The sequence below is a fragment of the Canis lupus genome, chromosome 14 (genome assembly GCF_011100685.1).
Source record: "Canis lupus familiaris isolate Mischka breed German Shepherd chromosome 14, alternate assembly UU_Cfam_GSD_1.0, whole genome shotgun sequence".
NCBI lineage: Eukaryota > Metazoa > Chordata > Mammalia > Carnivora > Canidae > Canis > Canis lupus.
The window spans coordinates 52,960,634-53,204,426 of record NC_049235.1 but is presented as its reverse complement, the minus strand read 5'-3'; the positions used below and the strand labels follow the sequence as shown (position 1 = coordinate 53,204,426).

General features: G+C 34.8%; 2 long non-coding RNA genes across 3 annotated transcripts; both read right to left on the bottom strand.

Annotated features, from left to right (window-relative positions):
* Positions 1–687: 687 nt before the first annotated feature.
* Positions 688–135,082, bottom strand: LOC102155481. 2 transcript variants are annotated; one of them, XR_005369742.1, is made up of 7 exons: positions 134,914–135,082; positions 128,268–128,343; positions 122,031–122,158; positions 94,310–94,410; positions 25,192–25,252; positions 3,083–3,164; positions 688–1,497 (listed from the first exon to the last, which is right to left on the bottom strand). It is a non-coding gene; the product is annotated as an uncharacterized LOC102155481 (long non-coding RNA). The 2 variants fall into 2 exon arrangements; XR_005369743.1 differs by lacking the exon at positions 128,268–128,343.
* Positions 135,083–202,238: 67,156 nt separating this feature from the next.
* Positions 202,239–206,741, bottom strand: LOC106559704. The gene is made up of 2 exons (XR_005369744.1): positions 206,593–206,741; positions 202,239–205,975 (listed from the first exon to the last, which is right to left on the bottom strand). It is a non-coding gene; the product is annotated as an uncharacterized LOC106559704 (long non-coding RNA).
* Between the last annotated feature and the right edge of the window lie 37,052 nt (positions 206,742–243,793).

Sequence of the window (243,793 nt, the reverse complement as noted above, 5' to 3'; positions counted from 1 at the left end):
TGGAAAGAAATATATAATATAGGGATCCCTGGGTGGCGCAGCAGTTTGGCACCTGCCTTTGGCCCAGGGCACGATCCTGGAGACCCAGGATCGAATCCCACATCAGGCTCCCGGTGCATGGAGCCTGCTTCTCCCTCTGCCTGTGTCTCTGTCTCTGTCTCTCTCTCTCTCTCTCTGTGTGACTATCATAAATAAATTAAAAAAAAGAAATATATAATATAGATATATGTTCTCCTACTATATAATACAGTTGAATAATGCAGGAGTTATGAGCACTGACCCACCAGCACAGTTGAAAATCCTTGCATAACATTTGACTCACCAATAATTAACTACTAATAGCCTACTATTGACCAGAAGCCTTACAAATAACATGAACAGTCAATTAACACGTAGTTTGTATATGTATCTTATGCTGTATTCCAATAACAAAGTAAGCTAGAGAAAACAAAAATGTTATTAAGGAAATCATAAGAAAGAGAATATACCCTTTTTTTCTGTACTGCACTTATTGAAAAACATCCACATATAGTGGATGTATGGAGTTCAAACCTGTGTTGTTCAAGGGTCAACTGTATATACCATATGTAATATATATAAGCAAAGCACACATGCACACACATGCATTTTTCTCTCTTGGAGATAGAAATAATACAAGAAATACCTGAACAAGATAGAGGCAGAACCTAACAGCAAAACAGATAGTTTTTTATTTTTTTATTTTTTGGCAAAGTCTTAGCAACTATTACTTTATTCTGTGGAAAAAGCTCAAGGGTGCTGCAGAGACCTCCAAACTTGTAGGTCAAAGGAACTAACAAGGGAAAAGTTAAATTGCTTTGCTCTCACCTGCCCTAAATTACTATTCACCACACCCCACAAGAGAAAACAGTTATTAATAAGATTTTTCCATTATTTTCAAAATAGCTTAAATATGTATTGGACTGTGTTTGTCAAGTTAAATAAGGTTATTTTTGTAGGTGTATTAGGCAGAAAATGCTTTAACTCCTTCAGTAAAAATTTAACAATCATAAAACAGTCACAAGTGTTTCAGATTATAAAATGTTCTAAGGAGGACATCTAAGTGGAAATAGATTAATAATTCAAGAAATAGCTTAGTTTAATTTTTGACTGTAGCACTTAGCTTTTTAGTGTTTAAATAATGGGACTGTTATTGTCCATTAAACAATTCTTCATTAATGTTAAAAATTCTTATCTGACTATACAATAGTTATATATCAAGTTTATTTAGGCAATCGGATAGCTAAAATTCAGTTAAGTCAATTGATGGATATCTAGATGGATATCTAGACTAAACATTATACGTTAATTAGAGTTGCTAAAACCTTGGTAAGTGAAAAAATAATCTTTCAGGTAGCATAGATAATTTACGTGCACATAACTGAAGGATGAGTCTCAATTTGTTGCTGTCATAAGCTGGGGCAGGGTTGTTCCACCATTGATGATAATCAAGGACTGACAGTTTGGTGATGACAGTGCCTGGAGAGAATAAATTTGGGTTCAGACATATTTAGTATCAGGTAGCAGGAAAATAAACATCAACTAGGTGAGGGGTAAACTGTGGAAACTAACCTACTCTGAGTTAGGGCTACAGAAAACTTTGATAGTCACTTAAATCATAAAGGCTTTTTAAAATAACTGTAGATAACTGTGAGAACTGTAGGACTAAGCAGGATAGGGAAAATGATGAAATCTGCAAATGTGGAAGATAACAGATTTTTTAGATAATCATAAGTAGACATGGTTGCATATACTGTTCCTGGATTAATTTTGAAAAAAAATCAAAGTTGATCAATAATATCAAACCATGAATTGCAGATATTATATTTGCTAATGAAATCATTTGAGTATTATTTTTCTTCTGTAGAGGGATGCAAATTAACAATGAAATGGCCATTATTCGGGAGAAGTAAAAGGCAAACTGAAAAGACCAAACTATCAACTCAATCTCTGAAAAATAAAAATATGACCAGGACGGCAAGAGCAGTCATTTATCATGTCAGCTCAATTCTAATAGTTATATCCGTGAGTTAGAATGTTAAGGTCACCATTTGATATAGAAGAAATTGGAAACCACCAGTGAGAGCAAATGTTTAAGAGGTCACTGCACATTAGATTTAAAGGTCTTTAACAACTGTGTGCAGATCGCACGTACAAGGTGATGTAATATCATCCCCCAAGAGATTACATTAATAAAGAGAGTCAACCTCAAGTTGAGAAGCAAAACTTCACAGTGATATTTCAGAAACTGTAATGGTAGTTCACCTGTAAGAGTTTGACTGTGTTATTAGCTGGATTTTTTTTGCAACTATTTCTGCTGCTTATTTGTGCTAAAGGTTTTTAAGAGGATGTGGGCTTTTCTTTCTGGCTTAGCTAATTTTTTTTTTAAGATTTTATTGATTTATTCACGAGAGATACAGAAAAAGAGAGAAAGGCAAAGACAAAGGCAGAGGGAGAAGCAGGCTCCATGCAGGGAGCCGAATCCGGGACTCGATCCTGGGTCTCCAGGATCCTGCCCTGGGCTGAAGGCAGTGCTAAACCACTGAGCTACCGGGCTGCCCTGGCTTAGCTAATTTCTTACAAGATGTCGAGTCTGACCTCACAGGTTTTCAAAATGGTGCTATTTCAGAAATGGGTACCTGTTCTGAATAGGTTGTCTGGAGGGAAAAAACTCTATTAAACACGTGGTTTAGATTGGAAACTCAACAAAATTCGTATATATATCCTGTTATCTTACAGAGTCTCAATGGCTTTAATGAATTGTTACCTAAACAATGTCAGATTATGGGACACCTGGGTGGCTCAGCAATTGAGCGTCTGCCTTTAGCTCAGGGCATATCCCAGTCCTGGGATCGAGTCCCACATCGGGCTCCCTGCGAGGAGACTGCTCCTCCCTCTGCCTGTCTCTGCTTCTCTCTATTTATCTCTCATGAATAAGTAAATAAAATATTTTTTAAAAAGGAATGTCAGATTATTTAATATCCTATGCATTTTTAAAGTTGGTCATTCATAACAGAGGGAGTTTTAATACAATTTTTTCCACAATTGTTGGATGAATACTTACTAGGTTAAAGGCCCAGAGTAGGAACTTCAGAGATACACAAAAGGAATGAGAAAAAAATCACTTCTGTCATGATGATCACCATCTGCAGAGGTAAGAAAATAAGACAATGCAGAAATACTTACATACAGGGTAAAATTGGGATGTTTGGCTACCTAGTAGGGTTTATATGTTTTACTATTTTGTAACGATTTTGGAGAGATCTTCATTAATGCTTTAATGGAAATTACAAAATAAGATACTTAAGCAAACATAAGTATCTATGTCTCAGACTAGGAGACATGTGGGAAATTCAAAATAGAGGAGAACTGGAAAACCATTTATATTTGGCTCCATGGGATGCCTGGGTGGCTCAGAGGTTTAGCACCTGCCTTTGGCTCAGGGCCTGATCCTAGAGTCCCGGGATCAAGTCCGATGTCGGGCTCCCTGAGTGGAGCTGCTTCTCCCTCTGCCTGTGTATCTGCCTCTCTCTCTCTCTGTGTCTCTCATGAATAAGTAAATAAAATCTTAAAAAAAAATATATATATATATATATATATTGACTTGGCTCCAAATTCTTGTTCTTATATATAAATAATCCTCATACCCACTCCAGGAATGGATGAAACCCCAAACATGATTTCACAGTCACAGCATAATACCCAACCCGTAAGACACTGGGTAAGTTTCCCTGCTGTCTCAATTTACCCAGTTGCTCCTCACTCCATGATAAAAATAGTAATAACTTTGATATCCATAGTATTGCAGGTGGCAGTATATGATCAACTTTGTGGTTTAAAAAGTTCTGAGAAGTTTGAGCCATAGCTTACATGGAGTAGTGAAAGAAAATAAATGCCAGGGACTAGCGCTAATATACTCATAGATAAATTACAATAATATAAAAAGGAAAATAAAATTGTAGCAGACCTTGTGACACAAACAATCTTCTTCTTGAAAATAACTTAGTCATCTCAATCACAGGAACAATATATTTTGAACTGCCATGATTTGGCCAAACACATATTTAATGCTTGAGAATATTTTCCTTCGGGTAGAATGACATGCAACTTTAATCTAGCTTAAACAAAAATATTGTTCAAGCCTTGTTCTATGTCCTATAAGCCTATGTTCTATTATATACCCAGATATAATTTTAGGGTTATTATATGATAGGCAAACAAAACAACTTAGAAAAACTTTAATGTTTATCATTAGATAAAATGATATATGCCTACTTTAACAAAGGAAGAAATTTAGTGATAACCTCCTTGATTAACAGACTAATTACTAGAATATTGTTTTAGTTTTATTTATCAGTAGAGTAACCTAATAAGTATGGATGGATTGATTCTATAGTGATTGACCTGTTAATTTTGAACTAAAGATGAATTGAGGGTTTCTTAGGGGAAACTATCTATAAATTATAGAAACCAAGATCCCAATGAAATAAAAAATAAGAAAAATGAAGGAAAATTAAAATAGCATATTTTAAATATTTTTATGAGATAGATTTCAAATTTTAATACTATTCAATTATAGAAGTCATCAAAAATAAACAGAATGGTGTTCAATAGAGAAAAATACCAAAAAGTCAAAATAAACAAAACATGTTGTAGGTAAAAATTACATGGTAGGCAAAAATTACATTGTAATGCACAAAGATCTAGAGAATACTTGTCAATCATATTCAACCACTAGTCAATAATTTGACCAGCTTAGATTAAGGGAAAATAGAAGAAGGAATAAAGTTATTTAAATGAAATTTTCTATTTACTGCTTCCAACTTGATTGGACATTCATTCATCCATGCACTGTGCCAGACAATGGGACTGTAAGAGTGGATAAGATCAACATGGCACCTCTACTCATGGACCTGATAGTCTATAGAGGGAAAGAGTCAATACATGAGTAATCAGATGAATACTTATGTAATTAAAAATACTGATGAAAAAAAAAAATACTGATGAGTACTACAAAGATAACAAAAAGTAGGTTTTAGGATGAAGAATACCAAGAGGCTGCCTCTTCTCACAGAGTGATAGGGGAAGACCTCTCTGAGGAGGTGTTATTTAAGCTACAGGAGCTAGAAGTTTAAAGGTCCATAAAAAAAGGGGACCTTCCAGGTAGAGGGAAGAGCAATGGCTAAAGCCCCGAGACAGAACTAGGTTGGTCCCTGGAAGTAGGAAGAGTTAACATAGTAGAGTATATAGTTAAGCTAAGTAAAGGGGAAAGTAGTTATATATATATATATATATATATATATATATATATATATATATATAAATTTACAAGAAAAAAACATATGAATCCACATATCGGTAAGTAGTTATTAACACAGATAAAACTAATCCTTAAAGTTAATCCTCTAGTCTGCCCTTTTCTACTTAGTCCAGATCTCATTTCTTAGTCCAGACTCATCTACTCCCGGGTAGAAGAGTCATCTCCTATGTCAAAGAAGTGGACTAGGCAAAGGAAGTCTCACAAGAGGGTGTTTGTGTATTTGGTTTTCTGTGTGTTCGCCCATAGCAATATCATTTAGTACTTCTGATTTTATATTTTGGGGGAGGCATTGAAAGACCAGGAGCCTGTTTTACACAGCTTCTTTAGGTTGCAGAAAATGTCAAAAATTGTCAGTAGTTCTTGAATTCTCAGAGATGACACCAGTTTGGGTGGCTATGTCTTAGTAGACTTTCAAGGAAGTAGCCCAGAGTCCAGGCACCACATATCTTACTTTTATTGAAAGTTTGACTTGACCATAGTTTAGGTTGTCTTATTTTTCTTAAGTACTGAGGCCTGTGGGACTGTATTGATTTGCCACGATGTCCTACTTCAGGTTGATTTCAGAAATAGAGTAATTTGCTACATTTTTAGAAACTAGGTGAATCTGCAGAACTGGGCCACAGCAGTGCAAAATAAATTACTTATCAAAGTAAAACCAAAATAAATAGAGAAAGCGTCTGTGTGTATGTGTGTGTGTGTGTGTGTGAGAGAGAGAGAGAGAGAGAGAGAGAGAGAGAGAGGAGAGACCCCATTAAATTAAGATCAGTGCTTCTCGCTGTTATTTCCTTTGTCCGAACAGTCTGTTCCGTACTAACAGTGTAGCAGTCAGTTCCCTCTGCTTTACATATATATTCAAAAGAAAACTCTTAAGGAGCAGGGTTTCATTTCTAGGTGGAGAGTGAAATGTTAGTGCCCTGCAGTCTTACCATAGAGTGGTCATTGGGGCAGACGGTGTAGGGCTGTCTTATAGATGAACCCCTCCTCCTTTAAAACAGTTGGTTTTTGACACATCAGAAAAGAAATCTTTTTTAGAGAGAGCTTCGTCAAGCCTGTATCCTATAGATTCCTATTCTTTGGCAGAAGTTTCACTGTGTTCTTAATAAGAGTAAATGCCACGAAAATTTCTGGCCACTGTGTTTTGCAGGAAAGCCTTCAGGGCCACAGGCCGTGACCCCAGGGCTCTGCAGGAGGAGCTTGGGCTCCCCAGTGGTGCCCTTGGGCCTGCAGCCGCTGCTGAGCGCTCAGCTCTCCACGACCAAGGGGAGCATGTGGACGCTTAGGCGCTGACTCCAGCTCAGTTGGTTAATGACTAGTATCATCTAAATGAGGCAGCAAGCTCCAAGACTCATAATCTCTCCCCGTGCGCAGATTTTAATTAAATAATTATGATGTCCTTGTTGTAATTATTTATCAGTAACTGTGCTCTGGAGCATTGCCTCTTTCGCCTTCATCTGGTCTGTCCACTCAGCTGAACCTGGAGACAGTCACTTGGCTCCGACCAGGGGGAAATGAATGATTCTTATTCACAAAAGAGCCCTTGAAGGACTGTCAGCGAGGCAAGATTCTATGTTCTTCATTTACCATTTTGAACTTTTCCTTTCTTTTTTTTTTTTTTTCTTTTTTTTGGAGAGGAAGCTCAGTTTCCTGATCTGGGATATGATATGGTCGGGCTTGATAGAGACCCAGTTTCTCTTCTGACATTCAGAGGTGCAGGTGACTGCGGGGTTTCAACAATATGACCAGAAGGCATGCTTCCTCAGCACCTGGAACTTGACATTACACATTATAACACTAACATCCCTCGATGAATGGCATTTAAAAATGTTACTCCCTATGTCAGGGCTGTGGAATCTACAGTCTATGACATAATGTGTGTCTCAGAGAGTGCAAAACCCCAAAATGATGAAGCAACAGTTTTATATTAATGATCTTCATAATGATTCAGAAGCACAGTGAGTGAAGAGGCTCAGTAAGCAGTAAAGCGGATTCGGGAGTCAAAAAGGGGGGCACTGGGGCAAACGGAGGTAGATTTAGACCACGTGAAAGGAAGCAAGACCTTCACAGCTGACTTCCCCTAAGAAAACTTGCCTTAGTAAAGCATCACTTTTCTTCATTTATTCCAGGGGTTCAGAAAGAAGATAGAGTTTTGTCAAGTGAGAGGTTTAATCTTAATAACATTTTAATGAAACAATGTGAGCGTGAGCAGGGTTTGTAAAGCACTTTAATGCAACACTGGTCTTCATACGTCTCTCCTTCCTGTGATCTTCCCATTCTGCACTTCTCCCTTTCCAGTAGGATCTTCCCTAACGAGTAGCTTCAGATTCCACCCACTCAAGAGATTTTGCATTTGATGTGGAAATCTTGGAAATGAAAATGCTTCAGCAGCCAAAAGAATATTTGGGAATAATGAGCTTTGAAAAAAAACTGAGTAGGTTATCTAAGGAAGTTCTTTAAGTTTGAATCAGAAGACTTGTCACCATATCTGACTACAGATATTTAAGGCAAATCTGACCTTGAAAGTTACAGGCAACAAAGAAAACATGAAGGAAGTTACGAAATTTTATTTCCACTCATGTTACAGATGTGTCTGTATGAGGTTGAATACAGGAAATATAATCTCTCCTAATAATATATTGTACTTTTTTGGGTCTAGAGTCTTATTTAACTCTTGTTAGAATTATTCCTAGGTTTCCTTATTTTTAAAACTATTACATATGATACCTCAACATTTTCATTTTCTAATTGTTTGCTCCTGATAAAAATAAAAACTCTAAAGATTTGTCTATAGATCTTGCATATAGAATTATTTCTCATTATTCACAGTAGTTAAGTTCCATAAAATCACCACCAACATTGAATTAGTGAATACTGAAACCATAGCTCCCCTGGGAAATACAGTTAGATTTCTGTGAGCCTCTGGTCACATTTTCATCAACTGATTAACACGTAACCTTGTTTTATTCATGTTTCTGCTTTAAAAAGCCTTATTGAATATATATTGTTGATTCATTAACATTGAATTCACAGTCAGCAGCATTAGAACCCATGACTGAATGTTTACCTAATACATGTATTTTCTCTGTGAGGCAGATCACAGCCTTCTCGAGCATAGGAACGCAAGACACCACGTTAGCTGGTACCCCAGTGAGGCTCATTTTAAACAGCAAAATCACCAACCACCACAAAAATGTGTAAAAACTGTGGCACAAAAATGGACTCTCATTTACAGTGTGAGAACTGAACCAGAAGGCAGAAAATAGACTTATTTGACCTCAGCTGGGAACATGCATGTTGGGCAACTCCAATTTTTCACCCCTTTGTGCATGTTCACAAATGGTTATGAAGGTTTTATAGGTCTTGGTTTTGGAGTCACAAATCAATTTGAGCAAGCAGAAGAATTCATGATATGGAATTCATAAATAGTAAGGATTAACTATAGTGACTTTGCCATATTCTCTTACTTTAATAATTAAAAATTTTTGAATACATAACAGTGAATACGACTGTGAATGATAATAGCACTTTCTTCCCTTTCCGATCTTTATCAGTTTTACTTCTTTATCTTGCCTTACTCCACTGGATAATAACTCTGATACAATATTAAACATAGGTGGTGAGAGAAGGCATCCTCTTCTCAGGTGGAAACTCAGAGGGAAAACAATATTGTATGATAAGTCTGGTGTTACTGTAAGATTTATGGTTTATGAGAGGTCTCTTTATCAGATTAGGAAAGTTCCCTTCTATTCTTAGTTAACTTAGAGTTTTATTATGAATGAGTATTAAAACTTAGCAAATTTTTTTCTGCAAATGTTGAAATAATTATATACAGGCAACCAGCAGACATGTATTTATGTGTGTGTGAATGTGTATATATAAAAAATAAAAATTAAAAAAATATATATGTGTTGTTGTGTTTGTGTGTATTTCCATCCTTGGAGTAAATCAATTTGGTCATCGCATATAATTTCTTTTTATAAAACTCTAGATTATGTTTGCATATTTCTTCAGAATTTTTATATCTGTGTTTGTGAAAGAGATTAGCCTATAATTATTTGTTCTTGGAGTGCTTTTGTCAGCTTTTCACATCAAAGTTATTTAACATATAACATGAGTTGGGAAGTTTCTTTTTCTATGTTCTGAAATAATTTCTATAAATTTGGTGTTACTTTTTAAATGTAGTAATATTCACTCTTGACACCAACATAGCCCAGGGTTTTCTTTTGAGAAAGAAATACTGAGGAATAAATACTTACGTATTTGTTTTCTTAATTGGACCCAGAACTATTCAGATTTCTTATTTCTTCCTGTATCAGTTTCCATAGATGATATTATTTCAGAAGTTTCTAATTTGCAAAAGATCTCAGATTAATTGGTATGCAAATAATTTTAAATATATCCCACAAATTTTGAGAGATGATATTTACATTACAAAATATTTTCTGAATTTCACCATGATTTCTTCTTTTATCTTGTGATTATCCAGAAATAATTGCTTAATATTAAAACATTTGGATTTATTTCTACTTGCCTTTTTTTGTCATTGATGTTCCATTTTATTTTACTATGTGTTTTCAATCTTTGAGGATTGATGTTTTAGAAAAAGGTAAATTTTATTAAATGACTCATATGCACTCAAATAATACTCTACAGCTATGCTTGGGGTTCTCTCAATGTTCATTATAGTCAAGTTTGTTTATCACTTTTAGTACTTTTAATCTACATATTCTTTCACTTACTGAGGAAGGTCTTAGAATTAATGCATTATTTGAATCCTATGTAATTGCCATCTTTACAGAAACATACATGCAATTTTATGTGACTAATTCTAATGATTACTAATGTACTTAGGTTTAAATCTACCATCTTTTGTTTCCTACTTTTTTTAAAGATTTTATTTATTTATTTGAGAGAGAAAGAGAGAGCTTGCCAATAAGGGGAGGGGCAGAAGGGGAAAGAGAATCTGAAGCAGATTCCCCACTACATGGAGCTTGAAGAGGGGCTTGATCTAAAGACCCTGAGATTATGACCTTAGCTAAAAGCAAGAGTCGGTTGCTTAATCTACTGAGCCATCCAGGTGTCCCTTTGTTTTCTGTTTTTATAAACTGTTTTATGTTTTTTAATTTCTAGAATCTTTACTTTGTTTTGGTTACCCTATTTTAATTATTTTACTTTTAATTTTCTCTGTATGAATTTGTTACTTACACAGTTTTATACTTTTCTTTTCATGGCTAACCCAGAAATTACAAATGCATTCTCAACTTTTAAATGTCTAATATAAATTAATACATTTACCACTTGTGAGATGAGGTGACATCTTAGGAAACTCTGACGATCCTCTTCCTCACCATCTTTTGTGCTGTTGCTCAATAGTTTACATATTTTTGAACACTTAATAAGCTTTTATTTTGGAATAGTTTTAAATTTATACAAATGCTGCAATAATATTAATAGAGTTCCCATATATTAAATTGCCCATTTCCCCTTTTGTCTCTCCTTACATTTATAACCTCTCACTCTAGTAGTAAGAAGCCTTGCTCTCACTATCCATCATCTATTTGCTTATTTTATTTGCTTAATCCCAGTATTCATTTATAGTGGTATTAGAATTGTTAACCTGTATCCCCCTGGTACATATTAACTACAGTAAAGTGCTTATGTATAGTTCTTTTAGTCTTTAGCATGTCTATTCATTTCCTAAGTTAGGTAAGTTATTCCCTTACTCCTTTCAATGAAGTTGTCATACATCTGTAACATATTCTTCTGTCACAGTCTGGATTCCATCCTGAAGCCCACAATATCCTAATTGATTTTTAAAACTGCATTCTTTAAAGTTTTGGGCTTTGTGTTATAAGGTTCTATAAGTTTTGACAAACACATACTCCCCAGTCTTAATTATACAAGTATTTAAAATTCTACAATATATTATTTTGTATATTCGATATTCATTATCATTTGACCACACTTTTATACTCTCCCTTGTTCTTCATTCTTCATTGAATTTATTTGTCTCCATTTGGATTTTTAATTTTCTTCCCACCCTTCTCTCAGTCCTTTTAGTATTTCATTTAGTGCTGGTTTGCAGATGCCAATTCCTTAGGTTTTTCTCTTGTCATGTCTTTATCTCACCAGTAGCCTAACCTTTCAGGGGTTCTTAGCTAAAATCCTGGAGTAATTACCTAGGCCCGTCTTTCTTCCTAGGATCTGTATTTCAGTTTTTGTCTCTCTATAACTCCGTCTTCTGTAAGCTTTGCTCATCTTCTTAGCTATTTAGGAACTTGGCGTACTGCCTTGAAGGAAAAAGAAAAGCCAAATGTCAGTCTCATCTCTGTGTCCCTCACAACCTCTGTTGCTGCTTTGCAAACTTTCCAATGACTTCAAACAGACTTATTTCTCATTGTCCTTTGTAAAAGAATTATAACAACTAGTCTGCCATACAGAATTTCTGGAGCAGCAATTTAATTTCCTCATATGTGGAAATTTGTCTCATTCTGAGCAGGTTTTGAAGTTTTGGGAATTCTACAACATAATCTTAGTATTTACCTGTGCGATGCCATCCCTAAATAGTTCAACTATAAAGTACTACATTGCTTATCAATTAAATACATATTGTTTAAAATTATTGCATCATGAATATATTTTTATGAGATGAGATATAGTAGAATGTTTGGAGACTGTATTCTTTTTCCAAAGTAAACAGTTATTAACATTTAATTAATATTTTATTTACTCTTCTGGCACAACTGGTTGTTTTTCATTATACCTGGTTTGAGAATCTTTTTAATAAAGGGTTGACCCTGAGAGCCTCAGGCTTGGGAAAAAGGAATTCATTGTTTCTCTTTTTATTTTCAAGGTCGTATAGATCCATCCCCAGGGCTTTGAAGTTCAAAAGATATTATAATTATGATATCTGCCGTGAGATCAAGTTAGCTAATGTTGACATACACAGTCACCCATTTCTCCCGTTATATGTGGCCACTACTTCTCAATGATTGTAACTTGATTTTGTAGGACACTGCCTAGAATGTAAGCTTGACAGTACAAACACATGATTAAGGCTAATAGCCATAGTACAGATAATACCTTGTCAATGTTAAAAAGATATTTGGCTTAAAAAAAAAGAGAAACATTTCTTTTTCTCTTGCTCTTAACTTACCTAATTTATATTTATTTATTTAAGAGAAGAAAGGTTGGGATCCCTGGGTGGCGCAGTGGTTTAGCGCCTGCCTTTGGCCCAGGGCGCAATCCTGGAGACCCGGGATCGAATCCCACGTCAGGCTCCCGGTGCATGGAGCCTGCTTCTCCCTCTGCCTGTGTCTCTGCCTCTCTCTCTCTCTCTCTGTGACTATCATAAATAAATAAAAATTAAAAAAAAATTTAAGAGAAGAAAGGTTACATATAATGGATAGTTACATATAATGGATACATATAAAGGACACATGTAATGGATAGTTCAGATTATTGAACCTTTTAATTTTGCTTTGTTCTGAATTAGCACACTTAAAATTAAATCATCTGATTTTGAACTATATCTAGCTCCTACTAGGATGACTGAAAAAATTATCTGTATTTCAAGAAACCAAGAAACAGTATTACAGATTAACCTTTGCTCTTGTGCAGTGTCCTGTTGAGCCTAGTCTATATGTTAAAATATTCTATAAATATAAAAAGCTAATTCATTAAAGATAGCCCAAATTTAATAAAAAGGGAGGTTGACATCTAATTAGGGGCTGAGGATGTAGCATAATTTTGTTTTTAAAAAAATAATGCCTGTATCATAAAAAGCCTCCAAATATCAATATTGATGTGAATATTTTTAATTGCAAGAAAATTTCCTATTCAAAACTACACTTTTAGTAGAATATGACAATATATGTTGCAGCACCATCTAGCAAAGTCCTAGTGTATTTACCATATCACAAACATTTTGTTCCTTTTCTAGCAGTGAACATATTTTTATGAATATCTGCCGAGTCATGGAAAATTACAGCTTTTAAGAAGCAGGGGAATAAAGAAAAACCTCAAAGATAAATCACAGGAAATATATTCCATATTTGCATTTTAAACTGCTATCATATATATATGTATATATATATATATATATACACACACATATATATATGCCTGTGCATTAGAATAAAATTTACATGCTTTCCTTTTTTAAAAAATGTTTGAATATAATTTTAACATATACCATTATTTGATATTCTCAGTTGTTTATTTCATTGGTCTGTAGACGAAATAAAAGTAAAATCTTGTCTATTATATCTGGGTTATATGATAAACAAGGGGAAAATATCACTATTCCTGATGACACTGCAGACAGATGAGTAAATGCAAGAGAGTATTGGGAAAACATGAAGTTAGAGATAAACCAGTTTACTACTTTTATGACTCTAGGCAAATTATATAACCTCTTTGTATCTTACTTTCTTAAACTTCAACACACCAACGATGGTAACAACAATAATAACAATAATAGAGATACTGGCAAGTGCTTTGTACAGAATATATTTTTCATAATCTGTCTCACAGTAAATTTTTTTTACTGTTTGACAGGTTAAGGATATATATATATATTTTGTATATTCAATATTTATTGTCATTTGACCACATTTTTATACTCTCCCTTGTTCTTCATTCATTCTGTTAAGGAAGCAAAGTGAAAAATGTCATTTATCAAATATCCAATTGCTCTTGACTAGCCTGGGTCATTTTGCATAAACTCAGACAAAAGTTCAATACATTTTGCATATCAGTGCCCAACATAACCAATGGCAAAATAATTAGTCATCCTTGTCAGTTCTGAAAATTAGTTGAAAGTTTTTATTTAGAAAAAGCAACTATTTGATTAACTAAATTTTTCTATCTTTTCAAATGGTCTGAGTCTACAGTTTTATCTATTTGAACAAGTCATTTTGAAAGGAAAAGATGCTGACTCCAACAGAACATGTTGAAAATTATCAGAACTCAGTGAACTTGAGTTGTTATTTTTTAAAAAAATAACTAGCTTTGCTAAGTGAAAATATTTTTCTATTAGCAAATGTACAAACAGTTTTTATGCCTAGAAATTGTTTGTATTGTTTGGATTGATAGCTGATTTGAAGCTCGGGGCCCAGGCTGGGTCACAAGCATCATAATGTCAGCCCGTCAACTATCACATTTCTCAAACACAGCATCCGGTTACTTTGAACAGGGACTGGCCTGCTGGAACCTGACAGTTCAGTCACTGCCAGAAGTCTTATAATAGCTGAAGGAAACTGCACACAGTAACCTTTTCATTTAGCACCGACAAAGATTCTGTCCAGAAACCCAAAGCCTGGAAGACACCAAAAGAGGTTTAGCTCAGGTTAAAGTTAAATTTCTAGTTCCAGTTTATTTTATTTTATCTTATGTTATTTTATTTTATGTTAGATCTTCTCTCTTTTAAAAATTAAAAGATATTTGCAACCAAGTGGACCATTTATAAACAAAGATCCCTGAAATCATAAGTCCTATGATTAAAGGTGCGGTGTCAACTACTATGCCTCAAGCATTAACATCTAAATAACACCATTTTGATGACATAGGAATGAAAGGGTACCCTTTTATCACTGGACTATATAAAAGTGACAAAGAAATTAGCAGTAAAGGCTTTTCAGAGAAGGTTAGCCTCTTGGGTATAACTAAGCAACCTCTGAGAAATGGAGAGTGGTATTTCAACACTTGAGTACCATGCTTTGCTAGGTTATTTCAGACATTACAAGTAATGTATTGTTTAGTTGTACCCATGTACACCATTAAATGCATCACAGTGTGGCATGGATTCAGCAAGTTTTAGTCATAACATGCCAGCTGGAGAATATTAAGGGGGGAAAAATCCGTTTTCAATTTCTGCTTAATGTTCTGGTGAAAATAATGTAAGTCACTTCTTCTGTGAATGTATTTACCTTCCAAACACATAGCTTCTCTTCAATATATACGTACTAAAATAGATTTTTCAGTAATGTGGCATTTGCTCTCTCCCTCTTCCTGACTCAGTTTTTTCATTCCTTTCTTACTCTTCATTGATGCATATAAGTCTCAACATGTTTCTTTTACTTCTAGAGTTAATTAACCTTAACACGAGACTGACATTTGCAAGGTTTGCGAAGCAACAAAAGTGTCTTTGTAGGCAAGAATCACACAAACACCATGATTGTATTTCACAATGGTTTTCCTGAACATCCTATGGCTTTTATAGCCTCATGGTCTTTCACATTAATCATGGAAGACTATGTAAAAAATGTGTAATTTTCATTTTTTCCATAAAGATAATTTTCATTTGCTTTGCTGCTCCAATCATTAAAATCTACCCAGAGGGTTCCTCCTTGTCTACTGAGCATGCCTACTAAGTACTGCTCCATATTTAACTCGCTCTTAGATCACACCATGGCTTGAGAATTCTTCTAATCTCTTTTCCATTTATAACTGTACGGCTTGACCTTTTTTCAGCAAGGTGTCTTGTATATAAAATGTCAGTGAGAGGATTACAGACATGGGACAAAGATATAGTTTAATTAAAAAAGGTCCTGTGAGATTGAAAAAGGTTACTGGCCTAGATCACAAATATTTAATGCCAGATGACTATTTATGAAGCTGAAATAAAAAAAAAAGGACAAAGGGGAAAAAAAAGATTTACTGGCCATTTGTAATTGGCCAGCCATTAAATTTTTAATAATTAGATTATACATCTGATGAAAAGTTTGGCTTTGTACTTAAAGTTAAATTAAAACACTTAAACTATGCACTGTGCCAGTTGCCAGTTATAAAATGAAAATTAATTCAAGTTCCCTATATGTGAGACAATATAACAAAGGCCTATAGGCCTAGTTATTTTTAAAGTCAAGGTTCGAATATTTATGAAATTCATTTCATTGTTCAGAAGCCATGTATAGATTGATTAAGCGAGATTGATGCAACAAGTGCCTTTCCCATTTATCCTTCCATCCAAGCTTATGTACATGCACATACATACAAGTCAAAATATTAAGTAATCAAGTTACTGAACCACTAACTTGACAAGGATGCCAATTGACATCCTTGACAATTCTTCAGAAGGAATACCCAAACAATCAAAAAAGAATATACCATTAAAAGCTAGCTGACTGGGGGGCCTGGGTAGCTCAGTCAGTAAAGTGTCTGATTCTTGATATCAGTTTAGGTCATGACCTCAGGGTCATGAGATCAAGCCTCATGTTGGGCTCCATGGTCAGCAGGGAGTATGACTGAGATTCTCTCTCCCTTTGCCCATCCCCCCGCCTACACTTTCCCCCTTTCTCAAAATAAATAAGTAAAATTAAAAAAAAAATAAAATAAAAAATAAAAGCTAGCTGATTAAAATGTTTGGGGCCATCAGAATACTCTCTCTCTCTGCCTTTCTCTCTTTTTCTCACACAAACACACATACACACCCTTATCAATGTGAACCTGAGGTCAGTATAGGAGGTCAACAACCAATAATCAAGCAAGGAGAATCCTTCTTTGATTTCAGAATTTGATATGTAAATTTATATCCCTAATGACTCTTGTAGTACATAGCGATTTTGAATGATGCCAGAGAGAGATACTAGTAGTTTCATTTAAACTCTAAAATTAACAGTCTCATGTTTTTTTTATAAAAAGTAGAGACTTCTCCTGCTATTTCTCTAAAACTCAAAGCCTTCCTGGCACCAAACATCTCACCCAAGCATTAAGGAAGTCTGGACTGCAGTCTTCCAACCTGAAATAAAGATCAAATTTCCTAAAATCATGAATTAGGAATCTCATTCCACTGTGCAACCACTTCATGGCATTTACTTTCTTCATGTGAGGCGTTTGCAATTCTTCTATCAAAGAAACTCATATACTTTGAAGAGTTATATAAGAGGCAACTTTTGGTATTTTCACATGACTACAAATTCAAAATTTCAAAAACTCAGAAACTTTATAATTAGTAATATATCTGTATTTGGATGTTTCAGGTATATGAGTGCTTTAGCCATAGTAGCACCAATAATAGCTGATGCAGGAGAAAATAAAAAAGTTTCATTAAATCTGAATGAAATACATCCAAGAGAAACTTTTTCATGGTTAGCAGGATAAAAGGGTGTATTTACTTGCTCATTCATTTGATCTACAAATAAATATTCAATTTAAGTGGATGACCACTATGTATCTGGCATTGTGCCAATGGAGCTAAGCATCCATTGAGAGTAAGGCAGTGACAGATTTTTGTCAAATGATCATACTAATAAAAGTATAATTACAAACTCAGATAAAGGACATCAAATAAAAAGTACTCTATGTAATGAAGAAAGTTAATCTAAATACTGGGGTGAGAAGTGATAGGTAATCAAGAGCACTAATTAGAGCCAGTGGTCACGGAGGTCCAAAGATGAGACATTTAACTGAGAACCACAGAAATTCCTAAGAATTCAGGAGAAGCAAAGTTTGTAGACATTCTTACAACTTAAGAATCACAAGTCTCCAACAGAAAAATAACTCATTCTTCTAAATAATCAAACTATGACAAGGAGCAACACAAACTTTGCTCCCCCAAATCTGGATATGATCACATTTAAAAAATACCCTATAGCAACATCTAAACTGTTACTTAACAAAACAAATGAGTACCACATAGTCACATTGACAAATAAAATTAACCACCACAATGAATAAAATTAAGAGATGTGGAAGATAAAATGAGAAAACTCTACATCTGTCTGAATAGTATTCTAGAAAGAGAGATAGAGACTAGGAATGAGTCAATATTTACAGAAATATTGCCTGAAAGTTTGTCACAACTGAAATAAAAACATGAGATTTTACATTAAAGTGATACACAAATTCAGAGCAAGAAATAAATCTACAACTAGTCATGTTAATCAGAATATGAATAGACCGTTTATTAGTATCAAAAACTATAGAAGGTAATGGAATCAAAAGATTCAAGAGAAATAAGTGAACAAATTGACTTTTATACCCAGCTAAATAATTGGTTAAGAGAGAAGGTAAAATAAAAGCATTTTTTTTTTCAGACAAAGTCTGAGAGCTTTTTCAATCTGTGGACTTTGCTGAAATAAATACTAAATTATACATTATACATTTCGATACCAAAAAAAAAAAAAAAGAGTATTCTGAAAAAAGAACTATAATGCAAAAGCAATTCTCCTCAAATAAATTTTAAATATTTTGGTAAAACTAAATAAGCTTTAAATGCAAAAAACAAACAAAAAGAAACAGAAATACATTATTTGAAGGAGTTTATTTTTTAAAAGCAGATTCTAAAATACTAGAAAACTAATATAAAAGAATGAGAGATGTGCTAGAAATTAAACTGTTCTAATATTTTTGAGAGGGCAGGGATATTCTTTAATGCTAGATTTTTATGTCAGGAGAGGATGTTAAAAATAGGACAACTGGTATCTGTAATGAAAATGGAAGACATTTCTAAGCTAGTAAAGGAATAAAAAGCAAATTAAAAAACTTCAGCAGAAAAGTTAAGTGAAAAAATAATGTAAAATAGTAAACAAAATAAGGTGATGGAAATAAGACCATATATCATAATAACCACAAAAATGTCACTGGATTTGTTTCATCTAGCTTTGGCCCATGAAAATATCTCAGCATCAAAATAGAAAGGCAGAAGGAAAAAGATAGTAAAAGATATACCAGAAAATACTAAACAAAGAAAGCTAGTGTTGCTAAGTTTATTTCAAATAGATAAATGTTAAGCTAGATCCTGGAATAACTAGCCTCTTGAATTATCTTGAGTAGCTATATTTACATTCATTGGAAGAGAATTAGTAACTGAACTTACTAAGCTATCAACTTCTGATTACTCTGAGAGGCTCTCAGAAAACTTTCAGAAGAGTATCTTAGGGAATGTCATTCTGTTTTTAAACTTTGTTTTATACCAAATTATACCCAGGCAGAGCATTGCTCTAAGGCACTATGATACACTTGGATGTCTTCTCAGCCTTTTAAAACCTCCTTTTTTGGCTTATTGGACTTGGTACCTACTACCTGGTTTGGAAAACTGAGATAATTTTAAAAATCTGTAATTAAAAAACAAAAAGAAAAGCCACATTCAGGTTTTTGTATAGTATGAGACAGGTAGCTTATGTGTCTGAGACACTCAGATTAGTGTCCGGTTGAGTGGTTTAGCGATTAGGCAATGTGGGACTTCTGACTGTAATTCAGGTTACCTACCACCAGATGGCATGTTGCCTATTTGCAAAGAGCAAGTGTCTCAACCGATCAAACAAGTAACTGTAAGACAAGTGGCTTAACAGACAGATGGTGATGATAGATAGATAGATGATAGATAGATAGATAGATAGATGATAGATAGATAGATAGAGATATTCTGTCAATAGAATAAATATGAATGAAATGTTATCTACTTAGAGTTAAAATCAATAATAATAATAATAATAATAATAATAATAATAATATAGTCTAATTAAAGGGATTAGACTGGAGAATGTAAGCTCTAGACTCTTTGCTGCTTTGCTACAAGTGTGATTTTTGGATGAGTCATTTGACCACTCTAAACTTCCATGTGCCATACAAAGAAGAACTAGGTGACTTCTAAGATTCTTTTCCAATCAATGTTAGAATTCCATCCTATCATTTGTGGCAGTATATGAGAGAAAATACAATTAAAACTGCCTCAAGCATCTTGTGAAATTTATATTTTCTTTTAGAATTCAAGTTTTATTTACTGTTTTATAAAAACTATTCTAAGTTTTTAGAAATTCCAGATAATTTGGCAACCACAGCCCAGGTTAGTTTCACCCATGGTTGGGTCTGTAAGCTCTTATTTTATATCTGAATGCCAAAGACCTGTTCAAAGTCTGCTTGAAGATGAGCTCTAGTGAGCAGTCTGGCAGGGGCTTAGTAGTGAGATCAAGGTCCTACCCTAGTTCTTGTGGGCCTTTGGAATGCTCTGAGGTTGCCCCTTCTCTCAGAGGTTGCACCCTCACTGATGTTTCTGAGGCTAGGATTTTATCCAGTTACCGAGCCTCCACATTGTGCTTGCCTCTTCCATTTCTAGCACTTCTACTTTTACTTCAAGTCTGGACCTGGACAAGTCACTTGATTTTATTGAATCTCTGTCCCCTCATCTGTAAGTCAAAAATAATAAAACTTGCTTTTTATGGTTCTATGAGAAATAAAAGAGAGAATATATGTAAAGCATCTAATACATGGGCAAAGGTTGACATATACTTTATAGATTCAAATTTCTTAAGTTTTGGAGAAGAAAATATTCAGAGATAACACAAAATTTAGATGACACAATCTCAAACAAGACTTATTAGGAATTCAGAAGGTGACTACCTAGCAATGCCAGTGGGACTACTCAATTAACTCTCAGAGGAGCTCAAAAATGAAAGGGACAAGGAAAATTCATTGGTGTGATCTTTCAAAATAGAATGAAGTAATAAGGCTTGAAAAGAAAACTGGGAGTAAAATATCATTCAGTTAAACATTTGAAAAAGACAAATAAATTAGATGAAGATCAATATTAGTTATCAGTGTGATGAAGCTGACCATTAGGCCTTTATATGGAAGTATAAGACACTAGCAACAGCAACTGAACTCTATGGGTGAGAAATTTTACAACTAAAAATAAGTGCAACAAGTACATAGATACACATATCCATTGCAAATATAATAGGCAGGGTTCTCCAGATAAACAGAACCAATCTCTACGTAAAGAGTTTTGCTATAAGGAATTGACTGTCAATGATTAATGGAGGTTGGGAAGTCCAAAATCTATCATTTCGGTCAGCATGCTTGGGACCCAGGAGAAACAATGGTGTGAATACAGTCTGAATGGTAGCAGCCTGGACACGGGGTAATCCGTGGTGCAGCTCCAGTCCAAAGGCCAGCAGGCAGAGACTCAGCAGAGTTGATGGTGCAGGTGAAGACAAAAGGCAATCTGTTGGAGAATTCCCTCATGCACAGAGAAACCAATCTTTTTGTTCTAGTGGGCCTTCAACTGATTGGATGAGGCCCACTCATTAAAGAGGGCATTGTGCTTACTTAGCGTTTAGCAATTTAAATATTAATCTCATCCAAATACCTCCTCCAGGTTGATACATTAACCATCACAGTAGTACCACATTTTGTTCATCCACTCATCTGTGGATGGACATTTGGTTTGCTTTCACCTTTTGGCTGTTGTGAATAATGCTGCTATGAACATAGGTGTACAAATACCTGTTTGAATCTCTGCTTTCAATTATTTTTGGATGTAAACCCAGGAGTGGTTTAACTGGATCATATAGTAATTCTGTTTAAGTTTTTGAGTAACTGGCATACTGTCTTCCATAGCAGCTACACCAATTTATATTCCTACCAGCAGTACAAAGGGGTTCCAATTTCTACACATCTTCATCAACACTTGCCATTTTCTGCCTTTTTTTTTTTTTTTACAATAGCCATTCTAATAGCCATCTTTCACAGGAATATCTTACTGTGGTTTTGATTTTCATTTTCCTGATGTTAGTGGTGGTGAGCATCTTTTTTCTGCTTATTATCCATTTGTTTATATTCTTTGGAGAAATGTCTACTCAGGGATGCCTGGATGGTTCAGCGGTTAAGCTCTGTTGTCGGCTCAGGCCGTGATCCTGGAGTTCAGGGATTGAGTTCCACTTCAGGGTCCCTCAGGGGAGCCTGTTTCTCCCTCTGCCTATGTCTCTGCCTCTCTCTCTGTGTCTCTCATGAATAAATAAAATCTTTTTTAAAAAAGCCCATTCAAGTTCTTTGTCCATGTTTTAACCAGATTATTTTTTGTTGTTGTTCAGCTGTAGTTCTTTAATATTCTAAATATTAATCCCTTATCAGATATATGATTTAAAATGTTCTCCTGTTTTGTGGAGGGTCTTCTTGTTCTCTTGATAGTGTTCTTCAGCCCAGAAAGTTTTTATTTTTTGATGAAGTCTAAATTTTACCTAGTTTTTCTTTTGTCACCTGTGCTTTGGCATTTTTATCTAAAAATTCTATGAAGCTTCCGCCTTATGCTTTACCCTTCTCAGAGTTTTGTATTTTGGGGTCATATGTTGATATCTTTGATCCACGCTGAGTTAATTTTTGTATGTGGTATAAGTTAAGGGTTCAAACTCATTCTTTTTTATGTGGATATCCAGTTTCCCCAGTACCATTTTTTGAAGACTCTCCTTTCCCAGGTTTAGGTCTTAGGAAGAAAATTTACCAAGAAAATTAACCTGAGGCTAAGTTGAACCGATTTTCAATAGATAAAATATACCACTTCTCAATTATATCAGAAAACAAACTTGCTTTTAATTACTTTCTTCAGTCAAAAACAATCACATCTATAGTTTAAATTAGTACCAATTTTATACTGAATGTTATGCTTCTGTTTTGTTCTAAAATAGTTATAGGTAATATTGTGTATGTTTTCCTAAATTATTGTTGTATTTTGTACTCAAGGTGAATACTCCTAACTGTTCTTTTTGTTGTTTCAGATGGTCATATTTTTCTACCTTATTTTTCCCATTAATCTTTTTTTCCATCAAAAACATTCTTTTAACCTCTCAAGGTCAATTAGAATCATTTTCTCATGTAACTGCCATACACTGAAACACTTACCTTTAGATTATCTACAAAAATGAATTAATGGGCTATACTCCCTCCCCAGAGCCGGTAAGGAAGATGCTAAAAATCATTAGCGTAGGAGATGGATAATTCCAATGAATGATAGATGTACAAAAGCTCTCTGATGCTGATGATAACTACTTCTAGTAAAAAGCTTATTAAAGCCACTGGTCAAAAGTTGAAGTCGCCCCAGATGTGAGGATTGGAGAGGTGTAGGATTTCTTAAGATTAATTAAGTTTATTCCTTAGACATTTATATCTCAATATCACTTTAGGATATGGAGTTCATCTAGTCTTCCCCACCCCGCCCCAGCTAGTCTTATTACCAGGTTTAACTGCTCAAAAACACTGAAATGATTGTGCTTGATTGTACCCATAATTTTATCCTCACTGAACAAAATGACTTACCATACCATTAAAAATGGAGTCCCATGATAGTTAAGAAAATAAATGATATCACAGGTATTTTGCTTTTCTTATGCTTATTGATGCTAATGTATTTGAAATGAAAGTGAAAAAAATGGAGACCTAAAAGTGTGCACATTATTTCAGCTGTTTAGTTTTTTCAAAACATATCCACTAAGTTCCTACATAGAAATCCTCAAATTTCATTTTGATAAAATCCCCCTGTGCTTATGATTTCAGAGCAATCAATCATCCTTTAAACAGTTAATAAAGCATACATTTAGGCAAGAAGTCTGAGGGGCAGATATATGTATGAATTTAACTCTGCAATTAAATGAGAAGTTCAGTAGTTAGAAAGGGGGCAAAGTTCACCTATTCTGGTTTTTAAAATCTATCTTATATAGGGAGAAACTCAAAATTATACAGTGCAAATTAGAGTTGAAACTTGTATGTCAAACTCCTCATGGATGAAGATTGAAATATATTTCGGGGCTAAGAATGACCATATTTATAAAATTTCTATTAGAGAAATCAGCAAATAAATCATGTGTGCATGTATTTAGAATTCAGCATTACTATATGCCAAGCAAATGTTTAGAAACCCCAAAACTTTTCTCCTAAATTTGATTTTAAAACGACACAGAGAGCCAAAATTTTAGTCTAAAATTTTAACATGAAAGCTTAATATGTACATATTTAAGACTGAAATATGCTGCAGCTCTTCTGGGATCATGAAATGGTAGCAAATAAATCAGATACATAGCCACATTAATGCAGGTTGTGGTGATTAACAGATAAAGTACATGAATAATAGGTTATAAAATTATTGGCATAAACATTAAAATATTTCTATATTCAGATTGGGATACAAACTAATATGCAATTGGTAGTAATGAGTTCAGAATCAGCTTTATCATGAGCATGAAAAAGCTATAGGCACTAGAAATGAAATGTAATATAATAAAATAGTGACACAGGGATTCCCTGACATCATAAATCAATTGAAGTGAAATCTGTTAGGCACAGTGAGCGTTTATTATAAAAGGCTTGTATCCAGAAGAAAAGAGGTAAGCATACTCCAATAGTTTGCTAAATAAATAATAATTGTATAACAAGTAAAAAAAATGAAAATGAGGTGCAATCTTGGATCAGATTCTAGCTTATTTAAGTTTGTTATTTCCACTAAAATGTTAAAATACACATTTTAAGTGTATATTAACATTTGAAGTAGAGATAGGAGCAATGAATAGGGATTTAAAGGCAGAAAAGTTAACATGAATTTTTAATATCTGGCTCTCCCAGTAAGATAAGTATTATTAAAAAGATGAACCTCAGGGTGGCTTGGTCGCGTAAGCACCCAACTCTTGGTTTTCACTCAGGTCGTGATCTTAGTGTTGTGAGATCGAGCCCTATTTTGGGCTCCTTGCTGGTGATGGAACCTGCTTAAGATTCTCTCTGCCCTTACTCTCTCTCTCTTTCTCAAAAAGAAAAAAAAAGTGAAAATCTCCTCTTAATTTTTCTTCCCTCAGTCCCTTCTTTTTCTGAGATCTTAACCCCTGCATCTGATGCCATTTGGAAATTGATTCTCATGTTTTGATTAATTGTTGTTAACTATTTGACCTAGACTAACGTTACAGTTAAAAAGCAAATAGAAAGTAACCTATTTGCTTTTAGATACTGACACTGAACAATGTGGAAGAGTCTTATGGTGACAAGAATTGGAAAGCAGCTGTGAGAGACAAGTAACATTTACTGTATAGCTCCATTTTTTGGTTACCCATCCCAATTTGGACTGGCAGCTTAGCCAGTTTTAAGCAAGAACTTACCTACATGAGACTTTACTAAGTTCGAAGTCAGCATGCAGATGTTTTTGTTTGGTTGGAAAACCTAGACAAGAATAAGAGATTAAAATAGAATAAATCCTCAAGTTTCCCACTTTCTTTTTTCCTCTTTCATCCTAAAATTAGTCTAGTTCTCAGCCTAAAGATCACAGCCAAAAACATCCTGGATTTCTAGTCTGAGGTATAAAAGAAAAACACAAAGCAACTTATCTTGTTATACTAAGTTTATATAAACCAAATAAAATTAGAAAATAATACAGGATAATCATGGACAATAATACAGGATAATCATGGACAATTTGCATAAATTTTGTCCCATGAAGTTCATCTGGAATTTCTTTCTGTGATAGTAATTTTTTTAAAGCAATGATTTTAAAAGTTCAAGAAGTATCTTGTTATCACTTAGATCTGCTTAAAATAATTCTCTTTCTTTCCTGGTTTCATTGATTTTATTAATTAGTCAAGTTCAACAGACTTATTTTCCACAGAAATATCTTAATAGCTTATTTTTATAACTCAACTAGTCAGTTTTCATGCACTTATACATTTTAAAGAATCAGCCTTTGACTATATGCCAAAATCTATGGTAAATTAATAAAAAGACATATTTATTTTTTCAAATAGGAAATTTTATCTGTATTCAAAATAAAAAGCAAACTGATTATCAGGAAAATAAATTTGATGTACTTAAAATTTCAACTATTAATATTTAAAATATGAAAACTTTTGGGCCTTTATTTTAAAAGATGGCTAAGATGGATACATAATTTTTTAAAGGAATATTGATTTAAAAATTAATCATTTTTATAGAAATTGAAATTTAATACTTAGAATGAAAAGCAACACAACTCATCAATGCCAATTGGAATATTAGAATAAATTATAATATTTTTAATTTTGAAAAAAAAATTTTGCTATTATGTCCTGGTGCTATTATCATGAATCACATATTCTTGAGGCACAATTTGTCTTTATGGAGGAATACAGAATTTCCTAAAATTAAAATGCATGTGTTATGATGAATTCTGTCCTCCAGAGGGCAGTGCAGTACAAACTCAGAGGATACAGAATGCAAAAAAAAAAAAAAAAAAAAAAAACACCCAAAACTAAACCTAAAACTCCAATGTTATCCAATTTCATTTTATTCTAGTGGTAAGGACAACTTGGCAAAATTCTTAGGTTTTCTATAATGCCAAAACTCCTGGCTGAAGATAGAAAATATTGCCAATTATCAAATTATTTTGTCAATCAATTCAATTTCCTTAATGGAAATTGTTTTAAAAAATAGATTTATTTATAAATTGATCTTCTATTGATAGGATACAGGGCATTAGGTTTTATTTAAGAAGACGGTTGACGGTTGAAGTCCCAGAAATGGTTCTGGGACTCTGCAAGGCTTTGTTTCAGTTTGTATGAGCTCCTTAAAAAAGCATTACTTCCCTATATTCCCACACACAATAGAATACACATACTCTATTTTATGAATTTATCTTTTCCCTCCTTATGGCTCTCCAAAATCCTTTTCAAAACTAAAAGTTAAATCTACTTACTGCAAATTATAAAAGCAAACATAATTTTTATACCCTCAAGGATAGTTCTTGCAAAACTCCTAAAACCTTTGCGCTCCTGTTGGGTACTATTTAACAAATGCCAGGTAATTTTAAACTTCAAACTCTAGCCATCCAAGGTAAGGACATTAACCAAGCTCTAATACCATGCTAAAGAATTAAAATACTTGCCATATGCCTTATATTATGTTATTTTATTTAATCGTTAAAACAGTCCCATGATTGGGTATTAGTACTTTCCCATTTTATAGGTGAGGGAAATGAGTCATAAAATTAAGCAACGTGGCTGATGTTTCACAGCTATTTCCCGGAGAATTAGAAAGGAAATTCTGATCTTTCTAATGCCAAGCAGTTTTTGTTTGTTTAGCTGACATGCTATGTTACATTAGTTTCAGGTGTACAACATAGTGATTCAACTCCTCTGTATATCATAATATGTTCACCAAAGTGTAGGTACAATCTGTCATCATACAACCCTATTACAATATCATTGGCTAATATTCCCTATGCTGTGCCTTTTATATCAGTGACTTATTCATTCCATAACTGGAAACCTGTATCTCTCACTCCCCTTCACCCATTTTGCCCACCCCCACCCTCACCCTCCTTCCCTCTGGCAACCATCAGGTTTGGTCCCTGTATTCATAGGACTGATTCTGCTTTTTATTTATTTATTCATTTCTTTTGCTTTTCAGATTCCACATATGAGTGAAATCATATGATATTTGTCTTTCTCAGTCTGACTTATTTCACTAAGCATAATACCATCGGTTTATCCATATTATCACAAATGGCAAGATCTCATTCTTTTTTTGGATGGCTGTGTAATATTCCACTGTGTGTGTGTGTGCATGTGTGTGTGTATTTTATCCATTCATCTATGGATGGACACTTAGCATGCCTCCAAATCTCCAATATTGTAAATAATGCTGCAATAAACATAGGGGTGCATATATCTTTTCAAATAAATGTTGTGTTTTTAACCATTATTTTATTTTGTCTCTTGAGTTTGGAGTGATTAGTATTACAGTATGACTAATACTATGCTCTAGCCAACTTTTGTAAGTCCACTCAGATGAAGTTTAATGAAGATATGTCACTCAGAAGGTAATTGAGTCACATGTACCGTACCAATTTGTGTTCAGAGAAATTTGTGTTTAACAGTGATTCTCCAAGTGCCATCCCAGATCACAGCATCCTGGGAACTCATTAGAAAGACAGTTTCTCATGCCTCATTTCTTCACCAGGAAGAAAAGAAAGACTCTAAATTACAAGAAAGTCTTATTAATGGAGAAGACATCAATTTAGATCTGTATAACAAACCTTACTTTGGTATATATAATTTTCCTGGTAACCTCCAGGTTACCCATAACTGGGCCTTCCTGTTCTTCCTCTCCCAAAGTTTTCCTTTTTTGTCTAGCTGAAGACAGTATTTAAGATGATGGATTAGACTACCTCTGAAAGTTACCTTTTTTCCCCCTGGGTATCTCCCATGTGTATATGAGGTACACATGTTAATAAATATATGATCATTTTTCTTATTGCTGAACTTTTTATTACAGGGGTAAGCTAAGAAATCAGAAGGATAAAGGGAAAATTATTTTCCCTCTCCATACACTAAAATTGTCAAATACTGAGGGTAAAATAGTGAATGCCAAAACCTGGGGGTGGGGGGTGGGGGGTTACTATTCAATAAATATAAAGTTTCAGTAATGCAAGATGATTACATTGTAGAGATCTGTTCACTGTACCTATAGTTAACAGTACTGTATTATACACCTAAAATTTTGTTAAATGGGTAGATCTCATTTTAAGTGTTCTTACCACAATTCAATTTTTTTTAAAAAAGATTTTATTTATTTATTCATGAGAGACAGAGACAGAGACATAGGCAGAGAGAGAAGCAGGCTCCCTACATGGAGCCCGATGCGAGACTCAATCCCAGGACCCCGGAATCATGACCTGAGCTGAAGCAGATGCTCAACCTCTGAGCCACCCAGGCGCCCACAACTCAATCTTTTAAAAATACAAAAAAAATATATAGTCACATCAAATAAATGCAGTTTGTACCTTGCTTGAATTTTGATTCAAACTAGCCTACTTGAGAAGATAATTTGGAGATAACCAGGAAAGATTGAAAAGGGACTGAATATTAAATAATAAGAAATTATTACTATGATTATGATATTATTGTTCTATTTTTAAAGATTTTATGTATTCATGAGAGACACAGAGAGAGAGGCAGAGAAATAGGCAGAGGGAGAAGCAGGCTTCTCGTAGGGAGCCTGATGCAGAACTCGATCCCAGGACGCTGGGATCATGCCCTGAGCCAAAGGCAGACACTCAACAGCTGAGCCACCCAGGCATCCCAATTGTTCTTTTTTTTTAACTTTTAAATCTTTATCTGTTAAAGATTCATACTCAAGTACTTATAAATGAAATAATAGTATACGGGATTTGGCTTAAAATACTCTATTCAAACTATAAAGAGAGATAAAATAACGATGTTGATCATTTTTGAGGCTGAGTGATAGGTATGTGGATTTTTATTATTTATTTTTGAATGTTTGAAAATTTCCATAATTAAAGATTAAACCAAAGAAATAAACAAAGACCTCTGCTTGTCAGAACTCTTTGTTAACACTGCAGACTTACTGAAGAATGAGCTATATGTATGAAATTCATCAACAAAATGTTTTCAGTATAATATATCATTCCTAATGTCTAGTGAATTCAAATAATATGAAGGTGCAGTTGATTCAAAACTTGTAAACTCATCTTTGTTCACAAGACAATGGAAATGACCAAAATACATGGAGTTGGCTTTAGTAATAGTTTATTCCAAGTCACACTATTTGAGAATCTTGATGAGAAAGACTATTGAGTTCAAAGTTAGAAGCCATTATTATCACAGGCAGTCTGCTTCTTCTCTGAAGAAGAAGAAAAAGAGGAAGAGGAGAAAAAAGGAAAAAAAATTGGCATTATAAAGCAATCTGTTCATGTCCCAAGCCATTTACCTGGCTGTTTGCATTGCTTGTCAGAAGAGCATTTGTATATTTCCACCATGGCATGAGGGGCAGGCCACCCACCTGGTGCTAGTGACAGTAAACCCCTGGTTATTGGTCTTCTATAGCTAATATCTTTTTAGCTTTTATCAACTTGGAACTTGGAGAAGCCAGAATATCCAGTCTTAGTGTCTCAGCCATCTAGTCCCTTATGGGGACATACCCTCTTCCAATTCAGAACTGAGAGTACAAAAGGTTGATTTGCATGTTATCATAAATAACTTAGCTAAGACATTAATATGTTTACTGATCTGCTTCAGCTTCCTTATATAAGCCAGACTTTAAAGATTTGAAACTAATTCTACGTACGCAAAAATTATTATTCTTTATTGTTTCTGGTCAGCCCGGGTGGCTCAGTGGTTTAGCGCCACCATCAGCTCAGGGCCTGATCCTGGAGACCCGGGATTGAGTCCCACGTCAGGCTCCCTGCATGGAGCCTGCTTCTCCCTCTGCCTGTGTCTCTGCCTCTCTCTCTCGCTGTGTCTCTCATAAATAAATAAATAAATAAATAAATAAATAAATAAATAAATATTTTTAAAAAATTATTATTGTTTCTGTTTGCTTGACAGTTGCTTTTGGTGGGATGAATGCTAATAGATATTGTCCAAGATAATATTACTTTAAATTTGATTCCATGCTTTACTAAGCCTTTTTAAAATAAATATCCATGTGCATTGCTTCTATGAATTTGACTACTATAGATATATCATAGCCATGGAATCGTGCAGTATTTACTTTTCTGTGGCTGGCTTATTTCACTTAACATAGTGTCCTCCAGGATCATCCATACTGCAAGTGGCAAGATTTATTTCTATTTTAAGTCTGAACAATGTTGCATTCCAAGTATATATCCCATGTTATTTCTCCATTCTTCTGTTGGTAGATGAATGGTTTGTTTCCATAAGTGGCTACTGTGGCTATGCTGCAGTAAACATGGCAATGCAAGACATCTCTAGACATGGGGTGGGAGGGGTTAGGAAGTTGTTCAATGGAGTAAATTTTCAATTATGGTAGATGAAAAACTTCTAGAGGTCTCTGTACTACATAATGACTATAGTTAACAATATAATATTAAATACTTCAAAATTTGTTAAGAGGTTAGGTCTCATGTTAAGTATTCTTACCATTGGAAAAAAAACACAAGCAAAACATTCTTTGGAACATGCTGGATATGTTTATTAATTTGAGTATACTGGTATCATGGACGTTTGCCTATGTCCAAACTCATCAATGTCTGCATGTTAAATCTGTGCAGTTTTTAATACATCAATTATACCTCAATAAAACTGCTTTTAAAAATGGCTGCTCTAGAAAATAAAATAAAAGTTAAATTAAATTAAAATAAAATAAAAACCCATAGGTTTATTTCTTTGCCAATTCAATTCAGTGGTACTGCACTGAGTACCTCATACATGCCAAACTTGGTACGAGGTGAATAGAAATACAAAGATCATTAAGATATAATCTCTCCCTTGAGAAACTTATAATTCATCTTCTTGGGATCAGATTGATGCTGGGACATGTTAGAAAATGGCCCTGTAAATGTGGGGGAAGAAAAATTTTACTCTCCCCTTCAATGTTCTCTCGCTGGTCTAAGACTCAATTGGCATGAAACAGATTAAGAGAGAAAAGGAAGCTTATTTATGTGTGTATGGAGGCCCAATAAAAAAATTGAGACCCAAGAAATTACTAAAGCATGAAGTTTTCAGACACATTAGAGAAAGAAAATAATTCTATGAGGCATTGACAAGGACAAATACAACTTACGTTTAGGAGCTTCAATTAGTAAGGAATTCTCAACAGAATTTGGACTGGCATAGTACATCAGGAAAAGTAACAAGGTTTGCTTTTATAGGCTTCTTTGGCCCTGTATTCCTACCTCTGAGGATAAGGATGACTGTCTACCTCCCGGTACAGGGTGGGTAATTTTCACAGGTAAGATTGATTTCTTGCTTTCTGGAGACAAAGGAGGATCAAAGTGTCTATTTTGCATTGGCTGTTTCTTAAGTAATCTTAATTCAAAATAAGATTAAAATATCGAGATTAAAAATATATAAGATTAAATATGCCAAGTTGGCATATTTGGGGGCTGCTTGCCCTGAGCCCCAACATAAATAAATAAATAACTGTAGTGGAATACAATAAGTACATCCCAGGAATAGTGCAGATAATAAGTAAATAAACAACACTTAGAAGTATCAGTGCATGATGAGGGCCCTATGGCCTTTGACAAATGAGGTAAAAATAACAAACATCCCAAAGCTTAAGAAGGCATATGTTATTTCCATAAATACATTTGAATAAAAAGTTACAGCTGTAATGTATAATATGGTAGCCACTGGCCACGTGTTTACTTAAATTTCAATTAATTAAAATTACATTTAAAAGATCAGTTTCTTTGTCACTTGCTCTATTTGAAGTCCTTAATAGCTCTATGTGTTTACTGGTTACTGTATTGAAGGGCAAAGGGCATTACCATCATTGTACAAAGTTCTAGTGGACTGCACTAATTTACAGTGCAAAGATTTATAACCTCAGACTCTAATGTGCATGAGAATTACCTGGGTATCTTGTACAAATGTTAATTCTAATTAAGAAGGTCTGGGGTGGGACCTGAGATTCTGAATTGCTAACAAGCTACTGGATGACACTGATGCTGCTGGTCTATAGACCATAATTTGAGTAGCAAGGATCTATATTATTCCATGAACACTAACAAAAAGTAATGTGTCAAAGGGACCTTTTTAACCCTCCTTTGCTCTGAAGGAATATTTCTTTTAATAGATACATGGAAAAACTTAGATGATTATTATGCTCTTAATAGAAAGAGTTTTTCTTCTAAAATATTTGAGGTTATATGTTATAATTCAATCCTATCCATAATAAGGTATGCAAGTCCCTACATGTAAAAAACTTCAGTTCTGAAACATAAAATGTAACAAAAATATCTATGCTTTAACTATACACAACCATATCCCTCCCTCCCTGATTCTTGGTGTTCATGAATTTATTTAAAAAAAAAGTCATTTTTAAATTAAATTAAATTGGAATTTATTTACTCATTAAAATTTTAAGACACTTAACTACTGCTCTAATAATGCCACATTCACTTTTCTCATTTGATTATTTCATTTCTTTTTTCCTTCAGATATAGATATTTTAAAATTTAAATTCAATTAATTAACATGTAATGTATTATTAGTTTCCTTCAGATAGAGGTTAGTGATTCATAAGTCTTATATAATACCCAGTGCTTGGGACACCTGGGTGGCTCAGTGGTTGAGCGTCTGCCTTCAGCCCAGGGCATGATCCTGGAGTCCCAGGACGAGTCCCACATCAGGCTCCCTTGCATGGAGCCTGCTTCTCCCTCTGCCTATGACTCTGCCTACCCCCCACCCCCGTCTCTCATTAATAAATAAAATCTTAAATAAAAATACCCAGTGCTCATTACATCACATGCCCTCCTTAATGCCCATAACCCGGTTACCCCATCCCCTGCCAACCTCCCCTCTAGTAATCCTCAGTTTGCTTCCTATGGTTAAGAGTCTTATGGTTTGTCTCTCTCTGATTATGTCTTCTTTTATTTTCCTCTATGCTCCTCTGTTTTGTTTCTTAATTTTACAGATGACTGAAACCATCTGATAATTGTCTTTCTCTGATTGAGTTATTTCACTTAACATTATACCCTCTAGTCCCATCTTCCATCTACATCATTGCAAATGGCAAGATTTCATTTTTGATGGCTGAGTAGTATTCCACTGTGTGTGTGTGTATATGTACAGTGTGTGTGTGTGCGTGTGCATGTGATATCACATCTTCTTTATCCATTCCTCTGTCTATGGACATCTGGGCTCTTTCCATACTTTGGCTATTGTAGACATTGCTGCTATAAGCACTGGGGTGCAGGTGCCCCTTGGGATCACATCACTACATTTGTATCCTTTGAGTAAATACCTAGTACTGCAATTGCTGGGTCACAGGGTAGCTCGATTTTCAACTTTTGGAGGAACCTCCATACTGTTTTCCAGAGTAACTCTACTAGCTTGCATTCCCATCAACAGTGTAAGAGGGTCCCCCTTTCTCCACATACTTGCCAACATTGGTTGTTTCCTGACTTGTTAGTTTTAGCCATTCTGACTGGTGTGAGGTGGTATCTCATGGTGGTTTTGATTTGTATTTCCCTGATGCCAAGTGATGTTGAGCACTTTTTCACGTGTCTGTTGGCCATTTGTATGTCTTCTTTGGGGAAATGTCTGTTCATGCCTTCTGCCCATTTCTTGACTGAATTAATTGTTTTTTGGATGCTGAGTTTGATAAGTTCTTTATAGGTTTTGGATAGTAATCCTATATCAGATATGTCATATCTTCTCCCATTCCATAGATTGCCTTTTAGTTTTGTTGATTGCTTCCTTTGCTGTGAAGAAGCTTTTTATCTTGATGAAGCCCCAATAAGTTCATTTTTGCTTTTGTTTCCCCATTTTGCTTTTGTTTCCCCTTTTATTTGGAGACACGTCTAGCCAGAAGTTGCTGTGGCCAAGGTTGAAGAGGTTGCTGCTTGTGTTTCCCTCCACAATTTGAGGGATTTCTGTCTTACATTTAGGTCTTTCATCTATTTGAGTTTATTTTTGTGTATGGTGTTAAGAAAATGGTCCAGGTTCATTCTTCTACCTGTGACTGTCCAGTTTTCCCAACACCATTTGAAGAGACTGTCTTTTTTTCCAATGGATATTCTTTCCTGCTTTGTTGAAGATTCGTTGACCATAGAGTTGAGGGTCCATTTCTGGGTTCTCTATTCTGTTCCATTGATCTACGTGTGTTTTTGTGCCAGTACCATGCTGTCTTGAAGATTACAGCTTTGTAATAGAGCTTAAAGTCTGGAATTGTGATGCTACTGGCTTTGGTTTCTTTTTCAACATTCCTCTGTCTATTTGGGTCTTTTCTAATTCAAATTTACATACAAATTTTAGGATTATTTGTTCCAGCTCTGTGAAAAATGTCGATGGTATTTTGATAGGGATTGCACTGAATGTATAGATTACTCTGAGAAGCATAGACATTTTTACAATATTTGTTCTTCCAATCCATTAGCATGGAATGTTTTTTTATTTCTTTGTGTCTTCCTTAATTTCTTTCATTGGTGTTCTACAGTTTTGTGAGTATAGATCTTTTGCCTCTTTGGTTAAGTTCATTCCTAGGTATCCTATGATTCCTAGGTATCCTATGGCTTTTGGTGCAATTGTAAATGGGATTCACTCCTTAATTTCCCTTTCCTCTGTATCACTGTTAGTGGGTAGAAATGCAACTGATTTCTGTGCATTGACTTTATATCCTTCCACTTTGCTAAATTCCTATATGAGTTCTAGCAATTTTGGGGTGGAGTCTTTTGGGTATTCAACATAGAGTATCATGTCATCTGTGACGAGTGAGAATTGACTTCTTCTTTGCCTATTTGGATGCCCTTTTTTCTTTTTTGTTGTCTGATTGCTGAGGCTAGGACTTCTAGTATTATGTTGAACAACAGTGGTGAGAGTGGACATCTCTGCTGTGTTCCTGACCTTAGGAAAAAAAGCTCTGTTCTTCCCCTTTGAGAATGATGTTTGCTGTGGATTTTTTTTGTATATGGCTTTTGTGATATTGAGGTATGTTCCTTCTATCCCTTCACTATGCAAAGTTTTAAACAAGAAAGAATGCTGTATTTTGTCAAATGCTTTTTCTGCATCTATTAAGAGGATCCTATGGTTCTTGCCCTTTCTTTTATTAATGTAGTGTATCACAATGATTGATTTGTGGATGTTAAAACACTCTTGCAGCACAGGAATAAATCCCATTTGGTCCTGGTGAATAATCATTTTAATGTACTATTGGATCCTATTGGTTAGTATCTTGGTGAGAATTTTGGAATCCATGTTCATCAGAGATACTGGTCTGTAATCGTCCTTTTTGGTGAGGTCTTTGGTTTTAGGATCAAGGTAGTGCTGGCTTCATAGAAAGAGTTTGGAAGTTTTCCTTCCATTTCAATTTTTTTTTAGAAATAGCTTCAGGAGAATAGGTATTAGGTCTTCTTTAAACGTTTGGTAGAATTCCCCTGGAAGCCATCCAGCTCTGGACTTCTGTTTGTTGGGAGATTTTTGCTTACTGCTTCAATTTCCTTGCTGGTTATGGGTCTGTTTAGGTTTTCTATTTCTTCCTGTTTCAGTTTTGGGTAGTCTGTACATCTCTAGGAATGCATCCATATCTTCCAGATTGCCTAATTTGTTGGCATATAGTTGCTCATAATATGTTCTTACAATTGTTTATATTTCTTTGGTGTTGTTTGTGATTTCTCCTCTTTCATTTATGATTTTATTTATTTGGGTCCTTTCTCTTTTCTTTTTATAAGTCTGACCAGGGGTTTATTGATCTTATTAATTCTTTCAATGAACCAGCTCCTAGTTTCATTGATCTGTTCTACTGTTCTTTTGGTTTCTATTTCATTGATTTCTGCTCTAATCTTTATTAATTCTGTTCTCCTGCTGGGCTTATGTTTTATTTGCTGTTCTTTCTCCAGCTCCTTTAGTTCTAAGGTTTAGTTGTGTATTTGAGACCTTTCTTGCTTCATGAGAAAGGCTTATATTGCTATATAATTCCCTCATAGGGCTGCCTTTGCTGCATCCCAAAGATTTTGAATAGTTATGTTTTCATTTTCATTTGTTTCCATGAATTTTTAAAAAACTTTTATTTATTTATGATAGTCACACAGAGAGAGAGAGAGAGAGAGAGAGAGAGGCAGAGACACAGGCAGAGGGAGAAGCAGGCTCCATGCACCGGGAGCCCAACTTGGGATTCGATCCCGGGTCTCCAGGATCGCGCCCTGGGCCAAAGACAGGCGCCACCCAGGGATCCCTCCATGAATTTTTTTAATGAACTTTAATCTCCTGGTTGAGTAGGATGCACTTTAGCCGCCATGTATTTGAGTTCTTTCCAAATTTCCTCTTGTGATTGAGTTCAAGTTTCAAAGCATTGTGATCCAAAAGTATGCAGGGAATGATCCCAATCTTTTTGTACCAGGTGAAAAATAATTTGTGTGACCCAGTATGTGATCTATTGTGAGGAATTTTCCATGTGCCCTTGAGAAGAATGTGTATTCTGTTGCTTGAGGATGGAATGCTCTGAATATATCTATGAAGTCCATCTGGTTCAGTGTGTCATTCAAAGCCTTGTTTCCTTGTTCATCTTCTGCTTAGATTATCTGTCCATTGCAATGAGTGGGGTGTTAAAGTCTCCTGCTATTATTATATTATTATCAATGTGTTTTTTTAATTTTATAATTAATTGGTTTATATAATTGGCCACTCCCATGTTAGGACACAAATATTTACAATTGTTAGATGTTTTTGTTGGATAGGCCCTTTAATTATGAGATAGTGTCCTTCCTTATCTTTTATAATAGACTTTGGTTTAAAATCTACCTTGTCTGAAATAAGGATTGCTACCCCAGCTTTCTTTGGATGTCCATTAGCATGATAAATGGCTTTCCGCTCACTCACTTTCAATCTGGAGGTGTCTTTGGGTCTAAAATGAATGTTTTGCAGATAGCATATTGATGAATCTTGTTCTTTTATTCAAGTTGATACCCTGTGTCTTTTCATTGGGGGCATTTAGCCCATTTACATTCAGAGTAACTATTGAAACATGAATTTAGTGCCATTGTATTACCTGTAAAGTCACTATTTCTGTATATTGTCTCTGTTATTTTCGACTCTCTCTTTGCTTAAAGGATCCTCTTTAATATTTCTTGCAGGGCTGGTTTAGTGATCACAAATTCTTTTACTTTCTGGTTTTCCTGGAAGCTTTTTATCTCTCCTATTTTGAGTGACAGCTTAGCTGGATAAAGTATTGTTGGCTGCATATTTTTCTCATTTAGTACCCGGAATATATGATGCCAGTCCTTTCTGGCCTGACAAGATAGGTCTGCTGCTAGTCTAATGTTTCCACCCTTGTAGGTTACAGACCTTTTGTCCTGGGCTGCTTTGAGGATTTTCTCTTTGTCTTTGAGATTTGCAAGTTTCACAGAGGCATTCTCTGTGCCTCCTGGACTTGAATGCCTGTTTCCTTTCCCATATTAAGGAAGTTCTCCACTATAATTTGCTTCAATATATCTTCTGCCCCTCTCTGTCTCTCTCTTTTCTCTTCTGGGATCCCAATTATTCTAATATTGTTTTGCCTTATGGTATCACTTATCTTTCGAATTCTCCCCTCTTGATCCAGTAGTTATTTCTTTTTTTCCCTCAGCATTTTTGTTGTCCATAATTTTGTCTTCTATATCACTAATTTTCTCTTCTGCCTCATTTATCCTAGCAGTTAGAGCCTGCATTTTTTATTGCATCTTATTAATAGCTTTTTAAAAATTTTGACTTGATTGACATTAATTCTTTATTTCTCCAGAAAAAGGATTCTCTAATGTCTTCTATGTTTTTTTTTCAAGCCCAATTAGAAGATAATTATTATTTTGAACTCGAGTTCTGACATCTTACCTATATCCATACTGATTAGGTTCCTGGCAATCAGTACTGCTACTTGTTCTCTTTTTTGAAGTGAGTTTTTCCATCTTGTCATTCTTGCAGATAGTGGTGACTCACTTTTCTCTTTGTAGAGTTGCTGCTATTCTTTTCTTAGATCCTCGGTTGAGTTAGCAGGTGTTCAGAATGATTTGATAGCTACCTAGCTGAATTCCTGGGACCAGACAAAACTAAAGTCTCCCACCCTCCTGCCATCTTGGACCAAAAAAACTGATTTCTTCATTTCAAAGCTTTGCTTTTCTTAGTATTTTTACTAGTTATTATAAGGGACTTCATGAAAAATAATTTAAATTTAAAATAGGGGATTCATTCTTGTTCCAAATAATAGGGCTATTATTATAATTTAGGAGAGCTTGAAGAATGAACATACTCCTAATTCCTAACAGAATGTATGCCACTTCTGTTTCTGCTCCCAATTACTATCTCATTAAATTCAACTAGGAAATATCATTCCACTGTCAATTCAAAATATCCATTTTCCTAAAACAGATCAGGCATAACTTTTTTTATTCAGTATTTCAGTGCTGACATAGTTCTCTGGAAAACTCTTAATTGGGTTTTGATGTTGCACATTGTTTATCAGTATGGCCTCTAATCCCATGCAAAAACCAACAGAAAAAAAAGCAACATACCAAAATAAAACAAAACAATATGAGCAAAAAGTGGGACTATTTTCATTCTTCTTTTACTTTAGAAGTGTGTAGACATTTAACTGTTCCATAATCTCTTAGAGACATTCCAGTTTCCTTAAATTGGGGCTTAATGACCTGACATTATTATTTTTATTTTTTATAAACTTTTTTTTAAGTTAAAGATTTTATTTGTTTATTCATGAGACACACACACACAGAGAGAGAGAGAGAGAGAGAGAGAGAGAGGAACAGACACAGGCAGAGGGAGAAGCAGGCTCCATGCAGGGAGCCCGATGTGGGACTCGATCCAGGGTCTCCAGGACCACACCACAGGTCAAAGGCAGCACTAAACCACTGAGCCACCTGGGCTGCCCTGACATTATTAATTTAAATAGCCCATGTAATAATATATGCCTAAGAAAAAATACTTTTACTAACCATCGAATCACAAGGAACTTAGAAAGTCATATTATGTATTTCCCATCTACTGAAATTATCCAGATTAAAAAGCCAACATAAGCAGGAAATTTGTTTCCTACTAATATGCTGAAAAGATAATCTATTAGTCACTCTTTTCAAATTGCCAATTGGCTACTTAGAATCTTCCAGTCCTATAATTTACTGATCTGGACAGAATACTATGAAGAGGAAAGAGTGAGTGTTCAGGGAAATAAAGACAATTATAGGTAGACTAGGGAAAGTTAAGCTCAAGCCTTTAGTGAGAGAAGGGATGCTTGAGATTGTATGCAGAGACTTGCTGCTATTTGGTTAAATTTGAAACCATTCTTATCTGGTTAAGTTTGAAACCATTCTGCTCTTTGGTTTTCTTTCAGCTGTGTATATTAGGAGGACCCTGTGGACCAAACTTCCTATGTTTATATTGGCCCACTTAAAACCATGGCACGAAGAATTCTACTTCATTTGGTTCTCACTTTAATCAACGAATCCTGGACATCAGAGTATAAAAATAAGGATGAACAGTAATAATGGGAAGCAAGGCATAACAGAAGAAAGACTGGAGGTGGTGGGAAGCAAGCAAGCAAGCAAACAAATGCTCCCCGAAAAGTGTGTCTTCATAGGTGAAAAAAACTCAAAATAAATTGACTTATTAAATTAGGCTTCCTGAGCAGTCTTCTTTTTGTTCTCAGGAATGTAGAAGAGAAAGTCTGAGATTGGTAGAATTTCGCTCGTCTACCCGTGTTTGCTTGCTGTTGTTTCAATCTTTATTAATCATTTTATAAAACAGAAGTAATTCCTGAAAAAGCATAATTTTCACAATAAATGACTAATTTATGTTGTAGAGAGATGCTCTGTCAAGTTGATGGACTCACTAAAGGAGATAAGGGTTCTTTACAATAAATTGTTATCAGAAAGCAGAACAAATCAATATAAAATCTATTTGTTCATGTACTCAATAAATGCAATAAAATGCTTTCCTCCTCCTTCAGCAAATGACCTTGTTTCACAAACACATAAAATAGAACAAGTGTGGATCACCAATGAAGATTTCCATTATGATCTAATAATTTTTATATTAAGAATACTTGTGAGCTACAATCTTGATAATTCAGGGATTGCAGATGTCCTTATTTTCTCTCAAGAGGATCCCTAGTAGGTTTAATAGCCGGCTCTCTTTATGCAAATGTGTGTCTGCACATACTTGATTTGAAAGGTTTCTCAAGTTTCTACCAGTTCAATAGTAGTTTTTCTACTGCTATATCAAGGTGCTACTTCAGCATTTCAGGAGTTTAATGACAAGGGAAGAGATTACTTAGAAGACAAGGAGAGCCTCTTCATAGATAAAATGAGACAGCCAAGATATTTGGCCAAGATCTTGAAGCCAAAACCTAAGTTTTTGTGAAAGATCAGAAGAGAGAAGAGTGAGTGAAAATCTTTTTATTAACAAAGGCTTTAGTGAACCCTCCCACAACTGAGTTAGATCATGTGAGAGATACCTGGCTTACACTGATTGATATGTTTGTTTTAGTTCATTTATCCCTTTTTTAAAAATTTCAATTAACCAACATATAGTACATCATTAATTTCAGATGTAGTATTCAATAATTTATCAGATGCATAGAATACCCAGTACTCAGCACATCATGTGACCTCCTTAATGCTCATCATTCAATTACCCTATTCAACCTCCCACCACCCCTCCAGCAATCCTCAGTTTTTTCCCTATAGTTAAGAGACTCATGGTTTTTCTTTCTCTCTGATGACTTCCCATTCCGTTTTCCCTCCCTTCCCCTATGATACTCTGCACTGTTTCTTATATTCTACATATAAGTGAAACCATGTGATAATTGTCTTTCTCTGATTGACTTATTTTGCAGAAGACATGAACAGATATTTCTCCAAAGAAGACATACAAGTGGCCAGAGACACATGAAAAAATGCAGCACATCACTTGGAAAAGCAAATCAAAATCACAAGATACCACCTCACAGTTCATATACTCTTGCCTAAAAGACCTGGATGGTGATTTATTTTCCTTGAGTGATAATATGAATCTTGAATAGTTTTCTCAAAACAGGAAGCCCTTCCCAAATAGGAAGTATCTCTAGTCTAATTTCTAATTTCACCTACCTTAGCAAGTGAGTGTAAAGAAAATGTAATGAACATTTGTGTACAAATAATTTTACGGATATACATTTTAACCTATTAAGATAAATGTCTATAAATGGTGATGCTGGATGATATGGTAAGTACACATTTAACTTCAAAATATACTGCCAAACTGTTTTCTAAACACCATTCGCACCATTTAATTAACCCCATCATCAGTGCAGTGCTCCAATTACTCCACATCTTCAATAACATTTGTTATATTAAGTGATATTTGGCAACAGATGACTGGTTAAACACATTTTGTGTATTAATATAATGACTACTAATCAGCAACAAAAGGAAATAATCTATGGAAACAAAACAACATGGATATATCTAAAAAACATTCTGCTATGTGAAAGAACCCAGACACAAAAGGATACACAGTACATGATTCCATATTTTTTTAAATTTTTTTAAATTTTTATTTATTTATTATAGTCAGAGAGAGAGAGAGAGAGAGAGAGAGGCAGAGACACAGGCAGAGGGAGAAGCAGGCTCCATGCACCGGGAGCCCGACGTGGGATTCGATCCCAGGTCTCCAGGATCGCGCCCTGGGCCAAAGGCACATGCCAAACCGCTGCGCCACCCAGGGATCCCCTGATTCCATATTTTTAAAGCTTTAGAATAGTCAGAACTGGGACACTTGGCTGGTTCAGTCCGTTAAGTGTCTTACTCTTGATTTCAGCTCAGGTCATGATCTTGGGGTTGGGGGACTGAGACCCAGCATGGAGTCTGCTTGTCCTTCTCCCTCTGCTCCTCCCTCTCTCTCTTTCTCTCTCTCTCAAATAAATAAGATATTTTTTAAAAAGACAAAGGATAGTCAGAACTAATCTAGAGTTAACAAAAAGCATATCACCATATCACTGATTGCCTGAGGCAGAAAGTATGTGGTGGAAATGGAGGGATGACTGGGAAGGGCACAAGGAAACTTGGGTTGATAAAAATATTCCATATCTTGAATGACACAATAGTTACATAGATACACACATATGCCAAAATTTATCAAACTGTATAAATTAAAAAGGGCATATTAATTTATATATATATCAATAAGGTTTTTAAAAATCTAAAGAAAATCAACTAGATCTGAAAGTTAAAGATGAGGAGAAGCCAGAAAAAAAAGATAAGTGCAAAAAAATCAAAAACAAAAAAACCTCTATCTTGTAGCAAAGTGGGCCTCAAGAACTCTTAAACTCCCTGTTCCTCAAATGTGGCATGGGGAAGGGAAACCTAAGCTGTCACTTGAAGCCAAGTCTGTCAAGGTCCGTTGACAAGATGAATGTCTTAGGCTATTAAGGTAAGGAAGGCTCTAAGAAGGGTAGGAGGGAAATCTCCAAAATCAACTTCCTCTGGTTTATACAATTGCTTTGTCTGAACCTAGTGGCATTAATCTCTTCCATTGGCACTGTTTTTTTTGTTTTCTTTGATTTTAAATATTTGCAAAGTTATGCCACTTAAATCCACAGTTTGCATTGTTTTGGTGTCCTTAACCAGTCTCTCCCATTGGTCCTGGTTTTTGTGTGCAATTTCCCAATATTTATTTTGGGATATGATAACAGATCCTTGAAAATCTCTTTGCCATTGGTATATTCAAATATCTATTTTCCCAAGGTGCCTAATAATGCAAATATAGTAGTATATATTTTTACTATGATTCAGGATGTAAAAATTAGGGCTTAAGATGAGGGACTTTACAGTTATAGTCTTGAAATCATTTTATGCTTTAGCTAGAAAATACTGAGAAATGTTTAGTTGTAAATGGTTCAGTAATACTTTTTCAGAAATAACTCTTAATTGAATGTGGCATAAACATGAAGTTAAACAGATTTGTATTTATTACATCAAGACACAAGTATAAAATATTGACTATATATTGATATTTCCATCTAAAGAATACTAATTTCTGTGTCATCTGTGGTCTAGTTACTCAAAGTACATATGTGTAGGTGTATAAATATTCTCTTTGCATTTGTAAGTAATTAAATATGGACACATTTTCAACAGTTCCACTTGCCATTATTTTCCAGTATGACTGGAAAGTTACTTAAGATTAGAGAAAAACACCATTGATCTTTGTTTTACTATTTTGGATTCTCAATTTTTCCTTTCATGATACTCAGGCTTTATAAGTAATGGAGTGAAAGGAATAATTATTTTAGTTTCAAACTCACTGGATTCAGAGTTTTAAATCTAAGAATATTCAATTATTAAAACTCAGTCTTTAATAATGCTATGTACAGATAAAATTTAAGATTCATAAAAAAAATTTTTAGCAATTCTCATTTTCCTTAAATGACATATAAACACCAAGTGATTATATTTTATTATTTATCACTTATTTGCTAAACAAGATCGTATTGCTTGCATTCTTTATTTCTAGTTCTGTTATTATTCTTGCAAAGTCAATCCAGTCTAAGACTTCAAGCAGTAAAAAAGAGAAATGGCACATGTATTTTTTCCCCTCTGCCCAAATATAACCCAATCCTGAGGACTACTTAATGTACACATTATTTAATACTTCGAGCTTCGTAGGGACATTGAAGAACAAAGGAGGAGAATATAATGACAGCATGCAACCAGAAATGAAGAAAACTCTGAGTCAGCCATCTTTGTGTAGATCAAAGAATAAGAAACTTACCACTTAGACATCTCATTCAACTACAATGAATACTCTAAGAATGTAAGAATTGAGTCAGTGCCTTGGAAGTCAGACTTCCTGAAGTTACCATTATTATTTCTTCCCAATTACCTTAAGAAAATATATCTAGATTGTGTATATTACAGTATTTATAACAGGTCAGCCAGGCAACAGTTTTGAAGTAGCTGTCATTGTCAGCAACATGTATTATCTCAGTAGGCATTCCAGCTAGCAAACCAGGACAAATATATTACATCAATGTTTTGAACAACAATCATGTAAGATATTTGTTAGAGAAGTGTGTGTGCATGCTAATAAGAGTGTTCTGGTTGGACTGTAAAGCACATCACCACAGTCTCTCCATTTATGAAGTGTGTTCTAATTTTCAGTTTGAAATACAAGAAAATTAATATATCACAATATAATTTTTGCATAATCTTCAGTATTTAATATGTCTTAAAATTAGTAGAATAGATTAAGGTTTTTGTTTGTTGTAAGTAGGCTCCATGCCCAGTGTGGAGCCCAACGTGGAGCTTTAACTCAAAACTCTGAGATCAAGACCTGAGCTGATATCAAGAGTCAGATGCTTAACCAACCAAACCACGCAGGCACCCCTAGATTAAGTTTTTTTTTTAAGTTTTCTTCCTCCATTTAACCCATACAATTTAAGCACAAGAATAATTTTAATCAGTCTTTGCATATTTTTTATTAACTCATCCTTCTCTAATTATTATTTAGTTGAAGTTCTCTTTAAAATCGTCCTGCTCCTTATTTCTGCAGGACAGTGTCATAATGAGAGTGAAGGACACTTAGAGGACTAAGGATACAGTAATTTATAATTTATAATTTAATGTGACAAGCAGATGTTTCGTTTATTATGATGAAATTTTTTGGGAAAGGATAACTCACATTTTAAAAATATATGTATTAGTAGTGCAATTTTTAAAATTGCAAATGAATACTGTTATAACTTGTATATTCCCGAACCCTGTAGCATTAGGGAAGGGTTACTCTTCCTTTAGTACTCAACTGAAACCCCCAAGTTTCCATCTGTGTGATTGCCAGAAGTCCAATGCTCTCTCCGAGTGCTATATTTTATTATTTGTTCACATTTTAACATCATTGAAGTAGGATGTGTCCTACAGTCAATGGAATCTTGCAATCATTAATCATTGTCAGCCAGACAGCAGTTAATGATCACTGTCATTGTCATCACCCATGTGACTTTGGTAGATATTCCTAATGGCAAAACTGGCCAATGTAACATCTTAACATTCTGAACATGTCAATGTAAGAACACTTTGAGGAGGCAATAGAAGTTTTGTTTTGATACAAAATCTTTCTCAAGAGTTCCATAACAAGATGAAGAAAGCACCAGCTTCAAAACTATAATCATTGGCTGGAAAGAAAATCCCAGAATCAATAGTAGAGTCCTCTTTGAAGATATGCTGCATCACCAAGATAGTGGAAAAAACAAGGTATAGATGACTCTAAGTTCAAAAAACTGACTCAGAAGAGTCAGACTTACAAAGAAAAGAAATAAAGATATAAAGAAGCTTTATTACTACCTTACTAATTTTGTTCTCATATCTTTACACAGGTGCAAGAGTGATATGTAATAAAAATCTATGTTTAAGCCAATCTAAAAGGGCTTTTTCCTTAAGTATAAAATAAAAATCTAAGTTATAAGAAAACATCATAAGGTAGTTTAATTGGCAGTATCTTTTTCTTTGTGGCACAAAAAATAATGGTGTACCTTAAAATGTGGACATCTTAAATTCAAAGACATATAATATTTTTAGAAATTCACAGGGAGTTATTACATGCTCTGTCAATTAGTACTGACTATTCTTTGTCATCTTTCTTTTCTTTTCTAAAGATTGATTGATTGATTGATTTGAGGGGGGCGGCAGGTGGGACAGAGGGAGAGGGAGAGACAGCCCCAAGCAGAAACCACCCTACAAGGGGCTCAATTTTACTACCCTGATATCAGGACCTGAGCAGAAACAAGAGTCAAGAGTTGGATGCTTAACCAACTGTGCCACCCAGGGACCTCACCTGCCATCTTCCTAATGGTGTTAGCCCTCACATACATCATAGGCTGCTTCTCAAGGAATGTGCCTCCTCTAATGATACTTTGTCTTATGGGACACCAAAAACAGTGTTGATGTCTAGCCATGGCATTAAAAACTTTTATTGGAATCTTGTGAATATGAGTAAAAATGTAATGCCATACAAGAAATTTCAATCTGGAGTATTTTGATAGCATTGTGTTTAGAGTCACTTGCCCTGATTCTCTATAGAGAGGTCCTTCCTAGATATCTTATGAGATCTTCCTTCTTCCCTTTGTTGCAAGAAACAGCTTGCTTCACTAAATATGTTTAGCCATTATTGAAGCCTCATTGATGCTTAAAACACTTGTTGAGTTCAAAATAAGGGTAGCCTATATCACATTATTATGGGGAGTAATTAATTTGCTTATTGGCTAAAATTTATCCCTTCTAGAATATTTGTTTTTCTTTTTCATGACTAAAAAGACTATTAAAATGTGAGGTGTGTGCTTTCCAAAATGAAAGAACATTATTGTCCTAGAGATAAAATTCTGCTTCTACTAAAACAAGAGAGAAAAATATGAGGCAGCTTGTAAAAATAGCAGCTTGTTCCTGATACATAAAAAATTCTCTGGAAAAAAACATAACCAGAGGAAAAAAAATTTTAGAAACCTGATGACTTGACTTTGTTAATATATTTTCACTAAAAGCTAAATCACACAAATGGATGGATATTAAGAGATACTGATATCTTCTGAAAATGCAAGTGCATGAAACAGACTTATAAATGGGAATTGGTGAGACTTAAACACAAATTCTGCTTCCAAAGTCTTCAGAATGAAATAAATCAAGGTTGGTTAGTATTGTGAAATAAATAAAAATTATTCAACATGATTGATAAATAATGTAAATGAAAAAATATGAGCTACAAAGCAGCAGTTCAGCGTATCAAGCTTTAGAGATATAAGCTTCACCCAAAGAACTTGGTAAAAACTAGAGTACTAGATCCTACTCCATAATTATTTTGAGTTAGTAGGTCCACAGAAGGTCTGGAAATTTGCATATTTTGCTTACAAGAATATCAGGTGATTCTGATGCAAATAGTACAAGGTATTACATTAAAGGGAAAAAAAACCCTGCTATAAAACCTATGTCTCAAATAAGGAAAAAAATCCGGTAACATGTTAATAATAGCATGCCACAAATGGTATGATTAATTCGCCTGGATAGCTGAATACAACAATTAGCAGATTTATGATAAAAAATAATTAAAAACAATTTAGGCATCTAATGGACAAATTATTTATTAATATTTAGTGATCTTCAGAGAGAAAAAATCTTAGTATAATAATTAATAATTTAATTGCATTACTTGGGAAAATGTCAGTTATTGAAAGTATATGTAGACAGAACATCAATCTTGGTCATATAACTAAATTTAGTGTTCAGTGGAAATTCTGTAATTATTATCATTATATAACTAAAACATTGTCAATTGACTTTTCAAAGTTCCCAGGTCATGTTTAATGCATAAAGATACCGTCATTAACATATATAGTGTGTTCTGAGCAATGAAATTTTTTAACATTGAAAGGTGTGTGTGTTCTAATAAAAAGATGTTAAGAATTTTATTTTTATTTTTTATTATTTTTATTTTTATTTTATTTATCTTTTTATTCACTAATGTAATAAATGAGACAAATATTGTTAATTTTGTCAATTAAAAGAGTAAATTACACTATTTTATTCAAAATTATATTTAAAACTTAAACTTAAAACTTTATGTTCCCAGTTCTGCATCATATCAGGTTTCCATATTTATTTATATTTATTTATTTATTCATCAGGCATTAATTGAGCCCCTTCTATGTGCAAGGTGCTATGTTAGAATCTATAATAAATAAAATGTCCTTGCCTATAATATAAAAGAAAATTTTTGACATATAGAATAGACATTATGCTTGGCTGCTATAGTTTCTTTTTCTTATTCTCCTGCATGTAAGAAATATAATTTTTAGAACATGAATATGAAATCAGTTATCAATTAATATTTTAGACTCTCCATTACTTTAGCTGTAAAACTGGAAAAAATATTACCTACCTCATAAGGTTGTTGAGATATGAGAAAAATGAAGTAACGCATGTGGCTCATAGTAGGTACTATTGTTACTGTTACTATGTTGACTATTATTACTTTTAGTGTTCACAGAATATTTTGTGTTTTTAAATGCCAGGATAATAGGACTGTAGTCTTTTCTGGAGGAAATGTGTTCAGTCCCCGGAAAATTATTCTTAGATTTCAAGAGGGTCAGCACAAAGTGGATTAATGAGTTGAGACATGAACAGACTTCTAAAGTACAGTCTTTAAAAGAGAAATCTTGACATGTGCATTGAATTGTGTCACTGTGAAAAATGGCACAGCATCAAAATAAGTTCATTGCCCCTGGGTTCATCAGTTTAGTTTAGCATTAACCTAACTTAGGGTGTTAATTTCTCTGTGCTGAGCCACTATATTAAACTTCTAACCAATTTGCATTTCATAACACGGAGTCTTAAATAAATTACTCAGATTTCTGACTGATGGATATAGTATGCCCTGATTTAAATGCAAGAAGTAATTTCTGAGTGCCAGCTTTGTTTGATAGCATCACTTTTATATAGCAGGGGAAATCAGGTAGTTTATAAATAAAAGCTTTGTCCTCATTTCTTAAGAGACAGAATTGAAAGACCACTAATTCCAAGCCAATATCAATGTTTTGGGAGATAACTATTGGGAACTGTTGTATATAATTATTTAAGCTCTCATATTAGATTCTTATTAAGGACAGTCCAGGTGTTTTTTGTTTCCCAAATGTAACACTGCTTAATGGAAATCTATTTCTTCTTCTAATTTTTTGAACTTTTAGTTCCAGTACAGTTAACACAGTGTTATATTAGTTTCAGGTGTACACTGTAATGATTCAACAATTCTATGCATTACTCAGTTCTCAAGATAAGTGAACTCTTAATCCCCTTCACCTATTTCACTCATCCCCCCCCCAATAGCTCTCTATTTCTACAGCATTTCTTTTTGAGGTAGGTAAGTATACAAGTAGTAAAGACATTCAAATGTTGGAAGACCTTGAAAACATTGCTCATGACAGTCCTGTCAGTTTCTACTATTATATATATAATACATACAAATATATATTACATATACTATAAAAAAGGTTTAGTATTACAAACTTAGGTTTTGATAAAACTTTTTTTTAAGATTTATTTATTTTAGAGAGCAAGCACAGGGGTGAGGGGCAGAGGGAGATGGAGAGAGAATCTCAAGCAGACTCTCCACTGAGCACCACATGGGGTTCGATTCCATAACCCTATGGTCATGACCTGAGCTGAAATCAAGAGTCAGATGCACAACCGACTGAGCCATTCAGGCACCCCAGCAACATGCTTTATATTTTTTAAAAGTATTATCAGGGGTGCCTGGGTGGTGTAGTTGGTTCAGTGTCCAACACTTGGTTTTGGCTCAGGTCGTGATCAGGGTCCTGGGATCAAGCCCCAAGTTGGGCTCTGGACGCAGTGCAAAGTTGACTTGAGATTCTCTCCCACTTTCCCTCTACTACTCCCACTCATGCTCTTTCTCTCTTTCTAAAATAAATACATAAATCTTAAAAAAAAGTTTTATCAAAACTTAGGTTTGTAATACTAAAACTTTTTTTGCCAACTATTTTTGTCCTCCTGAAAACCTTTAATGTTCCGTGTGTGCCGCAAATATTTACTCCATATTTGCAATATTGAAGACGGAATCTAGTTCTCTTTCACTTTCTTTTAGTCTCTTTCACTTTCTGTTGCTTTTTTTGTCATTTCGTATGTTAAAAAAAACTTAACAAGACCCATTTCTCAACTGAATCCATTACATTTTCTAGGACTGCAGCAATATTAGTTTTTAAACAAAAGTATTGATTAAGTAAATAGTTAAAATATCTAATACAAAATATGTTGTCCCAGATAGTACATTAAAGATCAGTTTCTAAATAAACAACTGAAGTGCTTTGGAAGACCGGAAAAAAACAGCACTATTTACCTTCTAGGGGAAATATCTAATTGCTGCTGTAGAAAACACTGAATGTTTCCAAAAAAATCGAAGTTTGAGATCAGGGTTAACTTCAAACACAGTTAACTTCAAACAGCAACTCTTTGCTCTATGATTATTGCTGGGGTTAAAAAAAGTTCACAGGAAATCAAACTGAAGCAAACAATAAAGAGGGAGTCTCTAATCTTAGAAATTATATTTTCAATGTTCTTTAAAAAGCTTAAGCAATGTGATATTTTCAATATTTTTTCCTCCTTCAAGAATTCTCGAGATGAGCATTTCCAAGTATCTTATAGTAACACTAATGCTATAGATTTTTGAATTCTTGCCTTGATAAAATAAAAATGGAAATTGAAAAATTGATTGATAAACTCTGTATCTGCTGAGTTACATTCTTTTGTTTTATTTTCATTTACTTAACATATAGCATATGATTAGCTTCAGAGGTAGATTTCAGTGATTCATCAGTTGCATATAACACCCAGTGCTCATTTCACCACGTGCTCTCTTTAATGCCCATCACCCAGTTACCTCGTCCCCTGCCAACCTCCCCTCCATCAACCCTCAGTTTGCTCCCTATGGCTAAGAGTTTCTTATGGTTTGTCTCTCTCTGATTATGTCTTCTTTTATTTTCCTCTATGCTCCTCTGTTTTGTTTCTTAAATTTTACAGATGACAGAAACCATATGATAATTGTCTTTCTCTGATTGACATTTCACTTAATATTATACCTTCTAGTTCCATCTTCCATCTATATCATTGCAAATGGCAAGATTTCTATTTTGATGGCTGAGTAGTATTCCATTGTGTGTGTGTACATATATATGTACATTGTGTGTGTGTGTGTGTGTGTGTGTGTGATATCACATCCTCTTTATCCATTCCTCTGTCTATGGAAATCTGTGCTCTTTCCATACTTTGGCTATTGTAGACATTGCTGCTATAAGCACTGGGGTGAGGGGCCCCTTGGGATCACATCACTACATTTGTATCCTTTGAGTAAATACCTAGTACTGCAATTGCTGGGTCACAGGGTAGCTCGATTTTCAACTTTTGGAGGAACCTCCATACTGTTTTCCAGAGTAACTCTACTAGCTTGCATTCCCATCAACAGTGTAAGAGGGTCCCCCTTTCTCCACATACTTGCCAACATTGGTTGTTTCCTGACTTGTTAGTTTTAGCCATTCTGACTGGTGTGAGGTGGTATCTCATTGTGGTTTTGATTTGTATTTCCCTGATGCCAAGTGATGTTGAGCACTTTTTCACGTGTCTGTTGGCCATTTGTATGTCTTCTTTGGGGAAATGTCTGTTCATGCCTTCTGCCCATTTCTTGACTGAATTAATTTTTTTTAAAATTTTTATTTATTTATGATAGGCACACAGTGAGAGAGAGAGAGAGGCAGAGACAGGCAGAGGGAGAAGCAGGCTCCATGCACCAGGAGCCCGACGTGGGATTTGATCCCAGGTTGCCAGGATCGTTCCCTGGGCCAAAGGCAGGCGCTAAACCGCTGCGCCACACAGGGATCCCTGAATTAATTGTTTTTTGGATGCTGAGTTTGATAAGTTCTTTATAGGTTTTGGATACTAACCCTATATCAGATATGTCATATCTTCTCCCATTCCATAGATTGCCTTTTAGTTTTGTCGATTGCTTCCTTTGCTGTGAAGAAGCTTTTTATCTTGATGAAGCCCCGTAAGTTCATTTTTGCTTTTGTTTCCCCTGCCTTTGGAGACACATCTAGCCAGAAGTTGCTGTGGCCAAGGTTGAAGAGGTTGCTGCTTGTGTTTCCCTCCACAATTTGAGGGATTTCTGTCTTACATTTAGGTCTTTCATCTATTTGAGTTTATTTTTGTGTATGGTGTTAAGAAAATGGTCCAGGTTCATTCTTCTACCTGTGACTGTCCAGTTTTCCCAACACCATTTGAAGAGACTGTCTTTTTTTCCACTGGATATTTTTTCCTGCTTTGTTGAAGATTAGTTGACCACAGAGTTGAGGGTCCATTTCTGGGTTCTCTATTCTGTTCCATTGATCTACGTGTGTTTTTGTGCCAGTACCATGCTGTCTTGAAGATTACAGCTTTGCAATAGAGCTTGAAGTCTGGAATTGTGATGTCACTGGCTTTGGTTTCTTTTTCAACATTCCTCTATTTGGGTCTTTTCTAGTTCCATACAAATTTTACTATTATTTGTTCCAGCTCTGAAAAATGTCGATGGTATTTTGATAGGGATTGCACTGAATGTATAGATTACTCTGAGAAGCATAGACATTTTAACATATTTCTTCTTCCAATCCATGAGCATGGAATGTTTTTCTATTTTTTTGTGTCTTCCTCAATTTCTTTCATGAGTGTTCCACAGTTTTCTGAGTACAGATCCTTTGCCTCTTTGGTTAGGTATAGTATGGTATTTTGATACATTGAATGTGTAGATTTCTCTGGGTAGCATAGATATTTTAACAGTTGCTAAATCTCATTCAGGAATTCAGTAAATTGTCAGGATATAAAACTAATGCATAGAAATAAGTTGCATTTCTATCCACTAACAATGAGAAAGAAGAAAGAGAGATTAAGGAATTGATCCCATTTACAATTGCACCAAAACCTGTAAGATACCTAGGAATAAACCTAAACAAGGAGATAAAGGATCTGTAGTCTGAAAACTGCAGAACACTTATGAAAGAAATTGAAGACACAAATGGAAAAACATTCCATGCTTATGGATTGAAAGAACATATATTGCTGAGTTAAATTTTAAGATTAAGGCTAAAATAATGCATCTTACCATAATTTTTAAATGTATGTATTGCATAATTAACAAAATATTTTAAACAAATTTTTTGAGTCTTTTCTTCGGGAATATGGGAGAAGGTCTTGTAATTGTGGATGTTTATATTTGGGCTGTTATTAACAAGGCCTAATTCCTTTATGAGTCCAAAAGCAAATGAGAGGTCAACATAAAAATGCCTGATTGGTTTATTCTGATAACGACAGTGCAATTGACAGAAATAGGGAAGCCAGGAAAGAACTGATGGTGAAGAGAAGATGGTAAGAGAATTAAGTGTAATGTTTAATAGGTGACTGGTGATAAGCTTTACTTTTCATAAGCTTAAAGAGCAGGAAGGACTGGAAATTGAGACAAATTGTATTAAACAAGGTATTCAGAGTTTAGCAAGCTACTCCATGGTGTTGCTGCCTTGGTATCCATTTTGTTTGGCCAAATGACCTGCAGGGGACTTAAACTGGTTCCAGCTCCCTATGCCCTAGGTAACAGCCCCAGAGTCATAAGCAAAGGTAAATTATTGATGACTTTCTCAATAGCTATTGTGATCAGCAGCCTTCTTTGTCTCCCAGGGCCTTCCCCTTGTGCATAAGACCTCTGTGGGGTTACCAAAACCCCTCTTTTGAATGGACCAATTCTCTTTTAGACTGGTAACAACAAAGTACTGTATCCACAGACCCTGGTAAAGGCATGTGCCCCAGGTCCTATTCATAGTCTGCACTCTGCCTTGATTTCGCCATGTGGCCCTTTGAAGCATCCTATGCTCCACCCAACAAGTGTTAATCTAACAGAGTCATAACACGAGGTAAGGTTTTTACCATTTTAACAATCTTCCATAATATATTCTGAAATACATTTACCTTAATCTATTCCACTACATGTATTTACACCATAATCATTAAACATCTCTCTGAGTTTCTTTTTTAAAATATTTTATTTACTTATTCATGAGAGACACAGAGAGACAGAGGCAGAGACACAGGCAGAGGGAGAAGCAGGCTCCCCGCAAGGAGCCCAGGGTGGGACTCGATCTCAGATCCCAGGATCACCAGTGAGTCGAAGGCAGATGCTCAATCACTGAGCCACCCAGGCGTTCCCCTCTGAGTTTCAATAAAATTTCCTTAATATCTATCCTGAAGGCCATGATCTCTGACAATAGCTACAATACAGTTGAACCAGACAGAAGTATAATGTTCTTGGCAATTAATATTTTTATCTTTCCCCAAAAGTTTTATGTAACAATATTCTTACTTTGGATCAGAATTAATTCTTACTTTTTTTCAACCTAACAATTCATAGTTATTAAAGAAATTAACAATTCTTATGGTGCAGTGGAATGTAAATAACTCTATCCTTAAAACATAAATAAATAAACACTTTTCTCCTTTTTATATTTAGTCCCAATTCATGTTTGCTCCATTGCTTCCAAACTCCTTGGGGTTGTTCCAAGGTTGCAAGAGGAGACTTGCTGATGGGTGCACAATGTAATTACACTGTAACCAAGCATCTGCCCTCCCACTGCCTGAAAAGCAGACAAGGAGGAGTGTCAAGAATATGCATAAGAGAATTCAACACATCATTATTCATGTACCTAGAAATATAAAATTCCACACATACAGCATTACAGAGCTCATGGAAATCAATAACTATAACAGAGCTACAGAAAAAAAAAATAAAAAGCACAAGAACTCATTGCTACTCCCAGCCCCTTGAACCCCACTGCTCAAGTCCTTTATAAAAAAAAAAAAAAAAAAAAAAAGATTTTTTTTTATTTATTTGAGAGAGAGAAAGAATGCTCAAGCAAGCACAGGCAGTAGGGAGAGGCAGAGGGAAAGGGAGAAGACGACTCCCCACCAAACAGGGAGCCCTAAGCTGGTGGATCCCAGGACCCTGAGATCATGATCTGAGCCAAAGGTAGGCACTTAACTGACTGAGCCACCAAGGCACCATCTGCCTCAAGTGTTAAGCCTTACTTTTGCTGATTTCATGAATACAGTAGAAAGAAAACTGTAAGAATTCTAGAGCTGAAATTGCTTTATAATAGAAAAGGCATAGAGGTACCACTTAGGAAAGAGGGGAGTAAGACTGTGGGAGGACAGGCATCAAAGAATGGGTGGAATAGAGATAGTATACATGACTCCAAGCATGAAAGGAAGACAGCAAAAGAGAAACTTGAGCTGCCAAGGGAATTGGAATTTGGATGGAAAGAAATGTGTAGAGTGTTTTTCATGGAGTTTGGGCTATATTTTTGGGTTATACTCCCTCTTGTTTCTCCCTTGTTAAGAAATTTCAGTGAAGACTTTTTACTCGTAATAGAAATATTTTCCAAGATTTTGTAATTTCGTTTGTGAATTTTAAAAAGTATAATGAAAAGGGCCCTAAAGCAAGACTGATTTAGGTATTTTTAAGCGATGTCAGAAACAGCTATTATTTAAGTAAACCTTCAGATAATCTAAAAGATAAGTCAGGAACTTGTTTTTTCCCATCAGAAGTGTAAATCGAATGAAATAGGATAACAAGGGAGAGAGTCTCACCTCTAGGTGGATTCTGGGGTCTTGGTAATCAGTCAACTTGTCTCTAGCTAGCCAAATCTGATAATTCAGGATTGCCAGTAGGTCTCCTCAGAATTATTCCCTCAAGTCACTGAACTCTTGAGATAGATTGGCATGTAATGAACACATGTAAACTAATATATAGACCTTTGCAGGTTATATATATTATTAAGAGGATGTAAAGTTTATTTTGGAGATTCTCTCCTAAAGCACTACTCTATCAAAGTTCATTTCCTTAATACCCTGGTTAAAACAAGGAGAAACACACAAAAATGAACAGATTAACAAGCCCAATTTCTAAATTTTCATTAAATGTTTTCTCATAACACAGGTGACACATATTTGTTGTGCAAAATAAAAAATTCTAGGTAAGGAAAAAAATCAACTAAAATCTTCATAACTGCCCTTAACATTTTGTTATTTTGTTATATAATACACACACACACACACACACACACACACACATATACAACTTAGATAAGCATTAATGTTTTGTTTCTTTAAAATGGCATTTGTACGCCATTTAATTGTATGACTGGATGATAATTTATTACTGATGTGGGATAATTAGATTGTTTCTAAATCCCATACCCCATATGTTATGTCTTTTGGTTTTCTCTAGAAGCAAACTCTGGATCTGAGGGCAATTAATTTATCTGGGAATTGCAGCACAGTGGGAATTTAGTCAGGAAGTAAGAGCCCTTGGGATCCCTGGGTGGCTCAGCAGTTTAGTGCCTGCCTTTGGCCAGGTCATGATCCTGGAGTCCTGGGATCAAGTCCCACGTCGGGCTCCCTGCATGGAGCCTGCTTTTCCCTCTGCCTGTGTCTCTGCCTCTCTCTCTCAATCTCTCTCTCTCTCTCTTTCTCTCTGTCTCTCATGAATAAATAAATAAAATATTTTTTAAAAGAGCCCTAATAAATGGCATGTAACAAACCAAATACTACTATAGTCCACTGGAACTAAAATCTATTCCTCTCCACTTTGAAAGTTAGTGTAGAAACAGGCCAGAATGATATCTAACCCGAGGGAGCAGAGGAGTCCATATACCAAATCCAGATGGTCATCTCTGAAGGACTATTCCCAGAAAGTAACTCATTAATTCCATGGCCTTTCCAAACTACATGACGGCTTCCGTAGCAAAGCAAGATCTGAGGCAAAGAAATGTAGTCCTGCATGAGTAAGTCAGGCCAGAGGGTACTTAAATGGTAACAGTGAGAAGGTATAAGTGGAGTATCAAAAGCATCTGTGACAGTCGACTTCTCACACTATATTAGATCCACTCATGTGCCACATTCATTTCATTCTCCCCTGTCACAGATTCTCTAATTTGGTGACCAGTCACTATTCTTGAATAAGGAATGAATGGGAAGGTTAGTAGCACAATCTATAGCCCTCACCACTACAATTGGACCTGAGACCACAATTGATATTCATTATCTCTATCCTCAACTACCCATTTCACAACCTGTTCATTCTTGCCTAGCACTTCTACTGATCCAGGAGGTTAACCAAAATCTTCATCTCTGAGGTTTTGGGGTCCTTAAAATTCATGCTCCAACAGAGCCATGGCTGCTATAGTTGACCATTTACTGTTATTACTGGGTATGGACATAACAAGAGGCCCGTTGGTGGATCCCCTGAGTTCCAAACATACTCCTACCTGCCCTCATTATGTGGTAGTAACCCTATCTACTCACAATAGTCAGAGTCAATTCCTCTTTCCAGCATCATAACTTCTTTCTTTGCCTGTTAGTCTTTTTGGATAAGGAGCCTAACATGACCAGGTGGCATCTGTAACTTTAGATTTGGTGGAATTTATTTCTTCCCTTGGTAGAAGTTTTCCCCAGTTCTTCCTCTGAAAACCAGAACATCTATCTCAGCAGAGCATAAATTTAAGGGGATGAAAGTATAAATTCCTCAAGTGGGTCACTGAGCAATATAATAGGAGATTCCACTGTAATTTTAACCCTTTTGTTTCCAGATCTGTATATTTTATCAGATAGGGACATAGTACCAGCAATGGTTCAAAGTATGTACTACCTTCTGAAGTTTCCTTTCCATCCCAAAAGTATTATTTCTAGGCTGATACTTAAATCACTTAAATACTTATTAAGCCAGCAGTTTCAAGGCAACATAATATATGAAAGAAATCATGAATATCATATGCCCACTGTTGTACCTCCTTTGCCTTAAAAGAGGTCCCTTGGTACTAGGCTATGTAATATGGGTTTGTATGCTGATAAATTAGACACCTTGGGCAGTGGTGATGGCTAGGGAAAGAAAGGTACAGAAATTCTTAGAAAACATAAAAAACCACTAAGAGTGAATTGCCGCCTTCTCAAGAATAGACAGGGTCCAGAATAATCAGCCAGTGGCTGGATGATCTCACTGAAAAATGGCATCATATGGACAGTTTGGTCTCTAATCAAGATAAATTCGATATTTAGTAATCATGTAGCCAGGTCAGCCTTGCTGAAAATAACCCCATGCTGCAGGGCTCACACACAGTATCTATCCTCAACATCACTGCATAAACACTAGGTGGTTGAGGACAGAGGCCAGCTGACCTCTACTTAATGAACCTTGAGTCATCCCATCCGACTGGTTGTTCATTGTTTCCCTGGAGTCCCAACAATCCACACACTTTGTTTTTACTCCCACAGCTCTATTGAAATGCTTTTTAAGCTCATTCAATCTTTTTCCTTCCAGACCCAAACAGACATATCAAGTCATTTTTCTTACCTTAGTCTACTTCTACATTCATATAAAGATGATGACTAAATACATTACTTGAAACTATGCTTATTAGGAGAGTGTTTTGTCACCATTGTCTTTAAGTGTCATCCATGATTGAGGTTATTGTGTATAGCAGTGCTACATATCTGTTTCTTCATCCCATCCACCTTTTCTATTAATTAATTAAATATAGTTCTAATGGCAGTTTTAAACTCTTTGTTATTTCTAAACTCTGACTTTCTTTACTTTATTTTTCTATTTTATTAACTGATTTTTCTCTTAAGTACAAGGTACTACGATTTTGGAACACTTACCCTAATTTGGCTTACAAAGCTCATTTTGGTAGTTAAGTTTATTCATTTCAATTAATTAATGCCAGTTGGATCTGTCCAAGTGTTAAAGATGGAGAGGTATAAGTTTACAAAAATTGCTCATGCATGTATCTTCATTTACAGTTTAATCAAAATATTAAAATTTTAGTTACTTACTAAACTTTCAGAAGGCATTGTATACTAAAATCTGAAAATGTGGTTCTAGTTCTTGCTCTGACCTTAGAGTCACGAGAAGTCATTTAGCCTTGTCGAGTATTTAGCCAGGCAGAACTTCAGATTCCTCATTGCTAAAATTAGACATTTTATTCATTTCTTAGAGTTGTGAGGAAAAGTACTTTGTAGTGTGATTTCTTACATGGTAAGTGCTCATTAGTATTAACCACATTTGGATTAGGTGAATCCCAAGCACAACACTACTTAATAATGTCATAACCAAACTAATTTCCATATATAATTATTGAAAAATTGGAGTTTTTAATAATATTTTCAATTAATTTAAGCTAAGAAGTTAATATTAAATTTTTCATTTTTTCTAGTTATAATTTTCTATATTAAATATGCAAATGTCTTATAGTATTTTTAACTTTTTAGTTAAGGCATAGTTTATATTTATTTATTTGGTTAACAATCTACTACAAAAATATTCAAAGGAGGTTCATTTATTTTTAAATTTCTGTTGCATTTCTTTTTTTTTCTTTTTTCTTTTTTTTCTGTTGCATTTCTAAGTATCAACCATAAGTTGAAAATATTGACCAATATATTTTCAAAAGAAAACATTTTTTTAAACATTTGTGTTCATTTTAATTTAATTTTTCTCTTTTACTGTATTGATTTGCAATTGAGAATCAGCAGCTCCCAGTGCTATAGAGGACTATGTAAATTATTTCCTGGCAGGCTTTGGTGGCACATATGCTTCTTCTAAGAATAACTAAGAAGCAATCTGCTGATGAATATACTTTATATTCTTACATCCAAGTCCTTCAGGAACATTCAATATCTGTGCCACCTAAATAGAACAAATACTCTGACTCCAAGCTACTCATTCTCATTTCTCTTGTTTGCCATTCAAAATCTGTAGGACATAAGTATATTTAAAATAAAAATGAATTACTTATACTTGTTTTACACCATACTATAATTTAAATCACAAGTATAAGTGGTTTTCAAATATCCACAGAGAAATTAACAATAAACAATAAAGCTACTAAATTTTTCTATTCACATAAATTATACAAAAATGAATTAAAATATTGCTCCATAAAGTTGAAAGAACATCAGGTAACTTCACCTTGAATTATGTCTTAATTTATGTTCATCATCACAATGGAAATCATAAAATTAAGGAGAAAATGTTTTATGCATCTCTTAAAAGCCATTTGATGAACAAATAATATTTGTTCAGGTGAATTAAGGTTATTTCATCAGACATATTTAACCATGTGTCGCTAAATGGTATTTTCAAAATTACAAGTAGCAGTATCTTATTTATGAGGGTCTCAGTTTGTCTTAAGATAAAAATTTTGGATATTAAATTTTTTATACAGAAATGCTATGTCTATCACACATTTTTTCCTTTCATTTCTAAAGATTTTAGAATCCCAGAGAAAATGTTTTCTCAGCACTCCTTCTAGATTCCCCATTTGTGTTGGTGATATTGAGTTGACCGTAGCTTCTCCAATCATGGGTATAGTTATGCATTTCTTCTCATCACAGTTCTAGTAAGATTTTTATACATTTCCTCTAAAACCTCAAATTTAGTTTCATGAAGTGGTTCATAATATCTTCTTATTAGCATTTAAATATACATAATATCTACAGTGGTATCCTCTTTTTTTATTTCCAATGCCAAGAATTTGTACCATCTTCTCATATATTTTTTCTTTTACCTTCTCTGCCAGGCATTTATAAATTGTACCAGTTTTTCTAAGAGAAAATTTTGGCTTTGTTAATTTTGTATTACATGTTTGTTTTCTATTTTGTTTTTTATTACAAATGTAATGAAATACAACTGAAGTACACTAAACCGAACATAGTTAAAATGTACAATTTGATCAGTTTTCGTATATGCACACATCTATAAAACAATTGCCACATTCAAGATAACCATTTCTTCACCTCAAGTTTCCTCAGGGCCTTTTGTAAGATCCATCTCTTCCTCCATCCCCCTCCCATGCAACCACTGTTCTAATTTCTATTAATATAGATTTACTTGCATTTTCTAAATATTATATAAATCAAATAATACAGAATGGTTGTTTTCTTTGGTGTTTTTGTCTTTTTGGTCTGGCTTATTTCACACAGAATACTTATTTTGAGATTCATCTGTGTATCAATAATTACCTTTTTGTAGCTGAATAATATTCTATTGTATGCCACAGTTATTCCTTTAATCTATGTTCTGACATTTAAGATTGTGTCTTATAACCAAAATATAATTGGCTTCCTTTTAATCCAATATTACAATCTTATTACTATTCTTTTGATTTTTAAATTTACCATTTTCCTATTTTTCCAATTAATCCTTGTTTGTTTCATTTTTCTTTACTTCCTTTTTTTGGATAAATTAAGCACTTTTTATTACTCCAAGTTTCCCTTCTATTGGTTTGCTAGTCTTATATTAAAAAAGTCTTAATGATAGGTTATCTAGAAACTATACTACATATGCTGGAGTGACTTCATATATTGAAGTCACTATGATTAATATTTTTCCAACTACCTAGATATTCATATTTTATTATGTGTATACCTACCAATTAATACTTTTCATGCTTCTTCATTCATTCCTTTGTATATCTCTGAGCTTCCTTCTGGTGTCCTTTTCCTTCTACTTGAAAAATGTCATTTAGATCTTTTTCTGTGGATCTGTTGATGGGGAATAGTCTGAGTTTTAATTTTTGAAAATGTCTTTGCTTCTTTCTCATTTGAAAGGCTATTCTCCCTAATTACTGAATTTTAGGTTAGCTATTTTTTTCAACCTTTAAAGATACCATCGTATTATCATTGACTTCATTTGGGTTCTTCTATTGATAAATAGCCTGTCAGTCTTATCATTGCATATTTACAAGTAATAAGATTCATTATTGCCAGATTTGGCTGCTTTATAGATTTTTTGTCTTTTATTTTTAGTAGATTCACAGTGATGTGCCTAGGTATGATATTCTTTATATTCACAAAGCTTTGATGCTTTAGTATCTGTGATTTGATGTCCTTAATGTTTTTGGAAAATTACTTGCATTAATCTTTTTGAATATTGCTTCTTCTTAAGGACTTTCCCAACTCCTTCTTCTATCTAGACTTCAAATATATCTTATGTGTATCACATGCCCTTTCTCTATTTTTCATCCTTTTGTCTCTGTTTCCATCTAAGTATTTTCTTCTGACCTGTCCTATGTTCACTACTTCCCTTTTCGATTTGTATAATCTGCTGGTGAACACATCTATTGGTTTTTAATTCTTATGTTTTTCACTTCTAGAATCTTCTGGCTTTTTTTTTTATAATTCCCAATTTTTTTGTACAAACTTCCATCTTTCCTTTTACTTTTGTTAATGGATTCATTAACTATAGTTATTTTAAAGTATATCTCTCTGAATCATTACTCTCTATTTTTTTTTCCTCTTGTAAATCCAGGCCCTAGCACATTACTTGGCACAGGATAGACATTAAATACTTATGAATGAATGATTCAGTAAATGAAAGCTACATTTCTCCTCTTTATCTGTTTTCTTAATAGTAAAAAGATAAAAACATCTAGTTTTTTTGTTTTTTTTTTTTTTTTTTACTTTATCTCATTCATCTTTCTATCTCTCAGAGCATCTGGAGTACATTAGATGAGTCTATGGCCATACCACCCTGAACGTGCCCGATCTCGTCTGATCTTGGAAGCTAAGCAGGGTTGGGCCTGGTTAGTACTTGGATGGAGTACATTAGGTGATTGTGTAATATATTTAGCAAGTTGAGTTGAATTGCACAATGGTTATGGATATGAAATTAATAGAGAATATGAGTAGAGATGGTATAGATATTTCCATATTGATATCATATATCTATATGAATTATATCATCATACCTATTACTATGACGATATCTATTACTAACATTCTTAAACACATAATCTTAATGAAAAGGTGAATTTGACCTTTTCTTAATGAAGTAGTGAATTTGACCTTTCACTGATTTTCACCAATGATTTTTTCTACAATTTTGAATATCTATAGTTATGGTAACAAAAGCATAGTTTGACCGTGATTCAAATATACAAGCAGAGAAGAGATGATTGCTTTGTAGGAATTATTTTAAGATGCTATTTTCAGACCAGTAACTTGCAAAAATTACTTAAATATTTAACAATTTTCCCTTGTCTAAGAAGGAGTCAAATTGGCAATTTCTGACACTGACTCTCCCAATATTTCCTGTGAATTTATAGAAAAAAAGTGAAACTAAAATGGTACCAAAAACTAAGATTTGAAAAGCAATCTGGTACTAAAATCCAGAAGGAACTTGTATTTAACAAATACCAAAGAGTTCATTTAAAAGTACAAATTTGGCTTATATAATTTTCTGAAACGTAGCAACCTGCTAGCCAAGAAGTAGGTAGACGGAAATTTCAGACCTTCTTTTTTCTCTGTATTTCATCTTATAATAGATACATTTGGCTGATTTATACCAAGGAGATTATTGGGCCACCTACTTAAAACTGCATGAATACTGGTTCCAGAAAGAAAGGATTTATCCTTACACTCACCTACTCTTTATCATTACTATGCCATTATATTTCTACTCAGATGCTGTGTTTGTGAATGAATCGTGAGGGAATTTGCCAGAAATGGCATGCTACACTTTTATATGAGTAGTTACCTTAAGTGAGGGAAGAGACAGAAATATGGTAGCAACACAGTATGATGAGAATGGTAGATTATCACTTACTATACTGCTTCAAAATGCCCAAGAACCTTGTCATGTGGACACCAGAGGATTCCATCCAGTTAGTAAGGTTATAGCAGTAAATGCCACTAGACGCTAGAAAATTTGATTACTATTTAACAATAATAATCACTCTTCATTCCATCTTTGAAATGGGGAATCTAGCAGAATGATGTTAACTACCAAATGGAGACAAAGTTGGAATAAGAGTTTTACTGACATAAAACAGGTTTATTGGGAAATACCAGAGCTGAGATGCAAAGGCCAAGATGAATATGAAGCATACTGAAATAAGGCAAAATTAAAACCTGCTTTGGAGGTAATAAATAACAGTCTGACATAGGAAAAAAGAATTGAATGTTGTAGAATATAAACAAAAGAAACTTAACCAGGAGATGGAGGGAAGAAGATAATAGTTTTAAACAGTAATAAAGAATAGTGTAATAGGAGGGCAATAGAATAGTAATATAACACAAACTTAATTAATTATGTTCTTCAGGAAGAAGCCAAAACACTTAAATGGAATAAATATTTAAAATATAATTGAAGAAAACATCCTGGAGATGAAACAGAGCAAATTGCTCCAATGAAAAAGGTTCACCATGGTTTAGGCAAAATTAATATAGAAACTAATGACAATTCTGAAAGAAAAAGTTAATTGTAAAATAAAAGAGCATAAACTATAAGTTTGCAGAGAGAAAATAAACTAAGAGATCTGACTAAGAAACAAAATCAGACAGGCTTACTTCTCTCTAAGCCTGTTAGTAAACAACAGTCAACATGTATAGCATTTTGAAGCAAAAGAATCTTAACCCATGAATGGTATTTTTAGCCAAACTGCCATTTATGTAAAACAGAGTAAGATACTATCATAAATGCAAGGGCTTAAAAAACATACCAGCCATAAATTCCTTCAGAAAATAATGCCATCAAAAAATTCACCAGCCATTCATGAAGTATATAAAGATTAAGAACTGAAGATTCAATGGGGATTTGTGGTACAAACAGCTAAGAGCAGTCACTAAAAACCATTTAAACATTTATGCAAGATTGCAAATGTTAAAAAAGGTTTTTTTTTGAAAGGAAATCTCAAGATGTAAAAGTATCATTTAATAAGAGTAATTCCAGTCTAATATTCAGTTTTTATATAACAAAGACTAAAATTGAAAATGGAGGGAGTGCAGATATTTTATTTTAAAAGGCTACTAATATCCTGCTACATAAGGAAATATTAGAAGATAAAGTTTTATTTTTATTTGGATAATTAATTTTTTTCATATCAAAGCATTTTAAAACAATTATTTCAAACATTCAGAAAAGCATAGAAGGTAGCAAAACATCCATGTACCTACCAGCCTGATTAAAATACTTTATTGCATATGTTTCAGATCTCTTCTTTATTATATTTAAAAAAAAAAAAACCATGAAATGGCTCATGGCTTCATATCTCTCTCCCTCCATTCAATCTCTAGTTTCCACCACAATCCTGAAGGGTATCCTGCCTGTTTTGTTTCTATGGTTACCAAACATGTTTTCATCCTTCACCAAAGTGGAAAACTGATTTATGTGTTTTAAAATTCTACAGAATGTATCATGATTTACGTATCATTTTAAAACAATATTGAGTGAAAAATGCAAACTGCAGGATTATGGAAATCCTACAGCAGTTAAAATGAATGAACTTGATTTATATGTACTAACATAAATGAATCTTAAAAACATATTATACAGTATAAAAGCTGGGTTTTGTAATAATCTAGTGTTGATACATATAAATCAAATTTAATAACTCTTGCAGCTGTGTGTCTTTCTGATATATAAATAGACCACAATGTATTCATCTGTTTTTTTTTTTTATTAAAGAACATTTAGCTTGTTTCCAGCTAGTTCCTATTACAGGTAATTATATAATGGACATCTTTGTACATATATCTTTGTGTGATTATGTGAAAGATTCTTTAGAGTATATAGCTAATAAATGTTCAAACACTGATCACGTACATTTTCAACTTTTATATGTATTTTCAAATTATGCTGCTCTAGTTTATACCAGTTATATATGAGAAATCCTATGTATGAATTTACTCATATTCTCTTAACACTCTGCATTGTCAGAATTTTAAAAACTGCATCCCCCTCGCTTCTAGTGAAGATAAACATCTTTCCATATGTTTACCTGTTTAGTTTATAGTGATGTTCATTCTTCTATAATTCATATATAGAATATATATATACATATTTAAGAATTTTAAAAACAATTATTTCAAACATTCAGAAAAGCATAAAGGGTAGCAAAAATTCCATGTACCTACCAGCCTGATTAAAAGATTTTGTTATATATGTTTGAGATGTCTTCTTTATTAATTTATTATATATACATAATATGTATCTTTATTATTTTATTATATATTTTATTATATATACATAATATATTATCTTTATTATTTTATTATATATTATTAGACATTTTAAAGTGGTATGTTTTTTGTTGTTTTTGAAATATAGCTTTTAGTAGTTTTTATATGTTCTATAAAACTATAAAACTATGTTTTAGTAGTTTTCATATGTTCTATAAAACTATAAAAATATGTTTTATATGAATATCCCAAATTTATCTGTTACATATTTAAAAAATATCTTTCTGCTCGCTGTGCCACATTTTTACCATTTCTTTTGTGTCTGTTTTATTTATTACTGAATTCTCTTTGCAACTCATGCTTCCCTCTCTTGTTTAATAAATGTGTCCATGTTCTAAAAGTCGTAAATATTTTTCTACATTTTCTTCTACAATTTTTAATTTGTGCTTTAATTAGGGAAACCATGATTCCCATTCTGCTAACCAGGGTCTCAAGTGTTTTAGAATTTATCCCAGATGTTTCACTGTATAATGAAGTATTGTGGTTAATAGTTGCATTAAAATAACCTCTTACTTCTTTGGCAGACCTCCTCTTTAAATGTCCAGTTACTGCCAGTGTCTTATCTGGTAAGCCTCTTCTAGTGTACTGACAGAGTTCAAACTTTAAGTCATAATTAAATCCAAGATATGACCAATGATAACTCTTCTCTCTTTTTCAGGTACAATTCTACCAACTTCTTTTGAAGGATGACATGCAATGAGTGCTCTCAGACATGAGGAACCAGGAACAACTAACTCCTTCTGGTGTTTTGTAGAAGTATTTATACTCCTTGGTGTAGCAGCCAGTTATGCCATGGCCTGTGAGATGCAGTGTCTCCAGGATGTTATATAATAGGAACTTATAAAATATACATATGGAAGACAGAGGTTGAGCAATCCTGCTTTGGTGTATATAGAGAATAGTCTGAATTACCTTGTTTAAGTGGCCTTATAATATGTTGCATGTTATAGATCTACAACTATTTGTTTATTGTTTGGCCATGCTTTTTAATTTTCAAACAACTCATTTTTGCATCAATGAGCTCAGTATAAAAAGTGCCTATTTAGGGATCCCTGGGTGGCGCAGCGGTTTGGCACCTGCCTTTGGCCCAGGGCGCGATCCTGGAGACCCGGGATCGAGTCCCACATCGGGCTCCCAGTGCATGGAGCCTGCTTCTCCCTCTGCCTGTGTCTCTGCCTCTCTCTCTCTCTCTCTCTCTGTCTATCATAAATAAATAAATAAAATTTAAAAAATAAAAAGTGCCTATTTAATAAAAAGTATAAATTTCTATTTCTCAATAAAGTTGATGAAGACATATGTAATTTGCATGTTATCATGTGTTAATATTCGCCATTCCCTATGGAGTTCCTAGTTAGTAACATCAGCCACAAGAAAAACAGAAAATAGAAATCTACCGAAGAAGTATCAGTATCTACTTTAAAACTAGTGGTTTATTAGAGAAGACTAAAGATGATAATTTAAGATACATAGATGCAGAAGGTGGATGATGTCTACTCTGTGAATACCGACTTTTCACTTAGATCAAATGACTACTCATTTAAATTATTTTCACTCATTTTTAAGCCAAGTTTTTTCACTTATGTGTGAAAAGTATATCAATATCTGTTGATGTGTTATTTTAATTGGCAGAAGTAAGATTTTATAGAATTAAATGATAGTTTTTTCCTTCCAGTGTTATCAAATGCTTTAAGTAGAAGATCACTAAATTCAATTTGAGTCATATCTTAATTTTTCATCTTGTTAGTGAAATCAAAGTGAAGTTTTTGGAAATTCATTCTACTTGATGCAAAGCATTAGATCTTATTTTTATTCCTATTATGAATTCAGTTAAAATAATAAACAGCTAAGATAACAGTATTTATTTTGTGATAATAATATTTCCATACTCCATACATATTCTATGCTCCATACAAATTTTTCTGGAGCATAGAATAGTGTTAAAAAAATGCCATTACTAAATTAAGCACATTGTTGATGGGAATGTAAAAGGGTGCAACCTCTATGGAAACCAGTATGGAAGTTCTTCAAACATTAAAAATAAAGCTACCATATGATTCAGCAATTCTGTTTCTGAGTATTTATCTGAAAATAATGGATATACAAACTCAAAAAAATATCCACAGCCCTACGTTCACTTTAGCATTAGTCACAATAGCTAAGATATGGAAACAACTGAAATGTCCATTGACAGATGAATAGGTGAAGAAAATGTCATATGTACATACAATGTAATATCATTCAGCCTTAAAAAGGAAAGAAATCCTGCCATATGCAATAGCATGGATGATCATGGAGGACGCTATGCTAAGTGAAATAAGCCAGTCACAAAAGTCACAAAAGAAAAACAACAACACAAAAGAAAAACAAAACAAAACAAAACCCCCCAAAAACAAAACTGCATGATTCCACTTTCCACTTACATAAAGTATCTAAATTAGTCAAACTCATAGACAGCAGAATGCTGGTTACCAATGACTGAAGGGAAGGGGAAAAGGGAAGGTTCTGTGTAACTGGTATAAAGTTTCAGGTACACAAAATGAATAAATTCTAGAAATCTTAACATAGTGCCTATATTTAACAATACAATTGTGCACTTAAAAATTGGTTGGGTAGATACCACAATAAATGTTCTTACCACAATAAAAAAGCTTATAAAAGTACATTAAAATACATTTATAGTTGTAGTACAAGAGTAAGTGAACCACAAAATGTGATGATATTAATATTGAAATAAAATGATGCTTCAGGGGTGCCTGGGTGGCTCAGTTGGTTAAGCGTCCAACTCTTGATTTTGTCTCAGGTCATGATCTTGGGGTCATGAGATGAAGCCTGGCTATGGGTTCCATGCTCATCACAGAGTCTGTTTGAGATTCTTTCCCTCTCCTCCCTCTGCTCCTCCTTGCCTACCCACTTCCTGCTCCATTCAGTCTCTGTCTCTCCAAGACAAATAAATGAAATCTTTTTTAAAAAATAAATGATACTTCAGACTGTGAATACATAGCTTCTCTTTGTTAACCACCATAAAATGAATCTTACAGGTATTAAAGCCTTTGAATGTCTACTTTTAAATCAAACTAGATGTTTTAAAAAGACATTCAACTTTAATATGAATTTGTCTTGTAAAGTTTGGTTGTATTTTATTCAGAATTCTTTGGAAATATTTAATCAAAGTATTCCACAAAGGGAATGCTAAACCTCAGGTTCTGATGATTTATGGCAAATAAAATTTGTAAAAACATAGCTTGCAAACAAGCTCATCTTTGTAAAACCAATACAGTACCTAAAGAAATGTGGCCACTAATGGCACACAAGATTTATGTTTGAAATATAATTAATTATTCTGATTTGTGGGAAGAATATTTTGGTAAAGAATCTTTTTTAAATATTAGATATATTTAAAAAACAAACAAAAAATCAGATATGTCTATATTCTCTGGGAATGAAATAAAATTGATAAGGTCTATAATTCTGCAAATCTAAATTTGCTGAAAATTTCAGAATATTCCTAAGTTGATACAAGTTATTTCATAATTTTTTTATTTCATAATTTAAAAAGTATTTATTATACAGATACTCCATTCAGAGACAAAACATAGCATGAAAATACTCAAGCTAAAATTTTTCTATATTATAGTAAAAAAAAAAGAGGAAGAATTAGCAAATCAAGTTATTTGTTGATCCTACAAGTTAAATCATTGAATATGCAAAACTGGATTTACTATACAGCTGGACAAAGAACATAAGATTGACAGTTTCAGTCTGAAATGGGGAAGTTAGGGGGAAGGGTACTCACAGGATTTCTGGAACTGGAGTTAGTTATGGATGGTTTTATGGCAGAAGTTAGCAGGCACTGTCTAGGCAGAGATCTGTCAGATTTATACATAAGTAACTTGCTGGAATAGCCAGTGGTCTTTGAAACATAAGGATCTGTGTGCTATTAGTGCTACTATTACCTTAGCTTGGTATGTAAGTCCTAAAATGTCGCAACATTGTATTTGCACTTAGATTGTGTTGCAGGTAATGGTTGACTACAATTTATCTGTTTGCAAGTCACAGTCTTTCTTTCACAGGTTGTCATTTTCTTCAAGTCTCATTTCCATATCAATAAATATACATCTACACACACACAAAAGTTAATGACAGAATGATATTCTTAATGTCTGAATAAACCAAAACTTATTTAACCAGGCACTATTATTGAGCACGAAGATGATTTTCATTTTGTTAATGTTGGGCATTACTTATCCTTGTACATATATATATGAACATTTGCCCAGTTATTTCTTTAAGATAAATTCCTAGGAATCCCTGGGTGGCGCAGCGGTTTGGCGCCTGCCTTTGGCCCAGGGTGCGATCCTGGAAACCCGGGATCGAATCCCACGTCGGGCTCCCAGTGCATGGAGCCTGCTTCTCCCTCTGCCTGTGTCTCTGCCTCTCTCTCTCTCTCTGTGTGACTATCATTAATTAATTAATTAATTAATTAAAAAAATAAGATAAATTCCTAGAATTTGGATTGCTAGGTCAAAAAAAGGAATTTTTTAAAAGATTTTATTTATTTATTTATTTATTCATTCATTCATTCATTCATTCATTCATTCATTTGAGTGCGAGAGAACATGAGCAAGGGGGAGGGGCCGAGAGAGAGGGTGAAGCAGACTCCCCGCTGAGCAGGGGGCCTGAGGGGCTCTATCCCAGGACCTTGGGGTCATGACCTGAGCTGAAGGCAGGTGCTTAACTGACTGAGCCACTCAAGCACCACATAGGAATTTTTTTAAAAAGGTTTCCGATAAAAATGATCATAGTTCTCTCCAGAGACTGTGTCAGCTGAGTATTGGCTTTTTGACTTCCCTCTGCCAGATGAAGTTCAATTCGTTCATTTATTAATTCAACAAAGATTTACTCAATGCCTATTATGTGTCAGGTACTAATAGTCATGTTTATGACTTACACAGACCCAGTCTTTATGAATCATGGTGAGGAGAAGTTGGAAGAGGTTAATGTGTGCTCTTAGAGAATGACGGCTCCACGTCACTCAGTGAAGTCTGGAAAGGTCTGACTAGAACTGCCTATAAAAGCAGGAGAAGGAGAGAGCCACACAGCGAGTAGCTGGCACTTCTAACCCTGGTTATCACAGGGTGTTTGATATTTCCTGGGAGCCATGTAGACACTGAAGAAGGCCAAAAGCTGTCTTCAGGACTGCCTGCATGGATGAGAGGAGCCTAACAAAAAAAGACTGGAGGCAAACTACTGGAACAAAGCTGGGATGGGAACAGGAGTTGTATGAAGTCAGAAGAGTGATCCGTGTGTGTCAGGGAATGGTACAGAACAGCATGAAGTTGGCAAAGGGAATCTCAGACCACACAGTAACATCCCTTGAGAGAGAGTTGGCATATGGGTGTCTGACGTAACAGAAGGTACCACCAGCCGAGTGACAACAGCACCAGTCTCATGTCTCTTTTCTTTATTAATCTCCCCCTCTCTAAAGCTGGAAGAACAATGAGGGGAGAAGTGAAAAGATGAATGTGCCCCCACTCTTCACTCCATGTCCTCCAACCTGAGAGACATGAGGAAAACAGATCTGAATTAAATGAAGTTTAAAATTTTAATTTAGTTGAGGCTAAAATTTTTGTTACCTGAAGTTGAGGTGATTCCTATAGCTGGGAATGAATGCAAAGCTACAGGATCTGCCTGAGATATAGCCAAAGGGTGGTGAAAGGGATCTAGCAGAAGACATCCGAAGGCAGTAAACAGGTAGAAATAAAGTTATTTTATAATTGTACTTTACAGGTTTGCTCTATGGAATAAACTGTTTAAACGGCCAATTATAATAAGATCAGCAACTGCTATTGAAGTAAAGTCAGCTATGTCAGCTCTACATAATCAGTTATACACAAAGGGTACTAACCTAGACTTCAAAGCCCCATGAAGGCTTCCCGTGAAATGTAATTTTGCAATTTAATTGAAAATTGAAAATGCAATTGAAAAGCCTAACTGTACAAACTGGCTACTGTTAGAGCAGGCAGTGAACGAGCGTCTTCTTTTTTTCTGGGAAGCAACCAGCAAAAGCAAGAGTAGGAAACGTACTTCTTCAATGTAATATCTCACTTTCAAGAATTTCCAGATGCTTGGGCCCAGTTAACAGGAACAGTCTAGGCCACCTACCTTCTTTGTTACCCTGACAGTGTTCCTACAGTAAAATGAATAAATGCATCGTAAGCCACCTGCTTCTCCTTCCTCCTAGTGTGGTAAAAAGAATATGAGCAAGGATTTACAAAAAAAAAAAAAAAAAAAAAAAGGCTAGATGAGTGAACAGCAACTGGAAGCTGAAGGCATTGGAACCCATATTTAAAGAATGCAGATTTTATCTCGAAGACAACATAAAAAGATTGTCAGCAGGGGAGCTGCTCTGATTGCAATGAAAAAATTGGGGAAAATATCAGATGCAGATTGACCACTTAGGAGGTCCTAGCAATAAATTGGCTGAGAAATTAAGAGAATCTGATCTAAGTACTAAGCAGTAAGGATATAATTGGGCATATAGCTGGAAGAATAATAGCCAAAACTAAAGTGGCAAGCTGGAGTTAGAAAAAATATGAGAATACTTGGAGGCAGGGTGCTAAGGGGGCCCTGCTCTACCTTACTAATCCCACAGCACATAGTCAACAAAAATCAGAAGGAGAAAGCCACACATAAATTTTTAAAATTGTAACTTCTTCCACTTGTAAATATAGCCATATGGTGCTCTAGAATTTGACACAACAGAATAGTATCCTTCTGTTGAGAGGATTAAGAAGAAAAAAAAGATCTTGGAGAAAGAAAGAGTATAATTTGGGAAGGAAGTATAATTGAGAGGGAGTTGTTTGGGAGCATTATTTCCCCTGTGGATTCTCTGTTAGTCCTTTCCATTACCTATCAAGTAATCAAGTTTAAACCAGTTTCCAGGATATGAAACCTAGAGTTATGTCATAACCAAGTTTTTATGAAATTCTCTACTAGATTTTCTTCAGCACAACAAGATATTTCTGGGAAAGGGAGTGGGCAGGGCTCTACATACTGTAGATATGGTATGGTCATGTTGTCAGAAGAGACCTCAGAGTACAGGTCACAGTAGTCCGAGGTTTTGTTATCTACTAGCAAGGACCTATGATGCTCTGAAAGTCTGTGATATGTAAGGAAGGAAGATGATAAGAGGCACTGAGAAGAGAGGTTTGTACTCTGATCCAAACACTGGCACTAGAATATGTTTTATTGAAGTTTTGACTTTAATACCAGTAGCCACTCTGTATCATTTTAGAGACTCCATGAGTTAAATAAACAAAGATTGTGGACCTTAGTTCAGGGCCCTTAGAGCCTGAATGCTTTCATTCATGAAAAAATCAGGCTCTGGTCCTGTCACCTCAGCTCCAGATGCTTCAGCTTATGTTAAATTGAGGGATCAAGTTCAGGCTGGAGATACTTAGGTTATTTCCTTAGTCTGTAGAGAGACTGTAGAGGTTATATGATCAGATTACATGCATTAGTTGCTCAGGATTCTTTTGACTTCTAGGGACAATATTAAAAAAAGTTAAGATATGTCTATGCCTCATTTTCAATGAATGCGAACAATGAACTTAACTATTTCACTCTAGCTTTAAATTAATATTTAGAATTATGTACTTATACAAGCATAGGTAAGTATTTTTTACTGTGAATTTTAAATTTGATTAAAGAAGGAATCAAAATCTTTTTATTTTTCAAATGTGATTATATAAGCTTGATATTAAATTTATAATTTTATTATTTGTAAGGAAACAGCTCACACTGAAGCTCCTATTCTTTTTATTTCTTTGCTAACTAAAAGGAAACAGGTTCTGGAATTATTTTTAGGTGCAATTTGCAGATCTTGGAAAATACAGTGACTAAGCAAAACATGCATGAACAAGCAAACAATAACAACAAACAAGCATGAAATAAGATTTCAATATTTCTGAAGTAAATTATCTTATAGGTCTTGGTTTATGACTTTTCTAATCATCACCTGTCAATAAAATCTTTAGTCATTATAGTTACATTATAGCTATATTTCTTCAAATATGAATAGTTTTAAAGTCTCTGAACTCTGTTCTTCACACTGTACATATTCTTTTCTTTGGGATATCCCATTACTTAGTTCAAGAAAGAGTCATTTTGAACTTTAACACGAGCCATACTGAAATGATTTGTGATTCATGACTCATGATCCAAAATTCTAGCGTCTTCTAACTGCACTGTATAAAATCTTAAAACACCAAAAGAAAATATCACATGCTGCCAGTTGGTTGAGGGGCACCTTGCTGATATTTTCACCCTAACTCTTGGTCTCCCTCCAGTGCCTTCTGCAATGTTTAAATTTATTGTTGAAAAAAAAAATTTATTGTTGAAAGTGTCCATGAACACCTACCAATTATATAAAAACATGTAGAATTTTGAAGAAAAATGGTAATGTAACTGCTAAATATGTTTTATGTCTGATTTCATATCCTTTTCTGTCTACATGTTAATGTAATTAACATTATTCTATTATCAGTGGTTCACTAGGTAATATGTATGTGCATAGAAAATTAAAGATATGACATTGATCCTTCAGTTGTTTAATATTTTGTAAGAACAAGGACACTGTGTGCAGTGCCAGATATACCCCTATATCAATATTTAGGTTGAATGTTATGCATTACAGGTGTAGGCACTGAAAAGAACAATTAGTGAGGGCAAGAGAAATCCCAGAGGGCTTCATTAAGAAAGCAAGGCTTAAAATTGGCTTTGAGGAATGGACAGAATTTATGCAAGCACAGTAACAATGGTTTATCAAGCAAGAAATCAAACAGGTGCAAAAAAGGTGTTTTTTGTGGAGAGGTAGAGAAACCAGTCTATACATATTTAGGGAATGCCAGTTTTAGGCATGGTGGGAAATAACATGTAGAAAAATGAGGTCACATGTTCATATTGTTGCTAGCTCTGAAAAACAGGACTCTATACATTCTTTCCATCATTCATTTCAATAGATATTAATGTACCTACATGGCAGGACAATGTGTTAGGCCATGGGAATATGTGTGAGATAATGCGAGGGAAATGGTAAGTAGTTTGTTTGGCAGAATCAAAATGGCATGTAGAAGAGTTATTCCAACATCAGGCTACATAAAATAGATATTTATTAAAAAATCACATATAGGAAGTTTCTAGAAGGGAAAAAAAAACATTTTAGAGTCTCAAATCATGCGCTGTACTAATCAGGATGATTTGTCATTTTTAGACCATAAGCAGGTTCTCTAACAATTTATTCACACTTCTGAATCATCAATGCTGCTCTCAGACTGCTCTCACTTGCTGATTTGTATGGTGTGAGTTATACTCACAAATATATATTACTTTTCTTCTAGGGAAGTCTTCCTGGCCAATTTCTTAATCTTCGATTGTTCAGCTGTCATATCTTCTATTCTCTAACTTACATTTTCTCAAAAAATAGAGAAGCATTCTCTATCACTGACCAAACTGTAAGTTTCTGTTATGTTCAGGATGCTGCTTTTTTATATTATGAAGCTTTTCAAAACCAAAACATAATGTAAATAAATGTATTTTCCACTGTCAGTGGGTGTGAGGATGAGGAGAAGGTGGAAGGGGTTAGCAGATATATATATACACAGTCAAGCAGAAGTGCTTGGAATGCATAAAATATAAAGTAACAGTCCAATCCTTCTTCAATTATACTTGTTAAAATCGTTTTCTTTTCCTGTGAATAAAACTAGGAATGAAACTATAAATTACAGAAGTAGTGGAGTTATGCCATTGCCCATGTTTTAGATGAAAGTAGTGTAAGGTACAATTTCAGAAGGAATTTGCTCTGACATTCTTCAACAATGCAAATACACTATGTAACAGGTATCAATATTTCTTGAGATTAATAGTGACCAACTGGGCATTTGTGGGTTTATTATAAGAAAATAAATTGTAAATGACAGCCTAATAGCTACGGAGATAAAACCTTAGAGGTTAGCAGGTAATGGGTTAATTTCTTATAGGAAAGAAGTGCTTCCCATTTTCATTCACCTAGGGAGACGGGTCAGAGTAACTGGACAAGTCTTCAGTCCCCGGGCTTTGCAGGGGGCATAGGTGAAAATACAATTTGTGAAAATTGGAGGCTAATTATCTTCAGCAATGAATGAGTGACCAGATGTTTTCTTCTGTATAAAGTGAGAAATAGGGACAGCTCAATGGAGTTAATGGTAAATAACACATTTTTAGAGGCTATAAAATCCCCCAGATTATGCTGATTTGATTATAATTTCCGATTTGATTGAGAGATGTTCTTTTTTCCTAAGGTTTAATTAATTTATTTATTTGAGAGATGGAGATAGTGAGAGACAGCATGAGTGAGGAGGAGAGGGAGAAGCAGGCTCCCTGCTGAGCAGAGAGCCTGACATGGGGCTCGATCCCAGGACCCTGGGACCACAATCTGAGCTGAAGACAGATGCTTGACCCACTGAGCCACCCAAGTGCCCCAACTGAGAGATGTTCTGGTAAACTTCTAAAAACTGGTAAAGTGAAATGTCTAAAGACAACACACTTGCTTTAAAAAGACTCTTCAGCTTTTGGTAACTACATGAATAAACTATGTAAATTGGTACCACTTTCATTGGCTATTATAGATTAGTTATGACAACTGGATACTGCAAAATGAAAGTAATTTTTGTTAGCACTCTCAGGATATTTTGTAGGCAAGAATTTGTAAAAGATGAAATATCATTTAATGGTTGACCAAAAGGACCATTTAATCTGACACTGTTATAGATCTTAAAGGAACTGGGTAAGTGAACTTTATAGCATAGTGTAATAAGGAAATTTAGAGTACTTTGGAAATTCCTTTTCTAGTCATATTGGTCACCTTAGATGTGCAGACAAGGAACAAAGAAAAAATTTTAAGAAGAAGGGTTCCATTTAGGAAGACAGAGAAGGAAAAGAAAATTGACGCATAAAATATCCTAAAATTAATCTAAGTTCTATAACTATGTCTTTTATGGTGAGAAAGAAGTAGCTAAATATATTCTGTGATAATTTGGTGTAGAAGTGACCTATTTGGGTGCTGGTTATTACCTTTATCCTATACGCATCAAAAATGACGCATTACTTTAAAAATTCATAATCGGGGGGATCCCTGGGTGGCTCAGCAGTTTAGCACCTCCCTTTGGCTCAGGTCGTGATCCTAGGGTCCTGGGATCGGGTCCTGCATCGGGGTCCCTGCATGGAACCTGCTTCTCTCTCTGCCTGTGTCTCTGCCTCTCTCTCTCTCTCTCTCTCTCTCTCTCTGTTTCTCTCACGAATAAATAAATAAAATCTTTTAAAAAAATTCATAATCGGTTCTTGGAACCATAAAGGCCACCAAGTCTATCACTGACTGCTTCTCAAGTTGGAATTATCTTTTCTGTTAATTTCTCTGTGTCAGTAATTAAATTTTTCTGACATTCACACATTTCAAATATTATCCATATAGATAAATATTATTTTAAAAAGTCATGTTCTCGGGATCCCTGGGTGGCGCAGCGGTTTGGCGCCTGCCTTTGGCCCAGGGCGTGATCCTGGAGACCAAGGATCGAGTCCCACGTCGGGCTCCCTGCATGGAGCCTGCTTCTCTCTCTGCCCCCCGCCACTCCCCCCCCCCCGTGTGTGACTATCATAAATAAATAAAAATTTATTAAAAAAAGTCATGTTCTCATTAATATAAAACAAAATTTGAAGTCTGAAATGATTCATTAACAGAGAGTCAGGAATTTAAAAAGTTGAAGCAATGTTAGGGTCATGTTAATACATATGCATAATCAGATAGCAAGTATTAATAATGCTTCTAAGGTTAGTTTTATATAAGTGAGGTTCTGTCATGAAGGTAGATATGTCAAAGTCCTCAAAAGATAATGAATTCCAAGATTTTTAGTCTAAAGGCTTACTTTGCATTACATAAATAAGTACCATAAGTGTGCTACTTCTTTATTTTGTTTTCTAACATGCAAAATCTACATAAGTGCTATTATTACTTTTTTCCACCTATTTGTTTGGATATGATGTAATTAAATTAAGTTGGATTCAGCTTAATCATAAGTTCCCTGGCCTTCATAGCCTGCCAGTTCACATTTGCCTCAGTCTCTGACCCCTAAATAGGAGAAATCTAAATATTTCTAGTTTTATTATCCAGCATTAAATCACAGGTCTGTTGCAAGTTTTATTCTTTTTTCCTTGGTTGCCATGATAGATTCTCCATCCTATTCTTTGCATATATGCTCAGAACTTTGGATCTTGAAACTATTTTGCATCATTCTACTTTTGCATTATATATCCAGTGCTATTTTGTGTATTGAATTTTTAAAAATCCATACAGTACTGTCATAAATTCTAACCTTATCATAGTTGTCCTTTTAGACTCTCTCAATTTTATGCTATTTTCACAATATCTCTGTCTCATATAGTAAAGAGGACAGTTATAAAATAAATATGCAAAATCCACAATTTTCCTATAAGCAACAGAAGAGCTAATTAAAATATTAATGTAAAAGGTTAAAATATACCACCATATAAAATAATAGGTTATCATTAATATATAAAAAGAATACTCATAATTTGAAAAGCCCAACTAAAAATAGGCAAAGAATCATAAAAGTAGTTGATGAAAAATATAAAGCCACTAAAAATGCCTTAAACTATGAACCCTTGGTGAGGGTTTTTTTTAATGGGCAATCTAATGCATTGTTTATGAAAATAAATTTAAAAATATTTTCAGAGGTGATTTACAAAATACAACAAAAATCTCAAAAAGATCCATAAAATTTGATAAAACAATCCAATTTATGGATTTTTTGCTATAGAAAACTATGACTATATACAAGTATTTCTGTAGAAAAATAAAAGAAAAATGTAAAATTCTAAATACTCAACCAAAAGTGCAGAATGAGTAAATAATATTGTGGTAGAGCCTATGGAAAGAAGAAAGGGCACTAGAATCAGAATGCTTAAATTCAAATCCCAGTTTATCACTTATGAACTGTTCATCTTTGAGTTTTAGTTTAATCTCTCTTTACCTTGGATTTCTTACCTATGAAATGTGAATAATAGTACCTTCTCAAAATATTAAGAGGGTGGTTAATGAGATAATACTATAAGCATTTTGAACAGAGTCTACCACATAGAAGCACTCAGTAAAATTTATCTATTGCTGTCTGATGAAATATTATGAAGTCATAAAATCATGTTAAGTATTAGTAATGTGAAAATTATGAATATTAAGTAAGTAAATACACATGATATAATATTTCAGTATAATTAAGTCAGTATCTTTGAACTACCTCCTAATAATTTCCTATAGTGACAGAATAATTTCCTCTAGTGAAGGCTCTACTACACTATAGGAATAATTTCCTACAATGAAGTCTACTACAATATTATTTATTCACTCTGTACTTTTTGTTGAATATGTAGACTTTTACATTTTTTACTGTTTTGGTACAGGAATCCTTGTATATAGACATGGTTTTCTATGGCAAATTTCCTATAATAAAGTCAATATTTTTAACTATCTCCTAAAAATTTCCCCTTCTCTGTAGCCCAGTTTCTTTCCCTGCACCCCTTCTTCACCCATAACCTCAGGAAATGGGAGAGTGAGTGCCACCCAGGAAGCATAAGCACAGGCAAGTTCTGATATGATGGAATTCCAGTTACCATAGTTTAGTTAAATAATACCAGCACCTAAACCAACATGGTTTAACTTTCGATGATCATGGTATGTTAACTGTGAGTAAGGGCATAAAATAAATACTTTAACCACTAGCTCTTCAGTCCACACATCGCTTGTAGCAGATGTACATTATGATCAATGACCAATCACATAACTTTTTTCAAAGTTCGTCAATGATCAATTACCATGCAAATACTAGTTCATGAACAGACAGTAAAGCATGTAAAGTTTGCCTCCTCGTTTCCTAGTGATAAACCCATCTGACATAGCTTGCTCCTGACCTCAGAAGACCCTTGAGATGGGAGCAGGGAAAAGATTTAAAAGGGACTGACGGGGAGTTTAAATTTTGAGTAGTCTGAATTCTTACCAGAAACATTTTAAAACCAGGATTGGATGGAGGCTTTATTTTTGTGCACATTTTTTACATATTATATTTGTAACATTTGACCTCTCTATGATTGTAAAAAAGCCCAGAAGAGCCACAGTGATACTGACAAAACAGGACAAAGGTAGAGGTATTACCCTTTCTTATTTCAAAATATATTACAAAGGTACAGTAATTAAAACTTGGTACTGAATACAGACAGACATATGGAAGAGTAAAACAGAATAAAGTCCAGAAATAAACCTACACATATACAAATCAACAAGTGAGCCAAACATAAACAATGGAAAAAAGAATCGTTTTTTCAACATGTACTGATGGGAAAACTGGATATCTACACCCAAAACAATGAAACTGAATGCCTATATTACACCATACACAAAAGTCAACTCAAAATGGATTAAAAATTTAACATTAAGACCTGAAACTACAAAACTCCTAGAAGAAAACATAGGGGAAAAGCTTCACGATCTTGGTTTTGGCAATGAGTTCATGGATATGACTTCTAAAGAACAGGCACTAAAAGCAAAAAACAAGTGGAATCACATCAAATTCAAAAGCTTTTTCATAGCAAGGTAAACACTCAACATAATGAAAATGCAACCAATAGAATGGGACAAAAATAGTAGTAAACCATAGATCTGATAAAAGGTTAATTTCCAAAATACATAGAGAACTTTTCTATAATTCCATAGTCCAAAAGCAATTTAAAAAATTAAAAAAATTAAAATTGCAAATTAAAAAATTGCAAAGGGGGGCACCTAGGTGACTCTGTGGTTGAGCATCTGCCTTTGGCTCGGTCATGATCCCAGGGTCCTGAGATCGGAGTCCCTCATCAGGCTCCCTCCAAGGAGTCTGCTTTTCCCTCTACCTATGTCTCTGCCTCTCTCTATGTCTCTCATGAATGAATAAATAAATAAATAAATAAATAAATAAATAAATAAATTTTAAAAATAAAATGAAAATAGGCAAAGGACTTCAGTAGACATTTCTCCAAAAAAGAAATAAGAATAGCCAGTAGGGCCACATATATATATAATGTATAATATAAATAATAAGCAATAATATTGTTATTATTGACCAGGTTGTGGAGAAATTAGACCAGGTAGGTTGTGGAGAAATTACAAAAGAACTCTTAAAACTCAACAATAAGAAAGCAAACAACACAATTAAAAATGGGTCAAAGACTTTAGCAGACACCTCATCAAAAAAGATATAAAGATAGCAAATAACACATGAAAAAATGTTCCATAGCCTATGTCATCAAGGAAATGCAAATTAAAACAACAATGAGATACTACTACATACCTATTAGAATGGCCATCACCCAGAACACTGTCAACACCAAATATTGGCAAGGATGTAGAGCAACAGGAGCTCTTATTCACTGCTGGTAGAAATGCAAATGTTACAGCCCCTTTGGAAGACAGTTTGGTCATTTCTTACAATACTAAACATACTCTCATCATATGATGTAACATTCTTTCTCCTTGGTATTTACCTACAGGAGTTGAAAATGTAATATCTGAACAAAAATCTGCATATGGCTGTTTAAAGTAGTTTTATTCACAATTGCCAAAATTTGAAAGCAACCAAGATGTCCTTCAGTAGGTCAATGGATGAATAAGCTATGGTACATCTAGACAATGAAAGTATTTAAAAGAAATGAACTATCAAACCATGAAAAGACATAGTAGAACCTTAAATGCATATTACTAAGTGAAAGAAGCTAATCTGGAAAAGCTACATACTGTATGATTCAAACTACATGACATTCAGGAAAACGCAAAATTATGGAGACAACAAAAAGATCAGTGGTTGACTGTGGTAGAAGAGAGAAGGTAAAAAGGCAGTGAACATAAGATTTTTAAGACATTGAAAATGCTCTAAAAGATGTTATAATGATAGATGTAACTCATTATACATTTGTCCAAACCCATAGAATGTACAACACCAAGAGTGAAACCTAATGTAAACTCTAGATTTGGGGTGATGATGATACGTCAATGTAGATTCATCCTTGGTAAAAACACTGTAACATTCTGGTTAGTGATGCTGATAATTGGGAAGGGTGTGAATGTGTGGGACCAGGAAGTATATTGGAAATCTCTTTATCTTCTCATTTTGTTATAAACCTAAAACTGATCTTAAAAAATAGGTCTTTAATACATTTTTTAAAATAAGAGAATGGGTTTCCCTTCCCTCTTTTCTCTTAGACCATTTACTTTAGAAAACTTGTAATTGCAAGTACTTCTCTCTTTTAAATGTATATAAATACTTTTGAAAACCAAATAGGCCTTCTGTCAGCTTTATAACTAGGAATGTTCTTCTTAAATACTTGGGAACCTTTTCTATGAAATGGAAGCATCAAGGGAGATAGTAACACTATTTCTGGATTTCTGTGAAATGGTTGGTGCTTAAATATGTGGGCACCTTGCTTTATGTTATAAAACTACCTTCTATCATAAAGATATGAGAATTTTGTTTCTCCTTTGGATAAAGCCAATTAGCTAATCTCAATTACCAGGTAAATCTAAATTAACTATGTGTGAGAAGTAGTGTTTTCTTACTTGAAGAGTATCATTTATCTTGACAACATGTACGTTAATGCATTGAAATTGGTTATATAAAAGGTTGAGATTTCTGTTTTTGTAATCTCAGTAGATTGAGATATGCATCATATTCTGATCTAATGCTTACACAATAATAAAAGTATTCTCTCTCTCTCTCCTACCCTTGTGGAGTGGTTTTGTGGGTTGGGAGATTTGTTTTTAATTAGATTTCTCCAACACTACAAAATACTCCCCCACAAAATGTTACAAATTAAATGATTTTGTTTTATCTGAAATCAATGTTACTTTCAAAATTTCACTAGTAATAACATCGTGATAAAATATAACACTCATATCCATCCGAATTTCTAGTTTCTTCAAACAGCTTCCTAAAAAGAAATTGTCAAAGATTAAATTTATTCAGCTCTTTATATATGTATAATAGTCTCATTTACTATATGTTCCTGAAAATATATACAGAAGTAAAACACACAAAAATCAAGCAATAAATTTACATGGTATAATGGAGATAATGTTCTCAGATAATTAGAAAAAGATAATATTCCTATTTTTTGTAAATGCTTACTTTCTTATTCCTAAAAATTAAAAAAAATAAGTACATAGCTACAAAAATATTAAGTAGATTAAATATTAAATCTCAAAAGTTTCATTTTTCTGAAATAATTTTTATCTTACATTCTACTCTTCTGGTTTCCTCAAAGTGACCCTTAGTAGACAGAGAACCTTTTTAACAGCATAGTAGAAGGGTGGGCTGATGGTAATTCTTACAAAAGAATAAATAAGGAGATTATAATGCTGATTTTGATGTTATTTTATCACTTTTCCCAAAACTTTTCAAGTGAAGATTTAATTAAATTCTAGCTAAAAGTGCTGCCATAACCAGTATTCACACAAAAACGCTAGGAAACTATGCATTTTCATCTTACAGAGGGCTATTAATTCTTATGACTTTATTATAGAAAAGTCAATCATAATCCAAAGTAGAGAAAACAGTTTAATGGATTCTCATGTACTCAGCTTCTCTTATTTCACCTACACCTTGCCCATTAACCACCCCAAGAGTAGTTTATTCACTTATAAATATTCCAGCATATAATTCTAAAAGTTCTCTAAAAGAAATCTTTTAACAGTGTAATCATATTTCCATTTTACTATATTATTATTTTCATATCCCATAATATTAAAAGTAATTTCTTAATGTAATTAATATCTCACTGGTTATCTTTTCTAATTTTTAAAAATGTGTTCACATTGGAATCTATATAAAACCCACATATTTTATTTGGTTGATATGTCTTTTAAATCACTTTTTATCTGCAGTCTCCCTGCCATTTTTCTTCCCTTAAAGTTTATTTGTCGAAGAATCTAGTTCATTTTCTGTGGACTTTTTTCTATACCCTAGATTTTGCTGATGCATCCTTATCCTATCAAATTAACATGCCACTCTGCTCCTGTATAGCCTATATTTATGGTAGTTAGATCTAGCAGATTGTTGAGACTCCGATTTGATGTTTTAGGGCATTCTATACTTCCATGAGGAGATACATAATGTCTGGTGTGTGTGAGAGTGTATATGTGTGTATGTGCAAGTGTGTGTGATGTCAGGAGCCATTGGTGATCATTATCTAGATCATTTAATTCACTAGAAGTTTAAAAGTTATGCTATTCTAATTCTAGAATTTCTGCTTTCATGTTTTACCTAGAAGATTTCTATAAAAAGAAACTTTATCAATTATTTGATTATACTAATATACAGTTCATATAATAAATTAAGCATTGATTACATGTTTTATTTTCCAGTATAATTATTTGACTCTTCACCATGTTCCAAAGGTGATCAATGAATTTCTAGTTTTTATTTTCTTTTCTGCTATTATTTTAAACTTATAGATTTAAGATTAATTGGAAGGGTTTTAATACATTGTAATCGATATTCTTGCTGATGTTCAAAGATAACCATATTTAACCAATCAGAGCCTCCTGAAGTTGGTTTTTGAATCCTTTGACATAAACCTACCAATCTGAAAAAAAAAAATAAAAAAAAATAAAAAATAAAAAATAAAAAAAAAAAATAAAAAATAAAAAAAAAGAAAAAAAAAAAAAAAAAAAAAAAAACCTACCAATCTGACAACTTCTTTGTTTTTTTGGCATAGTAAGATGTTCCAGGTTCAGCTTGTGTACTTCTTGCCCTCAATCTAGAATTAGTCATTTCCCCCAAGCACCTCTAGTTTCTTATATGAGAAAAATATATTGGATGAATACAATCTGGATACTAGGGATATTCATTGCAATTGGATTTGTGTCACTTAAATATTTTGATACTGGTTCTTACTCCTTAGTGGTATCTCACCTTTTAGTCAAAATATTTGAAGATATATTTAGGATTTGGTATACTTTCTTCGTACTGTTTCTCTACAAGTAAATATATAATATAGATCTAGCAGGTCTTTAATTTTTCTGTATTGCATTTATTTTTAGAAAACAGAAGACAAAATACAATAAAGTATTAGAGAAAATAGCACAAATTCCTTAAGAAATCCAAGTTGTGAATTCTTCTTCTTAATAAATCACATATCTAGGTAGTCGAGGGCACCAATTTTAGTACTTTTGATGTGTAGGACACAGACTAACTACTCTTCAATACTACTTTATTTAATTGCCATTATAATCCTACTATGGGGTACTGTTATTTTCCTTGTGTTCTAGCTATTGAATCAAAGCCCCGAGGGTTAAGTAATTTGTCCATCATTCTCTAAAAAGTCTTTTTTTAAAATCACTGTTATACTGTTTAGAGATAAAAAACCACCAAATGAGAGTGTAAATATCTGTTCATTAGCTGATGTATGAATGCCCAAATTTGATATAAGAAAGCAACTTATGCTAATGATGGGATGAAAGAATGGGTCTCAAAATACATTATGTAAGTTGAAGGTATGATTAGCTATATGTAGGTCTGCTATACTGAAACTTGTAGGCTTCATAATGTGGTAAGAAATGGAAGGTAGTAGTAGGCAACTATGATACAACATTTTCCTTATATGATAATTGGTCCTTGAGTACGAAAGTGGTTTCTCCTCTAATCTAAAAATTAAAAATAAATTATAAAAATAAACACATAAACAAACAAATAACTGACTGGCTGTCCGGGAGGCCTCTGACCTGGTAGATTCCTCACTCCCACAGGTTACTGAAAGCATCCTACTCTAGATCACTTCAAAAGAAGGCAGGGAGAGATGCCAGAGACATTATGGTGTATCTTGAGTACAGAGACCATTTTTGAAGACCTGTTTTCTAGGCTGATAATAACAAAAATGAGAATGGCCTAAACTGATTGGCAGTTTCCTTTCTCCCAATACCAGAATGTGGATCCATCTTCCTGGGCTGAGCTCAGAATGGACAGTGTAGCTCTTGATTTGCCAGATACCTTCAGCACCATATGCTTGCCCATCTCAGCAAAATCTCTAAACTGATAATTATAAATGTTTAATTATCTCCCTTTTCTTCTTTCAAAAATATTCACAAGGAAAAAAATAAGAATATGAACAAGGATTATAACAATAAGGGAAAATGCTTATCTAGACTGCTGTATCAAGAATCATTGATATGTGAAATCAGCCTAAATGTAGAGAACTGCTGATTCACAGCAACCAAATTGTCTGCATTCATTTTTTTCTTATTATGAAAATAAATAGTTGATATATTCTTGTTGGAAAGTTTAAGAATCAATTATATAGGGCAGTAGTGTTCAAAATGTGGTCTCCACAGCAACAACCTAAATATCACCCGGTAACTTAGTACAAATGAAATTCTTAGGCCTCAGCACAGGAGTAGGGATGCCCAAGAATCTTTGAATAAACTCCCATAAGTGAAACTGATGCATGATAAATTTTGAGAATCACTCATATAGGTAGAGAATCCTGCGAGAATATGTAAATCAACTAGCTGATCAATTATCAACACACAGAAAATCCCAAAGTATTAGTGACTGAATAGTGTGATGTTCATCTGTTAAGAACATATTCTTTACACATAGATGATATAGGTGCAAAGCTTCAAACAGGATGTTCCCATTTGTTCTCATCACAATTCTACACAATTCCACAAGAAGAAATATGGTACTTGTAGTTAAAATGAAAATATCTTGGGCAGCCCAGGTGGCTCAGTGGTTTAGCACTGCCCTCAGTCCAGGGCCTGATCCTGGACACCTGGGATCGAGTCCCACATCGGGCTCCCTGCATGGAGCCTGCTTCTCCCTCTGCCTGTGTCTCTGCCTCTCTCTCTGTGTGTCTCATGAATAAATAAATAAAATCTTTAAAAAAATGGAAATATCTTATCCCTGCTATAATGGAAATATATGCAACCAGGCTTTTTAAAATTTTTGTTCCTAATTGCTAAGAAATAAGTTTTTTTAAAATGGGACATTTAAGCCCATTTCATTGTACAATTCCCCATAATATTTTTTAAAGAACATCTTGAAATTCATTTATAAAAAGAAGTAATTTATTCATTTTCCCTGCTGAGGTCAGCTTAAAAAAATTAACATTAGCATTAACATTTGGTTTTGTGACTGTCAGTGCTTTTATCTATTTGTCTATATGGCAATGGTGAACATTCTGAAACAGTATAATCATCCTAATTTAGTTGACCATAAGGTCTTCCTGCTGAGAGAATCTGGAGTGGAAATACTACTGTGAAATTTCCCCTTATGGTTATAGACATATTTTCAACATCTAAGTTCTCTCCTATGTGTGATATGAAATATAGAACTCATTGTTTATCATACCCACAAGATCCTTCTAAGACCAATAACGAGAAATTATGGCAAACAGGAGCATGTGGGTGGCTCAGTCGGCTGAGGATCCAACTCTGGGTTTTGACTAAGGTCATGATCCCAGGGTCATGAGACTGAGCTGCGTGTCACGTTCCTTGCTCAGTGCGGAGTCTACTTGAGATTTTCTCTCCCTCTCTCTCTGTCCCTCTCCATAAAAATAAAGGAAGAAGAAGAAGAAAGAAGAAGAAGAAGAAGAAGAAGAAGAAGAAGAAGAAGAAGAAGAAGAAGAAAGAAAGAAAGAAAGAAAGAAAGAAAGAAAGAAAGAAAGAAAGAAAGAAAGAAAGAAAGAAAGAAAGAAAGAAAGAAATGTTGCCAACCCCTATATTGGAACATTGGAAAGTTGATGTGCTAATGCCAAGGAAAATGGGCCATATTGAATTCAGTTTGCATTATTCTGAAATACCAAGACAATCTGATTCTTCGAAGTAATGAAATTAATGCCTTTCTCTTCCTTTCTTTAGATCACATATCTAGTTCCATCTTTCCTTTCTATATTTCTTCAAGTTTACTCAACTTATCTGTTTGATCCCATTTTTACCTTCTTTTGCCTCTTACCTTTGATTATTTGGGCCTGATCTAAATCATCACCAAGGTTTGGAGTACTAAGATGCCAGTCCCTCTATCTCATAGTCCAAGTAATGACGTGATATGTCGCTCCCCCACCAGCTCTAGCCATTTAAACAATCCTGTCAACAACTTGATTTCAGACTTTTAGCCTACAGAACTGTGAGAGAAAAAAATTCTGTTGTTTTAAGCTACCCAGTTTGTTGTACCTTGCTATCATAGGCCTAGGAAACTTATAGAACATACAAAACAGATCTCCCACTCCAAACAAGTCAGTTGCTCTCCATAATCCCAGTTCGTTACTACCATCCAGTCAGTTATCTTTACTAAACACAATAAGACTCATCCTTGATGTTGCTTTCTCTCTCATATTCATATTTTAACTAAGATCTGTGACATATTCTCATTCATACAACAAATAGTTGAGCAACTGAATGTGCCAGACACTATTCTAGGCAGCAGGAAATAAGGCAAGCTGTCCCTAGCACTTACAACTTTATAATCAGGAGAAACAGAACAAAATCAAGTACAAGTAATGAAGAAAACAAATAAACAAGAAAATATTAAATGGCAATAAATGACACCACTTAAAACATAGTGATGTGATAAGACAGTGTGAAATAGAAAGTGGCATTGAACTATGGTAGGAGTGACAACAGTGTGACATACCGGGATGACAGTGTTACAGTAATTGCAAAGGTCCTGAGATTGAAATAATCTTGGCTTTTAAGGAAAGAGGAATGTGGGTGGAAATAGAATAGAATAAGCAAATGGAGGCGAGTGGCCACAGGCTGATAAGGGGCCAGAATATGTCTTTATTTTCCACAGGAAACAATATTTTTTTAAGTACATTGGAATGTAGCCCTAATAGCTTCTTTTCTTATCACTCCTATCACCTAGTCCAAATCACCATTATTCTCTCTTTGTTAGCTACCATAATAATTACTTACCTGGTCTGCCTGTTTCCTCACTTTCATTCCTTTCTAAGCTCTGCATGGCAACTACAGTGATTTAAATACACACTGTATGTGTATTGTCTCTCTTCTACTTAAAATCCCTATGTGACTTCCTATTGGGTTTGAATAAATTCTAACACCTTATGTGACTGGGTTAAAGGTAAAATGAATTAACAGATATTGGCCACTAAAGAGCAGAGCTTGACATATGTGCAGGACTCAGAGAATGTGAATTAAATGTCTTCCTACACAAATAGGACATGGCATTTTTCTCCATGTCTGGATCGACTGTTTTTTCTTTTCTAGAATTTTCTGTCAAAGTTACAAATAACCCAACTATGAAAGATAACTGTGGTACCTAGGTTACAAACTCACATATTCATAGGGCCCACAGCAGCAATGAAAAATGAACTGGTTGGGTTGTAAGGAAAAATAAGGGACAGTGGAGACTGGAAAGTCGGAAGATACATGTAGAATCAAAAGGGGATTACAACTATTTAATTCCAACTGAGTGTTTCCATGTTGGGCAGTTATCAGATATTTTATTTTTTTCCAAGGAAGTCAGAAATCATACTTTTATTAAAAATATCTGAATCTGAAATTATAAATACTGGCATTTAATTAAATTTTTAAATGTACAGGTACAGAACTCATCCATATGCCAGATTTAGCAGTTGTCGCTAGTTTGAGACTTTTACTATTATGGAAGAGGGGGTATACAAGACCAATAAATTTTGATGAGGATATGAGCTAGTAAGAGATTTGTATCATCTAATTTTGTTCAAGGAGAACAGAGCCAAGGTTTTGAGCTATATATCAAATCATTCTGTTTTGTTTTTCTTAATAAAAATTATATATATATATATATGCCAGTTACTGTTCTAAAAGTGTTACACATATTAATACTTAAAGCTACCCTGTGAGATGGGTACTATTTTGATCTCTTTGTACTGATAAACATAAAACAAGATAAAGATGTGCTCAGGATCTGCTTTCTAGAAAGACAGAAAAGTATAGATGAATATACTATGAGGCAGAAGAGCACTATAAGAGGAAGGAGATGCCACTGATGAAGTATCAAGTAGTTTTGCCTGGGATCTGCCTTACACAGCATCCACTGATGATTACTAATCCCAGTGGACCATTTCTAAGAATTTTAAAACATCACAATATGGGCCTGTCCTAGCATTAATAGTAAATAGGCCAGCTTGTTCTGCAAATGCTTATATATATTGTCATCTTTCTTCCCTCATCTTCATGCTCTCCACACCAGCCCATCTGTTCCATCACCCCCCATCCAAGGGTGTTACTCCATCCCCAGGGAGCACAGCCACCAACAATGAAGCAGAAGAATGCAATGACATAATGGTGATTTTTTAAAAATCAAATTTACACATAAAATGCATTGCCAGCAAGAACTCTGGCAGGTCACAGCTGTTTCACAGTGAGTCATCCATCACTCTGAGGACTATCCCACATGGACCAAAGCAATGAAATCCCACGCACCAGGGAATAAATAAAGTTATGCTAACTCAAGAATGTCTTCCATCAAACATTTGCAGGAAACTTTTACACTGGTTAGGTGAAGAGAATGCAGCATTGCTGCATCAAAAGACTAAGTATTTTTTAATGGAACTCTAAGAATATGAGAACTCTGAAAATGGATAACCTCTGTAAAGAGAGTACTACATTCTAGAGCTTGGGAAAATTATACACTTTCCTTTGCCAAACAAAAAAAAATCAAAAATTTAAATTGCTTTTAATAGGACCCACCAATAGACCCTTAATAGGCCCAATAGGAGAAATAGACAACTGTTACATAGTAACATTTGGATTTGGTCTAAAACTTCTGATATTCCCAGAATATATCCTACCATTTCATGTCACAGAGACTGAAATTTCTATTTTATTGAGATAAGGCATCATGCTTATGAAATACTAATAAATAATCATGAAAGATATTAGAACAGATTGACCTATTCTCTTGCAAAAATGAAGAGCCTGGGTAGTCTAGGTATTGTTCATACTGCCAAAAGGAGATACGACATCACCAAGAGAGAAAGAAGATGCCAAATAAAACTTCTCCACTCAAATAAATTTGACTAGGTTGTTCATGCTGCTCTATTTCCTTGGGGAAAAAAAAAAAAGAATTAAAAAATACAAAAAAAAAAAAAAAGAGAGAGAGAAATACAAAAAAAAAAAATGAGGGGAAAAAAGGTAGTGATTAAAACCAGATCAAACCAAATACACACACACACACACACACACACACACACACACACACACACAGAATAAAGCTCAAAATACCAAGGGCCAGTATGTATTTCAACTGTTTGACTTGGAATGCACATGCTACCGATTTCTCTTGCAAAGTAGCTACGTAGATAGACTTTGTCCTTAACTTTGAAACCAGAAAGTTCATTGGAAAGTTTTCACTAAATGAGCACTTATTTCTCTATTACCCTCCTGTATTTTTTTCTATCAATACGTACTGATTTAGGCTCTTCTTGAAATCATCTACTTTACAGCAATTTCTTCACTTTTTTATTATTAATTTTCCCCTTACTAGTAATAAAGTTTCATTAACGTATATACAATCTTTTCCCATCTTAAAAGAAAAGCTCTCAAAAAAAAAAAGAAAGAAAAGCTCTCTTGACACAAACATCCTTTAGCTATTTCCCTATTTCACTGCTCCTTTTTATCGAAAACTCCCCCAAAAGTTCTCTAGTCTATCTGCAAGTCCTCTCCTATTCTCTCCTACTCTCTCAAATTCAACTACATGAATTTCACCCCATGAAACTAGTCTTTCTTATAAGTGACCTGAAACTACTCTTTCTTATCAGTGACCTCTATATTGATAAATCTGGTGATCAGTTCCAATTTTTCTGACTTAGACTATTTCTATTTTCTGAAACATTTCTTCTTTTAAGAAAACCCTAATTTCCCGGTTTTCCATCTATCTCAAAAATTCCTTTACTGATTTCTGTACTTTTCCCCAACTCCGAATATCAGCACACAAAAGGATTGAACATTTTGTCAAATATACCAAAAAAAAAAAAAAAAGGATATTCAAAGAATTCTCTTGTCTCTTCTTCCCTCCACCCCACTTAGGCAACAAGTTTTGTTCTCCTTCCCCCTTTTAGCTATAAATAAATATATTACTTTACTGTTATTTCCTCCCCTCTTCTCTTGGATGGATTGTAGTATATTGTACATGCTTTTCTCCAATTTGCTTTTTTTTTTCACCTAAAAAAGCTGTCCTGGATACCACTATGTAGGATACAGTGTGTAAAGATCTCTCTCTCTCTCTCTCTCTCTCTCTCTCATAGAGGAGTCTAAGACTCCATTATGTGTTTTCTAATTTATTAAACCATTTTTTTTTTGTTGATGTACCTTTGGCAGTAGTTGGCTTTGTCTTTCAATATTATACAGTGTGTCATTCTGATAGATTCCTGGAAATGGGATTGGCAGGTCAATAGGTAAACTCATATATAATTGTTCTGGATATTGCCTATCACATTTCTACCAACAACATATGAGATAAACTTATTTTCATATATTTTGGGCAAGTATTGTAAAATATATCAAATACCTCAGGGTGTTATCAGTTATTCTTATGAGTGTCAATGAAATCACTTTAATATGTTCAAGGTTCATTTGTATCTTTTCCTTATGAACTGTTAGTTGCCTATTTTTCTATCAGGATGTTGTCGTTATTGTCTTGCCCTCTGAGTCCTCTTAGATAGTTATAAATATCACTGTCTTCTCGCCCCTCTCAGTAGCTGGATTCCAGCTATACCTTATAGTTTTGGGGATTTGTCATCTAGTTTGTTTGCTTGTAAACTTTTTATTTTGATATAATTTCATATTTATAGAAAAGTTGCTAAAATAACACAATGAATTCCCATATACCTTTACCTAGATAATCAACTGGTATATTTTGACCCATAGACATGTTCACTCTCTCTTTCTCATCATATATATAACTACACACAAACACAAATACACACACTTCAGTATATATTTCTTAAGAACGAGGACATTGTTCTGTGTAACTACAGCTATAAAAAATCAGAAAATGTAACATTGTCAACTGTCCTAATACTTTTTCCCCCTATTACAGAATCTGGTCCAGAATCATGAATGGCAGCTAGATGTCATGTCTCTTTAGTCTCATGTAGTCTTGTAGAGCTTTTCAGTCTTTCTTTGTTTTTCTTGATCTTAATGTTTTTTGAAGAGTGGAGGCCAATTTACCTTATACAATCTTCCTCTATTTAATGTATCTGACATTTCCTTGTTAGATTCATCTGTATGTTTAGCAAGAATACCACAGAAAATATGCATCCTCAGCAACAGGAGAAATATGAGGTTGGTTTGCTCTAATATTGAGTTGTTATTTTACATACTTAAAAAGTGTCCACTAGGTTTCTTCACTGTAAGATTACTTTCCTCCTATAATATTAATAAGTTATTTGGGGGGACATATTATATAAATATCCTGTTTCTCACCAAGCTTTCAGCCACTAGTTTTAGTGATTTTTCTAATTGCCTTATTTCTTTTATATTTATTAGTTGCCACTCTGTTAAAGGAAGAGCTTCCTTTCACCAACTCTTTATTTACCTATTTGAATTCTTATACCAGCATAGACAAATGGATTTTTTAAAAATTTTTATTTATTTATGATAGTCACACACAGAGAGAGAGAGAGAGAGAGAGAGAGAGAGAGAGAGAGAGGCAGAGACATAGGCAGAGGGAGAAGCAGTCTCCATGCACCGGGAGCCCGACGTGGGATTCGATCCCGGGTCTCCAGGATCGCGCCCTGGGCCAAAGGCAGGTGCTAAACTGCTGCGCCACCCAGGGATCCCGACAAATGGATTTTTATTCTCTAATCATTTGCATCAATATTTCAATTTATCCTTAAATAATCCCCAATTTGTCCAAAGAGAGATATTTAAAGCTGGCTTCTTTGCCTTTGATCATCTCTCCATCATTCTTTTAAGACTTTTATCCTTCTAACACAATAAGATGCTCCAGATTTATTTGAATCCTACATGACCCAAACCTGGAATCATTTATTTTCCTTCAAAGTGCCTTCTGGTGACAAAAGAGGCCTACCTGCTTAGGCAAGGACTGCAGACAAGTTCTTGAGCACCTCAGCAGCATCTTGTGGATATTTCATAAGGGGGTTCCATCTGAGCTTTAACCGCTGAGAGATCCTATGGGAGAGTAAAAAGAAAAAGCCAAGATAGGTCTCTTGGGGATAAAATAGGTATTCCTGCCCAAACTGGGAAATGGGACTGGCTCTCTTAGGTTTTTAGAAACTCCAGAAAATTTGCTGGATTATAATCTTATAATTCTTATTTTTATTTTAATTATTTTATATTTGCATCTCTTATTTTGTGATTCACTTTAGATTTTTAAAAATATAATTCTTTTGGGGCACCGAGGTGGCTCAGTTGGTTAAGCAACAACTTTTGATTTTGTCTCTGTGCTCAGTGGGGAGTCTGCTTGAGACTCTCTCCTCTCCCTCTCCCTCTGTCCCTTCTCCCACCACTCAGCTCTCCTTCTCTCTCTCTAAAATAAATAAATTAATTAAAAAATAATTTTTTTCTACTTTTTACTATATATTTATTATTCAAGTCTTTGGCCATTTTTGTGGACTGGGTTATATTAAGCCACCCCTCTCACCAAGAATAACTGCTAAATCTATGTAAAACATTTGGAGATCTGTTTGAAGGCATTAGAAAAGAAAAGAAAAGATACCAGCAAGGACCAGAGAATTAAATGTTCCAGAGAGAATGAACATGTAGATCAAAAAATTCAATATTCTACTCCTTGTAGGATTTTCTAATCTATAAAACATAGCTGAGAAATGGAGAAGTTGAGCAGAAAACAGTAGCTAACAGGCTGAAAAGCTGAAGAAAGCATTCAGAAATATTATGAGGGCACAAGAACAAAAATTAGAGATGGGAAATCACAAGGAAGAGGGACAATGGTACACAGCTCTGAATTCCACTGGCATCACTGGGAATTTGCACCTTAGAGAGAATAAGGGCAAATCAGAAATAAAACAGCCTTCACAAATATTGAAGTTTTTGTTTGAATTAGGTCAGTACCCCATTGACTTAAGAGTATCAATTCCTTTATTAACTTTCTGCCAACAAAAAAGGAAATCTTATGTGGAGAATTATGACATCATCAAATCTCAAATTATCTTTACAGGGATTCATAATCAGTATTTTTCATTCCAGCAAACAATTTTGGCATACTAGATGACAAGACCAAATGACCAAAACAAACAAACAAACAAAATAATAGTGTAAAAAAAAACAAAACTCATTTGATTCAGATACTGGATTTAGATACCAAATATAACATAAATGATATATTGAAATAATACATCTGATAAACTAGTGAACAAGGTGGAGAAATTCAGCTGATAACTGACTGAAATATCTGAAATATAATCAAATGGAAAATTTATTTAAAAATAACTAAAATTAATACTCAATAAATGGATTTGACAGAGGATGGATTTTAAAGAGATGGATTAATATAAGGAAATAAATATCTACACCAGAATACAAAGAGACAAAACTTTGGAACACTAGAAAAGAGCACAAGAGAAAAAGAAGATGTAGTGTTACTGAGCCCCAGGATATTCCATGGGAGCTGGAACCACAGTGAAGACTACCTGTTAAGAGCTAGGACATAAGTAGGGAAGGGAGGTCCCAGCAGGATCAGGAGTCAGGGATGATCTGCAGGCACTACAAAGATGCCATACTGAGCAGACCAGTGGTGGTTTCTATCTATCTTCCATCAGCCAATACTTTGCATTTCCAGCATGGAAGCAAGTGTGCAGGGGAGCATAGAAAATGGAGCTCCCTGTGTTATAGAGTGTATATGTGAGGGTGAATGAATAGGAAAGCAAATTCTCAATTAACCTGCACAGATGGCAACTTTTCCAGTTTCTAGGGATGAAGCTAATTCCCCTGATCCTACTTTTTGACTTATCTTTGACCACTTTAATAGGGAACTGAGAAAAATAGAATTTAATGCTTGTGATCAGGATCATGCTTTATCCAGATAGAAGCTATTTTGAAAAAAAAATATTGATATTAGTCCAAAAACTACCATTGAAACAAACATTTTAACTGAGCTAATGAATTAAAGCACTCTTTGCCTATCTTGGTACCAATGAGTGACATTTTTCTTCAGCAAAAAATATGCAAACTACTTTGTATTCTTAGATACAATATAAGCTCAGGCACATCTTTCCTCACCAAAAGAAGTTACACTTATCTTAGCTCTTGGTTTTTACTTTCTGGAATATGATGCCTGTGAACACATGGCTTCTCACAGGAAAATGGGTCATTGTATTCTAAAAGGATGTCTTCAAATATTTATTATGTAAATTATATATCATCTTCTTTAGTACCAATTACTAAATTTCAGGTACAAACTGAAATAGCACTTTGAAGTATTTGGCTTGAAATTACTTGGAGAAATGATTTTAAGTGAAATAGCTTTCCAGGCAATTAAAAAATGGAACAAGTTTGAGAATTGACTAGATTATTTTTCTCAAGTAATAAGCTCTCTAAAATGAACTGGTAATCAAAAATCATGCTCTTCCTGATTTTTGTATAACTGTGACTAGCTGTTAGCAGGTAAAGAGTATGGAAAGTAATCTTTGAATAGGACCAATACTGTAAGACATAAAATTGAGTAAAGTGTAATTATGTTCTCAAATTTTCAAATTTATTCAATCATGACTCCTACCGTGAAAGACATATAAGTAATATTATGAGATTGTGGTAAATATTTCTTTGTAGAATAATAGAATTATTATATAATAATTATTATAGAACAGAATAATTTCATTGTAAAATAAGTAGAAAGAAAAGGAATTAAAATTATATTCATAGCATATTTCTTTTTAAAAATTTAATTCCAGTATAGTTAACATACAGTGGTATATTAATTTCAGGTGTATACTATAACAATTGAACAATTCTATACCTCACTCAATACTCATCAAGATAACTGCATTCTTAATCCTGTTCACCTATTTTACCCACTCTCACACCCACCTTCCTTCTAGTAACCATCAGTTTGTTCCCTAGAGTTAAAAGTCTATTTCTATACTTTGTCTGTCTCTTTTTTTTGTTTGTTTTGTTTCTTAAAATGCACATAGAAGTGAAATCATATGGTATTTTTCTCTCTCTGACTTATTTTGCTTAGCACGATACTCTCTAGATCCATACATGTTGTTATAAATGCCAAGATTTTATTCTTTTTTATGGCTGTGTAATATTCCTCTGTGTGTGTGTGTGTGTGTGTGTGTGTGTGTGTGTGTGTTATATGAATGTGTATCATAGCTTCTTTAGCCATTCATCTATTCATGGACCTTTGAGCTGCTTCCATAATTTAGTTTTAAAATAATGCTTCAATAAACATAGGAGTGCATAAGTGTTTTTAAATTAGCGTGTTCCCTTTTCTTTAAATTTAGATTTTACTTAGTTAACATACAGTGCAATATTGGTTTCTGGAGTAGAATTCAGTGATTCTTCACTTCCACGTAACACTCAGTGCTCATCACATGTGCCCTCTTTAATACTCATCATCTCTTTAGCCCATTCCACACACACACTTCACTCCATTAACCTTCAGTTTGAGGGGCTCAGATGGCTTGATGTTAAGAGTCTCATATGGCTTATTTCCCTCTCTGCTTTTTTTCTTATTCCTCTTCCCATACGTCCATCTGTTTTCTTTCTTATTTTCCACATGAGTGAGATCATACAGTATTTGTATTTCTCTGACTTATTTCACTTAGCATAATACACTCCATGCATATTGTTGGCAAATGTCAAGATTTCATTCTTTTTGATGGTTGAGTTAAATTCCAGAGTGGTGTGAGTGTGTTTGTGTATCACATTTTCTTCACCCATCAACAGCCAATGGACATTGGGCGCTCTCTTCATAGTTTGGCTATTGTTGATAATGCTGTTATAAACACTGGGGTGCATATACCCTTTTGAATCTGTTTTTTTATCCTTTGGGTGGGTAAATAGTAGTGTAATTGCTACACTACTTTTAACTTTTTAAGACACTTCCAAACTGCTCTCAGAGTGGCTGCACCAATTTGCATTCCCATCATCAATACAAGTCCCCTCACCAATATCTGTTTTTTCTTCTGTTGTTCATTTTAGCCATTCTGACAGGTGTGAGGTGGTATCTCATCATGGTTTTGATTTGTATTTCCCTGATGCCAAGTGCTGCTGAGAGCATCTTCTCGTGTGTCTATAAGCCATCTAAATGTCTTCTTTGGAAAAGTGTCTACTCATGCTTTCTGCCCATTCTTAACTATTTTTGTTGTTGTTGTTGTTGCTGTTTGGATGTTGAATTTGATAAGTTCTTTATATATTTTGTCAATAGATGCAGAAAAGGCATTTGACAAAATAAAGTATCCTTTTGTGATAAAAACTCTCAACAAAGTAAGGATGGATAGAACATATCTCAAGACCATAAAGGCTATATATGGAAGACCCAATAGGTAATATCTCATTCTCATTGGGGAAAACAGAGTCTTTCCTCTACAATCAGGAACAAGACAAGATTGTACACTCTCACCATTACTATTTAACGTAGTACTGGAAATCTTAGCTTCAGCAATTAGACAAAAAAAAAGAAAGAAAGAAAGAAAGAAAGAAAGAAAGAAAGAAAGAAAGAAAGAAAGAAAGAAAGAAAGGGCATCCAACTTGGCAAGGAAGAAGTCAAATTTTCACTATTTGCAATGACATGACACTCTACGTAGAAAACACAAGATCCACCAAAACTTATTAGAACTAATACATGAATTCAGCAAAGTTACAGGATATAAAATCAATGTGTAGAAATCTGTTGCATTCCTATACACCAATAACAAAGCAGCAGAAAAAGAAACCAAGGAATCAATCCCATTTGTAATTGCACCAAAAGCAATAGGATACCTAGGAATAAACCTAACTGAAAAGGTAAACAACTTGTACTCTGAAAACTATGGAACACTTATGAAAGAAATTGTAAAGGACACAAAGAAATGGAAAAGCATTTCATGCTCATGTATTGGAAGAACAAACATTGTTAAAATGTCTATATTACCCAAAGCAATCTATACATTTAATACAATCCTTATCAAAATACCACAGGCATTTTTCACACACCTAGAACAAATGATCCTAAAACTTGTAAAAGATCCTGAATAGCCAAAGCAATCTTGAACAAAGCTGTACATATCACAATTCCAGATTTCAAGATATACCACAAAGCTATATGGTACTGGAAGAAAAATAGACAATAGATCAATGGAACAGAAAAAGAGAGCCCAGAAATAATATGGCCTTGGCCATAGCAACTTCTTATTAGACACATTGCTAAAGGCAAGAGAAACAAGAGCAAAAATAAATAAACTATTGGGACTTCTTCAATCTGATTAAGAGTTAGTGTTGAATTTATTGAATTTATTCTTTTGTATTCTTTGAGTAAATACCCAGTAGTGAAATTACGAGATCATATGGTAATTTTATTTTTAATTTTTTGGGGGGAACCTCCATACTGTGTTTCCACAGTGGCTGCACCAGTTCACATTCTCACTAACAGTGCACAAGGGTTCTTTTTTCTCCACATCTTCACCAACATTTGTTTCTTATGTTTTTTATTTTAACCATGCTAACAGGTGTGAGGTGATATCTCATTGGTGTTGATGTGAATTTCCCTGACAGTGAGTGATATTGAGCATCCTTTCATGTATCTATTGGCCATCTGTATGCCTCCTTTGAAAAAAAAATGTCTGTTCGTGACTTCTGCCCATATTTAAATTGGATTGTTTGTTTTTCTGGTTGAGTTGTATAGATTCTTTACATAGTTTGGATACTAATCCTCTTCTGGATATGTCATTTGCAGATATCTTCCCCCATTCAGTAGGTTGTCTTTTAGTTTCATTGGTTGTTTCCTTTGCTGTGCAGAAACTTTTTATTTTGATGTAGCCCCAATAGTTTATTTTTGCTTTTGTTTTGATTGCCTCAAGAGACATATCCAGAAAAATGTTTCAACAGCCAATGTCATAGAAATTACTGCCTGTATTCTTCTCTAGGATTCTTATGGTTTCACATTTAGGTCTGGCATCCATTTTGAATTTATTTCTGTGTCTGGTATAAGAAAGTGGTCCAGTTTCATTCTTCTGCGGGTTGCTGTCCAATTTTCCCAATACCGTTTGTTGAAGAGACTGTCTTTTTTCTATTGGATATTTTTTCTTCCTTATCAAAGATTAGTTGATCATACAGTATTGTAATATAACTTGAAATCTGTAATTTGATGCCTCTAGTTTTGTTTTTCTTTTTCAGAATTGCTTTGGCTGCCCAGGGTCTTTTGCGTTCTTCAATTTCTTTCATCAATGTCTTAGAGTACAGGTTTTTTACCTCCTTGGTTAAGTTTATACTTAGGTATTTTATTATTTTTGGTGTAATTGTAAATGGGGCCATTTTCTTAATTTCTCTTTCTGCTGCTTTGTTATTAGTGTACAGAAGTACAATGGGGAAACCTAGGTGGCTTAGTCTGTTAAGCATCTGCCTTCAGCTCAGGTCATGATCCCAGGGTATTGGGATTGAGCTCCACATTAGGCTTTCTGTTTGATAGGGATTCTGCTTCTCCCTCTGCCTCTACCCCTTCTCCAGCTCATGCTCTATCTCTTTTTCTCAAAAAAAAAAATCTTTTATTTTAAAAAAAGAAACACAATGAATTTCTGTATATTGATTTTGTATCCTACTGAATTCATTTATCATTTCTAGCAGCTTTTTGCCAGAATCTTTAGGGTTTTCTATACATTGTATTATCACCTATAAATAATGGAAGTTTTACTTCTTTACCAATTGGATGTCTTTTATTCCATTTTCTTGTCTGACTGCTGTGCGAGAGTCCCAGTCCTATGTTGAATAGAAGTGGTAAGAGTGGATCTCCTTGTCTTGTTCTTGACCTTAGAGGAAAAGCTCTGTTTTTCACCATTGGGTATGATATTACCTGGGGGTTTTTCATATACAGCCTATATTATGTTGAGGTATGTCCCCTCTAATCTACTTTGTTGAGGGCTTTTATCATAAATAGATATGGTACTTCATCAAATGTTTTCTCTGCATCTATTGAAGTGATCATGTGATTTTTATTGAAGTTATTGATATGATGTATCATACTGATTGATTTCCAAATATTGAACCCAGCTTACAACCTAGGAATAAATCCCATTTGTTCATGGTGAGTACTTTTTAAATGTATTGTTGCATTTGATTGCTAATATTCTATTGAAGATTTTTGCATCTATATTTACCAGATATGTTATCCTGTAGTCTCTTTTTTGTAGTGTATTTATCTGGTTTTGGTATCAGGTAATGTTGGCTTCATAGAATGAATTTGAAACTTTCCTTCCTCTTCTATTTTTTGGAATAGCGTGAGAATAGGTGTCAACTCTTTAAATATTTGGTAGAATTCACCTGTGAAGCCAGCTGCTGCTGGACTTTGTTTGTTGGGAGTTTTTTAATAAATGATTAAATTTAAATTTCATTGTTGATAATCAGTCTGTTCACATTTTCTATTTCTTCCTACTTCAGTTTTGGAGGGCTATATGTATCTAGTAACTTATCCATTTCTCCTAAGTTGTCCAATTTGTTGGCATGTAGTTTTTCATAATATTCTCTTACGATTGTTCATATTTCTGTAGTGTCAGTTGTTAGTTCTCCTCTTTCGTTTCTGATTTTGAGTCCCCTCTTTTCTGCTGTTTTTGAAGAGTGTCTAAAGTTTTACCAATCTTGTTGATCTTTCCAAAGAATCAGCTACTGCTTTCATTTATCTGTTCTATTGATTTTTTTATTTTCTAGTTTGTTTATTTCTGCTCTAATCTTTATTTTCTTCCTTCTACTGGCTTAGGGTTTTGTTCTTCCTTTTCTACCTCCTTTAGGTATAAGATTAAATTGTTTATTTGAGATATTTCTTCCTATTTAGGTAGGCTGTATTTCTGTAAACTTCCCTGTTAGAACTGCTTTTGCTTCATACCAAAGATTTTGGACTATTGTATTTTCGTTTTCGTTTGTCTTCATGTATTTTTAAATTCCCTCTTTGATGTCTCGGTTGACTCATTCATTGTTTTTTAGTAGCATGCTTTTTAACTCCCATGTATTTGTGCTTTTCCAGATTTTTTTCCTTGTGGTTGATTTCTAATTTCATAGAACTTTAGTCAGAAAAGGTGCATGTTATAACTTTGGTCTTCTTGAATTTATTGAGATTTGATTTATGAACTAACATATGTTGTATTCTGGAGAATGTTTCATGTTCATTTGAAAAGATGTGTACTCTGCTGTTTTAGGATGGAATGTTCTGTATATATCTGTAAGATCTATCTGGTCCAATGTATCATTCAAAGCCACTATTTCCTTATTGATTTTGTTTGAATGATCTATCCATTGATGTAAATGGAATGTCAAAGTCCCCTACAATTATTGTATTACTATCTATTACTTCCTTTATGTTCGTTATTATTTTATGTATTTGGGTGTTCCATGTTGGGTGCACATATATTCAGAATTATATTTTCTTTTTATTATTACATAGTGTCCTTCTTTGTCTCTTGTTACAGTCTTTGTTTTAAAGTCTATTTTGCCAATCTAAGTCTTACATCTATGGTTTTCTTTTTGCATCAATTTGCATGATAAAGTCTTCTCCAACCCTTCCTCTGAAATGAATCTCTTGTAGGCAACATATAGATGAGTCTTACTTTTTCATCCATTCTGTCACCCTATGTCTTTTGATTGAAGAGTGTAGTCTATTTACATTCAAAGTAATAACTGACAGGTATGTATTGCTATTTTGTTACTTGATCTATGGTTGTTTTTGTAGTTCTTCTTTATTCCTTTCTTGCTGTCTTCTTAGGATTAGTTGGCTTTCTTTAGCTTTCTCTTTATTTTTGCGTATCTATTACCGTTTTCTGATTTGTGGTTACCATTAGGTTTGTATATAACATCTTCTGCAATAGCAGTCTATATTAAGTTCATAGTTTTTTAAGTTTAAACTCCATGTTTTAGGAACATGGTGTCATATCTTACACCCTTTTATTTTGTAAGTCTCTTCATCAATCTTCATAGATATACTTAATTTCACTGCTTTTGCCAGTCTACTTTCTTGCTCCTACTGATGGTTCTTCTTTCCACTCAAAGAGTCCCATTTATCATTTCTAGTAGGGCTGGTTTAGTGCTTATAAATTCTTTTATTTGCCTGGAAAACTTTTTATCTTGCCTTCTATTGTGAATGATAGTCATGCTGGATAGAATACTCTTGGCTGCAGATTTTTCCCATCCAGCTCTTTGAATAGGTCATGCCACTCCCTTCTGGCTTGCAATGTTTCTGTGGAGAAAAATCAGCTGATAGCCTTATTGGGTGTCCCTTGTATGTAACTGTTTTCTTTTTTTCTCTTGCTACTTTTAAAATTCTCTTTTTATCACTACTTTTTGTCACTTTAATTACTATGTGTCTTGATGCAAATCTTCTTGGGTTGATTTTGTTGGGAGCCTCTCTGTGCCTCCTGGAGCTGGATTTCTGTTTCCTTCCCCATATTAAGGAAGTTTTTAGCTATTATTTCTTCAAATAAATTTTCCACCCCCCTTTTTTTTCTCTTCCCCTTCTGGGATCCCTATAATATAAATGTTATTATGCTTAGTGGTGTCACTGAGTTCCCCAAGTCTATTTTCAAATTGTTTGTTTTTTTCTCACCTGCTCAGCTTTATTGCTTTCTGTTACTCTATTCCTTAGGACACTAATCATTCTTCTGCTTCATCTAGTCTATTATTTATTCCATCTAGTGTATTTTTAAATTTCACTTATTGAGTTCTTCATCTCTAATTGGTTCTCTTTTATATTTTCTATCTCTTTGTAAAGAGTCTCACTGAGGTCCTTTACTCTTTCCTCAAGTCCAGTGAGTATCATTATCATCATTACTTTAAATTCTGTTAGACATATTACCTTCTTTCCATTTCACTAAGGTCACCTTGCTGTGATTTTTTTTTCCTGTTCTTTCATTTGGAACATATTCCTGTCTCCTTATATTGTCTAACCCTCTGTCTGTTTCTCTGTGTTAGTAAAGTCAGCTACATCTCTTATTTTTAAAGTAGTAGCCTTATGAAGAAGAGGTCCTGTAGTGTCCTTCACTGTAATGTCCCCTGTTCACCAGGACGTGGTAAATCAAGAGTGTCTCCTATGTGTGTTGCAGCCTGCTTTTGTATCTGAGCCACATTTGCCTTCAGTCCAGTCATCTGTACTGGCTGTTAGTGGGCCAGTCTGGGGCTGCCTTGGACTCATGTTGAGTCAGATCAGGCATTTGCCAGACATGTGGTAGCACCAAACAGCAGGGTGCTTTCCCTCTTTTGTCCTCCAAGATACTTTTGTTGGTCAGTGGTGTCTGCAGTCAGACCAACTCTCTGCCCCAACCCACTGCTAAGACCATAGTCTGACTGGTGTGTGTGGTTATCTTTCCCTCTCTTCAGGGCATGCATCACTTTGGAGTGGTGCTGGCCCCAGGGCTGCTTGCACACTGCCAGGCTTGTGGTACTGTTTTGGATGGGTTCCAGCCAAGAGTGCATTGAAGGGGGTGGATCTGCAGAAGCATCTGGGGATGGGGGGAAGGGGGTTAGTGAGGTGTTAGCAAAATTAGTACTGCTATGCTGTAGGAAAAGACCTGGAGCTGAGATCTGGTTGGAGGAGGCATGTCTACAGGGGAACTTGTAGTGGGAATCAAAGGTTAGCAAGTTATGTCTCCAGTTTCAGCACTGCATGGTACACTCAGCTTAGGGGTGGGGAAAGAAAATGGCTCTGGCCAGCTCCTTTGTTTCTGGAGAAATCTCCTAATGATCCCTGTTGCTCCAGCACAAGCTCCCTTCTCTGTACCTCATGGGATTTTCAAACCGCTGCTTCTATGCTGTATTTCCTTTAAAAAAAAACAAGATTTTATTTATTTATTCATGAAAGACACAGGGAGAGAAGCAGAGACCTAGGCAGAGGGAGAAGAAGGTTTCCCACAGGGAGCCCAATGTGGGACTCAATCCCAGGACCCCTGGATCACTCCATGACCCAAAGGCAGATGCTCAACCACGGAGTCATCCAGGTGCACTTATGCTGTATTTCCACTGGACTGTTGGTTATGCTGTCTCTTTAAGGGTGAGGACTTGGTTTCCTCTCACCCTTCTGCCATCCTAGCTCTCCCAGAGCTGAGACTGCTGATTTTAAAGTTTTAACTCCTGCAGGTTGTAAGAATGGGTGAAATTTGGCCCCTCTAGTTTTCAAAGCCAAATGATATGGGAATTCATCTTTCCCATGTGAGCTCACCAATGTAGAGAGTCTGTTTCTCTCCTCTCTGCACTCATGGTGTCCTTCCTTTCCAGGGACAGTCCCAAGGTCCCCTTTAGCTCTCAACCGTGTCTCTGCCCTTCTTACACGCTCTGATGTGGCTTCTTCTCTAAATTCAGTTGTAGAGTTTGTTTTGCCGTCTTTGGGTTGTCTTCTGGGTTATTTACACTGATGTGAATGTTATCTAGTATATGTGAGACAAGTGAGCTTAGGATCCTCCTACTCCATCATCTTCCCTGGAAGTCTTCACAGTACATTTCTACTTCTGGTTTAGATAGATAGATAAATTGAAATTCTATAAAGAAAATCATCAACTGTTGAAAGTAGTTACTCATGAGTTATGTGATTATGAGTAATATAGAAAAACATTTCCGTGTTTTCAAACTATTTTCCTTGTTATCTTTCACAGTGTGCATGGATTAAATTTTAATAGAAAAAGTAGAAGCTATTTAAAGAGGAATCCCTCAACACAAAAATGTCATTTCTTTGTTCTAAGGCAGAGGTTGGCAAATGACGACCAGCAAGCCAAATCCTTCCTTAGCGTGCTTTTGTTTTATGGCCCTTTATGGATAAATTTTGCCAAAACTTGCCCTAAAATATAGAGCCAATGATTATGTATTTCATCAAGACCCTTTACTTTTCTTTAGTTATGAAGAGCCTGGAGAAAATCATCAAGATACACTACAAATTATTTCGAGTTCAGATGTTGCCTCAAGGTCATTTATTCAGGCTAGAGTTAACCTCTTTGAACAGCACGCTATAGAAGTTTATGTAGATTAACTGGATTCAACTCTCAAAACAATTTTATTCAGGATATTATTCTACTTTTAGTGACACTCAAACCAAGGCACGGAGAGATCATACCCATAGCAAGAATTAGAGCCAAAATTTAAGTGTAGCCAAACTATTCCAGAGCCACAGTACAGCCTTCCCCACGTGAAGGAATCTGAAAAGGTTCATATCTCCTAAATGACATGGAAATTCGCCTTGAAATAAGCCTTTAAAGGTGATTTTCTAAGAAGCCATCACCAAACTTCTATCTCTAATTGGAAATAAAATGCAGCTATAATCACAACTGTAGATCAAGACTATAGGTCTATAGGTTGGCTGCATTCTCCAGGTAGATAGACTTGGTAACATACTCTGGGTGGACCGAATATATATAGAGATGAGATATTTTTTTCACCCTGGAGATTTTCAATTTGAAGAAGTTCATAAATTACAAAGGCTCACAAATCAGAATCATTAGAAGTATTCTCTCGTTAATAATTCATGTCTTATTAATGATAATAGGGAGAAGAAATTAGCATGATATTTACTGGCTACTTCATGCCTTTCCACGGAGATTTCATCACCTTTATTATAATCAAATGTAATAATAATGTGATTTTAAGATCCTTTGCTTACTATTTCTATGCTGAACTTTTGAATTAAAAACATACTAGACTAATGCAAATACACTGGGAGGTCTCACATTTCCTTGGAAAACCTTTTTTTTTTTTTTTTAGGATCTCACCAAGATATGAGATGACTAAAATTATACCATAATATAGATAAATATTTTTTTAAATACCAGACAAAAAAGGACAGCATGAAACCATAGTATGTTACCATGCTACGAAGTCTCAGCTTTCTGACACCACAAATAGAAAAAGGTTTTAGTTTTGCTTACATAATTTGAATTTTTCTAATTTTATAACCCAACAGTTCTAAGTCTAAAGTAAGCAACTCAGATGCTTCCATTTGAGTTACAAAAATTTCTTTTTATGAAGTGTGTGTATGGTACCAGTGAAAGTATTTAACGGCCTTTTTTCCCCCCACAATTTATCTGGCTATACTGGTATTACATACAAACTGTATCCTGGTTATTTCTTAAGTATGCTAGATGATTCTTTTATGGGTGAGAGGTCTAGTTCAGCATTAAAGGGTTAAGTCGCGAAAAAGAATTATCTGTCCGAAGTTTAAGAAACATCTTTTTGAAGCATTGTTAATACAACGTTTGTTACATATAACATCTTCAAAAGTATCTAAACAACAAAATTACCAAGACATTTACTTCTCTCTTATGGTAATGTAAATGGTGTTGTCATATATTTTTAGTCATTTGAATGATGTGAAAGCCAATAAGACAATATGCCAAATTTCTATGAATAGCAAAATAAACTGCATTAAGAAATGTTTTCTTCTAATCTGGTTCTTAGAAACTTGTAAATCTTGGTTCAAGGGCTTTCTTTGAGGATTATATACTTGATAAGTTCTGCCCTTGTAATCTAAAAATATTTAGGGGTAAAAAAAACATTTAAAGATTTATGTTATTGTAAAATAATTCTGGTCTCCAAGCCAGTTTTCACAGGTAATAACTGACCTCGCAAGAATAACATGAATGCTCTCTACTTGTTTGCTTACTTGCCTAAGACAAATGGTAATTCTGGCACCCACGAATGATGTTTTCAAATAGTCAAAGATTTATTATTATGGAATGTGAATGAATGGAGTAGGGGTTGAGATTTCAAATGCATTTTACTCAGTTCTTAAAATCCATTTTTCACTCTAATAATCATAATACATCTTACATTCTTATTAATTTTTACTTTAAGATACAAAGACATACACATATCAGGGTAACCATTATTTTCTATTATATGCTCATTTAAATATTTGACTTTTTAAAAGTATGTACATTTGATACTTTGTCAACATATAAATTAAAGAAAAACTAGAAGTCTTAGACTCTGGGAATAAAATCCAGATCACAGAAAAAAATTAAGACTAGGGAATGCCAGTTATTGTTTTGTTGAAAGTTTTATTTATTCTACAAGGGACAGTTAATTTGTTACCACAGATTGCTATCTTTCTAAAAACCCTAGTTTTATAAAATATGAAATTTGCTTTTAATTCTTTAAGTATTCAGGAAGCATCCTCTATATATGTTCAAGATATTTCCCACCTCCTCAACTATTTCAATAAGTTCTTACTGAATTCCTCCCTGTGTAAAGCACTTGGAAAATGAAATAGGACAGAGCCCATTTCCTTAAAATGCTTGGAAAACAGCATGTGAGATAGATTCACAGTAACAAAGCTACAGGAGAGAATGATATATGATATATTGTACATCAAGGATCAGAAAAGTGAAATATCTACAGTTGTATAATAAAAACATAAATGTGTGACTTGAGCAGGAGAAAAATAATGGGGAGGAGTGAAGGCTGTGGATGGATTAGTACATCCATGGGCTACACAAAGCCTTTCAAAGACATTTTTATAAACACTGTGCCAGCCAGACAAACATAACTAAAAATTATTATATTAAGCTCCAAAGCTACAATGCTTTAGGAAGAGTATGGGTGATTATACTTTTACAGTTACATATATATGTGTGTTTGAAATGTAATAGAAAGTATTATGCTTAAAGATATAAATAACTTGTATTTAAGTTAATATTTATAGCATTTAGAAAAAGTGGCACATTATATGTGGATCATTATTTGTATTATAAAACAATATGTAAATTCAACTCATGTATGTATGACACGATACTTTTCCTAGAAGAGTTATTTTATGGAAATTATTTATGACATTACTAACATAAAAAATAGACTTATTTATGGATTAATAAATAGAAACTGTGATAATCAGTAAGACAGATTTTACTTACAATGTTTAAATTAAATGCTTGGGATATCCTTTACATGTTCCATACAACAATGCACAGTAATCTAAACCATTGGCAAGATTTATAATGTACCTGATATCTGCAGTCTCCACTACTCAAAATATTTTAGGGATTTTACTGATCCTTATATGAAGTGATAGCCCACATTTAAATATGTATAATATTTTCCATCATAGTAACTGATATACAACAGAATTGAAAACATTTTCTTCATTTTAATTTATATAACTATAATTGGTATTTCTTGAATACTTGATACAAAACAATGGTCTAGAGTAACATATTAAAATTTTTTAAAGATTTTATTTATTTATTTATTTATTTATTTATTTATTTATTTATTTGAGAGAGTGAGAGATCCCAGAGGTTGGAGTAGAGGGAGAGGGACAAGCAGACTCTGCACTGAGTAAGAAGACTGATGTAGGGTTGGATCTCACTATCCTGATATCATGACCTGAGCAGAAAGAGTCGATTCCTTAACTAATTGAGTCATCCAGGCTCCCCTATATTTTAAATTTTTAAATAGGTTGTTCAAATTCTAAGCTAAGTATACCATAAAGTTCTCAAGAGCAATAACAATCTTAAAAACAAAATAATTCTTCTAATAAGAAATTGGTAATATTTTCTAATATACGGATTATTCTTAGTCTAATATTCTAATACTGTTGCCTTCAGCAAATGCAAAGAAATATCCATTATATCAATATACTATTTATTTGCTTTTTAGAACAACTCATTCATTCAATATCATTCGACAATTCACTTACTGTATTTATGTCAATGTGTGAAATTATATATATATGTGTGTGTATATAATATACACACATATATACATGCAAATACACACCATATATACATATTTATAGGTCTCTGTCCCAGTTCCTGTCACAGAAACTCCTAAAACCCTTGTAATTTCCTAAGTGATAAGAGCACTAGAACATCTTTCGTTCTAATATTTGATCTTTGATCTCAGTTTCTGACAGAGCTCCTAAATCCCTTAGAATTACGTGGCTCATAGTTCCTTTGTTCTAAAGAAGTGACTCTTGGTGGGCTCTGAATGTGGGTGATCAACCGAAAGATCAAGCCATAATCAGAAGCTTGGAATTTTTAGTCCCTACTCCCATTCTCCAGTGAGGGATCAGGGGCTGGAAATGGAGTTAATGTTTGATCATGTCTGTGTGATGAAGCTTCCATAAAAATTCTGAAAGTATGGGGTTAAGAGAGCTTCCAGGTTGGTAAACATACCCATGTACAGAGAGAGTGATATACCTGCACTCCTCAGAAACTCCTACGCTCAGGATCCTCCCAGATTTTACCCTATGTATCTCTTCATTTTGTTGTTCATCTGTATCCTTCATCATATACTTCATTAGATAATAACTTATAAATGCAAGGGTTTCCTTGAATTCTGTGAGCCATTCTAGGAAATATTTGAATCCAAGGGTAAAGAAGTCATGGGAACCCTGGATTTGTAGCTAAGTTGGACAGAAGTTGTGAGCAACCTAGGAACCTATTAGTACTTTCAATTGATATCTGAAATCAGGAGGCAGGAGGATCAGTCTCATGGGACTAGGTCCTTAACATGTAGGATCTAAGCTTATTCCAGGTAGACAGTATCAAAATTGAGTTAATTTGTAGGACACCAGCTGAGTCACAGAAACTTGCATGGTGTTGAAGTGTTGTGAGTGTGAAGTGTTGTATGAGAATAGTGTGAGAGTAAAGGAAAAACATGTAGGAAGAACCCTTAATTTTTCCTACTCACACAATTGACATTTTCCCCATTAATGTCCCTAGAAGAGTAAAGTCAGTTACTATGAAGAAAGGCACTAAAAGTCACTAAAAGTTGGGGGTGGGGGTAGTGTGTAACGGTAATTTTAGTTGACCTTGACATCTGAGTGTATAGATATGGAAGTATGCACAAAAAATGATGAAACACTGTTTTAATGTTTCCAAACCACATTAGATGCCTTCCTATGCTAATAAATAATCATATGTGCTTCCTCTTTTTTTTTTAATTTTATTTATTTATTCATAGAGATGCAGAGAGAGAGAGAGAGAGGCAGAGACACAGGCAGAGGGAGAAGCAGGCTCCATGCAGGGAGCCTGACGTGGGACTCGATCCAGGGTCTCCAGGATCACGCCCTGGGCTGCAGGCGGCGCTAAACCACTGCGCCACCGGAGCTGCCCCATATGTGCTTCCTCTTAAAGTATAGCTCCTGTAGTGGTGGACTGTTCTATTGCCAATTTGAAGTCGGCAACTACACTTCCCAGAACCCCCTTCCCTGTGTGGGTTTAGGTTCTCAGTTGGTCAAAGAGAAATCTGTGTAAGCCATGGAGGCAATAGCCACTAATCTCTGAACGTTGTTGTGTTTAGATGTGGTGACAGATGAATGCAAAGGTGCCAGCAAGGTTCAGGTCGTTCTTTATCTCTTCCACTTCATGGTCAGCTCTTCTTCCTGACAAAAGGCCCTGTCATTCAACTGGCTCCAGCGCCCTCACTGGACCCTCAGCTGTGGACATACAAAGGCAACAACCCCCCACTGACTTCTCCATCATGGCCTCACTTAAGTGATTAAATGTGCTTGGCTTAGCTTGAATGGTTCCTAAGACCTCTAATACTTCAATTCCCCAATGAAATTCCTATAATCAGTGTCTACTTCTGAATTCATGGTGGTTCTTCTTCTTTGATTAAATAAACACTATTACAGCTCCTGCAAAAACACCGTATCCCAATAGTCTTTGACCATGCCTTTGTGACTGTCCAGATCATCACTCAGGAATGTCCACTCCTTCTGGTCATTAATTCAATGACTAGATTAAATATGGCCAGGCCTACAGTTTTTGGTCATTTTTCCTTCAAAGCACTTCACCTTTGTGATTGGATAATTCTTTTATGTAGACCTTACCCCACTGAAGAATAGGCTGCTATATTCATTTTTTTAATTGCTGCTATCACAAATTATCACAAATATAGTGGCTTAAAGAAATGTAAATGTATTATCATATAGTTCTATAGGTCTGAAGTCCAACAGAAATTTCAATTGGCAAGATAAAGATATTAGCAGGGTTGCACTTCTTTCTAGAAGCTCTAGGTTAGAATCTATTTGTCTCACTTTTCCAGCTTCTAGAGGCTGCTTGCATTCCTTGGCTCATGGACCCTTTTCTTCATCTTTAAAGCCAACAACATAGCATCTCTCTGACCTTGCTTCTGTCATCACATCTCTCTCTCTCTCACCATAGCCAAAAGAGGTTCTCCAATTTTAAGGACTCATGTGATTAGAGTGAACATGTCCAGATAATCCAGAATAATCTTTCTTAGTGTCCTTAATTTAATCATACCTGGAAAGCCACTTTTGCCATGTAAAATAATATATTTATCCATTCTTGGGAGTATGATGCAGATATATTTGGGGAAGCTTTATTTTGTCTATTGCAACTACATTGCCAAATACATGGACTTGCATTTACTAAGTGTACAATAATATTTATTAAAGAAGTAAATTTTGATATAATTAATATGTTGCTAGAGACTTATTAAGAAATTTATTTTCTTTAGAGTAAGCAAATAACTACAGATTATTTCTCCTGGGTTCACTCTACTATCCCTCATATTAATAGCTCCCTAAATGGAACACACTATTCCAGGCATATGTAGTGACATGAATTCAGTGAGTAGGATTATCTCCTCTCTTATCACAGTTACATTTCTATGAATGTAGTCCTTAAAGATATTAGTGAAGTCCTTAAAGGTACTTCACAATGTTCACCCAACTTGGGTGTAATATTAACTGTAATAGCTAGGCTTTAAAATGTTAAGTGGTACTTTAAATGTTGAGTACTATTTTCTGCATTAAATTTTGTCCCTCTATTCAGGACCTTACATATCCATTTTAGCTTAGTTTGATTAATTTGACTATTTTGTTTACTGAATTGCCATTTATATTATCCAAAAATGAAAGGCATTTTCACTGCCAGGAGAATAGACAGGTGATTATATATTTTCACTTCAAATCACTCACAGCTTTGGGAAAGCAGTCTGTAATTTCTTACAAAGGCAAAGAATACATAGATCTTTATGCAAGTAATTGGTAAAAATATTAAACTGCATGGAACAAGGACAGGTTTGTGTGCTACAACCCAACTGAACTTCATAAAGGTAGCATCTTTTGAGTATGATTTTTAAGGACTTAAGTCCCTAAAGATGTATTTATAACATGTAGTATTTCCTATTTTAAGGACTATAAAATGTTTCAGAGCCAGGTCTATGATGGGTGATGTGATGAGGGATAAAATAAAATGTAATAGATAGTGTCATTTTTCAAAGATTTTTATCCCTTCCTAAAGACCAGCCTCAGTCATCTTAAAATATGGATAAATTTATATATAATATTTAATTTTGAACTGATAATAGTGGTTCTGTGATTCATCCCAAGCTATGAGAGTACCATCCATGTTTTAATTGAGTGCAGGAGTATTTTACTCCCTGGTTGACAAGAGATCACTGGACAGTTCTTAGAAAGAATAAGGTTGCATTTTGATAGAACTAAGCCGCAAACAAGATACATATTTCTCTTTCTATATTATAGTCACTGAAAATTACCAATTCAATTAACATTTGTCATCCTTAAATTCACAGAGAGCCTTGTTCATTCTAACACTGGGAAGATTATGATCAATAAAATTCATCCCCTCTGCTTAAGAATCTTATACTCTAATAAAGGGAGTAAGACAATTAAATAATCCATATTTAGGGCAGTGAAATTATTCTGTATGATACTATAATGGTGGATACATGTCATTATATGTTTGTCAAATCATTAGAACATACCACACCAAGAGTGAACCCTAATGTAAACTACAGACTTTGGATGCTAAGGTGTGGGATGGTAATAGAAGAGGCTATGTATGTATAAGGGAAGGGGTTGTATAAGAACTCTCTGTACTTTCTCTTCATTTTTTCTGTGAATCTAAAACTTCTCTGAAAAAAATCTATTAAAAATACATGTAATAAAATGTTAAATAAATGCCACCGACAAAATTCTGTGAGGGTTTAGTCACTTTACGGGAGAAGAAGCTGGAAGAGTTCATGAGAGATGGAGAGGATTCACAGGTATTCCAGTTAGAAGAAACAGGATGAGTAAAATCTTGGCAGAGAGAAATTTAAAGGACATTTAGATAGGAACAAGGGTTCTTGATGCCTCTTACTCTCACTCCTTTCTGAGTTAATGGCCTGTGGAACATACAGACAGAGGATTTACAGCCAAATGAGAAATAAAGCACAGTTTATTAATCTGAGCACTCATCCTAACAACCCAGAAAATGCAGGCCTCCAATAAACTGTGTTGGAGAATATGAGTGAGTTTTGTTATTCCTCCCACTCTGTCTTCAGTTGAATTAACCTATTTGGATGTAGAAAATGTGAAATAAAGGGCTAGTACAAATAATTGTTTTTCTTTAATTAGGTAACCCACTGAGTGCTAGCTAGGCTCCAGTGTCAGGTAACCCACTGAGTGCTACGCTCTCTCCATTGTACCCTCAACACTATCAGGTAATAGAAGGGACTTAAGCTGAACTAGTGCTCTCTCCATGGATACAGGCAGAAGCATGAAGTCAAATGAAGACTAGATCTCACCAAGATCATATTCCCTTCCACTTTCCCTCCAATAATTCAATATTTGACTTGATGGTAATCTTACAGAAAAAAATAATATTTTGCTTTTTGTATTTATTTCTTAAGGGATTTATTTATTTATTTATTTATTTATTTATTTATTTATTTATTTATGAGAGATACAGAGAAAGAGGCAGGGACACAGGAAGAAGAAGATGATCTCAGGGTCCTGGGACTTGATCCCAGGACCCCAGGATCATGACCTGAGCCAAAGGCAGACACTCAACCACTGAGCCACCCAGGTTGCCCTTGTATTTACTAATCTATTTCCAATATTGATACATCCTTGCCTAAACTGACTTATGTTCATTTTAGATTTCATCTTAATAGAAATTACCATTTATACGGAATAAATAGCCAATTTAATCTTTTGCCTTATAATCACTGTAGTAACTGAATTACTATCTTTTTGTAAGATGGCAAAACAAAGGAGTGTCAGGATGGCTCAGTCAGTTAAGAATCTGACTCTGAATTTTGACTCAGATCTTGATCTCAGGGACATGAGATCAAGCCCAGCATTGACCACATGCTGGGCCGGCAGCCTGTCTAAGATTCTCTCTCTCCCTCTCTGTGTGCCCCTTCCCATTGTTCTCTCTCTCTCTCTTTCTCTCTCTCTCTCTCTCTCAAAAAAAAAAGGCAAATAAACACTAGCAAAAACAAAAATGGCTGTATGTTTAATCTGGTTATTCTAGATTTTAGACATAAAAGAATCTTATAAAAAATAATGGACCCTGATAAAGATACTTTTTTAAGGGCTAGAGTGAAATGAAAATAATTGTAAGGGTGAAAGTTATAGCATAGAAAGGAAACCAGTTGGGACAGAGAAATAGAGACTAGCACAGGTTTTTGTTTCAAAGAAAAAGTCTGTAAGAGGGCACAGAGAATTGAATTAGGACAACGACAGTTCTGAAATGAGGTTTTAATGTGAAAGAAATGTTATTGCCTGACTTTGGAAGAGCTGAATAGATCTGGGTAACTGAGAACATTCAAGAGCTATTTTAATAAGTTATTACTCACATGGACACTAATAAAAATGCCACTGAGAATTTGTTTTACTGTATGGATTTGCGAGCCAAAAATTAGGACATAAGTTTCATCATACCCCAAGCTCCTCTGCCCTATTCCCCTAAATTTGTCCAATCAAGTACCCAGGCTCCTAAGCAGCCTGCAAAAAATTAAGATAATCATCCTTCATTTTTCTCTACAGACATTGTGAATATTCTAAATAGACAAATTCAATTTTTATTTTATTTTTTTAAAGATTTTATTTATTTATTCTTGAGAGACACAGAGAGAGAGAGAGAAAGAGAGGCAGAAACATAGGCAGAGGGAGGAGCAGGCTCCACGCAGGGAGCCTGATGTGGGACTTGATCCTGGGATCCCAGGATCATGCCCTGGGCTAAAGGCAGGCACTAAACCACTGAGACCCCCAGGCATCCCGACAAATTCAATTTTTAAGCAGGTGAATGTGTTCATTAAAAAAATGATAAGCACTTTTAATACATACAGATGAACAATTTAAGATGTAAAATATTAGAGCAAAAGCTGTTTAAAAGTTTACAAGCACATACAGATCAACCAGCTGGCACTAATTCAAGTATTTACCAAAACACAATGCAGATACAGAGATCACTGAAGGCCCATTAACTAAATCCAGTAAAACTACAATTCTTTGGTCAAGTAATCTGGCTAGCCCCACATGTACTCTGAAGCTCAAGTGTATGGAATGAAAGAATGGTACAGAAGACATACAGAGAGAGGGTAGGTGCCCAGGTTGTGAAAGTCAGGAAACAATCAGTACCAAGTAAAGATTCTAAGGGGACAACCTAAGGATAAAATCTCTTTCTTAATATTTATCTCCATTATATTACAATGATGAACTAAAAATCAAGCCTGATTGGTGAGACAGACAAACAATACCCAGAAGCATCTGGCTTGCTGTAATTTCTGTAACTGAGTTAGGTATGTTGATGAGTATTTTCAAATACACACACACACACACACACACACACACAGAGAGAGAACCTTATGGCTCTTATCCCTTCTCATCCCCACATACAATATATTTTCCCTTTTATGCAAAGAATCCAAAATAGAGGAAGAAGAAGACAAATGAGAGGTTGGGTAACACTAAAATTAAGATCAGGTAGCATGGTTCATTCAGAGTGGGTATGGAGAAGAAAGGTGAGTTTTGAAAAGTATTTTACAATAATTGAGCTGGATGTGAAACTCAATATGGTCCAGAAACAGTTTTGACAGAGTAAGACACTATACTCATGTACGTTACCTTCAGAAGTTATTGCCCTAACTCTGCCTCATCTGAGAACTTCTGGGGACCTGGCATGCCTTCACTCCTCAAAACCTCCTATCTGGGATCCCTTTCTCTTTCTAGTCATCTTTGCTCATCATCCTCCCATTTATTTTCTTTGAATCTGGAAAGACCTTTCCGTTTCCTTTGCAGCACTCTGTATTTAACCATTTCTAATTTGACGACATTGAATTAATATAGGAGTCAGCAATTTCAGCAATTCATTCTATTCTCCACCAATATTGATGGTGTCTTTATTTTCCTCCCAAATTGTTCCTCTTAGTGTAAAAGTAATATGTTTATGGATTAAAAAAATACTATGCATAAACATAATGTTTTATATCCTCACAGTTTTAAAAATAATTTTAATGACTATTTTCTTTTCTTTTTTTTAAAGATTTTATTTATTTATTCATGATAGTCACACACAGAGAGAGAGAGAGAGAGAGAGAGAGAGAGAGGCAGAGACACAGGCAGAGGGAGAAGCAGGCTCCATACACCGGGAGCCCGACGTGGGACTCAATCCCGGGTCTCCAGGATCGCGCCCTGGGCCAAAGGCAGGCGCCAAACCGCCGCACCACCCAGGGATCCCATGACTATTTTCCATTATATTCATGTATTATAACTCAGGTCATAATGATTTAAAATCTTACAGTTGTAATATTAAAAAATATCTAAATGTTTTCAAGTTTGGAGTGTCATACTTAATTATTTATATCTCTCATACTAGAAAATAATCAGAAATAATTAGCCTATTTTTTCTCCAGAAAAAAAGGAGGTTTTGCATCCGGGGATAGCCATAATATTATTAGGGCTTACACAATGTTAGAAGGCATTTTCGGGGGTCAGACTGAAATCATGAGGTGCATCAACAGGGTCTTTAAACCAGCAATTTCCAAATGGCTCCCCAAGTTTCCCCAAGTGTTATAAAAATATAGCAGTGGGATGGCTGGTTAATATTTCCAAAGGTTTAAGCAGGTATACATTTGCCTACATAAATGCAATATGAGCTAAGTAAAGTATTAATTTTTTGGCTTTGCTAATGCTAATTACCTCATGCTATTCTCACTGGTATTTTATATTACTAATAAAATATTTTTATAAGAATTGCTTAGTTAGTTTGGGGAAGACAAAAATCTTTCAAGTATCATAAAGTCCAGGATGATAAAGTATCAAAAAGTTTCTTGATAATGAAAAGAAATGATTAGGAGTTACTAATTTAGGAAGATTTCTAAAACAAATACTCAGCCCTTAAATATGTTCCTTTGTAAAAACCTGGTTTAGACATTCTCCTGGGCCTCTTGCAACAAAAATGAGAATGCATTTAGCCCCTGGTACAGGAGAGATACCATGAAGAATGGTCTCAAGAAAATAGATGTGGTGAAAAAAAAGCACAAAAAGTTATCTTGGAATAAAAACAAAATATTAGTAAAGTCCTGGTGGACATGTTCATATTGTGCTTGAAATTCACATGATTTCAGGACAGAGAATGTTATACTCTTGAAAGAGAATTAATCAACAAAACAAAAATAATAAAGTGTAAATGCTATTGTGGAAAGAGCATTTGGTTGGGTTTATTCTAAGCTCTGAAATTAGGGTAACTGGGATTTTAATTCCAGTTTCATTGCTTACCAGTAATACAGCTTGGGGAAATTTACTGAAGCATTTTGTCCTAAATATCCCCATTTATAAAACATACATAATAATATCTGATTCATAGCATTCTGCTGAATTTTAAGTGTGGGCTTGCATATATTAACTACTTCAAAAAAGTTATTATTCGCTGGATGACCTTGGGCAAGTCACTTAATGTTCCTTATTTTCTAAATGTAAAATGAGGGGTTTTGTCTAGATGATCTATCTGTAACTCCTGACACACAATTACAAATTACTACAATATTTTTGGAGTGGTCATGGTTTAAAAACCTTAATAAATAAGAACATACTAAAATTTAAGTCCAACATGGACTGAGCTTACAAGACTGAGAACTCAGATTTATTTCCTTTTTCCTTTGAATCCCATGGTTACTGAGTTTTTTAATAGGTGAGTCATTTGTATCATTTTCCTGATTTCAAAATGTCAACCTTGGATAGTCAATCTTCCCCCCCTACTTGCCCATCCAAAGTGGCTACATGTTTATGTATATAAGTATATAAAGGTGTACTTCTTTTTATTTTTATTGGAACTTTGAAATCTTGGATACAAGATTTATCAAACAGAGGTTGGTAATTGCTAGGTCAAACTCGTCTAGTTCCTAAAGACTGTGATGAAGTTGGTTGATGTTAGCACAGTCAGGAAAGGGACTGATCCCTCTGCTTTAGATGAAATAATAATAATTAAAAAAAAAACACAGTCAATGGTGTTAGCTCTCTTTAAAACAACCAGCGTATATTTTCCTTTTTAGGTCTATGACCTAAAAGTGTTTTTATGGCATTCAGCCAGGAGAGACTCTAACAAGCCATGGACCATACACAGGGTAGTCATCAATCCTTCTTTTGCTGTCTTAATGTTAGATTCCCAAACCTCTCCTGCAGAATAAAAGGTGAAATAAAATGCCAGGTTTAAATTTAATATCTAGCTCCCATGCTGAATAATTATGGCTGTGCTGGAAACCTTGATAGAGTAGTAATGAGTGGCCCAATCTATAGTGTGTAATGTATCAACTAAAATTTTATATTGGATTCTTCGAGCAACTTGACTCGTATGTGGCTGTGGAAGATGACAGGTATTAGGCACAAAAACCCAAATCCTAAAGGCTCAGAAGACTCCCTCCCCAAAGATACACATGCACAGACACACACACCTAAAAAAGAATAACAAGATGACATGATTTTATTGAGAAAACATGAGCTAGCCTAACTATATAAAATAATTGACAGAAATGTAGACAAGGAGAGCTTGTACATGGGCTTTTGATGTAAAGAAGAAAAGAAGCAATATATAAATAAACAGCATTCTGAAATCTCCTGCATGCACTCTGAAGCCAGTCTCATCTTGAAACTCCTCTGCTTAAAACCCTTCAGTAGCTCTCCAATACCACTAGAATGTTTAGTTCCTTTAGCAAGCCACGATTTCCCATCTTTTAGGAGTGTAAGTGTATAGGACACTTAAAAGGACTGAGTAATGTGCTATGAGCTAGAACTGAAACGGTGAACAAATATACAATGTTTTCTCAGATTTTAATTTACTGGGAGTAAGACATTAATCAAATAGTGACACAAAAAATGTGAAAATATGTATGTAGTCATTTCTTTGAAAGAGAGATGCGTGAGGCATTTTACAGAGTCTAGAATTTTCAGGCAGAAGAAAAAACAAAGACAAAAGCCCTATAGCAGGAAGGAATGTGATACATTTGAAGAATTGCAAAATGGATACTGGAATAAAGAGAGGAGAGAGGTATAGGAGAGATGGTGTAGGAGATAAGAGAGGTTGAAGTGGCCAGATCTTGAAAAACCTACAGATAATGTTTTGGTATTTACCCTAAGAGTACTGGGAAATCTGTGATGAGTTTTAAGCAAGGGATTCTTTTTAGCAGTTTGATATCTTAAAACGAGAATTGGCAAATACATCCCTCTGATCCAGTCTGACCTACTGCCTGTTCTATAAACAAAGTTTTATTGGACACAGCCATATGCATTTTTTATACATTCTCAATGGATGTGTCTAAGCTACAATTACAGAATCCACTAGGTGCCAGAGAGACTACATGTCCCACAAAGCTAAAAATACTTATCAACTGCTCCTTTACAGAAAAACTTTGCTAAACTTTGTTCTAAAATACTATCATGGGTTCTGTGTCAAGAATAAACTTAAGGAGCCAAGAGGATATAGAAGGATCAGTTTAAAGAATTTTGGTTTTAGTAGTACAGGCCAGAAACGGTGGCATGAATTAAGTGGTACTTATGTTGGAGATACAGAACTAGTGATGGATTTGAGAAAGATTTAATAAATAAACTGGGCATAAATTAATGATTTACTGGATATGGTGCATGAAGCAGAGAAAAGTTTTAAGGATAAATTTTATGTTTATATCTTGTACTGCTAGATAAATGGTACTACTGGAAGTGTACCAGATTTATGAGAAACATTATAAGTTTAATTTTGGATATATTTGGTTTGAGCTGTCTTTGAAACATCCAAGAAAAGATGGAAAGTTCTCGGTTGTGGTTGGAGCTCAGATAAGAAATCTGAGGTAAAAGTAGAAATTTGTGATTAGAATTCATTGGCATAGATGAAATTGCCTAGAAAAGTATCATTATCTACATAAAGAAATATTGTATAAACCTTGAGAAGCTCCATTGTTTCAAATCTAGACAGAGTGACATGCCCTGCAAAGGGAAACAGGACGGGAATATGTTTGAAAGATAGAAAGAAAAAGGCTATTTTCAGAAAAGTCTAGGGAAAAGAAAGTTTAAGAAGGGCAGAGTGGTCAACAGAAGATGAGAACTGACCAAACAGTGCCTTGGATGTATGACAGCAGAAATCACTGGTGGCCTAAGGGGCACCTGCTAATGGCAGTGACTGAGGCTGAAGCCAGAACTCAGGTAAGATCAAAAGTAGGAAACTGAAAATATACATACAAGATATATAGACAATTCTTTAAAATAGTTTGTGAAGAGGAAAAGATATAACTTGATACATCCATCCACCAAGGCTAACTGGTAAGATTAGACATCCGTCCTGCAAAGACTTCTCTGACACTCCACTTTCATCCTTAAGACTGTAAAGTCTTCTTACTTAAGTACCCACAGTATTGACTCTTACCGTAGCACATATTATACTCTTTTGCCACTGGCAGTCTCTTCTTATTAAACTGTAGTCCATTTGAATAGCAGAGTTGAGTCTTTTTTGCAATTTACCCTCAGCATTTGGCTCTCAAAAAGTGTCCATTGCTGTTAAAAGCAGAATAACAAATAATATAACAGGCTTCCCAGAATTGCATATAGGATAAATCTATATGTTTTTGCGTATGCATAGGTATGTATAAACAAAACACACATACACTGATTTTGAATTAAACAAAAAGAAAGTGCTGTATCATAGGGATGTAATTTGTGTAAAAAGTGTTTTTGTCTTAACCCAAACTTTATTAAAGAAATTCTTTTTATTGCTGCTATAACTTAAAAATTTGAAAATTAACTGATATTTAAATACTTAAGATTTAAAATACTCAATAATGTTAATGGATGGTGATTATAATTGATTAATACTATGTATTATATTTTCCAGTAGAACTAGTTACTAAAAACAGAACTACTCATAAATATGCTTTAATAAACTGAAGACTATACTAATTTTTCCCAAATATGAAAATTAAATTAATATGTGAACATGCATTCCTGGATTTCTGAGCTGAGGTCAAGGATATTAAATGTCATTATAAAAATGTATTTCATGATAATCTAAGAATAAAAATAGAGAAAGGAGCATTTTTTAAAAATAAAGTCTTACAAGTTGCTAACCAGTTACTAATAGAGATGCTGTTTTGTTATTTTTGAAAGCAAGGTGTTTTATACCAGCGAATAACATGTTGTTTTTTACTGTAGGAAATACACTTCCTCACATATTAGAGGAATAGAAATCATCTACCCATCAGCTGTCACTTCAGATCTAAGGCAGCATAATGGGCTCCCAGGCAACTGCTGGAAATATCTCAGAAACAGCTTTTCGGAAGTATGTGGCCTGATGCATACACAATGTGGCTGTTAATATGATTTGGGAGTAAATTAGTACTTTTTCTACCACAGAACAGCACTAGAAAGCTGGAAAACAATTTTCCTTGCCACTGATGAACATTCACCATTGCCTTATTCTTTTTTTTTTTAGCTTTTAAAACAATTATTTTTAATAAAAGACTACTTTTTAGAGGAGCTTTAAGTTTACAACAAAATAAGAAGATTTCCTCATAATTAGATGTGGATGGTAAATTTTTGGCAGGAATATCACATATTTGGTTTTGTGTTCTTCCCAGTGCAATTTATCAGGAGTCACATGATTTGCTTCAAAATTGTTGATTTGAACTTTAATCAGATAGTGTCTACTAGGTGTACATACTGTAAAGTTACTATTTTTCTGTTTTATAATTAATCATTTATTTATGGAAGATATTTTGACATGATGTAATGTTCTTCATCAAGGGTTCCTCTACTATTAATATCTTAATATTGATTTTCTAGCTTGATCATTCCTTTTTCATTCTATCGTATGCTTTCTAATATATGTAGGAGTTTTTACTACTTGTTTATTCAAATCTGAATGTATTTAAGGATTTCTAATTCATTCATTAATCCATTACCCTCATTATTTATTTTAATGCACAAATGTTCCGGATTTGGGAAGCCAAAAAACCCTCTTCAAAGTGTGTCCCGTATTCTTTTGACATACCCTCATCATTCTTTGAGTTATTTCCTAGCACAATAAGAGTTTTTAGGCTCATTCTGAAATTTCCTTATTCCTAATCCTGGAATCAGTTATTTCTGCCAAGGGTTCAGATTCCTTTCAGTGAGGAATAATACCTAGAAACCAAGGTCTGGGCATTTAGTGTGGTCCTTTTAATTGTTTTTTTTAAGTGTATAACTAATGCTTCTAGATCTTCTTAGGAAACACAGACACAAATATACATACTCAAATATTCATTCACACCTACATAATATCTACTATCTATTTATTTATCTTTTTCTCTCTAGGCATGTGTTTCAACTGATTATCTCCATTGCATATGATCTATTCTTCCACATTTTCTTATTTGTAACTTAGTGGTTTTACCATTTTATATTTTCTTTTTTTTAAGATTTATTTTATTTATTTATGATAGACAGAGAGAGAGAGTCAGAGAGAGAGAGAGAGGCAGAGACACAGGAGGAGGGAGAAGCAGTCTCCATGCCGGGAGCCTGACATGGGACTTGATCCCGAGACTCCAGGATCGCGCCCTGGGCCAAAGGCAGGTGCTAAACCGCTGAGCCACCCAGGGATCCCCCCATTTTATACTTTCATCAGAATGTTTCAGAGTTCCAATTGCTCTACAACCTTGCCAATACTTGATATTTTCATTCTTTTTAAAAAATTTTAATCATTCTAGTGGTTCAACAGTGGTATCTTATGTGTTTTTAAAAAATATTTTATTTATTTACTTGACAGAGAGAGCACAGTGGGGCCAGAGACTGAAGAAGAGGGAGAAGGACAAGCTGTCAGATGCTTAACCAACTGAGCCACCCAAGTACTCCAAGGTTGTTTTTTTTTTTTTTTTAATTTAAATTTTAGGTACAGTCTCGAACAGAACTTGGTGATTTATCATTTACACACAACACTCAGTACTCATCATAACAAGTGCCCTACTTAATATCTCTGTAGCCCATCCCCCACCTACCTCTCTCTATCAACCCTCAGTTTGTTCTCTATCATTAAGGGTATCATGTGGCTTGTTTCACTCTCTCCTTTTTTTCTCTTTCCCTTCCTATACGTTCACTATTTATTATGTATATAATATCAATATTATTTATACATATAAATATATAAGTATTTATATATATAACATCTTCTTTAGCCATTATCAGTCAATGGACATTTGGGCTCTCTTCATAATTTGGCTATTGTTGATAATGCTTGCTATAAGCATCAAGGTGCATGTATCATTTCAAATATGTATTTTTGTATCCTTTGGGTAAATATCTAGTAGTGCAATTGCTGGATCGTAGGGCAGTTCTATTTTCAACATTTTGAGGAACCTCCAAACTGTTCTCCAGAGTGCTGCACTAGTTTGCATTCCCACCAAGAGTGCAAGAGGGTTCCCCTTTTTCCACATCCTCACCAACACGTGTTGTTTCTTATGTTGTTAATTTTAGCCATCCTGGCAGGTGTGAGATGGCATCTCATCATGGTTTTGATTTGTATTTCGCTGATGATGAGTTATATTGAGCATCTTTTCATGTGTCTATTAGCCATCTGGACGTCTTTTTTGGAAAAGTTGTCTACTCATGTTTTCTGCCCATTTCTAAACTGGGTTATTTGTTTTTTAGGTATTGAGTTTTATAAGTTCTTAATAGATTTAGGATACTAACCCTTTATCAGATATGTCATTTGCAAATATCTTCTCCATTCTGCAAGCTGCCTTTTAGTTTTATTGATTGTTTCTTTTGCTGTGCAGAAGCTTTTTATCTTGATGAAGTCCCACTACTTCATTTTTGCTTTTGTTTCCCTTGCCTGTGGTGACTTGTCTAGTAAGAAGTCGCTACGGCCAAGGTCAAAGAGGTTGCTGCCTGTGTTCTCCTCCAGGATTTTAACAGTTTCCTGTCTTATGTTTTGGCATTTAATCGACTTTAAATTTATTTTTGTGTATGGTATAAGAAAGTGGTCCAGTTTCATTCTTCTGTATGTGTTACTGTTCAATTTTCTCAACACCATTTTTTCCATTGAATTGCTATGGATCTTTGTCTAAAATCAGTTGACTGTGTATGAGTCCATTTATTTTTTTTAAAGATTTTATTTATTTATTCATTAGACACACACAGAGAGAGAGAGAGAGAGAGAGAGAGAGAGAGGCAGGGATGCAGGCAGATGGAGAAGCAGGATCCATGCAAGGAGCCTGATATGGGACTCGATTCCAGGTCTCCAGGATCACACCCTGGGGCAAAGGCAGGTGCCAAACCACTGAGCCACCAGGGATCCCCTTTATGAGTCCATTTCTGAAATCTATCCTTGTGTGAACACTACACTGTCTTGACTACTTTATTTTTATTATTTGTCAGGTTAGTTAGTTCCTTCAATTTGTTCTTTTTCAAGATTATTTGGCTTCCCGTGTTCATTATATTTTTATAGAAATTTTAGAATCATCTTGTTAATTTCTATTTGGAAAAAAAAGAGATCTTGCTGGATTACCTATTATCTTTCATTTTCTAACAAGTGCAACAACAAAAGACACTTCTATCTCTATTGATTTGTGCTATCAGCACAACCATTCATGGCAACTTTAAGTCCTAAGCATCCTTGCCTTCTCTTCCATCTTGTTGCTGTATTGATAGTTACAGGGTCATAATATCACAAGGATAGGACAATGAGGACTTAAAAGTCATTTGCTTATAATTCCAAATGCTGTCGACAATGACTTCTCCATGATAAACTTTTTAAAAAAAAGATTGTATTTATTTATGCATGAGAGAGACACACACAGAGAGAAGCAGAGACACAGGCAGAGAGAGAAGCAGGCTCCATGTAGGGAGCCTCATGTGGGACTCGATCCCAGGTCTCCAGGATCACACCCTGGGCTAAAGGCAGTGCTAAACCGCTGAACCACCCAGGCTGCCCCTCCATGATAAACTTTGTTGGGGCCATGGGGAAAATGAGAAAAATTAGAACAAGGTGGTAAACATTTCATAAAATTAAGTTTGCTCATCTTTTTATTCCATGCTTTCTTGCTTTTATATTAAAACATCTTCCAGGGATCCCTGGGCAGCTCAGCGGTTTAGCACCTGCCTTTGGCCCAGAGCATGATCCTGGAGACCCGGGATCGAGTCCCACGTCAGGCTCCCTGCAGGGAGCCTGCATCTGCCTCTGCCTGTGTCTCTGCTTCTCTCTCTTTCTGTATCTCTCATGAATAAATAAACAAAATCTTTAAAAAAAATCTTCCATTTTATAAAATTATAATGAAAATTTATACACACAATTATTTGGTAAAATGAAAAATTGGTTGTAGGTCACTAAATTTAGGACAGGAAAGCTCTAGAACTTGTGTTTTTAACAGAGTCTTTCCCTTTCTCTAATGAATGCTAGAATGTCCCTTATAATATCCATGACAACCATGATTGTACTAGATAGGTTGCAATCTGGAAAATTTAGGTTTTACTTAAATATTCTTATGCTATGAAGTAAGCTTATATAACTATTGGGATAACTCTACCCAAGTTCACTTAATTGTCCAGAGTCCATCTCATCATATGTTTCATGAGCCAGATAGTCTCTAGAAAAGACACTCATTGGTATTTCATAAGCTATAAGTACTGAAACAGGGAACACAGCTTTTTAAGAAATTAACTGGATACACCAAAGCCTTACCAAAATAGGACAGTAAGAAATCAACGCCAATCACTCTAAGAAAAAACTCAGTCCAAGGTGAATGTTCTAAGAAAAAAGTGATTTTAAAACTAGAAAAAGAAACTAGAAAATTGGAACCTGGGTAGTGACAAAGTAAGGTAAAAAATTTAGAAATGGAGGGGGGAGAGGAAGGGAGGAAGAGTAGGCTTAGAAATTAAACTTCTTCCTGCCTTCTAAGTAGAAGCATTCATTCTTCTTAACAGGAAATTCTTTTATTTAGTAAAGCACTTTGAATTTTTGAAAGATGATTCCCCACCCTCAACTGACAACATAGTTCAGTTTGGAAATAATAATGATATGACTATACATCTCTCTTTAAGAAATTAAAAAAAAAACTTTGCAGAAGAGAAGATGGGGAATGGCATGAGAAATGGAGAAATGGAGGTATGGAGAAGTGAGGATTTGAGCAACACAGTGGTATACAGGTATCCACTAAAAATTATATGACAGCCATGGTGGCCAAATAATTTTCAAATGCCAGTTCTATTTTAAGTGGTTTAGATTGTGATGGTATTAAATGACTACTTTTTTTACCCTCAAATCTTTGGTTTGAGGAAACCAAGACAAACTAGATGATTTCAAACCTAAATTGCCATAGTCAGAGTGGAAAAGGACTAAAATCTTTCTGGTTGCTGTGTGAAAAATTGACCTTTGGTTTACTCTCTAGCTTTGTTACCTCTAGTGACCAAAAAAAAAAAAAAAAAAAGGAGTATCTTTGTCAACTGTGTTCCTGGGCAATACTGATTATAATAGAAACGACATGTGTTTTTAAATTACATCAAAACATGAAGAAACTATTAATGAACCATAATATTTGATAGGAAATCCTAATGAGAGATACACATTTGGAAGGGTCCCTGTCAATGTGGTGACAGTCCTTTCCTTTGGAACATATTCATGTAAGAACACCTTTACCCCCTTAGTCGATCAGAGTAGCTGACTTCCTTTGGCAGGTACTCCCAGTTCCTTTTGACTTTAAGTCTCAGCGTTTCTAGGAAATAGAAAAAAATCCTGCTATATATTGAACATGATTATAGGAAGATTCTGTTAAATTAGGCACAAGACATGGTCTCAGACCCAAATTCACAGACCTGACAAACATAAATTTAATGGAAGATATATTATGCTTGTATGCAGGTGTCATTTCATTTTTTAGGACAGCTAGTGGTAAAGCCCCATCTTAACCCAATAGATTGCTAAATCTTAGCCAAGGAGGTTTTTTTTTACAGTTTGACTCATTCACTCTACTTTTTCAGAGGCCTGAGGTTTATAGGAATCTACAAATACTTACATAATTCCTGGACAACCGTAGAAATAAAATAACTTTTTTAATCCTAGTCAATGTGCTCTAGTATCCCAAAAATGAGAATTTCACATAATGAAAGAATGGCCTTAGAATCATTTTTTTAGGAGGTAAAGACTTCAGGCCAGCCAAGTATAATATACACCAGTAGAGAAGATCTCTTACTTTCCACAGGGATGAATTCTATAAAAGCCAACTGCCACCAGGTTCCTGGAAGAGTTGGCTGGGGATTCCTGCATTGATCTTGAGAGTGGTCTATAAAGAATTCTTCTGACAAAAAGTACATCTTTTAAATACATTTTGAATCATTTCATCTTTTGAGTAGGCATAGTAAGAGCCTCGTGCCTTTAAGATTCCTCTTTTATTCAAATGATTTTGCTGATACCACAACAACATTAACCAAGCAAATCAGGACTATGGATAGAAATTACTTCATTAGGTAATTCCCATGGTCCAACTACATTTCTTCTAGTCCTTCTTATAATCAACTTGTCTCCTTCATTTTGTGAAGCATGTTTTTGAAAACAAACAAGGCTTTCTTCTTATGTTAAGAGTAGAGCTTTGAAATTCAGTCTGCCATTTTTTTAACAGCAGCTTTTATAGCTCTGTCAGCAAAATAAACCACTAATATCTGAGCAGGCAGTTTTAAAATTTCTAACAAATCAACTATCAATTCTTCACTAGTTATTTTTAGTTCTCATTGAAATTAAAACTCTACTTTTAAAATTGTGCATGACATTCCAAACATATATTTATTTGTAATAAATATATATCATGTATTTCAGTCTAGCCAAGAATCTCTCATCTAGTAATTGCTGTTAACTCATTTATTTGTGCAGACTCAATTATAGACAAAATAAGCCTCCAGTGTTTTACAATAAATCACTTCAGCATAGGAGGTATTAAGGTGGTCATTTTATCCCAAGTACATGATACATCACTAAACACCATCAAATATGGAATCTAAACAGGAATATCAAGTAATTCAGGTTGGGTTTTTCAAATTTTGAAATTCTCAGAGCTGGAAGAGAGGCTGTAGCCATTTTCAGTTGTTCAAAAGCCTCTGTAGATCCTAGGGACCGAACCATATTCTAGAAAGAATTTTCATATAATTGCTCTATCATTCGGTCAACTCTGCAAAAGCTGGAATCTTGTCTATAATGTTGTACTAGTCCCCCAAATTAACTAAGTTTTTGGGTTTGTTTTGTTTTGTATGTGTGTGTGTGTGCGTGTGTAGTAGTAGTAGTAGTAGTAGCACCTATTTTTATCTGCAAAATGGGTTTATTCCCATATTGTAATACTTTGTATTGTAATACTCTGTTGCCTATAGCTGACAACATGTGTCCTGAATATTTTTATCTTAAATAAGCAATATTGCAATTTGTCTATTGAGGCCTTATGTATTTGTGAAGCAAATAATTTTAACAAAGCCAAAGTATGAGTTTTGCTTTGGTTTTTAGTTCTGGAGGCTACTAGAAAGCATCTGCATTTTGAATAACTAGCAGAACAAATTTCTGAGTTTTCCTATAAATGACTAGAGACCACAGTGAGGCAGTCTTGAAACCCTCAAGTAATTTTTTTTAAGATTTTTATTTATTTATTGAGAGGGAGAGAAAGAGAGAGAGAGAGAGGCAGGCAGAGGGAGAAGCAGGCTCCATGCAGGGACGTGGGACTCCATCCCAGGTCTCCAGGATCAGGCCCTGGGCTGAAGGCGGCGCTAAACTGCTGAGCCACCTGGGCTGTCCCACCCTCAAGTAATTCTTTATGGAGTAATTCTCCCCTTTGTGCTTTCTCTCTCTCTCTCTCTCTCTCTCTCTCTCTCAAATAAATAAATAACATCTTTAACAAACAAACAAACAAAATAGTAACAACCTGCTCTGTCACCAAATGGAAAGTGAGAAATTTCCAAGGAAACTGCAGAATAAGTAACAATAGTAACTATCAGAAAAGGCAAGGATAGATTAGCCTAAGGAATAGTTATTGACACATACGGCTCATCAGTTCCCACCACCAAGATTCCATCAATCTGTCTGTCCACTTTACGCCCGTTTCCAAGTATTTCTTAGCTGGGGGTTGTCCTTTAGCCTCTGTTGATTCTCTAATCCTTATAAATCCTACATCCTTCAGAGTCTCTTTCTGCAATCCCCATTCTAATGCTCTGGCTTTTTGCAGAATGGTATCGATTTACTATCTCTTTTGCTGTTTCTCCCCTTCATAGGCTGGCCAGAGTAGGGATTATTCCCTTTCATAGAATTCTAACTGAGCAGCCAATAGCATTATTGGTTAAAGCTCTCTTTCCCCTGTGCTGCTCATCATTCTCATCATCATTGTGTGGAGTATAACATTTTACTCAAGCTTTGTAAAACTTGTACTGTCCCTATCCATAGCCATCCAACTAATTAATCCTATCCAATCTCAACATTACTCATAGAAGCAACATATTTCACTGATCATAGTGGTTAACTCAGCCAATGATTCAATTGAAGCTGCTAAGGGAATATTTAATTTTTGAAAATAGATCCTCCATGCAGCATACTAGCAATATTAGAAGTACTTATAGCCATATGATATTCTCCAGTGCTTTTTAACTTTGGAAAGCTTTCCTGGACTTCACAGCACATTAAGAAAAATGAGTATGACATAAGGGAAAATTACCACAAGTTTCAATGTTTTGTAAGATGTAATGACATATTTTATGGCAATGCTGAGATTATTATACTCACTAAAGGGAAGTTATAATATAGTCACATATTTTTGATGGATTGAAAGAAATTGCATTAGACAGCCAATAAAAATTCTGTGACTCTTCTTTTCTTTTAGTAAAAGAACAAATTGACTTAATTCTGATATTTCTTTCAGACCTCTCTCTCATCCCTAAAACTTAAGTTTGAATACTTTTTAAAAAATAATGTAGACTTGTCATAATGTGAATATATCTCGCCTATACAGATAATAGTCTAATCTTTTAGCCATATAATCATTCTGACTTTCTGATTACTCACTTAGTGATGTATAGAACATATGGCCTCTGCTGAAACCACAGGGGTGAAGGGTGTTCTCATTAGTGCTAAGTGGTAGTGAAAGTCCTGAATCTCCACCAGGCTTCTTCTGACACAACCCCAGTGAGGAGTGGATAGGATGGAGCAAGAGTGCTGGATGTGGATGGAGCAAGAATGCTGGCTGTGGGTGGAAGTCCCGATTCCTGACATGGTCTCCAATGACCCTCGTGGTGTGGTTTTAGAACACCTGGTGAGGTTAGAAGCCCCACTCTCGTAATTTTATGTTCACTACGCTAGCAAAAAGTTTGGGTCTCCACATGTCCTCACTAGAATGGATGGGAGTCAAGACATGGCCTTTTCCGTGGCATTTTGCCTGAGTAGAATGGTTATTAATACAAGTTTTTCATTTTGATAGTTTTTCTCTTTCCTGGTATTTTGATTAGGGATTACAGGTTTTGTTGTTGTTTGTTTTGTTTTTAGTCTGTATCCATTGGAATTTCTAAGATTCCTATTTCTTGAGTTCTAATCAAGGAGTATATCAGAGAAAAAGCATGGAAGTGTTGAATAACTATATTATACACCTGACACTAATATTACACTGTATATTAACTAACTGGAATTTAAATAAAAACTAAAAAAAGTTTAAGAAAAAGAAAGAAAAATCAAGGGACTCATTATCATATTAGTCAAAAACCTTGTTTGGTCAAAAAACATTGTTTTGGATTATTTTGAAAAAAAATCTTCCTGAAAATGTTTAATTTCTCTAAGAAAAATATAGATTATATACATAATATTCAATATTTTACTATGGTGACCTATAAAAACCTCAATTTCATGCAATTAGTTCTCAAGATTAATTTTTTTTTTCAACAGCACACAGGTCAGGAAACTTAGGGGTTAATCCTTATCAGAGCAATTTTTTTTTCTCTCCTGGAATGTAGCATGCTTAGTCCCTTGAAATAATATTAAGTCATATCATTTCTCAACATTTAATGCTCATATAAATAGCTTTATATGCTAAAACCTGTAAAATATAGCATATATAGTAGTGGGATATCAGACCAAGCTTATATTAATGCTATAACTCAGGAAGTGAGACTGAACAGAAATGTCTGCCTTGTGAAAGACCCTCAACCTAGCACCCTCATATAACTTCCCTAAGAAACCAAATGGTATTATTAAGCTTCTTAATACACTTTCAGATGATAAGGAAAATGGAGTGATAGCCACCATTCTTGGTGTAAAGAAATGACTCAATCTAGAAATCATTCAGGCTACTGGTTTCAAGAACTGGCTTGAATATGTCACTGTTTAGATGAGATGATGCCAGCTTGCTAGATTCAGTTCAAACTTCTCAAACAGCTGCTCCATTTCAGCTTAGGCCAAGCCACATGAAAATGCCAGTGTTTGGATTCTTTCAAATTTAGTAAATTCACCAGACTGTCCCTCTAATTACTAAGATACCTCATCTGGAACACATCTGGATAGTATCCAAAAGAGAAAGGGTTCTGAAAAAAACAGCTTTTCTAATAAGTTTTAATATTAATGACTCCTTATTATTCATTTTTAAATCATGTTTGAATTTTAAATATATTTTTCAGTTAAAATTTAAGAAATAAGTCTTGACATAAAAAAATGTCCACACTGATGTCTGTCAAGCTCACCCAAATAGCTGCTTATGACCTATGAAAGTAACATGTCCCTCTAAATCTTGTGTGTGTCCCTTATAAATTGTATAAACTCTGCCTATATATTTTGATCACTAGAAGGGCTTGAGATCTGTGTTTATATGTATTTACATGTCTTGATTTTTTTAAAAAGTTTGACTTTTAAAAAAATGTTTCTGGGGATCCCTGGGTGACTCAGCGGTTTGGCGCCTGCCTTCAGCCCAGACGTGATCCTGGAGTCCAGGGATCAAGTCCCACATCATGCTCCCTGCTTCTGGAGTCTGCTTCTCCCTCTGCCTATGTCTCTGCCTCTCTCTCTCTCTCTCTCTCTCTCTCTCTCTCTCTCTCTCATGAATAAATAAATAAAATCTTAAAAAAATAGTTTCTGTGTTTCTTGATCATGTAAATGAGAATCGTTTGGTGAGTTGGATGAAACCCTATTGAAAGTGACTGAAAAATTAGTCATGTCCTTTGAACCATTTATCACCCAACAGATATATCAATTTTATTGGAAAGCTTTGATTAAATTAATTTCAGTGGAAGTTCATGGGAAATCATGAAATCAGATTTTATTATTGTGTTATAATATGCCTAGCCCTATCATGCTTGGGTTGGATGCTCCTGATTGGGTGGAAAATTGTCATTTTCTGTCATCTCTTCCTTAAAAAAAAGGCATGCTGATGACATGATTTTACTGCCAAATTTAGAAGTGGTTTCAATAAAGACTATTCTTCTAGCTAATTATTGTCAGAAAGAATAATTTTTAAACTCAAATGACCATTTTGGCAGCTATCTTCTAACAATTAGTATATATTTACAGAGGAGTAAGTAAAATCAATTAAATACCTGGAGATATATTTTGAAACCTGTTTTTCTTGAACTTACCATTACTTAAAATTTGGCAACCATGGGCAATATATTTACAATTTTTAATGACTGCATTGGGTATTTGAAATGCTTCTGACATTTCAAGGCTAAAACGTTCGTGTAATACTTTTCAAATTTTGAGGTCTTGATTGCTCCATAGTCCAGGATTTGAGTAGCTTTCGAATTCCATTTTGAAGAAATACTGGCCCTACTCATAGACACAGCCTTGTCGTATCTTGTACCATATGTGAGATGGCCCTCTACTCAGACATGTATCTTGACTAGGATATCTTATTTTCATAAGGTTTCAATCCAAACTTCAATAAACCAACTGTTCACCAAATCAAATGCATGTGACCTGAATTGCCAGTTTAGATGATCTGCAATTAAGCTTCATGGAAAATTGCCTAAAGGAAAAGCAGTCCATTAGTTTTAGGCATTTTAACTTTTATCCTTGATTCAAAATGTGCCATCAACAAGCTACAATCCTGAACTATGCAATTTTGATGGTATTTTAACTTCCATTCAGATATATCATATGCGTGATTCAAGTGTCATCAGTTCCTACCAAGGATATCATAGACATAAATCTCGAATTTTGCTATCTAGCTTGGTAGGCTTGACCAGCACAGCAACAGGCTCTCCAGCTCCCTACAAGTATCACTTCCCCACTCCGTCCTTTACCATGGTATATCTCAAGAGTCCGGAGAAGGTGTGCTACTTACCTTGTAGCAGCTATGCTGCTGCCAGAAGCTATCACTTATCAAACTGGCCTTCAGAATGCCATAGTCTCTCAGTTTACTCCAGCAAACACAGTATTTCTCTGTTTGTGGCCTAGGCCATCAGGTCCTATATCTTACCCCCTCTGTTCCATATGAGGATGCCAAAGCTGAAGGGTAGTCTATAACACAGTACAATAGAAAATAAGCCTCCTTTTAATGTCTTATATCATATTAGAGGAATATGAAAGCAGTATTGTATAAACCACAACATATATAAATAGCTATTCGTTTTATTTATAAGCTCCTATATTTTTAAGACCTAAACATATGTTGATGTGAACAGGGACATTATTTTTGGTGTTTTTCTCCTTCAGCCACCTTGACAGTAGTGTTGGCTAACAACTTTCAGTTATGTCTCACTTCTGTAGTAGTTTCCTATACACTCAATAGAAGCACTATTCTCGCTTCTTCTCTGGACACTATATTCATTGTGACAAAGCTTCCCTACAGCACAATGTGTAATACAGGGAAGGGAAGGAACAGATGGCTCTCTCCTCAGGTACTTGTCATAAAACTTAGAATTACTAATGCTTGTTCCCATAGTCAAATGAAGTCATTTAGGAACACTGCTCATGTTTATGCTGTTAACTCATCTCCATACCATGCCACCAAAACCAACTCAAAAATGAGACCGTGGCAATGCCTTTTATCTTCTCTCTTGCTCTTATTGGCTGGTGTTCTTGCATCAAAACAAATCTCTTCCTAACATCACAGAAACAAAAGCACCAAGCAGAACATCACATGCAAATCAATACCGGCAAGGTCACAGGCCCACAGGCTTCCAGAAACAGTCATTCATTTTGGGCCCAGTTAAAAGTCTAGGCCCTGGCAAATACACATAAATTGTACAAGTAATGAATAAAGAAACCATAATCTGGTGTCTGCAGCTTTGCCTTCTCAGCTTCTCTCTACATCAACGGGGCTTGTCTCTCTGACCTCCCATTTGTTGTAGTTCCGTGCTTATTTGTGGAACTGACTGCTTTAATTTCTTCTTTCTGGTTTAACATTTCTCTAGCAATGCTCTGCCTCTAAATGGTCTTATGAATCTTTCTTCCTGAACTGCCCCTTAGAGGTCACAGGCTAGCATCACTGTGCAGGTCTGGCCTTAGAAGTTTGGTGTTCAAACCTATAATGGCAGGCACAAGGTAGATGCCTGATGAATGTTTGCTGATGATTCTGAATTCAGAACCAATAATAAATTACTTTACTTTATTACAGGATCTCACTGTTCTGCAGCTGTTTCTCATCCATTTTTGTCACACTATATCATTGAGCCACATTCCCCAAAGCTTTGGCTGAGCTACAACCTGATTGTAAATTAGACATCTCTGGAAAATGTGTTAAACTTGTTCATGGTAATAGTTTTTTTTTGTGGGGGTAGGTGGTAGGGACTGTTGTTATTGTGTTGCTGGTGTTGGGTGAAAATGAAACAGCTTTGCTAATATAAATCCAAGTTAGATAACTCAAAATGCCAAACTCAATGGGTAGTAAAGACTTGAGCCAGCATTGCACATAGCCAAGGGCTTTCTTAGATCTAGATTAACCAAAAAGCAACCTATTTAGAAGAAACGTAAAAATATGAATAAAATATATTCTAGTTATAATCAAATACATAGGAAGTAAACCTGTTTAAGTCTTCAAATATGAATGACATTTCTAGCTATCATTTCTTAGAAATAATATCAATTATCCCAGAGTTATCAAAATCTATGTTTCAAAAATATTCTTTGGACTTTGGACCTCAGTTGTAGACCTAAGTAAGTATTGGTATATCTCTAGGGGTAGCTGTATCACTTGTAGATATGAAAAATGTCTACACTCATGCCACAGAATTAACAAAAAATTCTACTACTTACAGGACAGTAGCAACTGATCATCTTTTCTATGTAGGCTTAGACTTTGCATACCCTTCGTAAATACTCCCTGTTCAAATCTAAAATGGACCTTAAGCATTTAGGAATGTTAAGTAATGTCAGCATATGCTACATCTCTATTTAATTATAAACTCTTCAAGGGCAAAGGCATTGTTTCCTACCCCTGTGTTGTGTCCACTATAGTACCTAAACAGGATTATTCATTCAGCAGCCTCCTAATAAACACTGGTGACTGTACTCCTTCTGAAACATACACTTGCCCTGCTTAGGTATCTTTCAGTTGATTTGTCAAACATCATAAATCAGTGGTTCTTTTTTTTAAGGATGTTATTTATTTATTAATGAAAGAGAGAGAGAGAGGCAGAGACATAAGTAGAGGGGGAAGCAGGCTCCATGCAGGGAGCCTGATGTGGGACTTGGTCCCGGGACTCTGGGATCATGCTCTGAACCAAAGGCAGATGCTCAACTCCTGAGCCACCCAGGTGTCCCAAATCAGAGGTTCTTAAACTGAGAATTGAGAAAGGTATATGTTCTAGTATGGAAAAAGGCTGAAATTTTTATTTTCATAAAACCTCTACTGAAATTTAGCATTTCCTTCAGTTATGAAGGTAGGTAGTAACAGCACAGAGTAGTATTACTGGTGTCTATGACTTTGTAATCAATAGAAGTCAGAGGTGATATTACACCATATTCTGGTAATTTTTTATCTTTAAATTTATTTTATACTCGTAACTATTTGAAATAACATGAGTGATTGGGAAGCCACTAAATCACACATGATTAGAATTGTCTATTTACAGATGTTAGTGCAATCTACCTGCCAACTCATGGGCAGCTCTGTGCCTGGTGATCATTCAGACACCTAATAATAAAGCTGCATGTATTTACATCAGTGATTCAGACATCTACATTACTTCCCAATTCTCCATATCTATACTTGTTTATTGATTCATTTGTGCAATAAGTTAGCAAAGACTACCTTAGAGCTTAGTGATCTTAACTACACTAAGCAACAACAGTCTATATAATGATGTCTTAAAAAAAATTTAACTTTCAACGTGTCTTGTTTAAGGCACTATAAATAAGCATATATTTGAGTATATCATAAAAAATTTTAAGTATTTTCTTAACTCTTTTGGTATGGCACAAAGCTTTCAATGAACATATGTCTCAAGGAATAGAAAATAATGGAAATGAAAGCAAGTCCAGGTATCTCATGTCAGTGATCACTGATTAGTAAACTTTTTTATTTTTCTTTCTATCTTCTAATTGATTGGTTCGTCCACAATGGAGTAAAACTTTGTATTCATATGTCAGTATAGTGCCAAAGAATTCTATGAAGACTCTCTTGAATGGCCACTGTCAAGATTTTCAACTTTGAGAAGGGAGAATTGCCCTTGGCATCTATTAACCTTTCAAAGTTGAGTAGAGTAGAAAATGGTGAAAATAAAGTGTAATTAAACCAAGTATTCAACTTGTGAGACAAAAGGAACTCTTTCTTAAAGAACTAAACCCAGTGAAAGCAATTTTGGGATATAGATAGAGTTTTTATGATCATTTTTATTGAATACACATTTAAGAGTTCATTATTCAGGGATTCATTTTTGAGGTCTCTGTACCACAATAATATTTAGAATTTTCTTTTTTTTTTTTTATTTAGAATTTTCTTACTAAGAATCATCATTTATTCAAGCTGAGTATTTGAATTGAACTGAATCCAATGTTCTAGGAAATAAAGTCACACTAGTAAAAGTCAGTTGCTGAGCAATCAATGGAAACAGAAACTTTGTGTATGAGACCATTGATTATTTGCTATTGGGCTGGATAGAAAAGACACTACTATAAGTGGAAGATTTGGTCATACCATATGGACATGATGGTTCTGTATAGTTGTTACCTTGGCAACAGACTTTGCCATAAATAAACAGAAAGACAATTTATGGGAGGCATTAAATTTCACCCCAGGAGAACACTGCAATTATGCAGTTTTTCTGTGACAATATTGCTTTCATGAACTCCAAAATCTATTATGCACTATTTCCTATAATATTACTTTCTATAATTCTCTTCAGCTGGAAAAGACCTCAGCTATACACTTAATGTGAATTGTGATAATAGCATCTAGGTTACTAAGAAGTTCAAATGTCTTTGAAGATTATAGAAAGTAAACAGAACTTATAACAATATTTTTAGTTCTGGATTTTGTGTCTATTTTACTAACTGACAAGAAATAACAACTGGACTATAGGTTGATTTTAGAAAAATATTCACAATTAGAATGAATTTTATCTTATTATTTCTTGTATTTCGTTTCATTTACCATAACACTGTAGTTTAAATTATATCAACTAGGCTCATTTCACTTAATTTCACACTTAAGAGACAACGCAAATTTGGAAATCACACATTTGAGTCTAAGAAAACTCGATTCCCAAATAAGGAAGATGAAGAAATGAGGAGATTTAAAGGCAGAATTAATAAGCTTGCTTTAATATCTCATATATTTAGGTGCCTATTAGGTGCCTATTAGATATCCAAGTAGAAATGATAAGAAGGAATTCAGTTATAATAGTTAAGAGAGGGGTTGAGTCTGGAGCTACATGTTGGAAGCCCACAACACACAGATATAATTTGAAGCATATCAATGGATAGGATCTCTTAGGGAGTGAGTGGTCAGAGAGAAGAGAACAGGTTCCAGGCCTAAGATACAGACCACTATAAAATTTAAGAACTGAAAAGGTGAGGAATTTCCAGCAAAAGATACTGGAAAGGACTGGTAATTGTGTTAAAAAAAAAAATCTGGAGAATGTGAGTGAAGAAATGCTTAAAGAAGGAATATGAGGGCAGCCTGGGTGGCTCAGCGTTTAGTGCCACCTTCGGCCCAGGGCATGATCCTGGAGTCCCGGATGGAGTTCCACATCAGGCTCCCCATGGAGCCTGCTTCTCCCTCTGCCTGTGTCTCTGCCTCTCTCTCTCTCTCTCTCTCTCTCTCTCTCTCTCTCATGAATAAATAAATAAAATCTTAAAAAAACAACAACAACAACCAAAAACAGAGAAAGGAAAAGCTTGTGGAAAGATGAAGGTTTAGTGTTTGTACTTGTTATGGTTGTTTTAAAATGGGATATATATAATGTTTACATTGTGATGGACACGATTCAGTACAGTGAAAAAAATTAATTATTTAATGAGTGGGAGGATAATTAAAGGATAAGGCCTTAATTCTGATGAGGTATAGAATCCAGAGCACAAATAAGATGACCTTACATTCCTTATAATATAAGAAAAGGCAAATTGCAGAGGTATACCTACAGCTCACTTGCAGGAAGATGTAGAGGTTCTTTTAAAATTACTTCATTAAAAAAAATAATAAAATAAAATAAAATTACTTCATTTAAAAAAATAAAATAAAATAAAATAAAATTACTTCATTTATTTTGTTGAATTAATAAGATAGCTCATCATCTGAGAGTGAAGATGAAGGAGGAATGGAAGATTAAAATGTAATGGATAAGATATGAAATAGTATTCTTAAAGAATAAGGATACAAACTGATTATGAAAATGTCACAGAAGCATTGGGCAGCATTGGGGTTTTATTTGAATTCTGTGATTTAGAATCTGAAATGAGACCAGTCAGCTTGGCTGTATTTTCTTCAGCAATGTTGCTCTGATGTACATCTGGAGTAGGCAGAGAGTTTGATTTAACAAGCTTTGGAATTTTGCCAAGAGGAAGGGAGAAAGAAAAAAAGAATTATGGGTATATGCAAAAGAGTGATTATAATAGTGAATCATGGCATTTAATTCTGTGTAAGAAAAGAAATGAGGACATAACATGGGTGACAGTGAAATGCTAATAGAATGAATATATTGGAGTTCTGAGTCAGGTGAAAGAGTAGTTGGACTTAGGGTGCTAGAAAAATAAGATGGAAAGATGGAGTTGGTTGGCAAAGACAGGGATACTTGTAATTAAGAATTTAGATCAGTTGTAGTTATCACACACAGCAAGACCTGGAATACATTAGAGTATATGGCTGAGATAAATAGAGAAAAAAAATCACTCAACGTGGGCAGGTCAAGAAATTAATAAGTCAGAATATTGAACGTATTATATAGATGATATACATGCAATTGAAATTACTCTGAGAAGAATTGGAATGATGGTGAAGAAAAAGATCTTGAACCAGTTGCTATTATCATCAATAAATGAAAGAAAGTGGCCATTAGGAATGAAGATAACTGGAACAGAAGGTGACAACATGAGAATCAAAACTGGGCTTTTTATAGTGGCCGAAGAAACAATATCTGGAAGGAGCAACGAGGAAAGTTGAACTTATCAGACTTCTCACCACCTGAGAAGTCTGTAAGAAAGCTAGCTTCCAATTAAGAGTAAAAATGAGGGCCCATTTATAGAATATGCAGAGCCATGTGGAAAAGAGACTCTGGGTAATAAGAGATGCCTATGAACCTTGGACTTTTTAAGTCCATTGACTAAAGTACACAGAAATGGGAGACATGATGAAATTACTCTCTTCAGTAGAAGCTCTATGTTAGTTTTTCACCTTGGGACAGTTATCAGGTAATTTATAGTGGTAAGTCAGAGGGTAGATGGTTTTGATGAATATTGACTTAACCAGGAACATGGAATAGTCTATACCCCTCTTGAGCTCTGTTAAGTAACTGTTAAGAATAGGGGGATAGGGATGCCTGGGTAGCTCAGTTGGTTGGTGTCTGCCTTCAGCTCGGGTCATGATCCCAGGGTCCTGGGATCGAGCTCCACATCAGGCTCCCTGCTCAGTGGGGAACCTGCTTCTCCCTCTGCCTCTGCTGCTCCCCCAGCTTGCTCTCTCTCTCTCTCTTTCTCTCTCTCTCTGTCAAATAAATAAATAATATCTTTTTTTAAAAAAAGAATAGGGGGACAGCCTTGCTAGGAGCATAAAATTTCAAAGGTTATAAAATATAGCACTTATGACTCGCAACTCATCAGGTCCCATAGGGCTTTGCAATGACACTGAAATGCAATAGCAGAATATAGTGAAGATCTGTTAATGAATTTTCCAAGAGGATTCTGCATTGTTAAATCAAAGGTTGCTCTTTTATGGAAAACATCAGACTACTGCAGAAAGGCAAGTTAAAAAAATCTCCTGTTAGTAAAATTCATACTTTTTAATTACTGACTCTGAGGTATAACCAAATATTTAATGGATTGGTAAGAAGGAAATAGATGACCCTAGAGGGGAGTGGAAAGGCAATGAAGAATTCACTATTCTAGCAAAAAGAAAAAAAATAATTTTATGTATAGAAATCAGTTTCTGCAAAAAAAAATGCAAGACTAAAAGAAGTAATTTCATTATTTAAAAACATAATAATATTTGACTTAAGAAAATGTGACCAAGAGGGACACCTGGGTGGCTCAGTAGTTGAGCGTCTGCCTTCTGGTCAGGGCATGATCCCAGAGTTCTGGGATCGAGTCCCACATCTGGCTCTCTGCATGGAGCCTGCTTCTCCCTCTGCCTATGTCTCTGCCTTCTCTCCGTATCTCTCATGAATAAATAAATAAAATCTTTTAAAAAGAAAAGAAAAGAAAATGTGACCAAGAACAATCTCTGACAGCAATCTACACAGTCTACCTCATGTTGAACTGAATGACAAACTACAAGTCTAAAAACATGTCCAATACTCTGTACCAATCTGCAGAAAGACTGTCTTATATTGGATAGATCATTACAGACGTGGTATAACTATAAGTCAATTGAATTTGTTCTTCCTAAAAAACATCTGAGCCTATTATTCAAGAGCTGGGATTTCTATTTCCATTACTGTCTTTCTGACTACAGGTCTGTGTTGTTCAGAATACAAGATGTGCATTACAGAGAAATGCCCAATTTAGAGAAATAGCATCATCTTCTAACTCTCTAGGGATAGGATGACAAAGTTATCAGCAAAACATAGTGTTTAAAATGAAGTCTTCCATGCTTTATTTCTATCATTCATATGAAGAAATCCTAAAATTTCTTTACTAAATAATTTTCCTAAATGTAATTATGTATTCATGCATTTAATCATTTATAATCATTTTAGTAGTGTCCACTCTGTACCACACACTGTGCAGGCACTGCAAATATAACCATGAATAAAACAGATACAATTCATTCAGGGAGATAGCTACAAGTAGACATAATAAATAATTGGAAACTATAATTAATATATAGTTAAATACCATGTCCTTACAGAGGCTACAATATTACAGGAATATAACTTAGATTGTAAAGTCAAGAAAGTGAAATTTAAGCTTATATTCCCACAATTTACTTGTTAATTACAAATGAGAGAAAAGGTGCCTTTCCAGTGAAGAATTCTGGTAGACGCTAAAAATGAACAAAGTTATCATCACCAAATATGGAACAATAGATGTGATCACACTGAGAATATACAATTATTTCTTTAGTATTCCTAATTAAACAAACAAACAAACAAACAAAAACCTAGGGCAGCCCGGGTGGCTCAGTGGTTTAGCGCCACCTGCAGCCTGGGGTGTGATCCTGGAGACCCAGGATCGAGTCCCACGTCCGGCTCCCTGCAGGCAGCCTGCTTCTCCCTCTGCCTGTGTCTCTGCCTCTCTCTGTGTCTCTCATGAATAAATAAATAAAATCTTTAAAAAAAATAACCTAAATCTAACCATCAGGCAATTACTGGAAAAAAAAAAACCCAAAGATTTGGCTTGGATTTATCAATGATGTCCCAACTCTTTTAATGATAATGAAAAGTTGAGAGACTGTTTCAGATGAAAGGAGACTAGAGAAACTAAATGTGATGTAAGACTTTGGAAAGGATCCTAGAGGGAAAGGGAAAGTTGCTAGAAAGAACATGGAGCCAACTGGCAAATTTTGACCATGGAGTACATATTAAATGAAAGTATTTTATTGATATTAATTCTCCTTAATTTGATAGAGTACTATTGTTATATAAAAAGAATGACCTTATTCTTAAGAGACAGATACTAAATTATTTAGTGGTGAAGGATCATGGTATTTTTAGCTTACCCTGAAATGATTTAACATAGAAAGAGAGACGGAGAGAGAAAGAAAGAGATACATACAGAGACACAAAGAGATAAATAGAGACATAGAATGATAAAATACACACAAATGATGAAGATATTTATAAATGGTGAATGTAGGTGGAAGTTGAATATGTGTTCATTATACTATTCTTACAGATTTTTTTGTTTTAAATTTTTTCTAAATAAAATTAAAAGCTGGGATCCCTGGGTGGCTCAGCGGTTTAGTTCCTGCCTTTGGCCCAGGACATAATCTTGGAGTCCCGGGATCAAGTCCCGCATCTGGCTCCCTGCATGGAGCCTGCTTCTCCCTCTGCCTCTCTCTCTCTCTCTCTCTCTCTGTCTCTCATGAATAAATAAATAAAACATTTTAATAAAAAAATTAAAAAATTAAATTAAATTAAAAGCTGTTTGAACTTAACACTTGATAGATGGAAGAATGGATTTTACCAACATGGAAATTATTTTAAGCAAAGAGAAAAGGTTGTGACAAGGTTCTGAGGCAGGAAAAGAGAAGAAAATGCCATGCGATTTAGCTGGCCTAAAGAGGGTTTGGGTCTCCCCTGAGTTCAGAGATTCCTCTACTCTACTGAAGAAGCAAGCCATCCATCATAAGTTTATAGCTACAAAGAAATGCATTCTGAATATAACCATGTGAGACTGGAAGAGGATCCTGAACCTAGGATTAAACTGAGCCCAAGCTAACACCTTGATTGCAGACTTTTGAGAGCCTGAGGGGTGCACTGTGATAAACGGTACCTGAACCCCCACTCGCGATAATATATGGCATTATCTTAAGTTCTAAGTGTATGGTAATTTGTCACACAGCAATAGAAACTAATACAGTTGAACCTTAACACAGGTTTGAACTTCATGGATCCACTTATACACAGATATTTTTCAATAAATACAGTACAATACTGCAACTGTAAGATAAAGTATATAATACATATAAAACATGTATTAATTGACTTTATGTTTTTGGTAAGACTTTCAGTCAACAGTAGGCTATTAAGGCAAGAGTTACACTTCTATTTTCAGTTGGGTGGGGATGGGCTCCCCCAAACCCAATCAACTATATACTATGCAAATGACTTAGCACAATCTTGGAAAAGAAAAGTTGGAGGACCTGATTTCAAGACTTACTATAAAGCTTCATTAATCAAGATAGTGTGATTTTGGTGCAAATATAGACAAACTGATCAATGAAACAAAAATTGGGAATCTAGAAATAATCACAAAAATAGTCAACTAATTCTTGACAGTCACTTAGGCAATGTGATAGGGGGAAAACCAAAATTTTCAGGAGATAATACTTAAAAAATTTGAATAAACAAATAGAAAAAAAACAGCCTCAAACCTTATTTCACACCACACACAAAAGTTAATTCAAGATGGATGATAGTCCTAATTATAAAGCCAAATGTACAAAGTCTCTAGAAGAAAGCATAAGAGAGCATCTTCATGATCTTAAGACAGGAAAAAATTTCTTTTTTTTAACCTTTATTAAGTTTTTTAAATTTTAACCCTAGTATAGTTAACATACAGTGTTATATTAGTTTCAAGTATACAATAGAGTGATTTAATAATTTTACACATTACTCAGGGCTCATCATAATAAATGTACTCTTAATTTCCTTCACCTATTTCACTCATCTCCCTACCCATCTCCCCTCTAGTAACCATCAGTTTGTTTTCTTTTGTTAAGACTGTTTCTTGGCTTGTTTCTCTTATTTTCTTTTATTATTTGTTTTGTTTCTTAAATTCTACATGTGAGTGAAATCACATGGTATTTGTCTTTCTTTGACTGATATATTTCACTTAGCATTTATTCTAGCTCCATCCATGTACTTGCAAATGGCAAGATTCCATTCCTTTTTATGGTTGATTAATATTCCCTTGTGTATACGTACCACCTCTTCTTTATCCACTCATGTGTTGGTGGACATTTAAGCTGCTTCCATATTTTGCTATTGTAAATAATGCTGCAATAAAGATAGAGATACATGTACCTCTCTGAATTATTTGTATTTTTTTTGGAAAAATACCTACACGTACAACTACTGGATAGGAGGGTAGTTCTATTTTTAACTTTTTGAAGAACCTTCATACTGTTTTCTACAGCGGCTGCTCCAGTTTGCATTCCCACCACAGAGGATGAGGGTTCCTTTCTCTTCACATCCTCACCAACACTAGTTTCTTGTGTTTTTAATTTTAGCCATTCTGACTATGGCTAAAATTCTGTATGTATCTGTCCAGTTTTTGCGGTACCACTTGTTGAAGAGACTATCTTTTTCCCAATGTATTTTCTTTCTTGCTTTGTTGAAGATTAACGGACCACATAATTGTGGGTTTATTTCTGGACTCTCTACTCTGTTCTATGATCTATGTGCCTATTTTTGTGCCAGTACCACACTGTTTTGATTAGTATAGCTTTATAATATAACGTGAAGTCTGGAATTGTGATACTGCCAGTTCTGCTCTTCTTTCTCAAGATTGCTTTGGCTATCCCGGGTCTTCTGGTTCCATACAAATTTTAGAATTGTTTTATTGTAGCTCTGTAAAAAATGCTATTGGTATTTTGATAGAGATTGCATTAAATATGTAGATTGCTTTGGGTAGTAATGGACATTTTAACAATGTTTTTCTCCCAATCCATGAGCATGGAATGTCTTTCCATTTCTTTGTGTCATCTTCAATCTCTTTCATCAATGTCTTATTGGTTTCAGAGGACAGGTCTTTCACCTCTTTGGTTAAGTTTATTCCAAGGTATTTTATTACTTTTGGTGCAACTGTAAAAGGGATTGGTTCCTTATTTTCTCTTTCTGCTGCTTATTACTAGTGTATAGATATACAACAGATTTCTGTACTATGATTGGATATAGTGCAAATTTACTGAATTCACTTATCAGTTCTAGCAGATTTTTTAGTTGAGTCTTTGGGGTTTTCTATATATACCATCATGTCATCTCCAAATAGTGAAAGTTTTACTTCTATACATATTTGGATGCCTTTTATTTCTTTTTGTTGTCTGACTGCTGTGGCTAGGACTTCCCGTACTATGTTGAATTACAGTGGTGAGAGTAGATATCCTTGTCTTGTTCCTGAACATAGAGAAGATGATATTTCACTGTGGGTTTTTCATATGAGGCCTTTATTATGTGGAGGTATGTTCCCTCTAAGACTACTTTGTTGAGGATTTTCATCATGAATGATGCTGTATTTTGTCAAATTCTCTTTCTGCATCTAATGATATGGTTCTTATCCCTTATCTTAATAATTGATGTATCACCTTGATTGATTTGCAAATATTGAACCACCTTTGCAACCCAGGAATAAACCCCCCTTGGTTGTGATAAACAATTTTTTAAATATATTGTTGGATTCAGTTTACTAGAATTTTATTAAGAATTTCTGCACCTTTGTTCATCAAAGATATTAGCCTGTAGTTCTGTTTTTGTGTAGTGTCTTATGCGGCTTTGGTATCAGGGTAATACTTGCCTCATAAAATGAATTTGGAAATTTTCTTTCCTCTTCTTTTTTTTGGAATAATTTGAGAAGAATACATATCCAGCCTTCTTTAAATGTTTGGTAGAATTTGCCTGTGAAGCTGTCTGGGTCTTGCACTTTTGTTTGTTGGGAGTTTTTTGAATACTGTTTCAATTGCTGGTAATCAGTCTGGGAAAATTTTCTATTTCTTCCCAATTTAGTTTTGAGATGTTATATATTTCTAGGAATTTATCTATTTCCTCTAGGTTGCCCACTTTGTTGGAATATAATTTTTCATAATATTCTCTTATAAATGCTCGTATTTCTATAAGGTTGGTTACTATTCCGCCTCTTTCATTTCTTGTTTCTTTTTTAAAGAAAGGCAGACTGCCACATGTAGCACCTCATTGGGATGTGTCTGGAGTCTTAGAACCTGACTATCCTACATTTTCCTACAAACGGACCTTGAAAGCTTGTCTAGAGGTTCTAGCAGTGTAATGCAGCTACTCAATTACCCTCAAGTGAAGAACAATCCTCCTCTTTCAGGGAAGGTTGTCCTCCTCCACCAAGTGTGCACCTTTGGGAGGGACACACATGGAATGATGAGGGAGGAAGGGGACTGCCCCCTCGCCAGCCAGATCAGCCAAATCAACTCTGGCTATCAATGTGGTGACATGTCATTTTGTCTGTGTATGTTTCTCCTTATTAAAAGACTCCGTTAACAGGATTCAAAAAGTAAATTGTGGTCTAAGAGAATACATATACCCAATACATGATACATAAATAATAAGCAATAATAAAAAGATAAATAACCCAATTTATAAATTGGACAAACTGACATGCACAACCCCATAAAAGGTATTTGAATGGCCAATAAGCTTCTGAAAAGGTATTCAATATCATTAGTCATCAAGGAAATGCAATCCCAAAATTAGAAGGCTAAAATAATAAAAACTGATAACAATAAAGGTTGGCAAGGATCTGGAGCAATAATATGAAGAATAATAAATATTGGCTATAGGATTATTTTAAACAGTGAGTTAACTTTAAATATTTATGTCTGTTTTATTCTCTAAAAGTCTAGCTCTTATATAAAATGAGGTATGTAGGGATCCCTGGGTGGCGCAGCGGTTTGGCGCCTGCCTTTGGCCCAGGGCGCGATCCTGGAGACCCGGGATCGAATCCCACATCAGGCTCCCGGTGCATGGAGCCTGCTTCTCCCTCTGCCTGTGTCTCTGCCTCTCTCTCTCTCTCTCTGTGACTATCATAAATAAATAAAAATTAAAAAAAAATGAGGTATGTATAAAACATACACAGGTGGAATCCTTTAGGTTTGTTCCCACCAAAATATTGATCACTTTCTAAAGAGTGACTTCTGCACAGGTAATTATAGAAAACAAACAAACAAACAAACAGAAACATTTTATGGAAGATTTTAAAAGCAAAAATGAAACAGTAGCCATATTATTTTTACACACAGAGGTAGATGCTAAATATTAAGAGTTATGGCAACTCACACATGGTGCCTTTATCCACTGGCTCAACCTGGTGGTTCAATACAGCAACCAAGTCAGCAACTCCTCCAGCTGATCTTGTCAAATCTTATTCTTATCTGACTCTTGAGCCAGGTGTGTAGTTAGTTTTTTGATGAAAGGCACCAGGTTCTCTGATAGGTCACACCCCGCACTGTAGTTAAAACCCTGGATTCCAGTCCAACCTCATGGGTTTCTGCTTATACTTGCAGATTCCTATTTATTCCTGATCATTTCCCCACACTCATTTCTCATTCATCTTTCCTTCTCAACATCCTCCCCTATTTTAGGCCACAGAACCAGAAATACCCACAATAGCATCATAGAAACTAGTCAGCTTCCAAAGTTCTCCAGGGTCAAATTCCCATAGGAAAACACTTATTATATATGATCCCTGTGGTTTTGCTTCTCTGATTGAATCTTGACCAATACATTCACCTCCTCTATGACCCAACAACTCCACTCCCAGATATTTGCTCAAGAGAAATAAAAACATATGCTCCCAAATAGCCTTGTACAAAATGTTCCGACATCTTTACACATAAGAACCAAAAACTATAAACAAACTAAATATTCATAAACATTAAAATAAGTGGATAAAGTACTTATATACAACAACATAGGTGGATCTCAAAAACATTATTTTGAATGAAAAAAGCCAGAAAAGAGACCACATACTCTGATTCCATTTATATAAAATCCAAACACAGGCAAAAACTAACTTATCTCAACAGAAATCAAAATGTCTCCATCCCCAGGGGGGACTAGAGGTGAGCACAAAGGAACTTTCTGGGTTAAGGAAATGTTTTATATCTTCATTGGGTATCAGTTCCCAGGAATACATTTGTCAAAACTCACTTACTATATATTGATCAGTTCATTTACTGATTGTATATTTTACTTCAGTAAAAATGTATTCATGAAAGTGAAGAATATTATATATTTTATAATATAGGTATATAAAATGCTAAGAAAATATGATCAAAGAAGATATTAATTCTGTTTGAGGAGATTAGGGAAAAATTAATAGGAGGAGGGGCATTTGTGCTCCCGCTTTAAGAATAAACAGGCAATGCCCTGGCAAACAAAGTTGAGAAGGAAATGAGGGGAATCAGCATGAGGAAAGGCTGAATGGTGCGCAAGTACATGGAGAGTGGGAGCTCCATGGAACAGTATAGAGTTCAATATAGTTAAACTGTATGACAGAGGAGGTACCAGCCTGGAGTTACCAGGTATACCTGGTATACCTAGAAAGTTAGGTAGAAGCAAGTTATAAAGGGAAGTTTATATTATGCTAATAAATTTTAATTTTATTCTACTGTGAATAAATTATTAGGAATGGCTTTAAAGTAAAGCAAAATATTGACGAAAATTAATTTGTATTTTAGAAAGATAAGCCTGTCAGTATCCAGTATACCTGGGTTACTGTATGTAGAGGAGAAGCAGTGAGACCAATTAGGAGATGAGCATAATAATTCAGCAAGGGTTAATAATAATCTGGATGATGTCAATGATTGTTAAAAAAAAGGAGGGGCACATATCAGAGATATTTCTGATATTCAACTATAAGGACTTGAGGGTAAAGAGATGAGTCAAACAACTTCAATGAGCGTGGCTTGACCAACCAGCTCCTGCCGTTAGCCAGATGTACCTACGTAGAAAAAGAGGTCGATTTTCAGGGATGGAAACTAGTTCAGTATGAGATGTGATAATTTCAAAGGGCCTATCAGGAGTTCTAATAGAGTTATTCAATGAGTGATTAAAATAGCCCCTTTTTGTATATAAAGCAGAGTACAGCTATAGATCATTTGCATAATTTTTCCTATGCTAATCTTTAACAAAAAGAGAAGGTAAATAATGTAACCCATGATTGCAACTGACACTAGCTTTGACACAAAATATGGAGGTTTAGGGTCCTGGGCAGAGAAATATTGAAATAGATGGCCATTTGGTGCTGAAAGTGGTAGGTACACAGAATATCCATGCAGGGGAAGAAGAAAAATAAAAAATAGGCCTGCGTGAAATGAAAGGATTAACTGATCAGAAATTTTAGTGCAGGTAGGGAGAAGATCTTTAATGGGGGAATAAAAGATGGTTTGAAAAAAAGAATACTTGTTTAGGGATATAGTAAGGTAACTTACAAAGACTGAGTTGATGTTATAATTTATGGCTAATAAGCAGCTTGTGGTGCAAACAAAAAAGGCAATATATATATACACTGACTGGTAAAGCCTATAGTGGGACTAAATCATGGGTATTATGTGAGCATGTAGGAAGTCCATCTAACCTAGTCTTTTATGAGTCATTTTTCTCATCAGGTAGTAAACTGCTTAGCTAAGTCTACATAATAAACGGCCAATGTATAAGTTAGAATGTAAAATCAGTTTTCTCAGTCTTACCCTGCAAAGTACGTACATCAAGTCTATAAAATAGTGGTAATAAGTCTAGTTCTCAATTTTCACAATCTAGGACTTTGTGTACAACTCAAAAAATCTGGCTATAAGACTCCTATATATTAAGCTAATTAAAAAAAACACTCCATCTATAATACATAGTTAACATGTCCTGTGATTTATGGTCCCTTCTTGTTAATGGATTAATGGTCAGGGCATATGAGCAACCAATTTAATGAATTAGACTGTAAATATATTTTTCATGAACATTAAAATGCAGCATCTCTGTGAATTTTCTATTTTAAAGGTTAACTTTCTGTCATAAAACAAAAATATTCTAATGTATAGCCTGGTTCAGTGATTGATTTTCATTCCTAGATAATTTTTTTAGAGAAAAGTCCTCTTAACTCTTTTCTCCTCATCCTTACTAGAGAGCTTAACTGAATACTAAAGATTCTACTAATCACATAAGGGGTACACAAATCAACTATGTTATGGGCACAACATACTACATTATGTTTGAGATTAAATTGAGGCTCTAATGAGCAGAGATGGATTTATTCTCATGCAATCATTGACCAGTTTTGGCTACAGATTTATTTGAATAGTTAAGTAATTTTTTTAAAAGTTGTCGAATACTAGTTTTAATATTGACTTCAAACATTTGTCTGTCATTTATGATATTGTAATATATAATAATACATATTTCATTTTGGCCCCTTTCTGCACAGGTCTCCTAAAACCCTTGGAATTTCCTAAATGATTACAGTCAAAAAAGTGTCTTGATATTCACAATAAGCCCTTTTCAACTTGAGTTTATGCTAATGAGGTAACTTTTAAAGTTAGAAAAGCACTGAAGGATGGGGGCTGGTTGCCAGGGAAATCAACCACATGATTGGAGAGTTGGAACTTTGAGTTCCACCCAGCTGACCTCCAGGGAGGGGTAAGAGGCTGGAAATTATATCCATCAACATGACCAATGATTTAATCAATCGTGCCTACGTAATGAGGTTTCCATAAAAACTCAAAAGGGCTGGATTCACAGAGCTTACAAGTTGTTAAACATATGGAGGTGCTTGGAAAGTAGCATGCCTGGAGAGAGCATGAAAGCTCTACACCCTTTTCTCACACTTTGCCCTAGGCATCTCTTCCATCAGGTTGTCCCTGAGTTATATATTTTATGATAAACTGGCAATATAGTAAGTAAAGTGTTTCCGTGAGCCACTCTAGCAAATTAACTGAAGCCAAGAGGGGGTCATTGGAACCTCTATAGCTATCCAATAGAAGCCTGGGTCATAACCTAGGCTTGCAGTTGCCATCTGAAGTTTGGTGGGTAGAGGAGGCAGTCTTATAAGTCTTATAGGACTGTGCTTTTCATATGTGGGATGTGACAGTGTCTCTAGGTAGACACTATCAGAACTGAGCTGAACTGTCAGAGAATTACTTGGTGGTGTGGAAAACCACATATATTGTAATTGAGAGCAGAATTATAGCATTATATATTCACATCCAGATTTTTATGTATCTGGACTTACCACAACTAGTTTTGTCATATTTGTTGATGACAATATTTATTTGCATATAAGACTAACCTTCACCAGAAAAGAGTTTGTTTATTTTACTCGGGAATGATTCTTGGTAGAATGCCCAGCATATAATAAACATTCAGTGACTGCTTATTGAATGAATGATTCATATTTAAGAAGAAGGAAATATATGGTTACCAATAATAATTATTGAAAAAAAATCTAAGGCTTGTACACGGAGTTGTTTCCCAAGTGGCTGGTCTCTCAATATAAAGAAAATGCAAGACAAACTATTAGGCATAATGCAGTTAAGTAAGAAGCTGAACCTGAATGACTAGTCTTCTTGGTTAAAATGTTTAAAATAATGACCCCAAGAACTGGGTTAACAGGTGCCACAGTTCTTGGCTTTGGATTTGGGGAAGTTTTCCAGGCTTGTTGCCTCCTACAGGCTTCAGACCTACCTGTTAATCAACTCTCCTTAGTCTATGTCAATTCTCCTCATAAATATGTCTCATTTCAATTCATAGCCTGATGATTTGTCAAACTTTCTTTCACATTTGCAACCCAAATTCATAATGGTGACCTATATGCTATCCCTTTAGAATAATACCTCCAGACCTGGGTGCTATAATAGAGAACAACATGTCATATATTTGAGATTGTAGGTAGTCATTGGTAATTCTCAAATAATAATATTTAGGGAAGGGGGGCCAGATGGCAGCAGGAAGTACATATATATATAACACAGACATTAAGCCAAAAAAAAGAGTAGTTAAAAGAGAAAATCAAATTTAATATATACTACAAACAGAAAGAAAAATAGAAGATGCCATGAGAATAAAAGATTACCATAGATGTGTCAAGGCCTCAGAGGCCAAATCATCTGGTTTACTCTGTCACTTGAGTTAGACAACTTAGCTCTGTATTTATAACTCATAGAGGTCTGATTAAAGTTTTTTATTAATTTTACTAAATTTCTGACCAAAATGGCAGGATATTTCTGGATTCCTACAGACATGATTTAAAAGAACAAAAGAGTAGAAATAAAATAGAAAGTCCAAAACTCAGAAAACAAACATAACCCAAGAATACAACAATAATGAGCCAGCATCCTTAGCTTAATGGTGTTCTGGGACAATCTAAAACTTCTGAGGAGAGAACTCAGGTAAATGTTGTCGAAGTTCACATACAGAGAATGAAAAATATTGTGAACAAATTCCCTGAAAATGGCTCAAGGAAGGAGCAGAAAGGAGAAAAAGAGAATTCAAATAAAATTAGTAAAATTAGTAGTGTTTTACTACTAAAGCAAAGAGCGAAAAGGAAAGACATGAGGAAAGTTGCAAGAATGGATATGTTTAATATTTTGATTACAGACATAATCTTAGATTTTACCAGATTGTACACTTTAAATTTAGTCAATTTATTGTTTGTAACTATACCTCAATAAAAGTGTTAAAATCAATACATTTGTATCTTCTATCGCAGAGGCTTTGCTTGTGAAACATTTGGCATAAATTCCCTGTCTCCTCTGCAAAGCAAGACAATACTTTAAAAATGCTGTAATTCTAATGAGATAAAAGTCTATGACTTTTGGAGTGAGAGCTCTCATGTTGGCTGTAGCATTGATAGCCTGAAAAGTTACAGAGTTGCAGGAAAATATCCTTTTTTAAAGCAGTCTTCAAAAAGTTATGCAAGAGAAAAATAGAAATGTGGTTCACGAAGTTACCTAAGAAAAATGTATTTAAAGATAATATCACAGGCAACATTTCAGATGACAATTATGGAGTTTTAATTAGTCTGCAAGCTTCCAAAATTCCCTGTAGGTAAAATGCAATAGCAACAGATGGCAGACAATTTGGAAATCACAGAAGCAAGCAGAGCATCTTAAAATGCAGATATATACCTAGAAAAAATTTCAACAAAGACTTATATGTAAGCTTATATGTAAGCACTCTGAGTACTGCACATCTTTAAAATAGGTTATTTTTCACTGATAAAGTAACTGTAATGTGTATTTCTCCAATATAAGCCTCCATCAATATTTCTTCTGATTCTTCAAAAAAAAGTATCTTTGTAGATTTGGTGCCTTTCATGATGATGTATATTTCTTGATGTGGAAATTTTCTTTTTCTTGGTTTATCAATTAATCAAAAGCATTCAAAGAACTTAAAATTTGTAAGCTGGACCTATATTACTTGCAAATTGATCACTGACCCACTGAGTAATTAAGTTGCCTGACTTTTTAAAGATAACATCTGAGATAATTACACTGAAGCTCATTGATTTGGTTGATTCATTCATTCACTCACATATTCCTATAACACTGTTGAATATTCAATATATAACCAACTGTGGAATAGACAGTGAGGATCTGAAGACAAATAAGACCCAAAAAGGTCCTGTGGCAAAGAAATCTTCTATCTACTGTGCAGTTAAAAACCAAAAAGAAAATATTATATGATAAGCACTATGATGAAATTCCTGCACATAGTATTGGATAAACACAGACAGGCACACATATGTATGGACTGGGGTGAACTCAGCAGTTTTTACAAGAAGTCATATTAGAATCAATGAGACAAGGAAGGAGTGTTGGCGATACAGAACATGCAAAGCCAGGAATTGAATGAGCACTTTCTCTCTCTTTAAAATGAAATTTGACTGACCTTATACCAGTTTTTCTATATTGCTTACAAATAAGCCAGTGAATAAGTTAGGCTAAACATAAAACAGTTGAGACAGCCACTCAGATCACTGGTCAAAACAAATAAACATTAATTTATCATGTGTTTCTAAGCTGCATGGAATAGTGCCAAAATCAAGATGATGTCTAATCAAATGTACCCATATCTGGGTTCATCCATCCACCCTGACCAATGCCTTCTCCGGTGGCATGAGTGTCTATCTGGTCTCCATACATCATCAAAATAAGTTATCTGTGAAAGAAGTTTTTTCAACCACAGTAATTGTTCTATAATGTAGGGTAAGATTACAAATTTAACTCACACTACATCTGTATATTTGAAGAAAAAGCAAATTCCTTTATCTTTTATTATAGATTATCTGTACTTCCATACAAGTCCACCCATCCTTTAGCAGGGAAAAATTAACTACATGCCCAATATAATTAATATTTATAATAATTTAAATAGTAGTAATTAAGCTAAAGTAATGTTAGATTTCCTAGGATTAGGTCAGTTCCTCAGGTGGGCTTTTCTCCTTGCCTCTCCTAAGATAGTATCTCAGAGCATGAACAGAGGCATGCATGATTCATGAGTTCACTAAAAAGTGAATTATTTGGATTCTTTTTTCATGGTAATCTCTGGCATTTTGTGTGATGCTCATATATGACCTCTGAGCTAAAGATTTGTATATCTAGGTGCTTACTTGACATTTTATATGACTATCTAATAGGTATCACAAACTAAAATGTCCAAAACAGAAAACAAGCTTTATTTCTCTCTGAATCCTCCTTATTCATATTGATGGTCTCATCATTACTCAGTTTCTCAAGCCAAAATCCCAGGAATCATTCCCTTTCCCTCTTATATCTTATCATTAGAAGAGCCTATCAGCTCAACTAAAAATGTACAGGGGTTTATACTTTTTTCTTCATCATCCTTGGTCCTTTTATCTCCACCATTATTCTGGTCCAAGCCTTATCATCTCTTGATGAGATTTCTGAAGTAACTGTTTGTATCATTTCAACTTTGTTCTTCTCTTGGCAGGCAGACTGATCTTGAAAATGCTACTCAGACCCTCAATCTCCTTCAAAACTCTCGATTGTTCCCATTGCATGTAAAATGAAATCTTGTCGAATAACATAAAAAATGAGGCTACCTTGTCCTATAGGCCATGCATGATGCAGCTCCTGCTACTTCTCCAATGTCATCACTCTCCCTCACAACCACAATGGTCTCCTTTCTGTTCCTTGAGCAAGACAAGCTCTTATGTGCCCTAGAGCCTTTGTAATTCACTGCTCTGTGTGTGCCTACACTCTTAGCAAGCAAAAATGTCACTTCACTTCACCAGAGGCACTTCTGACACACTGTCAAGAGTGGCAAGAACTCAGTTCTCTGCTTTGTATCACATCACCTTCTTTGTATTGCACTATTTTTCACAACTTATAATTATGTCATTAATTAATCGTATTTATTTTACTTGTTTATTGTCTCTCTTCTCCTTTGTCGTACACTCCATAAGCCTAGGACCTTATCTGCACTGCTATTGTATCTCAGTCACTTAATTTACTAAGCAAAATGGATGAATGAATCACTAGATATAGTATTATGATATATATTTAGTTATGCTTAAAAATTATTTATCAAATTATACAATGTCTTTCACAGTTGGCATAATATGGCTTCAGTCACCTTAAACTACACTTGCTACTACTAATACTCTCCTACTATTGTTATCACTACTACTACTGCTTCTGCTGCCTTTTAAACATTTCATAATAAAATAACTGATTTTTCCGAACACAATTAGAAACAAGAACCTAATGCTTCAACTGGGAAGATCTGGTAAGAATTACTAGAGTGTTGGCCATATCTGCTACTATCACTTAAGGACGTTTGCCAGGAGCATTTTAGAAGCTAGCAATGATGATTGCCTTGAAGATTTAGTCATTCAGAAATTTGAGATAACCTACATTCACTTAGAAAAAATGCATAGCTCCTATACATAAATTGTAACTTCTCTGGAGTGCACACTTTGTAACCATGTGGATCTAAATTTTATGCCCAAGGCTCTGATAAAACAGATAATCCATATATCCTTTGAATTCCTATGGTGCTGAGCCATGAAGCATGATATTGCATGAGACCAATATCACCCAGAATTATCACTTGTCCTGAGGCCTGGAAAGACGTAATGGATTTAATTTTTTTTTTTTCTGGCTAGGAGCATTATTGGCTTAAGCATATGGCATTCATCTGGAAGTGTATCTCTAAAAACCGAGAAATAGCTGCTTTGACATTAACTTTTTCCTCCTGTTTTGTATCATTGTGAATGTTGTGAATATCTGTAGAAATTACTCAAAACTGTATTCATGGTGGTTGAAATTTTACATTGGACTTTTCAAACATGTGAACTTTTCTCAAAATTATGCACAGAAAGAAAATTCAAGAGTCTTTCTCCCAAGGAGCTTTCTTAGAAAATCATGTTAACTGATGGAATACTTGTTCTCTCTCTTATCCAAAGTCTTCAGAATTGTCACAGACATTTTTCACTTTTACACCTTTTGCTGGAACTTTGTTCAAGCCTGATAAATATCAGCTCATACTAGTTGATACTAGTATGAAAACTGATATCCACCAGCCCTAGTTCCTACATTTGCTATGTGCTGTATGTTTTTGACAAAGTTTTTTAAACCTTGGTAAGGCTCTATTCTTCCACAGTGTAAAATAAGAATACTAATAATTTCTATGTAATATGATTCTCCAGGATTAAATGAGATAAAGCAGTAATGTCCTTAACCAGGGCTTTGGCACTCTTGTCCAACATATGGTAATTACTATCACTAGCTAGATTGATAACTACTTCTATCCAGTTAATTGTTTGTGTCTAACACATTTGTTTGGCTATAAATTAATTATATACTTCTATAGAAAGTTTGTGGTTTTCTTTTTTAAAAAATTGTATTTAAATTTCAGTGGTAGGGATCCCTGGATGGCGCAGCGGTTTGGTGCCTGCCTTTGGCCCAGGGCGCGATCCTGGAGACCTGGGATCGAATCCCACGTCGGGCTCCCGGTGCATGGAGCCTGCTTCTCCCTCTGCCTATGTCTCTGCCTCTCTCTCTCTCTCTCTGTGACTACCATAAATAAATAAAAATAAAAATAAATCTTTATATTTCAGTGGTAGAATTTAGTGATTCATCATTTGCATATAATACCCAATGCTCATTACATCAAGTGCCCTTCTTAATGTCCAGCACCCAATTGCCCCTTTCCCCAACTCCCCTCCCCTCCAGCAACCTTCAGTTTGCTTCCTATATTAAGAGTCTCATATGATTTGCCTCCATTTTTATCTTATTTTTCTTTCCTTTCTTTGTTCATCTGTTTTGTTGCTTAAGTGCTATAACTATCCATTTTACTTTTTTCTATGCTTCTTAATTATTTCACAATTTACCTCTGAAACAGGTCAAATATAATTATTTTGTATTTCTTTATTATGCAGGGCCAAATTTTCAAGATAACTTTCAGTACTGTTTCATTGGGTACAGTTGTGTAACAGGGACCATTTTTCCTTTTTGTTCATGTTTCAGCCCTATCAAGTATAGGACTGAATGAGAATGAGACTATAATGAGAATGGACTTTTTATACCTTTTTCCCATTTACAGAAGTATTACAGAGACTTCTTTCAACCCTATATGCAATCCTTTATTAACTCCTCACCAAATGAAGGCTGGTGACATAATTGGTTAGAGCCTGAGATAGTCATTGTGCTTTCCAAATGATAGGTTACTGTGCCTTGAAAGCCAACCACATGGGAGCCTCTCTTCCCCTTCATTTCATTGTCTGCCAAGAGGATTTACACCTTCTTTTGTTACACCATTTATCTTGCTTTTTTATCCCCCTTGTGGAAAGTAGACATGAAAGTGTCTCTCACTAAGGCAAAGATGCCCATACAGGCCCTCTCTGTTCTGGTGTCTCTCCCTGTGGATGGGTAGGTACTTCCAACTAGTGGGACTGACTGGGCAAGGAGATTAAGAGTCTGTCTGGAAGACTGAGGTGTTCTAAACCCAGAGACTAGTGATTTGGAAGCATTTTGGTCTAGCTTATCAGAGAAGCCCTGCATTCAGAAAGTTCTAGCTTGCCTCGGAATTAAGAAATGTACTTGGCTATTGTTTCTTGTGTGTGGCATAGCTTCAAAGGGTACTCACAAAGAGAGAAAAAAGTGAACAAAAGCTTTAAATCATCTGCAATCCCTAGTGTTATGCTCCTTCTCTTAGAACAATTCCAGGAATGGTTTCATATGCAACATAAAGAGTTATAAAAAGAGGACAGTCCATTTGTATGCATAGATTTTCACTAAATATTTTGGTTTTTCACTATTCATTATTCTCCTTCAATTCCACCTAGAAAAGGCTTTCAGAGTGCAAAATTTGGTTAAAAAAAAAGACTTCTAACAGTGAAATAAACACTAGTTCTAAATATAACTTTTATGCTCTGCAGAAAAAGGCAGCCATAATCTCAAGGACCCAGCCGTGTAACCTGACCACTATTTAATGTCACAGAGACTTGCAAGCTCTATTTATATAAATTGGCAGACACTGAAATGGTTTCATATATATTTCTAAAACTCTACACCATACTGCACTTGTGTGCTATAACTTCACAATCTCCTGAGGAAAAAGAAAATAGACTTTAATTTCAAAATTAAACTTGGAAGAAAACAACAAACTAAGTAACACTAAGAAAACTGTTTGAGTGGGTGTTCCAAGAGCTGTTAGTAGCACACTACTATAAAAGCTTATCTTTTCTCAAAGATTTTATTTATTTATTTATTTATTTATTTATTTATTTATTTATGAAAGAGAGGGAGAGAACATGAGTAGGTACAGGAGGCACAAGAAGAGGGAGAAGTAGACTCCCTACAGAGCAAGGAGGCCAATCCTAGGACCTGAGATTATGACCTGAGCCAAAGGCAGACCTGAGCCACCCAGGTGCCCCCAAAAGCTTATATTTCATATAAATTGTTGGAGAACAAATTGCCATTTTAGTGAAATCTGATGATAAAGTGTTTAAGAGAAGGCATAGGCTCTGTAGAGAAACAACTGGGTCTGAGTCCTTATCTGGGTGAACTAGATTTTTATAGGTTTAAGTTTCCAGCTAAGTAGAAAAGGGGTGAAAATCCCTTCCCCATAGGGGTGTGGTACGTATCAGTGACACAGTTGTCAAGCACATAGGACAGTGCCTGGCATATAGCAACAGCTGAAAAATAGCAGTGATCCCTTAGATGAAGTGCTGGGCTAGTCAATCAGTAAATAAACTCAAAATAAGAATGGGACAGTACAAGAATATTTTTATTTTCATTTATCACATATTTTATAGCTGGCTGCAAGATACTTGAAAAAATATTTCATTTTTATAAAAGGAGATAGTAATAATGTAACCAGGTATTTATTTGGACATATAGGGATATTAAATAGAATTAACATCCTAATTCATTTCCCAATTTCAGTGTCTTCTCTCCCTCTCTGACTAGCAGTTCTGCGGGATTAATCTTCCTAAAGAATAACCATCTTGTTACTCCCTGGTTCAAAAACCTTCACAGATTCCCTATGGACTACTGAATAAAGTCCAAACTTTTTATCGTGCTTTTTAATACCCTCCACAAATGTGATGCTAATCTATCCTTCAGACATTATCCTTCACTCTTTTCCTTTGTAAATCTTATGCTTCAGCCAAACTGAACTAGATTATAAATTCCTCAAAGTCAGAGATCTTCATTTATTGTCTTTGCAACCCTATGTAACATCAACTACACTGCAATGTGTACACGTCCTTCCCTGACAATACCAATATGACAGTTTCTAGGTTTGTTTAATTTATTCTCACCTCTTCCAAAACTTACACTGTAATTTGTCATCATTTTGAATACCATTTTGGTCTTCTGAAATGGTAGTGATTCCCAAACAACTCTAGTACGCAACATTTCAACTGCATCATCAAATGGTTAATTATGAAACTAAAATGATCCCAGGGGAAACATTATGATATCTCTTCCCATATAATGTTGATGCCTTCTTCATTTGGGATCTACCTAATATAGACTTAACTCATGCCTTCTCCACCTGAAGATAGACTATCAAAGACACTAAAATCTTTTGCTTGGTTCAGTATGACAGAGACTAGACATTCAAATATTATTTTTTCTTTCTTAAAATTATTATTTTTAAAAGATTTCATTCATTTATCAGAGTAAGAGAGAAAGAGCATGAGTAGGAGTAGGGGCCGAGGGAGGGAAGAAGCAGACTCCCTGCTGAGCAGGGAGCCTGATGCAATGTGGGTTGCATCCCAGGACCCTGGGATCATGACCTGAGCCAAAGGCAGATACTTAACCGACTGAGCCAACCAGGTGCCCCTCTTTTTTAAAATTATTTTTAGATGTCATTTTTTGAATAAAGAAATGACTTGAAGGCCTCCACAAAGTGAAGGATACGAGCTATTTTTTCTCACTATAGTATGCTACTATTGCAAAGAAATAATACAGTCAATATAAATATTGTTCTAAGACCAAAATGTTTTTCAGCCAATACACTGTGATTTTTCATATGGATTACACATTGATTTTTCACAGATTTGCTATAGCTTCTCACCAGGATTGGAATGTCTATAATCGTTCTCTTTTTTTCTTTAAAATACCGAGAGCTACCATTTCCTTTCTGTTGCTCAAGCATTAGTAGTTTAAGTAGCAACTAACAAATATTATTTAGTATCTCATATGCATAGAGCATCTTGTTAGGTACCATAGCAAATAGTTAAAACAATAATTCTCATGAAATGTATCTATACTTGCTACCTACACTTCACTTTGATCATTCTCTTCTTCACTCACTGTAAATGGGTCTTCTTCCCTAGCACTCTGCTAAAATCATTCTTGTCAAAATCAGTCACTTCTCTTTCACAATATCTAACACTCATATCCCTCTTACCTCAGCAGCATTTCTAAACATAGTCAAGAGTCTTTTGATTTTCCCTGTGTTCATCATACACCTTTCTTTTAACATGTCCCTAATTTTTCTATGCCACAATACGTATCACCATCCTATTATTCAAGCCAAAATGTTAGAAATCATCCTCATTTTTCCCTTCCTTCACTTGCTGCATTCACGCTAATAGAAATAGGTTGTATATATTTGTCCCTACAAAATATATTCTATTTCCTCCCCACTGCAACCATATCAATGACAGATGTACTTAAAGCATACTCATTAGTGACTGAATCACTACGACAATATCCTTCTCATTTGTCTCCTGCCTCCATGTTTCAACCCTCTCACATCCATTCTCAAGGTAATCAAACCTTCTCACTTCCCTCCCTAAAATCTTCTAGACATTTTCTACTGGATATAGAATAGTACCCCAAATCCTTACCATGGACTTTGTAGAAGGCCTCCAACAGGTCCTGCCAACATGAGAAACCTCTCTGACTTCTCCTCCTACTAACAAGTTCCTTAAACAAACAAATCTTCACAATATGGGGCCTTTGACTTGTTTCTGCCTCCTCAGAGAATCTTTCCCTGGCCATCCAATATTAAAGAGAATTATTAGTCCTTTGTTGTTATATCATCCATTCCATTGGCTTATTCATATTTACTACAGTAATGAAATGGGTCATAATCTTGGTCATTTACTTATCTGCTTCTTCCTGTTTTGCATAAATTGTCTAAATTAGAAGTTATCTGGGGGACAGGAACTATCTTCTTGTTCATTGGTCTAGAATACAGGTTGGCAAACTATTGTTTCTAAGCCAACCCAGCCCACAGCCATTTTTGTAAACAAAGTATTATTGGAACACAGCCTCATCCATTCATTTAAGAACTGTCTATGGCTGGGGCACCTGGGTGGCTCAATTGGTTAAGTGTCTGCCACTGGCTCAGGTCATGATCTCTGAGTCCCAGGATCGAGACCTGCATCAGGCTCCCTGATCAGTAGGGAGTCTGCTTCTCCCTCTCTCCCTCACCCTGTTCATGCTCTCTCTCTCACTCGCTCTTTCTCTCTCAAATAAATAAATAAATAAATAAATAAATAAATAAATAAATAAATAACATCTTTACAAAAAAAAAAAAGAATTGTCTATGGATGCTTTCATACTATAAGTACACAATCCAGTAATTGCAACAGAGACTATATGACCCTCAATAAAAAATATTTACTATGTAGCCATTTACAGAAAATGTTTGCCAAGCCCTGTACTAGAATTATGGAAAGCCAAGGTGGTTGGATCCATTACAAAAACAAAAACAAAAACTTATCAGTTTTCTAGTCAAGGATATAACAAATTTTGGAGCCTGAATTAGGGTATTTGCAGTAGACTATGAAAGAAGTAAAGAAATCATCCAGAGATGGTATATATAGAATTTGACATCTGCCTGGCTGTGAGGAATGAAGGAAAAGAATGACATGATTCCAGGGTTTTAAGTCTTAGTACCTTAGAGAATGTTGGTACCACTGATGAAAACTGAGATCACGGAGAAGGATGTGATCTGGAGTGAGGACAATAAATATAATATTGGACATGTTAAACACACAGTGCCCACAGCACCTTGTAAGGCAGATAGTTAGCAAGTTAGTGGTCTAAAGCTCAGAAGAGTGACTGAGATGAGAGAACTGTATTTCAGACTCCTATATACCTGAGCAATAAAATATTTGAAATTCTGCACCTAGATAAAGATTCAGGGAGAGAATCTTTTTCAAGCAAGAAAGTAATGCATAGATTTAAGGGTGAGAGAAGAAACAAAAGCGAAAAAAATAATTCATCTAAGAAGGAAAATACAATAGTTTCCAGAAGAAATGGTTTTTGAATCTTAACTTCTGAAAAAAGTTAAAAATGTAAAAGGAAAAGGACAAAATGGAAAAAAAAGTATTGAATATTTATAACACAAAATGATTCAAATACTTCATATATATGCATAAATAAAATTATATACATATACACATATAGAATTCTTATAAATTGAAAAACACAATCCAAACTATATATTTGTAAGGATAAAGGTATAACTGCTATACCAGTTGATCAAATGGCAGGGATTTAAAAAATATAGAAATTAATTTCTCCTTCATGCTGCAATCTGAGCATGAACATATTGGGGCTGACATGGCAACTCAATGGGATGGTGGTAAGCACCAGGCTCCTTCTACCTGTGGTTCTTTACTCTTAACATGCATCTTCCATTTTGTGAGCTACAATGGCTGCTCCAGTTTCTGCCATCATGTCCTTATTCCAGCTGAAAAGGAGGAGGGAAAGGAGTGTAGACAGCATCCCTCTCTCTTTCTTTTTATGGACCCAGAGGTCACACTATCAATACTGCTCAGAACACACTAGCCAGAAAGCAGTCACAGGACCACTCCAGCTGCCAAGAGGCCTGGAACTTGTTTTTATCTCAATAACTATGTGTCCAGATAAAATTTGTGAGCTTATTCCCAACTAAAGAGAGAGAGAGAGAGAGAGAGAACGAGAGAGAACATAATAGTAATAGCTGGCAGGGATCCCTGGGTGGCGCAGCGGTTTAGCGCCTGCCTTTGGCCCAGGGCGCGATCCTGGAGACCCGGGATCGAGTCCCACATTGGGCTCCCGGTGCATGGAGCCTGCTTCTCCCTCTGCCTGTGTCTCTGCCTCTCTCTCTCTCTCTCTCTGTGTGTGTGACTATCATAAATAAATAAAAAAAATAGTAATAGCTGGCAGTTTCTGTCAAACAGAATATGAGAAAAATCACAAAGAATATAAATGGCCATTAATGATAATCAAAGAAATTAAAATTTTAACAAGACACCAGGCAATTCCATGACATTAACAATTACAAAAATGCTAATATAATATTTGCAGGTAAACAGGCCGAACCATCCATCCCTATCCTCAACCCAGTTCAGGCCACTTCACTGTCACATCTAGACTAGTACAATTGCCTCCTAACCTGTCTCCTTGCTTCATGTCTTGTCATAATCAATAGTCCAAACTAAGTGATCTTAAGAAAATGCAAGTCTTGATCAGCTTAGTTTTACCATAGGAAAAAAAAAATCCAGGATTCTGACATGGTATAAGACCTTACAGATCTTCACCTTTAGCTTATATGCCAGTTGTTAGGAAATGCTGACAGTTCCCCTAATGGACCTTAATAGTTCACACTTTTGCTGATTCTGCTTGCTCAACTTGGAATGCTTTCCTCTGGTCTCCCTGGCAAATGCCTACTCATCTTTGGACTCAGCTCAAATGTAACTTCTGTAAATTCTGATCTTTTTTTACCACATATAGAATTGATTTCATCAGCCATGCCCCTACTGCATCCTTACATATTTGTATTACTTTATCATGCCTTTTTGTCTACTTGACTCACTAAGAAATTAAACTTTTTAAATCACAGGATTGTATCACCGCTTTCTTTTATCTTTTAAATATGTTAGTGCCTGCCATATAATAAACTTTCGTTAAATATTATTGGTGAAGGTACCAGCACTTATGCCTCTAATAACATGTCTCCTAAAATCCTGAATTTAAGTAGAAAGGATTAATCTTACCTGAAGGCTCACAGGAAATTTTATTAGACATAGATGTCCCCATACCTTGACATTTGAACACTGTCCTGGCCCAACCTTACATAGAAAAAAAGCAAAACAAAAACACAGCTTTCCTTCTTTACCTCTATTACAATATCTTTCCATCTCTTCTCAAAGTTCACCCTTCCTTATTCCATACAAGCACACTGTAAAGAATTAAGATAGGTTCCAGGTGTTTATGTTTCCAAGATCCGGTCTCCTCCTTTGATAGTCAAAATAGACTATGGGTAGACTCCTCCATGATCTAGGCTACATATCAATTATAGGAAGAACCTACATTCATTCTCCATCTGTTGCCTTTCCCAATCTGTAGTCTCTTTGGGGGAGGGAACATGGGAAAGTTAAAAGTGACTAAATAAGAATATTCCCAAATATAAGGAGATATTTTTTTAATGGCAATGAAATTAAAACTAAGACAGCCATCAGGCAATTAACTGACCCAGTCATACTTCTTTCCCGAGGGATATAATGTCAGATATTTAGTACTGAATGTGGGATAAGGACGATTCAGAATCCTTCAGAATTTTTCTGCCATTCTTGAGTTCTCTCTGATTTTATTTGTATATTCAGCTTCCACATGGTTAATATAGGTCTCTATACCATTAGGCCTTTGGAACACCATAACTTGTTAAGGCTTCTCAACGGACTAAGGAATGATTCATGAATTTGTATGGCAGGGCAGAGGGTAAGAAGGAGGGCATGTCAAGAACAAATGACTTAGATCTCTTGCAGTTTTTCCAACTCCAAGCAAATTCAATTAGAGGAATTCTATTATACTTTATTATCTCGTTATTCATCTGTTCACTTTTTTAAAAAGTAATAAATTGTGCCTTCATGAAGCCATTAGCTTTCTTTAGATTAAAAAGAGTGTATCATTCTGTATATTTCAGAATTATGGTTTTCTTTGTGGTGACATAAGCATCATATAGGATTATAAACTAACAAAAGATTATCCCTCAGAAAAGAAGCATGATCTGAACATTTATTTTTGTGTTTGTCAGTATTTGCTCTGGCTCAGTGACTAGCCAGAGACTATTCTTATTCTCTTTTTCTTTTGTTTGCTTTTTCCTTTGAATATTTCCCAACTGAAGTTGAGAGGAAGCATCTCGCTTCCCTAGATACAAAGCTATATAAGGTAAGCCTGAAGCTCCTGGAGGGTAAAACCTTTACTTTATGGCAAACACCGATATAAAACTGAAAACAAGGGGTGCCTGGGTGGCTTGGTCTGTTCAGCTATTGACTCCAGATTTTTGCTCAGGTTATGATCTCAGAGTCATGGGATAAAGACCCGCAAGAGGCTTTGCACTCAGTGCGGAGTCGGCTTGTCCCTCTCTGCTGCTTACTTGCTGTCTCTCTCTCCCTCTATCATAAATAAATAAATAAATAAATAAATAAATAAATAAATAAATAAACCTATCTATCTAAAAAACAAAAAACAAAAAACAAAAGAAGGAAAGTACTAGGGGGAGGGGAGAGGAAGGGAGAAAGAGAATAGAGTACAAATCCTCAAAACACAAATTGCTGGTTCCCATAATTCCCTATGGCTCCTTCATCCTAGCTCTCTTTATAATTTTATCATATGAATGAATACTTCCCCATTTACCGAATCTACCTTGAGTTTCATTTCTATTCCTTGCTTAAGAAAGTTGAGAGAGTACTAACAATACTAATCAGTCTTTGATCATAATAAAATTTAAAATTTTGATTTCTCTCAGAATATATGGATGCAAAAGTATTAATTCAGAAATGAATGAAAAATGCCTTTGGTTTTATGAATTCAAAATATGTTAGCCACTTCTCTGCCTACTGCTTTGAGAATAATTGTGGAGGAAATAAAACTGGGAGGGGAAATGAACCACTACCTTCCTTCCACAATCTTAAGGAAAGTAAAGTGTTAACATTTCCATGTCCTTATTTAAAATGTAAAACCTTATAAAATGTCTAACTCCTGCTATTTTGCTTTCTGGTGGGAGCTGGCACACAGCTGTACATGCAGAAGCTATGAGGAGGACATTCATGTCTTTGCCTAATTAATGTGCAGCTTTGCTGGACTTTTGTCCAATCCCTGACAATGCCGACAGTGATAAGGGGCCATTAAAGTCTAATGAGCTTGGAAGAATTGGAAATCTGAGTCTCCTGTAGAATGTTAAAGCCGATCTACTAGTGTGAGGGGAGAAAAAATCTTAAGACATTCATTCTATTCATTAACAATGTCTTTTTGAATTAGTAAACAAATGTTATCATTTAAAGTTCTATTATGTAAGTGTATCTTTCATTTTTTTTAAGCTGCAAATTGTGTTGACTAATTGCAGCAGGGAAGAACAAATAAATTAATCCTTCTTTTCATCAGAAAGTAAAACTGAGTATGTCTAAATCAAGTTTTTTGTCTTAATAAGAGGTTCCTAGAAGAAATGTTGTCTGATCTTAGCTATCTGGGTAAAACTAAAATGTACATATTTTTATGCAATACAAACAGATTAGTTATTGATGTTCAATGCTAGTCTATTATTAATTTACAACATGTTTCATGATTATTACTTTTAGTTGGAAAATTACAGAGGATGATTAATAAATTTCCCAATTCTTCTTTATCCTTGACATTAGCCATCATAACTTACATTCATTTATTCTCCAATTAATGTATGTGTACACACATGTGTGTGTATTGTATTATATTATATTAGTACTTTAATACTACTAGTATATGAGTACATTAGTAAACAAGACAGATACTGTCACTATCCCTACCCCACATAAGAAAGCCTTTAAGGAAAGCCTTCTTGTAAAATACTTTTCAATAGTATGGATTCATGCAATAAGTAGTATAGTGTATATTATTATATACTCTGTAGTCTAAGCCATCTTGAATGGATCAAAAAATATGATTGCTATGCTGAAGTCCATGCTATAATGAACTGTTATAATGAAACTCATTTGCTTCCAGAAGACAAATTACATTCAAATTGTAGAAAAAGGCTTTCCCGAAAACGACCAAGCAAAACACTGTAAATTCACCACCATTTTTGCATTCTGAGGTATTTTCCTCAGGAGTTGCCATGAAAATCATTAAGGTCTACATATTCCCAATCATGCAAAGGATAGTGACAATATAAATTAGCCATTTTGATCATCAGTAAAAAAAAATCAATAAACACACACTAACTGACTGGATATTTAAGTAAAAAGTTGTGATTTTTTTTTCTTTCTGAATCATTTCCCCTGAGCTGTTTCTACTGACAGAGTATGTCTACTCACATTAGTGACAGGAAGAAATAATTAACTGTAAGTTGTCACTAGTGATCGGATGATCCATGAAGTAAGGCACACTAAGTGGGACAGATAAAATCCAGGCTATCCTTCCCCATATCTGCTGAAATAGAATTAAGAAATAATCTCAGAAACATTCCCACTTCTCATTTCCAAATTTATGAGGATAAAAATGATAATAACCTATATTTTATAGAATCTTTAAGGGGAAACATCCTACTCTACTCTCAGAATGTGTCTGAGATAAAGATAAATCTAGGTAATTTTAATTAGGATGAGATCTTAATAACTAGTGTTACTTTGGTTGTTGAGTGTGAATTGTTAGTGCATAAATGTGAATTGTTAGTGAATAAAAAAGAAATTGTTATTTGGTTCCCAATTCATTCATTCAACAAATATTTAGTGGGAGCTTTCCATATATCACAAGTTTTTCAAATAACTGAGAAAATAAGGATGACTAAGATATATTCTTCTCAAAGTAAATCCAGTCTAAAAGAAAATAAATTAGAAACTTGATGCTTAAAATAAAGCATTATCAGAGCTATAGAAAAAGGTCCTAGAAGAAAGAAAGAAGGTCCTAGAAGAAAGAAGAAAGATTGGCCTCAGAAAAGCTTCAGGAACATGTAATGCTTGATCTGAGTCTTTTAGGATACTTGGCAGATATCTAAAAAACTAAGAATAGAGGAGTTTACTGGAGTTAGGTGAACTGTGGCAGCTGATAGATAATTCCAGAAAAAGATTGCCAACAGCATAGTCAAGTCAGTACAAGGCCTTAAAACCTGTGGGAAGAAGCAAGTATTGTGATTTATCTAGAGAGAAGAGTAAGGAAGGAATATTGTAGAAGGCGAGCCTAAAAGAGAAAGGCTAAGGTCAGATGATAAAAGATCTCAAATGTTTCCATAAGAAATTTGTATTTCAGTCTGAATATTTGTGGGGGACATTAAAAATTTCCAAACATGGTTAGTTTTGTATTTTTTTATCACTCTTTGAAAATGACCTTTGAGGCAGGAGATCATTTGGAAGAGATGGTGCAGAGATGGAAGATGACCTTCTCATCTCAGTTAGAAAACTAGAAGGATGATTGTGCCTCTCCTGAAAATGGAAACAAAGAAGAGCTCCCTTCTTTGAAAGGTAAGTGATAAAGGAAAGGCCAAGCTGGATTTTGGATATTCCAGCTTCAAAGGCATGTACAACATATAAAGTAGGCAGTAAAATAGAAAGAGGACAGGAGCTTAGAAAAATTATGAGTTAGAAATAGACCGCGGGCATCATGATCATATGGGTATAGGTTTCATCAGTACTGGCAACCTCCCCTTTGATAGGCCCATGCTGCACTGGATGTTCTGTTACAGGTTTGCCCACCTTTGCTGATGATAAAAATAACCTCAAGTGTTCACTAAAAGAAATTTTACAGGGCAGCCCGGGTGGCTCAGTGGTTTAGTGCCGCCTTCAGCCCAGGGCAGGATCCTGGAGACCCGGGATCGAGTCCCACGTCAGGCTCCCTGCATGGAGCCTGCTTCTCCCTCTGCCTCTGTGTGTGTGTGTGTCTCCCATGAATGAATGAATAAATAAAAAATCTTTAAAAAAAAAAAAAAGAAATTTTACAAAGAAAAGAAGATATTCCCAGATTTCTTCCCAGACTGAGTGAAGAATCTCTAAAGAAAAGCTTGGAGACCTGTTTGTCTCATTTTGTTTTTATAATAATACCCTCAGAGGGTTCTTACCAGCATGGAATTCTAGGATCTGGTAGACCAACAGCAACATTTGTTAAGTATCTACTATGTGTTAGCACTCTACTATTGTCCCCATGCCTGACAATACCATAATAGAATAGATATTACTATCTCCCATTTTAACATGAGGAAACTGATATTCATGGTCTTGCTCAAGGTCTCAAAGCCAATGAGCAGAAACAGCAACTCCTACTAATTCTAGTGTCTGCACTCTTTACATTAAAGATTAAAGATTAAAATATATCTTGTGCTGCTTTGTTTTGAAGAATGCCCAGCATTCCATGAAAAGTATTTTCTTTTAGCAAATAACCTATTATAGAGAAAATGAAGAAAGTGCCCACAAAATTATTTTTATGTGTCTAACACCATGACATTCTTTAGTGTCACAATTCCCAAACATAGCTTTTCCTTCTTTGTATCAACATTGCTTGCTGAGCAACCATAAGTGCTCAGATGCTTATTAGCTTTACATCCTTTAAACATTTTCTCTATTACTTTTGTCTTTTCTTCCCCATCTCTTTTTTTTCATTCTCTTGTCTGAAGACAGAAACCCACTCAGACAAAGATGACTGAGCAAGATAGGGATAATAAGGAGGGAAGCTATCCAGGTGGAAGTGGCAGGTGAGAGAAATAGCAGTGATATTTAATATAAATGTAATACACAAGAAAGTATAAAATACCTCATTAAGGTATATTTCAATGTTAAAGACCTTTTTGCTACATTAGTCTTCTATTCAGCAAGTATAAACACATTTTCCTCACTATAGGTATCCTGCTAACAATCAGACTACTCTGACAATTAATGATCCTAGGATCCTCATCCAAAATCTTGTGCCCTGCAGGTCCTTATGGTGCTAATAATTGGAAAGGTTAAGAAATTTTTTAGCTTTCTCTTCTTCCTGAGGTTTACAATGCAGAAAGGTTTTCTGTATATGTCTATAAATCAATCAATACTTATTAAATGTCCACAGGGTGCAGCATCATACAGAATCCCATGCTGTGGTAGATTCAAGAAAGCAAAGGAAATATCTGATAGGTGTCAAAATAGAAGAGACAGGACACAGCCAAACAGGGATACTGAAAAGATCTTGAAAAGCCTCATGAATCTGGTGAAGACAGAGTTAAATAAGCATTCTGATATCCATAAAGAGACAAAGGGCATCATAAATGGACACCAAAGGCCAAGGAATTCCATGCTATAAACTATGAAGCCAGTGAGTGAAACATCTTGTAGTGCAAGGTAGGAAGAAAGTACCTAAATAAGAATGGAAACGTGTAAAAAGATCACAAGAGCTAGCTTGAAAGTGTTTCCACTAATTAAAGCTGGAACAATCTGAGCATCAAAATATTGACTTTAACAAATAAAAACCCTGGGACGCCTGGGTGGCTCAGCGGTTAAGCATCTGCCTTTGGCTCAGGGCATGGTCCTGGAGTCCTGGATAAAGTCCCACGTTGGGCTCCCTGCATGGAGCCTGCTTCTCCCTATACTTATGTTTCAGCTTCTCTCTCTCTGTATCTTTCATGCATGGATAAATAAAATCTTTAAATTTTTTAAAAAATAATAATAAAAATAAAAACTCATTAAAAAATTCATTAGTAAATGCTGATGTTAATCAATCAATTAAACAATATGAAAAAAAAGCCCTTTCTTATAGTAGAATGCCAGCCATTCTACTATAGAAGAATGATAGGATTAGAAAAGAATGATAGGATTAGAAAAATAACTTGAAAAAAAGAAAAAGAAAAAATTATCAATTGGCAACCATCAAGACATAACTGAGTCAGGCAAAAGTCAATGGATGCTGAAACAAAGGTGTGAAAATTTAATGAGGAACAGAATATATACATAGCCTCAAAGTATCTCAAAAAGATAATTATTAATTACAAACTGAAAAACAGTAATTTGAAATGGTGTCTATTATATTATCATTAATAAAAATAATTCTATTCTAATTTTATGTCACTATTCCATAAGAAAAAATGTTCAATTAGTATGTCTGAACTAAAACTTAAATTGAAGCTATTTTTCTGATATCAATTTTTTTGTTGCCTTCCCTCTGTAACTCTTCTAAGTATTACAGGGGGAAAATTCTTGGTAATTGGTTGTTCTAATCAGTTGCATTTTTATTGATCAAGATTTTATTGAATTCATTATCTCTAATTTCAGTTAATTCATAAAAAGGATCCATCATTTTTTTTTTTTTACTTAATAGTTTGGATGCACCCTCTCTCAAAACATATCTCTTAGAGATGTGTAAGGAAAATAGCACCTGGAAATCACAGTCAGACTTATGGAGAAATGGTCTAAGTGAGACAGATGAGAAAATTATTCCCAACCCCACAGGTAACAATACTGAATACAGTACCCAAATTTAGCCTGAGCTCAGCAGAGTTGGAGGGATTAGTGCTCACGGAAATGAAAGACATCTAGCACTTTCATGAAATGACCATTCAAAAAACTGTACCTCGGAAGGATTATTTTCATTCCAGCATTTAAAAGAAAACACTTCTCTCAAGTACTGTATGGTGTAGCTAGCTGCAAGGGGCTTCCAAGCCATGGTATTATGTTTGGCCTGTCCCTAGTGAATTCCAAGGAACACAAATTCTATAAGACGTCAATACCTATTCCCAAAAAGGTGGTATCTATAGTCAAATAAGTTTGGAAAAGAATTGGGTTAAAGCAGGTTAATTAATTTCTTTTTTACTGCACAAACATTTTAAGAAAGTTCTTTATTATTGTCAATGTAAAATATGAATTTCCAGAGGCTGTGTGATACACTATGCTCTTTCAAAAGTACTTGATCATGAAGTTAACCTTCTTTCTTGCAGAGCTTCGTAGAGGCCTTGTGTTCCAAAAGTAAGAAAGAAACAGAAAATACCAAGGAAGTTTGTCCTTTACATCAAGGAGAGAAAAGCAGGACTTCCCTGAATAATTGAGAACAAATTAGATAAAGAAATTGTAATCAATGTATGGAGAACACTTTTAGAAGAATTCTATGAGACTGTATTTAAAATAATATTCAATCTAGCACTCAATCTTGATTTCTCCAATAAAATGAAGAAGCGCTCCCTGGAAAACTGGCTAATTCTAGACCTGGGGCAGGAAAAATACAAGACAGAAAATCAAAGAGTGCTAAAAAACTTAAAACCAACAATGGATGCATTTCAAAAGACTATATGGCCAATTAAAAGGTCCCTGTGGCCAAAGACAGAACAATTTGAACAACAAAATTCATCAGTATTGGATTATAACCCAAAGTATAAAATAAAAATAAAAATAAAAATAAATGAGTCCATATGGGTATAGACAACTGAATAAATAAATAATGGAGGAGAAAAGACAAATCTTTTGTACAGAATTCCAAATAATACTTCCTACCCAGAGGGTGGAGTCAAACTCTCCCTACCCCCTCCTGTGTGAGCTACACTTAGTAACTTCCCTCAAAAGATTAGAGAAGAAAAAAGTAATTTACTGTGGAAAAACTACCTAGGGTAGAAGATCATGGCTCACATCATCAGTGGTTAGGTCAGGTTGGTAGTCTGTATTGCTCAGGTGCTACAACAAAATACCACAGACAGAATGGCTTAAACAACAGAAATTCATTTTCTCACAGTTTAAGGGGCTAGAGTCTAAAATAAAATCAAAGTGTTAGCAGCTTTTGGTTTCTTCTGAGGCTTCTTTCCCTTGGCTTGCAGAGGGCTGATTTCTCACTCTGCCCTCAATCTGTATTGTCTGTATCCTAAACTCTTCTAATAAAGACATCAGTCATTCTAGATTACAGCCCACCCAGGTATAAGCAATTAGATTGTAATAATACTAATTATTAAGGCACAAGGAAATATAGAAAGGAGGAAGGAGTAGAAGAAAGAAAGCAACAAATTATGAATGAGATAAACCAAGGCCAATCTGGATGAAACCAAAACCCTAGGAACTGAAGCACATTCCTCATGAATGACTTATGTCATAGAAAATCTTAGATAGGATTTATTAGCTTAAAGGCAAAAAGATAAAGCCAGAGAAAGGACTGTCAAAGGAACTGCAATCCAAAGGAAGTAAATTAAGAACGACTGCAAATGAACAATCAAAAAAATACCATTACAGAGCCAATAAATCAGAACACATAAGGGGCAAAATAGACTTAAATAGTATTTGTTTAATGACTTGAGATAACCACAATAAATGTGGAAGAGGAAAAAAAGTAATCAAACAATGACAGATTTGAAGGACAAAAACAATACAACATTAAGAAAACTGTCATTTAAAGTAGAAAATTCAACAAACAAAAAAAAAGCACTTAAGGATATGATACACAATATTTATATGAACTAAATCTTCAGATTTAGGAAGAGCTGACAAAGAACGACCAATAACAAAGCATGCTAGTTAAATAACTGAATTAAAGATAAAAAAAATAATTCTTAGGGTGTCCTAAAAGAATAAAACAGGGAGATGAAGACTGACCTAAGAATGTTTCCTAAACATTCAATTCCAGAACACAATGGAGCCAAGTCTATATGTTCTGAAAAGAAAGACACAACAGTATTATATAGTATTATATTCAACTCAGCTGTCATTTAGGACATTGATATTGTAAGATGGAAAACAGAACTCAGGAGAAAGGAATAGGAGGGGAAGCAAGTGTAAAAGAATTCATTCTTCCTTCTTCCATGGAAAGCTATTGGCCCATTCAGACCAAGTACAGATAGGGAACTTAAAAGGCTTCATACCGAAGGCAAGAGAAACAAAAGCAAAAATGAACTATTGGGACTTCATCAAGATAAGAAGCTTTTGCATAGCAAAAGATACATCCAACAAAACTCAAAGACAACCTACAGAATGGGAGAAGATATTTTCAAATGACGTATCAGATAAAGGGCTAGTTTCCAAGATCTATAAAAAATTTATTAAACTTAACAGCAAAGGAACAAACAATCCAATCATGAAATGAGCAAAAGACATGAACAGAAATCTCACAGAGGAAGACAGACATGGCCAACAAGCACATGAGAAAATGCTCTGCATCACTTGCCATTAGGGAAATACAAATCAAAACCACAATGAGACCACCTCACACCAGTGAGAATGGGGAAAATTAACACAGCAGGAATCCACAAATGTTGGAGAGGATGTGGAGAAAGGGAAACCCTCCTGCACTGTTGGTGGGAATGTGAACTGGTGCCGCCACTCTGGGAAACTGTGTGGAGGTTCCTCAAAGAGTTAAAAATAGACCTGCCCTACGACCCAGCAATTGCACTGCTGGGGATTTACCCCAAAGATACAGATGCAATGAAACGCCAGGACACCTGCACCCCGATGTTTATAGCAGCAATGGCCACAATAGCCAAACTGTGGAAGGAGCCTCAGTGCCATCGAAAGTTGAATGGATAAAGAAGATGTGGTTTATGTATACAATGGAATATTCCTCAGCCATTAGAAATGACAAATACCCACCATTTGCTTCGATGTGGATGGAACTGGAGGGTATTATGCTGAGTGAAATAAGTCAATCACAGAAGGACAAACATTATATGGTCTCATTCATTTGGAGAATATAAAAAATAGTGAAAGGGAATAAAGGGGAAAGGAGAAAAAATGAGTGGGAAATATCAGAAAGGGAGACAGAACATGAAAGACCCCTAACTCTGGGAAACGAACTAGGGGTGGTGGAAGGGGAGGAGGGCGGGGGGTGGGGGTGACGGGCACTGAGGGGGGCACTTGATGGGATGAGCACTGGGTGTTATTCTATATGTTGGCAAACAACACCAGTAAAAAATTTTAAAAATTAAAATTAAAAAAAGGTTTCATACCTGTAATATTTTTCCTTACTATTTTCTTCTTTTTTTAATAATTAATAATCCCTGAGTAAAAAGAAACACTCATTTCAAGTTTAATAATTCCATCAGTTCTACTTGTTTCTTGTTCTTCAAGTGGAATTAAACTTCATACTTTTTATTTTTAGAAAAGCAGTTGTCTATCATTCAATTATTATAAAATTATATTTGGCATCCTATCTCTTCTCTTCTGTGTATACACATAGAGATATATCTGAGGAAATGCTTTCCAAATGTACCACTGGTCATTTCAGGGTGATGAAATTTTGAATGAATTGCCTCTTCTTTGTTCTTCTCTATATTGTTGAATCTGTTTAAGATGAGCATGCATCATTTTATGTAGAAAAAAAGCTGTTATCTTTTAAAAATATAGTTACAAGGAAGAAGGAAAGAGAATTATGATTTTTTTTCTACTTTTTTCCATGTTCTTAAAAGGGGAAAAAAGCAGTGAAATGAGCAAAGGGAAAGGGAATTTACAATCTGGTTTAAGACTAGAAAGTCAGTTTATTCCAAAGGAAGGATGAGAGCTGAGTCTCTCTGTGGAAGCCACACGATGAAGTACTCTTAGGGTAAATAAAAAACAGTTAAGAACACCATATGGGCTTTTTATGCCAGAACTTATGACAAAAACTAAAATCAACTTCCTGAGTGACCACAGATAAACTGAAAATGGAAGGTTCAATACTACTTAGAAATCATCAGGAAAAAGATTAAAATCAAAATAAAATGAAAGGTAAGCAATAATTGATAATGGGCAAGTTTAATGGCAAAGTGTACTTAAAATTATCAAGAACCAGCACTTGAAATTTATTGCAAGGAGATTTGTAGTTTTTATTAAGAATTCCAGTAAGCCCCAGACTTCTGGGTAATGTGAATCACTGAGAAGGAATCTCCTACTTTCAGGCCAAAATCTGATCTTTTCATGACATAATAAGGTCAACAGAGCATGTAGTTTCCATTAACTTACCTCATATTGACCCCTTTAACGACTTTGAAATGTATGAATTAGGCTCTGTCAAGGACTGGATGAGGATTATTTCAGTTTTGACTGCCTCACTCTTTCATGAAGCATTTAAGGTATATCTGCACATTGTTTTCACCATTCTCATTTCCTCCTTTCTTCCCACAATCCATTTTTCCTTGACATTCCCTTATAGAATGATTTGCATTCTCTTCACATATAGAAAGAAACATCAGTATCTGTCCCTAAACAACCACAGGGAATATATTCAAATAATTGCCTAGTTGGGAAAATCCCCTTTTAATAATCTAAGGATGACTATTAACAGTTCTCATCTAACAAAACTGAACTAAATCTCTGCCAATGGGAAGGATACTTTCAGTACCAAGACTAATCCTTCCTAGATCAATTCCATTAAATATTCTGCACACAAATAATTTGATGGCAAATAGATCTGGGAAGCAAAATCATTCCATATATTTCTGTTAATGAGCCCCAAGGCACGATAGCACATTAGAAGCTTTGAGAAATTCTCAGGAAAGACATGGTCATGATTTTGTTTGATCCAGTGTTTCTAACACTTGTTTCACTGGGGAACTATTTCCCTGCTCCCCCTCTCCACACCATTTTAGCTGCAAACACATTTGGAGTTTCTTAATCTAGGTCTTTATTTTTCCATGTTATTATTTTTGTTATAATATAGAATATATATAAGATATACACATGTATATAATGTTATGTTTCATTTTACTTGATTTTAATCTTTTTCCTGATAATTTCTGCAACATGTGTTTTGTTGTACTAGTTTTTATTTATTAGCCTGTATTTTCTATTCTTGATGAATGGTGTAGATCTATTATTCTGCCTTTCAAAGGGAATCAACGGTCTATGTTGCTGAATCAATTGTCTCTGTTGCTATGTTGCTGAGTTTTACCTATGTTCTTTGACTCCATACTAACAAAGAATCTTTGTTTAATCAGGCAAATAAGTACTTCTTACTATGAGCCAATGTTCTTCTCTTGTGCAAATTACCAAATAGTTTTTTTTAGATTTATATGATTGTGTCTATTTTTAGAGATAGACAAAATACTATTTGGATGATAATATTCAAATCACAATCTTCTCTAAGCTCCAACTCAATATGAGAGCTCCTATCATCTTGTTTACACTTAATTCATTTCTACTATTTAAAAAAAGTCTCTAAGCCACCATTAGCAATTTTGATTCAATCAAGTAATTCAGTCAATAAAAAATTAATAAATGTAATAAATAAAATGGATAAGCTTAAATAGACAAAATTAAAAGCTCTACAGTGTAGCAGATATTTGTTTACTACTCAAACACTTATGAAACCTTTATAAAACATTTGCCATATTGCAGCCACTGTGTAAAGTGTTGGGGATAATTTGGATCTTAGAACAGATATTGAGGGATAGATATTTAGGGATAAAGATCCTCATCTGGTATTTTAAGTTTTGAAACTTGGTGAAATCACCTAGGGAGGGACCATAATAGGAGAAGAAAATGGGACCAAGGACTCAGTAATGAGAAATTCCAGCAAGTAGATTTTGGATAGTAACAAGAACCAGAAAATAAAGTCAGGGGGAATGGTCCATGAGGTAGGAAAAAAGAAGAGTATATATTTGAAGGAAAAGAAAGATAAAAATGTTTAAAAAATAGTAAAATTTTATATATTATTAAATATTGCTGAGAGATCATGATGAAGGCAAGAAAAATTTCCATTTGGTTTGGTCACAGGGAAATCTTTGCTCATCATGACATAGACACATATCTGAAAAATAAGTGTGAATAGTTGAAATGAAAAGTAAAGCAAGAAAACATTGCAAACAAGAGAAATACCATTTATGAAAGTCTTACATGGGAAAAGAAGAGGCCAAAGCACAAGAAATCCTGTATCAGTGAAACATGGGCACAAAACTGAGTGACAGGACAGGAGGCTAGAGAGAAAGAAAGAAATTATATTAGGTACTGAGGATATAAATTCCAGGAGAGTACAGGCCTTGCTAGTATAAACAGCATTAACAAAGAATTAAAAATCACCACACAACTAGAGTGGTAGAAGAATTGAATAGGCTATTCCATAGAAAATATGTATGTACAAACGACCAAAGCTAAGGATCAGTATGCTACCCCCGGAACACTGAAATATTTAGGCAGCCTGGAGTAGAGGGTGTCCTAGGACGTAGGGGGAAATAGTTAGGAATCAACCATGAAGGGCTGTGTATGGCATGCTGAAGTTTAGGCTTTATCCTGTAGACAGTGGGAAGACACTAAGGAATTCTAAGTAGGTGAATGATATGATTTGTGATGATTCATATTTTGAAAAAGTAACTCTGGTAGAGTATAGGGAAGAATTGGTGAAGACAAGACTTGAAATAATGAGCCCCAAGAAATGCTGTGGGTCTGAACTAAGATGATGGTCTGTGGGATGCATCCTCAAGATTTTAAAGAGGTGGAAATGAAAGAATTTAATGGAGGGAAACGACTTTGGGAAAAGACACTTAAGATTGTCCCCAGGTTTCAGGCATGGGTGATGAGACGGATCTTTATGTCATTTTACCAAAATAGGAAATGAACCTAGCAAATAGCAAATAAATAAAATAAAGGATTCCATAGGGTCAAACAGTAGATGTAATAGTAGATTAAGTGTTGTAAGTGGTGGAAGTACAGAAGCTTGTAGTCTTAAAGTGGGATGCTGGAATTTAGAATTTTAAAGTGGGAGCTTCCCTAGGCAATAAAATGGGTCAAGATTCTTACAGAAGAATAAAAAGGCAGAAAAATTAATGAGGCAGATAAATGATTAGAACAAAAGAATTGTTAGAAGTCCAATAGTTCTGAAAATATGTTCAAGATGGTTGACAATTTGACTTGAAGCTTCCAGGGAGGGGATAAAGAACAAACTGAATCAGTTACAATGTTCACAGTGTCTACGACATACAAACCAAAAGTTGTTCATTAGGAACCCAGTTTTTCATCATTCTAGGACATAAAAAAATTTATCCCATGAGTTCTCAAAAAAGGACAATGCTTTTGGTTTTTAAACTGATTGTGCTTCCACTGAGAGTCATGCCAAGTATCTGGTACTACTCAAATCCTAGGATAAACACAGTTCATCTCTGTGGGATTTTAACTTTACTTGAAAATTTAAATAAAAATAACAATCATTGGGACACCTGAGTGGCTCAGCAGTTGGGCGTCTGCCTTTGGCTCAGGGCGTGATCCCGGGATCCAGGATCGAGTCCCACATTGGGCTCCTTGCATGGAGCCTGCTTCTCCCCCTGCCTGTGTCTCTGCCTCTCTTTCTCTCTGTGTGTCTCTCATGAATAAATAAATAAAATCTTTAAAAAAAAGAATAAGAATCATTGTTCGTAAAATCAACACTAATATGTATATAGTAGCAGAAAAAATCAGTGAGCTTTTAAAATAAAACACAAGTCTACAATTAATTTCTACACTTAACAGTTATATTGCATAAACTGAGAGACACTAATATATTCTCCTCTATCTTTTGTAGGTTATAGATACTCAATGATTCTCAAAAAAATTGTTTTATTAATTTAAAGACTAGACAGATAAGGGGTGCCTGGGAAGCTCAGCCAAGAGTCTGCCTTCAGCTCAGGTCATGATTCCAGGGTCCTGGGATTGAGCCTCACGTCATGCTCCCTGCTCAGCAGGGAGCCTGCTTCTCCCTCCCCTTTTGCCCCCTACTTGAGCTCTCTCGTTCTGTCTCTATCTCTTGCTCTCTCTCTGTCTCAAATAAATAAATAGAATCTTTAAAAAATACTGGATAGATAAGATTTTAATAATAACTATAATAACTTTTATATAGATTTTTGTTTTCTCAATGGAGGCTGGTTGTCTAACATTAATAAAAGCAATGCACTAGGAGCCAAAACAATGCAGAATACTACTAAGATCTTTTCTGGTCTGACTTGATCCAAGAGTAAATTTTATTAAGGTTGGGAATGCATGCATTTTACATAGTCTTTCAAGTGTATTATTTAACAGATGTTTTATAAGTATTAGATGGCAGAAAGGTCAAGACTTTACTATGTGATAAGTATCTGGAGTGTAATTATCTTATACTGCCAGTTAATATTTGATTTATATGCACTAATGATCAAAGTTTTTGGTAGAAATTTAGGTTAACAGAATATAACACATAAAGAATATGTGACAGAAAAGAAGGACATATTAGTTCTTCAGGAAGACATACTAGTTCTTCAAGAAGAATAAAGCTCATTTTAGTGTAAATGATTCTGTAGGTAGCCATGAACAGAGACAAGCTATCCTTGGAAAATAAGTCTGCAACCATTGCAATTTATAAATAAATGAGTAATCAAGTTTCCAAAGGGTACATCAAGAACAGCCATGATAATTCTAAAATGGAAAATTATTTAAACAAATGCTACTAAACACCTGCTAACAGATATGAACAAAATTTCTAAAATACTTCTAATGCTTGTTCATATTTAGATCATGTTACTTTCTGATGGCTCTCTATACAAGGTATCTATAAATAATGACTAAGCTGGCTTGCTGAATACAGTAGTTACAAAACCTGACTTGCCTTGGTATTACTTGAGAAGCTTTTCTAAATCACAAATCTTTCAGGTCCCATTCCAACACATCCACTAACTGAGAATCTCTGTGAGTGGGCCCAAGGAAACTGTATATCTAAAATGCTTCCTAAGGGATTCTGATGCATCAAAATTTAGGGAACACTGTAAACCTGTTCACTACAAACTAGATGAAGAGTGGATGCTCATTGCCAAAAATGATTATTCACTCAAAATAGTTGATGATTAGCCATTCTATCTGACATTAGTTAGATAATATGCTAACACCATTCCCAATTTGTGACAGTAAAACAATGCTCCCAAAATACACAAGAGATTGTTTGCCTCTTCTTTCCAGTTGGAGAACCAGCAGGTATCTATGGCAAACTACTCAAAGAGTACCAAGTTATTACATAATTAGTTGGAGAGGAGGGACGCCAATACACAGCTCTCTTTACTGTGCAGGAAATTATTATCTGACTCATCAGGAGACTATTTCTAAGTGCAGATTATACCAAAGCTGCTGGCCTATACTATATTAATTTGATTAGATCTATAACTGATTAATGGACTTGGAGTTAAAGGTCACGAAGGGATCAATAAGTGCTACATATAATCCTATGTTGTTCGTCAGAAGTTTGTCCAGAGATGATAAAAATAATAACAGAGCCTAAATCATCATCTGCCGCTCTCATAAAACACTGGTCTCAATTGTTTCAGCTTAACTATAAACTTAAAAAAAATCTGAAGTTTGCAGACAGTAAAGTCACTCATTGTTTTTGTTTTACTATAATGATACTCTCTATATTAAAATTAAGACAATAACAGAGTCCATAGTGGTTAATAAATTGAATAGGATTTAAATATACTTATAAAACATAATATTAATGTTTTTGGTCAAAAACCTATAGAAAAGTAAAGGTACAGCTGATAGGAAATAAGCAGGCATGATGGAAGGGTAAAGGGGAGAGAACAAAGAGACACTAATAATCTCATCAAATAGTCAGGGTATCCCCTGGTCAACAGATGCTATCTCAAATGTGATGGAATAATAGTCTTTTATTCAAGACTATTTTTTAGAGAAGTTTCAGGTTTAAAGCAAATGGGAAGGTACAGAGATAATCCATAAACCTCTTACTCCCATACAAACTCCTCCATTCTCAACATCCCTCTCAAAGCAGTATGTTTGTTATAATTGATGAACCTCCATTGACACATCATAATCACTCAAAGTCCACAGTTTACATTACAGTTCACTCGGTACTGTACATTCTATAGGTTTGGACAAATGTATAATACAATGACATATATCCATCATTATAGTATCATACAAAGTATTCTCACTGTCCTAAAATTCTTCTGTCCTCTGTATATAATCTCCCTCTCCCACCCTCGCCTCCCTCTGGCAACTACTGATCTTTTCACTGTCTCCGTAGTTTTGCCTTTTCCAGAATGTTAGGATAACACAGTTACAGCCTTTTCATAGGGCTTCTTTCACTTAGTAACATGCACTTAAGATTCCTCCATGTTGTCCCAATGCTTGAAAGATTATTTCTTTTTAGACTTCAATAATATCCCATTGTTTGGATGTACTATAGTTTATTTATCCATTCACCTAATGAAGGACATCTTGGTTGGCAATTATGAATAAAGTTGTAATCATTCGTTTGTAAGTTTTTAGTGAACATAAGTTTTCAATTCCTGCAGGTAAATACCACAGTATGTGACCTGGTAATATGGTCAGAGTATATCTAGTATTGTAAGAAACTGCCACTCTTCCAAAGGGGCTGTACTATTTTGCATTCTCACCACCAACAAATGAGAATTCCTGTTGCTCCATATCCTCATCAGCATTTATTGTTGACAGTGTTTCAGATTTAGCCATTCTAATGGATGTGTAGTGGTATCTCATTGTTTTAATTTGCATTTCAGGAGTTTTGTAGAAGATTTTTAGTTTTGCATTTTACATTTAGGTCTGTGATTCATTCTGAGTTAATTGATGTGAAGAGAGTTAAAACTTGTGTTTGGATTCATTATTTTTGCACATAGATATCAGTTGTTCCAGCACCGTTTATTGAAAAGACTATCCTTCCTCCATAGTATTGTTTTTGCTCCTTTTTCAAGCTAATTCTGAGATTTATATAGGGAGGCAAAAGGCCTTGAGTAGCCAACCTAATATTGAAGGAGAAGAACAAACATGGAGGACTGTCACTCCTCAACTTCAAGACTTATTACCTAACTTCAAGACTTATTATAAAATTAAGCAATCAGGGGATCCCTGGGTGGCTCAGCGGTTTAGCGCTGCCTTCAGCCCAGGGTGTGATTCTAGAGTCCCGGCATCAAGTCCCGCATCAGGCTCCCTGCATGGAGCCTGCTTCTCCCTCTGCCTGTGTCTCTGCCTCTCTGTGTGTCTCTCATGAAAAATAAATAAAATCTTAAAAAAAAAAAAAACTAAGCAATCAAGACAATGTGGTATTGGCAAATAAGTAAACAAACAAACAAATGGGTCAATAGGACAGAATAGAGAGCCCAGAAACAGATCCCTGAAATATAGTTGACTGACTATATTACAGTGGTGTTCGACTATGTCCTAATACTCCGTTTGGTGGATCTGTCCATTTCTGACAAGAGATGCTGAAGTCTCCAAGTATGATAGTGGACTTCTTGCTTCACATAGTTTAACACTGTTGTTAAGTGCACACATGTCTGAGATTGCTATTTTTTCTTGGAGAAATGACCAACTTTTATCATGATGTAATGCCTTTATCTCTGATAACTTTCCTTGCTTTGAAATTTGCTCAATCTGAAATTAATATACCTACTTCTGCTTTCTTTTGATTAATGTTAGCACAATATACATTTCTCTATCCATTTACTTTTAATCTATATATGTTTTTATATTTAAAGTGGATTTTAATCAACATATAGCTGGAACTTGCTTTTGGATCTACTTGAACCATTCCTGTCTTTTAATTGCTGCATTTAATCCACTGATGTTCAAAGTGATTATTGATATAATTGGATTAATAACCACCATATCTGTTACTGTTTTCTATTTGTTGCTCTTATTCTTGCTCCTAATTTTGTCTTCTACTATTTTTCTGCCTTCTGTGGTTTTAATTAAATATTTTAAATAATTCCATTTTTTGGTCTTAGTTTATCAGTTATACTTTTCTTTAAAACTTTTAAGACTTTTTTAGTGGTTGCTCTGGAGTTGGCAATTTATAATAATCCAAGGCTACTTTGAAATAACAGTATATTGTTTCACAAGTGTGTACCTTATAATAACAAAATAATCCTAATTCCTCCCTTCTGGCCTTATATCATTGCTGTGATTTATCTCATTTATATATAAACATGCATAAGCACACACACACATATATATACACATAATTAAATACATTGTTGACATTATTTTGAACAAACTGTTAGATCAATTAAAATAGATAAAAAAGAGAGTTATATTTTATTTTCACTTATTCCTCCTTTGATGGTCTTCCTTACTTTATGCAGATTCGAATTTCTGACATATATTATTTTTCTTCTAATGAACTTCTTTTAAGATATTTTGCATAACAGGTCTACTTGCAACAAATTCTCTTAATTTCTGTTTGTCTGAGGAAGTCTTCATTTCTTCACTTTTGAAGAAAAATTTGACTTAGTACAGAATTCTAGGTTGCTGGGAATTTTTTCTCTCAACACTTTAAATATTTCACTCCATTCTCTTTTGCTTGCATTTCTGAGAAGACAGATGTCATTCTCATCTTTCATACTCTATAGGTAAGGTACTTTTCCCCCTCTGGCTTCTTTAAGGATTTTATTTTCCCTTCAATTTTCTGTTGTTTGAAAATGATAAATGTAGGTGCAGTTTATTTGGAATTTTATCTTGCTAACTGTATCCTGGATCTGTGGTTTGGTATCTGACACTAATCTGAGAAAATTCTGTCATTATTGTTTCATATTCCTTTCTCTCTTTTTACCCCTTCTGGTAGGTCTCATTATGTATATATCATACTTACACAGTTACCTCGCAATCCCTGGATAATCTGTTCTGATTTTTTCCCCAGATTTTATTCTCTTTGCTTTTTAGTTTTGAAAGTTTCTATTCATATATCCTTTAGCTCAGAGATTCTTCCCTCAGTCTACTAACAAGCTCATCAAAACCATTCATTTCTGTTACAGTGTTTTTTATCTCTAGCATTTCTTTTTTATTCTTAGGATTTCCATCTTTCTCCTTACATTGTCCATCTGTTCTTTCATGCTTAGCGTATCACTCACAGTTGTTTTAAATTCCCAGTATGATAATTTCAACATCTCTGCCATGTCTGATTCTTATCTTGCTTTCTCTCTTCAAATAATATTGTTTGTCTTTTAGTATACATTGTAATTTTTCTTGATACTAGATGTGATGCACCATGTAAAAAGAATTATTGTAAGTAGGCCTTAGTAATGTAGTGGTAAGGTGTGAGAGGAGACAAAATATTCTATTGTTCTTATGATTAAATCACAGTCTTTAGTGCAACTTCCCAAGTGTTAGGCTTTTTGTTTTTTGTTTTGTTTTGTTTTGTTTTTCTCTCCTTGGATGGCTAGAGTGGGCTGGAATTGGATATTTCTTTCTGCCAGGTCACTTAGGCTCTCATAATATCCCAGCAGGTTAGGTTCTGGTTAACTAGTTTCTCCTGAGGGCAAGACTTGAGAACAGAATGCTCTGGAATATTTCAAAATGATTCATTTCCCCCTCTCCCTGTTGGAAGCATAGAGGATTTTTCTCCAGCATTTAAGAATCTGGTTGAGTTCCAGGAAGTAAAACTCACAAAAGTATAGGGGATACCCCTTCCAATTTCACTGGGTTCCTTTGGAGATTTTAACTTTCAGAGTTGTCCACACTAAGCCTCCAGAAATATATCAGTTACAGTTCAGATTTCCTACCTTGACACTGGTTTCTCTGGCAGTTTCCACTTGTGTCTCTGGGAAGCCAGGACTCTCTATATTGGCCTGTATTTCCAATTTTAGGGGTGGTGATTTGCCCTGTGTCCCTCCCAATCTTAGAGATTCAAGACGAGTAGTTGGTTTTTCAGATTATTCACCTTTTTTACTTGTCTTTACGACAGAGTGGCGACTTCCAAATGTTGAAACAGAAACTGAACATATGGAGATAGAGTTTTAACATTAAAAATTAGCCAATAGACAAATGAAAAACTAATACCTATTAAAATAGAGAGGATTTCACAGAAATCTTCAACTCTCATAATGCTGAGTCAATAGATAAACAGGATCTTAAGTTGGTAAAAATAAAATTTTGTCTCTTATTTAGTTGCTTGGTAATAATTATCATAAAGGTTAAAAAACATTTTTTTTCCCTGGGAGGCAGGACAAGTAGCAGCATAACTTGGTTGACTGAGGTGAATATAGAGAGTTACTCTTTATTGTAATCTCTTCGGCACTATTTTATCTTTTTAACCATATGCAAACATTACCTTTAAAAAAATTAAAAAGGGAAAAAGAAAGAGACCTGAATTCTATAAATGTGATAGTTGATCTTGGTTTTTATAGTAGGCAAAATTAAGCATAATAAATATCAATTCAAAATCAGGTGTCAATGTCCTTTCTTATAAAATTCAGGAAACTGCGTCCCAAATTCTTCTAAAGTTGCAATTTCAATATTAAGTTTGTTGTTTGTTTTTGAGAGTATAATGTTCATTATAGATTGACGAGTTCTAATATGACCTCTTTAGAATTTCATCTTCTACATTACTTCTCTAGAACTAGAATTTTCTTTTGATAACTGAAATTCCTTCTCAGAATAACAGAAAGGCAAACCTGTGATTTTGTGACGATCCTCTCAAATCAGTATAATCATCTAGACAAGAGCAAAAATGGATGGCATAATGGAAAGAGATACCCCTATTAAGAAGGAAATTCCTTAATTTGATTTCTGAGTTTCCTAAATATTAACTTCTGGTATCTCCTGTTTTAAGTTGTTGAATGAATGCTCTTTGCTGAAGTCCCTATGGTTTATACTCCCATGCATGCCACCTGTGATTCTGTAGCACATTATTCTGGATGATGCCTTAGAACCTGTTGGAATCCTTTCAATGAGGTTTTATGAAGAGATATTATAAAGCCATAAATAATGGATATTGTAAAAATCCAAGCTATTTAATTACATTTCCCCATATATGCTGTTTCTGTCTGACTAGATTATTCCTACAAATTCTCTTAAAACTTGAAGGTAACTTAGAACCTCAGAAAAAGATGAATCAGCCATATCCTTAACTGTACCCCACTAACCTCACTCTCCGATCTCTGAATGATTTTATACTTCAGTGGCAGTAGGAAAAGAAAAAAAAGTATGGAAAAATCATATTACCAAAAATCAGTGGGTAAAAAAAAACCAAAACCTGGAAGAACCTTTATTCACATTACTAAGTGTAAAAAGGCCAATCTGAAAAGGGTACATACTGTATGACTCCAACTATATGACATTGTGGAAGAGGCAAAACTATGGAAATATAATTGATCAGTGGTTGCCAGGGGTTGAGTGAAAAAGTAAATAAGAGCACAAAAGATTTTTAGGACAATGAAACTATATATGTATATATGATATTACATAACAAATGCATGTCCTTAGAATCCATAGAATGTACAATGCCAGGAGTGAATCCTAATGTAAACTATGGATGTTAGGTGATAATGATGTGTCAATGTGCATTCATCCACTGTGGTACAGGCTGTCAACAAGTGGAAGAAGTTGTGCATGGGTGGAAACAGGCACTATATGGAAACCCTCCATACTTTTGCTTGGTTTTGGTATGCACCTGAAACTACAGAATAAAGTTTATTAATCAAAAAAAAAAAAAAAGAAGGTAAGTTGTGATAAAAGTTACTGTTAACATTTTAGGATTAATTTAAGGGAAAAGTTGCATGTAAAACACCACAGAAATATTGTTTCTCCTTACTTAAATTTCCAACCACCCTTTCCCTAAATATTTGACCAACGTAACCAGCTGGCCTATAGGAAACCTTCTTAATACTCATTCTCTTTATTGAAAATTTAGTATTTATCATTCTACTTCTTAGCATTGCAAGTATTATGATAAAAGTACAAGTTGGTAATTACATGTGCAAATGGAGTGTTTCTCAGCAATTAGAATAGGAGGAAATTGGATTCTACTTTAACCATTACGAGTGAGAACTCAGTTACATAAATATATTGGGTCTCAATTTCTTTCTTTCTATCTCATAGGGATGAACACAAATATTTTACTTCTAAGGTTATTTCTAATCTAAAATTTAAGTCTTCTACAATTTTTACATTTCGTCTGTATAAAATTACTTCATTGAATGAAAAAAAAATCCATTTGGGAGCCCAACAGCCAACGTTTTAGAAACTAAGTGACAGTCTATTTACTTGAATGAGGAGAGTCCTGTTACCTTTTTCCAAATACTTTAAAGCTAATAAAAGATGTGGTTAGGGCAAGTTTAGGTAGAGTGAATTTTCTTCATGCATCCCTACTCTGACTTCTCTGACTACAAGACTCTATACAGACATAAGTGGTAAGAGAAAGCATAATTTGACTTGTCAATCTGCTAAAAGCATAGCTGTGGTAATCAAGGGAATCACTTGAAATGGAGAGCTGAAGGTCAGGTATGAAAAAAAGTTAGAAATAAGTATGAACTCTGTGGGAAAACAGTCAGAAGGAGGGGAATATTTTTCCTTGCCACAAAGCAAGGCAATGTCATTGTGTCCTGCTGCCCCAGGCAGAGAGTCTATGTAGCAAAAGATCCTATTACCTTTTAAGTAGAAAAGTATGTTACCCTTGGATGATTTTACTAATTTAACATGTTATAGCAATCCCCACATAAAATATTACTTAAATCTTTATTTTTTATGGCTAGTCAAATCTATAAACCTATATTTTATATCTTACATAAGACATTTTCTTTCTCAAACATTTCCTGTCTTGATTCTTTCAAAATTACAGTGAGGGGGCTTCATGAGACTTTATTTTGCCTTTACTAAGGAATTAATTTCATGCATGAAGGGACTGTGCAATATCCCAGCAGGGTAGGTCATCACTAATAGTTCAGCTGCAAGTCCTAGAGCAGTAGAAAAGCATTAGGAACTCACTGAAGCTTTCTGGCTTGGGATTTTTGCTTTTTAAATAGAGACTGAGAGTAAGGATTCTGAACCCACTAGTGTCACTCATCCTTAAGCTTTCCACTTGCTGGTAGGATGATTTATGGGGGAATGAGTAGGCGTGGGAGTGAACTTGGGTTACCACACTTGTGCATTTCACACCTATATGGTAAAAATGTCTTTGTCATCTCCTTGGAAAGAAACAAAATTGACAGAGACAGATGGAAGCTTCGCCTTCTTTCTCTGAGAAGGCGAATTAATACAATTAAAATGAGCGATGTGCTTACTTACATTGACTGACTTGCTAAATAGACTAGCCTTGATGATAACTACAAGTATATTTAAAATACAGATAAATATTTATAGATGTTCAATATTAAAGGGGAAAAAGAGCTGGTTGATGAAAATGAGAAGGGAAAAGATCCTCACTAGGTTTCAAAATACTAGTGAGATATTCATTAAAAAACACAGCTACAGCTTAATTTAATAAAAGACAAACACTAACATCTACTAAAACAGAAATACAGAACAGAATCCTAACAACATGAAAGAATTAAATCACTCAGTAGTAAATGAAATAAAGCATTCTATTTTTTAAAATGTCTAGCTTTAACACAGAAAGTAAGGTTTACTGATCAAGGTAATAATAAAGTCCTACATATCACTAAAAAGGTAAAACAAAATTTTAATAAATGAACAGTTATTAGGAAGAGATGAATTCTAGCATCTTAAAGTGACACCTTGAAGGGAAGAGTATAAAAATTAAACTCCATTTCAAATATCAGAAATTCGTGTATATAAATGAAATACGCAAAGCCTTCTTCTTTTGCATAAATGGGAACATTAAAGATCAATGTCTCGAGTGTTTACATAATCTCTTCAAATGTACAAACTACAGTATTAGTTGTAAATTATGAAGCATTAAAGCATCAAAGTTAGAAGAACTGATTGGCTTTAGAGCTTTGAGAGTTCTACTTTTACTTTGCTAAGCCAAATAAATGCAGCTGTGGCCTTAGTCTCATCAACACTAGATTTTTAAAAAACAATCATTTACAATTGAATCTCACTTATTAATTATCTGAATCTAGAACAGATATATTTTTTAATATAAGTATATTCCAACATGTCTGAGTTGCAGAGGAAAATATAATAGAACTTTAAACAAAGCAAAAACAAAACAAAACTGCAGTGTGATTCTACACAAACACATTTCCAAATCAGTTTAACTTTCTTCTCTTAAGAAATATTAAATCACCTCCATGAATTCCTCAAAAAGTAGTTATAAAGATAGATTATATCTATAATCTTACATAAAAGAAGTTACTTCACTGAAAGTGATGATGACCATAAATCAATTTATAACATACAAATATATTTCAATAAGCTATTTCTCTATTATCTTTTTAGTAAGCAATAAAACTGTCTAATGCATTTGAGTTTGTTTTTTTTTTTTTTTTCTACTTATGAAGACTAAAGACACCAATGCCAGTGATTAAATGAGCTTGGTGCAGAAGAGTAATTTTAGCTACATCAAATAGGTAAAATATTATTTAGAAAGGAATACAATTGTGAATAAAATTCTATAAGCTACTGGTAGAAATTTTTTCCTCTTTTAAGTTCTTAATTTATTATTACTTCATGTCAGGGGTAAAGATTTTCCCAATCTATTTCCCTCTCCTTTTTCACAATCTTCCAAATGAAAATGTTATGAAACAGAACTCAATATTTCTGTTTCTCCTATTATACTTTTCTTGGAGGAAGTGGATAGATCTTAAATTTATGGTGATAGTGAGGGTTCTATCTGTCTACAAATATACTAGTAAAGCCATTTTTGTGACATGGCTCTCTTTGTACTTTCCAGGTCACTGAAAACAGGACAGAAGGCTCTGTGCTATGTGCTCTAAGTGGAACTATTTTGTTTACATGCACCAATGCCCCATTTGTAGAGAACCACAATGCAACCAGAGCAAGATAGATTTATTTTATAGTCTGGTTTTAAAACAATAAAAACAGGGCCTCTCAGGTTCAAATGTATAATTTGTTTGATCAAATGCTAAGGACTGTCTTGTTCAATGGTTTTTATCATGTCTAGTGACCATGAAGGACGGAATTCAGGTGATGTCTTCTCTTTGTCTGTTTACAGAAGTATTCAATATATGATACATAATTTAAATACACCATTCAACAATAGTGAGTTTCTTGTAGTGATTTCACATAGATTATATTCTTTAAAAATATTAAAATATGGTAAAAATATGCATCATTAGAATAGCTATTTAAAGAATACCATGCTACTGAACTTTGTCTTATGCAAATAAGGAAAAAATTACTTCAAAAGAGAAATGGATTTAACCAAGTGCATGCAAGTAGTTGTATAAAAAGTCATCTAATTCTGCAACTAGTGTTCTATCACACTTCATTGCCTCTCCTGTATAAATTAGTTGGCAGACAACAAAATGTGGTATTTGCTTTCCTACATCTCTAATCTCTATCTTGAAGTCACATTTTCACATAAACTGAAACATGAAGAAATGAACTAGTAAATAGAGTCAACTTCAGTTAAATGAGCAGGCTACCCAAGATTGGTTGGCATAAAAGAATCAGAGGATGTTGAATAAAATTATCTACTATATTATTTTGCCTCTTCCATATTGATTTTTGGATAGATAGTATGTGCTGTTTTTTTTTTCTCAACAAGAATTTTTTTACTTGATGCATACTTCAGAATACATGGTTCTAAAAGATATATAAAACAAGAAAAATAGAATACACATTTTCTTCAAGTACACACAGAATAATCCCCTGATTAAATCACTTAAAAGGGACATAACAAATACTATAAATTTAAGGAAAGAGAAATCATCCCAAGTATGTTTTCCAACCACATGGTATAAAACTAAAGATCAACAATGAAAAAAAGCTGGAAAATCTACAATGTAAATACTAAATATTTAATATGTAAATATTAACTCACTACTGCACAAGCCATGGGCCAAATCAAATGGCAAATCAAAATATGTCTCAAAACAAAAAATAAATAAATAAAACACAATATTCCAAAACCTATGGAATGCAGCAAAGGCAACTGTTAGAATGAAATTCATGCTATAAATGCTTATATTAAGAAAAGGAGGTCCAAAAAAAAAAAAAAAAGGAAGAAAAAGAAACAATTTAACATTACATTACAAGGAATGAGAATAAGAAGAAACAGAGCTGAAACTTAGTATTCAAACTTAGTATTCATATACTTTGTTAGTATATAACAAAGAAAGGATAGAGACCAAAATAAACATTAACATAACATTGAAAGTAATGACCAGTTTTTCCCGAAAAATAAACAAAATTGGCAAGGCTTTAAACTAGACTAAGAAAAAAAAGAGAGAGAGAGAGAGAGAGAAAAGTCAAAAACCAAAATGAGAAATGGAAGAGAAAACAATACAATAGATAACCACAGATATACATAGTGTGATAACAGATTACTGTAAATAGTTAGATACTAACAAATCAGATAACTTAGGAAAAAAATCATTCCTAAAAATCTCTTAAAAATTATTATTTTAATTAAAAATAAGTTAGTGAAATTTAATGTGAAATTGTGAAGTTTCATAGTTATCAGGTATCACTATATTACCCTTAAAAAGCAAATATATTCCATGTTGTCCTGAGTTTGTTGTGGTGCATCAGGGCACCTTGGTGCAGTGTGAGAACCACAAGTATAGCATCTATGTTCGTTTATCCCACTGTTGTAAATTGGATAAGGATGGGGGGATTAATATTATTAATATTATTTAAACATTTTTAGAACAATGTTTCACACTTGGTGAAAACCTAATAAATGTTACTTAGTACAATTACTATTTCTTTAAAAAAATTATTTATTTATGAGAGAGTGAGAGAGAGCACAAGCAAGGGAGAGAGGCAGAGGGAAAAGCAGACTCCCTGCTGAGCAAGGGGGCCGATGTGAGAATCCATCCCAGGACACTACCTACGCTGAAGGCAGATGTTTAACCAACTGAGCCACCTAATCACCCTCCCCACAATAAGCATTTCTAAGTAAGACTTTCTCTATAGGAAACAACCATATTTTAGTGATAAAGTGCCAAACTTTTGCTTCATCTCATTTATAGAAAGGCATCCTTCACTGCTCCTTATTCAATGATTTCATAACATTTTGTTCACATATCTACTGTAGAAGTTACAAATAATTGAAATGTCTTTATGTCTAACTCTACTTGCAAATAACTCAAGGGCAAAGAGCACTCTTGTTCATTTGACATCACAAAGCCTTGCACTTTGTTTGGCATAAAAATATGTTTAATAAATGTGCATTGAATGAATCAATGATTAAATGCATAGTAACCCTTAGTAGTACTGAGCACTTAATCACAAAGAACATGACATACTTAATTCTCAAAAATCACTTGATGTTGTAAAGGATCTTTTCTGAAAGAGTTTTTAATCTTAGAATACTAGGTCTGACTTCCTGAGAATAATCATTTGAAGGAAGATCATACCCAGAGAAATGATTTAAGCTTCCAGATTTCTGGCATTTGATTTTTTTTCTAGACCACTAAAGAAATCAGTATGGTTGGTTGTCACAGTGATCTTTATGTGGTCATGTCAAACATTAGGATTCTTACAGATCTGAGTATTAAGAATTTCATAAAATATAAACTAAGCTTCAGAGAATGTGATACCTTGGCTCAATACACTTATGAGGTAAAAGATATGCTTATTATACTATCTGCCTGAAAATATCTCTTCAACTCAGGTCAAGGAACTTAACTGGGAATTTTCACTCCAGGCATGCTTCTAAGGTTTCCTCATGCATTTTTAAGTAGAATGTCTGATGCTCATCTAAACTGACTTTGACATAGTCAATTATGGACAAATATTTATTGGTTTATTATTTAATAATAAAATTTTTGAGGGGTTGAGGAACATAAAGCTAAATATTGCTCAATTTATTTAGTTGTAAAGAAATCTGCCAGTGAAATATATCAAAATAAAGTCTTTTTTTCTTCTTTTGGAAAACAAATCTGGCACAAATTTCTGAGAAATTTTTAAAATTATTTTTTAATCTAAATGATGATACAACAAACATTAAACAAAATCAATTTTCAATTTCTAGTGAAATGACTGAACCCTCACTCAAACCTACTATCATTAACCTTACAATAAAATAATGACTCAGTGACAGAACACAAATGAAAGGCTTATGGAAATGGGAATTCATATCCTTATTTCTTAGTTGTACACTTGCACATGGTATATATTCAAAAAATATATATTGAAAAAAGATTATAAAGAAGATGGAGGAATAAAAATATTTGGAATTGGAAAATAAATCTTCCCATTAGAACTAAAGGTCTATAATAGTTTGGAATTTAATGGTATATCTTCTGCTTTATGCCCCTAATAACAACAATAAGATTCATCATTTATAGAATTCAGAGAAAGATTATCTTTCTCACACAGAGAAAGATAATCACAAACCACAGCATATGAGCTGATTTAGAGTTTCCTTTAACTCTCAAGTAACAATGCCCAAAGAAGTGTAATAACATCATCATGTATTGTTTCTGGATACACAGAAATTGCAAATTTTATACTAGGAGTTTGATGTGATTCCCTCTTTAAATTGCTAATCATTGTCCATATATCCTGGAAAATGAATAAAACAATAAAATCAAAACAATGCCCAATATAGACTTAAAGTATAACTATGAAAATAGTATTGTCCATTTATTCTGATTTAATATTATACTGTCATGAAAACAGTGATTTACTAAACATTTTAAAAATCTGGTATTTTTAAGTCAAATGCCTTTTTTTAAAAATGCCTTTTAACAGGTTTTTCTGCTTGCCATTTTGTTTTGTTTTTCAAAGATTCCAGTTTTAAAATACATGCTTTAAGAATTTTTAGATGAGGGGTACCAAGGTGACTTAGTTAAGCTCTGACTCTGAGTTTTGGTTCATGAGGATCATGATCTTAGGGTCCTGAGATGGAGTCCTACATTGGGCTCTGCTCTACAAGGGGAGTCTGCTTGAGATTCTCTCTCTTCTTCTCCTTCTGTCCCTGCCCCCTCTTTCTCTCACTCTAAAATAAATAAATCTTTTTAAAAAAAGAATTTTTAGATGAATCTGTAAATGTTAGTATAATTGTAAAATTCAAATTTTGAATCTACAAACACACAGCTAAAAACCGGTAATTTGGATAGGATAAATGCCTTTATGTTTGCTGGGAAAAATCACTGTTATTTACAAGTAATATATCTTAATATTGTAAGTTTAATTAGACATCCACACTGTAGCAGACAATGTTGTTAGTAAACTCAAATGTTAGCTTATTGCTTTGCATTGTAAAATGCCTGTAATTCCATAAAAACAAAATTCAAAATGATTAGCTATCTAGAATGTCTCTTTCAATAAGATACTTAGCAATTATTCATTAATCTTGAATCATTGATTATGAAGTGACTGGACAATAAAAATACCCAGAGTAAAAGAATCATTCCTTCCTTTATCCTTAGAGCTTCTTTCATTATAGAGCTAACTGCCTGGAATGTGCTGGAGGTGGAACTGAGCTAGATCGACTCTCAAAAAGCTGTGAAAACCACAGACCCTGACTTCCAATTACTGCAGAAAGTCCTTAAAATCTCACAATCGCACAATCTTTTATAAGTCATCTTAGAAAGCCATAGACCTAAGCTTCCAAACTGAGGATACCTGGGATCTACTTAGGCATTTCAGGATGCCTCCAGTTGTGGGATCTGCCAACTAAAATTATTCATTTCCAGGACAGAATGAAGAAAAATATTCCTATCTTTGACATGAAGAATGAAGATGTACTTTATTTTATCCCACAAACTATGTGGTTGCTATACCCCTAACATAGTAAGAATAGTGTGAAAGATTTTAATAGCTAGATCTCATGCCAAGTCTTCCCTACAGATACTTCTAGAAGAGTGGCACATCATATGCATGATAATAGGTTTCTAGTTCTGCAGCTATAAAGAAGAAGACCATGTCATGTCGGATAACCATCTAGCTGGATTTCTTCCTCTTTGCCTCATTACAAGACACACATTCCAGTGAATTAAAATGTTTCGTACCTGCTCATGAAAATCACCAATGTGTGTGACAAAGTTGCAAATGTTTACCAAAGGGAAGAAAATTAATGTTATGTTACTGTTCTTACTTTTGTTTCTGAAGAGAATCACTTATCGAAGGAGATACTACAAACATTGACATTACTTATTAGAAAAATCCACCCCCTCAGGCAAAAATATTTTTTAAATACCTTAAAATACCTGAATAATGAGCATAATCTAAATTTAGAGACAGCTTTGTGGAGCAGATGACATAAGATAGTTCTTGGAAGATGGGTAGAAATTTGACAGGTGGAGATATACAGTAAGGATATTCTGGGATAAGAAACTGACATGGAAAATGCAGTATGTTCAGAAAATGATGAGTACACTGCTGTGGAAAGAATGCAGGGCATTTGGGGTGGAGGAAGGAAAAAATATACATATATATTCACATATATACATATATAAATGTGTGTGTGTATATATATATATATATATAAGATTTTGGAAGTAGAAAGTATAAAAGATTTTCAAAATATATCTAAGATTTTATATTTATGTATATAAATATATGTGTGTATATGTGTATATGTATGTGTGTGTACATATATATTTTAAGATTTTAAAAGTGTATAGGGACCTTACTCTAGAGAGTTTTGAGTCTAAGGATAAAGTGTTTAGATTTTGCTCAGGAGAAAGTAAGGAGCCAAGGTTTCTGTACGAAACAGATTTAAAATAATAAAATAACTGAGTGGCGTGCACTGAGGTGGGCACTTGATGGGATGAGCACTGGGTGTTAATCTGTATGTTGGCAAATTGAACACCAATAAAAAATAAATTTATTATTAAAAAATAAATAAATAAAAATAAAATAAAATAATACTTACACATATTTTAAATAAATTCCCTTAAAGGTCCAAGGAAAGGTTTATAATCTGAAGAATGAACATATAGCAGATTAAATGACTTTTTTTAAATAATAAATTTATTTTCTATTGGTGTTCAATTTGCCAACAGAGTAACACCCAGTGCTCATCCCGTCAAGTGCCCCCCTCAGTGCCCACCACCCAGTCACCCCCACCCCCCGCCCTCCTCCCCTTCCACCACCCCTAGTTCGTTTCCCAGAGTTAGGAGTCTTTCATGTTCTGTCTCCCTTTCTGATATTTCCCAATCATTTTTTCTCCTTTCCCCTTTATTCCCTTTCACTATTTTTTATATTCCCCAAATGAATGAGACCATATAATGTTTGTCCTTCTGCGATTGACTTATTTCACTCAGCATAATACCCTCCAGTTCCATCCACATCGAAGCAAATGCTGTGTATTCATTGTTTCTAATGGCTGAGGAATATTCCATTGTATACATAAACCACATCTTCTTTATCCATTCATCTTTCGATGGACACCGAGGCTCCTTCCACAGTGTGGCTATTGTGGACATTGCTGCTAGAAACAGTGGGGTGCAGGTGTCCCGGCGTTTCATTGCATCTGTATCTTTGGGGTAAATCTCTTAAAAGAAGCACAAAAGGGACACCTGGGTGGTTCAGTGGTTGAGCATCTGCCTTCAGCTCAGGGCATGATCCCAGGTCTGGGGATCGAATCCCGCATCGGGCTCCCTATAAGAAGCCGGCTTCTCTCCCTGTGTATGTCTCTGCCTCTCTCTGTCTCTCTCTCTGTGTGTGTCTCATAAATAAATAAATAAATTCTTAAGAAAAAAACACAAATACCTAACTTTTTTTTCAGACATTCTACACATTCTTTCACATAAACATTTTTGATACAGAAGTATCGGTAACAAAATGAAACCTACACTTGTTATAGATAGTATTTGCTCAGATATATGAAGATGAAACATATAATTACTATGCAATACCTAGTGTCAATCTGCACTGAAATAACCAGGTAAGCATCATCATCTTTTCCTACACTAACACCAATATAGCAAAATGGTGTATTTTTTAATTACCTATATTTGTTACAGATTTAAATCTCAATAGCTGATTGCTTTTCTTGAAAAAAGAAAACATTTTTTAAACAGCTTTTAGAAAATAACTATTGAAAGCCTCAACTTTCTATACAAATATTAGCTATAAGGACAGCCTGGGTGGCTCAGCGGTTTAGCGCCGCCTTCAGTCCAGGGTGTGATCTTGGAGACCTGGGATTGAGTTCCACGTCAGGCTCCCTGTAGGGAGCCTGCTTCTCTGTCTACCTGTCTCTCTCTCTCTCTCTCTCTCTCTCTCTCTCTCACATGAATAAATAAATAAATAATTTTTAAAAATATTAGATATAAGTAAAATATTCTGGAAGACTTAATTTGAATATAATTGATTCTTGTCATTAAAATAAGTGGCTGAAAAAAATAAAATAAGTGGCTGAACATTGTCTTTATATTTTATTACATCCCATTTGTTTCTATATTGCCTATATTCGTATTTCCTATCATTTTCTAATTACTTTTTTTACATTTCTTTGCATTATTTTTTGTTTCTTTTTTATGCTAAATTAAAAAAATAATGTATAGAAGGAGAAAAATCACTTTTATAATATGTAATTTTAAAATGTGATGTGTATTTTGAAAACTACATTGGAAAATTCAGAAAAATAAAGACAAATAAAATCCAATATTTCTCCCACCACAAAGCTATATAGAGACAACCACTGAGAACATCTGATGTATCCTTCTAGCATATTTTTCTTAGTGTATGAACACATATCTTGGGTCCACAAAATCATACTAACATCGTATTTTAATCTGCTTTTTTAAAAAAATTTTTATTGGAGTTCAATTTGCCAATACATAGCATAACATCCAGTGTTCATCCCGTCAAGTGCCCCCCTCAGTGCCCGTCACCCAGTCACACCCCCCCCCCACGTCCCTTTCCACTATCCCTTGTTCGTTTCCCAGAGTTAGGAGTCTCTCATGTTCTGTCTCCCTCTCTGATATTTTCACTCATTTTCTCTCCTTTCCCCATTATTCTCTTTCACTATTTTTTATATTCCTCAAAAGAATGAGACCATATAATGTTTGTCCTTCTCTGATTTACTTCACTCAGCATAATACCCTCCAGTTCCATCCACGTCGAAGCAAATGGTGGGTATTTGTCGTTTCTAATGGCTGAGTAATATTCCATTCTATACATAAACCACATCTTCTTTATCCACTCATCTGGCGATGGACACTGAGGCTCCTTCCACAGTGTGGCTATTGTGGACATTGCCACTATAAACATTGGGGTGCAGGTGTCCTGCCATTTCAGCATCTGTATCTTTGGGGTAAATCCCCAGCAGTGCAGTTGCTGGATCGTAGGGCAGGTCTATTTTTAACTCTTTGAGGAACCTCCATACAGTTTTCCAGAGTGGCTGCACCAGTTCACATTCCCACCAAGAGGGCAAGAGGGTTCCCCTTTCTCCACATCATCTCCAACATTTGTTGTTTCCTGTCTTGTTAATTTTCCCCATTCTCACTGGTGTGAGGTGCTATGTTATTGTGCTTTTGATTTGTATTTCCCTGATGGCAAGGGATGCGGAGCATTTTCTCATGTGCTTGTTGGCCATGTCTGTGTCTTCTTTGGTGAAATTTCTGTTCATGTCTTCTGCCCATTTCATGATTGGATTGTTTGTTTCTTGGGTGTTGAGTTTAATAAGTTCCTTATAGATCTTGGATATTAGTCCTTTATCTGATATATTATTTGCAAATATCTTCTCCCATTCTGTAGGTTGTCTTTTAGTTTTGTTGACTGTTTCTTTTGCTGTGCAGAAGCTTTTTATCTTGATGAAGTCCCAATAGTTCATTTTTGCTTTTGTTTCCCTTGCTGTCATAGATGTATCTTGCAAGAAGTTGCTGTGGCCAAGTTCAAAAAGGGTGTTGCCTGTGTTCTCCTCTAGGATTTTGATGGTTCTTGTCTCACATTTAGATCTTTCATCCATTTTGAGTTTATCTTTGTGAATGGTGTAAGAGAATGGTCTAGTTTCATTATTCTGCATGTGGATGCCCAATTTTCCCAGCACCATTTATTGAAGAGACTGTCTTTTTTTCCAGTGGATAGTCTTTCCTGCTTTGTCGAATATTAGTTGACCATAAAGTTGAGGGTCCATTTCTGGATTCTCTATTCTGTTCCATTGATCTATGTGTCTGTTTTTGTGCCAGTACCACACTTTAATCTGCTTTTTAAACTTGAAAATGTATCAAATGCTTTATCAATATTCAATACTAAATATTTGCAAAATGAGTTCAATAGTTAAGCATTTCTGCTTAATAGATATTTATAATTATTTCTTTTTAATAAGATAATTCCAATTTTATCTCTAATAAATCTTTAAAAATATTTATTAGTTCATTTAATATCTCCATAAATTATTCTAAACTTGATCAAATGGTAGAAACATTTTAAAAAGATGATAATTTTATGTTACAAAGAAATTATATTTATTATATATTTATATAAAAGAAAATATCAAGGGGAAAATGAAATGATAATAATAGTGAAAGATAAAAGCTGTTAACATTTGGCATATTTCCATTTTCCTTTATTACATGCATATTTTATACATACGGTTTGCATACTGCTTTCTTATTTTACATCATATTAGGACAGTTTTCCTAGTTATCTATTACTTAAAAATATGTTGTCAAAGCAAAAATAAGAAAAAAATCTAGAATTTACAATTATTAATTCCTTTAACTTGAGGTAACCATTTTTAATACTGTGGTATACATTTTCATTCAATTTGCACAGATTTAACAATAAAAATGAAAATGCTAGCATACTGTATTCAAGGACTTTCTTCTTCCATCTTATATACATATCAATACATACATATATATATCAATATAGATAGATAGATAGATAGATAGATAGATAGATAGATAGATAGATGTATGCTTTTGGATCAGAGGGCAGTTTTACTACATACTAATAGATTGGTTTCCCAAATTTCTGTGCAAGTATATATGCCCAAATATTCATAAAGCACCCCATCTTCCATTTTTGCCAACATTTAGTATTAAATTCCTTCCTACCACATTCCAATTCAGCCTATTTGGCCTGTGCAGAAATTAGATTACTCTGAGAATAAAAGTGAATTACCATAAGTGCAATCAGGTGGTGGTGACTCAAATTATAGCTGCAGTTCTAGATGTGGTTTCATTGCTTAAACAAGTCAGTACATCCCCTGACACCTCGTATGCAACTATTGATCAGGTCAAGGCTTTTTCGTTCTTGCTCTAATGATTTATAAAGACCATCTGAATTGAAAAGTCTTCATAGTCTTACCAAAGGCGTGTATAAACTCATCAGACTTACATCATAACATAGATCACAGGGAAAGAACTTGATCATCTTTTTCTTCCCTCACTTCTTCCATCATACTGGTCCAAAACATTGATGATAATTGGACCTGGTGAGCAAGAAGAAGCCACTACTCTATGTACTTTAGCAAGACACTAACAAACAAACAAACAAACAAACAAAAGACACTAGCAGGCCAGTGGGGGAAAATAAAATCCACAAACATTAGGGGAATTACATCTCAGTGATCATGGAACTTAAGAATAACAAATACAATATTAAAATAATAAAACTATGTAAAGGAAAAGAGTAGATCACCCACAAACAAAAGATTAATGTCTAATCTCTCAACAGCACCACTGAAGGCAAAAGGACAGAGGAGTAGTATATTTAAAATACTGAAAAAGAAGAACTTTATGTCCTTAGGCATATAAAGTCTTAGATATTTTGCCAGATATAAGGCCACAATGAGAACACTCTTGGAAGAAGCAATAAAAAAAATGATACAAATCAACATAATGAGTGTACAAGAAATAGGGTATATACTAGATGTGTGATAATACAACATTGTTGAATACAGTATTGAAAGTTTATAGGAGTATAGTACACATCACTGCTCAACATAATATGTCTATCCTGGAGTCATTACAGCCTTTTAAAAAAATATTGTAATATTATAATGTGTTTTAATATCATGAATTGTAACACTCTACATCTTCTTGTTTTTCTTTTAAAATCTCATCAACTTTTCTTTTAAATGATAGGAAAACCGATATTTAATTTACCTCATACATACACACATTCTATGTGACTATGAGCTTAACAAGACATACAAGACAATAGTTTCTAGTCATTGCACAATAGGCAAGATCGAACTTGAAAGAAGGGAAACAAAGTGAGATAAACACTATAATCACTTAGGCTTTCTGCCTAGAAACACACATCTATCAAAACTAAGAGACATTGGAGCCAAAGCAGAGAAGCAGTCTTGCTAAGCTAATGAGGCAGAAGTTGGGCTTCTGGGCACTTAAAAGAAGTAGAGTTTTTAAGACAGAGTTTAAAAAAATGAGATCCAGGAGATACACAGATGTGAGACCTAGAAGTCATGGAGATTACTCTTGAGTCTTTAACCAAGGTCTAAGCTGTACACCTACAGAGAAAGATTTCAAAAAGCCTAATAGAAAAAGCTGCTTCAAAGTTAAGAGATGAAAAGAGAAGACACTGGAAGTTTTGCAGTGCTGGGATATATTGGAGTACTAGCTGTGTCAGAGTAAAGAAATCTCATTGAACCCTTCAGGCATTCAACTGGGACCCCAGAAAAGGAAAATACAGAAGTAAAGATCAAGTACTAGAAATAAGGCCACACCCTGAGATTAAAGATGAAATAGAAACAAAACAAAACATAAAGTTTAAACAAAACATAAAACTAAAAGTGACAGATTCAAGATCTAGTAAATTGACTGCCTGCCAGGACAAAATTCAATGTTTTTAAGAAGAAACTAGTATTATCAAGAATCCTTACAATCGATCATCCACAATGTTCACCTTATAATCTAAAATTATTGTACCCGCAAAGACCTAGAAAAATAAAAAACATAATTAGATAAAAAGTAGTCAATAGAAATCTTGAGATGATGTAGGTATTATAATCATCACATAAGGACTTTAAGATCACTATTATAAATATGATTAAGAATTTAAAGAAATATATTAATAGAATAAATGAACAGATGAAGTCTTTCAGAAGACAGACTATAAATATACAGAAATAGCAATATAAAGTTCCAGAGGTGAACAATACAATGTATGAAATAAAAAAATCTATATGGTTAGCTTACAAAGAGTTGGAATATAAAAGAATAAAAGGGTTAATGAAATTTAAGACAAATCAGTAAAAAATATCCCAACTAAAGAACAGAGAAAAAAACAAAAAAAGATTGAGGGGGGGAAAAACCTATCCTAGGTGAACAATAAGAAATCAATCGGTCTAAGAAATGTGATTCAAGTCACAGATAAAGAGGAGTGAGAATTGATACTTTCAAAAATGGTTGATTCAAATCAATAAAAAGGAAGTACAAGCAGTACTGTGTTTCTTCACTATCCCTGTGTTTTATCTTTGTCTCTATATCTCATTTTCTCTTATTAGTCAATGTTGATAGTATTCTTTTTTTTTTTTTTTTTTTTTTTTTTTTTTTTTTTTTTGACACAGTAAGGGTATCCTTTAAAAGCTTCCCCCAGCCACTGAAGTTCTCTTCCCTTCTGCTTTAGAACTCTGCTCTCTTGCGTGGGGCCAAGACTGGAGGGGAGACCATGGACCATGCTTGGGAGGTCTGTGTGCACCCAGAAGAACACCAGGGCGGGAACAGCTGGGAATGCCAGTCAGGTGAAAGCCGAAAGGCCCTTGACCACCTCCTGCACAGGTCTCCCCTTCGGCTGCTGCGTAATCACCCGCTCACAGCTCATGCTGGCTAACCAGACCGGGACTCCTGAAAAGTTTCCAGTACTGCTTCTACACAAAAACATGTTGAGAGGAAAACAGGTTGGTATGCTGAGTTCTGTTTCTGCATTTCCAGTAGTAAGTGCTAATTCCACAAGCTCAGAGGAAGTGGTCCCTAACCCCTCCTTGGGGCCTGTGCTAGAAGCTCTGGATCAGACGTCTGTAATGGGGCATGGCTTCATGCTCCGGCAGATGAAGAGCAAACTCCAAGGCCACTAACACTGGGAATTGAAAGGCAATCAGTTCTCTTCTATTCAGCCAGAACTTCTCTTCCATTCTTCACCGTCCCTGCTCATTTTCATCCTGAGAATACAGATTCATTTTCTTGTAGTGAATTGGTGAGTCAACCTTTAACCATGGTCTCCAGTCTTGACCTTTTCATGGACCTTTCCTCGTTTTCAGAGATGCTACATGTTTGTCTTTATTTTCATATTTTGTTGGTCATTGCATTAACAGCCTGAAATAGAGATAGTGAAAATCCTGTAATCACACTGACACCAAACTAAGAAATCTTTGTATCTTTTACTTCAGGAGGCTTGTTCTTCCTCATTTAAAAGTAAGTAGAAACAGGGGTGCCTGAATGGCTCAGTGGTTGAGCATCTGCCTTTGGCTGAGGTTGTGATCCCAGGGTTCTGGGATCAAGTCCTGCATCAGGCTCCCCACGGTGAGCCTGCTTCTCCCTCTGCCTATGTCTCTGCCTCTCTGTGTCTCTCATGAATAAATAAACAAAATCTTAAAATAAAAAAGGAAGTAGAAACAATAAATCAATCAGGTTCACCAGCCAGTGGACAGTTCATTTGGCTGTGTGTTTGTGGCTGACAAAAGTAGATTTAGTTCCAAATCAGGACCCAATAATTGACCATATATTATGAAAAGAATACTATGGGACAAATGGAATTGGGGAATTCAATGTGGAAACTGTCTTGAAGTGTTCTGGGTGAGGGGATTAGCATGGACTCTGGAGACAGTTAATGGTGTGAGAATGCAGATATTCCTGTCTACTACTAATTATTTCTCTCCATAAGTGTGTATTGTAATTCATGTCTATTCTGGGGCATAATGAGTAAGGGGTACCTTTCTAAGTCTTCCCATCAAGATCTTTGATGGAGGGGATCCCTGGGTGGCGCAGCGGTTTGGCGCCTGCCTTTGGCCCAGGGCGCGATCCTGGAGACCCGGGATCGAATCCCACGTCGGGCTCCCAGTGCGTGGAGCCTGCTTCTCCCTCTGCCTGTGTCTCTGCCTCTCTCTCTCTCTGTGTGACTATCATAAATAAAAAAAAAAAAAAAAATTAAAAAAAAAAAAAAGATCTTTGATGGAGCTCTAAGCTTTGCAGTCTATAAACTTTAGACATCTTTAGATATGCATTACTTTTTCCTCTAAGGTACATTTATGTACATTTCCTCTAAGGTACATTTCCTCTAAGGTAGACATTTATGACAGCTTTTAGTCATTTGTAATCAAATAGCCTTTTTAAATCCCTTAGGCTTTGAGTTTGTTTTCATTATTCTTTTACTAAGTATAATACATGCAGGAAAGTACATAAGCCACAAATATACAGCTCAATGAACTTTTATACACATATATATCAACAGCCTCCAGATCAAGATATTTACTATTACTAGTACTCTAGTACCCCCTCATGCCTTCTTCTAGGTACTATTCTTCACCTTGAAATCTAATATTATAGATCAGCTTTGTCTGTTTTTGAATTTTATGTAAATAGAAGCCTACAGTATATACTCCATCAAGTATAGCAATAGCTTCTTCTTCCCATTACTTTATAATATACTACATATATATAATACTTACATATAAGTATATATTATACATATATATTTGTTTATTCATTCTACATTTGATCCATTTCTCAGTTTTCAGACATAACAATGCTTCTATGAACACTCCTGCATATGTACTTTAACAATCGTACATAAGCATTTCTATTGAGTATATAATTATTGTATCAGAGAACACGTATACGATGAGCTTTAAAAGATGCTGTCAAACAGTTTTCTAAAGTGGTTTTACCATTTTCCATTTCCACCAGCTGTGCATGAGATTTAAGCTGCTCTAAATTCTCATCAACACCTGTTATTGTCAGTTATTTGCATCTTAGCCCTTCTGGTGGCTATGTAATACTATTATATTGTGGTCTTATTTTCTATTTCCTTGATGACTCACAAATGTACTCATATTTTCATGTGTCTTTTGGCTTCTTGGATATCCTCTTTTGCGAAGCACTTGTTCAAATGTGCCCATTTATTCAATTAAGTTATCTGTCTTTTATGAATTTATAGGAGCCCTTTATTCCATATGAGTCCTTTGTTAGAGGTATGTATTAAAAATATCTTCCATTCTGTCACTGCACTTTCTCTCTCTTAATGATGTCTTCTGATGAGCATATATACATAATCTTAACATGCAATGCACTTAATGGCAAAATACTGAAAGCTTTCCCCTCAAACTGGAAACATGACAAAGATGCTTAGTATCACCATATCTATTTAACAAATTGGAGTTTGTACCTAGTCTAAAAAGGTAATCATCAATTTAATCATCAATTAAATGTAATCTACAGATTGCACTACAAACACTCCAACTGGAAATGTAATTTTAAATTTTTATTAAAATGAAAAGGACCAAAAATAATCAAGGTAATGTTAAGAACAAACGTGAAGGTTGCTAAACTTGAACTTCTCTAGTATAGCAGACTTATTTCACTGTTGTATTTATTTTATCAGTGTGTTCCATTTAGGTGAGATAAATTGCTGCATTGTCTAATGTCCTCTGGTTGCTTGAACTGAGTGGTCCTGCACTTTGTTACGACAGATCTCTGTAGAATTACTTATCAGAGAGTAGTGCACATCATGATTATGGTGGGGGACCAAGCCCTCAGGAAACTAGATATATCTTGAGCTTTGTCTTTAGTGAGTTTTCCTTTTGCTTTTTTGCTCTTATAATCTCTAAGCTTCTTGCCTTTCCTTTAGCCTTTTATCTTAAACTTTTAACTCACCCTTTAATATTTTTAATTCCATTGGCTGCTAACCCTTTTTTCTTCTCTTTAAAACCCAGCTACTTTGTAGCGTGATTATTTTCAGCCTAAAGTTGGGGAACGAGAAGTTTGCTTCCCTGTGGGCTATTCTTTCAGTTATTCCCACCAAACTCATTTGTGAACAGAACCATGTGGAGCTGAATGGTAAACAGTTTAATTGAGAGGTCTTATGCTCATTAAGGTGTAAAAATGGAGTGGTTTATTTTTTAATATCTGCAGACTACTATTCTCTATTTAACCTCCTCCCTGATAAGTAATGAGAATTCTAATCATTCCTGTATTTCTCTGGTCAATATTCAATCAGTCAATATAAAGTATTAGCAATATCATAGATGTTCCAATTCCTTTTCTTAATTCCTTTAGTTCACAGATAAGGAAGCTTGGGCTAAGAAATTTGCCCAAGACCACACAGCTAGTAAATGACATGGTTTGAACCTTAGCAATCTGGCTTTAGAACCAATAACTCTTATAAAAAGCCTATTGAGTGGAAAAAATTACTTATGCAAGATAGCTCTGAATCTACTCAGTACATCCATTCTTCATCAGGGACTCTTACCCAACATACATGGAGAGACCTAATAAATTCTTTAAAAAATCTGAAGGCAAATTTGGGGTATACACAGTCAAGTTTTGATACTTGCAATGGTCATATTTCATAATGTCATTGAGAATGTGGAATTAGTGAACACTAATTCATTGCTCCTAAGGAAAATGAAGAATTTCTTTCCTTGGGGAAACAGATATATTTCTGCAAGCCTGTGGTCCCAATATTTTGTCAACTGATTAATACATAACCTTGCTTTATGTGTTTCTGTTTAAAGCCACTTTATTTAATATTTATTGTTAATTCATTAACATTGAACTAACGGCCAACATCACTATAACTCATGCCTGTCTTAAGTATATCTAACACACATTTCCTCCATAAGGAATATTACAGCCTTCTCATGGTCAGAAAAGCACTTCACCACTATGCTTGGGGCCATTTTAAACAGTGGAATCACAACAACAACAACAACAACAAAAAACAACAACAAAAAAAGTTAAAAACGTGGCATGTGAAACTGTAATATTTTATCATATGAAACCTGAAACAAGAAAAGCTGTCTGATTAACCTCAGCTGAGAATGTGCACATCCGGCAACTCGAGTTTTTCATTACTTGCACAGGCTCATGCCTGAAAATGACCAGGAAAGGACTTCAAGTATTGACTCTGAGGTCACAAATTCTTTCACTGAGTAAGCAAATTCATAAATTTGTAATTTGTGAATAATAATGTTAATTAATATATGTTATTTTCTAGGAAGAAGATGCTTAATTACCATATCCTCAAAAAAAAAGTATATGACCGCTTAGAATAACCAAAGTAAGAACCAAGACCCAGAATAATTCAAAGTTTATCTCTGACTCAAACACCAACAAATTGAGACTATCAACAATGAACAAATATCATATATGCCCATTGTATCACTGCTTCTACTGCATTCTGGTGGACATCATGGCTTCACACTGAGGCCTGAGGTACCATCTTAGTATATATGCTCTGAAACTCATTAAAAAAAAAAAAAAAAGAAAGAAAGAAACTCCAAATTACCTAGTGACCAAATGACCCAGTATATTGTTACTAATTGGGCCTAAACTTTGATCAACAGAACATATGCTTTCACTGCAATGATAATGATAAGAGAAGATGTTATTCGCAATGTTGTACATCAAATCTTTGAAAGTAAACATGTAGGAAATTTTCCTGTGATGTCAGGAAAGAGACAAGTATTTTTATCTGAAGCACCTGGCTTGTTTTCATTTCAGGAGCTGTAAATCCTGTCATGATTTTGTTTCCCTGTTTAATGTTCACTGCTAGAAACCGTAGCCAAATTTATAGCCCAATATCAGCGTATGTACATATGTATATTACCCTTTTAATTTTATCTTTCCAAACAGTATTTAACTCATGTTCCAATTTTCTCTTCTTTCCATTTTTAAACTTTATTCCACTGCATCTTAAATCATTTCTTAAATAAGTATATATAAATAATAAATTCTGCATATATAATTTTTTATTTACAATCTTTTAAAAAATTCAGATACGAGAAGCACTAGTATAAATGTAAATGCAGGTAACTTCTGCCCAAATAAAAAGACAAGAGATATTTTCTCCCAAAAGTCCTTTCTATACCCCATCACAGCTCCTCTCAAATTGCAGTCTCTCAGCCAGCAACACCAGTATAAACCAGGAACTGGTTAGAAATGCTAATTCTTAGGCATCACTCCAGACCTTCTATATTAGAAACTCTGAGAGTAGGGCCCAGCAACCTGGAATACAACAAGTGCTCCAGATGATTGGGATGCACATTCTACAACTGCTCTATAGGAAAATATATGTCACATGGGTTTCACTTATGCTCTCTTTTTGCCATAAAGATAGGCTCATAACCTAACTGTTCTCAAATACAAATGTATCAGAATCCTCATGAGGGGTTAAGACCAACTTATTTGTATTGTTTATATCTCCCTACATATTCTGGTAGGCAGTCAAAGCTGACAACCACCACTCTAAAGACAGGTTCAGTCATGAAATCGGTTGATTATTTCTGGTATCTTGGAGCGCTTCAGGCTAAATCTTCCTCCAAGAAATTCAAACCAGTATGTTGTCACAGTGTCATTTTGAGAAATTAGTAAACTAGGGTGCTTGGGTGGCTCAGTCAGTTAAGGGTCAGACTTTTGGTTTCGGTTCAGATCATGATCTCAGGGTCATGAAAGGGAGCCCTGTATCAAGCTTCACTTGGAGTCTACTTAAGATTCTTTCCCATACTTCTCCTTCTCCCTGCTCATGTGTGGGTGCTCTCTCTCTCTCTCTCAAATAAATATTTTTATGAGAAATTAGTAAACTGGGTTCCTGTTTTAACTGTGTACACCAAAATAAATATCAGATAAGTCTGGGATTTAAGTGTTTAAAATATCAAGTCTATAAAAATACTAGAAGAAAATATAGATAAAATTCTGCAAAATCTTAAGGTGAAAAAGACCTTAGAATAACCATGACCAGAAGCAAGAGCAAGAGAACAAATTTCTCTACATAAAAATTGGTGCAAGATGACATTATTAAATTCAAGTATGTATATTATTTCCCATACTTCCTTTACACTACAGTGTTATTCTAAGCATCAGAACTAAACACAAGGTTTTCATTGACACAAAGAGGGAGGACAACCTTAGGGTAGTCAAAGAGAATTGTCAATTTCTCGGCCTTTCTATGGTCCAGTTTTAAGGCCAAAAAAATATGGAGAACAAAAAAATCAATTTTCGTTTTTCCAAAATGACATAAAAATTCTCTCAAGGGTAGGAGAAAGAAGACTAACACCTAGAGTAGAAAAGACCTATATCTTACTTCCTATCTGGAACTCTGAGTGGGAGAGTTCTTCACAGGAGTCCTTGTTGGCATTATCACAGTACAATGGGAGCAACTGGGATTGCTGTATTAAGAAGTTAAGGCAATACCACCAACTTTCTGTAGCCCCAGAGAGCAAAAGAAGAGAGGATGAAAGTACCCTGAAAATGAATACACAGCTGTAAGTTTCTAGAGTGATCTAGGGGACCCGAAGAGGTATCACAGCTGTAAACAAGAGGAAACACCAGCAGATGGCAGCATGGACTATACTGTACAACTGGGGACCAGAGCCATTTTAGTGAGGCCAACCATCAGTGGGTGTTAATAGCCATCCCAACAAATGAAAACATGAACAGAACCCAGCTGAGGAACTAATCACATTCCCCCAACACCATGATACTCTACAAGACCCCCAGAACTTATATGCCTCTTTGGGTACAAATAGGTAGGGGTGTGAAGGAAGTCCTAGTTTAAACGTGAAATGACTAGATTTATAAAATTCATCTCTTATTACGTGGAGAAGAAGGGAAAGCAGGGTTGCTGGATATATAAGTGAAGAGAAATAGATTCAGAAACAAAGGAAAATATAATTATATTTTGCACACATGAGTATAGCTTAAGAAAATGATAACATATACATTTTTGTATAGCAAAAGAAAATTTGTAAACAAAGTCAAAAGAGAAATGATCAAGTGAGAGCAAATAAGCAACATATTTGCCAAACAAGGAGCTAATTTCCTTGATATATAAAGATCTCTTAGTACCAAAAAAAGTTTATTTTTTATTAAACAAGGAGAACTATACAATAATAAATGTGCAATTCATTCACCTGAAATGTGCCCCCATCACTGGAATTTTACGATGGGATAAAGAGAAAATAAAGTGGTCAAAAATTCAGCCTTGTACAAAGAAAAACTCATAACTAATTGACATATTCATTTTTGAAAATGGGTTTACTGGAAAATTTGAATCTATAATATATTAGCTAAAACCTAGATAATAAACTGTTCTGGCTTTTACCATATTCCAATGTCATGGAATCTACATATCGACTGTCCTTTCTTTATACAGGCCCCCAGAAACTCTGCATCTCATGGTTTTAGGAATATCCTCTCTAGTAAGGCTGACTACAAAGCCAGACCCATTCTAACTAGCTCTCCTTCACCTATTGCCCCATGAATAAACAGTTTTGGCTAATCCTATTTTAAACAGTCTCCTTTAAATTTTGAGAAGCAGACAAAACTAACATGAAAAGAGAGCTGTCAAAGCTACTACTCCATATTCCAGGCTTTAAGACATTATTTCTAAATGGCTTCACAGAAGCCTAGATATTTTCAATTTATGATAACTAGTAGGTATTTTAAAAAAAAATTTAGTACATGTGATGGCTTTCTTATGTACAGTAAACTTAGAAATTATAGAAAGGTAGAAGAAAGAAAAAGTATCACTTGTAGATACAAAAATTATAACATTTTGCTGCATTTTCTCTACAGAACCTCATTTTTTTTTTGAAAAAAAAGTCTGCTTCTCATTTTTATAATTTACATTTTTATATCACAACAAAGATCTTTCCTGAGAACTTTAAACTTTTCTTATGTATCTTTTTTAGTGATGCAGAATGGATAATTTACTTGAATATTCTTCACTGTTATGACAGGTTATTTCTACTTCTGACTTACTAGAAGTACTGTGGAAATTGGTACTTTTTTACACAGATTTGGCTATGTTTTTTGTGGAACTAAAAGTTTTTTGGGAGAGTTACCCAACAGAAGAACTATTAGATGAGAAGCACATACCTTTTTTTTTTTTTTTTTTTTAAGTAGGCTCCACACCCAGCATGGAACCCAACACAGGGCTTGAACTCATAACTCTGAAATCAAGATCAGAGCTGAGCTCAAGAGTCAGATGCTTAACCAATTGAGCCACCCAGCCACCTCAGAAGCACGTACATTCTTAAAGCTCTTGATTTATTTTGCAAAACTTTCTTTCTTCAAGCGTTCAACTTACCTGTCAATGAAAATGCACAGGAATGTTGGCAATTTCGTGTCACTCTCAATCACACCGGGTATTTCCTTTTGTCTTAATGTCTTGGTAAATTAAATGGTATCTTGTTTTTATTTAATTTTAATTGATATATTTTTCTTGAATTTGCTTGTCATTTGTATGAAATATTTGCAACCTCACATTTTCCCCCAAATGTGACCCTATGCTCAGCCAAACTTATTCAACTAAATATTTATAAGTATGTATTATGTGTCAGGCATTATGATATACATTGGGAACACATTAATGAAACTGATTTGTAGTTCTCTCAGCATGACACTTTTGCTTGTTCTAGGCCTTTGCACTTGCTATTGTTGCTACCTGGAATGTTCTTTCTTCTCTGGATAACTCCTACTTGCTGTTGGGTCTCAGCTTAAATGTATGTAGTTAGAAATTCAGTGTATGTTTGTTCTCTATGTCTGCCCATCCTTTTCATGTCATACATATTACCACTTTGAGTTAGAATTTCACATTTACGCTTGTCTCTTCCACTAGATTGAAAGCTCCTTGAGAACAATATTTTATGCTTATATTTGCATTTACACTATCTAAAAATGTTGGATACATAGTAATAAACTAATGAACAGATATATTTTAATGTTGAATGAATTACTACTCATGCAATTTGTTCATTTAAACTACTAATGTCTTTGCCTGTATGTGTGTGTGCTTCTAAGTTCATTTTCCCTTCTACTTAATTTTTGGGGAAGTATTAATTTTATATATATGGGTGGAATCTATCAGTATATCTCTTTTTGATTTGCTTAACAAATTTTAATTATAAATTCAACATATGTTTTTGTTAAAAAATTCAATTGGCACAGAAAAACCCAAAGTACAATGCGGACATTCTCTCACCCTCCCTCCATATGATCATTATGAAGCTCGTTGTGAATTTTTCCAAATATTTTCTGCATATATACAAAAATGTTATATGTGTTCCTTGTTTCTTTAAATAAATGAGATAGGGCAGCCCAGGGGGCTCAGCGGTTTAGTGCCGCCTTCAGCCCAGGGCATGATCTTGGAGACCCGGGATTGAGTCCCATGTCAGGCTCCCTGCATGGGGCCGGCTTCTCGCTCTGCCTGTGTCTCTGCCTCTGTCTCTCTCTGTGTCTCTCATGAATAAATAAATAAATAATTTTTAAAAATAAGATAGTACAATGAATATAGTGTTCTGAAACTTGCTTTTTGTTCCTTAATCTTACTCATGTATATTTAGGAATTCTATGTTTTGGTCATGGTAACACATTTGTACTCATTATTTAAAATAATTGAATACTATTGTAATAAACCTACCACAATTTATCTGGTTATCCATCAGACATTTACCAGGTATACATTTTTTCTCATTAACGCATGTTACTACAAAAAGAATTACCCTTTCCTTACCTATATTAATTTATTATTCTATTTTTATCTTATCAAAAAACCATAACTCTGTTATGGATTTAAGATAGTCCTATTTTTGCCTAATATCCTAGCGACTGTCAGCATCTTCAAAGACTATTATGTCTTCTCTCCTCCGCATCTTTAATTTTTCCCTCTCTATTGGATCATTCCCATGAACACAAAAAACATGCTACAATAATTCCTTTCTTGAGAAAAAAAAGATATAAAATCTCCACCACCCCTGGTTGCTCCTTTTTATTGCGAATATACTCAACTACAGTTGTTTATGGTCATTTTCTAACTCTCATTCTCTCTTAACCTACTGTGATAAGATGCTCTTTCATACCACTGCACTAACCCTACATTGGTCAAAGCCACCACCCATCACCTCTATATTATCAAATCTAATTTGCTGTAAGCATTTACTGAATAAATTTAAAAATATTATTTTTTGCTATAAACATTGAGGTGCATGTGTCCCTCTGAATCAGTGTTTTTGTATCCTTTGGGTGAATACGTAGGTGCAATTGCTGGGTCATAGGATAATTCTATTTTTAACTTTTTTGAAGAACTTCCATACTGTTTTCCAAAGTTGCTGCACCAGTTTGCACACCCACCAACAGTTCAAAAGTGTTCCCCATTCTCTGTATCCAGCCAATACCCGTTGTTTTCTGTGTTGTTAATTTTAGCCATTCTGATAGGTATAAGGTGATATCTCATTGTACTTTTGTGTTTCCCTGATGATGAGTGATATTGAGTATCTCTTTACGTGTCTGTTAGCCATCTGTGTATCTTCTTCAGAAAAATGTCTATTTATGTCTTCTGCCCATTTCTTAACTGGATTATTTGTTTTGGGGGTGTTGAGTTTGATAAGTTCTTTATAGATTTTGGATACTGTTTATCAGATATGTCATTTGCAAATATCTTCTCTCATTCCAAAGGTTGCTTTTTAGTTATTGATTGTTTCCTTTTCTGTGCAGAAGCTTTTTATTTTGAAATCCCAATAGTTCATTTGCTTTTGTTTCCTTGCCTTTGAAGATATGTCTAGTAAGAAGTTGCTAAGGCTGATGTCAAAGAGGTTGCTGTCTGTGTTCTCCCCCAGGATTCTGATGATTTCCTGTCTCACATTTAGGTCTTTCATCCATTTTGAATTCACTTTTGTATGTGGTGTAAGAAAGCGGTCCAGTTTCATTCTTTTGCATGTTGCTGTCCAGTTTTCCCAACATCATTTGAAAAGACTTTTTTCCATTGGATATTCTTTCCTGTTTTGTCGAAGATTAATTGACCATCTAATTGTGGGTTTACTTTTAGATTTTATATTCTATTATACTAACTTTTTATTCTTTCAGAGTACCTTTAGAAACATTTTGTCAACATGGAAACTATTCATTGGAATTCTCATCGATTTGGGAATGACTGATGTCTTACAGCTATTTACTCTTCCTAGTATAAGCATTGTTTTTTTAATTAAAAACCATTTAGGTAAAGGGGCACCTGGACGGCTCAGTCAGTTGAGCATCTGCCTTTGGCTCAGGTCATGATCTTGGGGTTCTGGAACTGAGCCCCACATTGGGCTCCTTGCTCAGCAGGAAGTTTTCTTCTCACTCTGCCTCCACCACTCTTTCTCTCTCTCTCACACTCTCTTTCTTTTTTTTTTTTTTTCTCTCTTTCAAATAAATAAATAAAATTGTCAAAAAACCCCACAAAACATACCGGTAGAGTGTTACAGTTTTCTTCATGTGATCTTCACATAATTTTCTAATGTTAAGGTTATTCTTCTACAGTTTTCCATTCAGATTGAAAATGATACTTCCACATTATATATTTCTTGCTTATTGTTGTATGTATGTATTTATTTACAGTGGTAAAATGTAGAAAGGCTAACGATCCTGCACTTTTAGAAAGATTTTGTTTTGTTATTTTCATACCCTCAGCTAAAGTTAACCAAAGAAAATACAACTCAGTCGTGAAACATATCTTTCACAGACTAAGCCTATTTAAAAATCAACTTTCTGATAACAAAATAATAACAACAACAGTAACCACTCCAATTTAGCAAATGTGACAAAGCATAAGAATTCCATTTTGGAGCTTTATATTTTTTTAATTTTAAGATGCTATATAATTAAACAAGGTTGGACATTAAAAAGTTCATATTCATAGTCTCAATGACTATTTTCTGGATTACCTGAAAATGCTGAGAGAACTACAAATCAGTTTCATTAATGTGTTCCCAATGTATATCATAATGCCTGACACATAATACATACTTATAAATATTTAGTTGAATAAGTTTGGCTGAGCATAGGGTCACATTTGGGGGAAAATGTGAGGTTGCAAATATTTCATACAAATGGAGTCTTTCTCCATTTTCCCCTCCTCTCTTTCTCTACCCAAAACTGGTTACCCTCTCTTCTAACCATTCTGCAGCCTGAATCACTCTTCATGATTCCAAACTAAAGCCACTGGACATGGGGATAAGTATGCTAGAGGTATTAACTGGTGATTAGGAATTGTGGAAAAACAGTATATGCTTTTTGGTTAGGTACAGCTTCTCTCTGACTCTTTTTCAGTGAAAGGATAATCTAGATTTGATTGTTGTTACTAAGTATGTCCTTTCCTATGATAAATGCTATTTACATGAAAAAACATATCTTTACACCTGTTTTCCAACAAGTAAATAAATGATAACTTCCACAATAATGTAGAAATAAGGGGCCAGCACAGCTCTCAGCAACAATGCCAACTTAACCCAATGGTATTCATTAAGACACAGGAGTTTAAGCCACAGTATTAGTTAAAATCTTGTGACAATTTAATAAAAACTACCAAATGAAATACATTAAATAACCATGCATTAAATATCTCTTAATCTCAGTTCAACTTCACTGAATGAACCAGTTTAGTCCCCTTTAAGAAGACAAAGTAGCAAAAATTCAATGTGCTAGGTAAATCAGTTACTATATGCCTTTCATTCATGACTGGCACATCTCACATCACCACAATGAAATTCTTTTTGGCTTCTGAGTCTGTGTTTCAGTCCCATTAAACTGATGGCTTAAACAGAATTGAAGACAGGGGAAAGAAACCTCTGAAGTTAATGAACCATTGGTGTATCCCTCTGTGGAAGTGATCACACTCCTCACCATACTGGATTCCAGTTTCCCAAAGGCCAGTATCAACAATGAAAAGAAGAATGCCTTAGGAATCTAGCAATATGTACCAAGGCCTACAAATGGTGAAAATTACCTTTATAGTACTCCATTGTAGTATTATTTATAATTCCCTTTGTCAGTTAATAAAAATCATTCATCACCCCCCCAAAAAAATTTACTATACATTTTAAATTATCTAAAAGAGTATGTTGTGCGTGTGTGTGTGTGTGTCTATATGTGTATAGGGAGGGGTAATTTGAAGGAAAGTCCTGTGAGATGTCATCAATCGTTAATTTATTTTTAAACATTATTAAGATATATTTAAACCTCAAGATACAGTAGATTCCTCAATCTGATATTCCATCCTATGCATGCTGCCTCTACAGGGAGATTTTCCTTATAATTACCTCAAATGTAAAGAAAGAAAACCCCCAGAGGAAGGGTTGAAATTATAGAAGTCAAATTATGCTCTGCACTGTCTTCCCCACATAAAGAAGCAATTATAGACTGAATTGTGCCCCCCATTCATATATTGAAACCCTAACCCCTTCCCCCATATGACTGTATTTGGAGATAGGGTCTTTATAGAGTGGTAATTAAGGCTAAATGAAGTTATGAAGGCAGGACTCTAGTCCAAATGAATAACTGTCTTTATGAGAAGAGGAAGAGACACCAGAGATGGTTCTCCCTCTCTTTTGCTCTCGCTCTTGCGGTCTTTCTGTCTTTTTCTTTCTCCATATGAGTACAGGGAAGGCCATGGAAGCACACAGCAAGAAAGCAGCTGTCTACAAGCCAGGAAGAGGGATCTCACCAGAAACCAAACTTACTGGCACCTTGATCATGGATTTCTAGCCTCCCAGCTGCTACAAAGTAAATATCTGCTGTTTAAGCTGCCCAGTTTGTGATGTTTTTATGGCAGCTTGAGCTAACTAATACAGAAGCTTCATCATCTTTTAACTGTTCTCTTGCAGCCTCTGAACTTTACCTGCAGCATCCTACCATCATCCAAAGAACTGAGAGATTTAGATACTGTTGGTGTTTTTGTCTGTGATGCACTTGTAAATGTGTTTTATTGATTTCTATAACATGTAGCTTATTATTTTCTGCTAGACATTCAAACACACCTAGTTTTGGATCCATGTCTTCTGGTTTTGCCTCTGGTCATGCTGCTTCCATTGTTACCAGAAGTGTCAGGAGGAGCAGATGCAAGTTGGACTGTAAAGGTGTGTTTACTTATCTCATTCGGATTGTAATTGGAAGGCTTTAATATCACAGATTTACCAAACTCCCCTTCTGTATCAATATGGTGCCAGGTTCTTCACTTAAAAACACACATTTGGGCTGTAAGACTGCTGAGTTTTAAGGTGATGGTGACAACTCTGATGAAGGGCCCTTGTAATCTGAGCTTGTGCTGTGCCTGAATGCTCAGGACGTACTCCATTTTCACCACATTCATCCATAGCAAGAGCATCACTGGCTGAGAGACCCCTAAGAGACCACCTTTAATAATAATAATAATAATAATAATAATAATAATAATAATAATAATAATGCTTCTGCCTGTCTTGGTGGGCCATTTATGGGGTAAGGAGAGAGATCTGTGTTTCCTCTTGCATCACAGTACATTTTATTTAAGGTTCTTATAAATCCTTATGGTTTTTAAGTTCATCCTTTTCTGTGTTTCTCAGTATATAATTATACCATCTGCAAATAAAGATAATTTTGCATTTTCTCTCCAATAATTATACCTCTTATTTTGGTGCTATATCTTATGGCTTTGATTAGTGCTTCCAGAACAATTAGATAACAATGATAATAACAGGCATTTTTATTTTCCACCTGATTTTAATTGGAGACTATTAAGAATGAAGTCAGCCATTGATTTGAGATGTTATAGAAACAACATATGTTATTGAAATTTCATATGTGAGTTTGGAAAGATTTTAAAATAAAATGAGTATAAATTTTTCCAGAATTTTTCAAATTTTATTGAGATTGCCAAATTATTTTTTTCTTTTCTGGCCTATTGGTAGGAAGTAGTATACTAATTGTTTTCCTAATATCGAACTAACTTTGTATAATGCACATGATTTTGAGTCAAAGTGAATAAACCAGACCACCCTCTGAGGAATGTTTAATCACTAAACATGTTGTACACATTTCTGTCCTATAAAAGATTCATATTCAACTGTGATCCCAATCAGCAACTTTCTCTTCCCACTAAAGGGAACAAATTATAACCCTTTCCACTGCTGCAGTAAACAGCAAACAGATTGCTGATTATACAGAAAGAGAAAAAAACACATAGGACAGAGCATGCAGATTAGAAAGAAGCCATTCCCTCCTTAACAGTAAGTAAATAGCAAGCATTTTGCAAAGCGCATTAAAGGGAGCAGACTGGGATAGAAATCAATTAATAAAGACTTGTTAACTGAAAGCAAACTCTGAGCAATTATATTATCAAGCAAATAGAATGATCTGTAAATAGTAGTAAGGACCGAGACAAAGAAACCACATGAGTTGGTGCCCTTCCCTTTTGTATCCACAGCCTTCTGAGCTTGTCTTTCTAATTCAGCAGTATATCTAGTATTGGAAAGGAAATAACAGAACAATAGGACTTATGAGCTGCTGTTATGGGAAGTAACTCAATGGCATTAAACAGGAAGTGCCTTGACACTGCAGGGCTGGGGGGAGAGGGGGGGGAATTTTCTCTCCAGCTGAGACTCCAGCAAATAAATGACTATTCTTGCCCAGAGATCTATTTAACTTTTCCTGTATTAAAAGCATAACAGAGAAATTCTAGGCAGAAAGAACTGTCATCATGGTCAAAATGCAGAAGGCAGAGACATTGAATGGAAGGTGATCTATCTTGTAGTTACTGGCGGTTCCCACATGGGGCTGGTACCCTACAGACTGTATTAAAATGCCAATCCAATAAGAAACATGATAAAGATTTGGGAGGAAATATCCTATAGTGAAAAGATGGTGGGAGTTACCACCAAGGAGTTAAATCTTGCTCAAGATATTCACCATGTGGCCAGGAACAGTAACACAAATTCTAAGACTATTTTTCTTCAGCTGTAAAATGAAGATAATAATACACATCCTGAAAAGATATCAGAACTACATGAAATGTGTATGTATGGCACAGAGCCACACACAGTAAGTATTCAATGAGAGATGGCTTGTTATTTTATTATTATTGAAGAAAACTTGAGAAATATAACAGAGATTTAGAAATATATATCTGAGATAGAAATGAAGACCCTAACATAAAGAAGTAACATATTTATGACAGAACTCTGTTGGGGAAGAATGATGTGGAACACAAACAAAATATTTATAAAACTTGTGAAAAAAATCTCCATGTGCATGGGGCTAAGCTCTATCTAAGCTCTATTAGCACTTAGTCAAAATTAGCTCCTCAGGGGGGAGAATGGGAAATTTTTATCAAAATATACAATACATATATTTTATAGGTATTTGGATTTATGTTCAAGTTAAGGCACAATAATACAGGCACTGTTTAATTTTGAAGTATGGATTGACCATTCTCAATGAGTCCTCTTTTGGTCTTCTTAAGATTCCATATTAAGTAGCCACATACAGAGATAACTCCACAAGAGACTCCAGAAATTCTGGAGTTCGACTTGAGCAAATCAAGTAAGCAGCACCTCTTACAGAATCATGTTTTAATATTAGGTTAAAGGGTAGTATCCACAGTCTATAAAGAACACATCAAATTCAATACTGCTGGTAGGAATGCGAACTGGTACAGCTACTCTGGAAAACAGTATGGATGTTCCTCAAAAAGCTAAAAATAGAACTACCCTATGACCCAGCAATTGCACTACTAGGTATTTATCCAAAGAATAAAAAAAATGCGGATGCAAAGGGGCACATGCATCCCAATGTTTATAGCAGCACTATCAACAATAGCCAGATTATGGAAAGAACCAAAATGTCCATTGACTGATGAGTAGACAAAGAGATGTGGCATATATATATATACTTGTGATCAAGAAGAATGAAATCTTGCCATTTGCAACAATGTGGATAGAACTAGAGTGCATCATGCTAAGCAAAATATGTCAGTCAGAGAAAGACAAATGTATAATTTCACTCATGTGGAATTTAAGAAACAAAACATGAACATAGGGGAAGGGAAGGAAAAGGAAAATAAGGTAAAAACATAGAGGGAGGCAACTCATAAGAGACTCTTAAAGATAGAGGACAAACTGAGAGTTGCTGGAAATGAGGTGAGTGGGAGGATGAACTAAATGGGCGATGGGCATTAAGGACAACACTCGGGATGAGTACTGGATGTTGTCTGTGGGTGATGAATTACTGAATTCTGCTCCTGAAAACAGTCCTGAACTGTATGTTAACTAAGTTAAATTTAACTTAAAAAAAAATCATGTTTTAACAACACTTATTTTTGCCTGGCCAGATTATTCATCGTATCACTTATCACATTGTATTTCACATGTTTGTTTCAGTGCTTATGACTCTCATTTGACTTTGAGTTTCCTGAAAGGAGGGACAGTTTTATTTATCTTTGTGTTTCTTAGTACCATGTTTAGCATATAGAGTTGTCTCAAGGTAACCATAGGACTGAGAAACTTCTTAGAGGCCCTACTCCACACCATCAGAAACATGTTAAATTTTAGTAGTCAAGTTATGGCTCAGTTACTATATTTTTACCATAAAATTTTAAAGCTATTTGTTATTTCTTTTGAAATTTGGTGATAAGCCAAACACTTTGTGATTGGCTCTAATTTCTCCACAGTCTCAGTCTCATAATGCATTTTAGGAATTCTTACAAAATAAAAAAATTCTAAATCATGAATTGTTTTCAATAGTTATGAAATTTTAATGGACATGAACCTTAACAATTAATGAAATTGAAGCAATGTTAATTTTTGTAGACATTTAAACATTTATTATTTTAAATTTCTCAGGATTATTGTCTTTTTATATTTTAGAATCAATGCTTTAAGTTCTTAAATGTTGTCAATGGCCTTTGAAGAGCAAGAAGGCCTAAGTACTAGGCATATGGATTAACCAGCCCCAATGGCACACAGTAGATGGTCAATTAGTGTTTGTGGATTCAATGGGTAATTTGAGAATATGGGTATGCCATGGGGTATGAGTCAAAGCAGTAGCACCATTTAAGATGCAGCTTTATTTTACTAGTGGCACCACTAAGCCATTTTACACATTGCAGTGGCTGGCTACATCAGTCAAAATGTTGGAAAGTTGAGAAAGAGGCATTCCCACTACTGGATGATTAAGTTGGCTGTCAGAAGAGGCCGGCAGCTAATGTCATGCCATATTCCTCAGCAGGCAATCTCAAAGCAGACAAGTGAAAGTCAACCTTAAGACTTTGGAGAGAAGTTGGGCCTCACAGACATTGGGAATACTCTGGTCAGGACTTACTGTTGATATTCATTAAGGGAGGGAGACTGGCAGGTGAGTTCACAAAAATAGATTCATCTTCTCTAGGGAAGCCTGCCTTGACAAACCTTCTTCCCCAGATTATGTGTGATGACTGCAATGAACGGATACTCATGAGCTCAGGGGGCATTTCATTCCTTGGATATATTGTGGAAAAAAGAAAACAACTTTAATTATAGTAGTCAAGAAAGAAATTCAAGAGAGCAGAGTGGTGGGATGGGACTCTAAGTTGAGATGGCTCATGTTTACTTAGTCATCACTCCATCCCCACCCCAGTGGCAATCATGTTACCTGCCCACACCTGGACCTCTAAATCTCAGTCGAGTCACTGTCTGCCAAGAAAACACCCATGACTTCATGGCTTCACTGTAATAATAGCTAAGTAGGTTGGGAAGAGAGTTGAGAGTTTGTTTTTTTTTTTTTTTTTTTTTTTTTTTAAGATATTTATTTATTCATGAGAGGAGAGAGAGAGAGGCAGAGACACAGGCAGAAGGAGAAGCAGGCTCCATGCAGGGAGCCTGACATGGGACTTGATCCCGGGTCTCCAGGATCATGCCCTGGGCTGGAAGGCAAAGCTAAACCGCTGAGCCACCCAGGCCACCCAAGAGTTGAGAGTTTTAAAATCTTAGTATGGATGTATACTATTCCTAAAAACTTCTGAGATTTCCACATCAGGTTATTCTTTCAAGGCTGCTCCAGGGTAAGAATCTTAAATACTAGACTATGATAGACAGTTATTTACAACTAAAATGTACATTTGCCCTAATGATCCCCAAGCATACTTGAACCATAACTGGATATCTAACTTTGTATTTTCATCAATTATTCAAGTTTTTCCTGAAAATGTGTTGGGTTTCGAATTAACAGTCATGTGTTGGTATAACAGTTAACAGCTGTACAAAATGCATCTCTTTTAGCCATACTGCCTCCAGGAATTTGATGATCACATTCATGTTTGAATGCTCTCTCTTACAAAAGATTTTTGAAAGATAGACAAATGGCAAGTATCATGTTATAGCTGCTTTACTTAGAGAAAATGACCATGTGCTGGGGCAAAACTAACTAGCCCAAAGGTGCCAAAGCCTTAGAAAGGAAGGTTGGAAGCTAACACATAATGAGGATCTATTATCTGCTAACAAGTTTCTACACATACATCTCTTTTAGTAAGCACTGCTTCACAATTATGTTTATCAGATCCATAACTCTGACCACTTTCAAAGCAAAATCTTTTGTGAAAAACACAAAAAGGGCTCTAGCTGACTTTGGAGCATTTACTTACTCAATAACCTTTTGTGACTCCCTATCTCCCACTGGGTCAAGTTTACAATCTTGTTTGCTTTTCAAGGTCTTCATTGGCCTCCCCACCTATCCAGCCATATTTCCTCTTTCTTCCCACATATTCCCTCTGAGCAACATAGGTCAGTATTTTTACTGACCTGCAAACATATTATGTTCATTGCTACCTCCAAGCATCTTTCTTTCCTCTTCTGTCACCTATGCAAATGTCACCAATTCTTCAAGGATTCCTTCACAGTTCATTATTTATAGAGTTCAGTGACCAGAACTGCTACAGAGACTTTGTTAAACATGATCTTAGCTATAACATGGCAAGCCACAAAGCATGAATTTAAAAACAATGATGTTATAATGAAGTTAGTGGATATTTCTTTATGGCAAAGGAAGCTCTGAGGTTTTATCTCTTTAGAATAATGCAAAGTGCAAAGCTAATTCTGGACTGCAACTTCAAACTCTTAAATCCCTTGGAATACAAGAGGTGGCATTTTTTTCATGGGACCTTAGTTCAGTAATGCAGTTTTTAATCCTCCGCTTAACTACTAGAACATAAGCTTCACGATTTTCATTTTTAAAGTTATCAGGTTCTTTTTTATTTATTTATTTATTTATTTATTTATTTATGATAGTCACAGAGAGAGAGAGAGAGAGAGAGAGGCAGAGACACAGGCAGAGGGAGAAGCAGGCTCCATGCACCGGAAGTCTGATGTGGGATTCGATCCCGGGTCTCCAGGATCGCGCCCTGGGCCAAAGGCAGGCGCCAAACCGCTGCGCCACCCAGGGATCCCAAGTTATCAGGTTCTAAAGTACATTCCATAGTATTTGAATCTGTAGTGCTACCATTCCATAATAAAGTACTGGACTTGAGGGACAAGTAAAATGCCCACCTTCCTTTTCTTTTCATGAAGGGAGACTGATCTATAATTCAAAATGAAACTCATGGAGACTAATCATAATAGCTCATATTTTCATTATAGGCAGTACAAGAAGCATTCCTATCAAAGTCATACAACTTTCTAGTTTTCTTTTTTTTTAAGATTTTATTTATTTATTCATGAGAGATACAGAGAGAGAGAGGCAGGCAGAGACATAGGCAGAGGGAGAAGCAGGCTCCATGCAGGGAGCCTGATGCGGGACTCGATCCCAGGACCGTGGGATCATGCCCTGAGCCAAAGGCAGACGCTCAACTGCTGAGCCACCCAGGCATCCCAACTTTCTAGTTTTCAATGACATTGTTCAGCAGAGGTTTTCACACTATTTTCATGAACACAGACAGTTGTCAGAATTCTTCATGGAAAGTTTGTATTTAAGGATTTTTTTAACAAAATTTTTAAAAAGATTTATTTGAAAGAGAGAGAGCATGAGCAGAGGGAGAGGAAGAGGAAGAAGGAGAAGCAGACTCCCCCTGAGCAGGAGACCTACAAAGGGTTCAATTCCAATACCCTGAGATAATGACCTGAGCCAAAGGCAGATAGATGCTTAACAGACTGAGCCACCCTCGCACCCCTTAAACACAATTTTCAAAAATATCATTTTATAAAGATTTAAGATAATGGAAACCAAATGAAATGTCCATTCCTAGGGTAATTAGAAAAGTACAGTGCAATTAAAAATGTAAGATAGTCAGGTTAGAATCTGATGCTTTTGATCTAAGGTTGTTGATCTGATAAGAATTTCCTTCCATGAATTCCAAAGTTACTATTCAGTCAATAAAATCCAACAAGTAAGCATTAAGTATTATTGTATGTGGGCCCTGTGCTTTGTACCAAGTGGCCAAAATCAGACATGGTTCCTATCTTCATGGAGCTTTCTGGTTTGTGGGACAGACAGATATGATTGAAATGAATACTGTAAGGATTGTATAATTACAAACAGAGGTATGTTTTCTGGAAAAAAAAAGTAAGTACCCTAGGAAACTTGGTTTTGAGATTCCAAGCTTTCCTCCAAAATGTAATAGCCAAAATAGACATGTTTATGTCCTAAAAGAACTAGACTACAGTTAGGGGGATGGACATTATATAAGTAAATACATCATTTCAAATCATAGTTCATCTTATGGAGAAAACAGTGTACAGTGATGAAGAACAACAAAGAATGGGGCTGATTTAAATAAATAAATAAGAGTTACTTTTCTTAGGAGAGACATGTATGCTGAAGACTAAGGAATCAGAAATATCTTGACATTTTAAGAGCATGTATAAAAGTCCTGAAACATAAAAAGAGATCTGTTTGTTCAAAGATCATGGAATATGTCACAGTAGCTGGAACAGGGGAGGGAAGAGAAGAAAAACGTAAAATGAGATTATTAAAAATAGATAGCAGTCATATCATCAGAACTATATAAGAAATATCAAGGGGTTTGGATTAGATTCTTAGTGCAATGGGAGAGCATAAAAGAGGACTGAAATGACTTAAAGTTCAAGTTGTAGGGAACAACTAAACAGACAATGAAAGAAGGAAGTGCTGCTACACACTACTGGTGTCCTCCAAGGAAGAACAGAGGGTTATGTTGTACCAGGGTCTTGGCAGAGAAGATAAAGAAAAATAAATATGTGAAGCTATTTTGAAGAAAGACTCAAGGAATCTGTTGATGAATTGGCTGAGGGAGGGTTGGTGGATTAAGAACAGCAGATTATGACTCCAAGGTTCCTGACTTATGCAACTGAATGGATACATCAGTAGATGTGCTGACATCTACTGAGTTGGAGAAGTTTGAAAGAAGAACAAATGTGAACATAGGTGGGCTGGGGTGAGGTGCAAAGGAATTCAGTTTCATCCACATAGATTTTGAGATGCCTGTAAGACATCCACCCAAGGTCAGGAGGACAGTTAGATATATATATGAAGAGATGTTTGAAATGGGCATAATGGAGGGGTCTGCAGTCTGTAGATGATATATAAAGTGATGGTAACAAACAGTATCACCAAAAGAGAGAATGTAAAGAGAGAGGGGAACGGGATTTAAGACCAAGTTCCAAGGGAAAAGGTTCCAGGGAAAACAAGCAAAAAAGATTGAGAAGTAGTGATCAGTGAAATCTCAGACACGAGACATCATGAAAACTAAAAGACAAGAATGTTTCAGGAAATGTGTAGCGTTACTGAGAAGTAAGGTACTCTTTTGGCTTTTACTCAGTTATTAATTTTATTTTAAAAGATAAACATTATTAAAATAACACCATGTAAAAATAATTATTCATACTGGAAAGAGCTGGTAAAGTAGTTCTGCATACATTATCTCACTCGATTCCAACAATTCAGTAATATTTTATTACTGACTTTATTATGCATTCAAAGACATTAAAGCTCATGAGAACAACTGATATTTAATAATAAAGTCAACAAGTATTGTGAACTCCTGCTTTGAGAGAAATGTTTTAGACTCTGAAGATATAGCTATAAACAAAATAAATCACATCCTTGCATTCACAGTGCTTACTTCCCACTAGATATTGTACTTAACTGGTCATAATATAGCACATGGGGCTTAGAAAATTATCAAGAGGTATAGAGTTTTTACTAATTAAAAAAAGATTATATGCTTTCCGAAGTTTATTGCTGCATTACTTACAATAGCTAAGATACAGAAGCAACCTAGTGTCCATCAATAGATAAATGGATAAGGAAGATGTGTTAAATATATATATATATATACCATGAGATTTTATACAGCCATAAAAAGTTGAAATTACACCATTTGAGACAACATGGATAGATCTAGAGGGTATTATGCTAAGTTAAATAAGTCAGACTGAGAAAGACAAATGCCATATGATTCCACTCATAAGTCGAATTAAAAAAAAACCCAGATAACAAAAAGCAAAAGCAAATTTTAAAAAGCAGAATCAGACTTATAAATACAGAGAACAAACTGATGGTTGCCAGAGGAGATAGGGAGGGAGGATAGGCAAAATGGGTGAAGGAGAGAGGCAGATAATGGGCTTCCAGTTATGGAATGAATAGGTCTAGGGAATAAAAGGAACAGCATAAGGAATATAGTCAATGATATTGTAATAGGGATGTAACAGGACAGATGGCAGCTACACTTGTGAACATAGCATAATGTATAAACTTGTCAAATTACTAAGTTGAACATGTGAAACTAATGTAACATTGTGTCAACTATATTCAAATTTTAAAAGTGCAGGATTTTGACTGCGGAGGCTCACTTTTTAAAAATCTTACTCATTTTTTAAGAGTTTATTAGTATTAAGCATATTCACATTGTTGGGCAAGAGGTTCACTTTTTGAAATTCTTGCCAATGTGATGAATCTAAAGTAGTATTTTTATGAATTTGAGGTAATATGCATGTTTCTCCATGTCTATATTGACAAATCTAGGGGTCCATCTCCTTAAAAACTTTCAAAGTCTTACCTGTGTTCTGCTTGCCAAGAAGTTAAAAAGCATTAAGATCTGTCCTATTTGTGTCTAACTAAGTCTTTATCCATTTGGGCATTGTCCTGATATTCTATCAATGTAGTCATTGGAGCATATGGGTTCCTGATATCCTATAAGTATTCTCTATTTTGTTTTCATGGATAAAGTGAGTCTTAGAACTACTTTGACAAAACAGAATCTCACTAAGTGTGTGGTTTTTTCAAACAGTACAGAGAAAAGAAATTTCAATGTATTAAATAGCACATACTTTATCTTCTTTTTCTTATCCTCTCTTCCTCTAGGAATTTATTCCTGTCTAAAATAATCTATGAATGCCACAAAAAATGTGGCATCTTATCTGTGAAAGAGTCAGATAACATTAGTGCTTGGTAGATTTATCAATATGTCTGGCACTTAAGAGATTTATGTGTGGGTCATTCTGACAGGACATATGTAACATTGATTTCTGTGGCTGGATTCATGCTAACTGGACTTGACTGTATAATTTTGTGTTAGAGCCATTGACCCTCTGAAAAACTGCTTTGCATTTGTACTTGTGTTTTGGATAAAACCCAGTTTAGATATCTTTGCCCTTCAAAACGACCACGATGGTCTCTGTGGCTTTTTCTTTTTTTCTTTTTCCCTTCTGGAATTTACACTGGCCAAAGAACACTTTCTTTTTAAAAACCAACTTTCACTGTTGCCATGGCTGAATCATTCTTAAAGCAACTTCAGTTTTACAGAGAGATTTTTGTTTAATGTCTTCCTTGGCATTTTATAAGGTTAAAGAAGTACTTAACAATAACCTTTGTGTGCAGTACATATAGTCTAGTCATTGAGACATGAGTACAGATGAATAGCTATGTTATTCCCACTAAAGAAAGGAGAAAAAAAGACTTAAATTCTATTGAAGCAAGTGGCCAATGGTACTCCATGTGGTGGTACCATCTTTAGGGGGCATTTTGGAAAAGCATGGGTTATTCTGGGTTGTCATAATGAGGATGGACACTAGTTTTTCAAGAGAGATAGCCAACGATGCTGCATGTTCTACAGTATGCAAAGCAGTCCACTGACAAAGAATCGTCCCACAGCCCACATGACTTTCAAATGTCCCACTGGTCACTTACACAGCATGAAAAATCTGTTTATAATCTGAGCCTAGAAGCTAACAATTTGCACAGTCTGCATACCTGTATCAGTCTGCACAGTCACATTCCTGGAATCCTATGTATGTAGATGAAAGCATCTCACTACTTCATTTTATCTTCTTGTATAATCATGATTGTTTTTTATCATATTAAAATGTATATTATTTCATTTAAGTGTATTTATTTTTCTTCTATAATGAAACTAGATCATTGAACTGATTTTTAAAAGTATCATACATAGGGGTACCTGGGTGGCTCAGTGGTTGAGCATCTGACTTTGGCTCAGATAGTGATCTTGGGGTCCTGGGATCAGGTCCTGCATCAGGCTCCCCGCAGAGAGTCTGCTTCTACCTCTGCCTGTGTCTGCCTCTCTCACTGTCTCTCATGAGTAAATAAATAAAATCTCTAAAAAATATACATAAGATATAGTATCTAAAATTTTATTTTAGGATAAAAAAGAAACATCTGTTATAAAATGTTATTTTTATAACATTTTATTGGGTTATTGGCAGGGGCGCCCGGGTGGCTCAGTCAGTTAAGTGTCTGCCTTCAGCTCAGGTCACGATCCCAGGGTCCTGGGATGGAGTCATGGATTACCCTGCTCAGTGGGGAGCCTGCTTCTCCCTCTCCCTCTGCCTCTCTCCTTACCCCCAATCCCTCCTCCTGCTCGGTCTCTCTCTCAAATAAATAAATATATATATTTTAAAAGGGTTATTGGCTGAACACTAGAGAGAACAATTCTGAAACTTAAGAGAAAAGGCAAACTATCTCATCTCCTCTTGGGGGGGGTACTTTTTAAAAATATTTTATTTATTTATTCATGAGAGAGAGAGGCAGAGACATAGAGAGAGAAGTAGGCTTCTCACAAGGAGTCCTATGCAGGACTCGATCCCCTGACCTTGATCACCCCCTGAGCTGAAGACAGACACTCAATCACTGAGCCACTCGGGCATCCCTCCGGGGTGTTTTAGATGATGTTAATCTGGAAAAATCACAGAGGCTTTCCCATCAACCATTTTGAGAGCACTGATTAGTTATATCAGACAGAAGTAGACCAGGAATCCATCACTGTTTATATGGTACAATGGTCTATTTCATGATGGTCCTCAGCATGAGAGCCCTAACTTTAATCTCTAGGATTGCACCATAGCCTGGAGAAAATGTCATTCTGATATAATGAGTAAACATATCAGAAGCAAAACACTGCCCCATTTATTCAGACCTGTGTTGCTCCTTGAAGTGTACCTATCTCCTAGATAGCCTGAGGGCCCTGGTGCCTCAGACAAGCAACAATAAAGCCTTTCCCCATAGATATACATCAAACCTCTTTTCCCCAGGAAATTTTATCATTGATTTGTGAATCTTACAGCCTGGGTGACACTCCTTCTATGGTCCAATCTTGCTATTAGAATCCACAAAAATTCTGGTAGTCTGTGTATCCTTAGTTTCCTCTTTGCCTATGCCCTACCCCTCCTTCCAGAGGCTTCAGGGACCATATGCAAATATGCCCTCTGATGGTTGATGATCATTTTGCATTATTTTTTGACATAGGCTCAGCTATTTACTTTAATCATTGAACTTTTAATGATCTGAAATGCACATAATAAAAAGTAAATAACTTCAGAAGATTGTGATAGAATCCTAAGTAGAGGCAAGAAAAAAAAATTTTTTTTAATTACCCAAATATATCTAGGTACTCAGGTGTGATAGTTTTGTGCACAGATTCTGAGACCCAGCTTTCCCAGGTTCAAATGCCAGCTCTGCTATTAACCAGCTCTGTGACCTTAATCTCATTATTTAACTCTCTGGTTTAGTTCTTCTGTGTAATAATAATAATAATAATAATAATAATAGTAGTAGTAGTAGTAGTAGTAGTAATAGTAATAATAATAATAATACATACTTACCACACAGAATTTTAATGAGGATTAAAGGAGTTAATTTATACAAAGTGCTTAGAACAGCACCTTGCATATAGTAAGCATTCAATAAATACTACTTATGACCCCTAGGATTGTGTTTCTGTTTCTAAGATATTCACTTGTACCCTAGATACCTACTTTCCCAGGTGCTCAAGTAAAAAAGCAAGCCAAATGCTCATATGCTCATCCTCAAGTTTCTCTTGTGCTTCAGAAAAAGCATGAATCCTTTCTTTTTCCAAATCACAAGTATGTGAAAATTAAAATACTTTCCCAAGACTTCATTACTTAAAAATGTGCATTATGTCTTGCAAAATGTGAACCAAGAGGTCTTCGGGCAAAGGTGGTTCCATTTAGGGCAAAGGTGGTTCCAAAATTGACTTAGCCAGTTGGTTTAATTCTGATCCAAATGTGCTATAAATCAGTGACACTATATAGAATTCTTGCAACCATACAGCATTGTTCATTATACTTTTCTTGATATTTGCTTTTTCCCTGTTGTAAAATAAAATTTCAACCTCCTATTCACATTGTTACTCCAATATGTCTAATGTGTCTTCATTACTGTTCACAGCACTAGTGATTACCACAGCGCCCAAACATCAATTAATGCCTGATGATGATTATGATGTTGATGTAGTCAAAACAGAGGAGCCCTTGATTATTCTCTGTCTCTGTGTCAGATCTTCAGGGTATATCTAAATATAACATGAGATCATCCATTTGAACTGAACTGCCTCATAATCAGCAAAACTGACTTCCCCCCTGAATTTACAGAAACATTTTGTCTCAGGAGTCACAGCCTTCTCTACTAGTAGAAATTAATAATACCAGGATCAACACTTCTCTCAATTTATTTATATTTAAAATACCTCACATGAGAATTCAGAGAAGTCAGTGAGATGCAATCTTTCCTTTCAATGGTTTATATTTCTTTACTTTTACTCTTTCTTTCTTCCTTTCTTTCTTTTTACAGCAATAACTTTATGTTTCTTATTATGTTGTGGCTGGATCTTATGATGTTAATGGCTAGGATGCAGCTGATTGGTTAGAACAGGGAGTGGATGACAGGTAAAGATGAGATCTGCAGGTCCTGAAATCCTGTTCTCAGCAGTTTTTTCCTGGTCTCTGGGGACCCATTGCAAGACAGCACATTTCATAAAGTGTCAGGTCATTGTTAACACTAGAAATACACATTTAAATTTTCAAAGAACCAGAATAAATCTTCAATCCATATAGACATAATTAGAATGATACATTTTTATGTCTATCCAATTCCCTTGGATACATTTGCTCTACTTCCCAATAGAAAAGAAACACATCCTATGAAATCTGTCAGGGAGTTGCCAAAGGATATTCTGCTGTTTCCTTTAAAAGGACTGAATGTAACAGAAGCATGTAGCTGTCCATACTCAAAGGATTCCTTATTGAAAGACTAATGGCACTGCTGCCATCCATCACTGTGATTTTCCCTCATAACAGAGGATTCATATGTATTGAAGGGGCCTTAGTAAATTAGCATTCTTTTATCATCAATTTTAATTAATCATTTGAGTAAGACAATGTACCATTACATACATCTATGGAGGAATTTATCACAGTGTCACTTGCTCATAATAAAAAATAACCCTTATTATCATAAAAGCTCCTTAAGATGGAGGAGGAAAAGATTAAAAGAGAGAAGATAGAGAAAAGAAAGGAAGAGAGATGGATGGAAAGAAAATAGATAATAAAGCCAGAGAAGCATTGTAATATTTAAATGTTAACAGTGTGTCTATCTTTGTTCGCTTATCATGTTTGGCAGTACAAATGAACAACAGAGTAGGGAAAGGCATGCTATGTTAAATTATTATGGGTATGTCAGATAAGCAGTTTGTCTGATGTTTCCATCTCTGCTGGAAGGCTGGCTTAAAAATGTGTGACCTATTCTTCAGAGAGTCAAAGATAAACTCCAGGCAATTGTGTAATTCCTCCCACTCTGATAGAGATAAATATGTTCATATTTTTCCCAGCTAATCCTCCTTGTGTGATGATAACATAAGGCTGCATCCACATGACATACAGAGAGATTCAAGATATCTGGACAAGCATCCGGCTATCTGTAATACTGTCTGCCCACTGGGTCATCTTATTATCAGGGGTCCTTTCAGATTAAACAAGTTTGCTGCAAGTTAATGCAAAAATAAATCTACAAACCTGGATTCTCTAAGGCAGTGGTGTCAGTCCTTTGTTGCACAAAATCATCGTAGGGAAAGTTTTTTTATTTTTATTATTATTTTTTTTGGGGGGGGGGTTTAAACAATGTCCAGTCACTATTAAAGATAAGTTAAACAGGTTTCTTTGAGTTTGGAATCTGGGAAGCAGTAAAAGCTTCCCAAATGATTCTAAAAGTACAATCAGATTTGAGAACCACTGTTTTAACCCTTTTGAGAACAGTAAGTATACTCAGTCTTGTCAGATTTCAACAAATTTCAGGCTTCCTAAATTTGAAAAGAAGACAGGGCATTTCAATTGGCTCAGATTGAAACAAAAAGATATGTATTTTAAAAATGAGACATTAGGGAATGCCTGGGTGGCTCAACGGTTGGGCGCCTGCCTTTGGCCCAGGGCAAGATCCTGGAGTTCCAGGATCAAGTCCCACATTGGGCTCCCTGCATGGAGCCTGCTTCTCTCTCTCCCTATGTCTGTCTGTCTGTCTGTCTGTCTCTCTCTCTCTCTCTCTCCTCTCTCTTTCTCTCTCTTTCTGTCTCTTATGAATAAATAAATTTTTTTAAAAATGAGACATTAAAATCAAAAGCAAAAGTAAAGGGATTGTGGAAGAAGCAACTATGAAGATAGGAAATTAAACTCAATTCAACAAATGATTATTTGAGAATCTACCAAGTGCAGCAGGTCTTATTTTGGTTGAATGATAAATGGAGATAAGTGAGGAACACGCTCCATGTATTGGAGAAAGAGTGAGGAAGTAAGAAGGCTGGAGAAATGTAAGCAAGAAGGTGTGTATGGAGGATGAGGTAGAAGGATTCTCTTCTCAAACATACCTACAATAAAATCAGCTATCTCTCCTTCTATGCTCTGCACTTTGACCCCTGCCCCTATAATTGGGCATTTGAGAAGACTTAGAGCTCCTAATTTGAACAGGGTCTGAATAGAAGGAGAATTCATGGATTAGTAAGGGTCCTGCAAGAAACAAGGTAAACTCGAGTAGGATTGCTAAGAGGATATAAGTAAGGGAGTATTTACGGAGGAGTGGCCATGCAGCAGCTACCAATAGCAGGAAGCTACCACCTGAACAGCAAAGGGAGAAAGTGACGTTACAGGAGTCTAGTAGGAGCTATAGCTGCTCAAGAGGGATTGCTCACTATGGACTATAATCATGGATTAGGCAGCCTCTGTCAGATTGGAAAGCCAATGAGGGAGCAGTGTAAGTAATGCCAAGATTTTCTCTCTCCCCACCCTCTTGTCTTTTGTCAGTGCCTCACATTGGTTCAATTCTCCTGGAACCAGAAGGCAAGGAACCCTGGTAATTTATGCTGTAGGGTTCAATATTCTCAGGCACAGAGAAGAATAGAAAGTGGACTGGGGACAGAAGCAAATACAGAAAAACCAGTACACTCCATAAGACTGCATTTCATTCATATCTTATCAGATGTTTCGTCCAGAAGCAATTATAGCAGTAATACTTAACAAGAATCAAATATGGAAATATGTTATGACTTCTAAGGAGTCGATAAATTATCCTTCTATTCATTAAAAATTAAAATGCCTATGAATCTTCAAAGCAACTGAGACATTTTTAATCAACTACTCCAAAAAGGGTGTTTTGTGCATGTAAGGACCAGGTACTTTTTTTAATTGTATATGCATCTATGTCTATCATATTGTCTTGAGGATCTGAAGAAATTGCTATTCTGTTCAAGTGAGTCATCTCCAATATTCCTTGTGATCTTTATTCTGGACCTCAATCACTTTTTGGAGGGCCAGATGCATACAGCTCAGCCTCCCTCTTGTTATCTAATAAGAAGCCATGTATCTGATTATCCTGTGCCAGCCAGAGATCTCTGCACAATTCCCACCAGCCTTCAAGGCTGCTGTGTTGCCGGAGATTGTGCTTGTAACTAGCTGTTACAATTCCATTCTCAAAACTCTTATATGGAAACTACTGAAAATAAGAGATGATATCAATTGACATATGCTCACAATATTCACTAGAGAGGATTCTGATTGACAAGAGTTTGAACTGAATTATATTATTGTATCTTATACTGTGATTTTAACCAGACAGCACGGAACCTGTCTTGGAAACAAAGCATCCAGAAGGTTATCTATTCTCCTAATTCTAACAATATTCTTCTCATATTCTTCTAATATTTTACAAGCCTCTTTGTGGATGCTAATTCCGATTATTTGCTGGACCACTTTCCATCGTGAGAGGTTCCCTTTGTGAATTCTTTAATTATTATGCAGGATAAAAAAGAAAGTGAATTGTTTCTTCAATAATTTTCCAGAGTAAAAGAACAGCTAAGATGAGAACACTTACCTTCTCCCCAATAATAGGACCAATATTGTTGGCAAACTCCAGGAATTAGGAATCACCAATATATCCATGGCTGCATTGCTTTAAGTTATGGGCCTCCCCACTCCAGGATGAATATACTCAAAGACAGAAAAAAAAATAGCTAAGGAAGACTGCAATTGAATGACGACTTAGTCATTATCAATCTGCTTCAAATATCAAAGATGCCCAGCATTAAAGAATCCACAGAACATTTGGATCACAAAAGACCTGCAAACAGACAAAACCATTGGGTTTTGTCTCCATAAGCCTCCATTTCGAATCGAAAATAGAATTTTAGAGCTCATTTCACTAAGGAGGACACTGAGCCTAGTAGAGACCAAACACCTGGCTTATACACCACAAAGTTAATTGATAATCAAGCTGAATTTAGGTTGGCCTTCCTAGAAGCAGAGCCTGCAAAACAGATGTGAATAGCTTGGAATTTACTGAGAGTGCTCACAGGAGACCCTAGAGCTGCCTGAAGGATGCAGGGAAGGAGAAAGAGCCCAGCAAGAATGTGTCATGGGTTATATCTAACCTTGGTCTGATCCACGATGGCACTGGAGCATTAAGCACACCACAGAACTGATCCCAACCTTGGGCAAAGCACCTTAACCTTTGTATGCATTGGACACTGCATGTGAGCCACCTGGAGGTGGAAAATAGGCATAACTTCTGGGATGAGGCAGTTCTCTGGGGCCTGCTAGGAGCCAACTCTGAAACTGAGGGGTGGTGCAACAATCTAGTAATAGGATTCTGGGCAGGGGACAACAGCATCTTCCACAACATCAAAATTTGAATTCAGATCCCCAAGCAACTACATACCTTGTTTTCGGTACATAATGTTGCCCAGAGCCTACCGTTTTTATTTTTGCTATTCAGCAAACTATAACTCAATTTCATATGCTTTCTTCCCTCTAATCCTGATAGTAAGCAAGGTAAAACAATAAACCACCAAATTTATGTCCTCCAGCCCCTCTGTTTCTTCAGCAGCTCAGATTTGTGAGAAGTGGTGTCAATGTCCCTGACAACACGAGGACATTGTTTTGGCATGCTGCACTAGTTTGTGTCCTTGAATTAGTATGGATTTTGGTATTGTGTCAATAGTGATAAATCTAAAATTCACTTTCTCAGCCTAGACACCCCATCTACTCCTTTTCCTCAGCAGAAGGCATTGAACAGAGTATTTACTTTGAACCAAATGAATCCACTTAAAAGGAACAGACTGAAAATGTAAGGATGATGGAAATAAAAAGCTAGACCACAGAGGAAGATTCAAGTGATCACACACCTTAAATAATAGAAGTCTGTGAATTCATGCTGGCAGACCTAAGTAGGTCACCTAATCGGTTGTTTACTGTGCTGTTGGATATGAAGCATGATAAAGTAAGCAGGAAAGAAAACTATGTGAGCTGCATCTCCATAACAACAGAGAAGAGAACAATTACAAGAGACCCTGGCCAACCACTTCCACAAAAGCAGTTTTAACCTCAGAGCAAGGAGGAGTGACATAGCAAACTATTGCTAATGTCTGAATAAGACAGGGCATTGAGCCAGGTAAAAACTTTCCCTTTTCAGAGGACTGAAGATTTGATCCATGGACAGATTTGCTGAACTACATGAAATCCTGAAAGGACTGTGCTAACTACTGCAAGAATAATTTAAGATAGTAGTAGAGTGAGAGTTTATTAAAAGTAATTTAATTGCAGTATACAGTAGATTAAAGGTTAGATAACACATGTTAATAAATATTAAGAGATTGGTACATTGTCAAAATTTACCTGTATTATCAAGAATGCATCTTGTCTTAGACATGGTACTATAAATGATAACTTTTTATTATGGTCTAAATAACATTTTGAAATGAGCTTTTCTTCCTTTATTACTGAAATATATAAAAATTAAACTAAAATTAACATTTAACTCCACTTTTTCAAGGCATGATTGGTCTTCCTAAATATTTAACATTAATCCAACAACCTTCTCAAAGCAATCTAGATATTTTTCTTACATTTATTATTATTTTTTCATGCATTTGGGGACTTGTTTGGGAGATTTGTCTATAGAATTTTTGCCAGTGGATTAGGAATTTTCTTTCAGCATGAAATCACCCATTGGATCCAAATGATCCGCTTTTTAGAAACTATAACCCTGTGACATTTGAACTTGATCTTCGATTTTACATTTCCGGACATTCTCCAGATAACCTAGTAATTCTCTAAGAAATTTTGAGTCTGGATTTTTTTTTTTTTCCAATATAGAATACATCTGAAAGGACTGCTAATAGCAAATCCAGTGTATCAGTAATTATGTCACAGCCCCTAATAAAATTTTCCCAAAGGGATTAAAACTTCTGAGAATCCTTTTCTCCCCTTCCCTCCAACTTCAGTCCTTTACCCCTTGAATTGCTACAGGCAGGAAAGTTCCACTGTATTGAGTAGCAGGGACTGGATATCTTAGACTGAAGCCAAATTGTATGGATTGTCAATAGAACAGTTCGTAAAGGAGTAGAAAAACAGCATTAAAAAAAACCTTTGCTGGCTTGAGTGGACATAGCCAAGAAGATTTGGATGTCTGTCTTTGCAAGTCAAAATTTATGCCAGGAGGCTCTAATGAAAACTGTACTACTTAACAAATCTATGTGTAAATTCCTTCTCAACTCTGAATGCAGTCATCCCGTACATGTTGCACATTATTCATTTCTTTTTATTCTTTGCAACATACATAATTAAATTAAGAAATTATAATTTAGGCCAGTTTATTGCAAACAATTTAATGTAAGCAGTCTTTAAAAGAGATGTTTCTAGTAACCTCTGCTGCCCTTTCAGGAATATTAAAGCAGTATCTGGAGTGGTTTAAAGCACAGCCCATGATGCTGGCTGGAAGCCCAGTGCAGCCCCCATCTACCACTAGCTTATGTATGATTTGAGTGAACTCCGGAACATCTCAAAGCATTGGTTCTCCTAGTTCTACAAAGAAGTCATAATGATAATAATTATCTCACTGGGCATTAGTGAAGATCTGATGAATGAATGTGAGCAATGCCCTTTGCAAGTGCCCCACACAGTAAGTGTTCAAAGAATAACTGCTTATTATCATGTTTGAAAAAGATATGTACAATATTTTTAGTATATTGCTCCCTTACCAAAATGTAACTGTATAATTAAAGTTGAATGGAAGTGCTCTTATCAGTGAAGACTTCTGATATTTCTAGAAAATAAAGCTGATTCTACTTCTTTGCAAAAAGTCTCACAGTGATTTCCCATAATCTTGCTAATAATCTTGCAGACCTCTTGTCATGCACGATACACAATTTCTCTCATCATCTTCTTGCTCCTTGCTCCACATTTCCTCAATTTTTTATCTACAACCACTCCTGGCTTCAATAAATTCAGCATTATACAAATTTATTCACAGCCCCTGAACATGCCATGCTGTTCACACCCCTGCGCCTTTGCCTATGCTGTTTCCTCTGTCTGGAAGGTCTTTTCTTTATCTTCCTGTCTTCTGCCAAACCTGTGCTCCTTCCTCATGAGCCAACTGAAGCATCTTTTCTTCTGGGTAGTCTTTGCTGATGCTGCCCATTCCTAAGAAAAATAATCACTCTTTCCTTTGTATTAGATTTAATTATCATATACTACATGAAAAGCATGTGTTTATATATCTATCTCCATTAAGCTAAGAGTTTACTGACGCAGGCATGGACTTTGTCCTGTTTACTATTTCTCCAGCACAGAATATTGTTTGGTTCATGTACCTGCCTATTAGTATTTGTTTTAATGAATGAATTCTTGACCGAATGTATTCACTGACATTTTTCCAGTTTTCACCACCTCCACTATTCCACAATGATTCGAATCATCATTGCCTCGAATCTGGTTTCTCTGCATCCATCTGCCTTTCCACAGTCTATTCTCAACAAAGTAGCCAGAGTGATAATCTATACCCTCTAATGGTTTCTATTCACTTTCAAAGAAACCCCAAAGTCCTTACAACGTCCTCAAAGCATGAGTAATCAAGATCTCATTGCCTCATGAATCTTCTTTCTTCCTACTTTTATCCTCTACCATATCACTTCATCCATATAGGCTTCCTTTTCATTCCTTGAACACACTAAGCATGCACTTGCCTCAGGACCTTTGCACCTAACAGTTCTCTCTACCTGGCAAACTCTACTCACCTATTTACACAGTTCCCTGTGTCATTTTCTTTGAGTCTCTCCTCCAATATCAATTTATTTTACAAGTCTATCTAGTAACTCCATATGAAATAGTAACATATGAAATAAACCACCACCAACAACCATGCCCCAAGTTTTCCAATCCCTTTATCCACCCTTTTTATTTTCCTCCCAACACTCATCTCCATATTATTTATATGCAAGAATATATTTACTTTTGCATTTTTTATTGCTTGCCTTTCCCACTTGTATATCACAGTCACTAAATATGTATTCACTAAATTAATATATTTAGTGTTATACCCATTATAGAATAATACTTTATTTTTCCTGGAAAATTAATAGTTTTGGTTTACCTCCAGCCATCACTATTGCTTTTCTCTGCTTTCCTTGAAAATGAAAACTTAGAATGTATGTTTTCCTTAACAGACAAAACTGAGAAATATATTTAAGTTGAAGAGTCACACTTAGGAGGTTATTCTATATATAACATAGAGGCAGGGGGCCTAAAGAAACTTTATGACAATTTGTCTTTGAACTTCAGTTTTTTATTCCTATAAACATCACCTTCTCTACTTATATCATCTACCTTTCTCATTTCAAGTAGTCAGTATTTTGCATTCTTTCTCCAATTTGGAATTCTAATTTTGAATTCTTGACTCTTCATTCTGATCACTGATCCCTTTCTTCTATATTAGACACTCTCAAGGAAGGGCTTCTTGCTTTCTTCCTACAATAGAGATTTTTCTCAGAAAACATTAGAAACTCACACAAGCTAAATCCTGAGAGGATTTAAATTTTGCCAGAGATTAAAGTCTTAAAATAGAAAACTGAAATTCTACTGTGGATTATGAAACACCAGCAGCAATGAGCAGGAGCTAAAATTTTATGTTAAGTCTTGTTAACCCTGAAATCGCACTTCTAAAAGGTCACTCCCCAATGCTAGGTACTAGGCAAAAGAGCAAATTAACCAAATTTCACAAAAGTTCAGACCTGCTTTCATTAAATATTACAATAGAAGAGTATCAAGCATAACTGGTACTATGTAGATATGTATTATTTCTTTAAAGGTTTTTGTGACTCAGTAGAAATGTAATACACTTGAAAGGAGAATTTTACAAGGTTTCTACAATTATTATTTTAGTAAGTTTCCTTGCTTTACAGCTTCCTTGGTTTTTCTCCCATGTTTTTTCATGTCTTTTTCTGGTCCAGAATTCCTAGCAATTTTCTAAGTTTGTCGACCATAATAAATTGACATCTTTTCTATGCCCCTAAAGGACATTTTTTACAGGACTTTCAGAAGTTCTCTCACATGGTTACCCAAGTTTCTCTTGGCCCTCAATAAGGAGTTAAGTGATTTGTCCAAGGTCATAGAGACTGTTATTGACAAAAGATGGATGAATCATACCCAATGACCATGAGGGACAGCTCTTGGTGTTGTATTATCCTTATAAGCAAGGATGATATTACTGACCTACCATAGTCAGGATTCACAGTTTGAGTTGCTACTCCAATGACAATGATGAGATTTGCTTTGATCCACCCACATAATCCTAACTTCATTCATGACCACAGAATATGTTGGTTTTTAAAATAGGTAATTAAAAAAATAAAATAAAATAAAATAGGTAATTAATTATGTAAGATCCAGCAATTACATAAGATGCAAAAGTGGACAAATTGTTTTGAATCTCTACAATAATATTCTCTAACCAACTGATTTAAGTAGAGACAGGGCATGCTAGACAGCAATCAACAGGGCACCAAGTAATTGGCTACAAGCATACCTATCCAATGAGACAGGCCTGGCCTACAGTCCTGACAGGTATTTGTTTAGTCTTTATTTGTATTTTGATAACTCTGTTTTTTTTTGTTTTGTTTTGTTTTTTTGCTAAATGTTTTAATGGGGTTTTATTACACAAAAGTTTCTTGGTGAAGGGCATGGATTTTTAAAAAGCAATTACTAAATTATGAATCATCTGATAAATATTTTATGATGACTAAAGTGATCAAGTCAAAATTGCATTATGCATCATGTATTTTTAAAACAAACATTTTATTTCACTATTTTCTACTCCTAATCCAGTAAGACTTTGAGGAAATAGTTAAGTGCTAAGGAAACAGAGGAATGGAGGCAGAAAAGTACAATCAATGTTAAAAGACTTGGATTGAATCACTGAACAAGTCAGAGATACATTTTTCCTTTCCCTTTACACTTGTTCTTACACTTTCTTAACATGGGTCACTGCTGTCACATTAACCACTGTGGATTATGTGCTATCAGCAGGCTGAATTAAATTTCTATTAAACATGCATTT